This window comes from Panicum virgatum, chromosome 8K (genome assembly GCF_016808335.1).
Source record: "Panicum virgatum strain AP13 chromosome 8K, P.virgatum_v5, whole genome shotgun sequence".
In the NCBI taxonomy this organism is placed as follows: Eukaryota; Viridiplantae; Streptophyta; class Magnoliopsida; order Poales; family Poaceae; genus Panicum; species Panicum virgatum.
In genome coordinates, this window is record NC_053143.1 from 42236114 (window position 1) to 42520694 (window position 284581).

General features: G+C 46.2%; 14 protein-coding genes, 8 long non-coding RNA genes and 4 pseudogenes across 46 annotated transcripts; 13 read left to right on the plus strand and 13 right to left on the minus strand.

Moving 5' to 3' along the window:
- Positions 1–5458: 5458 nt before the first annotated feature.
- Positions 5459–11987, minus strand: LOC120644732 (disease resistance protein RGA2-like). The gene is made up of 2 exons (XM_039921425.1): positions 10907–11987; positions 5459–8774 (listed from the first exon to the last, which is right to left on the minus strand). The coding sequence occupies exons 1-2, from the start codon at positions 11369–11371 to the stop codon at positions 5781–5783; spliced, it is 3459 nt and encodes a 1152-aa protein (XP_039777359.1). The 5' UTR covers positions 11372–11987; the 3' UTR covers positions 5459–5780.
- Positions 11988–39275: 27288 nt separating this feature from the next.
- On the plus strand, positions 39276–40356 carry LOC120644734. Its single transcript, XR_005663931.1, has 2 exons — positions 39276–39687; positions 40198–40356. It is a non-coding gene; the product is annotated as an uncharacterized LOC120644734 (long non-coding RNA).
- A 9983-nt stretch (positions 40357–50339) lies between these two features.
- On the plus strand, positions 50340–51336 carry LOC120646322. The gene is made up of 2 exons (XR_005664381.1): positions 50340–50476; positions 51103–51336. It is a non-coding gene; the product is annotated as an uncharacterized LOC120646322 (long non-coding RNA).
- Positions 51337–56903: 5567 nt separating this feature from the next.
- Positions 56904–60178, plus strand: LOC120646323. Its single transcript, XR_005664382.1, has 2 exons — positions 56904–57238; positions 58808–60178. It is a non-coding gene; the product is annotated as an uncharacterized LOC120646323 (long non-coding RNA).
- A 2430-nt stretch (positions 60179–62608) lies between these two features.
- LOC120644736 lies at positions 62609–64728 on the plus strand. The gene is made up of 2 exons (XR_005663933.1): positions 62609–63325; positions 63836–64728. It is a non-coding gene; the product is annotated as an uncharacterized LOC120644736 (long non-coding RNA).
- Positions 64729–65851: 1123 nt separating this feature from the next.
- LOC120644735 (probable E3 ubiquitin-protein ligase RNF217) lies at positions 65852–68443 on the plus strand. 3 transcript variants are annotated; one of them, XR_005663932.1, is made up of 3 exons: positions 65852–67278; positions 67521–67796; positions 67895–68443. XR_005663932.1 is itself a non-coding variant. In XM_039921428.1 (3 exons), exons 1-3 carry the CDS (start codon positions 66234–66236, stop codon positions 67968–67970), a joined length of 1011 nt encoding a protein of 336 aa, XP_039777362.1. In that variant the 5' UTR covers positions 65860–66233; the 3' UTR covers positions 67971–68052. The 3 variants fall into 3 exon arrangements, 2 of the variants coding, with proteins under 2 accessions (XP_039777362.1, XP_039777361.1); XM_039921428.1 differs by lacking the exon at positions 67521–67796 and having other exon boundaries at positions 65860–66279; positions 66390–67278; positions 67895–68052; XM_039921427.1 differs by lacking the exon at positions 67521–67796 and having other exon boundaries at positions 65861–67278.
- A 7460-nt stretch (positions 68444–75903) lies between these two features.
- Positions 75904–77460, minus strand: LOC120644737. The gene is made up of 2 exons (XR_005663934.1): positions 76242–77460; positions 75904–76136 (listed from the first exon to the last, which is right to left on the minus strand). It is a non-coding gene; the product is annotated as an uncharacterized LOC120644737 (long non-coding RNA).
- Positions 77461–83439: 5979 nt separating this feature from the next.
- LOC120644738 (putative disease resistance protein RGA3) lies at positions 83440–87805 on the minus strand. The gene is made up of 2 exons (XM_039921430.1): positions 87082–87805; positions 83440–86300 (listed from the first exon to the last, which is right to left on the minus strand). The coding sequence occupies exons 1-2, from the start codon at positions 87415–87417 to the stop codon at positions 83955–83957; spliced, it is 2682 nt and encodes an 893-aa protein (XP_039777364.1). The 5' UTR covers positions 87418–87805; the 3' UTR covers positions 83440–83954.
- A 6346-nt stretch (positions 87806–94151) lies between these two features.
- LOC120644739 (formin-like protein 5) lies at positions 94152–99576 on the minus strand. The gene is made up of 3 exons (XM_039921431.1): positions 98545–99576; positions 95693–95988; positions 94152–94803 (listed from the first exon to the last, which is right to left on the minus strand). Exons 1-3 carry the CDS (start codon positions 99441–99443, stop codon positions 94457–94459), a joined length of 1542 nt encoding a protein of 513 aa, XP_039777365.1. The 5' UTR covers positions 99444–99576; the 3' UTR covers positions 94152–94456.
- A 3575-nt stretch (positions 99577–103151) lies between these two features.
- LOC120644740 (putative H/ACA ribonucleoprotein complex subunit 1-like protein 1) lies at positions 103152–104985 on the plus strand. Its single transcript, XM_039921432.1, has 4 exons — positions 103152–103310; positions 103409–103557; positions 103980–104095; positions 104655–104985. Exons 1-4 carry the CDS (start codon positions 103169–103171, stop codon positions 104815–104817), a joined length of 570 nt encoding a protein of 189 aa, XP_039777366.1. The 5' UTR covers positions 103152–103168; the 3' UTR covers positions 104818–104985.
- Positions 104986–105365: 380 nt separating this feature from the next.
- On the minus strand, positions 105366–109844 carry LOC120644741 (putative pumilio homolog 7, chloroplastic). Its single transcript, XM_039921433.1, has 6 exons — positions 109628–109844; positions 107233–108871; positions 106964–107150; positions 106292–106455; positions 105927–106185; positions 105366–105850 (listed from the first exon to the last, which is right to left on the minus strand). Exons 2-6 carry the CDS (start codon positions 108780–108782, stop codon positions 105719–105721), a joined length of 2292 nt encoding a protein of 763 aa, XP_039777367.1. The 5' UTR covers positions 108783–108871; positions 109628–109844; the 3' UTR covers positions 105366–105718.
- Positions 109845–113914: 4070 nt separating this feature from the next.
- LOC120646324 lies at positions 113915–114646 on the minus strand. Its single transcript, XR_005664383.1, has 2 exons — positions 114602–114646; positions 113915–114520 (listed from the first exon to the last, which is right to left on the minus strand). It is a non-coding gene; the product is annotated as an uncharacterized LOC120646324 (long non-coding RNA).
- Positions 114647–114728: 82 nt separating this feature from the next.
- Positions 114729–117231, minus strand: LOC120644742. The gene is made up of 4 exons (XM_039921434.1): positions 116983–117231; positions 116177–116497; positions 115788–116079; positions 114729–114948 (listed from the first exon to the last, which is right to left on the minus strand). Exons 2-4 carry the CDS (start codon positions 116495–116497, stop codon positions 114926–114928), a joined length of 636 nt encoding a protein of 211 aa, XP_039777368.1. The 5' UTR covers positions 116983–117231; the 3' UTR covers positions 114729–114925.
- A 6241-nt stretch (positions 117232–123472) lies between these two features.
- On the plus strand, positions 123473–126267 carry LOC120644743 (protein SINE1-like). The gene is made up of 3 exons (XM_039921435.1): positions 123473–123580; positions 124026–125459; positions 125571–126267. Exons 2-3 carry the CDS (start codon positions 124074–124076, stop codon positions 126081–126083), a joined length of 1899 nt encoding a protein of 632 aa, XP_039777369.1. The 5' UTR covers positions 123473–123580; positions 124026–124073; the 3' UTR covers positions 126084–126267.
- Positions 126268–130108: 3841 nt separating this feature from the next.
- Positions 130109–130783, minus strand: LOC120645769 (putative serpin-Z5). The gene has a single exon (XM_039922512.1). The coding sequence runs from the start codon at positions 130781–130783 to the stop codon at positions 130109–130111; it is 675 nt and encodes a 224-aa protein (XP_039778446.1).
- A 1562-nt stretch (positions 130784–132345) lies between these two features.
- On the plus strand, positions 132346–135382 carry LOC120645770 (putative serpin-Z5). Its single transcript, XM_039922513.1, has 3 exons — positions 132346–132513; positions 132604–132810; positions 134413–135382. Exons 1-3 carry the CDS (start codon positions 132346–132348, stop codon positions 135253–135255), a joined length of 1218 nt encoding a protein of 405 aa, XP_039778447.1. The 3' UTR covers positions 135256–135382.
- A 737-nt stretch (positions 135383–136119) lies between these two features.
- Positions 136120–138570, minus strand: LOC120645772 (annotated as a pseudogene).
- Positions 138571–172386: 33816 nt separating this feature from the next.
- LOC120644744 (F-box/LRR-repeat protein At4g14103-like) lies at positions 172387–176746 on the plus strand. Of its 2 annotated transcripts, none has more exons than XM_039921438.1 (6): positions 172387–172510; positions 172620–173492; positions 174895–174961; positions 175263–175418; positions 175501–175729; positions 176329–176746. In XM_039921438.1, exons 1-5 carry the CDS (start codon positions 172503–172505, stop codon positions 175696–175698), a joined length of 1302 nt encoding a protein of 433 aa, XP_039777372.1. In that variant the 5' UTR covers positions 172387–172502; the 3' UTR covers positions 175699–175729; positions 176329–176746. The 2 variants fall into 2 exon arrangements, with proteins under 2 accessions (XP_039777372.1, XP_039777371.1); XM_039921437.1 differs by having other exon boundaries at positions 172620–173486; positions 174889–174961.
- Positions 176747–195388: 18642 nt separating this feature from the next.
- LOC120645773 lies at positions 195389–201825 on the plus strand (annotated as a pseudogene).
- On the minus strand, positions 196627–200431 carry LOC120644745. 3 transcript variants are annotated; one of them, XM_039921439.1, is made up of 6 exons: positions 199910–200431; positions 199614–199704; positions 198602–198659; positions 197876–197952; positions 197684–197794; positions 196627–197116 (listed from the first exon to the last, which is right to left on the minus strand). In XM_039921439.1, the coding sequence occupies exons 1-6, from the start codon at positions 200096–200098 to the stop codon at positions 196977–196979; spliced, it is 666 nt and encodes a 221-aa protein (XP_039777373.1). In that variant the 5' UTR covers positions 200099–200431; the 3' UTR covers positions 196627–196976. The 3 variants fall into 3 exon arrangements, with proteins under 3 accessions (XP_039777373.1, XP_039777374.1, XP_039777375.1); XM_039921440.1 differs by having other exon boundaries at positions 196627–197167; positions 199910–200429; XM_039921441.1 differs by adding an exon at positions 198475–198497 and having other exon boundaries at positions 199614–200427.
- A 19658-nt stretch (positions 201826–221483) lies between the features above and the next one.
- Positions 221484–225533, plus strand: LOC120644746 (annotated as a pseudogene).
- Positions 225534–229721: 4188 nt separating this feature from the next.
- Positions 229722–239973, minus strand: LOC120644747 (putative serpin-Z5). The gene is made up of 3 exons (XM_039921442.1): positions 239827–239973; positions 239633–239738; positions 229722–230825 (listed from the first exon to the last, which is right to left on the minus strand). Exon 3 carries the CDS (start codon positions 230724–230726, stop codon positions 230037–230039), a length of 690 nt encoding a protein of 229 aa, XP_039777376.1. The 5' UTR covers positions 230727–230825; positions 239633–239738; positions 239827–239973; the 3' UTR covers positions 229722–230036.
- A 6995-nt stretch (positions 239974–246968) lies between these two features.
- LOC120644748 (3-oxoacyl-[acyl-carrier-protein] synthase, mitochondrial-like) lies at positions 246969–257859 on the minus strand. 16 transcript variants are annotated; one of them, XR_005663936.1, is made up of 12 exons: positions 255979–256179; positions 255706–255774; positions 255490–255575; positions 254749–254852; positions 254318–254371; positions 254138–254226; positions 253665–253718; positions 248285–248345; positions 248130–248202; positions 247795–247898; positions 247591–247721; positions 246969–247285 (listed from the first exon to the last, which is right to left on the minus strand). XR_005663936.1 is itself a non-coding variant. In XM_039921445.1 (8 exons), the coding sequence occupies exons 3-8, from the start codon at positions 249297–249299 to the stop codon at positions 247241–247243; spliced, it is 576 nt and encodes a 191-aa protein (XP_039777379.1). In that variant the 5' UTR covers positions 249300–249332; positions 249715–249790; positions 249858–249925; the 3' UTR covers positions 246969–247240. The 16 variants fall into 16 exon arrangements, 4 of the variants coding, with proteins under 4 accessions (XP_039777379.1, XP_039777381.1, XP_039777377.1 ...); XR_005663937.1 differs by lacking the exon at positions 254749–254852 and having other exon boundaries at positions 247795–247879; positions 255979–256245; XR_005663935.1 differs by lacking the exon at positions 254749–254852 and having other exon boundaries at positions 255979–256245.
- Positions 257860–266077: 8218 nt separating this feature from the next.
- Positions 266078–267613, plus strand: LOC120646325 (annotated as a pseudogene).
- A 6943-nt stretch (positions 267614–274556) lies between these two features.
- LOC120644749 lies at positions 274557–277696 on the plus strand. 4 transcript variants are annotated; one of them, XR_005663949.1, is made up of 5 exons: positions 274557–275191; positions 275348–275600; positions 276415–276573; positions 276800–276879; positions 277465–277696. It is a non-coding gene; the product is annotated as an uncharacterized LOC120644749 (long non-coding RNA). The 4 variants fall into 4 exon arrangements; XR_005663948.1 differs by having other exon boundaries at positions 276415–276879; XR_005663950.1 differs by lacking the exon at positions 276800–276879.
- Positions 275246–278709, minus strand: LOC120644750. Of its 2 annotated transcripts, XR_005663952.1 has the most exons (3): positions 278482–278709; positions 278288–278393; positions 275246–275770 (listed from the first exon to the last, which is right to left on the minus strand). It is a non-coding gene; the product is annotated as an uncharacterized LOC120644750 (long non-coding RNA). The 2 variants fall into 2 exon arrangements; XR_005663951.1 differs by having other exon boundaries at positions 275246–278393.
- Positions 278710–284581: the final 5872 nt, after the last annotated feature.

The window sequence follows — 284581 nt, forward strand, 5'->3', positions numbered from 1 at the left end:
CTTCATGACTTTTCGAAGTGGTTCATCACCTATATCATCACAAGAGAAAACTTCCCCTTGGGAGCCATTAGTCTCATCAAACTCCACATCACAAGTTTCTTCAATTTTGCTTGTAGCACTATTGAATACTCGATATGCTTTGGAGTTTGATGAATAACCAATAAGAAAGCCAACATCACATCTACTTTCAAACTTGCCTAGGTGCTTCCTTTTCTTGAAGATGTAGCACTTGCAACCAAACACCCGGAAGTAGGAGATGTTGGGCTTCCTCCCAATGAGAAGCTCATAGGGTGTCTTTCCCAAGAAGCGGTGAAGATAAACTCGGTTGGACGCATGGCATGCGGTGTTGATGGCTTCCGCCCAAAATCTTTGTGAGATGCCATAGTCATCCAACATTGCTCTTGCAAGAGTGATCAATGTCTTATTCTTCCTCTCCACCACTCCATTTTGTTGGGGTGTGTATGTTGATGAAAACTCATGTTTGATCCCCAAGTCGTTGCAAAGCTCTTCTACTTGAGTGTTTCTAAACTCCGTGCCATTGTCACTCCGGACCTTCACAACACTTGACTCAAATTCATTTTGAGCTTGCTTGACAAAAATCTTGAAGATCCCCATAGTCTTGCTTTTGTCCTCTAAAAAGAAAGTCCAAGTATATCTAGAATAATCATCAACAATTACAAGACAATAGAGATTACCGCCAAGACTTTTGTAGGTGGTTGGCCCAAAGAGATCCATGTGTAGTAGCTCCAAGCTTCTTGATGTTGACAAATAAGCTTTCATGGGATGTGATGATGCAAATTGCTTCCCGGCTTGACAAGCACTACACAATTTGTTTTTGTCAAATGTAACATCTTTAATACCAACCACCATGCCTCGTTTGAAGGCCTTCTTGAGTTGACTCATGCCAATATGAGCAATGCGGCGATGCCAAAGCCAACCCATGGAGTTTTTGGAGAAGAGACATGTTGCCAAGCTTGCATCATTAGATGAGAAGTCAACAAGGTAGATGTTACCATGTCGAAATCCTTTGAATATTAAGCTCTTGTCCTCCTTGCTTGTCACTACAACCTCACTATCACTTACCCAAACCTACCACTTTTCCTTTTGAGTTGTCACCAAAGGTGACATGTTCATAATCGCCCACATCTTCATCTAGTGAGGTGAACATCTTTACATAGCCGGTCATGTGTTGTGTACATCCGCTATCAAGCACCCAATGCTTGCCACCGGCTTTGTAGTTCACCTACACACAAGTGAATTACTTTTGAGGTTTGGGAACCCATGCAAGTTTGGGTCCTTTGACATGAGTTACTAAAGCTTTAGGAACCCATAGTTGGCGTGGTAGCTTTCCCTTAATTTGAGTGCCAATAAACTTTGCCTTAACCTTGCCACTTTTAAGTTTGCTTAACAAGAAATGATTTTCATTGAATTGAGACTTGTAATTAGGAGGCAAGGTAGGAGGTGGACGTGTAGGAATTGGACACTCCCTTGTGTGATGCCCGGTGACTTGACAATGTTGACAATAAGAGCCAACTTCCTTGTTGAAACATGCCATGAGCTCCGGCGACTTGGGACAATTTTCCGGAGGGTTGGGAAATGATCCAAGTCCATTTGTCCCATAGTGCCTTGCATTGTGGAAGAGAATTTCTTTATGCAAGTATTCTCCTCTTGTCACATTGAACATGCATTTGCTCATGCTTTCAAGTTCTTCCTCAAGTTGTTTCTCCCTATCATGGTTAGTCTTTGAACAAGAAGGAGAAGCATGATGACAAGTAGTGGGATGAGGCAACTTCACAAGATCATCACAAGAAGTAGCTATATTGACTTTGATGACTTTTGTTTGAGTTTCTTTTAGTTCTTCATCCAAAGCATCAAAGGCAAGGTCAAGTTCTTGATACTTCATATTTAAATTAGCATAACCAAGCTTAAGCTTTTTGTTGCATGAAGTAAGTGACTTGTTAAGCACAACTACTTCCTCATATTTAACATTTAATTCATCATGCTTAACAAGTAGCTTGTCATGCTCCTCTCTAAGTTGTTTGCTAGGAACAATGCTTGTATCATGAGTTTCTATTATCTCATTGTGCCTAACAATTAACTCATTATTTGAGGCCTTAAGCTTGGCATATTCATTTTCAAGAACTTTACATTTTGATTTGTACTTCTTGATCACTTGTTGGTACTCTTCTAGGATGTTTTGCACTTCAATAGGAGATAAGCAATGTTCACTTTCATCACTAGAGGAGTCATCATTATCACTTACCTTGGAGTTACCTCTTGCCATGAAACACATGGGTGGTGGAGGTAGAGGTGCCTCATCACCATCATCTTCATCATTATGCATGGCAATCCCCACAATCTTTTTATTTGATTCTTCATCACTTGAGTCATCATTTGAGGATTCACCATCCGTGATCCATTCTCCAAGGAAAGCCTTGACCTTTTCTTTTCTTGTGAAAGACCCTTTCTTCTTGTGGTCCTTCTTCTCATGATTTTTCTTTGAAGTCTTGTATTGATTGTCACCATCTTCTTGTTTCTTGTTGAGCTTTGAAGGCTCCGGACAATCATATGAGAGATGACCATATTTGCCACAATTGTAACAAACTTTCTTGACATTGTCTTTGCTCTTCCGGGTACGAAACTTGTTTTTCTTAGGGTCATAGTTGTACCCTTTCTTGTTCAACCTTGACATCATCTTGGAGGTCTTTCTCATGAGAAGTGCTAGCTCAACATCACCATCTTCATCACTTGAATCTTCATTAGCTTCATCTTCGCTTGAGCTTGGTGATGGAACTTTGCACTTGTTCTTTTTCTTGGACTTGTGATCACCCTTAGCTTTGAGTGCAAGATCTCTCTTGTCTTGCGGTGGATCAACTTCTCCCAAGAGGAACATCTCATGAGACCGAATCTTCCCAACAACATCACTCACTTCAAGCGTTTCAAGATCCTTCTCATAGAGCAATGAGGTGACGATGTTGTACTTGGGCTTGTGTAGACAATGTAGGATCTTCCGTATGATGTCACTGTTAGACAAAGGAGAAATTTCAAGAGCATTAATGTCTTCAATAAGCACATTTAACCGAGCAAACATTTGTTCAACCAACTCATTTGGAAGCATTTTGAATTCATTAAGTTTTTCCTTAAGCACTTGATATTTTTCTTCACGAAGCTTTTTAGAACCAACATAGATAGCTTCAAGTGCTTCCCAAATTTCATGAGAGGTCTTCTTGCTATGAACACGAGCAAAGATCTCCTCACTAAGAGCATCAAATAAAGCATTCTTCGCTCTAGCACCATATTTGACTTGATCCTCATTCCACGGACCAACAATAGGTTTTTCCGTGACCGCCCAAGCGATGGGATTTATAGCCTCAAGGTAACCCGCCATGCGAGCTTTCCAATAAGCATAGTTTCTCCCATCGAGCTTGGGTGGACCACCACTTCCCCCGGCCATTCTCTAGGATTTGAAGCCTACAAATAGAGCCCTCGCTCTGATACCAATTGAAAGGATCGTGGCCCAAGAAGGGGGGGTTGAATTGGGACTTTTTCGAATTTCTAATCAGTCCTTAACCTAAACTAGTATTGCCCAATCTATAAATTCGAAACCTAATTACTAGAGCACGCTAGCAAAGGGTCCTTAGGTAGGTAAACACACTAACATGATCATATTGCCTAGATGGATGCACACTAGCAAGATCAAATCCTAAGATAAAGCTCACTCTACCAAGCAAGTTGTCCTAGTCAAACTACAAGCAAGAAAAGTAACAAAAGGATTTAAATGCTTGAAGTAAAAGTAAAGGACACGAGACAACCGGATTTTTTCCCGTGGTATCGAGGAGTTGACGCTCCCCCCTAATCCACGTTGGAGCACCCACACAAGGGTGTAGCTCCCTTGCTCCACCAAGAAGCAAGTGATCACTAAGAATGCTCTTTCTCCATCTCCGGAACGGCGAGCTTCACACCGTATACAATCTTCTTGTCTTGGGGCTCCCACAAACACCAAGAGCTCACCAAGAACCTCCCGATCACCAAGACCGGCTAGGTGCCGTCAAACACCAAGAGTAACAAGCTCCTAAGCCTTCACTTGACCTACACTCAGTTGGCCCTAGCTCAAGCACACTTGCTACACTTGCAAAGGATGGATTCTTCAAGGTTGAAGCACAAACTAAATGCTAGATCTTCTCTTGTTTGCTCAAAGCACTTTCTTTTCTTCTCAAGGGTGGCCTCAAGTATTCAGGGTGTCAAAGGCGACTGAAATGAGCCATGGGGTGCCCTTTTATAGAGTGGAAGTGGTTACATAGCCGTTGGAAGTCCACTGCAGAAAAACCGTGAGCACCGGAAGAACCGATGGGTGTCAGTTTTGAGGCGTCGGTTCAACCGGTCTCTCTGTGTCCAAATTGTAACCGTTGGGGTTCTGACACAGTGTCCAGGCTTGCTTCAATGCACCGGTGCATGCTCCGTAGGGGCGTCGGTTCAACCGGTGCTGAAGAGTTTTACACATCAATCAAAACAAGCTCTCTGGAACATAGGACTTCTAATGCACCGGTGCTTTGATTTTTGAGCGTCGGTTCAACCGGTGCTGAAGAGAGGTTGCAGTTCACCAAAACATGCTCTCTGGAACAAAGGACTTTCATTGCACCGGTGCTTTGATTCTGAACCGTCGGTTCAACCGGTGCTGAAGAGAAGTTGAAGTCCACCAGAACATGCTCTCTGGAACATAGGACTTCTAATGCACCGGTGCTTTGATTTTTGACCATCGGTTCAACCGGTGCTAGACTTGATTTCTGCCTTCATCCAGAGTAGATAGACCGACAGGGCATCGGTCCTTCCGCCAAGCATCGGATGCTCCGACGCTAGGGCACCGGTTCAACCGGTGCTGCTGTTTTTCCTGTTTTTCAGCTGTATTGACTTGGATTTCAATGCAACTTTGATTGTTTCTTCTTCCAAGTGTTGTGTTAACTTCTATTGACTATCTTGAGCTGTTTTTAGAGCGAGTGTGCAAGATTTCTAAGGCCAACTCAAGTTTGATCAAGCTACTAACTCATGAACCCCTCTTAATAGTACGGTCAAGAACTAAAAACTATAAACCCTATCTAAATCAAGTGTCCTTCATCTCCTTGTGACACTTGAGACTAGAAAGGTCCTTAATCTTTGAAGTTGAGTCCTTGGCACGCATGATTGTTTCGAATTGAGGGGTCTCTTTTCACATTTCATATGGGACTAAATCAATCAATAATTTTTCCTTCAAAACATACGTTAGTCGCATACGGTTGTCATTAATCACCGAAACTTACCATTAACATCTATGGGCCTAGATGCACTTCAGTTTATTTAGACCAAAACCTACTAGATGGCTGATGAAACTCGACCCCAGGAAGAATGTCTACAGGTTTCAAATTAAAGTCAGGCGAACGGAAGGCTAAACACAACACGATCACAGCGAACACCAGAACATGGATTTTGGGGCAGCAAATGCTGCGTTTTCTGATTCTATTCTGAATAAATTAACAGTGCGTTACAGAATGTGGCCTCGAGAGGCCGGACACTGCGGCGCGCCGTGCACCTTGTGCCATCCCACAAGTCCGGATCACGCCGCGCAAGACAGACTCGCTCCCGCGCGAACAAAGTGCGCGTTGAGCAACAACAGCACGCAACCGATCGAGTGAAACAGACTCTGACCGGGTGCAGACTCAACTGAATGAGAAAAACAAGAAGCTAACAGACTCGACTAAGACCCAGTACGCCTGGACCTCGCCTGGAGCCAAGCCGAGAGAGCGGCCCTATATGCTGGCTGCTGGCCACGAGCAGTCATCCCGCATGAGATCTTCTCCGTTAAGTAAAAATTCCTTTAGGGACCTGGGCAAATTTGGTAGTGAGTGGATATTATTGCAGTTCGTCATAACCACTTTCTCAAGCGAAGTTAGATCCTCCATGTTCTCAGGCCAGCTTGGAATGGTACGCAGAGGTTCGCCAACCCCAGGGGTTTCATCCCAACCCTCAAGGTAAAGAACCTTGATGGACAGAGGTAATCTAGGTAGTGACAGAATATTTTTGCAGTTCGTGATACTCAATACCTTGAGCGATGTTAGCCGCTCCATGTTCTCAGGTAAAGAGGTCCAGCTGCAGTGACAAAGTCTAAGCTTGCACAAATTAACCAAGGATTCCCAACTCCCGGGGTTAACGTATGTTCCCTTCCAACGGTTAATTGTGAGTTCCTTCAGGGACATAGGTAACCTTGGTAGTAACAGCATGTTTTGACAACGGTTAATCTCCATTTCCTCTAGTGATGCTAGGCACTCCATGTTCTCAGGTAAAGAGGTCCAGCTAACGTAATAAAGTCTAAGCTTGCACAAATTAACCAAGGATTCCCAAATCCAGGGGCAAGGGTCTGTTCCCTTCCAATTGCAAATTTTGAGTACCTTCAGGGACATAGGTAACCTTGGTAGTGACAGCATGTTTTCACAATTGGATATGGACAATTCCTCTAGCGATGCTAGGCACTCCATGTTCTCTGGCAATGAGCTCCAACTGCAGTCCAGAATTGTAAGACTAGGAAGATTCAACGTACAAATCTTACTGGGAGGACCAGATGCACTGCATCTCGAGAACTGGAGATGTTGCAGGTTCTTTAATTTGCTCTGATCTTCCGACAACCAACTTGGATACGACGATCCACCGTATCCTTCGATTTTTAGCTCAGATGTTAGGGATGGTGGGCAGAGTTCCTCCAGGACTTCCTCCTGTGGATCTAGAATCTGGTTGGTGGATCTTGAGGGCCCATCTCCCAAACAGCTGATCGTACGGTGTTTCTTTGACTTTCGGACATCCTTGTTTTCCTCGGAGCTCTGGTTATCAGTTTGCCATTGCAGTTTCAGTTTTCTGAGATGTACCTTTTTACCTAGCTTGGCCTGTCGAGCTTCCTCCTTGCTTCTAACATTTTCAAGTCCCTTGATTTCCAGGGTGCCACGAAGGTTGTCCAGGTGCTCCAGCTGTTGTATCTCATAACCACTTGCTTTCCTAACTGTGAAGGCACCCAGAGTTCGGAGCAAAGTCAACCTCCCAATATTAGGTATCTCGAACTTATCGAGTTCAGACATGTACCGCAAATTGACAAGGCTGCACATTTCCTCATGGGAGGACGGATGAAGAACCCAAGGAGATGAGCAATAAAACTTCTGCAAATGGTAAAGCTTGGTAAATTCGTATGGCCGCAGAGTCCATTCATAAAAATCATCATCATCGGGCCAAAGACTAAGATAGCGCAGATGTTTCAGATCACCAATTTTTGGGACCTCTTTTCTGTCTTTATAATCTTTATAATACACATGAATCACCCGTAGCTTCCTTAAACTCTTGAACAGAAGTTTCAAATCTTTTTTAGTCATTGTCTCTGTGGTAGCAGACATAAATATAGTTCGCAAGTTCTTCAGCTTCAAAATCTTCTCTTGGAACACAATTTCATTGTAGGACTCAATAAAGAGATGTCGAACTTGATCGGGTTCAGGAATTTCACTCACAATTCCTTCCTCTATTCTATAATATTCACTTCCAACATGTCTACTCACATTAATATCTGGCCTCCAATCTTCCAACAAGTCATGGAACAGATCATGAATTGTGAAGTATCTCATGTCATTGCTGTGTTCTTTTGGTTGAATAAATGAGCGTGACAATAAATCATCAAAGCAGGCATGACCAATATTTTCCATATTTTTTGCTTCACTAGCGGCCTCCAAAAACCCTTCTGCCATCCACAGGTGAACAAGCTCTTCTCGCTCCAACTGATATCTTCTGGGAAACATTATACAATATCTGAAACATTGCCTGACATGCTCCTCAAGTTGTTGGTAGCTCCACCATATAGCTCCCATGGTATCTTTTAACAAGTCACTGTCCAGGGTCATTGTCCAATGATCAATATTGATATTTCCCCTCAGCTGTTCTGCAACCAGTCTTGCTGCCATAGGTGATCCTCTTAGCTTTTGAGCAATTTCTATCCCCACAATTTCGTGTTCTCTAAATTCTTGGCCACTATTTTTGGCACCATCAAGTGCATAATGCATGAACATTTTGATGAACTGATCCTCTTCAATTTCAGGAATTGGAAATAGGTTCTGGGCACCAAGCAGTGCTTTTGCTACATCTTCAAATCGAGTGGTCACCAGTATTTTACTTCCACTATCCCCAGCTGTCAAGGGAGCAAGTAGCGTATCTAGCATTGTGACATCCGTTTTCCAAAAGTCATCCAGTACCAACAAGAACTTTTTGCCCTTCAACTCTTTCATTAGTTCGGTTTGCAGAACGCCAAGATTCCGGACCTTATTACCCCCTTTACCCGATGCTGCCTCAAACATCTCAGAGGTAACAGCTTCCACAGTGAAATTCTGAGAAACATGAATCCACATGATGATGTTGAAATATCCAACATCCCTTTCCACCTTACAAACTGACTGTGCAAGGGTCGTCTTCCCTGATCCTGGAAGGCCATGGATAGCAACTACTGAATAACATTTAGTCGTACTTGGTCCTGGCTCACCAGCTGCAGGTGTATCACGAAGCATTCCTGTTATTGTTTTGACATCGTTATCTCGGCCAAACACAGCAGGTGGGGGTGTTGGAGCTGTCTTGTATGTAGTAGGTCTATTTGTCATTTTGTAACTGTTGGCTGGCAACTTCTCCCATGAAAGAAGTTCCTCTCCCTCAGTAATTAGGTCTTCTAACTTTTTTATTGCGCTGGACAACTCCTCTCTCGAGGAAGGTTCAACATTGAAAGCCTGCGAATGCAAGTAGAAATGAATTTAAGAAATTTACTCTCCATTTTCAGTGCAAAATGCAAACTGGTAACAACATTCAATCATGCATGCTACGGTTCACGACCATGAGAGTTATTCCGTCAAAGAAGAGGCCAATTTCCGCCAAGGATAATTAGCCGTGATAGAAAGTAACTGCCAGTGCTACAGTCTGACCAGTCGGAGGGAGCAACACCCCTCCGACGACCACCCCCTTCGGATGCAGATAATCCCTCCATTCGGCTTCTCTTCTATCGGCTTATTCTCTCTCACTATACATATGAGCCGGCGTCCCACCAGACTAGATTTATCAGTTCCCAATACACCTAAAACCTTGGGTCTAGCTCAATCTAAAAAACTAGTTTGATAGGAGATGGTTGTCCCACCTTATATATTATTATATTGTGCTCCCTAAGGGTATGTACAATAATTTAGATAGTTGCTGTCTATTTACCATACACAGACAGCTAAATAGACAGCTTTACAATAGTTTAGACAGCTGTTGTCTATTTAGCTATCTATGTGATATTTAATACTTACTCCAGTTGATGTTGTTTTTCATGGGAGCACGAGCCAGAGCAGTAGACGAGATAGTAGACAGCAACACATTCTTTCCTCATTTATGATGGCCACATCAGCTCATTTTGCTTACGTGGACTTATATAGATAGATGCTGTCTAACTGTTGTACATGCTCAAATCAAGGACGGAGGCACACATATTCTAATCTCCGGTGCGTCCCGCCTAGAAAAATGTCATAATCACTAGTCACTCATGTTTCCTTGACTATCACAAGTATGCTATTATGTGTGGCACCCCCCCTCCTCCTCTCCTCTAGATCCGCCTCTGTCCCTAACCATCAATTCTTTTGTTACCTAACACTTTCACTGCGTGCATTCACATTTAAACAGTAATTTTGTGTGCGCAACCAGTCCTTGATCGATCTTACAGCGATCAAGGTGCATAGGCGTACTGGCAGACAAAAAAAAAATGCACGCTCAGAAATAAGCAATTCCTCACAAGGTATAGTAGTACTCCCTCCGTTTTCGTTTCTTAGAGCAAGTATAAGGAAAAGCTGTAAGCTGGCTAAATATTGAGGTGGAGAAGAGAGAAGAGGAGAGAGAAGGGAAGCAGGCTGTAAGCTTACAGCCAGCTCAAGCACAGGAACCAAGAAATTTTGTGAGAGAGACAAGTGGGCTATATATTAATGGTGGAGAGCTAAACCACTATTCCCTCCATTCAGTTTTGATAGCTATATTTCAAAAACTCAAATGTTCAAAAAATGATAGCTATATTTGCTATTGGCATGGGCTGTGGCAATAAATAGCACTAGTAACGAGGAGTTCTCAGTTAAAATATTGGAGGACCAACAAAAAAGTCTATGTTCCATTCATTAGATTGATAAGCACACTTGGTGCCTTTGGTCGTTGTGCCATATGAAAATATATCAATCAAAACTAAATGGAGGGAGTATACAAGTAGGCTGAGAGATGAGCTGCAAAGATTCTTGCAGCCAGCAGCGGGCTAAATCATTAGCCTTGCTCTTAGGCCAGTCTCAATGGAGATTTCATGGAGAGTTTCATGATATTAAATATCATCAATTTTGCTGACATGACAAAGAGAGAGAAAGATAAAGTTTCATGAAATGAATTTTATCACCATGAAACTCATCTGGCACAGTTATCTAGTTCTCAGTCTAGGTAATTGTGCCTATAAAACTCCATATGAATGAACATCAACTTCCCAGGATCCATAATTGCGGGCAGCCACTTTTCTTCCTTTTTGCATGCAGCCATCCAGAGAAAAAAATAAAACGAGCTGAGTACAAGGCGTGGAGCATCGGAAGATTTATCTCCATGGCGTGACGATTTGGATTCCCATAAGGCCAATTAAATGTATCACGAATTAAGTATCGTGGAGTACCGAGGCCAACAGAGCTTTTCAAGGGGCGCGCCCTGTAATAATAAATCTAAAAAAAGCACGTGATACGCCTAAAAAACGAAAAAGGAGGGAGTACAACAAAAAGACTATATTCTCAAGTCTATCCACACAATCGCGCACGGGATATTCAGCTATATTTTTTTTTTCATAAATTAAAAGGTGAAGAGAGGAACAAACCTGCTTTGTTGGTTTGGCAGATCGATGAACAGCTCGAGTTTTGAGATGGTGATAATCAATGGCGTCAAGAATATCTTCGACATCATAAAAAGCAGACTTGAGCTTCTTGGTCCAATTATCTAGGTTTGCGTATTGAGGACTGCTACTACTACTTGCCTCAACTTTTTCAGCCATATGCTTCAACCGCAAAAGTTTGCTATCCAGTTTCTTGAGCCTATCTGACGAGCGAGAGCCGAGGTAGGACAAACTTTTGTTGAGGAGCTTGGAGATGATTGGAGAGACAAGCCAACCTGCAGTCGAGATGCCCCACCCTATCGCAGCAATACTCACCGGATCCATTGGAAGCCCTCGGAGGTGGTAGCTAGCAGACTTGAACAAGCTACAAGGATAGATAGCTTCAAGTCGGGCAGTTTTATGCAATAGCATGTGTGGTCGTGCGGATGGCAAGATAAGGTGTCGAGGCATTTCAAAGGAGGAAGCCTCCTTTCAATCGCAAATTGAAGTGACAAGTCAGCGGTCTTCATCCTAGTGGCACTACTACAGTCCACTGGATGTTTGGATCCATTCCGAGCTCTCTGATTGGTCATGGGAAACAGGAACATGTCATCACCATTATTAGGTGCCACGACACAAGAGGATGCTTCCTCGCTACTTGCAAAACGAATAATAGTCATCGGTCATTTTCCCAATAGCTCAAAATTGAGAGCAGTGTGCCAGATGGAGATGGAATCGTTGAAAGAAGAGGCAATTCCTTTGAAGCCATTATAAAAGTTCTCAATTCCCTACATACTACTAAAATAATTGTAGCTCCTACCAAACCATCAATCCAACTTTGTCTGGACTCTGGTGCCCCTACCGTCTATATTTGGCTTAACTGGAGTTAATGGCTAGAAGAAATGACTGTTTTGCCCATCAGTTCTCATGTACACCCCTCTCCCTCATGGCGGCCTTTTTCTCGGGAAATCTATTCATCGCATATGCGATTTCCCGGTGATCCATCGCAGAAGCTCGTGAAGGCACTGTTCATCATCGTCCACCTCGAGCCAGGGCGGCGGGCGAGGGGTTGCGAGCTGAGATAGCTAGGGGAGGGGAAGAGGGTGGGCGGCGAAGGGTGGTTGGTGGGGGGAGCGGCCGCCGGCGAGGTCGCCGGCGGCCGGAGTGGTGGAGGGCGACGGCGGCTTTAGGATCTGGGGTTGATGGGGGTGGGGCGGCTTCATGGCCACCGGACCTAGAAGAGAAGGTGGTGGTGGGGGGGGGGAGGAATCGACCGGCGGTGGGCGGTGGTGTGTGGGCGGGCGGCGAGGCGGAGCGCCGGCGGCCGGGGCAGGTCCCGGGCGGGGGTGTAGCGCCGGAGAGGTTAGGGGAGGGCAGGGATGCGCCGGCGGTGGTTGGTGGGCGGACGGCGCGGCGGCGAGAGCCGCCGGCCGGGGCGGAGGACGAAGGGGCGGGGGCGGAGGATGCGGGGCGGGGGTGAAGAAGCTGAACGGCGGTCTTCTGCGATAGGATTTGAGGAAATCGGTTAAAGCGATAAATAGACACCCCTTTTTCTTCCCCCATCGGACGGCCGGTTCAAGGCGCTGCGCTGGGCAGAGGTAGTCCCCTCCGACGACGAGGTCACGAGGACGACTCTTGCTCGAGATCTACTTGACCTCGGAGTCCTCCTCGGCTTGTCCTACCGCGACGGCCTCTCCCTTCCCGTCCCCGGCTAGCTTGGCGGCGACCTGTCAATCCACATCCCGGACCCCGGCCGGACCTACAGCGGCCGCCTCTATCTCCTATCGCAACATCGTCTGCCGGCTATGCCTTCCCCACCTCGCGTCGTCCTTGACCCAGTCGCCCAGCCTTCCCCTACCCCGGTGTGGAGCCGCGCCGCGCTGCTTCCGTGGTGGTGCGGGATGTGGTAGTACAACTCCGGCGTTGACGGCATGCTTCTTCTCATCTGGCTCATGGCCGTCAGTGTCGTGTTGCTCTGCTCGAGCAAGGGGAGCAGAGGGGAACAGGTGGTGCTCTCGTCGTTGGCTTGGAGTGGAAAAATGAGGGGAACAGGTGGCCCAGCTTCTTGCCTGAATAGCAGAAGGGAGCGGGTGCTTGTCTTGCTGGTGCGGCTGGATGATTTGAGAATGGAGGGGGATCCTGGTGCTTGTCTTGCTGTGGAAGAAGCAGGGAGAAGAGAGGAGCATGGAGCAGAGAGGATAGAGGGGGCGCGGCTTTGCTGTTGGAGAAGAAGAGGAGCACGGGGGGTGGCTGCTGGCGTGCGAGACAGGGGTAGAGGAGGACTGGAGGGGGTCTGGCCGGAGGAGAGAAGAAGAGGAAGAGTTGGGGAATGGAGTTGGGTTTGGTCGATGGCTCCACGAAACATAGAGGGGTAAAATGGGCACTTTCCCATCCTTTTAGTCTTTACATTCAGTCCAACAGAGAGTCAACATGACGGATTGGAACGGTAAGGGCACCGGAGTCCAGACAAAGTTGGGTTGATGGCTTGGTAGGAGCTACAATTATTTTAGTGGTGTGTAGGGAATTGAGAACTTTTATGATGGCTCCAAAGGTGCCAGATGCCTGAAAGCAATACGATCCAATGCCACTTGACAAGAAACTTTGTGCCTTTGCCATCCACTCCCTCTGTCACTAGTATAGAACCGCTCATTAGTTCCAGTTGGGAAACCCTCTTTAGTCCGGGTTTCCCAACCGGGACTACCGATCCGGGACTAAACGCCCCAGCTTTTAGTCCCGGGTCAGTCAACCGGGACTAAAGGGGGCTGCAAGTTTAACATTTCGGATTTTTTTTGGAATGCTAAAAAGTTCAAAAAAAAGTGAATTTCAAAAAAAAAATTTATGGTGGTGCGGTAATTTATGCACTCAAGTAAGAATTCTACATTTCTAAATTCCTAGTAAATAAAAATTTCGATTTAAATTAAGGAAAGTTACTTTGCTAGTGTGAAAATAGTTGGATTTTAATCTGCCCTGTTTATTTGAATTCGAGTTGGATTTAAATTTCTTGGTTGAAAATTGGTGTGGAAATTAAATTGAGGTGTGCCCCTCAATTTAATATCAAATGCTAACTCTTGAGTGGCATTTAATTTGAATTGAACCATTTAAATTAAATCCAAACCCAAACCCTAACAAAGCCCTGCCCTAACCCAGTCCAAACCAGACCCAGCTAAACCCAAAACCCAGGCTAACCCAGCTAGCTATCTTGGCCTGCAACCCCACAGCCTGACCCGCTGCCTGCGCACTCGGCCTGCTCACGCGTACCGGCCCAACCCCGCGCTCGCCGGCCCATTAGCGCATGCGGACGCCGCCAGCCCACACTGCCACTCCGCCTGTCTTCGTTTTCGTCGCTCGATGCCTAGTGGACCGCACCTCCCGCCTTGACCCGCTGCGCGCGCGCCGCACCCAAAACCCTAGCGCGCAGCCGCGGGATGGCCACCACGTGCACCCGCGCGCTCACCGAGCCGCCTCGGGCAATCCTCAGTGTTCGTGCTTTGGAGCCGCCCCACGCTGGACCCCAAAACCCTAGTGCCTCGCTATAAAACCCCCCTAGCCACTGCCTCCAAACCCTAGAGGGGTTTCCCCTGATCCGCCGCCACCAGCAAGGAAAGGAGGAGGAGGAGGAGCGGAGGAAGAAGAGAAGGAGGAGGAGGAGGAGGAGGAGGAGGAGGAGCCGGAACGTCACCGACAGAGGAGCACCGTCACCAAGCCTGTGCCTTGAACACCGATCACGACGTTGATGTTTGTCCTGCACCGCACCGCCTTGCCTCGGCCCCGCCTCGCCACGACGTTGATGTTCGTCCTCCCCAGGCTGCCAGGTAGGACCTCTCCGCCGCTCTCCCATCTCCTGTGCTGCCGGCGTGATGCCTAGCACCGTCGAAGACCCCCCGTAGCGAGCCCTAGGCCTTCCCTATCCCAGTTTTTGTGCAGGAGCCCAATGAGCTGCGATCCCGAACCCCGCAGCCTGCCGTCACTGTTCTATCAAACGCCGCCGGCCATGCCGGAGCCCTAGCTTCCTAGGTGCTCGCACGCACGCATTCGTGCCCACGTCGAGCCCAAAGGCCATGCCTTTTGGTTCGTCTGCCCGAACCCCACCTCACCTTGACTCGCCACGTGCGCTTGCCATGCTCCAGCGCACGACGTCGCGCGCATGTAAGCGTTGGACCTTGTTGTGGCCTATCCACGAATGCCCTGGGGGCACATCGCACCACACGCACAGCTCCGCCAAGCCGCAGTCCCATTCCGTCGCATCGCGCTTCGGCCATGCCGAGCATGCGCATGCACACGCAACCACGCCTTAGACCTCGCCGCGTCCATGCCATTTTGGCCTCGCCACCGCTGAACCTCTGCTCGTGCCCGTCGCCGCCGCAACCTCGCCATGGCCTTGCCATGCATGTGCCGGCGTGCGCCAACCCTGTGGAACGGGGCGGCGGAGAAGCGAGAGAGCAGGCACCCGGGGCCGGTGGCGAGGATGTAGGGGAACCTGTCGGGCCGCGCGGGGTCGGGGTGCACGCTCCGTGCCGTGGCGAGCACAGCGACCCCCGGCGGCAGCGTGACCGCAAGAGAGAAGCCGGCGGGGTCGGCTTCGGCGTCGTCCCCGGCTCCACGCGGTGGAGGCAGCGGCGATGCGGGGGACGCGGCCCAGGATCACCCACGGCACCGCCATAGGAGGGCGCACGCGAGGTGCTCGATGGTTTGGAACTGGAGGCAGTTGGAATTTGGGGGAGCCGACTCAGGGGCAAGATGGTAATTTAACCACGCGCAACGGCCGCCGCGGCTGTTTCACGCTTTCGCTGCGGGCCGGAGAAGGCATATGGGCTCAGCAGCCCACGTAGGCCCGCTTTGGTGGCTTCAGCTGTTCTTTCTTCATTTTTTTTACATCCACGCACGTAGTAGTGAACTTTCTGGATGAAAATATTGCAACTGAAGATAAGATATTTTTTTTAAAAAAGTTGGGGACAGGACCGATCCGCAGTTGGGGACTTCCAATTTTGGTGAAAACGATTTGTAAGCAGCGATTAGGAACCTTCATTTTATATGAAAAAGATAAAATGAGCTGATTCACACCAACTGGGACTGAAACTAAATCCTCGCACAAACAAGCCCTGTGCTTCCACGCAGTCAGTATGAATGGGCTACTATAAGGCACAAAGTTCTAGCTGCTGTAAAAAAAATTGTGTAGTCATACAATGCTACAGTGCTGGCTTGTAGCAATGTAATGGACTCTTTCACAACCCAAAAATCAAAATTTACATGGAAGAGAACCATTATTTCCTTCCATATCAATCGAAACTGATTACTCAACAATGAATTTCTCAAACCGAACCAGCCATCCTATGGATTCACAATTTATCTGTAACATACACGGCTCTAACAGGGTGATCAGGTTCTCCTAGTCTAAATCGAGCTCCTTTCTGCTCTTTACAGTCACACTCTGCTTTGACTCGGGATCAAGCATGTCCAGGTCCCATGCCGTGGCCAAGTAGCCATAGAGGACCCATGTCCGCTCGCCCTTGCCATCTACCTTCACCAGCATGGGGTTGTTGCCCCCGTCGGCGGTGGGGGCGATGCTACGGATGCAAGCCCAAGTTGCTCGCCCGTGGCCTTGCGCTCGAATAACTTAACAAGCTGCGATGCTTTGTTGAGACCGTCGAGGCTAGCTGGAAACTTCGCTTTCATGGACCTATGCCCATCCTTCCCAGGCAGTGTGTTGACACAGAATCGCACCAAACACATTTGAATGCGCTAGAACGCGCGACGATCGTCAAAACAATCAACACAGCGAAAACCCTAGGCGGACCGGTCTGACCGGTGCAGGCAAAGAGCTCGTAAAGACCTAGAACAGTGAGCTCGGGAGGGACCCCGTCGAAGTTCGTGAATGTAGGGTTGTTCTGAGGTCGGCAGGCCACTCAGAACATCTTCAAACGCCGTAGAGACGAAGGAAGAAAGTAATCTAGGGTTGGAAAAAGCTAGGGTTTGAAAGACAAAAAGTAATGCGATATTTTGATTGGTTCGATTGGGAATAATCTCAATCGGCCTTAGCCTTTATATTTATAGGCCGGGGAAGACGTACCCCTTCACGAGTAGGATTATATAAGGACTCTTTAAAAAACTCTAATTCTACTCGGACTGTACAGACCAGACCGGTCTGACTGGTCGGGCCGACCGGTCTGATCGGCCTCGGCAGGTGCCAATTTTGGCTGTCAACATATGCCCCTTGCTTTTTAGTGAGTTTACAAACTAAAAAGCAAAACCAGAAGTATTCTATGCAACACTAGGGCTTAAAAAACACTGCTGAGGATGATTTTCGTAAGTCGGCCATCTTTTCTTCACGCATCTTGCCATACGCTGGGGTAGAATTTCTTCAAGTATTTCCCATTGATAGCTCTAGTTAATCGATCTCCTTGTAGCGTCTCCATCATGTAAGAATTCCCGAAGATAACTTTAACAACTCTATATGGACCCTCACAGCTTGGCGACCATTTACACAACTCATTACTTTTCATCCCAAGAGGCAATATTGTATTCCAAACCAGATCTCCGACCTGAAAAGATTTATCTTTTACCTTCTTGTTGTAAGCTCTAGCAACCCGAAACTTGTCCCTCTCAATCTCCTTTAAAGCCTTTATACGCTTGTCGGTCACCTCATCAATATTATCCATCATTGAATTATAATAATCAATGGCGGAAAGATCATTTTGTTTAGCCAATCTATAAGCATCTAGATTTACCTCAATGGGTAAAACGGCCTCTTGACCATACACAAGTTCAAAAGGAGTAACCTTAGTAGCACCATGACGAGATATACGATGAGCCCACAATACTTCGGATAACACTTTATGCCACCTCTTATTATTCTCTTCTATTTTCTTCTTAACAAGCTTGATCAAAATCTTATTACTTGACTCGGCCTGCCCATTGGCCCGAGCATAATATGGAGATGAATTGAGCAACTTGATTTTGTAAGATTCGATAAATGCGCGTACCTCCTTTGATATGAATGAAGAACCTTGATCTGTAGTCAAAGTGTGAGGAATACCAAATCTATGAATAATATGCTCAGTTATAAACTCAATCACCTCTCTATGTGTCATATTCTTCAAAGGAACTGCTTCGGTCCACTTAGTGAAAAAATCCATAGCAACTAACATGAAGCGATGCCCCTTTGAAGATGGAGGATTAATTTGTCCAATAAAATCCAACCCCCAATCTCGCCATGGTTTAATGATAGAGTGCAATGATGCAGCGGGTACCAATTGTAAATCTCCAAATCGTTGACACTCTTCACACCCTTTATAATACTTAAAACAATCCGAAATCAAGAAATGCCAATAGAAACCGGATCTCCTAAGTAACCACTTCATTTTAGGAGCCGATTGATGAGTTCCACAAATGCCTTCATGAACTTCACCCATAGCAACTTTGGCCTGATCCGAATCCAAACACTTGAGAAGCAAATATTCGGCGGTTCGACGATAAAGGTCATCATCAATTAAAATATATTTGAACACTGCACGCTGAATATTTCTCTCTGCACCACGACCAGGATCATTAAGATAGGAGATTATATGAACTCTTCAATCCTGATCTACGGCCCTTTTCACGGCGGTCAGACCGGTCGCGTCAACCGGTCGGACCGGTCCATCTAGAACCTGTAGCTCGGCTTTGACCCGCATCGATTTCCTAATGTTGAATTTTCCTCTTCCAACACAATAATCAGATGCTTGTTGAGCCAGAGCGTTAGCCGGTCCATTTTCTTCTCTTGGCAAATGTCTTATAACAAACTCATCAAAAGAAGAAATAATGTCGAGGCACTTATCAAGATATGCGTTTAATGAACCATTATAACATTGTCATACCTTGGATACTTGCTGCACAACGAGAAGCGAATCACCAAAAACTTCAACATGCTTCACGCCCATGGATTGTAAAATCTCCAAGCCAAATAATAATGCTTCATACTCAACTTAGTTATTTGTGCAATACTCTTCTAATCAGTTTGAGAACTCAAAAACATCACCTCTTCGAGATATAAGGACAGCACCAATTCCTCTCCCATCATCACAACCCGATCCATCAAAATAAAGCTTTCGTGGTGTGTAAAAAATATGGCCGATTTCTAAACCATGCTCATCATTAATCTGATGCTCAACAATGAAATCCGCTACAATTTGGCCTTTCATAGATTTCAAAGGTTCACAAGCCAAATCATACTCTATCAAAGCATATGCCCACTTGCCGATTCTACCACTCAAAATCGGCTTTTGTAACATATGTTTTATCACATCGGTTTGACACACTACTATGCAAGTACTAGATAGTAGATAATGTCGCAATTTTGTATACGCATGATATAAAGACAAGCACAACTTCTCAATAAAAGTATACCTTGTTTCCACATCAATAAGTCGTCGGCCTATGTAGATAGCAACATACTCCTTGCCTTCGGTCTCCTGAGTCAAAACAGTTCCAATAACTTTATCTTCAGCCGCTATTTAAAGTTTAAAAGGAACACCTCTGTTAGGTGCTTTAAGAACCGGCGGCGAAGACAAGTAATATTTAATTTTCCCAAATGCCTCTTGTTGTTTTGTCCCCAAGTAAATTCGGCTTCATTCTTTAATCGAAGAATAGGAATAAAAGCATCAATCTTTCCGGACAAGTTAGAAATAAATCTTCTCAAGTAATTTACCTTGCCCAAAAACTTTTCCAAATCTTTTTTGCAAGTAGGAGCCTCAACTTTTCTCATAGCTTCAATTCTCTTAGGATCAATCTCTATGCCCTTCTCATGAATAATGAAACCAAGGAACTTTCCAGCCGATACTCCAAAAGCACATTTGAGTGGATTCATCTTTAAACCATACCGACGCATCCTTTCATGAGCAAGTCTTAAATCGGCTAAATGATGATCTAGACTGGCCGATTTAATAACAATATCATTAATGTACACTTCCAAGATGATACCAAGCAAATCATGGAAGATTAAATTCATAGCTCTTTGATAAGTTGCACCAGCATTCTTCAAACCAAAAGTCATAACCACCCACTCAAACAAACCAACAAATCCGGGACATACAAAGACCATTTTAGACGTATCTTCCTCGGCCATAAATATTTGATTGTAACCCGCGTTACCATCAAGAAAACTAATAACACGGTGTCCTAATGCTTCATTAATTAACATATCGGCTATAGGCATAGGATATTCATCTTTGGGAGTAGCTTTATTGAGATCTCTAAAATCAATGCAAACACGAATCTTGCCCGAATCTTTCTTTTCAACGGGCACAATATTAGAGATCCAATCCGCATAACAACAAGACCGAATAAAACTAGCATCTAACAATCGATTAATTTTTTCTTTAATTCGGTCATAAATACTAGGATTGAAACGTCTAGCCGGTTGCTTATAAGGCTTAAAATCGGCTTTTATTGGCAAACGATGCTCAACAAGATCACGACTCAATCCCGGCATTTCAAAATACTCGAAAGCAAAACAATCGATGTATTCTTTTAATAACTTTATTAAATCGGCTTTAAACTCAATCAATAAATTCTTGTTTACAAAAGTCGGCCTAAAAATAGTACCATCACCTAGATCTACCTTTTCTAAAGGATCAGTCGACGTAAAACCTTGGCCCAGCTTGTCCATGTCTTCTGACTCTTTAATAGTTTCAGACATATCGTTCGTACATGCCCGATAGTGCTCAATGCGCTGCTGGAGCCACTCTGCGTTAGACCGGTCTGACCAGTCATGGGACCCGGTCTGACCAGTTGCACCTGAGTCATCTGCTGGACTCATCTTTACAGCATTAAATGATTTAGCCAATTTTCCATCGGCTTTAGAGTAGCGCGAACGAAACCTTCCTTGGTGCAACTGATAAGCTCATAATCAGACAGATCCAAGCCCGATAAGCACTTGATGTTGTCATTGGCACCAACGGAGTTAGAATCGGCGATAGCAATGAAGAAAGTGGTATCACCAGGTACTATCTCAACTTCATCGCCCATCCACTGAATAAGAAATTGATGCAAGGTAGACGGAACGCATTGATTGGCATGAATCCAATCACGCCCAAGTATTAAACTGAAGTTACCTTGCACCTCTGAGACGAAGAAAGCTGTGGCGAGCGTCTTGCTTCCAACAGTCAACTCCATGGACGCAACCCCTTTGGTACCAATGGGATCACCTCCACCCACGCCGCTAACCATCATATAGGTCTTGATCAGCTCTTCGTCCTTTCCGCCAAGCTTCTTGTACAATGAGTAGGGCATAAGATTTACAATTACCCCACCATCCACTAACATGCGAGAAATCGGCTTTCCATTAACGTGTCCCCTCATGTATAGGGCCTTCAAGTGGTTATCCGATTCCTTGGGCTTCTGAAACACAGCATCATGAGGCCCAAACTGAAGATGAGCCACCTCCTCTTCGGGAATTATGAGGTAATCCGAAGACATATGCACAATATTGATCTCCAAATTGTTGCACTCCGGAGATGCCTCGTAATCCACCATCTCTTCATCTTCCTTTGCTGAAGGAGCTGGCTCCACCTCATCAACACGAGAAACCGAAGCAGGTACCACTGATTCGGCTGCGCTTTCTGCACTGGGCTCGACTGGTCTGACAGTAACTCAGGGCGGTCTGACTGGTCGGGTACACCGGTCTGACCGGTCACCGGGGTCGGTTTGACCGGTCCTTCTGCTGGCTGGTCAACTATTTTGACCTGCCACACTTTGCCTTGAGGGATCATGGGTCTATATTTGTTGAAGTATTCATCCCTCGCCTTCTCTGCCTCCTGCTCCCTCTTTTCCTTATTGCGCAGGCGTTGGAGCTTCCTCTTTTGAGTATGTGTCAACCCCTCGGGACACCAATGGGGTTGATGATACTTGTCTAGCACTTTGCTACCACTAGCCTCATGATTGTTAGCAATAAAGGGCTTCTGGACAGGAGGAGCAGAAGAAGTAGCCGATTTATCAATCACCATCGGCTCTTTACCCTTGTCTTGCACAACCACCTTAATCTCGCCGATCTGGACAACAGTATCGGCTTTGGCCTTCTCTGGCGTAACCCCTGATTGTACCTCTGATTTCTTCGCCTTCATGCGATATTCCATCCGTGGAGAAGCAAACTACGCCGGCCTCTGCTGAGACCGATCTGACCGGTCATAGACGACCGGTCTGACCGGTTGGGGCTATGGCACCAGACCAGATTGGTGTGGCCCCAATCGGTCGTGTATTGGCATCCTGGATCTTTCCTCCCTCTGATATGGTGGTGGATATGGCATTGGAAAGCACTAGAGCCAAATCCCTCATGTTCCCACACCGGATTAACCGCATTAGACGCCAGCGGAGACCAAGGCATAGTAGCATATACCTTTTGCGGAGGAAACTGTGGATGATCACCCCTACGCCTGACGAATTCCTTCCTTAGAGGCGAAGCATTGCCCCGACGCGGTGGTGAGCGATGTCTCTTTTTTAATGGCCGATCTTGTTGAACGGCCTTAGTATACTTATTCAGCAACTGTCCAAAGGTAGGTCCCTGATTTGCATGCCTTCCTTGTAGCTTTGGCACATTTGTCTTCCAAGTACCCTCTTTCGGACGCTTTGGCTTGAAGGTCCCGGGCTATTCCCTGGGCCGGTCTGACCGGTCGTTGGACCCGGTCTGACCGGTTGGACCGGTCTGACCTGTCGCGCCTGGATAGCAGGCTGACTTGATGAATTTGCTTGCCTCACGGGCTTAGGAGCATTCACAAAAATCCTCAAAGTCGGCTTCCTATCAGGAGTCTTCTCAGCAACGACTTCTCTGGCCAGAATCTTGTCATTTACATTCATCGGCCTCGGATCTCCAATCACAACATTCTTCCCTTAAGCCCCTTCGGCTTGCTCCAGCCGAAGGAGAACCTTTGGATTGTTCAGTTCCAAAGTATGGATAGGGAAGGGAGTTTTGTCCACTTGCATCTCTGAAAGTACCAATCGTCTTTCATCTACAGCCGATTGGATCTGTTGACGGAAAACATTACAATCATTAGTAGCATGCGAGAAAGAATTATGCCACTTACAATATGCATGCCTTTTTAGTTCTTCCGGCGGTGGTATTGCGTGAGATAAACGAATGTTTCCATGCTTAAGCAATTCGTTAAAAATTCTATCGCACTTGGAAACATCAAAAGTAAACTTCATCTCATTCTGTCGATTCTTTTGAATCGGCTTAAGTGAAGGACATGTAGAGGGTTTGTCCTTTGATGGCCAAACAAATTCAGCGGCATACACCCCCTTTTCCTCAGCGTCCGAACAGTCGGAATCATGCTCAACAACATGCGTGTTGGACCGATGAGGCTTAAAGGAATCTTTAGAATTTTTGTACTTAAATTCAACACCAATGGCTCGCATTTGCAAATGATTAACCGTAATGAAATCAAAGCCTTCATGTTTTTCTTTCAAGTAAGAACGCAAGCCATTAAATGTCAAATCCGCCAAATCTTTTTTCGAAAGAGATGAATTAAAACATCGTTTTTTCAAAGCTTTGAATCTTTGAAAGTAATCTAAAACCAATTCATCTCGGTTTTGCTTAACCGATGTCAAGTCTAGCAATCTAACTTCGGCTTCCCCACTAAAGAAGTGATCATGAAATTTGCGCTCTAATTGATTCCAATTCAAAATTGAACCCGGCGCAAGCGAGGAAAACCAAGAGAAAGCGGTTCCGGTCAAAGATAGAGAAAATAAACAAACCCGCAAAGCATCGTTAAGACCCGCTTCTCCCAATTGCAAGACGTATTGGCTAACATGCTCCCAAGTCATGCGAGAATCATCACCATTAAATTTAATGAATTCAGGAACACGCCAACCGGCAGGATATGAAACAAAATCAAACTCAGGAGGGTATGGCTTTTGATATAAACGTGAACCTCCCATATCAATTCCGAGTTTAGATTTAAGCACACCGGCCAAGTCCTCTTTAAACCTATTGAAATCGGCCTGATAAGTACCGCTGGCCGATGCATGCAAAGAAGATGAAACATGTTGTGTGCTAGGACCGGTGTAAGCCATGTTAGTATTAGGAATCGGTCCTCGGTGAGGTCCAGATCCCTGCTGTGATGTACCATGGGGCCCTGTATGTAACACCATCTCATTAGTTCGGCTAGGGGCGGCCGAACAAGGGATAGAGGTGCGCGGTGTAGGGGGCATTGAATACTGCCCTGTCAGACCGGTCTGACCACCTGCACCAGTCTGACCGGTCGATGAGACCGGTTGGACCGATGACGTGTAGACAGTGGATGATGGCGGCGTCTGCCCTGGGAACGAGTTCGGCGGCATCCCATAGAACTGATCTTGGGTAGCAGATGTGCCAGCCGAATTCGCTTCTGAGAATTGAGCGCCACCCTTGATAGTTTTACCCTTTTTAAGTGCCGCAATCTCATCGTTAAGCCCAGCAAAAGTCTCTCCCGCAGCTACTTGTGCAGCAGATATTTTCGAATCCACCATGAGAGAGAATTGCTTAACTAATTCAGAGGGGTCGTTAGGAAGTACCTCAACCTTGTCTTTGTTCAACTTGAAGGATGGCATCACAAACTCCCCAACCCGCTTGAATAGGCCTCCACGCTCCTTCTTGAATCCTTGAAGGAATTGCTCCTTCAAGTGCTCTTCAGCAATGAGGTAGGCCTGGCGCTCGTCCTCGGTGAGCTCCTCCATGGTCGCCTTGACGACGTTAGCTCCACTAATCTCAGAGGAACCCATCTTGATGGAGAAACTAGATTAGATCAGTTTTCAAAACCAGATTAATCTATTCCCTAGCGGAGTCGCCAAAAAGTATGTTGACACAGAATCGCGCTAAACATACCTGAATGTGCTAGAATGCGCGACGATCGTCAAAACGATCAACACAGCAAAAACCCTAGGCAGACCGGTCTGACCGGTTTCGCCGACCGGTCTGACTGGTGCAGGCAGGGAGCTCGCAAAGACCTAGAACAGCGAGCTCGGGAGGGACCCCGTCGGAGTTCGTGAATGTAGGGTTGTCCTGAGGTCGGCAGACCACTCAGAACGTCTTCAAACGCCGTAGAGACGAAGGAAGAAAGCAATTTAGAGTTGGAAAAAGCTAGGGTTTGAAAGACAAAAAGTAATGCGATATTTTGATTGATTTGATTGGGAATAATCTTAATCGGCCTTAGTCTTTATATTTATAGGCCGGGGAAGACGTACCCCTTCACGAGTAGGATTACATAAGGACTCTTTACAAAAACCCTAATTCTACTCGGACTGTACAGACCAGACCAGTCAGACCGGTCGGTCTCGGCACGTGCCAATTTTGGCTGTCAACATAGTGGTTGCACATCGATATCGGCAAAGCCCATTTCTGGAAAACATATAACAGTTGGTGAAGAACATGTCAGTTTTTGATCGAGAGAGCAAAATCATTGTAATATTCAAAGATGTTTGGTGTTGACATGAATTATCACCCACCCAAATGTAGCATTACATGGAATGTGGAGGCATCACTAATCAAAAGTGCAATCCAACTTTTCTATAATTGAACAGTTGAAACATTCTGAACCCTATCATGGAGATGAGAAAGATTTGCTAGCTTATCAAGGTCTATCCATTCTGCAACAGGCACAAAAACACAACAACAAAAAAGCCTTTGCTCCCAGAAAGTTGGGATAGGTAGGCTAGGGATGAAACCCAACAGGAGCCACACACCAAAAAAAACAGAAAGGAAAAAATATTATAGTATGAATAATAATAGTAAAAGGAGAACCATAGCCTCCAAATACAAAGAACATCTGTACATATACTTTCGCAGATCAAGGCTACAGCCAGATCATGCTCTGCTACGCAAAAAGAGGGAAGCCATGGGTTGCTGACTATATCTATACTAAACATAGAGGAAATTTGATGTAGCACATAGTTAGCAAACCTGCTCCTTTTGGAATATTCAGCAGGTGTAACAAACTATGTAAATACGAAAACTATGAAACAGAAACACTGGGGATCCAACTGTTAGCCAATACATTTTTCGACTTTATTCTTCATTTCTATTCTACAAAATGCTTGGGTAGACTGCCATATCTTTAAAGAAAGCAATTAACAGAGGTCTTTTTTTTAAAAAAAAAGCAATTAACAGAGTTTTGGTCAAAACGATTTGCAGTCGATTCATCCCTCCAAATGAATTAAGAGAAGGCAAAATATCTAAAGCTCTGATGATTAATATATTAATCAATCAGAGGTTCAGAACTACCAAGAACACAGTGACAGAGCAAGCATTGAAGGAATACCTCTCAGCTTGCTCTCCAGCTCTTTATTACTCATGACATACTTTTGCCCGTCATTCTTTGACTTGTATGTGTTTTCAATTATCACTGTTGGAGGCCATAAGATAAGATCTCCTTGATTGGCTTCAGCGTCGGCAGTAGATAATGCTTGGTAAGTGGTTTTGTGAACAGGGGCTACGGAGTAATTCCAACCCATAAGAACACATAAGGCTTTGTGAAACCCTAGGTGATCAGCACAATGCTCCGCATTCTTTGCATGGTATGCATGATTGAGGAGTGCATGCAAATCTACAGAATCCCTGTAATCAAATCATGCATACAACCAACTTCAATGGAAATTATGCACAAAAAATTGTCTTCAGAAAATTAATTCACAGAACCCTCTTTAAAAGATTATCAATTTATAGCTGTTTTTGTATGAACCAAACAGTGACAAAATCTTAGAAAAGTTAAATAAGATACACAATGTTTGTGGAACTAACAACAAAAAGAAGAATCCAAAAATGCCCATAATAGTTGTTGAAACAAAGAATGGGAGTAAACCCTAGTGGCAAAATAACTTCGCTTGGCAGCACTACCTCATAGTGTGCTTTACAGAATGAATCTTTGTCCGTACTAATTATTGCTTTCTTTTCTAGTGTGCCCTTTCCACTTAGTCTCCCCTCATGCCGTGATCGAGGAACACCAATTGGATTAAGGTCAAGCATAAAGTCAACACAAACTCAATGGCCTCCGTGGTTCCATAGCCCTTGGAGATGCTTCCTTTTGGCGAGCTTGGTTGTGAACATATTTCTTTAGAACTCCCATGAACCTCTCAAAGAGGAACATATTGTGTAGGAATACAGGACCGAGAATACTAATCTCTTTGACCAGGTGAACTAGAAGATGCATTATAATATTGAAGAAGGATGGTGGTAACACCAACTCAAAGCTGACAAGATATTGGACCACATCATTCTATAGCTTTACTAGATTCTCTGGATCGATTGCCTTCTGAGAAATTGCATTGAGGAATGCACATAGCTTCATGGTGGCTAACCGAACATTTTCTAGTAGAATCCCTCTCAATGCAAACCAGAAGCACTTGCATAATAAGCACGTGGTAGTCATGAGAATTTAGGATTAGGAATTTCTTCTCTACCATATTTATTATCCTCTTTCCATTTGAGGAGAAGCCAGAAGGGACCTTGATACTTCTTAGGCATTCAAACATACTTTCCTTCTCTTCTTTGCTAAGAGTGTAGCTGGCAGGACTTAAGTAATGGCATTCCTTATCTTTCTTATCTGGATGCAGACTGTCTCATTCTTTCATACACTGCAAGTCCTACCATGCTTCTAGTGTATCTTTTGCCTTCCCATACACACCCATGAAGCCTAGCAGGTTCACGCAAAGATTCTTCGTTAGGTGTATCACGTCGATTGCGTTGCGGACCTCAAGGACTTTCCAATAGGGTAGCTCCCAAAATATAGACTCATTCTTCCACATGGGTGCATGTCCATTAGCGTCATTCGGAACAGGTTGGCTGCCAGGTCCCTTTCCACGGACTACTTATAGATCCTTGACCATATCAAATACATCCTCACCACTACGGTGCCTAGGTCTTTAAAATGTCCGGTGACTTGCCGAGCCTTTAAAATGCTTGCCTCTCTTTCTTATGGGATGTCTGATAGGAAGAAATTGACGATGGCCAATGTACACAACCTTCCGACATTTATTCAAATATATACTTTCGGTATCATCTAAACAGTGTGTGCCAATCATTGATTGTTACAAACAGCAATGCTCGTAGGTCAAAGTCTTCCTGTTTGTGCTCATCCCACACACGTACACCTTTTTTGACAACAGTAAAATTTCTTCAACTAATGGCCTTAGGTACACATCAATGTTGTTGCCAGGTTGCTTCGGGCGTTGGATGAGCACAGGCATCATAATGAACTTCCGCTTCATGCATAGCAAAGGAGGAAGCTTGTAGATACATAGAGTTACAAGCCAAGTGCTATGACTGCTGTTCCGCTCCCTGAAAGGATTCATACCATCTGTACTTAAAACAAACCTCAAGTTCCTTGCATCCTCTGCAAACTCCGGGACTTCTCTATTGATTTTTATCCACTAGGACCCATCAGCGGGGTGTCTCAGCATATGTTGGTATTTTGTAGCATCACGAATAAATCCGCAAGTGCACGGATACCATTGTAGCTTTCACCTAGGAGTATTCCAGGGTATCATATCCACAGAGGAACATGAGTATATTATCTAAGGTTTTAATTCATCCAAGGACACCACACCACAGCAGAGGGAAGGGGTAGAGAGGATTTTCTAAGGCTCAGAATATAAGGTAAGATCAGTGTTACCCTAAACGCTAAACGGTAAACAGTCGGTCACCTGCCGTTTAGCCCATTATTCAGGCCAAACGGGTGTTTTAACGGGCAAAACGGCCGTTTAAACGGTTAAAACAACCGATTAAATGGAAACGGTGTACCAGTGTGTAGTGTTTAAACGGTGTGTAAACAGGCTAAACGACCATTTAGGCGAACAGTGGGTAAGATAGAACTAGATTAATTGTTTACTTCGGGCTACCAGCTTCTCCTGGATAAGACCAAGCAGCTCTTGTGATACGGCTTCTGCGATATACCCGGACGTGGAGGATTATAGTGAGTAGACAGGACTGTCACCACCTGCCACCTACCTCTTCAAACTGTGGGGTATACAACAATCAAGAGAAAAGTCTAGTCTAGACACCACGTCTACACCGTCTTTTACTAACTCTAGCCTTGGCCAAGAACATCCGTTTTTATCAGGAGTCATAGACTAGAGCATCCACTAAGCTAGTGAACAATGATCCCATAAATAACTAAGGACTAGCACTACACTTAACTTAATAAACTAAAGCACAAAGTAAATCATGAATACTTACTATGATTGATAAGCATCCATCGAGGTACAAGCTGGAGAAGAGTGCCAACAAACCCGGCACTTCCCCAACTTCCCCTCACTCTCTCCCTATTTTCTAAGAGTAAATTCCTTATATGGCCCTGTTAAAGTTGGCTCTTTCTTCCTTGGCCTCTTTTTTTCAAGTCTTCCCTATATGGCCACTTAACTTCAGATTCTTCCTTTTGTGGCCCTTCCGTTAGGTTGAGTGCTAATGGTGTTAGAGGAAGCATGAAAAAGACCATTTTACCCCTGATGACAAAATTTCCTATTTAGCCCATTTAAAATTTTTTGTTCCTTCCTTAGCCTTTTCTCTAAACTTTTTGAGAAAAATGAAGTACATGTGCATGTTGCTACATGTTGCAGTGGACCATTTCCGTATAATTTATAAAATATTGATAGTTTTAACAAATAAATAATTGTGCATAACAGAGTCATCGATGAGCAATTTTTTAAGACCAAAGGACAGCAGCACAGTAATATGACACATGCATACATTGAGAGATACATGATGACATATACATTATACCCAAATAGATAAGGTTCATATGCATCTGAGTTCACAGAAACATCCACATTAAGGTTGTTCACACATTGCAAGAGATAAGGCTCCACAACCATACATGCCGTTCACACATACATCACAGAAAGATAAAGATTAATCATAAACTAAGCCTTCTTTTGCTTCTTGTACTCATTGCAGGGCTTGCTGGATCTATCTTCTTGCTTCTAGTGCCCATTGCAGGACTATCAAGTGGCTGCATAGGAATAGTTGTTTTCTTTTTGGCATTTTGTTTTGCCTTTGCTTTGGCTTTTGGTTTGGCCTTTACTTTGATAGTTGATTGACCTTCAGCTCCAGGAAACTCAATTGAAAGAGGTTCAGGTTGATTTGAGCCATACTGTGACCTGTGAGGCAACAACAATTTTAGAGAAAAAATAGTTAATAGGCAGCAGCAATATGTTTAATGCAGCAGTGAATTTAGTTAAAAACCAGCATTTGTTACCTCTTTTTTGCTGTAGAACTAGAGTTATGCTTTCCCTTTTTCTTACTGGTAACATCCATGCTTTGGCTATGTTATAAAAGACAAAACTTAGTGGAAAAAATAAAAATATCATTGGTTGTAATCTTAAATTCAGAGGCTGCAGTATGAAATTGCTCACCTTGGTGGAAAAGACATAGAGGATGCAGGGGCTTCATCTTCCCAAGGCACAATTGATGATTGAGTTGTCTTTGTTTTCTTTGCCTTCTTTTTTGGTGGTCCTCTACATGAGCATGAACAATGATAGTAACATAAGAGAGTGTTTGTGACAAATATTACAAGTAGTAGTAATGAGTAAAAAAACAGCAACATTTTATTACCTCACTTCCATCATAGCAGCAATGTCCTCCGGGTTACCCCTCTTGCAGCTGGGCCAATGATGGCCAAAATCTTGACAAATTGGACACTTGTGGCTTCGACCTTTTCTTTTCTTCTCAGTGCAACCTTTGTGCCTCTCAGTTTTAGGCCTACTAGCTGTGGCTTTCAACTGTGGTGGATGCATGAAAAATCCATGGCTAGATGGAGGCCATTGCCTTTTGTCGTCCATAGCAGGGATTAGTTGGGCATAAGCAGATTTAATTTTTTCAATGGAGTAATAATGGTCGACATGATTCTCTAGAGGGGTATTGCTAAGTGAGGTGATAAATGCAAGTGCATGTTTGCAAGGAATCCCATAAACTTGCCATTTGTCTACAAGAACATGTCCTCTCTTTCAAATTGACAACAAACCTAAAGCCACTACCTCCCAAGGCAGTAACTTCTGCAACCTCCTCTGAGCATTCTACCACCTCTAAGTTTAATTCTCTGCTCTTTTCATTCATGTTCTTAATTATGTGGGGCAGAACTGATCCATCTAGCTTCTTGGATATTTTTCTCCTTTGGTTCCACTTGATCATAAGCATTTGCCTAATCTTATCCATTAGGTCATCCAAGTTCATGGACTTGTGGTGCTTAATCCAATTGTTGAAGCACTCTGCCAAGTTGTTGGTTACATAATCCACCTCGCAAATGGTGAAGAACTGACTCCTGGTCCACAACCTTGTGTGGCACTTTCTTAGATAATCTATTGCATCTGGGTTTGTTGACTCCATTTTAGTCCAATGTTTCCCAAACAAATAAGGATTCCATGAGTATGCTGCTGCCCAAAATTTTTCATCAAAGACCTCTCCACTATATCTTTTCTTGAAATTAGACACTAGGTGATACATGCATTCTCTATGTTCTGCCTCTGGGAACACTTCACCTACCCCTATCATCACTACCTGCCCACAATCAATGCATATAGCTAGACCCCTAGGTGATCCTATAGCATGTCTAAGCTGCTGCATGAACCAGATCCAATTCTCATTTGTCTCTAAATCGAAAACTCCTAAGCAAACAGGAAACAACCAATTATGACCATCTACAGCTGAAACACTAGCTAGCTGCCCCTTGAACTTGCCGGTCAGAAAAGTGCTGTCTATAGCTAAGTATGGCCTGCAACCACTAAGGAAACCCTCAATGCAAGGTTTGAAGGCAAGAAAGAACCTTCTAAATCTGATCTTTTCATTTATTGTATGATGGTCAATTACCACTATACTTCTAGGGCATGTGCTCTCAACTTTCTCCTTAAACCTATATAAATTGTCAAAGCTACTTTCCCAATCACCATAAAGTTGCTTTAATGCTAGCTCTTTGCCCATATACACCCTCTTGTAGTGGACGCTCACCTTTTGGTGCTCTTTTAGTTTCTTTTTCAATTCTGAAGCTCCAAGAGTTGCATCATCAATGAGCCAATCTTTGACCTTATCACATACCCAATGTTTGCTGGCATTCTTGACCTTCTTATTCCTTCTTGTACTAGAGCACTCATGGCCACTAGGGTTCTTTCTTACCATCACAGTGCCACTATCATCTACTTTTGAAGCATATATCTTCCATGGGCACTTATCTTCATCCCTCCTTGAACAATATGGCATGAATCTGTGTGGTGCACTCTTCGCCGTATTGTATTCAAATTCATGTTTTATAGCATGCTGAGAAAGTGCCAACTTGAACTCTTTCATGCTAGGATATGAGGTACCTACTGACATTGGTGGGTCTTCCTTGTTGTACTCTAATATAACCTCATCAGCCTCTACTTCAATTTCAGACTCCATGTCCATGTCCATCTCACTTTCATCCTCACTGTCATCATCAGAACAATACTTCTCATCTTTCTCTTCATTGCAGCAATCAACCACATGGACAGGTGCATTCTCTTGGTAGATGACCTCCTCATCAATACCAACATGCTCATTCTCTGCAAATGGGTTGAAAAAGTAGTTATCTTTATCTTATTCTGCGTTGCTGTTAGCTTGCCTTTGCATTTGACCAGGCCATTCACTTATTGGTTCAAAGGTTCGGAGGGATCACAATACACAACGAACATATGCACAACTTTGGACATAGAGTGTTTTGCAAACATATCCATCAATCCTTGGTTAGATTTCACCTTTGGATAGGTTTGTAGATCACTGTCATAGTATTGAACATGAACAACTTCTAAATAACCCGGCGGATACTTCTCAACAATTGATTGAACTAAATCCTTATAATTTGTGAAGTCTGAATCGATAATCTGCTCGAAACTGAAACATTGCACATCCTTTCTTGCCTTTTTCCGATTCCCATCCGGTTTTATTTCTAGAAAGTAACAAGAATTTGGATCCATTCTGAAAATAAAACTAACAGCGTAATGCATTACTAATATTATGAAATGTAGGGTTAAGCAATGCAAAAATGATAGTTTAAAGAAGCAAGATCATAATGCATTGAGTACTCTAATGCATTCCTAATTCAGTGTAACCAAAAGTATCGTGCTAAAGAACACAGAGAATGAGGCACTCCACAACTTACTATGCTGTAAGCCATTCAGGCTCTACAGCAAGGGAGGGAGCAGCGCCCCTGCCACGGCCGGGCACAGCAGTGCCCCTTGGCGCGCCCGCCACAGTGCCCCTGCGAAGGCCGTGAGCGGCGGCATCCCCGTCGACGGCGCCCTCCGCCGCGCTGTGTGGCCGTCCGGCACCACGCCCCCTGGCGCGTGCAGGCCCTCTGCCAAGGCCACCCGCTGGCCCTCTGCCAAGGCCGCCCATTACCGCGCCCCCTGGCGTGCGCGGGCTAGGCACGCCCGTGGGCGCCCCCCCCCCCCCCCCCCGCCCGGGATAGCCGACGCGCCCCCACCCAGGCTGGCCGCCGCCTCGCCCTCGCCCAGACCGTCCCCCGCCGCACCGCCGGCCGGAGCGTGGTCGGCCGTCGCCACACATTCTTCCATGGCGCCCGATCTAGGGTTTCAGGAGGAGGAGGCCACGGGATGGGCCGATTGGGGCAGTCTAGGGTGAGCCCGATCTAGAGCATGTGCTCTCATCTTTAGGCCAGGGGCAGTTTGGTCCATTCAACTCAAATATGATAGTGGGACCCACAATTTAGATGGGAAACACTAACAGAGCTGACGGAAGGGCCACGAATGGAAGAATTTGGAGTTAAGAGGCCATATAGGGAAGACTTTAAAAAAAGAGGCCAAGGAAGGAAGAGCCAACATTAAGAAGGCCATATAAGGAATTTACCCATTTCCTAACACCATCGAGGCAGCGTTACACCCCTGGGATGAGCCTAGAGCTCGAAATGAGAGAGGAAGAGAAAATGTTCAAGTGTGAGTTATATTCTAATTCTACCCCCCTCCCCTCCCCACTTTTTATATTTATAGGTTGGCACACAGAGTTTAGGAGCTGAATTGCCGGCCGAGGCTTGTGAAACAGGAATTGGGAACTAATGAAGAAGCTCCACGTGGAAGATGAAGGTCGGTGGGACCGACCATGGTTCGGCCGAACCAGGGGTTTGACCGACCTTGTCTGGTGGCCCATCGACTTAAGCTTCGGCTGGGGGGCTCACAAGTGGGTCCCACTTGCAGGTAGACATGCAAGCCATGTTTTCTCCTCGGGTATGGCTGCCAAGGGGGTCCTTCAATCCTTGTGCTCGCTCGTGATTGGCCAGGAGTTTGTACCTTGGATCATTCTTGATATTTTCTTGTATTTTTGGCTCAAATCCACCTGCACACATTTTTAGACCAGCATATGTGGAATTTGTCAATTAATTATCCTATACTAACATTAATCCCCTTTGATGCTTGAATTTTGTGCAAGAATTGATGGACAAAATGGGTCTGTAGCAACCGTCAACAGCATAGCGTCTACCTTATAGTCTTCTTTGTGTCATCGCATCAACTTGTTATGCTCTTTGTTTCTGAACAAACGTTTCAAGTGTGGTATTATAGGAGCATACCACATCACCTTGCTAGGAATTCTCTTCCTGAGGCTTCGCACTCAACATCACCAGGGTCATCTCGCCTGATCTTATATCACAATTCCCCGCTTACCGGGCATGCATCCAAATTCTCGTACTCCTCACCGCGATAGATGATACAATCATTAGGATATGCATGTATCTTTTGCACCTCTAATCCCAGAGGGCAGACAACCTATTTTGCTTCGTATGTAGTGGTGAGCAATTCGTCATCCTTCGAAAGCATCTTCTTTATGATTTTCAGTAACTCCCCAAATCCCTTGTTGGATACACTATTCTTTGCCTTCCATTGTAGCAATTCTAGTGTGACCCTCTTCGCAATTTGGGTACAACAATTTCTTGTGATCCTCTAGCATGCATGCGCTGGAACTTAATCCTCTCCCTTTCACTTTTGCAGTCTCTCTGTGCATCACGAATGGCCTTACCAAGATCATTAGTGGGCTCATCTTCTACCGCTACCTCTTTTTCAGCTCCCCCCATTGCAGTTTCATCAAAGGCACCATATTCAGCGAACCCAGGAATGTTATCATCATCCTCTTCTTCTTCATCGTCTTCCGTTAGAGCAACTCCAGTAGGGCTGCTAAATTTGGGTGAGTAAAATTTAGAAGTGGGCTTCCACTCCAGCTGGCTGAGTAAATTGGACTTCCATTTTTTCAACTGACAACTGGGCCCCACTTGTCATCCTCTCAGCACGCCACACACCTCTCCCACTTGTCTGTTCCCTACCCCGCGTCGCCGGCGCTCGCAACCCCCTCGCCGCCCTGCTCGTCGTCCGGGCGCCGTTGCCCTCTCGGCGTCTACCCGCCGCCTCCCCCGCCTCCCTTCGTCGCCCGGCCGACACCACCTCGCTCGCCTGGCACCACCTCATCGCCTTCACAGGTGCAGCTCTGTCTCCTCCTCCTCCTCCTCCTCCTCCTCCTCCCTTCGATCGGAGGAGCCCGGTTTGGCCGTCACCGAGCTCGATTACGCGCGGAGGAGCTCGATTTGGTGGTTGTCGAGCTCAACTCCGCACAGCAGAACTCGATTTGGTGGTCCTGGAGCTCCGTTGGTCAAATTGTGAGCTTGCTCCCGTGGGCGAGATTGCAAGCACGATATGTTCCGCTTCTGCCCAATCTCATGTAGATGCAGGCAAGGCCATTGGTACTGCCCATATATAGTACAAGAATTTCAGCTAGCACTCCAAAAGGTAGTTCGGTGGCCAAACTTCTTCTTGTTGTTGACCAGATAGTATGGTGTACAAACTGTTGTTGTTGTTGTTGACCATCAAAAATTGATCTTTTGATCTGTCCAATGCAATGCCTCCTGTATTATAGCATGCTTCACTACCTGAAATTCTTGTTAATATATGATATTTCTTTTGTCACCTATTTTATATTATGTCAGGTGTACAAGCATATCTTGCTGGTCTTACATTTGCATTAGCAGCATCACCTTGCAGCACACCTGTTCTTGCTACCCTTCTGGGATATGTTGCCACTTCAAGAGTATGTATTATTGGATACATAAGTTGTCTCAGTAGTCAAAAGTTTATTGCTGTTGCTTAAACGTCAACACAGGGGAAGACACTGTAAAAAATTAGTAAAATTAGTAAATCACATTCTGCCATGCAGTACTTTATTTTGTATTATATGCTTCCCCTAGCTTTTGTCTTTCAGAATGATGAGGATATCCTGTCACCACAACTTCAACCTTTTTCTGTCTGGACCCCATTATAGATTGGCTAAAGAAACAACACACATGAAATGGCATATGAACCCTTTTTTGTAAACTACTGACCTGAAATAACATTTGGCGCTAGCTTGACTTTCTTATTTTAATATATATATATATATATATATACTGGATTGTGCTTTGCAGTACTACTTGCCCAACATTGTGCTTTGCATCAAGGTGTTGGACCCTAAGGACTACGAGCATCGTGATCCGCAACTGTTGGAGGAGTTCCTCAAGATGCATCAAGAGATCGAGGATAAATCGACACATGAGCAGCTCCGAAACAATCTCGTCGAGCATTTATGGGCGATCCATAGTTCTAGGTAGCTAGACAGAAATCTGTGGATTAGCTTGTAATATTATTGATTTAACTTTGCACCATATGTATGAACCATTCTGTCAGTGAATTTTGAATTATGTTGTGCATATGCACAATGAACGATGCTCTGAATTACATACATATGTATGAACCATTCTGTCTGTGAATTTTGATTTAACTTTGCACCACATGTTTCTGATGTGGAGACTGACCTCCACAATTGCATACATATCAGTATCATTCACTTTCAAGTTGTCTGATGAACTGTGGTAAATGATTATTATCCTACATTCACTTCAGTGTCTGATGAAACAAGGATATAATGGCCAACTCTGAACCTGAAAGATGCAGCAGTTGCTGCCAGGCGCCCAGCTGATTCTGGTTTGTGTAAGGATATAATGGAAGTTGTACTCTATTGATTTGAAATCTTGTATACCATAGGCATTTTCAGCCTGCAATTTTTATGTTATCTACATTTCTGACACGAGATTCAGTTCTGTTTGCATTTTGGCAAATGTGTTCATTCAGTGCTTTGATGGTCTAAACTTTTAGCTACAGAACATGATCATGCTAGCTTGTGGCTAGTTTATATTCTGCTAGCTTGTGGCTAGTTCAGTTCAGCAGAAAACAATCAATCTAGCTAATTCAGTTCATGATGGTTAAAAATTTACTGACTGGTTTAAAAAATCACTTTCACTTTCAGGTGGTTAACCACTAGACATTTCTGTAATCAGCTTGCAGAATCAGCTTGCTGGCCTACAGCCCAATGGCAATGGGCATTTTGGCACAACAGTGCACTGCATATGACAGATATGTACATCAGACTTCAGGAGAAATAAGGTTCAGTTTGGACACGGGTGTATATTTGTTCTTCTTAACAAGAAAGCACAAATTAGCTTAATGCCCTTTATCTCGATAAATCAAATAACATCAACAAACGAGAACAGGTATATACACCAAGCAAAAAGAAATTCTGACGACAGGACTGACACCTCAATATTTGAGTTGATAATCTGAAGTATCATAATTACCAGAGTACAGGCAAATACATTCTGCTTGACCAATAATTATCAGCATGGTATTTCAGAAGGGATGTATTTCATTCAGACAACATGGTATTTGTGAAGATTGCATTAAAAAATTCACATTTGCTCAAATCACATGACACCAGCAAGAATACATAATAGTAGTAATTCACTGAAACTAGAGGACATACCTCTCTATCAGCCTTTCATGGTCCATAGTGGATCAAAGTTTGGCCTTTTCTTTTCTGAACAAAAAACCCCAGCCGCGGGACAGCCTGCTGGGGTTCCTGGTCTAGGGAAATTAAACTCAGCCGCCCAGATACCCTGGTCTACAACGCGGTGATCTCGCTGGCGGCGCTGGCGGGGCTGGTCCGGGCGGCGCTCGTGTTCCTCGACCTCGGGGACTGGGAGGCCGACGGCGCCGGCAGCGGGGACCGCCTCGTGTCCGCCGCGGGGCCGGGGCCGGTGGAGAGGATGCAGAGGGCGCTCCTCTGCCCGGCGCGGCTCGGCCTGATCCCTGGGGGCATGATGACATGCGGCGCGGCGGCGGCGGCGGCGGCTAGGGCGGCCGGCAATGTGGCATCGGCGGGGGCGGGGCGGGGGCGGCGGCCGCTGGTATCAGATCGGGAAAGAAGAGAGAGAGAAAAAAAAAGAGAGAAACCGGGCCCACAGTGGGCAGCTCAAATAGTGGGCCACCAAATTGGGGGTGGGTCGAGAAATTTAGAAGACCTACCAAAATAACAGCCCATTTGCTCCCCTGTTGGAGATTGATTTTTGATGTCCACCGACTAAATGTTTAAATGGCAGTCCATTTGCTCTTCCTACTAGAGTTGCTCTTATAACCCCGCTTTCTCTGTGCTTAGATCCAACAAATATAGTCGGGCTCAGATGCTTACCGAAGAAGGTAGCGTGGAAGGACAAACAAGCACACCCTTTAAATCATGGCCCGGTGACGGATAACAACATCAGCTTTCATACCATCGTCTTTTCTTACAACGGGTGACTGCGTAGGCTCTAATAAATAGTTGTAATGCACGAACGAATTTTAATTTGGAGAAGAAAAGATACAAGAAACACTAGCTAAGTACACACAAGTTCTATTGCATGTGTTAATTAATATGCTAAACACTCCATGTGAGAATCGAAATATTTATGTGTTAACATTCGTTTTAGAAGTCAGCTGATGATCATAGTAGCCCTGCAAATGAAAAATATCAATCACATGTACATGACCACATGGTTAGTCTTGCACGCTGCCATCACCCTACAAGCAAAGCAAAGCATCTGGCTGGCAGTTACACGTCGCAAGCGGCACTATCTCAGCCACTAATTTGGGCAGGTTCCCGCAATGTGAAGCGGTGGAAGCGCACTCTCTTTTACCTTCGTTTCGAAGAAAGCATCCAGGGAAAGACAAATTAAAGAGGACTTGTCTTCAGTTTCTTTTCAGAAAGATATATACACCGTCCTTCCAATATTCGTTGCTTGCCAGAGAAGAAATTAAATGCATTTGTAAGAAGCTAAGTAATCTGTAATTGTACATCTATCTGTATGACTATCCAACTGGGCACTATAGATGAGAATATTCTCCTGTGTTAAATGGAAAATCTACATCGCATTAGGCCCTTTGAGAAAATTCTTGTACAACTATATTAATCAAGAGAAATAAGAAAAATCTAATAAAGTGGACCGGGTTAGAATGTGGCTTGCATTGAAAGAGGAGTTTATATCTATTGACACCGTTTTTTGGCACGTATCAATCTGATGTGGTGAAGTGGGCAGCCGATGGAAGATTGGCCGATGCTGGGCAGAAGGAGGAAGGTAGAAGATGATTTGGTGACTTGGCATCGCAGCCAATAGAGCAGGATTTGCGCTGATTGATTATGTCAGCAAGTTATCTTGTCAAGTCCGAGTTTAGTTTGAGTCAATTATTTAGGAAAGTTTTCTTTTCTTTTTGATCAAGTTATGTAAGTCGTAATCGACAAGGAGTTCTAGGTTAGGCTATAAATAGCAGACCTGCGGGTTTTGTAAAACAACCAACGTTCAATCAAACAAACCTTTTACATCATTTGCATCTGCTTTTCTTTCTCGACGACTTTGTCAAACCCTAATTGCAGTAGCTTTTCTCTTTTATGAGTTCTTCTCTCTAGCAGGGCTGCATCGGCTTCGATCACCAGCTCGTCGGTAAGTTCCATGTCGAATAACATAGATATGCCCAAGGTTGATGGCGCATCGCTTCTTCCTCTATCCATTTTGTTCAAGTTATCGAATACATTAGATCTCAGGTTTATAGAGTCTTGCTTTTATCTAGATCTAGCTTATTCACCGGTTATCGATAATTGCTAGTCTTTGCAAGATCTAGTCTTGTTTAGTTTAGTTTTTATCACAGTTATGCAGCTTAGATTCGAGTTACCTATCGGTTTTTTCTGCAGTTTTACTGTTTCAATCTATTACATCAAGCATAGCCGATCGGATCTAATCTAAGTGTTGTTCAGTTTTATCAAGTCTGCGTTTTAGTAGCCTTGATATTACTTTCTCTATCGGCCGATCGCGTATCTGTTCATATCGGCTACGAATAGCCGATAGCCTATTTGACCAGTATCGGACTTCTAGCTGATACATCTGTTGGGACTATTCAGAACACCAGCCGATAAGTCCTAGAATTTAACTGTTTTAATCCCTTATTAATTGCAGGTCAAATTGACTAGCACGCCAAGCACCTTCACGCAGCTATTTGGAGCCTGTATGTCGGAGTAAAGCAGATCTCCCAGGTCCTCGTGTGGGGCCACATGGAAGTCCGATCATCAGATTTTTTGCGTCAACAATATCAAGAACAACAACAAAACTACAACTAAAAAAAATCAAAGAAATTTATCAATTGGATCCTATAGGACACGGATTATTCCGCATCACAAAATAGATATATATCTATATAGATTCCAAAGAGAAGTTATTTAAAGCTAGCAATTGGATTTGTATACAAACGACATAACCACTATCAAGTATAATAGGCAGTGTCCTGGCGTTGCGTTGAAACAATGCTGGCATGCACCACAAAGCAGTGGGCAGTGGAAGCGAGGGTGGGGGCCAGTGTCAGTGGTGAAGCCAGGTTAGAGCAAGTATAATAAGTCATACTCAGCAGGCTGTAAGAAATTCTATGTCAATCAAACAAGTATAATAAGCCGTGGCTGCAGCACACGCAACAAGAAAAAGATACCTCTCTCCCTCCCTCCCAATCCCGTGCGTCCTTTTGCTCCTGCTATTTATTCTTTGCAGCCAACCCATTAGCCTGCCAGGAGCCAGGTTCGCGCAATGTGGAGCACGCGAAGAAAGTCAAGCTTTTGCTTGGTCTCGAATATAGCATCAAAGGGAAAGACAAAAGGCATTATCTTCAGTTTCTTGTCAGAAATAATATTTGTCGGATATAATATTTGTTCATTGTCGGAGAAGAAACACATTTGTTACATCGAATACTTGTTGATTGTCGGAGAAGAAACGCGTTTGTAAAAAGTAATAAGATGTTTGTTTTGAGGAACCACCACATTCTGATGAGGTGGTGCATCATAAGTTTATCGCATTAAATTTGGTGAAATGACTCCATTCCTTATGTTTGTACTAATTTTTAGCTTACGAGGGAGTTGGTGATGGAGCAACTAATTCTATACCACAAACCAAACAAAAACGTAAGGAGTGAGAAGATGATAGAACTACCTCATTCCTTTTCAAATAACTGAGACCTAGCTAGTGCGATTAAATAAAATAAGCGTTCCTCGTTCCTTTCCAAATGTATGTGGACTGAGGAAGCCTCTACGTAAGAGGAATGTTAAGCATAAGTGAATTGTTCGTTTTTTACTATCAACTTAAACTTTTAAGTTGAACTGATCAATAGATGCAACTCAACAACTTCATCAATATTAAAATTTAAAATCTAAAGTGTGAGTGTGTATATGCATCTAGTGGTGGTGCGCTCGTGTGATTGTGTGTGTGGGTGGGTGGTGGGGCCGTGGCGCCGGGGGGGGGCGTAGTAAAAATATTAGGTTGTCATAAAGTAACGATACACTCTAAAGTTCTAACGGCCTGTTAGGAAAACCTAGCACTAACTAGTTGTTAATCCACTACTTGTTAGAACTAAATGTTAGATGACCAAAATTTAGTCCTATACTGTTTGGATACATGGACTTGTAGCTAGGAGAGAGAGAAAAGGGGGGAGATAGCGCAGGGGAAGGGCAGTGATGCCATTTCTCAATCCAGTGGGTCCTTCTAGTGTTAGAAAACTAGGCAATTTTCGGTATATTTTAATTCCAAATATTACTAGCAAATTCAAGGCATAAAAGAGTGATAATGTGTGAATAAAATATGTGCTTGTGTTCATGTTATTCTCACTAATAAGTATAAATAAAATATTAAATCAGAATAGGTTTAGAATGTACCCTAAGGCGGGACCAGTGCCGGAGGCACTGGTTGCGCCGTTACCAGCTGGAATAGACATTCTATTCGACTGGCCTTGCCTGATGTAGCCGATCGACGTCGATGCAGGAAGAGGTTCACAGTGCAGCCCCACGAACGGTCACCAGGAAGTAGACGAAGTAGTTGTTCACACCGGGATGTAGACGAAGTAGTCGTTCAGGGAGCGAGCAGTCGCGTCAAGACGCTCCCCAAAAACCTGATTGCCCGCGCCCCGCGCAGGACCTTTAGCGAGCAGAGGTTCCGGAGGCCTGCTCTCGCTAGAGCTGTGCGCGCAACGCTAGCGATGGGAATGGCAGAAAGCAGCAGAGGGAGAAGGGAGAGGTCTCCTAAGCAGGAGTACCTGAAGCAAGAGTGCTTGTGCTGTGAGGATGAGTGGAGGAGGGCCTGGTTTATATAGGCATGGAGGTGCCTCAGATTCAACGAACCCGGATGTCATAATAGGCTTTGATGAGCAGCAATTACTGGTGCAATTGAGTCACAAGAATCTCATTAACCTGTTAATGCTAATATTTTATTGTCTCTGTTTTAATGCTTTCAACAGCAAAATGTTCTCTCATCTCAGCACATCATGTCGCACCGCACCTGCACGTCACGTCACATCACGTCCGGCCGTGCACAGGCACACACACCGCCCGTCCGGCCGTGCCGCGCCGCGCCGCGCCGCGTCTCGCCACGCCACGCCACGCCCACGCCCTCGCCCTCGGCCCGGCTTGTCGAGGCGAGCGAGCGCGCGCGCCCGTGTGGTTCACCGACCTCGTCTTACCGGCTTCACAAGTGGTGTACACGAGGTCCACCCTTTAAGTCGGTTGAGATCCTCCTCAAATCCCGGTACGGAATTAAGCAATTGATTCCCTAGCATTTAATGGTGGGCTTTAAATTCTTTTATTGCATTGATTAGAATAAATGGGCCAAGCCCATAATTCCAACAATCCCCACCAAGAAATCCAAGCCACACTAGAAATGCTCTCATTTTCTCATTGATATACTAATATTTGACAGAGACTGTTAAGTTGAACTTCCATCTAGGCCAAAGGCTACACTTATTCACAACTGTACAATGGACTATGCCTGGAATTGCCAGTCTTGTGCAAACAAATTTGACCAGAGCCCTACACTGGTACTAGGCTGCATAAGCATCCCCGCGGTTTGGAGCATATAAGTCATACTCCATGCCCTTCATGAGTTTCTAGAGAATACCCAGTTCTCATAGACCATGACCAGTAGTCAGACTCATATAGGTGTGTTCCTTTTAGATGTTCTGTAGGACAACATCTTTGTTTCAAGAAAACAACTCATTTGTTTTAAAGAAACCACCTGCAACACATTAAGGTATAGACCAACCTACCATACAGATTAGAAGAGAAATGCACCTTATACATGGAATGAGCCTTTTTCACAAAGGTTCTCTTCTCTCAGTCAGACTTTAGTTTGTTTCACCATCCTACTTCACGGGATCCCCGATCACATAGGACATGTTTGCACTATAGAATGACTCACGTGGGTCTCAAGCCCAATTTCATAGATGCATTGTCTATCACATTCCGTGAAACACCCTTTGTAAACTGATCTGCCAGATTTTTAGCCGTCTGAACATAGTCCAAGGCTATAACTCCGGAGTTTCTCAATTTTCTGACAGATTTCAACCGCCTTTTCATATGTCTAGATGACTTCATGTTATCCTTTGACCTGTTCACCTTGACAATCATCGTTTAATTGTCACAGTTCATTAGAATTGCCGGTATCGGTTTTTCAACTATCGGCAAGTCCATAAGGAGCTCACAAAGCCACTCAGCCTCAACAGTGGCGGTATCTAATGCTGTGAGTTCTACTTCCATAGTTGACCTCGTTAAGATGGTCTGCTTGCAAGACTTCCAGGAAACAGCTCCACCACCATGTGTAAACACATATCCACTTGTGGCCTTTATCTCATCAGCATCAGAAATCCAGTTTGAATCACTATACCCTTCTAGTACCCTTGGGTACCCGGTGTAGTGAATTCCATAGTTCATTGTCCCCTTTAGATAGCGCATTACTCTTTCAAGAGCCTTCCAATGATCATCTCCCGGGTTTGAAACAAACCAGCTCAGTTTGCTTACAGCAAACGAGATGTCAGGTCTTGTAGCACTAGCTAAATACATCAATGAACCAATTATCTGAGAATATCTCAGCTGATCTCGCACTCTCCTTTTGTTCTTCCTAAGAATTAAACTGGCATCATATGGTGTTGAGACATGTTTATAGTCGCTATAACCAAAGCGACTTAACACCTTTTCCACATAGTGAGACTGTGTAAGAATCACCCCACCATTGCTCTCTTTTACCAGCTTTATATTAAGGATAACATCAGCTTCTCCTAGATCCTTCATCTTAAAACTTTGAGATAAAAACTCTTTGACTTCCTTAATCACATTAAGGCTAGTGCCAAAAATCAGTATGTCATCCACATACAAGCACAAAATCACTCCTTCAGCCCCACCATAGCGATAGTACACACATTTGTCAGCTTCGTTCACAACAAAGCCAGCAGACGTCAAAGTTTTGTCGAACTTTTCATGCCACTGCTTAGGCGCTTGCTTGAGACAATATAAAGATTTTGACAATTTACAAACTATTCCTTCTTGACCCTTTGATACAAACCCATCCGGCTGATCCATATAGATCTCCTCTTCTAACTCTCCATTGAGGAAAGCCGTCTTAACGTCCATCTGATGAACGAGAAGACCATAAGAGGCTGCCAGGGAAAGTAACACTCGAATTGTGGTCAATCGGGCAACTGGTGAATAAGTGTCAAAGAAATCTTCTCCTTCTTTTTGGGTATAACCCTTGGCCACAAGCCTGGCCTTGTACTTTTCAATAGTACCATCTGGCCTAAGTTTTTTCTTGAACACCCACTTGCATCCAACAGGTTTACATCCATAAGGACGTTCAACAACCTCCCAGGTTCTATTAGACATAATAGAATCCATCTCACTCCTCACTGCTTCCTTCCAATAGTCAGCATCAGGAGATGAATATGCCTCTTTAATGGTTCTGGGTATATCATCCATGAGGTATATAATGAAATAATCATCAAAAGACTTTACAGTCCTTTGTCTCTTGCTCTTTCTAGGAGCATCATTGTTATCCTCCTCAGGATTTTCCACAAGTGTAGGTTCATTGTGTTCTATCGGCTCAGCAGAGCTATCATCCTCGATGAACTCTTGCCTAGATGAACTTGTTCCATCTCTCATGGGAAAAATGTTTTCAAAAAATGTAGCATCTCTGGACTCCATTATAGTACCAACATGCATGTCAGGTACTCCATATTTCACTATTAAAAATTTATACCCAACACTGTGAATAGCATAACCTAGAAAGACACAATCCACAGTTTTAGGTCCAATCTTCCATTTCTTGGTTATTGGCACACTCATTTTTGCCAAACAACCCCATGTACGTAAGTATGAAAGTGTTGGCCTTTTCTTCTCCCATTCCTCGAATGGTGTTATCTCTTTATTCTTTGTAGGGACACGGTTTAGAACATGACATGCAGTCAATATAGCCTCACCCCCCCCCCCATTCCTTGGAAAGTCCCGCTGTATCTAACATGGCGTTAACAAAATTCGTTAGAGTGCGGTTCTTTCTTTCGGCAACCCCATTTGACTGAGGTGAATAGGGAGGCGTCCTCTCATGAATAATACTATGTTCCTTGCAGAATAAAGTGAATAAATTTGAGAAGTACCCGCCACCACGATCTGACCTAACTCTTTTGATCTTTTTCTCAAGTTGGTTTTCTATTTCAGCTTTATAGATTTTAAAGTAGTGTAAAGATTCATCTTTTGACTTCAACAAATAGATGTAACAAAATCTAGTGCAATCATCGATCAAAGTCATGAAATATATTTTACCACCTTTTGTCAACACTCCATTCATTTCGCACAAATCGGAATGAATTAATTCTAAGGGTGCCAAGCTCCTCGCCTCAGCGGCCTTATGAGGCTTGCGAGTTTGTTTTGATTCAACACATACATGGCACTTAGAATTTTTGACAAAAGTAAACTTTGGAATTAAACTCAAATTAGCTAAGGGCATCATACAACCAAAATTAACGTGATAAAGCCTCGAATGCCAAACATTTGTTTCATCAACGTTAATAATATTGTAAGCAACTTTATTACAAACAATTGTCAAAGAAAGACGGAACAAGCCTCCGCTTTCATAACCTTTTCCAACAAAAGTACCAAACTTAGATAAGATACATTTATTGGACTCAAAGACTAATTTAAAACCATCTCTACACAGTAGAGAGCCGCTGACTAGATTCTTCTTGATGGTGGGGACATGCTGCACGTTCTTCAGCTGCACGGTCTTTTCCGAAGTAAACTTCAGATTTACCGTACCAACACCAAGAACACGCGCATGCAATCCGTTCCCCATCAGCAAGGAGGAAGTCCCGCCATCCTGGTAAGAAGAAAACAAAGAAGCATCAGCACAAACATGAATATTAGCACCAGTGTCAACCCACCACTCGGGTGAACAAAAAACTGAAAGAACTGTAGCTAAAAAATTACCGTACCCCGATGTTCCTCCAGGCTCGCTAATGACCATGTTGGTGGAGTAATTGCCTTTGCGGTTTGGACACTTTGCAGCAAAGTGTTCCGTACTAGCGCACACATAGCAAGCTCCCTTCTTCTTCTTCATCTTGAAGGTGGTTGTCTGCTTATTCTTTGGTTGGCTCTGCGGTGGCTTTTTCTTGTTCTTGTGGGAGTTGTTCTTCTAAACAAGATTGGCTCTAGAAGCACCAACAACTCATTTCCCACGCATGTCCTTTGCTCTCGCCTTCTCCTCAACATCAAGAGTCCCAATGAGTCCATCTATGGTGAACTCCGATCTCTTGTGTTTTAGAGAAGTAGCAAAGTCCCTCCAAGAAGGTGGCAGCTTAGAGATAATACCTCCGGCCACAAACTTATCGGGTAACACACATGGGGACTCTTTGCAGCAATTTTTGAGATCTTTTGCCAGAGTATGTATTTCATAAGCCTGTTCCACAACAGAACGGTCTTCGACCATCCTATAGTCAAGGAACTGCTCCATCGCATACAACTCACTGCCGGCATCAGACACTCTATATTGAGCCTCAAGAGCATCCCACAATTCTTTGCCAGGTGGCAGTAGGACATAAGAATCCACTAGGTTTTCAGCGAGAACACTAATGACGCAGCCTCGAAAGAGGGTATCAGCCTCATTGAACGCACTCCCTTCCTCTGGAGTGAACTGTTCAGTCTTACCCTCTTTTACATGCATCACTCTCAGCACTGTCAACCATAGTATAAGCCACTCTTGCCAACTTTTGTAATTGGAACCATCAAAAGATGGTGATTTGGTTGTTGCAGCAAAGCTAGATACCGAAAGCCTATTAACAAGTTCATGTTTTTGGATTGTTAGAAAACTAGACAATTTTTGGTATATTTTAATTCCAAATATTACTAGCAATTTTATGGCATAAAAGAGTGATAATGTGTGAACAAAATATGTGCTTGTGTTCATGTTATTCTCACTAATAATCATGAACAAAATGTTAAACCAGAATGGGTTTAGAATGTACCCCAAGGCGGGACCAGTGCCGGAGGCACCGGTTGCGCCGTTACCAGCTGGAATAGACATTCTATTCGACTAGCCTTGCCAGATGTAGCTGAACGACGTCGATGCAGGAAGAGGTTCGCAGTGCAGTTCCACGAAAGGTCACTAGGAAGTAGACGAAGTAGTCGTTCATGCCGGGATGTAGACGAAGTAGTCGTTCAGGGAGCGAGCAGTCGCGTCAAGACGCTCCCCAAAAACCTGATTGCCCGCGCCCCGTGCAGGACCTTCAGGGAGCAGAGGTTCTGGAGGCCTGCTCTCGCTAGAGCTGTGCGCGCAACGCTAGCGATGGGAATGGCAGAAAGCAGCAGAGGGAGAAGGGAGAGGTCTCCTAAGCAGGAGTGCTTGTGGCGTGAGGATGAGTGGAGGAGGGCCTGGTTTATATAGGCATGGATGTGCCTCAGATTCAACGAACCTGGATGTCATAATAGGCTTTGATGAGCAGCAATTACTGGTGCAATTGGGTCACAGGAATCTCATTAACCGTAAAGGTTTTATTATGTGTCATCATTTACCTGTTAATGCCAACGTTTTATTGTCACTATTTTAATGCTTTCAAAAGCAAAACAACGTCATGTCCGGCCACGCCATGCACACGCACACGCACTGCCCGTCCTGCCACGCCTCGCCTCGCCTCGCCATGCCCTCGGCCCGGCTCGGCGAGGCGAGCGAGCGCGTGTGGTTCACCGACCTCCTCTTACCGGCTTCACAAGTGGTGTACACGAGGTCCACCCTTAAAGTCGGTTGAGATCCTCCTCAAATCCCGGTACGGAATTAAGCAATTGATTCCGTAGCATTTAATGGTGGTGTAACGACAATGGCACTATTTATGCCATTTCGAGTGATTTTGGTGATCGTATGACAACGCAATCAATGGGACTAATGGTTTTATTGAGTAAACATTTCTAGATCACAGGGATGAAGTAAAAAGGCCATATAAAGCAAAACACGAAGAAAGAATTCAAAGAAACACTGAATTGGACGAGTTCTGCAGAAACCAGTAGCACCGGAAGAACCGATGCCTAAGCATCGGTGCATCCGATGGTTGTCGGAAGATCTGACGCCCTCGCTTTGATACAAGTCTGAGCGCCAAATGGAGATCAAGGGAAGATCAAGTGAAGCACCGGTTGAACCGACGGCTTCAAGATAGGCATCGGTGCATTCAACGTTCTATGTTCCAGAGACGATGTCAAGTGCGCAGAAGCCAACACTTCAGCACCGGTTGAATCGGTGGTGCGTCGGAGCATCCCATCGGTGCAATGACATCAGCAGAAGAGAGAGGTCCAACGGCTAGTCCAGTCGCTGTGTGTGACCGGTTTAACCGATGCCCTAAGCATCGGTTTAACCGATGGTCCCTGGAGTCGTTGCAACTGTGTCAGAGAAGCCAACGGCTAATTCAGAGCGCAGAGTGACCGGAAGAACCGATGCCCTAGCACCGGAAGTTCCGATGCCTACGCAAAAAAGTGCCCAACGGCTCCTAATGGCTAGCTCAAGTGTGTGGCCTATATATATGAGTTCCCCCGGCCATTTGAAGATTGCTGGAGTTGCTGGAAGTCATACACACACCCAAGAACACCTCCAAGCCATCCAAGAGCATAAAGATCAAATCCTTAGTCCTTAGCACAAGCTTCGTGAGTGTTAGTGCTAGGTTAGCTCTTGAGTGAGTGATCAAGCAAGGTTTAAGTCCTTGTGCTGTGGTTCTAGAGTGAACCAATCTTGTATCTTGGTGCGCCGGCCATCCTTGGAGCTTTGGTAGATCGCCGGCAAGTCAACGACCCTCCGGCTTGGTGTGGAGCGGCGTCGACAACTTTGTGTGGGGGACGGAGACCCCTCCTTCATGGGCAATCTCCTTTAGTGAAGATCGGGATCAAGGTGACCGTGATTGTGTTCACGGAAGAGACTTGATTGCCGGGAAGCGATACTCTTCGTGAGTGCTTCAACAACGTGGATGTAGGGGCGCCTTTGTGGCAATCCGAACCACGGGATAAATCCTCGTGTCGAGAGTTCACTTCCTCTCATCCCTCCCTTTAAGCTTCCGCATTTAATATTGCAACTTGTGTACCTTTACTTTATAAGTGTAGTATCTTGCTAGGATTGGCTATAGGTTGCAAAACTTTTTTGGGATGAGGGTTTCACACTAAGGTGAACCGTAGTTGCACATCTAAATAGCTTATTTTAGTTTAAGTTTTGTGCAAACTAGTTGGAGCCATAGGATAAGGTTTTTAGAGTGCCTAATTCACTACCTCCCCCACTTAGACTAGAGCACCCGATCGCTTTCAGGTGGGCTTTAAATTCTTTTATTGCATTGATTAGAATAAATGGGCCAAGCCCATAATTCCAACATCTAAGTCCCATTAGCAAGATATGACCGACAATGACACAACAGCTGCTGAGACGCCCGCCGTGCTTGCCGTAGCTGTGTGCAGCTGCTGCTCCTCCTCCTCGCCTCCGCCATCTCTTGCAGTTGCAGCCCCTGCCACCGGGGAAGACGACGCAATTGCGGTGGCAACTTGCAAGATCTGACTGGACTACGTGCCACCGTCGCACGTGCACCACGCAAGTCGCCGCTGCGCGCATGCCTTCTGTGCAGCCTGCCTCTCCGGCTACATCAGCGCAAAGACCCAAGGCGTACCGGAGTCTTGGTAGACGATTGCGGCGGCGATGTGCCGGAGTCGGAGTGCCCAGCGTGCAGGAAGCTGTTCTGTGCACGGTGCCGCGTGCCATGGCACGCTGGCATTACCTGTGCCAAGTATGGCCAATTAGCACCCGGGGACAAGGGGAAGGAGGACTTAGTGGTGCTGGAGATAGCCAAGGGGGAGAAGTGGAAGAGGTGCCCCCAGTGCAAGTACTTGGTCGAAAAACACAACGGCTGTGTGCACATAACTTGCAGGTGAAACCAAATCTACACTCTTTGTCGCGAATTTAAGACCTAAGATGTTTTAGTTTTTAGTTCTGTTGGTCTAAATCAAACTTTTAGATTTATAGAAAAATATAGTAATATATCTACAATAATACCAAAGAAATATGCAATTAGGATATATTCCCTGGTAGATTTACCGAACCTAATTTGATATCGAAGATGATGATACATTTAATTTTTCGATAAACTTGATCAAAGTTAAAAATGTTTGATTTAGGTACTTTAGATTGGATGGTACGGTGTAACTTCGAGCAGCTAATTTACTTTCTTGTACATACAAGAAAGTATGTACAACCTACTAGCTGAGTTGGCTAGCTGGGTTCAGTAGCACTCCATAGGTCTGGGGTTTGAACCCCGGTTGGGGCGAATTTCCGGCTGTGGGCTAAAAACTCCCCTCGCTGTGCTTGCCGCGAGGCTTGGCCCTCTCGGGCATGGCCTAGGGTTCGGGGGGTTTCTCGGCCGGTTGCTTCCTCTTAATGAAAAACGGTGGGGTCCGTTCACCCCCGGTTGAGTTTAATTTACTTTCTTGTACATACATCAAATTGATAGAAAATTGTTTTCAAGGCAACATAACTTCTTGTATTCATTATATGTAGGTGTGGCTTCCAGTTCTGCTATGCATGTGGCGATCCGTGGGGACAGCCTGATCATTCCTCTTGCAACACAGCGTGAAAGCTGATTTTGCTCATAATCCGGCAGTGGAAAGCGAATGAAGTTCCGCGATCCATGCAGTCAAACTATTTTTAGTTATATACGGCACATGCAGCCCAACTATTTCTAGTCATATATGACACTACCGCAGAAGTAAAAACTAATAAGTGTAGTTCAATTTCTAGTGATATATGACACTACCGCAGAAGTAAAAACTAATAAGTCTAGTCAAACTATTTTTGATTTTATGAGCTATATATGTATGTCATTGTGGCAGTACTACATAAATTTCTATCATAATTTTTTAACTAAATTATGATAGAGATTTTTATAGTAGTTCTATAAAGACATACATAGGTGATAAAAGCAAAAATAGTTTGACTGCATGTATCATAGGCCTGCACATAAAAGCAATTTTTTGCTTCTATGTGTAGACCTATGATACATGCATTAAGTACATATACTAAAGGGGCAAGATTTGGGGCCTCCTCATGAGTCGCGGCCCATGGGGGGCCGTGCACTGTTCATGCGGGTCCCACATACTATTCACGTGGGACCCACGTGGGGCCCACGTACTATTTAGGCGGGACCCACGTGGGACCCACGTATTATTCAGGCGGGGCCCACGTGGGACCCATGGGTCCCCTTGTACTTTTCAGGTGGGACCCACGTGGGGCCCACGATTCTATTAAGTTAGTCTCTTTATTTTAGAAAAAAATATTTTTCTTTTATTATTTGACAATATAAAATATATTTAACTACTTCCTACATACAAAAATAATAACTAAACTTTGTATACTACATCTACATGGGGTAGTTGTACTACTTCTTGGGTTTTGATTTCCCTCCGTAAACCCACAAAATATAATTAAACTGTTCATTTATTTCTAATCTTACTTTTTTTTTCCTACTAAAGTAATTAAACTATACCTACTGACACAAAAAAAACTTAAGGAAAAATTTCTTGTACCTCTATACTACAATGCTTGAGATTGGCGCGCTCTCAGACACAAAACTACTATGCCGCTTTACTGTAATTTTTAGATCTAACTCAATACATCGATACGATGTTGCTTTAAACATAGCAACGGATAATATCTTTCTATTAATATTTTAGGTCCACATTTTTTGTACAGGTGCGCGTAGCGCGCCAACCTGACTAGTTTAAACTATTTTTGCATTTATGAACTTTGTATAGTTTAAACTATTTTTGCATTTATGAACTTTGTATGTCTTTATGGCGCACTACTATAGAAATAAAATAAATTGTCTTCATTGCAGTATTACAAAAATCCCTATCGGATACAATCAAAGGCTGTTAAAATGGTTCTTGAATCTTAATATCACAAGCGGCTCAAAAACTGCTCCTCATAGTATAAATAAATAAAATGCAATTCCAACCTCAAACCACATTACTACAGGTTTTTGAATCTTAGTATCACAAGCGGCTCAAAAACCTCTTCTCATAGTAGTACGATGAAAAGCAATTCCAACCTAGAACCACCATTGCTACTACAGGTTTTTAAATCTTACTGTCACAAGTGGCTCAAAAACCTCTTCTCATAGTAGTACAATGAAAAGAAATTCCAACCTAGAATCACCATTGCTATTTTCAGCTGTCTCTACAAATGCTTCTATCTTTAGCCCTGTTTGGTGGCTTCAATCAGGACTAAACGATGACCTCTACGCCCTAGCCATTGAACCTGGGACTAATGCTAGCATTAGTATCCCGGACCCCAAGACAACCGCCCTAGCCATTGAACCTGGGACTAATGCTAGCATTAGTATCCCGGACCCCAAGACAACCGGGCCGGACTAAAGCCAAAATCTGAAGGCCAGTTCTCTGCTAGCGAAAAGTCACGTATAGCACTTATTTGATGCGCGATGCAATAAGCTACGGGCGGGCCTAAGTCAATCGACCGAGTCAAGCTCAGATGCTTACTGAAGAAGGTAGCGTGGAAGGAGAAACGAGCACACCCTTTAAATCATGGCCCGGTGACGGATAACAACATCAGCTTTCATACCATCGTCTTTTCTTACAACGGGCGACTGCGTAGGCTCTAATAAATAGTTGAGTAAAATGGTTTCTTGGCCCTAAAAAAAGTTGGCCTTAGTTCCTTGGCCCTCTTTCGTTTGAACTTTGGTATATAACCTCAAATTGAAACTTGTTTTGGTATATGGCCCTTCCATTATATTGTAAGATAACAGTGTTAACCAGCAACGTGAAATGACTCTTTTACCCCTATGGCTAAATGGAGCACCGCAGCAGCTTACAGTACTATCAAACAAGCATTATAGCCCCGCGCCCCCTAGATCCGGCACCTCCATGGCCGGGAAGAAGAGCATCCGCCTCCACGAGTGCACGAGAAGGTGCCCAGCACTACTAGAAAACAGGCCAAATATCCAGTCCAAAGGTACCAGCTGCTGTTACAACCGGTACTGATATGAGGCATCTGTACCGGCCGCAACAGCAGCAGCCGGTACTCTTGATCTGTGCCCAGCCCAGCTTGCGGCATTCGGTACCAGGTCATGGTACGAACCGGTGCCAATGCTTCAATGTAGGCACCGGGTTGAGCCATAAACCGGTACCGAATTCACTCGGTGGCATAGGCACCGGGTCGCGGCACGAGCTGGTACATCGAGTCTTGCCGCGACCCGGTGCCAGCAGGTGCCCGTGCCAAAGGCACCGGTTGGTGCAATGACCCGGTGCTAATGGACAAGATTTAGCACCGGGTCAAACGCGCTAACCGATGCCTTTGGCCTGCCCCTATAAATATTAATTATTAATTACTCACTCTCTCTGTCTCTCTAGTTTATAGTTGTTATATTAATTATTAGGTATATGATAATTTTTTTATGTAGATGTAGTTAGCAATTTGATTAGTTTGCTATTGTTTTATACATGTTTTATTTTCTTAGATGTAGTTAGCAAGAGATTTAATTTATTATTATTACTATAACTGTTATACATGTTATATTATTTTTAGATTTAGATAGCAAGTGAGTTAGTGATTTATTAAATTTGAAAATATGATGTGTCCTCGATTTGATTATAAGAAGTAATCCGCGATGTCTCCATTCTTTCTATCTCTCATTCGTGAGAGACAAATACATAGACACATACATAGAGAGACACATAGAGAGAGTGATAATGTGGACATCGCGGATTCCTTTTTATAACAAAGTTTAAGGATACGGGAGTAATTGTGAATATCTAAACAATTTGAAGAGAGTGACAAAAATAATTGTGAGATAGCGTATTCAATTTTTATTAAGATTTTGTAATATGAATGAATTATTTTTACTCTAATGATGTATATAAATAAATTGTGAATTCAGATGAGTCGGCAATAGATGTACAATGCCCACTGGCGTTCAATGGAGTTCATTGATGACGTGCATGAATTCATAGAAGCGGCCAAGAAACATAAGTACGACGGTTTCGTTCGTTGTCCATGCAAATACTGTAAGAATGAGAAGGATTACTCATCATCAAGAACCATCCACAGTCACTTGTTCAATATTATTTTGTTTGACCCAATCTCTTGCAATATTATTTGGGCCATATTTCATAAACAATTAAACACAAGATGCAAACTGGTTATTATGACATTAACAGGGCATTAATTAGCGCCTAATCAGTGCACAACACTTCAAATGTGAGACACAAGTGGCAAAATATGTGCTGAATTGCAGCCACATGATCGCACGTCGCAAGTTATAAGTCACGCGAATATACATGCGAAAAGACGCAGACATGCGTTCGGACATCCGATCGTCGACCTGGATACTCTAGGTATATGTCCGGATACTCCGGACATTTGTTCGGACATCCGATCGACATCCCGAATACTCCGGGTATATGTCCGGATACTCCGGACGTGTGTTCGGACATCCGAACGACAACCCGTATCCTCTGAGTATATGTCCGGATACTCCAGGTGTAAAATTTTTTTACCAAATTTTTGGTGAATTTTTTCAAGTCATATTTGATTTTTTATGTAATTAAGCAAACTCTGCAAACAAAAAAAATAAAATACCAATTAAATTGAACAACTCTATTTTCCCTACTTACGTATAAACAATACAGAATGTATTATTTTTTTTGTGAATTTTCTGAAACCATATTTAATTTTTTTCCAAATATTTGTTTCTATGCAATTATACATTTTCTAGAAAGGTAAACAAAAAATAATATATTTAGATAAATATATTTCCGCTAGAAAACACACAAACACACACTCACAAATAGACACACACACACACACAAAACACACACACACACACACACACCCCAATTAAAGAAATATTGATTCATTGGGCACAAGAATTTTTCCAAATATTTTGAAGCAATATATAAAATTTCTCTAATTAGGTGATTTTTGATAAATTTTTTTGAAGCCATAGTTTGATTTATTTACGCAATTAAACAATCTCTGGAAAGAAAAACAATATAATTTAATAATAAAATTAGACAACTATATTTCCCCTACTTAGATATAAGCAATACAAAATTTATCAAATTTTTGGTAAATTTTAAGAAGCCATATTTGATTTTTCACACAATTATATACTTTCTGGAAAGAAAATAAAATAAAACAAAAAATAAAACTAAAGGTGCAAAAACGACACGAAATGAAATATTTCCCCGCCTCCTTTGGATTTCGTCTCCCGCCAGTTGGGAGGCCTTAGGTACCGGGTGAAAAAGTCACCGGGTACCAAAAGTCCTACTTAGGTACCGGGTGATCTTTTCACCCGGTACCTAAGGTCTCTATAGGTACTCGTTTATTTTATCAACCGGTTCCTATGGTCGGGGTATAAATATCCCCAGCCCCTCCTTCTCTTCTCCTTCCTCTGCTTTTCTCGATCGCCACCGCTCCGTTGCCCCTGCTCGGGCTGCGCCCCGCCGAGGTGCTGTTACATCCCGTAATTTTTACGGAATATTATATAATCCAAAAATATGGATTTTTTTAAAAAAATTTGTGTGGAAGTGTTGTTAGCTAGAATAATTTAAGAATATCTTCCATCTCCCTCAAATTCCTAGAAAATAAAAGCTATTTAAATATAAGGACCCTAATGATAGTGTGAGTTATTTGGATTTATTGGACCCTCCTTGTTTCAATTTTGTTGTTGGATTTTATCCGAAATATTTTTAAGTTTGATTGAATCAATTGTGCGGAGTTTAAATTTGAATAGGCCATTCAAATCTAGACTCAAATGCTAACCCCTAACTTACCTTGGGCTCCAACCCACTAACTCACCCAGCCCACAACCTCTAACCCCTTCCATCCCAAACAAACCTGGACCCTTAACCCAGCCCGCTAACCTAACATAGCCTCTGACCCACACCGCTGCACCGCCCCGCCCCACCTAGCCCACGATGCAAAGCCAGCCCAGCAGCCGCCCCACTCCCTACACCGTCGTTCGCTGACCGCCTAGCCCCACCTGCCAGCGCGCACCCCCTGTTTCTCTTCTCCTTCAAGCCTCTCGCCAACGCCGCCCGCTGCCTGCCCTGCTTTTTCTCCCGTGCACCCATCCCGCGCGCACCGCCCCACATCACTACAAGACGCCGAACGGCCTCGCTGCGAATCCCGCCTCTGCCAGCGCTGCCTTGCTGACCACACGCGCGCACCAAAACCCTAGCCCGAGCCATCTGATGCGCGCCACGTAGCCCTCGCGCGTGTTCCAAGCCCCAATGTCAATCCTCGATGTCCGTGCTGCCATGGAGCGCAAGCTGCAGCCCTAGCGTCCCTACAAAGCCCCAATCGATGCCGCCCCAAATCCAAGGCCCCCAGGCGCCGTTCCGCCGCCACCACCAACAAATAGAGGAGGAGAGGGAGCCGAGAAGGGAGGAGAAGAGAAGAGGAGGGAGGAGCGCCGCAGCAGCCCATCTAGCGCCAGGCCAGGGAGAGGAGGACTCACCGCTGGGAGGAGCACCAAGGAAAAGGTCCAGCCGCCGCCGAGAACGCCATCGCCGGACTTCATCACGCCGGCGCCCATACGACTCCGTCAATGAAGCCGCGCGCCACGGCACAGCCTCGACTCGCCACTGCTCCATGCCCTTCTCCCTCGAGCACACCGGTACGCCTAGACACTACCGCGCCCCTGTGTTCCCCTTGCTATCCGACCGCTGTGTTTACTAGCCCTCCGTAGACGAGCCCTAGGTCACCGTCCCATGTTTTTTTGCAGGAGCCCGTCACACTGCCACGACCAAAGCCCGCAGCCCGCTGTCGCCATTCGTCCTCCCTGCCATGCCGCTGCCTTGGGCATGCCAAGCGCTCGCACGCACGAGCACACCCAAACCGTCCTGGCCTCGCCATGGTCATGCCTGGCGAGCCCACTCGCATGCACTGGCCAACGGCCATGCCTTTGGCTCAGTTGCCCGCGCACCTCACCGTCGAGGGCCTTGCCCTGGCCACCTCACGGCCATGGCCATCGTTCACGCATGATCCCAGCTTGGCCCTCGCAAACCTGCACAGCAACGGTCCGACCGCGCTGGAGCGCCCCGCGAACGCAGCGGCCGCACCGCATCTCGGCTTCCCGAGGGCCCGCGTGCGCTCATGCCGCCGCGGCCTGGGAGACCAGAATCCCGCGCGCGAACCTGATGTGCCCCCGTGCCTCTGTTCTGCCTTGAACCGCCGCCGTCATTGGACCTCACCGCTGCCTCACCCTCGTCGTTCTGACCGCAAGGCCTATCGGCCTCACCTGCTCCGCCGTAGCCTCGCTGTCTGCCGTGCCCTCTGCCGTTGCCCTAACCAGGACCCGCGCCCGAGCCGCCGCTGCCTTTGAATGTCGCCGCCGCCACGCCGTCGCCGCAAGTGGCACGCCCATGGCGCGATGTCGCGATCGTAGTGTGGCGAGCCCGTTGGGGCATTCAGTCGAATGCCTCACGGGCGACCACACACACACCCCCGTCCAAGCCACACACACGCACACACGCGCCCACGTCACACCGGATCAGGGCAGAGCCGCAGCAGAGCTAGTGGAGACTGACATGTGGGACCGCCTTGTCGGCAAAAAGAAGAGACTGACGCGCGGGCCAAAGTTGTCAGTGGGAGAAGAAGAAAAAAAAGAAAAGAAGGGAAGAGAAGATGGGCCGGATTAGGAGCCGACCGCACTGAGTTGGGCCAAGAATGAAGACGCCGCTACACTTTCAGCCCACGTCCCCTTTTTTCTTTTTTCTTTTTTCTTTTTGGTTAACCGGCGCTGACAGGTGGGTCCCACCTATCGGTGAGACCCAGTCGCTGACACGTAGGCCCAGTTGACCCGTCTGACCCGCTGACCGTTGACTTGGTCAATGTTGAGTCAACGTAGATGTCATCAAAAACCATGATGACGTCAACAACTGCTGACCCATTGCTGACATCATGCTGATGTCAGGATGACACATGGCGCGCCCAAAGGCTGCCATGTGGCTGACTGTGTGATTTTCTTTTTTTGAAAATCATTTATTAATTTCAAAAAATGATTTAACCTTAGAAAATTCATAATAAATTAACCAGAGCTCCAAAAATTATGAAACTAGTTTTATAATTCTTTTAAAATCATGCTCTACATGTTAGAGTAGGTTTTGTTGTGAGTTGATCTTATTTGAGCAGGTTTGTGCATTTTTCCACTTTGGCTCCTGTATTTATATGTAATTACGAATAGGACCTGCTGCCGAGGAGACGATCGACGACCAGGACTACTAGGAGCCCTAGGAGTTCTAGAGGAGCCACCAGGTTCATGCCCATCTTTGTTTAAATACCTATTAGGCATTTCTTCCTAGATATGATGAGATTAACATGCATAGCCTATTTATTTATTGTATTCCTCGTACTCCTATGTTTACCTTGATTGAATCTATGAGATGCCTTGGCTACCATGTGTATGTGTAGGATATCGTAATTGATAGTCTTGGCGTGAGTGGAGATTCCACCATATGAGGAGTTGGTGATTAGGGTTTTTACTTTAGCGGGGGTGAGCTTTTTGGCTTAGGGTGTGTGTTGGGCACTCCCTACGGAGCACCTGTGGCGGGTGCATTTGAGTCGGAGGACACGGGTGGATACTTGCAGAGTGTGGAGAGGTGATACCTGTAATTGGTGCCTATAGTGGACCGTTGCGGCGGATTCGCACGCGGAGATGCTCGCCTCGGCAACATAAGGCCTAGTTAGTGGACCTGGTGACAGAACTATGTCAAATGTGCACACCACTTATCCATTATGAGGATGGACCCAGTTTGAGCTAGCACAACCCCGGGGCGACCTCTTGCGGGAGGATGTACCCCAAACCCGGGGAAACAGGATGGTGTCATAGCTGTTAGTTTCGTGACAGTAGACTGGTGCCTCGGGGTCAGTCGGATCATTCCCAGCTGGCGTCGGGACAAGTGGGTACAGGTGCGCAACCCCTACAGGGTGAAAACTATACGTATAGCAGCGTACTTAGTCATGACTCTTGATCTGGCTTCACTTTCCTAGTGTAGTGTTACCTGATTTCTACCTCCCTCTAGTCTACTTTCCTGCATGGATTGCAGCTGAGGTGTTGAGAAAGGAGTTCTCACACCGACTTGGTGGGTACTTTTTGTTCTTGGGAGGTGTGTGTGACCGGGAGTCCGGAAAGCCGGAATGGCTCGTGTCGAGATGATTGGATGAAGTATATATATATATTTATATACTTGCTTGCTGCTTGCATAGGAAACTCAGCCTTATCCTTTGGCTATTATTTCTACCTTATTGCATCCACTTAAAGATTGCATACGGATGATGACGTGAACCTATCCCATCGTTGGGGATAGTTTGGCAAGATGAAGGATCCAACCCAGAGTTCGACGCCAACGACGACGGATGGTACAATTGAAGCCCGTGCTACGCTCAAGGCTGCCTGTGGAGATGAAGTTCAAGCTGAAGGATGACCTGAGAACTAGCTACCGCCTCTGAGTTTTGTTTGTTCCGATTTAGCCCAATGTACTTGTAATGGGAAATTCGTACTACAGATCCATTGGATATTGCAATAATTAGACCCATGTTTGAATCTTTTAAGTAAGTATAACCTAGTTTACTGCCTGAAATGAGTTCTGTATGTGATAGTTACTGATCCAGGGACTATACGACAATACAGGGATTCGGGTTCTCCTTTCGAAAACCCGGGTCATTTCACGTGCCGTCTTCGAGGAGCCTCCTTTGTGCCCGCGCCGCCCTCCTGGTCGTTGCGCCACCACCACCTCACCTTTACCACACCCGCGTCGGTCAACTCCACTGCGCACGCCCGCGCCGGCCTCCTCCATCCACCACGGGCCCGCACGCCCATGCCGGCCTCCACCCCGCTGCGCACGCCCGTGGCTTCTCCATGTGGGAGTGCACCCCGCTTCTCACCGCCATTGACTCCGGTCTCCGTGCCACGACCTCCCCGACCATGCGCCGCGTGCGTCGACGTCCCGCGCGCGCCTCGCCAACGGCGCTCCTCGACCTCACTACCGCGTCGCCGTCCTGGTACCGCACGCCGTGCGCCGTCGCCCTCCCGGACTACCCTGAAACCGCGCCCTCCTGGCACAGCGCCACTACCGCCACCCGACCCCGCGCTCCGGCCGGCGCTCGAGCCACCAGCCGGCCGTCCCCAAGACCCTAGCGTAATGGCCCTTATTTTATTTAGTTTTTTACAATTGCATTACTATTGTATATATATATAGAATTAGTTTATTTAAATTTTATTTACAAATTGATAATTTAGTTTATTTAGATTTAGGTTTTAGTTCCCTTTAATTCATGTTTTAGTTAGATATTAACTAGAATTTAATTTAGATGTTTCAAAGATGTTTACCTATAATTTACATTTTGGATAACTTTATATTTCAATTTTTTATTTCTTTAGTATACTATTTATTTCTTTAGTATACTATTTACACACTCGCTCACTATCTCACACACACTCTCGCTCTCTCCCTCACTCACACACTCTCTTAGGGTTTCAATTAAGGATGGACCCCTATGACGAGGATGCCGCCGCAAGATACACTACGGAGGATCGAAGAGTTTTCCTAATTATACTAACGGGATGAATTAGTATATGGATCTTTTTTCCCCAAAATGATAGATGAGTCAAATCTTGGACGAAGTTTATGATGTCGATCAGATTACGCCGTGTGCGAGCAGCTCGCAAAATTCATCATGAGGGAGATCCTGGATCCTAGAGGCGAGTTCTACCACGACGGTCACATCAATAGACTGCCCGCATCGACGTTGTGGGCCTAGTATTTGCACTATAAACATGACTTGTATATTTGTAAATATTTGTTAACATGATGTCGTGTTGTTTGTATATTTGTAAATATATTATTATAGCTAAATAACTCAATTATATATTTGCCTTTGACTTTTAGTTATTTTCGAATATTCTTTGAACTCCAACATGACCAATGGACGTATAGTACTGTAGAACTCGGGTACGCGTAGCAATTCTGAAAGAATAAATAGTAATAAACAAATTAAGTAAAATGGAATTTGGAAAAAAATGAGGAAAAGCTTTTGGTATCGGTTGGAAAGAACAACCGCTACCAAAAGGGCCGCCTGCTTGCGTCAGTGTGGCAGCACATTTGTCTACCAAAAGGGCCGCCTGCTTGCGTCAGCGTGGCAGCACATTTGGCACCGGTTGGACTTTCCAACCGGTACCAAAGGATGCCTTAAGTATCGGGTAAAATGCCCGGTGTCCTAGACCGACGCTAATGGTCTCGGTTTGCTTGTACCGGTTGCAAATCCGGTACCTATGGGTCTTCTCAACCGGCGCTGAAGGCCCGTTTTCTAGTAGTACAGGGTCTGCTCGAGTCTAGGGATAAGGTGGGGGCATTTTAGTCTTTTTGCATCCGCTGCAGGTGCTGGGCTAACTGTTGGAGTGGACGGAAGGGAAAAAATCTGACGGAAGGGCCATATACCAAAACAAGTTTCGATTTGAGGTTATATACCAAAGTTCAAACGAAAGAGGGCCACGAAACTAAGGCCAACTTTTTTTTAGGGCAAGAAACCAATTTACTCTAAATAGTTGTAATGCATGAACGAATTTTAATTTGGAGAAGAAAAGATACAAGAAACACTAAGTACGCACAAGTTCTATTGCATGTGTTAATTAATATGCTAAACACTCCATGTGAGAATCGAAATATTTATGTGTTAACGTTCGTTTTAGAAGTCAGCTGATGATCATAGTAGCCCTGCAAATGAAAAATATCAATCACATGTACATGACCACCTGGTTAGTCTTGCACGCTGCCATCAACATACATGCAAAGCAAAGCTTCCAGCCAGCTTCTGGCTGGCAGTTACACGTCGCAAGCGCACTATCTCAGCCACTAAATTGGCCAGGTTCCCGCAATGTGAAGCAGTGGAAGCGCACTCTCTTTTACCTTTGTTTCGAAGAAAGCATCCAGGGAAAGACAAAAGAGGACTTAACTTCAGTTTCTTTTCAGAAAGATATATACATCGTCCTTCCAATATTCGTTGCTTGCCAGAGAAGAAATTAAATGCATTTGTAAGAAGCTAAGTAATCTGTAATTGTACATCTATCTGTATGACTATCCAACTGGGCACTATATATGAGAATATTCTCCTGTGTTAAATGGAAAATCTACATCTCATTAGGCCCTTTGAGAAAATTCTTGTACAACTATATTAATCAAGAGAAATAAGAAAAATCTAATTAAGTGGACCGGGTTAGAATGTGGCTTGCATTGAAAGAGGAGTTTATATCTATTGACACCGTTCTTTGGCACATGTCAATCTGATGTGGTGAAGTGGGCAGCCGATGGAAGATTGGCCGATGCTGGGCAGAAGGAGGAAGGTAGAAGATGATTTGGTGACTTGGCATCGTAGCCAATAGAGCAGGATTTGCGCTGATTGATTACGTCAGCAAGTTATCGTGTCAAGTCTGAGTTTAGTTTGAGTCAATTATTTAGGAAAGTTTTCTTTTCTTTTTGATCAAGTTATGTAAGTCGTAATCGACAAGGAGTTCTAGCTTAGGCTATAAATAGCAGACCTACGGGTTTTGTAAAACAACCAACGTTCAATCAAACAAACCTTTTACATCATTTGCATCTGCTTTTCTTTGTCGACGACTTCGTCAAACCCTAATTGCAGTAGCTTTTCTCTTTTATTAGTTCTTCTGTCTAGCAGGGCTGCATCGGCTTCGATCTCCAGCTCGTCGGTAAGTTCCATGTCGAATAACGTAGATATGCCCAAGGTTGACGGCGCATCGCTTCTTCCTCTATCCATTTTGTTCAAGTTATCGAATACATTAGATCTCAGGTTTATAGCGTCTTGCTTTTATCTAGATCTAGCTTATTCACCGGTTATCGATAATTGCTAGTCTTTGCAAGATCTAGTCTTGTTTAGTTTAGTTTTTATCACAGTTATGCAGCTTAGATTCGAGTTACCTATCGGTTTTTTCTGCAGTTTTACTGTTTCAATCTATTACATCAAGCATAGCAGATCGGATCTAATCTAAGTGTTGTTCAGTTTTATCAAGTCTGCGTTTTAGTAGCCTTGATATTACTTTCTCTATCAGCCGATCACGTATCTGTTCATATCGGCTACGAATAGCCGATAGCCTATTTGACCAGTATCGGACTTCTAGCTGATACATCTATTGGGACTATTCAGAACACCAGCCGATAAGTCCTAGAATTTAACTGTTTTAACCCCTTATCAATTGCAGGTCAAATTGACTAGCACGCTAAGTACCTTCACGCAGCTATTTGGAGCCTATATGTCGGAGTAAAGCAGATCTCCCAGGTCCTCGTGTGGGGCCACATGGAAGTCCGATCATCGGATTTTTTTGCGTCAACAATATCAAGAACAACAACAAAACTACAACTCAAAAAAAATCAAAGAAATTTATCAATTGGATCCTATAGGACACGGATTATTCCGCATCACAAAATAGATATATATCTATATAGATTCCAAAGAGAAGTTATTTAAAGCTAGCAATTGGATTTGTATACAAACGACATAACCACTATCAAGTATAATAGGCAGTGTCCTGGCGTTGCGTTGAAACAATGCTGGCATGCACCACAAAGCCGTGGGCAGTGGAAGCGAGGGTGGTGGCCAGTGTCAGTGGTGAAGCCAGGTTAGAGCAAGTATAATAAGTCATACTCAGCAGGCTGTAAGATCATCTATGTCATCAAAATTCTATGTTGAGGTGAAAGACTTAACAGCCTGGCTGCAGCACACGCTACCAGAAAAAGATACCTCTCTCTCCCTCCCTCCCTCCCAATCACGTTCGTCCTTTTGCTCCTGCTATTTATTCTTTGCAGCCAACCCATTAGCCTGCCAGGAGCCAGGTTCGCGCAATGTGGAGCAGGCCAAGAAAGTCAAGCTTTTGCTTGGTCTCGAATATAGCATCAAAGGGAAAGACAAAAGGCATTATCTTCAGTTTCTTCTCAGAAAGATGCACCGTCCTTCAAATATTTGTTCATTGTCAGAGAAGAAACACATTTGTTACAAAGATATATATATGGTCCTTCGAATACTTGTTGATTGCCGGAGAAGAAACGCGTATGTAAAAAGTAATAAGATGTTTGTTTTGAGGAACCACGTTCTGATGAGGCGGTGCATCATAAGTTTATCGCATTAAATTTGGTGAAATGACTCCATTCCTTATGTTTGTACTAATTTTTAGCTTACGAGGGAGTTGGTGATGGACCAACTAATTCTACACCAGAAACCAAACAAAAACGCAACGAGTGAGAAGATGATAGAACTACCTCATTCCTTTTCAAATAACTGAGACCTAGCCAGTGCGATTCAATAAAATAAGCGTTCCTCGTTCCTTTCCAAATGTATGTGGACTGAGGAAGCCTCTACGTAAGAGGAATGTTGAAGCATAAGTGAATTGTTCGTTTTTCACTATCAACTTAAACTTTTAAGTTGAACTGATCAATAGATGCAACTCAATAACTTCATCAATATTAAAATCCACTAGCTTCGTCTACTAAAAATACTCTTAAGTGTGAGTGTGTATATGCATCTACTGGTGGTGCGCTCGTGTGATTGTGTGTGCGTGGGGGGGGGGGGGTACAAAAAATATAAGGTTGTCGTAAAGTAACGATACACTCTAAAGTTCTAACGGCCTGTTTGGATAACCTAGCACTCACTAGTTATTAATCCACTACTTGTTAGAACTAATTGTTAGATGACCAAAATTTAGTCCTATACTGTTTGGATAAATGGACTTGTAGCTAGTAGTATTCCTAGACAAAGACTCTTATGCCCCTTGTTGGGGACACCACCTTCGGTCTAGTCGCCGAAGGAGCGCGAGGACAAGACTGCACGTGTACTGGAGCCAAGGCCAGGGACGAGCGGAGAGGACGCCGATCTTCGGCACAGAAGCCGAGGACATGCGAAGACGGGACAGTGCAAGCATCGAAGCGGAGAGCGAGCGAAGAACGCCGGGGCCTTCGTCTAGCCAGCCGAGGATAGCGTGAAGCCCCGTCGGCGGAGGAAGAAATGTCCATGAAGAGCACGACGAGGAGGATCGACGCGAAGAGGGCTGCCTGAAGCAGCGGGGCCCATCTAAGCTGTAGCGCACTAACGATGTTTTAGGGAAATTACGTGTACGTCCAGAAATATTCTGGGAATATAACCGTTGTAAGAGTGCAGAGGTGTAATTGTACTCGGAAGGCGAAACGCCATATATAAATACCCCTGTATTGTTCATTGATGGGACACATTGAATAGAGAGAGAACATTCCCTACTTGGTTTTGCGTGCTTTTCCATTATTGTTGTGGTGTTTGCCTATTTCGGAGACACTCTCCACCAACACCCCTGGGAGAGGAGAGAGAAAAGGGGGGACATAGCGCAGGGGAAGGGCAGTGATGCAATTTCTCAATCCAGTGGCTCCTTTTAGTCCCATTAGCTAGGTATGACCAACTAATGATGAACTAGTTGTTAGTTGGGGTGTGTGGACTAAAAAATAGTTCACTCGTTAGTCCCTCTATTTGTATGGCCTAATACTAATTTTTAGGTGACTAACAATTAGTCCTGGCATGAAAGAGGCTCTTAAGTCCAGCAGCTACGTTACCGTACGTTTTTGTTGCTCTACATATAGATGGGTCGACCCATTCTGGAGGCCAGAAAGCAGCTTCGTTCCAGAGGTAGCCGTTCTCTTCTCCCACAAAGCTGACAAGCTGATCGATGGCTGCCGCTTCTTCCTTTGGCGACGACTCTGACCTCATGGTTGCCGACGACATGTACTTGATAGCAGTTTGCCAAGGAAGAAACCAAGCAGACGCCACCGGGCTCATGGCGATTTCCGACGAGGAGTACGCCGCGGAACTCCAGCTTCAAGAGGTGATCTTTGTTTCCTCCGCCATGGCGATGATTGTTAATTCCACCATGGCAGCGACTGCGGCACAATCGTCGCTCATGCCGCAGCTTGATAGCGCCATCGTCGTCGTCGACACCGCCAACAATGACACAACAGCTGCTGAGACGCCCGCCGTAGCTGAGTGCAGCTCCTCCTCCTCCTCGCCTCCGCCATCTCTTGCAGTTGCAGCCCCTGCCACCGGGGAACAAGACGACGCAACTGCGGTGGCAACTTGCAAGATCTGCCTGGACTACGTGCCACCGTCGCACGTGCACCACGCAAGTCGCGGCTGCGCGCACGCCTTCTGCGCAGCCTGCCTCTCCGGCTACATCAGCGCAAAGACCCAAGGCGGCCGCATCTCCGACGTCAAGTGTCCCGGGGACGGGGAGGACTGCTGCAACGTCCTTGACCCCGAACTCTGCCAAGGCATCATATCCGGCGAGGCTTTCGAGGCCTGGTGCGCCGCACTATGCATGTCCATGGTGGAGGGAGGCAGCAACTTTTGCTATTGCCCCTTCGACGACTGCTCGGAGATCTTGGTGGACGATCGTGGCGGCGACGTGCCGGAGTCGGAGTGCCCGGCGTGCAGGAGGCTGTTCTGTGCACGGTGCCGCGTGCCATGGCACGCTGGCATTACCTGTGCCGAGTATGGCCAATTAGCACCTGGGGACAAGGGGAAGGAGGACTTAGTGGTGCTGGAGATGGCCAAGGGGAAGAAGTGGAAGAGGTGCCCCCAGTGCAAGTACTTGGTCGAAAAACACGACGGCTGTGTGCACATAACTTGCAGGTGAAACTAAATCTACACTCTTTGTCGCGAATTTATGACCTAAGATGTTTTAGTTTTTAGTTCTGTCGTTCTAAATCAAACTTTTAGATTTATAGAAAAATATAGTAATATATCTACAATAATACCAAAGAAATATGCAATTAGGATATATTCCATGGTAGATTTACTGGACCTAATTTGATATCGTAGATGTTGATACATTTAATTTTTCGATTGATCAATGTTAAAAATGTTTGATTTAGGTACTTTAGATTGGATGGTGTAACTTCGAGCAGTTAATTTACATTCTTGTACATACAAGAAAGTATGTACAACCCACTAGCTTAGTTGGCTAGCTGGGTTCAGTAGCACCCCACAGGTCTGGGTTCGAACCCTGGTTGGGGCGAATTTCTGCCTGTGGGTTAAAAAACCCCCCCTTGCTGTGGTCGCCGCGAGGCTTGGCCCTCTCGGGCATGGGTCAGGGTTCGAGTGGTTTCTCGGCCGGGAGAAGCCGGGTTGCTTCCTCTTAATGAAAAACGGTGGGGTCCGTTCACCTCCCGGCCGATTTTAATTTACTTTCTTGTACATACATCAAATTGTTTTCAAGGCAACATAATTTCTTGTATTCATTATGTAGGTGTGGCTTCCAGTTCTGCTATGCATGTGGCAATCCGTGGGGACAGCTTGATCATTCCTCTTGCAACACAGCGTGAAAGCTGATTTTGCTCATAATCCGGCGGTGGAAAGCGAATGAAGTTCCACGATCCATGCAGTCAAACTATTTTTAGTTATATATGGCACATGCAGCCCAACTATTTCTCGTCATATATGACACTACCGCAGAAGTAAAAACTAATAAGTGTAGTTCAATAACACATGTAGTCAAACTATTTTTGATTTTATGAGCTATGTATGTCATTGTGGTAGTACTACATAAATTTCTATCATAATTTTTTAAATAAATTATGATAGAGATTTTTATAGTAGTGCTATAAAGACATACATAGCTGATAAAAAGCAAAAATAGTTTGACTGCATGTATTATAGGCCTACACATAAAAGCAATTTTTTGCTCTTATGTGTAGACCTATCGTACATGCATTTAAACTATTTTTGCATTTATGAACTTTGTATATCTTTATGGCGCACTACTATAGAAATGAAATAAATTATCTTCATTGCAGTATTACAAAAATCCCTATCGGATACAATCAAAGGCTGTTAAAACGGTTCTTGGATCTTAATATCACAAGCGGCTCAAAAACTGCTCCTCATAGTATAAAAAAATAAAATGCAATTCCAACCTCGAACCACATTACTACAGGTTTTTGAATCTTAGTATCACAAGCAGCTCAAAAACCTCTTCTCATAGTAGTACGATGAAAAGCAATTCCAACCTAGAACCACCATTGCTACTACAGGTTTTTAAATCTTAGTGTCACAAGTGGCTCAAAAACCTCTTCTCATAGTAGTACAATGAAAAGAAATTCCAACACCATTGCTATTTTCAGCCGTCTCTACAAATGCTTTTATCTTTAGTTTCATTTGGTGGCTCCAACCAGGACTAAACGGTGACCTCTGCGCCTTAGCCATTGGATCCGGGACTAATGCTAACATCAGTCCCCGGCCCCAAGACAACCAGGCCAGACTAAAGCCAAAATCTGAAGGTCCGTTCTTTGCTAGCGAAAAGTTAAGTATAGCACTTATTTGATGTGCCATACAATAAGCTACGGGCGGGCCTAAGTCAATCGACTAAGTCAAGCTCAGATGCTTACCGAAGAAGGTAGCGTGGAAGGACAAAAGAGCACACCCTTTAAATCATGGCCCGGTGACGGATAACAACATCAGCTTTCGTACCATCATCTTTTCTTACAACGGGTGACTGCGTACTAGGCTCTAATAAATAGTTGTAATGCACGAATGAAATTTAATTTGGAGAAGAAAAGACACAAGAAACACTAGCTAAGTACACACAAGTTCTATTGCATGTGTTAATTAATATGCTAAACACTCCATGTGAGAATCGAAATATTTATGTGTTAACGTTTGTTTTAATTTAGAAGTCAGCTGATGATCATGGCAGCCCTGCAAATGAAAAATATCAATTACATATACATGACCCCCTGGTTAGTCTTGCACGCTGCCGTCAACCTACAAGCAAAGCAACTGGCTGGCCGTTACAAGTCGCAAGCGCAACTATCTCAGCCACTAATTTGGCCAGGTTCCCGCAATGTGAAGCGGTGGAAGCGCACTCTCTTTTACCTTTGTTTCGAAGAAAGCATCCAGGGAAAGACAAAAGAGGCATTATCTTCAGTTTCTTTTCAGAAAGATATATACATCGTCATTCGTTCCTTGCCAGAGAAGAAATTAAATGCATTTGTAAGAAGCTAAGTAATCTGTAATTGTACGTCTATCTATATATATGATTATCCAACTGGGCACTATATATGAGAAGATTCTCCTGTGTTAAACGAAAAATCTACATCTCATTAGCCCCTTTGATAAAATTCTTGTACATACAAGAGACTAGCAATAAGCCTAGCTAAATTTAAAGATTAAGGCCCTGTTTAGTTCTCAAAAAAATTTCTACGATACCCATCACATCGAATCTTCGGACACATGCATAGAGCATTAAATGCAGTTGAAAAAAATAACTAATTACACAGTCTAATTAATTCATACAACATGAATCTAATGATGCTAATTAATCCATAATTGGACATTAATTGTGCTACAGTACCAAAACACAAACTTTTCGCGAACTAAACACAGCCTAAGAGGCTAGCTAAAAAATAAAAAGTTTTCTAACTGAGGGGTAAATCAACAGACTCTCTATATGTTACAGTGCTAGTGGCCCCACGTGTCATACTCATTTCTTATCTTCTTCCTTCCCCACCTCCTCTCCTCTCGCTCACGATGGGCAAGCCGCCGCGCTGTCACCTCCTACTACCCGTCACTATCCTCCTCGCCCGTGCCGCGGCCGCCACAGAGAGGGCGCCCAGGCTATGCGCACGCTCCGCCGCCTCCTACTACCCCTCGCCTTCTCTCGTTCCTACCCAGCATGGCATCCCGACGCCGGCCAATCCCTCCGCCGGCGGCCCTCCTCCCTCTCGTGTTCCTTCTCGGCCAGCTTGGCCTCTAGCTCCTCGCATCGCTCCCCAGCGGCGGCGGCCTCCTCACCCCTGGCTGCGGCCTCCGCCCGGGCCTCTCGCAGCCGCCACTACTACAGAACAGGATTTCAGTAACATCAACTTGTGTTACTATAGCTACATATATGTGTTACTAGGAGATCTAGTAACACATATTGTTAGTGTTTCTATATGCGATGTTACTATAGTCTTTTCTATTGGAACAAAAGTGATACTACATTGTAACACAATTAGTGATCTAGTGGAACATTTATCAAGTGTTACAACAGTATCTTTTGTAACTTATTGTTTAGCTCTAGTAACACTTCCCCTGTGTTAATTATAGAGAACATCGTTTGGAAAAATGGAACATTTGGTTCGTAACACATATTTTACTTATTGTAACATATTTAATTTTTGAAAAAAAAATTGTTACGCATTGCATAAGCCAAATAATGGTGCATTACATTTTTTTCGAGTGAACATGACACATCGCTCAATCACACAAATCACAATTTTCAGTAATCACTAGAATGTAGAAGGGGAACAAATTTACAAGTATACATCATGTGATAGTGTACATATATAAGAATAATTGTAGAGGGCAAATATACATTATAGCAAAGAGTACACGATCTGTACTATTGGAAAGGAAAATTCAATTATATAAGTATTGAGAAATCTTGAAATTCATTGTTTCTTGATCCATTCTCGAATGCATCCAAACAAGAATTCGGCCATTGATCATATCAACCTGCTTAGAGAAATTATGCTTGTTGTAATATTATATATTTAAAAATCAACTATAGCATACACAATTGGAAGGCCAGGCAACCAGTACTCCTTTGGCATGAATAAGATTAACCAGAGTTAGCACAAATTTGAGGTGAACATTGCTGGACCCTGGGAATTGCTACCAGATTTTAGGCACTGCAGATGAATTGTACTCATGTATTTATGTAAAGCTATATACTTGTAAAGAAACAGAATTTCAGAGTAACAAAAAGTACCAAATGCACAACATCTAGTCACTGTAGCACTCTTAGTAGCAGGCGAAGCACCTCCGGAACTTTAAGAGCTAACTTTATTTAAGCTATAACTGACCTGGTATGAATGACAGGGGAAGCAGCTCCGGAACTTGACGAGCAGGAGCATAGAAGAGGCATTGCGCTTACACGGCAACGAGGGTTCGGCGAAGGGCGGGGCGGAGCGAGAGGTAGGGCGGCGAGGCGGCTGGCGGCAGGCCGTCGCTGGGAACTGTCGACGGAGCGAGAGGTAGGGCGGCGAGGCGGCCGGCGGCGGGCCGTCGCTGGGAACCGTCGAGACTCGAGAGTAGTGGGGTGTGCGCGGCGAACCAGGTCCGACGGAGGGGCGGAGCATCCAGATCGTACAGGGAGAAGATCCGACGGTTGACATAGAGAACCACACGCACCAGGTAAAAGGTCGCCCCAAAATTTTATTCCCGTTCCAAATTATAGTTGGTTTAACTTTTTTACTCCAAATTTAACCACTCATCTTATTTAAAAATTTGTGTAAAATATCACTTTTTTTGTTGTGGTTTGCTTTTATCAATACAAGGTCTTTAAAAATGACTTAAATTTGATAATCTTTGCACAAATTTTTGAAATAAGATGAATAGTCAAACTTGAGGTAAAAAAAATCAAACGAACTATAATTTGAAATGGAGGTAGTATCTAATATCGTTCTTGTTAGTCTATAATTTGGAACGGAGGTAGTATCTAATATTGTTATTGTTCGTTGTATATACTACCTCCGTTCTAAAATAAATACAACTTTAAGATTGGACACGCGAACTAATATGTGGTGTGAAATTATAAAAATACCCCTTATCTTTGTCGAGAAGGATCCGGACACTATCTTATTTTTTTATGAGAAAATTCCGGATACTCTTGTCTTTTATGATAGTTTGGTCAAAGTAGCAATTTATTGGAAAAATTTTAAACTCTAGATGTGTAATTATTTTGGGACGAATGACGTATAAGATAAAATAATTTTGAAGATAAAAAGAGATATATGATTAATTAGTTTATTTCTTAATAAAATTTCAAAAAAAATTCTCCTGAAAATTTAAAAGATATGGCGGCGAACCAGCATTAATATGATCTTTGTCACATACTTGATACTTTAGTTAATCTAAACATTGCACACCACACTTCCATCCCTAAGTTGTACCAAATGCTACAAAACAACATGCACAGTATCATTCAATGAGGAATAGTTCTATTTCCATGAGGTATTCGTCATATAAGGTTATTGTCATATGTGATGTAGTGGGCACAGATCTTTATATCACTTTAGTTGTAACATTATTTCTATGCGTTACAAAAATACTTCCATATCCGTAACAGTTTAGGTGTAACATTATTTTTATGTTACTACAATTGTTATTTGTAACACAATTTTACACAATAAGCAGTAAGTGTTACAACCTTCATCTATAGCATATAGTAACACATTGCTTTGTGTTCTTATGCAGCTTGTCTGTAACATATTGGTGAATGTGTTACTAGAATGTGTTACAAGATCTATGTTTTGTAGTAGTGCGCCGGGCCTGGTCGGCGCCCGCGCGCTTGAGGCCGTCGGCGAGGTCGGAATTGGCGCGGGATGGTGGGCGGCAACGGCGCTCGACGGCCGGGGCGGCCCGGGACAGCGGGGGCAGGGGCGGCGCTCGACTGCGGGACGGTGGGGGCGGCGACGGCGCTAGACGGCAGGGGCAGCCTGGGACGGCGGGGGTGGCGACGGTGCTAGACGGCGGGGGCGGCCCGGGACGGCGAGGGCAGGGACGGCGCTCGACGGCGGGACGATGGGGGCAGGGGCGGCGCTCGACGGCGGTACGGGGGAGCGAGCCGTGGGACCTGCGCGGGCGGAGGGAAGAGGGAGATGGCAAGCGGGACAAGCTCGGTTTTTTTGGCCTAGCGAGGGGGAGGAAATACAGAGCAGGATAGCTAGGCGAGCAAAATACAGAGTCTGTTGGATCCGATTTTTGGTGAGGTTTCTCTTTTTTTAGCCAACTCATCAGAGATACAGAGTCTCTTGGAGATGCTCTTAATCAAGAGAAATAAGAAAAGGTAATGACTTAAATATGGCCGGCTGTACTTTTTATTATTGTACGGCAGGCTAACACTACAATCCACCCCCACGCGCCGTAGCACATGTAACCAATTTCAAAATTTAAAAAAGTTATAATTCTTAAACCATCAATCAGATTCAAATTTCGATTGCGCAGTTATATCTCTTTCGAAGAGACCTTCAAAGCAAGACCCCACTTGTATATGTTTTGATAATATTTTTCGAAGACACCTAAATTGCTTTATATATAATGGAAAAGTACCAAAATAAATTAATTAAAATGCTCAATTAATCTACTAAAGTTGCGTATTATTAATCATGTTATATACCTTCACCTACTACCCAACAAAGTTGTTTACCCACGTATACTAATAACACCAAACAATCTATCTTCATGATATGAACATCAATATCAACTTAATTGAAATAAGATGAGTGAAGCAATTTTTTAAAACATCATGAGCAACTGTTTTAAAAGTCATGAGCAAATTAGAATATAATAAAAAGCATTTTCTTAGCAAGAAAAAATATCACTAAAACATATTGATGTGGGTCTAATTTTGAAGCTCTTATTGACACGAACCTATGGTTCAATCAGATTTTGATTTGGACGCTCGATTGTGAGGCTATGGCTTTTTAAATTTTAAAATCGCTTACTTGCGCTGATGTCATCCAAAATTCGTTTCTCCTCTCACATGCATGCTTTGTTTATTTCTATCCGGTTTCACATGCATGCAAGTGCATCGAAATCCGAGCAAAAACCAATTTCTTTGCTAGCAAAGGAAAAATAGCCCCATAAAACTGGTTCTCTTTCTATAAAAAGGTAGGCCGTATAGGTGGACTAAATTACGGCCTGCCGTAAGTTAGCTATGTCCATAAGAAAAATCTAATGCTCCGCCAAACAGACCAAAAGGGCAGGCAGCTGATGCATGGCTCGTCTCGTGCCTTGCGAGAGCGAGGGCGACCCCAACGGCGACTCCGGACCGCCCGCCACAAATTCCACAAAACCAAGCCATCAAAGCCCTGAACCCCGGTGATCCATGCCACCGGCGCTGCCTCCTCGGCGTCACCCTGGTGCCCGCGCCAACGATGTCCGCCCGCGTCGAGAAGCTGTCCGCTGCCGCCGGGTGATGCTTTCCTGGAACAAGTGCTGGCTGATCTTTTTCACCACCATTGCTCTGCACCTGATCTCACCATCCTCTGCCCCTGCACCAGTTTGGGTAACACCTCAATCCCGCAACCCTCGTTTTAATCTATTCTTCATGTGTAACGCGCTTCAACGATGCTTGTCACACATCCGGGTTGCCTTAGGATTTCTAGAGTAAGACTCGTACCCGTGCGTTGCTACGGAAAGTAAAATATTAAAATAATAAGAGCATAATTATGTATTCTATATCATCTTAGCAACAGACTATTTGAGTAACGTTGAGATACACAAACTGGCACATGACAGTGTAAAAAAAAGAATGAGTAATATCGCAAAAATCCTGGCCTTCACAACATCACGTGAGGTGGGGGGGGGGATATCCATACAAAGGAAAGAAAAAAGTTGGCCATACAAAGATAGCTTATACTTAAATTCATCGTGGTAATGTATACAGAAAAGGAACATGTGTAGATCAAAACAATATCAGCAAATTGGGTCAACCCATCACCTCTGGTTAGTTGCACGGATCAGGTGGTGCAATCTGGATCAACCCATTGGAGCTCCACGCCTATCCTTATATCATGTTGAATAAATATTGCACGGAAGAATCTCAAGTACGCAAGCCAGTGATCTTCAGCAGCTATGCCTATGGTCTGTGACCTCTGCACTGCAAGTAAGATATTTATAAAACCTAGAGATGCATGTACCATTCTAATCATTGAACTACTAAAAACAACTTTGTATCTCTGGAATGAGAGAAAAACATAAAACATTAACTTTAGCCAAAAAAAGACAAGTGGAAAGAACATGAATTGGATCAAGGTCAGAAACACTTGTTTTTTTAGGAAAACATAGCTGGCGTTTTATATTCCATATTGAACATATATGCAAGCAAATTTCTTCTACCTGATTTCATATTCCCAGATCAATCCTCCAGGAATCTGAACATTACTTAGTAAGAATGATGTCTGTTTCATAAACCATAGGATCTAGAGTTGTTATTTCAGAAGCTAGAAATATCAGGAAAATCAGAGAACATAGCAGGATTGAGTAGGTGAAACCATGACAGAAGCATGAAGCAGGAACAACAATACCAAACAAAAATAGTAAGCATCCAATACACTCTATCTTACACTACACTACTACATATTACAGGTCGTAAGGATGAAAGGTTGTGCCTAGAATAGACATGCACAGATGAATAATCCATCAAAAGTTCAAAAGGTTATAGTGCCAAAAAAAATCGAAGTGGCTGCACTTAGAAAATCAAACTCTCGGAACTACGTCCCAAAAAGAAGAAATTAATAAGTGTAGATAGTGATGGAAGCTTGTTAAAAAAATATACAGGAAACCTAAAAAGTCGAATTCCTACATAGCTTTGATAGTTGTGCGCAATGTCATATGAGATTCTCTTCAGAAGAACAACAAACGATCCCCTTTTCTGCGCTTTTATAGAGGGATTCAATTGCAATATAGTTGCACACTTGCACCAGGTCCTAGTTTGGCATTTATTCCTGTTGCACAATAAAGCACAAGCACTGAATATAACTGAAACAATGACAAATCAAAATTGACAAGTTAAGAAAGGATAGAGATTTAGCATCCAACCAAAAAATTACCTCCCAAGTCCCCACTTCTAGATACTTCTAACTGAGGATATTCAGTGAGTGAGTGGCTGAGAACTTTCAATCTTCCTCGTGTACACTTTCTGAATTTTCCTAATGGAAGTCTTGTTGTACACCAAATAATTAAATGCTATATGGCTCATGACAAAAAGAAACCTAACCAGTTTTGAAGATGGTAGTGATGGCAGTAAGGTATCATTCTGAGTTCCTTCTCCATTTGACACGTCCTCAGTTTCTAAAACACACTGAATACAGAACCGAGGGACTTATTTGCAATCTCAGTAGCAAAGATTTCAGGTGCAGGGTGTAAGGCGTAGATGGTGCTTGTAGCTTTATCTACAGCTCCATACTATATTTTCTCAAGAAGTAGGAAGCCTATTATTAAATCTTGCAATGCAGCAAATACTCTGCCAGTAGTATTTATCAGTTTGCTTTTATCTTCTTTAGACAATCTCTGGCTGGAGAGCAAGACATGCAGTTATATAGCAAGCACAGGCTCCTCGTTAACCCAGCATCCAAAGCCAGTGTCAATAATATACTGCAAGCGGGTACCCAAAATGCCGGGAGACGACTTTGCTTCCATACAAAGGATGTGATGAAGCTCCATGGTTTTGCACAGGTGACACTATTGATGTTAAAGCAAAATAGTCTCACAGTGATGAAACCTCTAAGAGACGATAACTCTTAGAAAGTATCCTCCTCATAAGAAACTTAAGATACCATTGAAATGAAGTAATAAAATTCAACAAAATTACTATATTTTGAAAGCTAAGGTTTAGATTCAGATGAGTATAGTGACTGATGGAAGAAAGACATTGATCTGTAGATATGAAAATTTTCAATTCCTTCTGCGAGTGGGATCTTGAATATAAAAAAAATCATGCATCAAATTTATCAGCAAACATCTGAATTGCTTGTGCTCCATGTTCAAAAACATGGTTTCACAAAGTATTTGTTTTCTATATTTGCATAGCCTGCGCACTATAGATGATGCATGGTTGCATCATATTTTCATTCTAAACATGTCCTAACAGATAGTTTAGTCCTTGCCACATCGAGAGAAAATATTAACATCGTACAGGCTTACATGTACTAATCTAGCCATTTTAATTTATATTTCATCATCTTGACTGAAGAAAGGTAGCAGTGATCAGTAACACCGGTTCCAAGAATCACTAAGCAGCGCTTGCATTGCCATAACTCACTACTGCAGGGTATATATAGCACGGGTAGGGCTTACTGAAATCTAATGAAATTGGAGGCAAAGGTGTAAATCAACTGACCTGAAAAATCAATCGAAGGAATAGACATGGTGCAGCACTGCAGCCTCTGGCTTATCGTCATAGGCGAGATCTTACCCAGCGACTGCCTACCGGATATCGTCTTCCTGCAAGAACGTGGTGTCTGGACTGGCTCAAGAAACCAACCAAGAAAAATAGAGCAGGATTACGTGCTCGCCGTCGAACGGATGAGTACCTGGTGCAGGGCCGCCGACAAGGAAAAGGTGGAGGGAGGCCCCCGCCTCTAGCGGCAGAGCCGGCTCCCATCGATGCCGTCGTCCACCACCTGAGCTCCTCTTTCAGCACAGATAGTGGCTGGAAAAGTAGTACATGGGTACATGTGAATCTCCTCGCACGGGCAGATCTGGGATCCCCTCGTGGCGGCGGAGGGCAGCGGCGGACGGGAGTAGCACTCAGGCGGGCGGACGGCCAACCGTCGTGTTCTCGCCGGCGACTGCAACTTCTTGCTGTGGATGCAGCGAGCCCAGGAGGGCGGATGTTGACTTCCGCGCAGATTGTAAGTTTGTAACCGGACTTACAACAGCATTGCCTCCTACTCCTCCATGTCCCATATGTACACCACGTCTTGCTCATCTGTATAGAGAGACATGCTAGAGAATTTATCTCTGAAAACAAATAGGAGTGCAGACAGCTAAAGAAATTCAGATCATTTACCCAGCTTGCTGGCAGTAATTAGCCGAGCATCTCCAAGAGTGTCCAAAACTTCCTCCCAATAATCTGATTTTGGACGTGATCAACAAAATCAGACTCCAACAAGTCCCAAAACCAGCTGCCAATATTTCCGCAAGGCTTGTCAGGGGTCGCCAAAGTGAGCCTCGAGCTTCGAGGAACCACGGCGTCGTCGAGGAGCTGCGCAAATGGCTGCTCGCCGTGGACTACATGGAGCTCATCGGGGAGGCTGGGAAGTTGTTCTCGCCGATGCCGCTTGACCCGAGGTGCCTCATCGTGGGTGAGAACCCGAGCGGTGGCCGGGCTGGACCAGGCGTTCAGCATCGTTCGCACCGAGCCCACGCAGCAGCAGCTGCACTCTGGCGAGGAACGAAGAGTGGAGAAACCTGAGCACCCTCTCCAGCGACAGCCACGGGCAACGATGGCCTCGTAGCCTTGTCCGCCGGCGCCGGCGCGTCCACGGCGACCTTGCCCATTGCCAAGCTCGCGAGCCGATTGTTTCATCTTGTTAGATTTTTTTTAATTCTTTTGTTAGCCAGGTTCAGTAGGTGAGATACAGCGAGCGAGCATGTTCGTCTTGGCCAGTAGTTGTAGCTACCAGGGTTTTTAATTCCGGTAGGGGAAAAAAATCGGAACCCACCGATAAAACCGATATATCGGGAATATCGGGATTTTTCATTTTTATTTTTTATTTTTTTATTTTTTTATTTATTTTTTAATTTACTTTTTAGTATAAAAAATATTCATTAAATCAATTTCGGCCGATAAAAAAAATATCGGACCCCACCGATAAACCCGATATATCGGGCATATCGCGAAATTGCGGCCGATATTTCTAACCCTGGTAGCTACAGATTCAACAACTAATTGATTGGAGTAGGAATTTTTCTTCTCAAGTTTACTCCATTTCAATTGATTTTTTTTTTTGCAGAAAGGTTTCCCCGCTTTATTCCAATGGAACAAAGCATACAAGATTCAGAGGTTCAAAGTATTACAGTTCAAAGAAACATATTCGAAGCGCGTCCGCTGAATGAACAGAGATCAATTAAGCTAAATGCCATAGCAGAAACAGGCAGCAACTCAACAGCCTCAGAAGTGCCTCTGGAGACCTCCCGTGATGTGACCAATTCTGACGACATTGGAGCCAATGCTGATTGTGTATGAGTTCTCGGTGTCTCCCAGCTTTCTCCCATCAGACGTAGCGGTTGGAGACTTTTCGCCAGCATCCCGCCGATCACCCCCTTGAGTCTCTCTTCCCCTCCCGCCTGACACAGCGGCAGCCAATTCTTCAGTGTATGCACCAATTTGCTCAGCACCATCCTCTCGTCCCTCCATTTCCTTTCCTGAAAACAAAGATCGTTTCTCAGTTTCCATAAGCTCCAAAGAAGAGCAGCACTACAAGTGTTTAAAACACTATTTTTCTTCTCGCTCACCCACCACCTAGCAACAGATTCAAAATCTGTCCCAATCTGAGTACCAAGTACCTCAGATAGGTGGTCCCAGCTTACTCTAGCCACACAGCAATCAAAGAATAAATGTTGCACAGTCTCAGGTTCAGAACAGAACAAGCAAGAAAGGTCTTCAACCTTTTGCCTTTTGGCTAGATTATTTCTAGTTAGAGTTTTATTGTTGGTCAGAAGCCAAAGAAAAATATGTATCCTTGGTGGCACATGCAAATTCCAGACCACAGGTGTGTAGATAGATAGAATACCCCTAAAACTCACTATGTTGTACATAGATTGCACAGAAAACTTGCCACTGGAGCTAAAGGTCCAGACAATGGAATCACAATCATTTGTGTAAGTGATAGATTCTGCAATGGCAACCAAGCTCATCCATTCTTGCATCACAGTATTGTTAACCCCTCTTCTAAAGGAGATTTTCAAATCTGACCCATCCCAGACATCCCCTATGCTCACATTCTTTTGATCAGCAATGATATATAAATTCCAAAACTGGGTAGCTACGCCACACGGGGCTTGTGACGGCGGCTGCTGTAGCGGAAGCAGATGGCCAAGGTTCCTGCAGCAGTGGTGGCTAAGTTCCGTGCGTGCTGCGTGTGGGCGTGGTGGTCTGCGTCGCAGCGATAGTGTCTGCCTGGAATGCGAGCGGGCAAGGTGGCGAGGTGGTCTGTGGCGATGACGGCGGAGCGGCTCCTAGTCGGGTGGCCTCGTCCTCACCCTGTCTCCCTGTCCAGTGGTGGTCGCGGCGCGTCCATTTGACTGGGAGGCGGCCAGATCTCGACTTCGATCTAGTTTTCTGCCGGATTAGGGGACCGGGCTCCATGGCTGCGTGCTGCGGTGGCAATATCGCCGGGCTTCATGGCACGGGCCGTCGGTCTCCCGTCGATGTTGCGGCTGCGACATGGTGGCTCCCTCCACTCCACCATTGGCACCGGCGCTTGGCGATGCACGGTGCTATGGCAGAGTCTGGTGGTTGTCTGGTTGCATGAGTTCTCAGGCGAAAGCCATAATCAGTTTCGACTGGTACCGGCGACGACGGTGCAATGTTGCATCGTGCTCCTTGTTGAAGGCGTTGCAGTGAGGATTGCGACCTCTAGGAATTCTCCAGGTGAAAACCAAAGAACCGATTTGCAGGTTCAAGCGGCGGCGGCATCTTTGCGTCGCTTTCCTCTTGAGGTGCCATTTTGGAGTTCTTGGAATGATGTTATCAGATCTGTTTGGAGGGTTCGAGGTGCGAGGGAGCACAAAAAGCAGCTGGTAGAATAGTCCTGGCCTCTAAAGTTGCAGCACAAGAAGGTTGAAGTTAGAGTGTAGAAGAAGTTTGAGCTTTCTTTTTTAGCCTCTTTCTTTCTTGTTTCTTAGAGGTGTGGAGTCTAAGTGCTCATGTATCTTTTGGCTACGTGGTCGGATTTGTTTTGCTGTGGTCGTAGACATTCACTTGTAAATGTTCAAGACCGGATAATTTCCTTAATTAAAAAAAATGTGCGGGTACGCACGTACATGTTATATCTGAGTGTTGCAAAACAGTACTGATCGCCAGAAAATGGAGTCTAAGTCAAGGAGTACTACCGTAGTAGAGACGGTCAACGCGAAAACTGGTCCACGGTGCGCCTCCCACGTGATGCACTCCCCCACGTCCGGCCTAGGGTCCGCGGTCCACCCCATGATCTGCCCATCCTCGTGGCCGCTCCACACCACGCTGCGGCCGGGATCCGCCTCGAGGCAGAGCGCCAGAGGCGTCCTGCGCAACTCTCGGAAGGGCGCGGCCGCCTCATCACCCCAGCGCTGCCGGGCCGGCGGCGCGCAGAAGGCGTCCGCGAGGTGCCACGCCCTGACCCCGGCCTCGCCCGCGGCCTACAGGCAGGGGCCGCCGCCGCAGGGCGCGTGGTCGCGGCAGCAGGCGTGCGCGCGGAGCACCACGCGGGCCAGCGACTCCCGGGGCGGGTGCGGGCGCAGCTCGAGCTGGGGCAGGCGGTCGGCGCGCATCGCGGCGCGCGCGGGCGGGCGGTGCGCACGGGAGGCCGGGGCGGCGGCGAACTCCGGGAGGGAGCCCGTGTGGTGCGGCCCCGAGGGTGGGGGCGGCAAGACGGCGGCGGCGGAGTGGGAGGGCGCGGCGGGGTAGGCGGAGGGAGTAGCTGGGGTGGAGGAGACGCGGCGGCTGCGGCTGCGGCTATGGGTGGTGCGACGGTGGCGGCACGCGGCGGCGCGGGGAATCGGAGAAGAAAAGGTGGGCGGGGGTGGCGGGTACGTGAGGCCGGGTGACAAAAAAAACCGGGATCGTCGGGTGGGTGGGGCCAGCGGGTATGCGAGACCGGGTGACAAAAAGATTTGCTTTTTGGCAGAAATATTCTCTAACTCACAATTTTTATGGGTCTCCACCCCCTTCGACCCTGACAGGTGAGTCCGACGTGAGGGGTAAGATGGACTCGATTTAGATGAGAAAAATTTTCAATTATTTTCGATTTTTATAATATATATATATATAGATGTGCTTCGCTGGCCTCAATAGGTCACCATGGTTGCCAAAGAAACCGTCTCTTGAAAAAACTATAGTCTCCTCTTCAAGTCCGCAAGTGGCGAGGATACGTTCCACTGTGCGAGGATACAAGGCAACCTAAGTTTGGATTCATAGATATTAACGTATACTCCTTGATTACAAATTATAGTTCGTTGATTTTTTACCCAAAATTTGACCATTCGTATTATTTAAAAATTTATAGAAAATATAACTTCGTTTGTTGTGGTTTGTTTCATCAACACAAGTTCTTCAAAAATAACTTGAATTTAGTTATGTTTGCATAATTATTTAAATAAGATGAGTGTTCAAATTTAGAGTAAAAAGAAAAATCAAACGAACTATAATTTGAAATAGAGTGAGTACCAAATTAAATGAGTATGCACGGATGCATCTCATACCGGGGAAATCTATTTGTCGCGCGCGCTGCTGGCGCGCGACCTGTCGCAGAAGGGGGCGGCGCGCCCGCCGGGCACTGTACGTCTTCTTCCTCACTATCACGTGAGCGTGATGGCCGCGGGTTGGGGGAGGGGGGTGGCCGCGGTACGGGGGTAGTATGTGGGGGGGAGCGGCCGCCGGCGAGGTCGCCGGCGGCCGGGGTTGTGGCGGGTGGCGGCGGCCTTTAGGTTCCGGATTGCCGGGGCTCCAATGGCCACCGGACCTAGAGGAGGGGTTCGGGGGTGGCGGCGGTCCGGCGGTGGTGGCGGGTTGGCCGGCGGAGGGCGAGGCGGCGCGGCAGCGCCGCCGGGCGGGCGGGGCCGGACCCCCGGTGGGTGGTGCCGGCGGCGGGGGCGAGAAGAAGGCGGCGCGGCGGCGATCGGACGGCGCGACGGCGAGCTCAGTTGGTGTTGGCGGCGGTGGAGGGCGGCGGCGGCGAAGCCGGCGGGGGCGCCGCCGGAGCCTGGGAGGTGGGGGACGGCGGGGGAGCGCGGCGCAGGGCGAACGGCGGTGACTGCGATTGAATCGAGCGATGAATAGACGCCCCGTCTCATACCTGACCGCGCATATCTCTCGTTGCCGCTGCTCAAGGTCCGGGCATCCGGCAAGGGCTCGCTTCGGCCTTCGGCTACGCCACCCGCGGCCTCAAGATGCAGCCCCGCTCTCCCTCCCCGTGGTCCAATTCATGACGGAATATCTACAGATTCCAAATTAAAGTAGATCGATCGATGCCGGAAGCAGTCAGGCGAACGGAAGGCGCTAAACACAACGCGATCTATCACAGCCAACACGGATTTTGGTGCAGCAAGCGCTGCGTTTTCTGACTCTGTATTCTGAATATAATAACAGTGCGTTACAGAACGTGGCCTCGAGGCCACTGCACCTTGTGCCATCCCACAAGTCCGGATCACGCCGCGCAAGACGAACTCGCTCCCGCGCCAACAGAGCGCGCGTCGAGCAACAACAACAGCACAGGAACGAGTAAAACAGACTCTCTGTCCATGTGCAGACTCGACAGGATGAGAAAAACAAGAAGCTAACAGACTCGACTATGACCAGGACGCCTAGTCTTATCAAACAGTGGAGCGAGGGTGTCGGTGGCGCAGTCGAAGCCATATCCCGAGGCCGACACCGGCCGCGGCAGAAGGAGGGCAGATCGGAGGCCGCGGCGCCGCGGCGGTGATATGAGCCTCGGGCGTCCGCCTTGCTTGTCCCGCCGATGCCTGGAGCCAAGCCGAGCGAGCGGCCCCATCTGCTGACTGCTGGCCACGAGCGCAGTCATGTGCTGTTTTTTAGATTAAAGCCATGTGCTGTTGGATCCTCATGAGCTTGTACGCGCGTCGGCCATCTGGAGTAGGGCTGCATTATCCCGCATAAGATTTTTTCCGTCAAGGTCAAATCTCTTGAGAGATCTGGGCAAATTTGGTAGTGGGTGGATATTTTTGCAGTTCCCAATAACCAAACTCTCAAGCGAAGCTAGATGCTCCATGTTCTCAGGCCAGATTGGAATGTTACGCAGAGTTTCGCCAACCAAAGGGGTTTCACCACAACCTTCAAGATTAACTTTCTTGATGGACAGAGATAATCTTGGTAGTGACAGAATATTTAGGCAGTTGCTGATACTCAATTCCTTCAGGGATGTTAGCAGCTCCATGTTCTCAGGTAAAGAGGTCCAGCTAACGTAATCAAGTCTAAGCTTGCACAAATTAACCAAGGATTCCCAAATCTCGGGGCAAGGGTCTGTTCCCTTCCACTGACAAATTTCGAGTTCCTTCAGGGACATAGGTAATCTTGGTAGTAACAGCATATCTTCACAAAAGCGTATCTCCAATGTCTCTAGCGATGCTAGGCACTCCATGTTCTCTGGCAACGAGCTCCAACTGCAGGTCGTAATTATAAGCAATTTAAGATTATTCAATGTACAAATCTTACTGGGAGGACCAGATGCACTGCATCTAAAGAACTCGAGAATTTGCAGGTTCTGTAATTTGCCCCCCGATAACCAACTTGGATACGACGATCCATCGTATTTATTGATTGTCAACTGAGATATTTGGGATGGTGGGCAGAGTTCCTCTAGGACTTCCTTCTGTGAATCTGGACTCTGGTTGATGGATCTTGACGGCCCATCTCCCAAACAGCTGATCGTACGGCGTTTCTTTGACTTTCGGACATCCTTGTTTTCCTCTGGTGGGCTATCATTATCACTTTCCCATTGCAGTATCAGTCCATCGAGATGTACCTTTTTAGCTAGTTTTGCCTGTCGAGCTTCGTCCTTGCTTCTAACATTTTGGAGTCCCTCGATTTTCAGGGTGTCACGAAGGCTGTCCAGGTGCTCCAGCTGTTGTATTTCATAACCACTTGCTTTCCAAACTGAGAAAGTATCCAGAGTTCGGAGCAAAGTCAACCTCCCAATGTTAGGTATGTCGAAAAGGTTGCCCATTTCCTCATCAGGGAAGGACATGTAACGCAAATTGACAAGGTTGCACATTTCCTCACGGGAGGACGGATGAAGAACCCAAGAAGATGTGCAATAAAATATCTGCAAATGGTAAAGCTTGGTAAATTCGTATGGCAGAGTCAGAGTCACATCACCATCATCATCATCATCATAGGGACCAAGACTAAGATAGCGCAGATGTTTCAGATCACCAAATTTTGGGATCTTTTTGCTGCCTTTATGTTTTTTATAATACACATGAACCACCCGCAGCTTCCTTAAAGTCTTGAACACAAGTTCCAAATCTTTTTCAGTCATAGCAGACATAAATATAGTTCGCAAGTTCTCCAGCTTCAAAATCTGCTCTTTCAACACAGTTTCATTGTAGGACTCAATAAAGAGATGTCGAACTTGATTGTGTTCAGGAATTTCACTCACAATTCCCTCCTCTATTCTATAATAGTCACTTCCAGCATGTCTACTCACATTAATATCTGGCCTCCAATCTTCCAACAAGTCATGGAACAGATCATGAATTGTGAAGTATCTCATGTAACTACTGTGTTCTTTTGGTTGAATAAATGAGCATGACAATAAAACATCAAAGCAGTCATGACCAATAATTTCCATATCATTATCTGCTCCACTGGCGGTCTCCAAAAACCCTTCTGCCATCCACAGGCGAACAAGCTCTTCTCGCTTCAACTGATATCTTCTGGGAAACATTATACAATATCTGAAACATTGTCTGACATGCTCCTCAAGTTGTTGGTAGCTCCACCATATAGCTCCCATAGTACCGTTTAACAAGTCACGGTTCAGGGTCCTTCTCCAATGATCAATATCTAGATTTCCCCTTAGCTGTATTGCAACCAGTCTTGCTGCCATAGGTGATCCTCTTAGCTTTTGAGCAATTGCTTTCCCCACAATTTTGTGTTCTTTCAATTCTTTCCCCACATGGATAGCAACTACTGTTGGCCCTGGTTCACCAGCGGCAGGTGTATCATGAAGCATTCCTCTTATTTTTTGGACATCGTTATCTCGGCCAAACACAGCAGGTGGGGGTGTTGGAGCTGTCTTGTATATAGTAGGTCTATTTGTCATTTCGAAACTGTTGGCTGGCGACTTCTCCCATGAAAGAAGTTCCAATCCCTCAGTAATTAGGTCGTCTAACTTTTTTATTGCGCTGGACAACTCCTGTCTGGAGGAAGGTTCAACATTGAAAGCCTGCGAATGCAAGTAGAAATGAATTTAAGAAATTTACTCTCCATTTTCAGTGCCAAATGCAAACTGGTAACAACATTCAATCATGCATGCTACGGTTCACGACCATGAGAGTTATTCCGTCAAAGAATAGGCCTAGGATAATTAGCCGTGATAGAAAGTAACTGTCAGTTCTACAGTCTGACCAGTCGGAGGGAACAACACCCCTCCGACCACCCCTTTCGGATGCAGATAATCCCTCCATTCGGCTTCTCTTCTTTCGGCTTATTATCTCTCGCTATACTTATGAGCCGGCGTCCCACCAGACTAGATTTATCAGTTCCCAATACAACTAAAACCTTAGGCCTAGCTCAATCTAAAAAACTAGTTTGATAGGAGAGGGTTGTCCCACCTTATATTGACCAAGGGCGGAGCCACACACATTCTAATCTCCGGGTGCAGCCCCACCTAGAAAAATGTCATAATCACTAGTCACTCCTAATTTTTCACCATGTTTCCTTGACTATCACAAGTATGTTATTATGTGTCGCAAATTCCCCTCTAGATCCGCCTCTGTCCCTAACCATCAATTTTTTTTGTTCGACTAAACCAGTAATTTTGTGTGTGCAACCAGTCCTGCGCAGGCGTACTGTTGGACAAAAAAAAATGAACTCTCAGAAATAAGCAATTCCTCACAAGGTATAGTAGTACAACAAAAGGACTATATTCTCAAGTCTATCCACACAATCGCGCACGGGATATTCAGCTATATTTTTTTTCATAAAAGGTGAAGAGAGGAACAAACCTGCTTTGTTGGTTTGGCAGATCGATGAACAGCTCGAGTTTTGAGATGGTGATAATCAATGGCGTCAAGAATATCTTCGACATCATAAAAAGCAGACTTGAGCTTCTTGGTCCAATTATCTAGTTTTGCGAATTGAGGACTACTACTACTTGCCTCAACTTTTTCAGCCATATGCTTCAACCGCAAAAGTTTGCTGTCCAGTTTCTTGAGCCTATCTGATGAGCGAGAGCCGAGGCAGGACAAACTTTTGTTGAGGAGCTTGGAGATGATTGGAGAGACAAGCCAACCTGCAGTCAAGATGCCCCACCCTATCGCAGCAATACTCACCGGATCCATTGGAAGCCCTCGGAGGTGGTAGCTAGCAGACTTGAACAAGCTATAAGGATAGATAGCTTCAAGTCGTTGTGGGCTGTTTTATGCAATAGCAGGTGCGGATGGCAAGATAACTAGATAAGGTGTCGAGGCACATTCAAAAGAGGAGGCTTCCTTTCAATCGCAAATTGAAGTGACAAGTCAGCGGTCTTCATCCCAGGGGCACTACTACCGTCCACGGGATGTTTGGATCCATTCCGAACTCTCTGATTGGTCATGGGAAACAGGCACAGGTCATCACATTTAGGTGCCACGACACAAGAGGAAGCTTCCTCGCTACTTGCAAAATGAATAATAGTCATCGGTCATTTTTCCCAATAGCTCAAATTGAGAGCAGTACACATGTTTAGTTCTCAAAGTACCTATCATGCAGTGGAGATTTTCATTGGGCGGGGGGGGGGGGGGGGCCATGGCCCCCTTAGCCCCAATGAAGCTCCGCCATTGCTCGGAGGTGGTAGCTAGCGGACTTGAACAAGCTATAAGGATAGATAGCTTCAAGTCGTTGTGGGCTGTTTTATGCAATAGCAGGTGCGGATGGGAAGATAACTAGATAAGGTGTCGAGGCACATTCAAAAGAGGAGACTTCCTTTCTATCGCAAATTGAAGTGACAAGTCAGCGGTCTTCATCCCAGTGGCACTACTACCGTCCACTGGATGTTTGGATCCATTCCGAACTCTATTGGTCATGGGAAATAGGTACAGGGTCATCACCATTATTAGGTGCCACGACACAAGAGGAAGCTTCCTCGCTACTTGCAAAAGGAATAATAGTCATCGGTCATTTTTTCCAATAGCTCAAACTGAGAGCAGTACACATGTTTAGTTCTAAAAAAAATTCTACAGTACTCATCACATCGAATCTTCAGACATATGCATGGAGTATTAAATGCAGTTGAAAAAAATAATTCATTACACAGTTTAAAAGTAAATGAAGAGACGAATGTTTAAGCCTAATTAGTCTATAATTGAACATTAATTGCCAAATAACAACGAAAATGCTACAGTACCAAGACCCAAAAATTAGATCGGGATGGAATCGTTGAAAGAAAGCAAAGAGACCCTACGTAGAAATACTACAGTGTGCCAGCTGCCCGAAAGCAACACATCCAATGCCACTTGACGAGAAACTTTGTGCCTTTGCCATCCACTCCCTCTGTCACTGGTACAGAAACGCTCATTAGTCCCGGTTGGAAAACCCCCTTTAGTAGCATTTAGTCCCGGATCAACCAACCGGGACTAAAAAGGCTGCCAGTGTTACATATCGAATTTTTTCGGATCGGAATGTTAAAAAGTCCAAAAAATATGATTTTTTAAAAAAAATTTGTGATAGTGCTGTAATTTATGCACTTAAGTAAGAATTCTACATTCTAAATTCCTTGTAAATAAAAATTTTGACTTAAATTAAGGAATGTTACTTTGCTAGTGTGAAAATAATTGGATTTTATTTGAATTTAATATGCCTTGTTTATTTGAATTCGAGTTGGATTTAAATTTCTTGGTTAAAAATTTGTGTGAAAATTAAATTGAGGTGTGCCCCTCAACTCAATTTCAAATGCTAACTCTTGAGCGGGATTTAATTTGAATTGAACCATTCAAATTAAATCCAAACCCAAACAATGCCCTAACCCAGTCCCAGCTAAACCCAAAACCCAGGCTAACCCAGCTAGCTATCTCGGCCTACAACCCTACAGCCTGACCTGCGCACTCGGCCTGCTCACGCGTGCCGGCCCAACCCCGCGCTCGCCAGCCCGTTAGCGCGTGCGGGCGCCACCAGCCCACACCACCGCTTCTTGCCCCTCTTCGTTTCCGTCCGCTGCCAAGTGGACCCCACCTGCAGCTTTCCCCTTCCTCTTCTCCCTCGCGAACGCCGCTCTCCTCCTCCGCTCCGCGCCAAAACTATGAAACGACTGAGCATGAGCCCTATTGACATCACCTCGCACTCCCAAGCCTCACGTCGTGCGCGCCGTTCCCAGAACCCTAGAGCGTAGCCGTGGGATAGCCGCCATGTGTACCCGCGCGCCCACCGAGCTGCCTCGGGCAATCCTCGGTGTTCGTGCTTTGGAGATGCCCCACGCTAGACCCAAACCCTAGTGCCTTGCTATAAAACCCCCCTATCCGCCACCTCCAAACCCTAGAGGGTTTCCCCTGATCCGTCGCCACCAGCAAGGAAAGGAGGAGGAGGAGGGGAGGAAGAGGAGGAGGAGGAGGAGCTGGAACGCCACCATCGGAGGAGCACTGTCGCCAAGCCTGCGCCCTGAACGCCGACCACGACATTGCTATTCATCCTTCACCGCACCGCCTCACCACCACGACCAGCTCGTCCTCCCCAGGTTGCTAGGTAAGACCTCTGATGGGACCTCGGATGTCGCCTAGAGGTAGGTGAATAGACGAATCAATAAATTCTGCAATTTTCATCACTTAAATAGAATGTCAGCACACTAACCGATCAGACCGGTCAGGCAGATCGGTTAGACCGGTCTAACACTTAGACGCTGAGCAATCTGGGCAACCGGTCAGACCGGTTGGAGTGACCGGTCATACCAGTCAGTTGCAGAACCTGCACAAATATCAGAGTAATCCCCTCCTCGAGCTCTAGCACAAGTAAAACTTGGAATAAAACTTCTGCAGGTGATATCAAGCATATTTCAAGTCCCTGCACACATAAAGAAACAACACACCAAAGTAGATCGATGCGGTATTACAAATAAAATGCTAGAACACAAGTTGTGAGGCAAACCACAAAGGAGACACGAGGATTTGTTTCCTGAAGTTTAGATTCACCAAAGTGAATCCTACATCTCCGTTGAGGAACTCGTTGGGCATGAGTCTCTTTCAAATCAATCCCGTGACTTGGGTCTCTTTTAACCACTCCTCGTTTCCACTATCTTGATCCTTTCCACCAAGGAGGCAAGATCATGCCCGCGAGACTTGCTGCTGCTCACCACACCGTCGGGAGCTAGCCGGCGACGCCTAGCCGTCTAGAAGGCTCACATTCAAGAGTAACAAATGCAAATTAAAACTTTGACAAAACAAGAGTGCTCAAACTATGGTTGCTCACTACAACTCGAAATGGAGCTCTTACAATGATCAACAATATCATACACACTCCTCTCTCAAGCCAACCAAAGAATAGACAATCTAGTTAGTACAACTCACAAAGAGTGTCGTGTCGGGGAGAGCTTGCTGGTCAAGAAAAAGCTTTAGAAAGCACAAGAGAAGCCAAGAAACCAGCAGCCCACACAAGAGGGGGCTAAGGGGTATAAATACCCCGCATTCAAAAACTAGTTGTTGCTCCTGTCAATACACACCGGTCGGACTAGTCCCCCAGACCGGTCAGACCGATCTTTTCAAGAACTAGCTGTTACACCCTGGACCGGTCAGACTAGTCCCTAGACCGGTCCTCCTCTGAAAACTAGCCGTTGGGGAGGACACTTGGATACTCCGGGTGCCGGTTCGGGTACTACGAACAAAAGTTCGGACACCCGATCCCCCAGCCTGGATACTCCGAGATTAGGTCCGGATACTCCGGACTTCAGTTCGGCCACCCAATCCCCTGAACCGTTCAGACCGGTCTGCATGGGACTGTTAAATAATTAATTCATAACATGAAAATTCTTTTGAATTTTAATTGCACAGGTAAAACTGAAAATGCAACGATAGAGATAGATCGTGCCGAATACATTCAGACATACAACACCTCCAGACACATGGAAAGATATATATTTTACATTAAAATTCAGTTAGTATGGAAAATGGTGACGGCGGGCTGCGGTTTACGGCGGCTAGGCACGTCGGGCTCCTGCAGGCGCAACCAAGGGGAAAGGATGGTCCTAGGGCTCACTATGGAGGGTTCATCGGCAGCCAGAAGCAACACGGCAGCAGGGAGAGGTGAAAAGGGCGGACGGTGGCGCTCAACGTGCGGGCTCGTGGACGGAGTGCTCGACGCGATTGCGAGGCGTTGCAGGAAAACGTCAAGGTCGTGTCGTGCTGTGCTGCTTCATCGATGTTGGTGTATGGGCACCGGCTTGGTGGAGTTCCGGCGGCGGCGGCTCCTCCTTCTCCAGTCCTTCTTCCCTCTGCTTCTCCTCCTCTTGGCGGCGGCGGCAGAAAGGGGAAATTCCCCTGGGGCTCTAGGGTTTTGGGGCAGTGGCCGTGGGGATTATACATGCGACGTGCTAGGGTTCGGCGGGCCCGGACATCGAGGAGCGGCGGTGATGGGATGAGCGCATCGCGGGGGTACGTGGCGCGCATCCGGGGCTCCACAGCTAGGGTTTGCGGGCGCAGATCGGGGCACGGGCAATCATGGCCGACAGTAGAGGCAGGTGGTGGCGTCAGCTAGGCAGGGGAGGGCCGTCGAAGAACGCGGGCAACACGGGTCATCGCGAGCCGGTGAGAGGGTGAGGGGAGTGGTTGAGAGGTACGAGATAAAGCTGACAAGTGGTCCCCACCTGTTAGTGGCTTGTGTGCGTGAAGGCTTAGGGGAGCGGGTGGTGCTTAGTGCTGGTTCGTGCGGGTGAAGTGGTGAACGGGCTAGCGCATAGCGGGCCGGTGTGGGCCGCACGGCGCGTGCGCGGGTTGGGCCGCTGAAAGGGGGTTTTGGGCCGGTCGGGTTAGTGGGTTTGAGCCCAGACCGAGTTAGGGTTTAGGTTAGCTTTTTTGTGTTTAATTTGAATGGCCTTTTTCAAATTAAACACCACTCAAATTCAAACAAAAGTCACTCAAAGAAGTTTAAACATGGTAAGAGCAATAAAATTCAAATAAATTCCAAATATTTCACATTAGCAATAGGTCCTTATGTTTATTTTGATTTTATTTCCCTAAGAATTTGGGAGAGATAGCATTAACACTTAAATTATTCTATCCAATTTCACTCTCAGTCAAAAAGTTTTTAAAAATCCACATTTTTAACAATATAACATTTCTTAAAAATACAGCTTGTTACATTTATCATCGCCGCAGTGGCGTCTCTCCTCGCCGCCCCCCGTCTACACCGTCGCCGCCTCCATCCCTGTCTCACTCCACGCCGCCGGCCAACATCACCTCCGTCCCGGGCTCCCTGCGCGGCCTCGGCTTGCTGCTGCTCCGTCCTCGACTGGCAAGCCGGCAAGGATTTCCTTGCCAATGTAGGAGAGCCAAATCGAGCCTACACTGCAGCGAAATCGGTTGGCATCCACCTCAAGTTCGCGTGCGACGAATGGCTTGCTTGTCCTGTAGGAGAGTTGTTCAGTTTGCATCTAATGCCTTGTCTTGGAAATTTGTGTTAGTTACTTGTGCTAATTGGCAAATGGAAGATGAGGTTGATTGTTACGGTTGCAATTTAGCGGGGAGGGAGGTAGAGCATATATATCCTTATCTAAAGGGATGTTCAGGACTTCAGGGTGAGCTCGGGCATGGATTTTATCAAGAGCATGAATACAAGATGAACGGAGAAGGAGCTGCAGTAGAAGAGAGGATAGAATCGTCTCTTCAGATGGGAAAAAGATAAAGAAAAGAAAGGAAAAGAGAGAAACACCTGAAATGAAAGAATTCGCATATCCAATGTGAAATACTGAAAGGCTAACCAATTGAGTATCAAATATCGAAAGGTCGGCGAATTGAGACCCTTATTCTGAAATTTCTTGTCTGAACCAAACCTTTCTCCCATTATCGTGGCGTGCATGAAGTTAACTATGATTGAAAGCCCGAGTTCCATGCACATAGGCACCGCGGTCAACATGCCGCAAGGCTCGCAAGGAAGTTGCAGCGCATGCGGGTTCGCCGCATCACTCCACAAGGATGCTTGCAGCTCATGCGGACAAGGGGCGCCATGCCGCAACCCGCCCCGCTTGCGAGCGCTAGCTGCCGCTGTCGATCTGGAGCTCCGCGATCACGTAGCCCTCGCCCCCGTCGACACCGATGAGGCCGACGCCCTCGATGTTCCGGATGGCGGGCATGGAGCCGGGGCGGTCGGGGACGGCGCACGGCGGAGGCCGTGGGTCCCGCTCCCGCCCGCGTCCGTGCCGAAGCGGCGCACCAGGACGAGGTGGGTCTCGGGCGGGTCCGGGCCGAAGCGCGCGCCGTGGAACGGGGCGGCGGAGAAGCGGGAGAGCAGGCACCCGGGGCCGGCGGCGAGGATGTAGCCATGTAGGGGTACCTGTCGGGCCGCGCGGGGTCCGGGTGCGCGCTCCGGGCCGCGGCGAGCACGGCGACCCGCGGCGGCAGCGCGACCGCGACGGAGAAGTCGGCGGGGTCGGCTTCGGCGTCGTCCCCCGGCTCCGCGCCGGTGGAGGCGGTGGCGATGCGGGGCACGCGGCCCAGGATCACCCCCGGCGCCGCCATGGGAGGGCTTTGGTAGGGCGTTGCTTCGCTTCGGGCGGGTAGGGCGCACGCGAGGTGCTCGATGGTCTGCAGGCCGAAGAAGGCATATGCGCTCAGCAGCCCATGTAGATGTAGGCCCGCTTTGGTGGCTTCTGCTGTTCTTTCTTCACTTTTTTTTTTCTACATCCACGCACGTAGTAGTGAAATTTCTGGATGAAAACATTGCAACTGAAGATAAAATATTTTTTTAAAAAAAGTTGGGGATAGGACCGACCCGCAGTTGGGGACTTCCAATTTTGGTGAAAACGATTTGTAAGCAGCGATTAGGAACCTTCATTTCATATGAAAAAAAAAGATAAAATGAGCTGATTCACACCACCTGGGACGGAAACTAATCCTCATGTACAAACAAGCCCTGTGCTTCCACTGTCAGTAAGAATGGGTACTAAAGGCACAGAGTTCTAGCTGCTGAAAAAAAAATTTCGTAGTCATACGATGCTACAATTGCAGGCTTGCAGCAATGTAATGGACTCTTTCACAACCCAAAATATCAAAATTTACATGGAAGAGAACCGTTATTTGCCTTCCATATCAATTGAAACTGATTACTCAACAAAGAATTTCTCAAACCGAACCAGACAACCAGTCATCCTATGGATTCACCATTTATATGTAACATACACGGTTCTATCAGGGTCAGGTTCTCCTAGTCTAAATCGAGCTCCTTTCTGCTGTTTACAGTCACACTCTGCTTTGACTCGGGGTCAAGCATGTCCAGGTCCCATGCCGTGGCCAAGTAGCCATAGAGGACCCAGGTCCGCTCCCCCTTCCCGTCTACTTTCACCAGCATTGGGTTGTTGCCCTCATCAGCGGTGGGGGCGATGCTACGGATGCGAGCCCAAGTTGCCCGCCCGTGGCCTTGGCGCTCGAATAACTCAACAAGCTGTGATGCTTTGTTGAGACCGTCGAGGCTAGCTGGAAACTTCGCTTGCATGGACCTGTGCCCATCCTTCCCAGGCAGTGGTTGCACATCGACATCGGCAAAGCCCATTTCTGGAAAACATATAACAGTTGGTGAAGAACATGTCAGTTTTTGATCGAGAGAGCAAAATCATTGGAATATTCAAAGATGTTTGGTGTTGACATGAATTATCACCCACCCAAATGTAGCATTACATGGAATGTGGAGGCATCACTAATCAAAAGTGCAATCCGACTTTTCTATAATTGAACAGTTGAAACATTCTGAACCCTATCATGGAGATGAGAAAGATTTGCTAGCTTATCAAGGTCTATCCATTCTGCAACAGGCACAAAAACACAACAACAAAAAAGCCTTTACTCCCAGAAAGTTGGGATAGGTAGGCTAGGGATGAAACCCAACAGGAGCCACACACCAAAAAAAAACAGAAAGGAAAAAATATTATAGTATGAATAATAATAATAAAAGGAGAACCATAGCCTCCAAATACAAAGAACATCTGTACATATACTTTCGCAGATCAAGGCTACAGCCAGATCATGCTCTGCTACGCAAAAAGAGGGAAGCTATGGGTTGCTGACTGTATCTATACTAAGCTTAGAGGAAATTTGGTGTAGCACCATAGTTAGCAAACCTGCTCCTTTTGGAATTTTCAGCAGGTGCAACAAACTATGTAAATACAAAAACTATCAAACAGAAATTCTGGGGATCCAACTGTTACCCAATACATTTTTTTGACTTTATTCTTCATTTCTACCTCTACAAAATGCTTGGGTAGACTGCCATATCTTTAAAGAAAGCAATTAACAAAGTTTTGGTCAAAACGATTTGCAGACAATTTATCCCTCCAAATGAATTAAGAGAAGGCAAAATATCTAAAGCTCTGAAGATAATATATTAATCAATCAGAGGTTCAGAACTACCAAGAACACAGTGACAGAGCAAGCATTGAAGGAATACCTCTCAGCTTGCTCTCCAGCTCTTTATTACTCATGACATCCTTTTGCCCGTCGTTCTTTGACTTGTATGTGTTTTCAATTATCACTGTTGGAGGCCATAAGATAAGATCTCCTTGATTGGCTTCAGCGGCGGCAGTAGATAATGCTTGGTAAGCGGTTTTGAAAACAGGGGCTACGGAGTAATTCCAACCCATAAGAACACATAAGGCTTTGTGAAACCCTAGGTGATCAGCACGATGCTCCGCATTATTTGCATGGTATGCATGATTGAGGAGCGCATGCAAATCTACAGAATCCCTGTAATCAAATCATGCATACAACCAACTTCAATGGAAATTATGCACAAAAAATTGTCTTCAGAAAATTAATTCACAGAACCCTCTTTAAAAGATTATCAATTTATAGCTGATTTTGTATGAACCAAACAGTGAAAAAATCTCAGAAAAGTGAAATAAGATACAAAATGTTTGTGGAACTAAGAACAAAAAAAAGAATCCAAAAATGCCCATAATAGTTGTTGAAACAAATAATGGGAGTAAACCCTAGTGGCATTCGCTTGGCAATCTCATAGTTCCAGGTAATAATGACAAGGGGAGAAAACAAAAGGCAAGCATTCACAAAAAGAACAAAAAATGTGCAACATGTAACTGTGCATCTTTAGGTCCTTAAAGGCCGTGGCTCATATTAAGCCGTGTCCTGTGGTTATATCTTCAGAATGTAGTAATTTTGTATAAAGTAGTTTGAAACCAGCATGGTTTTCATGGCGTCACCTAGGCGACAAGGCGCTCCCCTTGTTTTGGGCTAAGGCGCCACCTTAGCCCGCCTAGGCGGCTGGGCCGGTGGTGACTCGCCACACCTCGCCTTACCGCCATAAGAACCATGGAAACCAGTGAAACTCTTGTGAAATCCTCCAATGTATGTATCACATCAAAGTACACATACATGTCTCTTTTTCCAAATAGCAGTCCAAATAAAACTTAATGCACGAAATGCAGGATTAGCCATTTTTAGGCATTATGCCGCACAAATGGTTAGGCAAATAGCAACAGGCAGAACTGAGCCTGGTAAGCGCTTTCTGTGCTAAGTGAGCTTACCAAGTTAACCAGCCAGAAGAGGAACCTAATCATCGATAATGTAACCAAGAGGGATGAAGCTCAAATGCTAATGAATTGTTCAATGGCTATCATCTCAACATCCTTATATTGGCTCTGAGACCAATGAGGTGTGTGCTTTGCGGAAGCAACTCATCATGGGAAAGCCCTTCATGGAATCAACCCATGATTTTGATAGGGGTGACATCATTTTTATACTTCCACTAGCATGTGGTATGAGGAACAAAATAGAAATGGACCTATCCATGTCATTCCTCAAACCAAACAAGTGTGCTCAGAGTTTGCATCAATGGATCGTCACTATCCCATTCCTCAAACCAACACTTACAAAAAAATAATTATCTTCACTCTTCAGACGTCAGCGCTAATAGAAATATTTCCAACAATCATTGAATGAGCAAGGAAATGTTGAAACAACCAAAGGAAAATCCAGAACTTAGGGATTTCTCAATTTGAGATGTCTAGTATGCTATATGCTACAATGCTGGTATATCAAGTTTGTTTAGAAGGCCAATATGACATTGCATGTTCATTATAAGATAGCAGAGTTGAACTAAGAAAAAAAGTGATTGACAAAAAGTTTTTAAATGTGTTTCAGACAGAGATCAAATTGAAACCCAAGGATCCCAAGAAAAGTTGCCAAACTTCACATTTCTAATGTACAATCATTGTGTAGCCCTCAAACCAATAACAAAGCCTTTGTCCCAAGGAAGGTGGGGCAGACAAGAGCCAACCAAACTAGAGCCAAATAGAAGACAGGTGAAGGAGAAGGGCATGGTTTTTAAGATACTACAGTGAGGTGTGGCAAACCACCCCCTTCCAAACACCTATTTGGCCAGCCAAGGCAACACCTTACCAGCCTGATAAAGAGGCAAAATGCAGCAAGGAGGAGAAGGGACAAAGAGTAAAAAAGATAAAAGAAAAAACAGGCAGAGGAAGGCAAATAAACATAATCAATCATGCAAGAAGGCAGAGGCAAACAAATGATGCAACCACAATACTGAAGAAGCCAAAAAATTCTGGCAAGAGCTTGAAGTATGTGAAGAAACATGTACTGCACAAACTATTTGGTGAAAGTTTCACCAAGTAGTAGTTCTATGACATCAAACATGGCAATGTAACTATTAGGAACTGCAAACAAAGGCCAACCAAGGATTCCTTGTTTCAATTCATATTTAATTGACTCTCTACCTAGATATCTTCCACTTATAGATTCCTTGTTTAAATTCACTTTTAGTTGACTCTCAACCTTGGTATCTTCCATTTATTCTACTAACAGTACACGAGAAACGCCAAACGGTATAACTTCATTGATTAGCAAACTGGTACATGTATACAAAAAATAGACAAATAGAGAAGCTAACCAAGGAGAAAGATGAATGTGGAAAAAATACCAAACATCGCAGAAATACATAAACAATCTGTGGAAGTGCCATTCCATGGTAAATCCAAAAGGTCGAACATGACAACAGTCTTTTTTTTCAACTGTTAAGATTATCTAACACTAATCCAAAATCATTTGTTATATTTTGCCCCCTTCTTTTTAGGGGAAGAAAAGGTGCTACATGGAATCCAGTGTCCTAGTATAATGAAATACTACCAACAACATTATGTTCACGAATCATTTATCATGTATCACTTCCAAAGTTGCTTGGTATCTAAATCGAGTTTGAACTTTTTGCACTCAGCTAACCAAATGATTAAACCAACAAAGCAAAATCATTCAGATTTTTCAGCATACCTTTGACAGACAGGGCACTTCAGCTGGGAAAGCTTCCCATTGGCCCGGTAATTCTTCTTATCTGCTTCGTTCTCATTCATCAGCTTCACCATCTTAAGAAAGGAGCTCTTCAGCGCCTTGGGGTCCACCCCCATCTCTTCCACCTTCACCTCCTTCACCTGCTTCACGGCACGCCCCTCAGCCTTCTGCTGCTGCTGGCGTCCGGAGGATTGCCCAGGCGCGCCACCATTGGCCTGATCCTCCCACTTCCGCTTCGGGGCCGGCATGGGAAGCAACCCAGCAGTGGGCAGGATCGCGGGCATGGGCGGCGGAGGCGGAGCCCACCGCTCGAAGAGCGGGCGCGGCTGGAATAGCGGCGGCGGCGGTGGGGCCAAGAGGTGCGCCGGTATTGGCAGCGGTGGCTGGCGCAGCTGCGGCGGCGGCTCGTGCGGGAGCGCGAAGTAGGTGCGCACGGTGCCGTCGGAGAGCGTGACGGTGCGGCGGTCGAGGTCCTCCAGCCCGTACGGCGGCGGCGGCGGGATGGCCTCCATCACGGCCTCCACCGCGGCCACGGTGAGCAGTGGCCGCGACGGGGGCAGGGGCACGGGCGGCGGCGGCGGCGGCGGTGGCAGCAGCGGCGATGCGCCCAGGGGTCGGTGCGGCGCGGGGAGCAGAGGGGACCGGCGGGCCTCCCCGTTGAGGTTCGGGGCAGGGTCCGGGGGCGCGGGCGCCGCACCACTGGTGGCGGTGGCGGCGGCGTCGCCGGGGTGGGAGCGCTTGTTGTTGGGGTCGGCAGCAGACGAGGAGGAGGAGGACGCCCTGGAGGGGGCGGCCTGCGGGTTGTGCGCCGCCGCCGCCGCCGCTGGCGCCGCGGGTGGAGGCATTGGCTTGTGCTTCGGGTTCGGGTTGGCGGCCTTCATGGCGGGAGGATTTCTAGGGTTTCGCCGGGATTGACTCCGATTTGGGGACGGCGGAGGGTGGACGCACGCGAGAAAGAAGGGCGAGTCCGTGAGGGAGGTGGAGATTTGACTTTAGCCGAGTGGGGAAAGTGTTGTGGGGATAATTCGAGTTGAGCAAGGGTGTGATATGGAAGAATTTTAAAAAAAAATGATATGGAAGAGTACTATTCCTCTCCAAATTTTCTAAATTTGCCATTATTTCACTGAACTTTAAGGATTGGTTTGGTTTTAAATGCAGTGTGGTTATTGTGCTTGCAATTTGCTTCATTGCATAACATCATGTTTAAGTAGAAGACAGTGTGTTTAAGGCAACGTTTATACGACAAGACACTAGTTGGCAAGGTATCGTGGCGACACTTAACCAAAAGGTTTGAGGGAATGAAAGGAACTGCACGAAGGATAACGTTAGATCTGCCTCTTAGCATGACGATGGCAATGGTAGGGTTAAATTTGAAGTGGAAAAAGTAGTTTATGGCCGGTGGGTAATATCAACAAGTTCATCACTTCGCTTGGTAGTGTAAAAAGGGAGGAGATTTATTACGTCATCGGAAAGGAGTGGTCTTTTTATGTTTCGTTTAGATTAGTCTTTAATTAGACTCATCTATTGTTGTGGTTATAGTCCTTGGACTTGCCCATGTCGTACCGACTTTGGTCTTATAAGAGGTTGGTGTCCGCCACACCTCACATTAGAGGTTTATAAAGAATATTTAAAGTAGTAGATTAGAGTTGTTCTTTGTTTCACTCTGTCAAAAGAGAATATCAATATTTAGTGAATCAATGGCATCTTTTTCATCATATTTCTTACTCCTTTTTTCAAGTTGAGCTTATTCAGAATTCAGCAATGTTCAAAAAAGCGCTAGGCGGTATCTAGGAGGTGACCCACCGCCTAGGGATTATGCGGGATTAAGTGGGGATTAGGCGTTTCAAGGCGTTTTTCTAGGCGGTACAATATAATACGTATACTTCACCATATACTCTAAAAAGAAAAGAAAAAATAAGGAATTAGTGGGCTTTGAATGGAAAAGAAAGATCCAAAACAGCCCAAATAGCCCACCAGCCCACCTCCCCCACCTTATCTTCCACTCGTGACCCGTCGTCTCCCCGTCACCTGGTTCGACGCGACGACACCTCCCCGTCGTCCTCGACGCTCTCCCTTGCCTCCTCTGCCCCGCCGCCCCTGCCTCCGCCGCCACCGAGGTTCGTCCCTCCTCCTCCTCCTCCTCCTCCTCCTCCTCCGTGCACCTGCCTCAACCTCCTCCGCCGCCGCCGCGCCCATCCCCCGCCTCCTCCGCCGCCGCTGCGCGACATCCTTGCCTCCTCCGCCGCCGTAGGCCTCCTCCTCAGCGCACCTGCCCCCAACCTCCTCCTCCGCCGCCGCCCATCCTGACCTCCGCCGCCACCATGGGGCGTCTAGGGGACCGCCTACCCCCTAGGCCAGGCGGGACCCCTCCGCCCAGCGCGTAAGCGCGCTTAGGCGGCCGCGGAATTCCGCCTTTTTGAACATTGGAATTCAGAAAATAAAGACCGTGTATATATAGCATGACATTTGAAAGGCACGGAGTAGAGAATATACATATAGAAATAGGGAAAACAGTAATGTAGATTACAACTGTTGTCACCATCAAGAGGGGGGTAGGACATCGAAGAGGATTTAAGAGAGGTAGGCAAGGGGTATGAGATAAAGTGGCCAATTTAAAGTTCTCAGTATATATGGATGAAAAAAGCGAAACTAAAGTTGTCTCATTTTTCCCTGTGGTGGCAACTGGCAACAACACAACATAACGTTAAATACCAAATGAAGAATTGTATTTAAAGAGTATATGATATTCACATTTCAAGGTATTAGGTACCTCTTCCCTTAGGATATGAAGGTTTAGCATATATCTCAATAAGGATCCAAGTCTTTACCTTTGGCACATCAACAAACATATCATATATATATATATATATATATATATATATATATATATATATATATATATATATATATATTATGTCTGTGTGTCTAAAAGACTGTCAAGAAAGGCCACATGATGCTATAGACAAATAAAGGGGCAATTCAGGGGTGGAAGTTAATTTTTGTGAGTTGCTTAGTAAAATATTCTCATTGTAATAAGGTAGGCACTATGTAAATCTAGAAAAGTCTTAATTTGTATAACCAATATTTGCTGAACGTATACTTTAGGTAATCCTATTGTCTATATCGGTTTTCTGATGATTGAGGAACACTTGTCAAATTAGGTTACCAATCTTGAACAATATGCATTCAAAATAGTTTGGTTATCTTAACTAGAGTTTAATGCGTTACTATCTATGATTTATGGTTTCAGGCATGTTCTATGATGAAGACACATATACCACTTAGGTTGATCTTTAGAAGCGAGCTAGGTGCATCCTCGATTCATGCATGTACATTGATATTAAGTTTGACCAACCATAAGAAAATATTTTTTCCTATCACATGATCACAATTAATGCACTATGAAATATTTTCATCATTTGCTTATTTGAAGTGTTCGGATGCTAATATTATTGTCCAAAAATTTGACCAAACTTAGGACTATTCAACTTATGAAAAACTTTAAAAAAGTCTTTATATTTAGGTAAGGAGGGAGCAGCAAAGTCCTTACATTTAAATAAGAATTACTTTTAAAAGTCATTTAGGACGCAGAGAGTATCGAAAGAACATCATGTAAAGTATGCACTAAATTATCACTGAACTTAATCCATGTCAAGAAACATAGTATGATTCCGAATTACCGTGGCAGCTTTAAAAGTTCAAATCAATACTCCTATTAGACAAATACTCCTCCATCCCAAATCATTAGTCATTTTGAAATTTATAGATATATAAATTTTGCTATGCACCTAGACATAATATATATCTAGATGCATATAAAAAATTATGCATCTAGAAAAGTCAAAACATTTAATAATTTGGGAGGAGGTAGAAGGTAGGACCTGACCAAAACACCCTAATGGTGTCTTCACTCTACCTGTCATACACACAGGGCCCTCAGCCCCTTAGCTCATGCAGTTGTCCAAAGCTGCAGTTCGTCCTTATAAGCTCGCAAAGCAACTTGGAGTCTTCTATGAGTTCTATTCGACCTTCACCCATTCTGGCCCAAGGTGGGTGATCGGTGATGTAAATTGGCCAATCTCTTCTTCTTAATGCAAAGATATGCAGCTCTCCTGCGTGTTCAAGAAAAAAATAATTTGAGAGGAGGGAGTAGATATCACATATATGAGTTTGCAGGTTTCAGGAAAAGTAACATTTCATATGCTGTGAATATATAGTCAAGCTTCGAATTTACTTGCCAGATTTCATCTTCGAAATTCGAAATCTATGTCTCCTGGCTTTGCATTTCACTGCTAAACTAAACTCTTTGAGCTGCTGCAAAACGGGCAAGAGAAACTCCTGCCCGCCGCATCGCCGTCCACTCGTCCCCTCCCCACCCGAGCCATCGATCCAACGGCGGTCCCTTCCTCCCCATCCCCGAGCCCACCTGCCAGCCTCCAACCCTACCCACAAAACCACCCCCGCACCCTCCCCTCCTAAAACCCTAATAAACCCTCGCCGCCTCCCCCTTCCCGCGCCGCCAAATTCCTCCCACCTCCTCCCTCTCCCACCCACCCACCCACCCACCCACCTCTCCCCGGGCGAGCCCGCGGGCACCACACGCGTCATGCGGCCACCGAGAGGGCGCGGCGGAGGCGGCCGCTTCGGCGGGGGCGGCGGCCGGTTCGGCGGCGGCGGCGGCCGCTTCGGCGGGGGGCGTGGCGGCGGCGGCGGGTTCCGCGACGAGGGCCCGCCCGCCGAGGTCGTCGGTGCGTGCCGTCTCCGCGCTCTCCGGGGAAAGTTTACGGTTTTGTTTCGTATCGTGGTGGGGAGGATTCGCTGACTCTGTTTGTGCTTGTGCGCGCAGAGGTGTCGACGTTCCTCCACGCGTGCGAGGGGGACGCGGTGACGAAGCTCACGAACGAGAAGGTTCCCTACTTCAACGCGCCCATCTACCTCCAGAACAAGACGCAGATCGGCAAGGTCGACGAGATCTTCGGCCCCATCAACGAATCAGTGAGCGCCCCCCCTCGTCCCGCCGCTTACTACTAATCCTGTCGTGCATTTGAGAAATCTGAGCCTTTTGTTCTTGCTCACAGCGAGTTGTGAAGTTGCCCCTTATTCCTTGCGTAGGTAGGACTGCGGAGTAGCTTTATTTATTGACTTGGCTGTCGTAGAGAGAACGAGCGCAGTTATTTGTTCAGTGAGGATTTAGTATATGGTTTGAAGGTTTTACTCTGGTACGTCTGTTTAGTTGCGTCGATTTTGTGTTTGGATAGATTGGCACATTTAACGGATTTCGATGCTTAGTTTCAGGGCTATAAGCTAACGTATTTTATCTGAAGTGTTCTGGTTAGCCAAGGTTGACAGTCCTTTGAAAGTATTGTTGTAGTTATGCTTCTACTGTTGTGCTGAATCTGTTTCTGTTGCGTGTGTAGTATTTCTCTGTAAAGATGATGGAAGGGATAATTGCAACGTCCTACAAGGAAGGCGACAAGTTCTACATCGACCCCATGAAATTGTTGCCCCTCTCGCGCTTCCTGCCACAGCCAAAGTACGAGTTGATCTAATTGTTGCCATTTCTCATGCAAATGCTTGCCTGTTTCTGAATAAGCAAACTGAAATATTCCATTCATTTGTGCAATTTGTTATTTTACTTGATAGTAAATTGGTAGGTTTGCAACTTGCGGCTTTCTTCGAACAATTTGTGTTGGAACTCATTTGGCTTGCGTTAAATCTTAAAAAAGAAACTGTCTATTATCTATGTTCGATTCTCACCTAGCTGTTAAGAAATAATTGAAACTATGATATCACCATTAAGTTATGAAAGTGACTATTTTTGTATGCAAATCTAGCTTGCATTGTAGAATGTAATGCTGGTTCCAAGCTACCAACTGATGCAGAGAGTCCCAGCTTATTTGAATCTTCTTTATTATGAATTATAATTTTAAGGAAAGTTCTTTCTGATAAAATAGGTAGTGAATATATCCAACAAGGAAGATAAACAATAGGTTTAGTTCTATCTAGACATCTAGTTTTCTGTCATCTCAGGTATTATATCCAACATCATGAGGAGTTATTTGATCCTATTCTTTTTACCTTATTTTAAACAGGGGCCAATCTCAAGGAGCACCTAGAGGTGGTGGCCGTGGTGGAAGAGGTGGTGGCCGAGGCCGTGGTGGTTCATTCCGTGGTGGAAGAGGACCACCGAGGGGCCGTGGCGGACCTCCAAGGGGTGGAGGGCGTGGCGGCTTTAGAGGCCGAGGCAGATTCTAGGTGTAATTCGAGTCTGATGTTCTACAAACATCATATTCTACTCTACCAAATTGGAAGCTTTCATGTTCTTGTAACCCAATGTTAAGTTAGCAGAGCACTTGCAGCTTTTTATGTGTGGAACTCGGATTCTCTATTGAAAAAAAATTACCAGTTGGCCTTGTTTATGCTGATCGTGGGCGTGCAGTTAAAATCCATGTTCAAAAGTTGAGTCAACTCTGCAGGTTCTTGAAGCCACCATGGACCAGATTTTTCGTGGTTTCTGGCTTTTGGTTGAGCTAGAAATGGTCAAACCATAGATTACTGAAATGAAGTCACAGTCTTGGTACACCTGTCCGATGTATGCTGTGGTTTAACCATTGATTACTGAGGTGCAGAACACATTCAAATCCTGCTACAAAACTGATTCTTCCAGTGTTTCTTTCGACAGAGGTAAGTTTCGACAACATTTTCTCTATATGAATGTGTAAACTACTTGAGAAAAAAAATGAAGTGCGTGCAAATAACATGCTAAGAAATCACACGATTGTTCATCTTTTGTTGATGGCCCCAACAACATGCAAAAGATTGTATCAGTTGAACTAGAAAACCCAAGACCAAACTATATGGTACCACTTTAGCTTTTACCAGATAATACAACTAACACATTACACGATATAACTAACACATTACACGATATTATTACAGTTTGACAGGTACAATAAACTACATACTGAAAAGGATCCTGGCAAATACAACAGCCAGATGAAACTCTACTTGTTCTACATATGAGAACACACCGAAAGGGTGATGCTTCCCCTAAGCAAAATTTCCCTGGAAACAAAAGATCTTCCATTCTGCGAAGATACATTCTATCTATAGGATTCTGGCTGTCCCTGAGGATACATTCAGCAAAAATGGCAGGTTAACATAAGCCAAAGCGGTAGTGCTTTTTCTTCAAGTATGTCCTTGAGAGAACCCTCTTCCCATACATGTTGCTTTGCAGTGTAGCAATGTGCGGTCTGATAGCTTCGACAAAGGCAACATATTGTTCACCCTGCAACATTAAACAACCGTTTGGGTAAGGATTGCACATGGAATTCTTTTGGCTGAGGGTGGAGTTCAATCTTTACCTGGCACTGTTTGAGTGCTGTTTGAATCACAAAGTTCCCATACTGATCAATTATGATCTGAGGCAATTTAGGGTCATTCATGAGTTCGTTGATGATCCTATCACACATCAGCTGTGGTGCCTGGTGAAGGCAATGCTCCACAACGTGGCTACCACATTTTTGCATGGACAAATTTCCAACATGACCCGCCAGCTCATCCACTACTCTGGCTGTTGCCCAATGAATTTTGAGACCAAGAATAAACTGAATAACATAGTTCCTGCCAGAACCGAAATTATATCTTGTATTATGCAAAAGGCATAGTAATAGCAGTATCATACAGATTAGATAAAAATAGAATTAAGATGGAAAAAGATCGAGCATACCCATACTGATCTTCTGAAAGCCTAAGGGCACTGGATGTAATCTTGCTCAACAAATCATTCCTCTGTTCATCATTTGAATGCTCAATGCATTTCTGAAGGACACAACAGCCATGACGATCCCTTGCTAGTTGAAGATAGCGTGATGCAGCAGCCTCAATAATGAACTGCAACGGTTATACAGACATCTAAACTGTGTTAAAATGCAGGCTTGTTTGCTAATGAATTGATGCACTGCTTGGAGAGTCATATTTGCTAGTGTTTAGCTACACATTCTCTACTGGAAAAATTCAGTCTGCAGGGTACACATTCTCTAATGTTGGATACTTTGCTGTATCCAGCAGTGTCACAAACATTGCAGAGACAGATATCATGTATAGAGAACAAATTATCCGGTACAATATCGAATTGATGCACTGCTTGGAGACGGAGTCATATAGGCCTAATATTCTGTACTGAAAAATTTTAGGCTGCAGGGTACACATTCTCTAATGTTGGATACGTTTTGCTGTATCCAGCAGAGTCACAGCATAACAGAGACAGACATTGCTTACAAAGAACAAAGTATACCTAAACACACATCACAATTTACTACAATTGACATGAATCAATATAAATAGTGCCTAAGGTACACAAGAATAATAGTTAAAACATATGATGTAGCGGATGGCTTACCGCCTTGTGTTCAGGTAATAATGTATCCAAGCAGAGGTTCATAACATGGTATCCATTAGGATCTGTCATCAAACGAATTGTTCCGTGGCTCAACGCAGTCACAACCATCGAAGCCACCTCTGTCACAACCATCGAAGCCGCCTTTGTGGTAGCTATAGTCTCGATGACCTTTTGCATTACACGAGTCCTGAAATTTTATCTCTAAAAGATAAGAGATGAAAGCAGTAAATATTAGTGATGAAATAGCAAAGATCAGATTATGTTCATACCCATGCACATTGCAACAAATTTTAATAAGCTCTGCAGGTGCTTTGGTGATTTCATAAATTATGTGCATCCTTCGATGATTGCTTCCAAGAATATTCTGCACCAAATAGTTGGCAACTGGATCCACCATAAGTTCACCAATATGATCAAGTATTCCATAAAAGACTTTATCAGCATCCTCTTGAGCGCCTTCTGTTAATATTTTCATCAGAAAGTGGAAGTTTTTCTGCTCCTTAGCTAGGATACATATTCTTCCAACAACTTCATCAATTGTCGGCTCAGTTTTTGATGAAAATAACTGGAGCATGGAATTATTACTCTGAATGCCAAGGTGGTCATGACCATAACCATTAATCCTGTGGTCCGTATCAACATAGTCGTTAGCTGAGGGAGCAAACTTGATAGCTCTATTTGGATTTCCAACATCATTACTCCTCAGGAAGCTTTCTGGATAACTGCCTGTGTTGATTCTACCAGATGTCTGATGATGCGAGGAACCTAGTCTATATGGATGAGCAAGGTTATCTGTTTGCTGATGATGCGAAAAACCTTGTCCAGATGGATGCAAATACTTTTCAGCTTGCTGACAACAGCGAAAATCACCGCTGCCACATGAACTGTAAGATGTAGTGGGTAAGCTGTCTGTGAATGTATTATTCAGCCAGTTATTTCTGTTCTGATGAAAAGCAGCAACATTGAAGTAAGGATACCCATTTTCCAGCCCATGAGAATTTGGTGTTCCAATATGCGAGGATGGGACATTTGCAGGATTGCAAACTGCAGCATGCTCATTGCTTCTATGTTGATAAACATCAAGACCAGAAACTTGTTGCATTTGTGGACAGAGATATTGTGGTTGCACAACAGAGTATGGTTGTACGCCATGTGGCCATACGAAGTTTGAGCTAACGTTCTGATCATGGGGCCTGTAAATCTGAGATTGCTCATCAACGTAACATTGTTGCTGGAAGGGTGAAGCAGATGCAGTTGATGGGTGGCAAGGAACACCAAAATTGCTATTCAAGCTTTGCAGCTCAGAGGTTCTTGAAAATTTCCCCAAGTTTGCTGGAAACCCATAACCTTGTTCTTGGTGTTCAACATCAGACTTTTGCTTGGCATGTGCTACACTAAACTGTAGAGGCAGGGAATCATCTTGGCGTGTTGCTGGCACATGTTGCTGGTTTAGGGTAACATCCACATGTCCAGATGGATGGTGTCCGTTTGTCAGCGCCACATTGTGATGGCTGGTAGGCGGATCATCTGAACGGGTCCTGAAACCGAGCGTCATGTCCTCAAAAGCAGATGTGAGGGACTGCTCATCATACAGACTACCACTGCGAGAGAGCCCCTGAAAATGCTGATTGCTTCCAGCCTCGGAGGAGCCATACATGGCAAACTCAGATGGGAAAAACCTTCTACCATTCAGATAGGCCCCTGCATCCTGAGAAGCAATCCCCACATTGTTGTGAAGCTCCCTGTCGCCAGCACTCTCCTGAGCAGCACCAGAGACCCCGTTGCCGAAAGCTTCCTGACTACCATGTGATTCCTCCATGTCAGAAACAGGATGATCAGCTTAATACACAGGCAGCAGCTGATGGGCGGTGCTGAATCAATCGCACAATGCAGGTTCCTTCACTGGCCCTACAACACAACCAAGCAATGTTGCAATCAGTGATCACGAAATTCCCATGAAACAGACATATATAAAGTCAGATCTTTTTCAGATACTTGGAACAGCAATGCACCCACAGAAAAGCAGACGAGGCCAAACCCCACATGTAAACAGAACAAATAGCTTTACGCAAGACAGCCAGCCCTCAACAAACCAAAGAGATGAATCATTGTGACCGATGCACCAAATTCTGTGCATGTAAATCAAATTCCGGCGATAAAACAGTTCCCAGATCGTAGTATCCCAGTGCTAAGGCTGAAATTTGGCAATCGAACAAAGTAAAAGCAAGGGAATAATTTTATCCCCATCACTCCCACAAATGTATTCCAAGCAATCGATACGGATACCGAAATCATAACACGAGCAGGGTAAAAAAACAAAATAATCCGCAATTCTACTACCGAGAGCTCATCAAAATCTCGCCTAGTGCAGGGGAATTGAAGTCTACCTATGCATCCGCCGGGGCATCATCTCGCAACCCAAAGCGCGCTAAGATCGCAGAACGCCAAAACCCCAAGTAAACCCCCCGATCACCCGGCCAAGAAGGCCAACCGACGGAACCCCACCTGTAAAAAGACACAACCTTTCGACGAACCGGCCGACGAACCCGATCGGGACGACGAACTAGCCGATCTAACCCGATCGCGCATCCAGCAGTAAAGCCGGACGGAATTGCCAGCGGAAAGGGAAAAAAAAAGGCACTGAGCGTCAGGGGAGTCTGGTACCTTAATGCGAGATCGCGACGGGTGATTCTTGAGGTCAGGGCCAAGGAACTCGACGCGGAGAATCGGGTGGGGGGAAGGCGGAGGTTGGAGAAACCCGGAGGCGATTGAGATTTTAGGAGGCGGAGCCTTGGAGGGGAAGAAGATGGAAAGAGGGGGGGCGTTTCCGCAGGTCGTGCCGGTGCTTACCACCCTTGGACTCTTTGGTCTTTGCTGTGGCCTCTCTCTCTCTCTTCCCCTCTCTCTCTCTCCTCTTCTTTCTTAACACAAAGGACACTTCTATCCCTGCCTTCTTAGTATATATACTACATATCTGCAATTGAATTGTCAAATTAGGGATAGAATACTTTCGCATAGGGAAATATATATTTTTTTTGACGGTGGGAAAGAAGGTGTATGTTGTAAACAAAAAAAAAATCTTTGGATTCCAAGAGCTTAAAATAAATTCTGTCACATCGAATGTTTGGATGCTAATTAAAAAACTTAATTATAAATTAATTATAAAACTAATTGCATAAGCCTAGGGCTTATTCCACAAGGCGAATCTATTAGGCCTAATTAATTTATAATTAGCACATATTTACTGTAGCAGCTAATAGATTCATCTCGCGAATTAGCCTAGAAGTTATGAAATTTGTTTTATCATTAGTCTATATTTAGTACTTGTAATTAGCATCAAACATCCGATGTGACGGGCCTAAAATAGGCCCGAAGGGAAACTTTTACTTTTTTCTCAGCTTTCACCTTAAATAGGAGGAAAATATGTTTCCTGCATATGTAATCAGAGTTCTGGGCTATAGCATGGGAAATTGATTGGCTAATTTCTCATGCTTATTCCAAGATATAATATTTTCATAGACTGATGATACCATTGAAGATGCACGAACGTTACATACATCTATTCTTGCACAAAATTTGATGAACATTCTTCCTCTTAGACCAATCTCAATGCATAGTTTTATGACACAGATACTAAGACTGAGAACTAGATAAATGCGCTATTGAGTTTCATAGGGATAAGCTCTCTCCTTCTCTCATCTGCCATGTTAACAGAATTAATGACGTGGGATAGAATTTAATCTATGAAACTCTCTGAAATCCCATTGAGATTGGCTTTGTACTTTTATTGATGACGACTCACCTGCCTAGGACAAACTTTGTGAAGAAAAATAGCATGAACTCTTCATTCTTTCTACTAGCAACCTCTGTAGTCTGTACTTTCAAAGTTGCTCCGCGTGTGGTGTGGTACCTCTTGCGAGCAATTTCAAAGTATTCTCCACCCTCGACTTTTTCACGCGTGTTCAAGCCAAATTCATGTGCTTTGCTCGTTTTCATTTTTTTTCTTCTAATCTGTTCCTCTCCCCTGAATCTACTGCATCATATTGTTAGGAACAAAATATTTACGCTGGATTATTGATAAGTGATAACTGTAACAAGCCTTGCCATTTAGTCAAGTGAGTATAAATTGCCACTGTCAATCAAGTAGGAATGGGAGGAGAAAGAACACTACACGTTGGGAAGTAGAGAGGCCAAGAGATGCATTGCGTGGAGACAAGTTGCATTGCGTGGCTTGCATCGATGACTCAATCCGACCAGCTGAGTTAAATTGTGTTTGGCGCGTGTTGATGCCTTAATCCAACCCGCTGGTGTTTATTCCCGTGTCTTTTTTTCTTCTTTTTTCTAGTTATGACCTCCAAAAACATAATTTTATATTTTTTTTCTGCTATATCAATGAAATGCATTGGTCGTTGAGTGTTGTTTGTTAAAAAAAATTAATATGGTTGGATGTGGATCCATGCTAAGTCAAAGATTCTCGATCAAACTTTGTGATCGGGGCACGGAAAGTGACCAATGCATGCAAGGAAGTGACTAGGACTATGGAAGCATCGGTCTTGTTTGGTTTGTTTTTTTGTTAGAAATAGTAATATTTTGACAGCTAATTATGGTGCCAAATAAAGTTAGTTTATAAAACCAACTTCAGAACCTCTGTGCTAGGAACTCTGAAAAATCTAATGAGGTCTTTAACCACGTGATTAGATGATGGTACTGTAGCAAATTATTGATTAATTACCGTCATTATATTCGTCGTGAAAAATTATACTCATCACTAAAGAGGTTTCGCAAATAGATTTATTTAGTACTCTATGTATGTGAGATTCTTCTCTCAGAAAATGTGGACGCTAAGTTCTTAGTACTAACCAAACACGGCCATCATCCATGAAGCTCCTGATTTCCCTAAAAGCGGGAGCAACTTGCAGTGGAGGACAGAAGTGAGAAGTTTGTGATGTTGCAATGTTGCCTTTGCTGGAAGTTCAACGCTGCAAAAGTCAGAATGGTCAACAGTCAAACAAAAAGAGACAGGCCGTGCCATCACAGCCAACGGCCGTGCCTCCTCGCCTTCTCCACTCGGCTGCTGATGGGCCATGTTTTGGTTACACCTGTAATGTTTTTTACAAAAAGACAAATATATGTATGGAGTACTAAATGAAGTTTATTTACGAAATCTTTTTACAGCTAGGTGCAGCTTTGCGAGCTGAATCTAATGAGCCTAATTAATCCATGATTTGCAACAGTAATGCTACAGTAACCTTCCTCTAATCATCCTCTAATCGTACGGTCAAATACTTCATTAGCTACACTACCATAGTTGTGGAGGTGCTTTTGTAATTAGACTTTATTTAATACATCTAGTTAGTGATAAAAAAATGAAAACACCCCCTAACCAAACACGCCCCTGGCTGGCCCGTCGCATGGCTGGCAGCCCAGCAACCAACATGCCCGTGCCAGCAAGAGGGCCACAGAAATCACCTGCCGTGATCAGTTGGCTTGACGACCGTCTGATGAGCACATTACTTGGTTCAGCTAGTTGTGACTGGTGGCTGATCCTTATTTTTTATGAGAGAAAATCATTGCTGCCTGGTTGATTGACAAGCACTGCAGCCATTTTTCAGCATCTATTCATAACGGATAACAAACTTTTTGTGTATTTCATGTGAACTAAATATTTCGCGTCTGCGTTTACAGAAAACATGTCTTTCCAGAGATTTAGGATATGTTTGGAGGAGCTAAAACTAAATGCATATAAACTTTCACACATATTAGCACTTACATATATGTTAAATTTTTTTGAATCTTGTTTAAAGTTTAGCCCACCTCATTAGCACTTTCGTTTGGATGGACTAGTGCTAATAAAAATTAGTACTTTCATCTATTAGCACTTGGATCCAAACAAACCCTTATATCCTAAGAGCTAAGATGCGCAGCCCACATGAGACTAACAATCAGAAGTTTCTATAGATCCAGCTCCGAACGTACCCACGCGCTACGCTCCGCGCGGGTCCGGAATTTTTCATGCCCTTCAAGCATTGAAGGTCCAACTTTTCTTCTTACCGCGGAACACTGCTCACTTTAATTTACAAGGACTTTACGACTGCTGCTGCTTCTTTTTCAGGTTACCACAATTGACCGTGACAGCTTCGCTGCACCGCATGGTCAGTCGTTGGCTACTCCGGGCATAGACGGCCTGCACACGCTACGCTGTACTGTTGTGCTAGCTGGTGCTGGAGGCTGGTGCTGGAATATTATAAGAGAAAATTATTGCTGGTTAGCTGGTGCTGGAGACTGATGCTGGAATGTTGTGAGACGAAATTACTGTTAACTGGTGCTGGAGCAGAATAGAAGAGAGCTCCACGAAATTGTCACGTCGGGTTGAAGGTGAAGTAGACTCCACGGATGGATGGGCACTCGGACAGGGTGATTTCTCTGCAGGGAGCTCGCAGGAAACTGCTAGTACATTACTTTTCAAAAAAAAAAAGATAACCCCCACACGACACGAACCGTGTGGTTGATCTGAAAACTCCCATGTTCCAAACACGTAACCACTGTACCTCCTTTTTTTTTGATGAAATACTGTACCTCCTCCTTATTGGCAAGAGACGTTTGCATCGTAGACTGATGACCAACGACCGCAGCCACTCGTTTTCTGGTTGCCGCAACATCTTCTGAACTCCTGCTGCAGTACTGTTTGGTCTGATCCAGTCGTTGGCTAGTGCGGTCACACACACGGATTGCTTACGGTTTGCCATCGATTCGGTGACTGAACATAGGCCATGTTTGTTTCCGTTTTTCTGGACTTCGCTTTTCTGAAAATCAAGATTCTGAGATAAGCCAGCTGTCTGGAGAATCGGCTGTCTGAATAAGCTGGGTGTTTGGCAATCCTAATTATTTTGAGCCGTTCTCTGAGCTGAGTGGTATAAAGTCTGAAATACCATTGAGGCTGATGATATCTCATTTGTTTGCTAAATACGAGCAGAATTCAATAATTCTTATAATTTTTTACAATCTTGACTACATAATTATATTACTATTAGGTCAAATAGATTAATATCACAATTAGCCCAAGAGATGTACCAGCACTAATTTCTAAACATTGAGTACATAAATGATGGATACAACTAATTTATAAACTAAATCACGAAACCATAGTGGTAGCGATCGCATCACGAAATGCATTCATATCGACATCATCTCCAGTACCACCATCGTCATCATAAGTGGGATGAGGACTATCATCTTCAACGTCTTCTTCGAAATGTGGATCTTCTAAGTCACATTCCCTAATGAAATTGTGAAGGGCCATACAAGCAACTATAATCTTGGACTGCTTGTTAACTGGATAACTGGGCAAGTTCTTGAGAATGCGCCACTTCATCTTTAGAACTCCAAATGACCGCTCAATCACATTTCTAAGGGATGAATGTGCATGATTAAACACCTCTTTCAATCCCACTGGTTGGTGACCATGACGCCATTCGGAAACATGATACCTTTGTCCCTTGTAGGGTGCAAGAAATCCTTTTCTATTAGGGTATCCAGAGTCAACAAGATAATACTTTCCTGCATATCAAATTTATGTCATGTTATGTAGCAATGAGGAATTATTGATCGAAAAATAAATTGCCCGCAACTTGTTCTTACCATGAGGAGGATGCGGAAACTGGTCCTTGTATGTGACTAGCGTATTCAATAGTACACGAGTGTCATGAACAGAACCAGGCCAACCGGTGACAACAAATATGAACCGCATATCAAAGTCATATACCGCCATCACATTTTGTGAGGCATACTTATGGCGACCAATGTATTTGGGTTGCTCACTTAATGACACAGTTACCGGTATATGAGTACCATCTATTGCACCTATGCAATCTTCAAAATGCGGCCAGAACCTTGCTTCTTGCAGTCTAGGATGGATTGTACCAAAATGTGGATCTTTTGGCCTCACAATATCAAAAGCTAATCTCATAATGGAATCAAGAACTGCTGCAAATTTTCTACTAATAGTTTCTAATGATCGACGAAACTTGTTCCTGCATTGCCTAAAAGATTGAGGTGCACCACAAGCCCATAAAAACATTCCTAAGGCTTCCTTGCTACAATATACTCTGCTTGATTTCAATCCATAATTCTGTACCAAGGTGTCATGAAGCCGTAAGAAAACTGACCTTCGCATTCTGAACATGTCATAGCAATCAACTGGATTTTGTAGTGTTAACTCAACCCACTGTATACCGGTCATGACAGGTAATGAAGAATTATGTATTGTCTTCTTGTGCAGATTGCCTGATGCCATCCATTCCAAAGCAACCATTGCTACCATAAAATCATCGTCGTCATCATCAGATTCATCCACAACCATGGCATTCTGAGACTCAGAAGTGTCTCCAGATTCACTAGAACAGCTAGAAGAACTCATAGATAATGAAAGCCTGTAAAAAGTAACAATTAGCAAGCCAAATTTTTATTGGTACAACATACTCCAGTATCACACACATCAAACTTAAGGATGCAAGGAAAATGTCTCACACAACCAACTTAAGGACAATAAAAAAAACACACTAATGCTTCTTCCTGTTCTCCCATGCCCTCCTTAGCCAACTCAGCCTTCCATTTGGTGTCTTCAGTGTAATGAAGACATCACGGTTCTCCTTCTTGGTAAGAAGTTGTGTAGCATAGAAGTGTTCATCACTCCCTTCCTCAGCCCCATCATTAATGACTTTCTCCAACATACTTCCAATCTCATCTCTAACAAGATCAACAACTTGTGAAGTAGCAGACTGTTTACTACTCTGAGCTTTAATCTCATATGCTTCAACCAAATGCTTCATGCATTGGTCTCTGAAAGTCTTCTTCTTCTTTCCCTTAGGTGAGTGATGTGCAGCCATTTTTCCTGCTCTCCTCTCTGTACTAGTTCCAATCCCACCTATCTCTCCATCATCATTACCAGCAACATCATTTCCGGCAACATCACCCTCCCCAATTTCATCATCATTGCCATGCCCAGTTGGAACATAAGAGGTCTCATTTGTAACTATAACAGCTTCAAACATTATTCTCATTTGGTCCTCATGCTCAAATGGTAAAAATCTAAAATTAGAAGTACATCCTGGCATGGCCTACAAAATATATTAATGCATTCATTAGACAATTTGTTGAAGAATAGAAACTTTGCCGACAAAATATATTAATGCATTCATTAGACAATTTGCTCACATTTTCTTGTTCCTTCCACCAATCATCATCAGCAACAATACAACCAGTATTGGGATCCCTTCCCAATCCAGTGGCTCTCAAGTTTAAGGTCTTCCATTGTGTATACTTTTTTTCCAGTACATTCCATCGGTTCTTCATTTGCCCTTCAGTGTATGGCCTTTTGGTTCGTTCATAAAATTTCCGAACCAGATTTGCATATCCCACATTGTTCAAACATTGTTGAGGGCGATTGTGGGCAAGAACTTCTTCGCAGCAGATATCATTGAAAACTTTGGCAGCAAAGGAATCCCATTTTGCTACAACCTTTCCTGATTTTTCCATCTAAACATACAAGGTTTATTATTCCAAAAAAATTGTACAACCAACTACTGTCCAATCCACATGCTGGTTAGAAAGTAAACTAAGGCCTTGTTTAGTTTCCAAAAAATATTGCTAAATAACTGCATGGCTGCCTAATCAAAATTCCAAGTAACAATTCATGTTCCTGAAGATCTACCCATATTGCAGAAAATAACTGGAATCCCATACAAATCTTTGCATCTCATGCTACTCCAGAGGTCATAATGCCAGCATAAATAGCTCAAAAATAAACTATGCCCATTTTGAGTAGATTTTTGAAGAAAAATGGGCCATGTAGCAAGTGTACTGCCTACTAATTCCCTATGCACATACCAACTATTGTGCATCAATCGATCCATGTAGCAAGCACACTTTCATTGGAGCATTCCATCCATCCATGTATCAACTACTAGTCAGGGCTGGTTGTTCTCCTCCAATCGGAGGGAAAAAAATGGGCAGTGGCTCACCTTGGCTTAGGGGCGCCGCACAGGGGGTTCACGGAGGCCGTGCGGAGCTGCTCCAGGTAGGGGACGGCAAGGGCGCCACTAGCGGCCGGCGGTGCTGCAGATCTGCTCGAAGTCATTGGAGGGAAGGGGCAGAAGAAGTCAGGGGCCGGCGGCACTGCACGAAACGGAGAAAAAAAAGGGCGGCGGCGCACCTTAGTCACAGCGGCGGCGGCGCGATTCCAGGAGAGGGCGGCGGTGCAGCAGAAGGCCGCCGGCACAGGAGAGGGGCGGGGGGCGGGCCGACGTGCAACAGGGCGAGCACGGCACGCGGGATCTCGCGGCGCTCCGAGCTCGCTCGGCTCCACGCGTGGGAGGGGCCGCGTCTCCCCGAGCGCTGCAGAGGGTTGCCGGTGCAGGGTAGGGGCGGCGGCGCAGGGGATGAGGGGACGGGAGGATAGGGGTAACGGGAGGGGAGGGGTATCGGGAGGAAAGAAGGCTCGCTTCTCCCGTGCGCGAGGTTGGGGACGCGTTGGCCAGAATCGTGATTTGTATTGTATCGGCGATTTCCTGGGAAGCGGCGTCTGCGATAAGCGAAAAAAAATCGATGCGTTTGGGTGGGATTTTAGCTTATTTCTATCTAGAATCCGATTATAATCGGAAACAAACAGGGCCATAATAAAGCTCTAAAGCTCGGTTACATTGCATTGTCACATTACCTTCGACGTGAAATGAACTAGATGGATGTTAGTTGGACAGATGGATATATAGGTGGTTACATTGCATTATATATTATTACCAGTTGCTACCATTTGTTAATTATGGATTAATTATGCTCATTAGATTAACCTCGCGATTTATAACTCATCTGTGAAAAAAAATTTATAAATAGATTTTATTTAATACTCTGAAATAGCAAAATTCTCTTACAAAAAATTTAAGCCAACGGAACTGAACAACATATTTGCAAAGATACCTAGAAAGAGTCCTGTTTGGCGATTACAGCATTTGTGCATTCTGCTGTTGGCCAACTGGCCAAGCAAGCCGCCACGGTGCTGTCACCTTGTGCATACTTGTATTTTAATACTTGGAAAATATGTAAACACCACTCTAGATCCCTAACAAATCGTTTTGTTGCAAATGGGCACAACTACTTATTAACTCTGTTGCAATAAACCCATCCTAGCTACTATATAATAGTTCCATATATAATTATAGGCCGTCAAGAAATGACTTTTATGAGTTCCGACACACATAATGTGACAAATGTTTTGGAAAAGAAAGTTGTTTCAGACATCGATACGGTCTCCAAAAATAACTTTGATCACATCTTTATGCTATAATTTTTTTCTAAAATATAGTCAATATATACTTTTATGAAACTACATTTAAAGATAAATCTACTTACATCGTTTTTATATTTTTCAAACTCAAGACAAAAAAATTTATTTATAGTTAAAGTTTAAAATATTTGACTTAAGATAAACTTATTTTTACATAGGGAGGGAGTACACTCATATACAAAGAGCAAACTTTCGATTCCCCACTTCATTTGTGAGCCAGCTTTTTCCATTGCCACGTACGCCTACGACATCAGGGTCCACTAACAAAACCTAGCTACAAAAACTTGGAGTAACCTCCTGCAACGGAGGATTTGCAATTTCCTTCACTGCAGAACGTGGGTCAACGCACAACGGAAAAGGACAGAGCAGACCACACATCGCCAACCCCCGGGCCCACGCCGACGGAGCCTGCCTGACACGGCCAAGAAATTAAAAGAGGGCCACAGAAATCACCTGATGGCAGCGACTGAAGCATCAATTAATTAAGGACTGATGCTTTCTTTCTGTGACACATGGATCTGATATCATTGTTTAAGCATATTCCTACCAAAGTTTTTGAAAGAAAATCTTTTCATATTCGAAGTATTAAATATAGACTAATTACAAAACTAATTATAGAACTCGTCTGTAAATTACGAGACGAATCTAATGAGCCTAATTAATCCATCATTAGCATATATTTACTATAGCTTTACTACAACAATTTAGTGTCTAATCACGGTCTAATTAGGTTCATTAGATTTGTCTCGCAATTTATAAGAAAAATGTGCAATTAGTTTTTTTTATTTTGTTTAGATTTAATTCTTCATGCAAGTGCCACAACATTCTTTTGAAATTTTGAATTTTGGAACTAAACAAACCCTAAGGAAAAAAATGCATTTTAAGTTCACATTTTTCTAGGATCCATAAACCGGACTGTTTCTCCAACTTTATTCGGCGAATGTTTACCGATGCTTGTTTTCAGAGAAAAAAATTTCACAATTACCAGCACAACTTTAGTTGACTAAATATTATGAAACCTGTCTATATCTATTTGAATTCATGAACTAAACTTTAGATAGGACACATATAAAAATAGAGAAATATCTTTTTTTTACCTCTACATTGTACTATTGTTGTGTGTACATGCGCATAGTGAGGGGCAGTCTGGTCTTTTCACAGTTCCCAGAATGATTTAATTCAAATTATGTGGATTTTTAGGACTAATGGACTAAACTTTAGTTGGGGCGAAACTTAAATTTAGTGTATACACTTTAATCCACCTGCTTCGATCACCTAAGGCCAGTCTTAGTGGGAGTGTCATCGACATAGTTATCTAGACTGGAATCTTAAGAACTGTGCCAGTGGAGGGTCATGGTGATAACACTCCTCTCACATTTCATGACACTCCTCTCTTCTCTCTTGTCATACTATTGGTACATATTATTAAATTTAATGCCCATGACCCTCTTATGACCCTCCCACTGAGACTAACCTAATGGACTACGAAATCAACTTTAGATGTAAAGTTCAGTCTATAAATCGAAACGGAGCTGTAAAGTAGGTCTAGAAATCAACTTAGGAGGCACGAATTATCTTCTACGAAACTCCTAAGAGCATCTCCAAGAGTTCTTAATATTTTATCCCCAAAAGTTGTTGTTTGCCAACTTTTCAAATAGGTATGAGAAGGCAAAAAAGAGTTCATCTCTAATAGTTCCCTATTTTTCTCTCAAAAATAAAAAGTTGTGGCCCCACAAAAATAATTGCACGTGAAACTTCCATGGCTGACGGACATGGCTGGCAAACAGAAACTTCTTGCAAATCAGATTGCCGGTGATTCAGGGCACGAGATGGCTTGAAATTTGGGGGAAAAAGAAAGAGAATGATGAGAGAGTTCCGTTTTACTTTTTACTTGTGCTGGTGACGCACCGTGGCGGCTGGAATCGGTGCGGGAAGAATCGGCGTCGGCCGCAATCCCTGGCGGATAGGCCAACAGTGGCTTGTTCCTGCACCATGCACCATGCCTCCCGGACGTGTGCCGCTCCTCGGTGAGCGAGTTGCCGATGGCCCAGCGTAGCAGTAGATGCCGCTGACCAGAGCTCATGTACGCCCGTCCCGTCGCATTCACCGCCTCGGGGAGTCTCTTGTTGAGCTCGTTAGGCTCCGCGTCGTCACGGTGGTCATGGCCGCACGAGGAGGGGCGACGCGAGAAAGAAGACAGCTGACGGCGCGACATTTTTCGGAGGGGCGATCGGGAGCGACGGGGTGTGCGTATTTTTACACACAAAGAAAGCCAATTTGCTAATTATTAGAAGATAGAGAATTAAGATGAGAAATTATTGGAGAGTATTTTTTTGTCTTTTCTTCCAAAAAAATAAGGATAGAGAAGAGTAATAGAGTACTCTTGGAGATGCTCAAGTTCCGAACGGCGAACGGACTCAACTTGAAGTGCCACCACACGGCACGCTCCGCGTGGATCTTAGAAAATTATCTTCCGCTTCACTCTGCGACTCGTTTTGGATTGGTGACCAGTGACCGCTACCACTCGTTTTCCCGTTGCCACAACTGACCACAACACTGTCCGAACGCACTGTGCACTGTTGGTCCGGTCCGGTCCGGTCGTCGCCAAGCTTGCTAGTGATGTGGTCGCACACACGCCTTGCTGACATTTTCGCCGATTTTGTGTACTGCACGTGAAGGAGCAGGAGCTCGCTTGCACAATTTTGCATTGCCTATGCCTTGTCACGTCACGCTGAAAAGTGAAGCAAACTCAGGTCTTGATTTGCTTGTGATAGAAAGTATCGCAAACTTTGATCCATAATCAGGAGTACTAAATAAAATTAATTTATAAAACTAACTTCACGATACTGCAGTGCTTCACGAGATGAATCTAACGAGGTCATTGACTGCACGATTAGAGATTAGTTACTTTAGCATTACTATAGCCAATTATCGATTAATTACCGTCATTAGATTCGTCGCGAACAGATACTCTCATCCGTAAAAAATTTTTGCAAATAAACTTTATTTAGTAAATCATGCATGGAAGATTCTTTTTTGTGATAGGTGTGATAGGAGTGATCCAAACAGGGCCTCAGTGAATAGATGAATGGGCAGGGTGATGTTTGCTCTGTTCTGCTGGCAAATATCAAAGATATTTTTCTCTCACACCAAACTAGTATTAGCCACCAGCTAGTCAGCAGTATTTTTTTTTCTTACAGTGAATCAGCATCGGGCAGCAGAACAGAGTTATCTGCATCGCGCATGAGCTCACACATGAAACGACAGCAACTTGCTGGGTGTTACTAGTCCTGGGCAAGAAAAACCGAGAACCGAGGACTGACCCGAAAAAACCGAGAACCGAAGCCGAACCGAACCGAAACTGAGAATTTCGATTCCATTTCGGTTCCTGATTCTCAAGAACCGAAGTTCTCGGTTCGGTTCCCAAGCCGGTTAACCGAAAAAAGAACCAAACTAATACATTGCAGCTCATTAAGTGTATGACCAATAGAAGACCGACCCATGTAAGCCAACCCTAGCAGTCACCCCGTCACCCACGCACCTTCCTCCCCCTCCCAGAGTCCAAGCGCCCCGACGCCCCCTCCCCATTCCCCCATCGCGCCGCCTGCGCCCTGCCCCTATCCACCCCGCTGCCCCTGGCCCCCTGCCCCCTCCGCCCCTCGGGCTCTCGGCAGCTCGCCAGCTCTCACCGCCGGCCAGCGCACGACTGCTCGCCGCTGTCCAGCTCCCGGCGCGCGCGAGGCCGCAGAGGCACTAGCAAGGCGGCGGCGGCAGAGCATGGCTGCGGAGGCAGCATGATGGCGGCGACGCGCGGCCCCAGTCCTAGCTCCCATCTCTCCCCGGCGGCACAGCGCTCCCTCCTCCCCGGCGCTCGAGATCCAGACATGGCGAGGGGCAGCGGTGGCAGCGTGTGCGCGGCGGCGGCCCCCCGCCGGCGGCCGCCCCGGCAAGGGCGCGGATCCGCGCGTGCGTGGCTGCGGCGGCCACCCCAGGCCCCAGCAGGCGCCGTGGCTTGCCGGCGCCACGAGCCCGCGGCGGCCGGCAGCTCCCTCCGCCCATTTTTTTTTATTCTGTGAGCATTCGGTTCTTTCGGTTAGAACCGGAACCGAACCGAAACAATCGAAACCGAAATTTGTCGGTTCCTATATCTAAAAAGAACCGATCGGTTCCTATTTTGTTGGAACCGAATTTTCCAAAAAACCGAGGAACCGAACCGATCGGTTCGGTTAGAACCGAACGCCCAGCCCGAGGTGTTACTCGGATCACGCGTGTGAGACCTCCGAGTAGACTTGTCACAGCAGCCCATTCTTTTCACGATTCCATGTTTTGGGTCTTAAATCGCCCAACAAACACACCCACTCGTATTTTGTTGCCGGAACACATTTTTCTTTGCTAAAACAATTATTTTTTTTGTGGCGCAGCTATTTTTCAATTGTTCCAGTAAAAAAAAAAGTTATACATGTAATTTCTAACATTTTGCCTGCTCGCTCGCCTAGATGAATAATGTCTTGCACTATATTGCTCCTTAACAGGCGTTTATCCTCTATTCACCAAATCCTTGATCATAATGCAATCGACGTGTGTAAGTGCGTTTCGTGTTTTGGAAAAAAAGGGGAAAAAATCCGATTCTCTTATTGAAGAAACTCGCCTCCTGCTTGCCGTTGTTTTTTATTTAAAAAAAAACACTTCATTCTGTGCAGAGCCTGGGCCGAAGTCGGAAAGCCCATCAGGCCCAAGCGACGGGCCCAGCCCGATCCACCGCACCGTCAGTTCCAAGCCCGGCCCGGCCCGGGCAGTGAAGCGCAGTGGGCCCCAACGCACCTCGCCGAGCCCAGAATTCGAACGGTCAGAGCGCCGGAGGGGCAGGGCGGTCATTTCCGCGCTCCAAATTTCAAACCCCGCGGCCGCTCTGCCCCGCTCCCCCCGCTCCCCGGCCCTCGCGCACCCGCACCCCGACCCGCTCCTCTCGCTGCAACAGGGCCCCACATGGACCCGCACCGCGCCTCCGTCTCTGTGGCTGGCTGGGACGCCCGTGAGAAAGGCCCGAGAGGGCGGTTTGCCCGTTTCGAAACCCCACCCCCGAGACGAGGACGCGAAAACCCTTGCCCGTTTTACCCCTGCGGATCTGAGCTGCTGCTCCTGATTGATTCGCTGCCTTGCATTCTCCTCCTGGCTCCTGCCAATCTTGCAATTTGAATTGGAGAAGTTGAGAGAGAGAGGGAGAGAGGGAGAGAGAGAGAGAGAGAGGGCAGAGTTCGCGGCCCAGTTCTTGAATCCAGGTGAGTTGAATGCGAGCAGCCACACTCTCTGATAGTCTGATTGCCTCTTTGTTCAAGTCTTCGCAGTTCTTGAGAGAAGCTCTTGTTTTTTTCTCTCTCTCTCTCCTTTCTTCTCGCTCGATTGACGGCGGTAGAATTCCTCCGCTCTGGATTAGTTTGGTTAGTTCATTCCGTTCGTTTCCTCTCCCTCTCCCACGCCGTAGCTCTGCCGCGGCGCGAGCGTGCCGATTGGCGGCGTTCCGGCTGCATACACGCCGCTCGATTCTGACGCCGGTATGGATTCTAGGGCCGCGGCCACCGATTCTCCGGCGCCGCTTTCTAGTCCTGCAGTAGTGTAGTTCCTGCGATTAATTTTTGCTCCGAGGCGCGTTAGGGAGAATAAAAATGGAGTTTTTTTTTTCTTTTGGGTCTGATGAATTGGTTCGTCGTTGGTTTTGTTTTGCAGGGAGAGGATTGGAGGGAGGAGCTGCCGCTGGTGCCCCGCCGGCCGCCGATGGGCCGGAGACTGAGCCCGCTGCTCCGGCAGGAGCTGGACAACCTCGACAAGGACGCCGACAGCCGCCGCGCCGCCATGAAGGCGCTCAAGTCTTACGCCAGGCACCTCGACTCCAAGTCCATCCCGCACTTCCTCGCCGAGGTCTCCGACACGGCGGCCGCCGGCGGAGGCGCCGCCGCCGCCGCGGGCCTCCCCGCCGGCGAGTTCACCATCTCGCTCTACGAGGTGCTGGCCCGGGTGCACGGCCGCAACATCGTGCCGCAGATCGGCAACATCATGGCCACCATCATGGGCACGCTCTCCTCCAGCGGGGGCTCCTTCCCGCTCCACCAGGCGTGCTCCAAGGTGGTGCCCGCCATCGCGCGGCACGGCATCGACCCGGCCGCGCCCGACGCCGAGAAGGCCGGCATCATCGCCTCCCTCTGCAAGCCGCTCTGCGGCGCGCTGATGGGGAGCCAGGACGGCGCGGCGTCGGGGGCGGCGCTCTGCCTCAAGGCGCTCGTGGAGTCCAGCAACTGGAGGTATGCGTCCGGCGAGATGGTGAACGAGGTCTGCTTGAAGGTGGCCGGGGCGATGCACGACAAGGCGACGCGGTCCAATGCGCACATGGGCCTGGCGATGGCGCTGGTGAAGCACAATGGCCTGATTGCAGAGGCGTACGCGAGGTCCATTGTGCGGTCCGGGCTGCAGATTCTTGATGGGGACACAGCGGAGAGCAGCTCCCAGAAGCGCCTCTCGGCGATCCAGATGATCAATTTCTTCATGAAGTTTGTTGATCCTAGGTGCTTGTCTTCAGAGCTTGGCAAGGTGATTGATGTCATGGAGCAATGCCAGAATGACCACATGCCATTTGTCCGTGGTGCTGCGTTTGAGGCATCTCAGAGTGCCAAGAGCATCGCTGCACAGAAGGGGTCAAGGCATGAGGTTGGCACAAGCCCAATGATTGGCTCCAACTTTCATAAGAGAAGAGCGAAGAGCCCTTGCAGGAGCCTCTGGAGTGCCAAGGGCAGCCCTGCAAGCTCCACAGTGGCTGCTTCACCAGTTCAGTTCCGATCCCCTGAATCACATGTTGTGGATTCATCCCTCATGAATGGCAGTACGATCACTGAATCTCCGGTCTCAGTGGGGCAGTCCTCTTGCAACTTTGATCAGAGTCGGCGCACGAACAGGAGGTTGTGGAACAATGATGGTGTGGATGTTTCACTGAAGGATTGCTTATTCATTCAACTCTGCTCAAATAGCAAGGATTATGAAGATGACTTGGGCGAGGTCTGTGACAGTGAGGTGACTGATGCTAACTTTGAGTGCACTGACACATTTGCAGGATTTGTGTCACCAAGCCACAATGGCACCATATCAAGAGACAGGACTCCCAGTCCCAAGGTACACATTTATGTTTCTGTGCTGTTTTATTATTTCTCAAAGATTGCTTCATGTACTGTACCAGTGTACCTCAGCTGAGCTAGTAATTATGCCATTTCATTTCTGCCTTAGGCTTATGATAAACCGATCAGTATTGATGATGTGAAGTTATACTCAACGCCAAGGAAGCTTCTTCGATCACTTCAGAGGTCATATGATTCTGACTCTGCTAGGCATGATGGACATTCCACTGCAAAACACAACAGCTCGTCATCATCAGATGAGGAACTAGCAGAAACATCTGAAGAGGTGCCATCTCTGCATTTGGACAACAAGGCTGTAGAGATGAAGGATGAAAATGAAACCATTGATATGCAGAACAGCAATGGTAGGATTGAGACTCTGTCCAGCAAAGAAGAATCAGGACTGTCTGCTATTGAGGCTGAGAACACATCCGGCAAGGCATCCCCTGAAATTGAACGCAAAGAGAATGATGTCTGCGTTACAAGCAGCAGAGGGAAGACCAGGACATATAGGACGAAATTCACTTTTCTTCTGAGCATGATTGTCATAGTTTTAGCAGTGTTTGCTGTTTTAATTAGGATAGATAACTATGATGATTCAGTGGGCCTTGTCCCCACCTGATGTCCAAAGGCATTAGGCCCATTTTTTCCTTTTCCTAGGACTTTATGCCCAGTTTGTTCAGGGTTGTTGTAGTTATTCTACCACAATAGCGTGGTTACTGTTCTGAACTGCATTGCGGTCATTGATCCATGTATGACTGCAAATAATTTAACTATGCTTGTCGTTTTGATATTCACAATGTGCTCATACAGTGTTCTGTGTTCTACTGATGTGAAGTATGCCCTGTCACTGACAGTGGTTTAGGCATTTAGCCCTGGTCCTGTTTGCTATCTTTGTGTTCTGTGAAGTATACTAGCAGAGTGGCCACTCGCAATGAAAATAATCTACTGCGCCGGATATATTTTTGCAGGAGCTGTGTTCATCTAATTTTGTGTGTATTCAGCATATGCTGTCATATGGCATTATTCATCTTGACTTGGAGAACAGTAAATGACAATGCAAATAACGGCATTGGTTGGTTGGCACAAATACATGAAAAGTAAGAGATTTCTTGCATAAGTATTTTCAGATCAGCCGTGGTGTAACACCCTAATTTAAATTTCAGCATTTATTAATAAATTTAATTGGTTTTATTTAATTTTCTAAGATTTATTGTGTTAGACTTGCATTTAATCTCAAATTTTGATCTATAAGTAATTAAAAAAATTATCATAGGTTTAATTTTTTGTGTTGCATTCATGCTAGTGCATAGTTTTAATTATTTGAGTGTGGTTTGAATTCAAATTTATATTTGAATTCAAACTTTGTTTGAATTAGAAATAAAAAAAAGAGAACCAAAACTCAAACCCAAACCCCACACTAACCCGGCCCAAGAACCCAGCGCGGGCCCAGTCCTTCCCTCTCCTTCCCTCCTGGCCCAGTTCCTTTCCCCCCGTGCAGGCCCGCTTCGCCCTCTCCTCCGCACGGCCTGTTCCCGCCGAGGCCCAGCCTCCCTCACCTGCTTCACGCCCGCAGTCCGCGTCGCCCTCTCTCGGCCGCGCCCCTGGACCCACCTGCTAGCCGCACGCGCGCGTCTCGGCCTAGCGAACACAGCAGCGCCCCGCTGACAGCCCGGGCCCGCTGTCAGCCCCGTCTTCCCCGCCGAACCGCTCCTCTGTTCCGCTCCGCAATCTCCGGTTTCCACTACCCGTGGCCCTGCTCCACCGCGCGCGCGCACGGACCCGCTCTATCCCGCGCTCGCGCACGGACCCACACGCCAGCCTCGCCCGCGCCCTTCCCTTCTAGAAACCAGCCCGGGATCGGATGAGGATTCGATCCCGAATCACAGCCGCGTTTCTCGCCGGACTTTCCCTGGGCGCGCCTCCCCGAGATCTCCGGACGCCCCCTTTAAACCCAACCGAGACCCTCTGCCCCCTTTCCACCTCACGCGCTGCCCCAATCCCTAGCCGCCACGCCGCGCAGCTCCGCCGAGCAGAGCAGAGCGCTGCGCCGCCGCGGCCACGCCCCTCCGCTGCACCGGAGCCCCGTCCACGCAGCGCTTCGACTCCGCCGTGACCGCCAGGAGCTTCCCCGAGCCGCTGCCCTCGGCTACGACCTCTGCAACACCCCCGCATCGACCCGTCACCGAACGCCGCCGCGACTCGCCGCCGGTCTTCGCCGCCGGACCCCCTGCACGACCCCCACGCTCGATTCGAGCCTCGGTGAGGACCTCCTCCGCCCGCTATCCCTTCTCGACCTGCTAGTGTAGCCTGTAGCGCACCCCAGCAACCCCTGCGCGAGCGCCGGCGATGCGCCGCCGCGCAGTCCGCCCCTCGCCGTGGTGAGCCCCGCCCAAGCCCGGCCGAGCCCCGCTTTTGCATCCAGTGGCTTGCGCATGCCGCGTAGATGCCAACCGACCCAAGCCCGGGTCGGATTGACCCCCGGAGCGCCGGATTGGGCGTCTCCGGTGAGCTCGCCGCCGCGGGAACGCGTCGCCGGCAAGTTCCGCCGCCGCCGTCGCCCCAACACACCTGCGCCGTCCGATTCGAGTTCTGCGCTCAAGATTAGAACGCCCTAACGGTTGGATCCAGACCGCCAGATCGCGATCCAACGGACCTGATTCAAAGATACCGGTTCGGCCTTGGATTTTTGCTAAAGAGCCCTCGGCCTTTTACTGATTCAACCCGCACTCCTTTGTAGTTCAAAAATAATTGCAGTTAAACCCAAAACTTTGCACAGACTCCCCTGATCTTTCCAGAAATCAAACCCGCCGTCCAGGGCCGTTGGTTTTGCACGTTAGCCCTTAGATTTAACGGATAATTATGTTTTGGCCCTCGATTTTTGCAGAAAACCCCCTGGAACTTAGTTTTTATCGCAGATAAGCCCCTAGAACTTGTTTTTGGCCTAGATTATGCGTTTTAGCTCCGTTTTAAGCGTTCTTTATATCCACGCGATCGTTGTAACGCGTAGAATAGTTTTAGACTAGTTTAGTGTGCTGTTTTCATGTATTGATGTACTGTTTCTTAGCTTTTGTTAGTGTTTGCTTGTATGCTTATTGTTGTGCCTTGTTTTGGCCATGTGTTCGTGAGTAGACGCTGATCCATCTGAGGAGCCCCAGTACCAATACCCGGAGCAGCCGTCTTCTGAGCACTTTGAGCAGCAGCAGGAGCAGTACGAGGAAGGCAAGTATAACATGAACAACACCTAGCACCTTTAATTACAATTTCATACTGCATTTTAATACTGTATGCCTGTAAGTATTTCCTAGCCACATTTATCCTTTATATATATCCTTGGGTTTGCATTTTGGTTAGTTGTGCTAGGTGCCGCGCTATAACACATGATGGTCCTTTTTAATTAATTTGATTAATGGTATATGCAACTTAATTCTGAGAGTGGCCCTCTGTGTGGCTTGAGTGGCTCACGTCTCGTTAAAATTGGTTTTTGTTAGAAACATGGTTTAGGGGGCCAGCACGGTGCTTACTGCCTGGTTGGCCACTCTCCATAAGGACCGGTTCATAGAGCGACAACCTGGGACAACAGTGCTACCACAAGACTGGAATGAGACGGTCTTGGCTTACTAATTAGGTCATTTTGGTTCGGGAGTAATTTACCGAAGGGGCAAGAGGGGAGTCGAGCTTCAATGGTGGTCAGGCTACGAGGCTGGTCTGTGTTGTCTTGTACCCCCTCGAGGTGGGCACCATCGTTGCATTGACTGAATCCTTAGTGGTTACACCTTACCAACGTGTCCTTTGTAACGGCCTCGTAGTGAGTTTGCTAGTCATCTCACCTAAGGAAGTGTGATGAACAACTAGTGTAGCTCACGACCTGTGGGTAAAGATGTGCAACCTCTGCAGAGTGTAAAACTGGTATACTAGCCGTGCTCACGGTCATGAGCGGCCCAGATCCTCCTTTTGATTAGTGGGGTTATCTTCCTTTGACGAGGCAGGTTTCCCCGGGTGGCTTGGTTTGGTTTGGTATGGTTCTCAGTAGTATCATGATTAAATTTGACTAATTACTATGTAACTGGGTTAATGGTAATTCATCAACTTGTAGAATAGTTTTAATAAAATTTTGCCAAGACTTAAAAGCTAATGCAGTTGAGTCAGCCAACCTTAGAGCCTCATAGTTTGTGTTATACTTGTTGAGTATAAGTTGTGTACTCACTCTTGCCTTTTCTCTACTTTTTCCTCTTGGATACGCTACTGCTGCTCAGTTCCTGCCGACGCGAGGGAGTTCGCTCAGTGCTTCCAGGACTACGAGGACTTCTAGTCGTTCGTCTCCCAATCGACGTCCCTGTGGTGCCCTGCCCAGCTTCGGAGAGCTTTTATCGTATTTGTACTTCGCTTCCGCTGTATCAGACATTTTGTCATTAATGTAATAAATAACATTCGTATTCGTTTTATTATGTCTTATTTGTGATATGTGCTGTGATATACTGTTCATTCTGTTGTATATACGTGTGACTTGATCCTGCCACGTATATGATTACTCGGTTTATATCCTTTTATAAACCGGGTGTTACACGTGGCTACTGGCCACCAAGATCAGGCACGGGAGATGCAATCACTAGGCACCAGCAGATCGAATCCAGCGCAACACCAAAGTTACAGCAGTGAACAGTCTGAAATTATTACTACCAAAGAAGCAACAGTTAGTGATTTTGTTGATCCTCGGATGCTGATCACTTGGTTGGATCGAGGACGTGCCCTGCGAACACGATCACCCCGGACAGCTCCTTCATCAATGATGAAGAAGGTGAAGGGATGGTCGGCGGTGAACTTGACGAGGTCCGGCGGCGGCCCGCCCCCACCACGCAAACCCACTGTGACTGCAGTTGCCTCCGTCCCCGCCTCGTTCACCTTGACCACCGCCTTGTGCGCGACCTTGGACAGGAACGTCGGCCGCCGTTCACCGCCGGCGACGTCGTCGTCCCCCTTGCACATGCCGCGCAGGTCGGCGGCCTCCAGCAAGAACGGCAGCGAGAGGCCCAGCCGGCAGAGATCGCGCTTGAGGTCACTCCAGCTGAAGGAGATCTCGAACTTGGGCAGCTGCATGATGACAGGCTTCTCCTTCATCTCCGCCAAGATGCCGTACAGATACGCCGGCGACGCGGTGACCACGTCCACCATGGTCGAGAGGCCGTCGCGCGCGTCCGGGAGGAAGACGAGCATGGAGTACCGCGTTGTCCGTGGAGCGGCGCCGGGCTCGTAGGGGAGCTTGAGGACCTTGAACCCGTCCAAGCACGCCACGTCCATAAAGTCGATGTTGCCCGTCGTCATGAACTCCGTCTCGGCGCCGCCACCGTCGAGCCGGTGGAACGAGCTGCGCTGTGTGTAGTAGGGGTGGAACGGGCGTCGCGGCGGGCGGCGGGCGTCACGGCGAGCGGCGCGGCCACGCGGTGCGCGTGGGCTGGGGCGCGCGCGTGGGCAGGGAAGGGGGTACGGCGTGTGGGGCAGGCGAGCAGGGCGCCGGGGGAGGGGGGAGGCCGGGAGCAGATGCGCGCGCGTGCGTGGACGGCTCCGAGCTGGGTAAGCGCACGCGTGCGCGTGGCCGGGGAGCAGAGAAGGAAGGAGAAGGGAGAAGGGGGGAGAAAAGGAAAGGAAAAAGGAAAAAGAAAAGGGGAAAAAGAAAAAAAAGAGAGAAAGAGAGAGGGAGGGAGATTGCGGCGGCGCCGATCGCGGCGACGACCGCGACTGGTCGGGCACGCGTGCCGGTCGGGTGTGATGTGCGGAACGAGGAAGAACAGAGAGACGGAACGGCGATTGAAATCGAGTATCGGGATGGCGAAAATTTCTAGGAAAAAATTAGGGGTTTAGGAATGATCGAGCTCAGATTTCTCAGAATGTCACAATTCCTGCCCGCATCGCCGGATCCCGTGGCCGCGGGGGGCGCCTCCCTGCCCGCCCCGCTGGATCCGGTGGCCGCGCGGGGTGCCTCTCCATGGGTGCGCCGCCGTCTAGATTGGCTTTGCGGCCCTCCTCTATCCCCGCAGAGGGCGCCTCCATGGCCGCCCCGGTGGTCGTGCAGCCCGCCTTTATGGGTGCGTCCGTGGCCGTGCTGATGCCTATGCCGCCCGCCTCCGTGGGTGCGCCGGTGGCCGCGCCTCCCCTTCTTTTGGACTCAGAAGGCATTTTGGTTTTTTTCAGTAGCCTAGCCCACACATTTAATGGCACAAGCTAACAGAAATCACGACAGTGTCAAATAAGCAATACAATTTTAACTTAAAAATATATAAATAACATCGGCGTCAAATGAGCAAACCTCATTATTTTTAGTGTCATATAGGCAATCTTTTATCACTGAAAGCGCGTCGCGCTCGTGGCCAGGGAGGCCATCCACGTCAGCTCCGAAAATATTGGCCGTCGGATCGCGATCCGACGGTCAGAAATAGATAGGGACGTAAATTTTGCAAAAAAACCCCGAACTTTGTTAAAATGAATACGGAGTCCATCAATTTAACAGAAAACTCCTCGGACTTTGTGGAACCTTACTTAAAAAAAAACCTGAACTTTAGTAATCGTGCCGTACTCCGTGAATTTTGTAAAAAAAACCCTGGACTTTGTTAAAATAATTATGAAGTCCATCAATTTTATGAAAAACCCCTTAACTTTTCAGTAATCGACCGGTAGTCCGTCAACGCCAAATTTACCAAATAACCCCCGCAGTCTACCAATTTTACAAAACCCCCCGAACTTTTTGCAGTTCAATTTCTTAAAATAAACCTGAACTGGAGGACATATTTTTGCGCGGCGTTGTTCTAGTTTTCTCCTGAACCTTAGAGTGTACTCCTCCCGAGCGCGGGTCCCACATCCCCGACTCTCCGGTCTCCACTCCAGGTGTCATGGCCGCCGCCGCCGCCGCCGCCACCGCCCGCGACGGGCAGACGGCACTCGCGCTCCGCCTTGCCAAGCACCTCGCGCCGCAGCCGGCGGCGGACGACGACTCCGCGGCCCCCGGTGCGGCCGCCACGCGCGGCCGCGGCGGTAACGCCGTGTTCTCGCCGGCGGCCGTGCACGCGGCGCTGGCGCTGGTGGCCGCGGGCGCCGCGCGCGGCGCCACGCGGGACCAGCTGCTCGCCTTCCTTGGCGCGCCCTCGGAGGCCTCCCTCGCCGCCCTCGCTCTCCGCGTCTCGCGGTGCGTCCTCGGCGACGGCCGCGGGTACCACACCCTCGTCGGGCCGCACCTGCTGTTCGGGGGCGGCGTCTGGGTGGACGGCTCCCGCGGCGGGCTCACCGACGCGTTCCGCGGCGTCGCCTCGGAGTCCTACAACTCCCAGCGGGTGCAGACCGTGAGCTTCACCGACGAGGTTAGTACAGTAGTTTCCCCGGCTGATTCAATCGGAAGATTCCGTCTTTTTCCTTAATCCCGTTTGCAAAAGGAATCTCTTTTCTGCAAGTCTAATCCCGGAATTTTCAATTCCATATAATGATGTAGAAAACATTCAGTAGAAAATGCTGAGTTTTGGTCTCTGAATTCTACATTTCAGAGTACATCGTAAATCCTATGCTTCAGTTTAAATTTTGTATGTCAGATCAGATAATGGAAAACGGTAAAGAGAACACAGGTGTACAGTCGTGCAGATACCGGTCAATTTCTCTTAATCCCGTCCTGTGTACCGCAATATTTACGAAATCTTGCTAGGGGCTTTATAATGTTTGTGAAGATAGTCCTATTGAATGTAAACACTTGGACCCTCCAGTTATATATCAAATTAAGTAGCATTGAGATGAGTTTCGTTGATTTCTTCGCCTTTTCCAATTTCATCTGTAAAACAGTTGTTTTCTCACTCCTCCATTTTGCTAAAAGATACTTCTCATATGATTCATTTGTCAAACCCCCCGTTGGTACCAGGTGTTTTGAGCCCTTTGTTTTATAGATAAACAACAGCAAAAATCCTTTAAAAGCCTTTGATGTCCCGGTTGTAAAGGAGTTTACAAATGAGTTGCATTTATAACAATGGTCTTCTTCATGTCTAAACTCGCAACTTGCCCCTCAATTGTGCTGTAGAAAACGTTGAATTACTATGTTATGTTGATTTCTTTTTTCTGAGTCAAATGATATGATGATACATTTTTCCCAGAGCCAAATGTTATGTTAATCCATAAACCATACAAGATCTGATATTTTAATTTTGATGTCAGCCGATCAAAATCTATACAAGAACATTAGATGTACATAGATATTTAACTCAATTTATCCTGGGCTACAAGATACATGTGTGTTTATTATTAGGTTGATCTCATCTAATGTTTTAGACCTTGCAATGGCGCCTGTCTAGCGGCTCCTTCTCCAATTATAGGAAGCTTCTTGAAAAAGGTTAGGGTTAAGGTTTGGTATTGGAGTTCACCAGAGGTTGATAGCTTTTGAGCGGTGATCGGGGAGACATGTTGGCCATGTTGGGTGGTGCGGTGGTGCGGTGGTTGTGTTAGAATGATTTAGCTATGAGCAAGGGGAGACTGTCTGACGATGGCTTAGCAAGGCAGAGGCTTGGAACTACTATATCAAGATTATCTTTCAGAAAAACTTTCAATCTCCTTCTAAGTATACATTTAATTTCTTTGATCTTGAAGGATTATATCTCGATAGACTAGTATATCAAGATTTGGTAGAAAAGCTTTATCAATTTTGCCTAACTCGAATTCATTCTGTTTCCAGTCCTAAGACGCTGGAGGGTTACAGTTAAGCACATGCCATTTTTAAAAAAGATTTTCGTTCTTATTAATCACTATCTTTTATATTCCATCCATTTTACTATAAACATCAGCATGATAATCCTGTGTTTGTTCTCTACCTATAATTTTGGAGTTTACCATAAACAATGGTGTCTTATAGTTTTTGCAGAAGTTATGTTCCGATGTGGGTACTATATGATTTACCATTCTTTTTTATATATTGGTGAGGTGTGAAGCCAAAGGCAGCTGTCAAGATGATCAAAGAGTCGGTAAAGAAGGGAACGAACAGCCTCATCGACGACATCATCTGCGAAAGTGATGTTGTCGGTGTTGCGACGGACATTGTTCTCGCCAATGCAGTCTACTTCAAGGGTGTGTGGCGGCACTCATTCCATCCCCACGGCACGTGGCCAGGCGCGTTCTTCCGCCTTGATGGCAGCCATGCTGAGGTGAGCTTCATGACTGCATTCGAGACGATGCGCATCGCGTGCTTCGACGGGTTCAAGGTCCTCAAGCTCCCCTACATGCCGTGGACGCTGGTGACGTGCGAAGATGAAAAGGTTCGAACCTACGAGACGCGCTACTCCATGTTTGTCTTCCTCCCGGACACGCGTGACGGCATCACAGCCATGGTGGATGTGGTCACCGCAGCACCGGCGTCTCTGCGGGGCATCTTGGACCAGATGACAGAGAGGACTGTCCGCGTCAAGCTGCCCAAGTTCGAGATCTCCTTCAATTGGGATGACCTCGAGGTTGACCTCTGTCGGCTGGGGCTCTCGGTGCCTTTCTCGCCGGAGGAGGCCGACTTGCGGGGCATGTGCGTGGCGGACAACATCACCGCTGAGGGGGACAAGCAGCAGCGCCGCCCTATGTCCCTGAGCAAGGTTGCACACATGGCGGTCGTTAAGGTGAGCGAGGCCGGCAGTGAGGGGGGCGAGCTCGACAGTTACCTGCGCAGCAGGCCTGAGCTCACCCCAGACTTTGTCGAGTTCATCGCCGACCATCCCTTCACCTTCCTCATCCAGGACTGGTCCGGGGTGATCGTGTTCGTGGGGCACGTCCTGGATCCCACCAAGTGATCGGCGTCAGGATTCAACAAAGCTGCATCCATGTATATATTGTCTAGTACTTTGCAAAGTGCTGAGTGAGGAGGTGCTGCTTGTTGCTCTTGACCTACCAGTTAGTAGCTGTCTTGTAACATGGTGTTTTTTAACACACGACCTCACTGGGATAGTTTGGTGTAAACTTGATTGCCTTGCACAATCTTCATCGTTTCGTCAGTGATCAGAACAAGTTGTGATGACTGCCTCTCTTCCGAATATGTGTTCTAAACATGGCTTTCTTGTTATTTTTCAGAATAATCTGGGTTAAACACTAAACTGAATCTTCTAAAGCTTACAAAAGTTTGCCGAAAAGTTTGTTTTTATTGAGAAAGCTTTGCCGAAAAGGTTAATGGGTAATACTCACATAAACAAAAGCGGACCACCATAACTGTCATAGTCTTCTACTGATGTGAAGTATGCACTGTTTGCTATCTTTGTGTTCTGTGAAGCATACTAGCAGAGTGGTCACCTGCAATGAAATAATCTACTGCGCCTGATATATTTTTGCAGGAGCTGTGTTCATCTAATTTTGTGTGTATCAGCGTATATTCTGGTTATCATGGCATTATTATTCATCTTGGACTTGGAGAAAAGTAAATGGCAATGCAAAGAACGGCATTGGTTGGTTGGCACAAAGACATGAAAAGTGAGCGCTTTCTTGCAGACGTATTTTCAGATCTGCCGTGGCTACTGGCCACCCAGAACCAGCAGATCGAATCCAGCGCAACGCCAAAGTTACACCAGTGAAACAGTACTCAGCAAGCAGTACGTCTGAAATTATTACCAAAGTAGCAACGGTTCTTGCATTGCGGATTTTATTTGTTGATCCTCGGATGCTGATCACTTGGTTGGATCGAGGACATGCCCCGCGAACACGATCACCCCGGACTACTCCTCCATGATGAAGAAGGTGAAGGGATGGTCGGCGGTGAACTCGACGAGGTCCGGCGGTGGACCGCCCCCGCCAACCGAATGCACGATGACGGCGGCCGCCTCAGTTCCTGCCTCGTTCACCTTGACCACCGCCTTGTGCGCGACCTTGGACATGAACGTCGGCCGCCGTGCACCCCCGGCGACGTCGTCCTCCTTGCACATGCCACGCTGGTCGACAGCCTCCGGCGAGAACGGCAGCGAGAGACCCAGCCGGCCGAGGTCGCGCTTGAGGTCACTCCAGCTGAAGGAGATCTCGAACTTGGGCAGCTGGATGCTGACGGGCTTCCGCTTCATCTCCGCCAAGATGCCGTACAGATACGCCGGCGACGCGGTGACCACGTCCACCACGGTCGAGAGGCCGTCGCGCGCGTCCGGGAGGAAGACGAACATGGAGTACCGCGTCCATGGATCGGCTCCGGGCTTGTAGGGGAGCTTCAGGACCTTGAACCCGTCCAAGCACGCCACGTCCATAAAGTCGATGTTGCCCGTCGTCATGAACTCCGTCTCGGCGCCACCACCATCGAGCCGGTGGAACGAGCTGCGCTGTGTGCGGTAGGAGTCGAACGGCACCAGCCATGCGCCCTTGAAGTAGACCGCGTTGGCGAGCACGAGGTCGGTCGTGGCATCGATGTCGCTGGCGGAGGTGACGGTGTCAATGAGGTTTTTGGTGGCCTTCTTCACCCACTCGTTGATCATCTTCACAGCTGCCTCGGGCTTCACGTGTCAAAAAAATTTTAACATGCAAAATTTGGTGAATTTCGATGAATCACAGCATGAGCAAAAAAGAAACAAGGACTTTGTTTCCGTTGCTGTAACAAAGAGAGCGCAAACACAAAGATACAATGTTGTCTTATATGGTTCGGAACTTCGGATACAAAAAACGACGGGTCGAGTTTTTCGCTGCCATATCCATCATGATTTTGTATGGGGAAAATTTGATGTAAATTGATTTGAAAGAAATCAGAACATGTTTTTAAAAGATTTGGGTTGAGCAAATTCGCTTAACATCTTGAGACTTGATCTTGTTTATTTACACTTTGCTCAAAAGAATTTAAGTATCGAACTAATTAATCTTCTACCAAATAATTTACAGTTTAGCTAGTTTGCTAAAAAAAAAGGTAGAAACAACTTGCAAAAAAAAAAAACTACAGCGCCCAGAGATTCTAATGCCACTAATAAAATACTTTCTTTATCGCGGAATTGAGCAGCAATGCAAGTTCCAACTGTAGAAAACAATGTGTGTAGAAGTTGGAGCAAACAAAAACCCGGTGAAATGAACAAAGAAAGCTGCTAATTAATCTACGCAGTTACCTCCTTGCCATCCGACTCGTAGGACTCGGCGGCGACATCGCGGAACGCGTCGGTGAGCCCGCCGCGGGAGGCGTCCACCCAGACAGTGGCGGAGCGTGAGATAATATTAAGGGAGGGACAATTTGTGAAGCCTTAAGTTGGAGGAGTCGAAATGCCGCACCGCAGGCAAGTTTTAAGTGCCACATGTCATGGCGCCCTAGAGCGCAATGGAGAGAAAGTTTGGCGATGGTATTAGATAAGTATGCGTGAGGCATCAAATAATATAAACCTAACTACCTAAGTTATCAGCAACAAACTATAAATCTATGAACTTGCAAGATTAAGTTTTAGAAAAGAATCGACAAAGGGACTAGCTGCAGCCTCTTAGGAGCCCTGTGCTCTTCTTCCTATGTCCAGGCGACAGTGCCCAGCGAGCTCCACAGCCGGTGAGGTAGCAACAGCTAGCGAATACAATGAAAAAAGAGCATCGCGACACATTATTCAGCAATCATAGTCGAACGATGCAAAATGCAAGAAAAACAATAGACATGATTGCACGTGGTCCTCGCTGGATAGTTCTGCAAGATCCATTGATGAACTTTAATACGCGAGTTGCTTGTAATAAGCGGACTAGCAAAATAAACCAAAGCCTCATAAATTTTTTGGGAGGAAGAGGGGGCCGGGGTCCAGATTGGCCTCCAAGAGGCTCCGCCAGTGCACTCAGACGCCGCCGCCGTAGAGCACCCGCGGGCCGCCGCGGCCGGACATGTCGGCGAGGACGCTGCCCGCTATCACGCGGCGGCCGAATCCTGCGAGCGCCTCGGCCGACGGCGCGCCGAGGAAGGCGAGCAGCTGCGCCCGCGTGGCGCCGCGCGCGCCGGCGGCCGCCAGCGCCAGCGCCGCATGCACGGACACCGGCGAGAACGCGACGTTGGCGGCGGCGGTGGCGGCGGAGCCGTCGTCCTCCCCCGCACTGGGCGGAGGAGGCGCGAGGTGCTTGGTGAGGCGGAGCGCGAGGGCCGTCTGACCGTCCCGGGCTGCTGCATCGACGGCGGCGGCGGCATCCATGGCGGCTGTCGAAGTGGGATGCGAGGAGCCCGGTCGGTTGTGCGACGCGCGGTAGTGTGATATACTGGGCTACTGGCAGATCTCGACGAACTAGCTAGCACCCGATGGTCCACTGGTGCAGTTGCTAGAATACGGAGCGTTTCAAATATCCGATGTGTGTGTTACGAAGAAATTAGAATCAGTGATTAATGTTTCTAATATTTAATTAGATTAGTCATTAGATGGTTATCTTTCACGAAAGGCCCAATTCACGAAGGGGCCATACCGAAAGGGCATATCCCTTCGGCCTCCTTTAGTCTTGTATATAAATGGTGATCTCTATCAATCAAAAATTCAATCGTTCCATTCACTTTACTCTTAACACGTTATCATGCACTTCACTCTCTACTGAGCATCAAAGACAGAACTAGCCAAGAGGAACTCACAGATTTTTGTTCTACTACTGAGCGCAAGAACAAGCGAGTCGGCCTCACACCCTTGGAGAACTCGACGAGAAACAAGGCCATGAGGCCTAACTTCGACAAAATCCTCGCCGCCAACGAGGAACACAGGCACCCGGCGTGGCACCCGCCCCCGCAGGACACGACCACTACTGGGCCTGCGAGTCCCTCAAGACTCCACGGCCGCTCTCGGCGGCACCGAGCACCCCCTCAACCGGCGGCCGACGACCAACAGCCAGCAAAGCACGGGGGCACGGCGCACACGCGCAGAGGCAAGGCAGCGGCACACCCGCCGCAAGGGGCAAACGGCGGGGCGCGCGCACACCTACGGCGCATAGGAGAGGCGGCGCTGCAGCGCCGGCCATGGCGCACGGTGCGCGGCGGACGGAGCAAGCCGCCGTCGGCGGCAGTGGTGCGCCCGTGCAGGGACAGGCGGCGGCGGCGTGCCCAATGGGGCAGGAGGCGGTGGCTCTTCGCGGTGGCGCACTGAACCGGCGGCGGCGCTGTGCAGAAGAGCCGGCGGCAGCGGCACCAAGGGGCGGCGGCGGCAAGTCCAAAAGGGCAGGAAGCGGCGGCAATCCCTGGGGTGGGGGTTCGCACCCCTAACCGCCTCCTCCCTCGGGTCCGATTAGTTGTCGCATCAGGCGACATTTGCCGGACCCATCGCCTGAAGAAGGCCCACGCGGCCCACCAACGCCCTCCCCCGCCGCCCGGCTCCGGCGCCGCCCCCGGCGCCGCCCCCGGCGCCTCTGCCGCCACCCTTCACCGTCGCCGCCCCTAACCTTTCTCACCGCCGCGCTGCCCAGCCACCGCCGCGCCGCTTCTCTTCACCCTCGCCGCCCATCGGAGCATGAGGAAGAAGAAGGGCAGCCTTCAAGCGATGGCTTCGAGCTTTGTCGCGCGGGCGATATATAGCCCTGGCGTCCTCCCTCCCGTTAAATGGGCTATGGCAGAAGTCGGCTGCCTAAAGGCCGCAACAGTAGGCCAGGCCGAGCGCCAACGGGCCGACTCAGGCCCACCCGAGCGGATCTGGGCTGCCGGCGAAGCCGCCACAGTACCAGGCCGACCCAGCCACCTCCCATCCTCTACAAAATTGCAATAAGGCCTCCGAAACTTTATCTATTTACATTTTAGCTTATTCAGTTCTACATATTTATAATTGAGGCCCCAGATCACTACGTTTTAGCCTCTAGACTAGACACAATACTGTAATATTTTGCATTTATAATTGAAAATATAAATGCTTCTTTTATAACTTGTGTTGAAACGACTTATGATGCAAATTATTTGCCTAGAGTAAATTGATAGTTTTGAGACCTATGAGTCTTTAGAAATTGCATCATAATACATTATATTGCGGAGATTTTATTGTTTAATATTTACACATATTTTTCTGTGTCTATGTTTTTCTGTTTTAGTCATGGACTCTGACAGAATTTGTATGGTAGAATCTTTACTCCTATACATTGTTTGCTTTTGAGACTAGAAAATTGTATATGTAAACATAAATAGTTTATCATTTTTGTTGGTTGGCAATTATTTTAATTGAAATAAAATCGGATCCTCTTAATTAAGTGATGCTTAATTAATGACGGTTGTATTTAGCCACATATTGACCTAGTCTAGAAAGGCAAAATGGCAACCAAACCATTTTTGCTAGTAAGGCTAACATAAAAAGTGGATTTTCGCTTTGATCCCTATAGGATTTGCGCAAATTATGCCACTATCCAACTATAGTAGTTGTTCCTCTTAATTAAGAATTTCTTAATTATTGAGGGGTTATGCAAAATTGTTATATCTATATCTTGGATACATTTGGGATTCTAACACAACAAGTAATGGAGTCCTAGGCATTGGCTGCATTTAATTCATATTGAATTATTCAGCCCAGAGACCGTGCCTATGGCAGCGATTATTCGCCCATTGCTGAGAGGTCTACATCACGTTTATTTTAACTTGATGATTACCTACGTTGTGTTCTCCCAAATAAGTGTTTTGGAAATATACGAATGGTACACTTTTATGGCGACTACCATCATTGATTATTAAAAGTTACACACAGATAGTAGAATCTTAAGCATTGGCTGTGGTATATTTATGTGAATATATCAACCCAGAGACCGTGCCTATAGCAGCAATTTATTTGCCTACTACTGAGAGATCTACTCTATGTTTCGGACATAAAGATTATCTGCTATGTGTGTGCCATATTAATAATGATTGTCTGTGAGGTCTACACACCTTGTGACTACCTCTAATTGTTGCGAGGTTTAAAATTTTGTTGACTACCTCCAACTATCCAAAACAAAGTTAAGATATGGATCCCCTAAATTTTGCATTGGAGATTACAACATCACCACATGATTTTTTAATTTACCTTAGGTGTAAATTAATTAAATCAATGGGCTGTCACATGTGTGGATATTGACTTCAGAGGAGTTTGATGAACTCGCTCTAGATGGTATCATTATCCCCCATGGACAGTGGAAAATAGCATTGGTTTTATCCCATTGACTAAGGAAAAAATTTCATGAACCTCAATTAGGGGTTGTTCGTTATACATCAAAGATGTAGTAATACTCATTGTCAACGCATAAATATTGTAGGTATCATATTATGAATTTGATACTTGATAATATTTATGGATTTCTATATATTAGACGAGAATTTCATTGAATTCTTGTCATATATAAATATAGATAGTCCGGGAATCATAATTGGGGAAGCAAAATGTTCCTAGTTCTTATGACAAGAAGAGGGAATATTTTTGGCCATCGTTGATGCGATGCAATGATAGTTTGGTTTATTCTACCACTATCATTCTTCCTATAGATATGAGTTAACAACTGCGGATATTTAATTATGTCCTAATTCGACTCATATCTTATTATAGAGATATCCCAATGTGTTTTCGTTTGGAAACACAAAAAGATAATATTAGATATGACATATAAGTAATGAGATAAGTCTCATTTTGATTGTATTATGCATACAGTCATTCCCGTACAAAATGTTGCGTATAAGATAATTTTTCACACTGTTGATGCATTTCAAATTTGGAATGATCAACTTGCCTATTCTATGGGATTAGTTGAAAAATTATTAGCAATTCTATTGGTCCTATTTTTCCAAAAGTGTGGTTACGACAAGTGCCACAGATAGATTTTAAGACCCTCTTATCTTAAAATAATATTTAAATGTCTTAGATTCACGAGAATATTTTTGGGTCCGATACAAATATTGTATGGACAGTTCAGACATTTTATGGTTGTAAAGATACATCTATAAGACGATCTAGAGTATGTGACGTATCCACACTCAGCCATGCATTTGGTAAATAATGGCTCAATTTGTGACCTCATTATCCTGAACACTACTGGATTTATATGCCTCGAAATAATTGTTTCGGCATTAGAATTCAGTTATATATCGAAAAGGATAAATGTAATCTATGAGAAAGACATCAAAGTAATAAAGGACCAGTGTTAGAGAATTGGTATTTGCCAACTTAGTGTTGGGGTCAGGTAGATTTACACACTCCTGACTTATGATTAACTGCATATCCCCTATATGCATTTAGTACGTGGGAATTCTTGAAGATTTCCTATTTGCGTAAGATTGGGTTACGTTGTTGTAATATCCCGGATTTTTCCGGAATGTTAATAAGTCGAAAAATGTGAATTTCAAAAATTTTTGTGGCAGTGCCGTAATAATTTCATATAAGTAAGAATTCTTTCTCTCTAAAATTCCTAGTAATTAAAAACCTTGTTTGAATTAAGGAAAATATTTTGCTAGTGTGAGAAATATTTGGATTTACCCGGATTTATTGCATATACCTTGTTTAATTCGTTTCAGATTTATTTCATTGATTGAACTTGTGTGGAATTTAAATTGAAGTGAGCCCTTCAATTTAAATTCAAATACTAATACCTAACTCATTGGCCCGACCAAAACCTGCCTAGGGAAACTAGCCCAACCGGCCCAGCACAGCGACAAGCCCATCTCGGCCCGATCCGGCCCAATCGGCCTAATCTGTTCCCTATAAAGCTAAGCCTAAGCCTAAGCCTAACCCTAACCAAATCCCTCTCTCACCCCACAGCCGCCGCCACCTCTCTCCCTCACCTCGCTGTGCACGCCGTCGCCCTCCCGCTCGCACGCGCGAGCACGCGTGCGGGCCCGCGACTGATGGCTGCCGCACCAGCACCGCCAGGACCCGCCACCGAGCCCTGCTCCAAGCCGCAGCATCGCCTCCCTTCCTCCCTGTCCAGCCGCAGCCGCTACCTGCCTCCCCTGCGTGGCCACCGCCGCTCAGCGCCGGCATGTGTGCGCCCCTGTGCGCGGTCGCGCCCAGGGCCGTTAGCACCTCGCGCGCGCCGAAGACCGCCCCCGCTAGACCTCGTCATCATCGCCCTTCATCCCTGCACTGGCCGCCGTCATCCCTGCGTCGCCCGGCCAGACCACCGAGCCTCCTCGCCACCACCCTTCGCCCCTGTACCGGTGGTCCTCGCCGCCGCCCCGCGTGGCCGCTCCCCGTGGCCGCCGGTCGGCCTGGCCGCGCAGTCCGCCGTGGACGCCGCCCCTGCACGCCGTGGTCGTCGTCGCCCTGCGCCAAGAACAGAGGAGCAGAAGAAGAAGGAAGGAAGGGAGGAAAGAAGAGAAGAGGAGAAGCAAGCCGCGCCCCCACGCGACCCCGCGCGTCCCTGAGCGCCAACGACCGCCCACGACCCCTGCGCTGTGCCCAGGAAGGAGGAAGGAGCCTAGGGAAGAAGAAGAAGAGAGGGAGAAGAAGAGGACCGAGCGCCTGCAACCTGTTCGAGGGAATGTCTGAGCCAAGCCGCTGCCGTACCTCGACGTTGACGCCTCAACGCGGCACGGCACGGCATCTCATCTCCGCTGCGTCGCCTCGCCGCTGCGTCGCCTTGCCGCTGCCGTAGCCGTTAGTTTCGTTGATTGGTGCCTCGGAGAAAGTCGGCTTATCCCCGGCTGGATTCGGTGCGAGTGGGTACAGTTGTACAACCCCTGCAGGGTGAAAACTATATGTATAGCCGCGTACTCGGTCATGTACAACTCTGAATCTGGCCCCACAAATGTAGTTAGATCCACATATACTTTTCTACCTCCCTCTAGTCTACTTTTCCTACTTGGATAGCAGTTGAGGTGTGGGGAGAGGGAGTTCCCGCACCAAAACAGGGTTGAGACAGTTGTACTGAAAGATAGGAGACCGGGAGTCCGGGTTGCCGGAGCTGCCCGTGTTGAAAGGTGTTTTGGATGACTTATACATATAATGCTTGCATAGGAAGACATAGCCTATCCTTGGCATTACTTTTATACCGTCTGCATCCATATAAAGCTTGCATACGGATGGTGGCGTGAACTTATCCCGTCCTTGGGGATAGCCTGATAGATGCAGGATCCGAGAGAAGGAGTCGACAGGATGACAAACGTGGAAGGAGTTAAGGATGGCTCGAGCTACACTCCGAGCTACCTGTGGAGAAGGATCGAGAGAATTCATGAAGATGAAGTTGCCCAGAAGACTAGATACTGTTTCCGCTTTCTGTTTGTTTTCTTTTAGCCCAAGGGGCTTGTACTCTGAGATTCGCAGTACAATCCTTTGGATTATGTAATAATTAAATCCATGTGATGTTGTAAACGTGAGTTATGTCTGTGATATTCGATTGAAATGAGTTCTGTATATGATAGCTACTGATCCAAGGACTATCACGACGATACAGAGAGTCAGATTCTCCTCTCGGGAACTCGGTTTGTTTCAATTGTATACGTACCAATCTTAGCACCACAACATATATTGATGGTACACACAGAAAATTTGGGATCAACATAAGATTTTCAATCTCCGTCAATCATTAAGTATCTAGAACCTCTCAAGGAGGACCTATTTACGGCCCTTACGCTGGGCTTATTTTAATAACGAGCATTTCCAGGCATTAGGGGGAGATTTGAAGTACCATATATAATGACAAGAAAATATTTAGAATGTTTAAGGCATTTCAAGCTCAGGATCACGTACTAACTGAATTGAATTTTGAGTTCAAGGAATTGATTTGCAAAATATTGCAAATAAACTGCCACATGCATTTACTAATTACTAAGGTATCTTTTAAATTTGTTAATCCTTTGCAAGTATGAGCCAGAAAGAGTGGAGGTACCAAATAAATCCACTCAACTCCTAATTGTAAATAAGAGGGGGAGAAGTATGGCCAAAAAGCAGTATTATTCATTGCTAGCAATAGAAGGCTTTCCTTCTAAGATAGTAAATGCAGGTCAACCTATGGTTGGCAACATATTGTGGGTAAATATTGGTTATTACACGGTGGATGAATGTCATCCACAAACCTAGCTCAGAGGTGCACCTAAATACTGATGCTAGGATATCGGAAAGCTATGACTCTCGTTTGAGGAAGTCACGATGGGTCATTAATGGTACTTTTGGTTCTTGATAGACCGGAGAATTATATGATAGAAAGGCTACACGTGTCGACACATATCTCTCTGAATAAATTGTATACAATATTCCAAGTCATCCAATTAATAAGACCATGGCAGAGTGTTATTGAGCACTCTTATTGAAACTTGTTGAATAAAGTAATACATACAGAGATAGTCTTGCTCACCAAGAAAGAGATGGTTTAGCCTATGGAGCTAACATCTCAAGGTATCTTTACTGTTGGATACATAAGTGTTTTCATCCTAGAATGGATTGAGAACAATATGGTGGTGAGATACAAAGCAAGACTATTAGCATAAGAGGTTTACGCAAAGTCCAGGCATTGATTTTCAATGCAAATTATTCTCCAAAATAATTGTTAAAAATTTCCGATACTATCTTTTGATAGGCAGTACAAAAGCATCTATCTTTGCAGTTGATAGTTGATAGATGTAGTGATTGCATATATTTATATGATCACTTGGTTTGGTGTATTTGTGAACCTTCCAGGAAGGAGTTCACATACCCAACCCTCATACATAAAATCGCAACATATATTGTGTATTGCTTAAGTCAATATATGGCTTAGAGCAGTTAAGTCGAATTTGGTACAATCGACTTTGTGTGTATTCCTTAAACTTAAGGATACAAGGCTGATTACACGTGTGTGTTCATTTTTGATGTCCTTGATTGGACTTCATAGTCTTATATGGTGATCAGTAATCTTGACACCATTAATAATGAACACACATTGATTGCGCGTGATAATCGAAAGACAGAATTTAGGATGGAAGATACAGACTAAACTAATATTTATTTTGTGTTTATGATCTAAGCATCTTCTCTCAAGATTTTGTACAAAGCTTCTATATCCAGATCATATTGAGCGATTCAATATGAAGGTATCCTATGGTTGTTCTATCTCTAGAAAAGAAAAAGATTATTGTATGACATAGTGATTGAGATGAGATAATAGGACATATGGTTCATTATCTCCGTGCTATTGATGTGCTAATATATCTTGCAAAAGGTCCCGGCCGGATATTATTTTTGCAAAGATTTGCTATCTAGTAGCAACGCTAATCTAACCAAATATTGGTAGATTGGAACTAAGAGTATCTTTTGATATATCAAATAGCACATGTGATCTTGGTATAATCCATGATCCAATTATGTGGATATAATGATTCTGGTTATCTCTAAGATCCCAAAATCCAGATCATTGGAAGGCTTAATGTACATATGGAAAGACCATTTTGTGATAGTCTATAACTAGACATTTAATTGTCAATTCTGATAATCATTCTGATATTGTATTGCACAAGACTTTATATGAATGTGTATAGATTGACAGAATGATATATTACATATTGAAGTTATGTGGTGTTGATTCTATTGAATCAATAGTCATTACCTATAAAAGGTAATGCAACTTGTGTTGTGTAGATGAAGACAAGTTACACTTAGTGTAATATTTTTGCAAGAAGATGGTTCTGCTCCATAAGTAATATGGACATACGAACACTTGCAAACTAAGTAATGTGATAATCTCTCGGAGATATTCACAGAATCTATCATACTCCACATTTCTTATGTGTTGAGTGCATTGGTATGAAATTATTTTGAGATTTGCAAATATCAGGGGGAGAGTCTCTCTGAATAGTAACTTGTTGCAAACATTATATTGCACTCTTTTCTTTCTATGAGTTTTTTCCTTGGGGTTTCTCGTATAAAGTTTTTAATGATGCAATATCAACACATGGTCATGTCATATCATCCATTTTTCCCATGGGGTTTTTGGTGGATGATACTCGGACATAATATGCATTGCACTCTTTTCTTTACGTGAGTTTTCCGTTTGAGGTTTCTCATATAAAGTTTTTAATGGGGCAATGTGTAACACCCCTATGTTAATCGCGATGCTAATCATATGCTTAACCCGCTAATTATGGACTTAAGCTCATCGTTAGTGTTAATCGAGTTCGCGCGTAAACATCGTTTAGCTGTGTTCGACCGCTTTTTTCTCCTTGATTCGAGTCTCGAATCAACTTTTGCCCAAAAGAAAAGTTGTAGAGCATCTCTTCCTCTACGACTTCTATTTTGGCCAAAATTCGAGTGCCAATATGAAATTTCAAGTTTTGGACAGTCAAAAGCAGCTCAAATTCATTGAAACGGTCACTGTGCCTCTCCTGCTTTGCCAGTACCCCGCCGGCCTCGACGTCAGAGTCGCCACGCGTCGCGCCGGCGAGCCCATCGCCGCTTAAGCGCCCCCGCTGCCGAGTCGGACGCCAAGTCCAGTTTTGCCACTCATTCCCCTTCCTCGCGCCGCACGGAGTACGCAGCGGAGTCGAGCAACCCTAGCCCCGTCGCTCACTGCGCCAGCCGATTCCGGCCACCCCTCGCCGCCGTGCCTTGCTTCCCCCGCGCCCCAAGCCGCCCCACCTCACCCCGCGTCTCCTCCGCCCCTTTCCCGAGCTCGATCGACCCTCTTCCGGGCTAAATCGGCCCCTGCGCCACCGGCCGCCATTGCCGCTCCGCGCCGGAGCTCCGCCCCTCCGTCGAACTCCCCTCTCCGGCCTCCTTCCGCCCAAATAGATCTTCGATCGGGTTATCATCAAATTAAAATCCGGCCATCAGATATACCAAAAACAGCATTCTCCACTCGTTATGGTCTTTATGAGTATTTGGTCATGTCCTTTGGATTAACCAATGCTCCAGCCTACTTCATGTATCTCATGAATTCGGTATTCATGCCAGAGCTGGATAAATTTGTCGTGGTGTCCTAATCTATTCCAAGACGGAGGAAGAACATGCTCAGCATCTTCGTATAGTACTCCAGCGTCTCAGGGAACATCAGCTATATGCTAAACTCAGCAAGTGCGAATTTTGGCTAAAGGAAGTTCCATTTCTAGGTCATGTTATCACGACTGAGGGTATCTCTGTTGATCCCAGTAAAGTACATGATGTACTGAACTGGAAGGCTCCAACCTCAATGGCTGAAATCCGAAGTTTCTTAGGTTTAGCGGGTTATTATCGTCGGTTCATACCGGAATTTTCTAGAATTGCTAAACCTATGACTGAACTTCTCAAGAAAGGTACCAAATTCTATTGGAGTGACCAATGTGAGGCAGCTTTCCGGAAGTTAAGATCTCTACTTACTTCAGCACCAATCTTAGCTCAACTAGATACTACAAAGCCATTCGATGTCTATTGTGATGCTTTGGGCACCAGAATTGGCTGTGTTCTGATGCAAGAGAATTGGGTGATTGCTTATGCTTCTAGATCACTCAAGCGTCACGAAGAGAACTATCCCACACATGACCTGGAATTGGCAGCTGTAGTCCATGCTTTGAAGATCTGGCGACATTATCTTCTGGGCACGAAGTGTAACATTTATACGGATCACAAGAGCCTCAAATATCTTTTCACCCAAGCTGATCTGAACATGCGTCAAAGACGATGGCTTGAGTTGATTAAGGATTATGAGCTCGAAGTACACTACCATCCAGGAAAAGCAAATGTGGTTGCTGACGCGTTAAGTCGCAAGGCTCACTGTTATTGCCTCTCTGCTATACCCCTAAGTGAGTCTCTCTGTTTTGAGATGGAAAAGCTGAACTTGAGCATCGTACCCCATAGCACATTAGCTCATCTAGAACTTACTCCTACTCTTCGTGATCTGATCATCGAGGCACGAAAGAAAGATAAAGGAGTAAAGGAAATTCAGAGAAGATTATCAAAAGGAGATCCGAAAGTAAACTATTTCCACCAAGATAGTGAGAATGTGTTATGGTTTAAGAACCGAATAGTGGTACCTAAAGATTTTGAACTCCGAAAGCAAATTCTTGATGAAGCTCATACTTCCCGACTATCTATTCATCCTGGTAGCAACAAGATGTATCAAGACCTGAAACAACGATTTTGGTGGACTCGGATGAAAAGAGAGGTCGCTAAATATGTGTCCGAATGTGACATCTGTTGCAGAGTTAAAGCTAGTCATCTCATGCCAGCAGGAACTCTGCAGCCTTTGAGTATTCCTGAATGGAAATGGGAAGATATTAGTATGGATTTTATAGTTGGGTTACCTCAGACCCAAAAGGGTTACGACTCGATTTGGGTTGTGGTTGATAGACTAACCAAGTCAGCACATTTTATTCCAGTCAGTACTCGTTATTCCACAAAAAGATATGCTGAGTTATACGTTGAGCGTATCTTATGCCTGCATGGTATACCCAAGACTATCATCTCTGATCGCGGAAGCCAATTCACTGCTCACTTTTGGGAACAATTGCATACTTGCTTAGGAACTCGTGTGATTCGCAGCTCTGCTTACCACCCTCAAACAGATGGCCAAACAGAGAGAATCAATCAGATTTTAGAAGATATGCTCCGTGCTTGTGTTTTAGCATATCCACATAAATGGGATCAGTGTCTGCCATTAGCGGAATTCTCTTATAACAATAGTTATCAAGAAAGCATCAAAATGGCACCATTTGAAGCATTATACGGTTGTCGATGTCGAACACCTCTGAATTGGTCAGAGGCGGGGGAAAGAACTATCTTTGGACCCGATATGGTTCAAGAAGCTGAAGAACAAGTTCGCCTTATTCAAGAAAATTTGAAAATTGCGCGGTCTCGGCAGAAGAGCTACGCTGACAAAAGGACTAATCCACTCGTCTTTAAAGTTGGTGACCATGTATACATAAAAGTATTACCTTGGAAAGGCGTGAAAAGATTTGGAGTAAAAGGAAAACTAGCTCCCCGCTATATTGGTCCATACCCAATTGTAGAAAGATGTGGCCCAGTAACTTATCGGCTAGATCTTCCTGCAAATCTCTCAGCAATTCATAACATTTTCCATGTGTCACAACTGAAGAAGTGTTTGAGAATTCCAACTGAAGCTATTGATAGTGACTCAATTCAATTAGAGTCTGATCTCACTTATCCTGAGCATCCTATCAAGATTATTGATCGCAAGGATCGAGTTACTCGTCGCACAAATAATCGATTCTACAAAGTTCAATGGAGTAATCACTCCGAAGATGAAGCTACTTGGAAGAAGGAGGAATTTCTGAGATCCAAGTATCCGGACTTTTTAAACGCTTATCCAGGTACTTCACCTTTGAACCTTCTCGCTTTATACGTTCTCTCGTGACTGAATCTCGGGACGAGATTCCTTTAAGGGGGGATGGCTGTAACACCCCTGTGCCAATATGAAATTTCAAGTTTTGGACAGTCAAAAGTAGCTCAAATTCATTGAAATGGTCACTGTGCCTCCCCTGCTTTGCCAGTACCCCGCCGGCCTCGACGTCGGAGTCGCCACGCGTCGCGCCGGCAAGCCCATCGCCGCTTAAGCGCCCCCGCTGCCGAGTCGGACGCCAAGTCCAGTTTCGCCACTCGTTCCCCTTCCTCGCGCCACACGGAGTACGCAGCGGAGTCGAGCAACCCTAGCCCCATCGCTCGCTGCGCCGGCCGATTTCGGCCACCCCTCGCTGCCGTGCCTTGCTTCCCCCGCGCTCCAAGCCGCCCCACCTCACCCCGCGTCTCCTCCGCCCCTTTCCCGAGCTCGATCGACCCTCTTCCGTGCCGAATCGGCCCCTGCGCCACCGGCCGCCATTGTCGCTCCGTGCCAGAGCTCCGCCCCTCCATCGAACTCCCCTCTCCGGCCTCCTTCCGCCCAAATCAAGCCCACGGTGAGCTTCCTCGCGCTCTACTCTACCTCCCCGACCCCGTCCCCTTCCGATTTCGGCGCCACCGATGCCGTAGCGCCGCCGTCCCGCCATGTGCGCCCTGCTCGCCGCCGGCGCATGCCGCGGGGCCCCCCTGCGCGAGCTCCCGCAGCGCCGCCGTGCGCCCCGGGGCTGCTTGGCCTCCCTGAACCTCGCACCGCCGCCTTGCTCCGCCGTGGCCGGAACGGCCCGACCACCGCCGCCGCCGCAAGCCGTCGCCGCCACTAGGCTTGCGCACCGCCGCCGCCAGGCTCCGCCTCGCGCTGCCGCTGTGCGGGCCGCGAGCGCGCGGGCCTCCCTGTGCACGGGCCGCCGCTGCCCACCGCGCTGCCCTGCTGGCCGGCCCCCACGGCCACCGCGCTCGCGCCTGGCGCGCCGGCGCCGTGCGTGGCCGGGGCAGAGCAGGGGAGCCCCCGCTCTCTCTCTCTCTTTGTTCCATTGCCAAGTGGGGCCCGCGGGTCAGGTGGATTTGTTCTTTTTGGTTTATTTCGGCTGTTATTTCATAAATGCAGAATAAATCACAGGAAAATCCTAAAAATACAAACTAAATTTTGTTAGGTTTCTAAAATCGAGATCTTTAGAAGAAAAATACTTGTGCATGTGAATTGTCACTTTTGCCCCTGCTAAAAATTTGGTTTGTGTTTAAGTTAGTTTATTTAATGCTAGTTGTTCTGTTGCTCTAGGGTTGTGTTTAATCCTCCGAAGCAAGCTTAGTAGCTGAGGTTTTGAAGGAAACACTTCAGGCTAAAAGGCATTAGAACCAAAAGCTTCACATCCGTTCTAAACCATTTCTGTCGTAACCCTAGTTGAGAGGTTGCTCCATAGGCACTTTTGGAGTTTGGTCCATGCCTTTCTTTGTGTGTAGAGCATTGCATCATTTCATGAGTCTCATGCATGGCATATTTTATTCGTGTAGATGCTGAAACCGAAGTCGCCTACGAGCTGATTACCGAGCCGGTCCAGAAGCCTTCCGCAGGAGAACCGCAACCCGGAGAAGTCGTTGATCAAGCTCCCGAAGAAGCCACTAACCATGCTGACCTGCAAGGCAAGCCCCGGAGCATAACCCTACTTTAAAGCTTATGGAATGTTTTATTTAAGTATTTGTGCATTAAGTTCTAGGAGTTACTTGGAACCTTAAATGCATTATCTTTAGGATACCCCAGTCTTTTACTAGCATGATAGGTCGATAGTACTGCCATGTTGAAGTAGGATACGGTAGAAGACGGGTGATTTCCTGTCACCCGCGAGATATAGGTTTGGTACTTCAGTAAGAAAGTAAGAAATAATACTATGAGAATGGAAATGGAGACCGGGCGGAGGGAAAGTTGGACATGACTATGGAATAAAGGAAAGTTGAATCTCCACCTGTGTCAATTGAGGACCGTTCCGTTGTTGGCCCTTTGACTGAGGATTGAACAGTACTAACCACATGCCGGAAGTAGGAGGTAGTCGAAACCGGTAAGCTCATTACCTAAATTGCGTCGGAATCTGAGTCTCGACCTGCAGTGCTGGGTAGGGATTACGGATGGTGAAGTCGTCCACGGGTTCACCAGGTGTTCGCACGTGCGGGGCTCATCATCCGGGTGTTTGCGGGCTTGATTCAGACTTCGGGGTAATCATGGGAACAGTTGCGTGGTGTGACTCGACGGGGTTGCACTGGGCGTGTGAGTTAGGTCCACCTTGCAAGGTTAAATCGGATCGATTCGCCGTGACTCGCGGATATGAGAGCCTTGGTCAATGCGTCGCATCGTAGTAAGGATTGAAAGGATAGAAAGAGAAAAGATGGTTTTATGTTGATGATCTTGAAAAGATAATATGATCAACCATGTATGCACTAGAGAACTAGGCAAACCTAGTTTCTAGCTATCAACACAATTGAAGCTAAAATATTGAAAGTAAGGATCCAGTATTAGTAGCTTTTCAGCAAAAGAACTCCAGAGCCAAAAAGCCTTACATATATAGGAGTCGGCTAAGTTTATACCAATAGTCGGGTAAGCCTTGCTGAGTATTAGAGTACTCAGGGTTTGGTTGTAACCCTTCTGAGCAGGCTGTGTTCCGGAAGACTTAGAGGAGATCTGTGCGTCCAGGATTGGTCAGCCTCTTCCTCCATGTTGGGCGGTCGAGTGGGTCCCGTCTTCTCCGTGAAGTGCAGGCAGGTGAACCTCACATCAGTGGGCAAGATGTGAAGTTCTTCTTTTGTCATCGACGTTATCTACCGTACTGTATTTTGAAGCTTGTTTCAAACTGGTTGTATTTTCCGCTGCGTTTGAACCCTGTATTCGAAAGGTAACCCTGGCTTGTAAAACTTTATTGTAAATTAGTTTGGATGCTTTTGTTTAACTCTGGTTGTAAGTGGAGTTTGAAAACTTTTGTTGCTTGTAATCACCTGTGCTCGTCTTTTGGCGAGAGTTCCCGTATAATCGATCTTGGTTATAGCAGGCAGTCTGGATGTACTGGTGGAGTGCAGTAGCGGAGTATTAAGTTTAAATAGTCGATTAGTGCACTTGATCGGTATTTTTTGGACTGTTCTGTGACACAATGTCAGCGCAAAGGTATATGCTATATCATCTATTTTCCCCGCAGGGGTTTTTGGAAGATGATATGTGAAGCATATTGATCATATGATCAAGGTGTTATTAGACTAAGACTTGAATTTATCTTAAGGGTCTACTAACATTGGTAGTTGTATATTACGGTGTTTCTTCTTATTTTCCACTAGGTTTGAAGGAGTTTTGCCTAGTATATCAGAATTACTTTAGTTTTTTCCACAGGGTTTTCCAAAGATTCTTCTCACATTTTTTCTAAAAGGTTTTTGGAGGAGTTATATATATCGCATCTCCTGATTTTTCCCTTACGGTTTTCAAGGAGTTATTCGATTGATTACAAGACCACAAGAAGATCAAATTGATTACAAGACCACAAGAAGAAGAAAATTGATCAAGGGGGAGTGTTATGAAGAAATTAGAATTAGTGATCAATTTATGTAATATTTAATTAGATTAGTCGTTAGACGGTTACCTTTCACGAAAGGGCCAATTCACGAAGGGGCCATACCGAAAGATTATGTCCCTTCGGCTTCCCTTGGTCCTGTATATAAACGATGATCTCTATCAATCAACAATTCAAGCGTTCCATTCACTTTACTCTTAACAGTGTGCATGAGCCACTTCCAAGACTTTAACTACACACTGGCTGTCTCCTCGGCTTCTATATAATAATGTGGTTACATACAGGCACTTAAATCCAAAATACTGCATTAAAGTGGTTAGCGCTCCAAATGCTACAAAATCGGCCTGGCAACAATTATTGTCAACAATATTTCCACTTGACCTAAAATGTTACTAAATTTCTCACATTTACCATTATAAAAATGAAGATTTTTATACATGAGGGATGAACCGGCCTCTATATCCAAAAGCTGGATATATAAAGCCAAAAATTACAAGAGTTCTTAGATTCTAATCCTCAAATAAGGTTTTCAAAAGTACAAGAAAAAATATTGTGTTGACGCTCACTAACGATCATTTTCAGAAGTCAACTCGATCAGAAAATCATGAGAGTTTGCATTTCTTACACGCATCCTTATCCAATAATGTCCCTAAACCACACTTTACCTTTTTAGAATATGCATGTTGTGTTTTTAAGCTAATATGCAGGTTACAAGCACACTTTGACCCGACATAAAATCACAGAAATTATCAGAGCACCGATTCAGGCACAGATGGACCAAAAGTGATGCAAGAACCCAATTCAAACAAGTCAAGACAGGACAACCCCAACATGGATCAGACAAGGAGGCCCAAGACAGCCTGCTAGAAGAAATTGGGGGCGATTGGTGGCCCGGGCAGACCGACCGACCTACCTGGTCGGCCGACCTGGCCCGTGAGCCCCACCGCCTCAACCAAGGCACGTGGCGTCTCCCCATTGGTCCTCTACGTAGGTTGTGATGGCTTCATCCCGTGGCTCCCTACTATAAATATAAGGGGGGGTAGAGATTAGGACACACACACACACCACACACCTCACATATCTCCTCTCTTGCATTCCTTACATAGTCTTTAGGCTTAGTGGAGTTTAGAAGAAGTCTAGGAGTCATCGAGTCGCCAGAGTTGCTCGAGAGTTCTGGTATAGGTTCATCTCTAGCTCTCTCTTGTAATATTCAGTTGTTTGTAATAGAATTAGACTATGGTTATCGATATCTGCTTAAAGTATGTTCTGAGTTATCGGATATATGCTTCTTGATATGGTTGCGTTATCATTCCATGCTTGTATTGTATGATCGCCATGTGCTGGAGATGGTTAGTCTTTTGTTCTTAGAACTCTATCAACTGCTACAGTATTCGTATGATTGCTCTAGTGTGATGTCTGTCCATCCGGAGGGTGGGGGCTCCGCGCGGGATACTAGAGTATCCCTAACTAGTGTAGACATGGTGTCTAGATTAGTTAAGTGTTGCTGGATGTCAACTATACCCATGGTTTGTAGAGGTAGCCGGCAGGTGGTGACAGCCCTGTCCGAGCCCGAGTAATCCTCTACATTCGGTATGGGGGGGTAGGCGGTACATAAAGTCGCCGGGGTATACGGGCTCCTCCCGTTGCTTCGATAGCGATATCCCTGTTGTGTAGTTTAATCACTGACGAGCTAACCAATGAGAAAATATAGATATAGCTAGCCTAGCACAGCTGACTCGAGCTCTGACTTCTACCTTGCTCCCGGCCTAAAGCATCTTTTATCTTTTATTTATCCAAGAGGGTAGTTTGTGTGTGTGTGTGTCACACTACCTCCTACCATGTTATTATCTTACCCCTGTTTATGCATGAGAATATCCAATATAGATAGAGTTCACCAACTAATCTATATATCTTCTCACTCACCGCCTTCTCTGTGGAAATATAAATGACACCCCGGTATATCCTGGGTAAAATGCTACAGCGGTATTCCGTGCGCTTGCGGATTTATTCGTGGTTCATGAAATACTGCCACCCCAAATTAGCGTCTGCGGGCGTCATCGCTGGTGACGTTGGTAGGCACCAACAAGCATTTTTGGCGGAAGGCACAGAGTGAAATATATAGACAAAGTTGTGAGCAAAATCGAAATTGGTATTCACTTGCTAAACAAGCTAACTTGGCATTGTTTACTTGTCTTTGTTGATATGAAAATAGGGTAGTGTATGACCGGTTTCGACTTGCCGCAAAACTTTCATTCCACTCCAGAGTCACCTTTGAGAAGGACGTGAGCTCGTCTCGTACCTCCTTAGATCTCACTCTCGGCAGCTGAACCTGTCATCGCATCGTCGTCAGCTCCTAGAGCTATGGCCCAGAAGACACTCCGTGATTACTCTGCTCCGTCTGCTAACCAGGTCCCCACCGGGCCCAAGGTTAACATGGCACCAAGACGGGTCTAGGAGTCATCGAGTCGCCAGAGTTGCTCGAGATCAAGACGGGTCTTGTTACGATGGTGTAAGGAACATGGCACCATTTATGCCATTTCAAGTGATTTTGGTGATCGAATGACAACACAACACTTGGATTAATATGATTGTTAAGATGACCATTCTCAGGCTTTTATGTTCAAGTGATGACAAAGAGAAAGAGAAGATAGGCATAGCAACACTTTTCAGATCAGGAGCACCGGAAGAACCGATGCCTAAGCATCGGTGCATCCGACGCTTGTCGGAAGAACCGACGCTATGAAGTTTGGTGCAGAATGGAATCGAAGCCAAGTCAGCCTATAGGCACCGGTTGAACCGACGGGTCAAAAAGGGGGCATCGGTGAATTGGGCGTCCTATGTTCCAGAGACGATGTCATGACCCCAGGAGAAGATTCTTCAGCACCGGTTGAACCGGTGAAGCATCGGTGCATACCATTGGTGTAATGACGTCAGCTGTCAGGAGAAGATTCTTAAGCACCGGATGAACCGGTGATGCATCGGAATAAAGCATCGGTTCAACCGGTGGTCACTGCATCAGTTGTCAGGACTTCAAAGGCTACTTCGGTTTATGAGTGACCGGAAGAACCAACGCTACCCCTGCCAGAGGCATCGGTTCTTCCGGTGATACGCAGATTTTCAGTTAACCATTGGAGCAACGGCTACAAGACTTGGTGGCCTATATATACGCCTCACCCCGGCCATTTGAAGTTTGCTGGAGTTGCTGGACATCCCACACACACCCAAGAACATCTCCAACCACCATAGAGCTTCATTGTACATCATATAGGCTTAAGCACACTTGTGAGAGCGCTTAGTGCTTGTAATAGGGATTAGTTCTTCTGAGAGCTCCCTTGAGAGAAGTCTTGCTGCGGCAAGCAACTTGTGATCCGTCGTGTGACCCTCCGTCTTGGTGTGGAGTGGCAACGACACTTTGTGCTGGGGAAGAGGAGGCCCCCTCCTTGGTGGAGAAGCTCCGTAGTGGATTACGGCCGGGTGACCGAGAGAGACGGTGGCGGTGCACGAGACTCGGTGTCTTAGGGGCACTTGCCTTTGCTTGCCGGCATCGCCTTGGTGGCGTAGTGCAAGACGGTGATCGGAAGAGCCTTGGTGTCCCGTGGACGTAGGCGTTTGTGCCGAACTACGTTACATGACCGTGTCTACTAGGGAGTTTGCATCCCTCTTGCACTTACCTCTTTACTTACCGCATTACGTTTCCGCATTTACTCTATCTTGCATACCTTTACTTTCCTAGTTAGTTTGATTAGGATTGGCTAGGTTGCAAGTCTTTTAGGGGTAAGTAGAGAGTAGCATAGATAAACCTTAGTCATAACTAGCATGTATAGGACGTGTTAGGTTTATCTTATGCAAGTAGTTTGAGCCCTAGGTTAAAAAGCGATTAGCGACCCTATTCACCCCCTCCCTCTCTAGGGTCGGACACCCCGGTGATCCTTACAGATGGTGCAGGCCAGCCCTTTCTGTGGCAAGGCCAATGAGGATGCCAGCGCTCATCTCCAGCAGTTCCTGGAGCTCTGCAGTACTTTTGTTATCAAGGGTGTATCGCAAGATGCCATTCGGCTCTGTCTGCTTCCGTTCTCTCTCTTGGGGAGAGCGAAGCAATGGTTTTATGCTAACGAGGCTGATGTGGATACTTGGGACAAATGTGACAAGGTGTTCCTCTCGAAGTTCTTCCCGACGGGCAAAACAAATGCTCTTCGTGGTCGGATTTCGAACTTCCAGCAGGCATCAAATGAGTCAATTCCGGAAGCTTGGGAGAGGCTTCAGGAGTACATTCTGGCGTGTCCGCACCATGGAATGGATAATTGGCTCGTTTTACAGAACTTCTACAACAGGTTGACACAGTCAGCCTGTGATCATGTGGATGCCGCTGCGGATGGAGCTTTCTTCTCGCTAATCATTGAAAAAGCTACATCATTGATCGAGAAGATGGTTTCCAACTAAGGTTGGAGCAATGTTCGCCTCCAACCGCGCCAGCGAGGTATGCACTCCGTCAAGAAGGCCGACATGCTCGCTATGAAGATTTATCTCCTCCTCAAGAAATTTGAGGATATTTCCCAAGATAAGGCTCAACTGCAAACACTTCAAGCCTTGAAAACTCGCATGACGTGCGAGGTCTGCGGGAATGTTGGACATTCGGGCGACAATTGCCCAGAAACCCAAGAAGAAGCTCTATTCCTCAATGGCAGCAATGGGTTTCGTCCACAAGTACATTAGGGGTGGAATCAACAATGCCCATACTACCAAGGAGGTAATGGGAATTCAAATTCTTTCGGTCCTAACCAGCCTACCTTGAGAGATCTTGTCTACGGCCAAGCGAAGATCAATGAGTCCCTTCAAAAGAAGTTGGCCACTATAGACAAATCTATAGAGACTATCCATGCCAAGATGGACGGATTCTCCACCGCTATGAAGAACCAGTTGAGTTTCAATAAGGCGCTAGAAACTCAATTGGCTCAATTAGCTGCTGCTACACCTGCTGCTGAAATAGGGAAGATTCCAGGACAACCCGAATCAAATCTAGAGAGCGTAAATGTCATCAATGCTATGTGGAAGGAGCCATTTAGCAGGATACCCCTCAGCTATGCAGAGAAGCTCACACGCCCAAGAAGAGGTACGTGGGGCGAGTTAACAGCCACAATAAGAGAAGATCCCGGAACCCCAGTGATCAGTTGCTTAATCTTTGGTTATGAATTTTATCACACCCTTTGTGACCTTGGAGCCAGCGTCAATATTATGCCCAAGGTAATTTTTGAGAAGTTAGGCTATCCATAAATTTCTCCTACCACTATGTGTGTTCAGCTGGCGGATTCCACGATAAGATATTCAGAAGGAGTTGTGGAAAGGTTAATGGTAAAGGTCAAGAATACCTACATATTAGTGGACTTTGTAGTCCTTGATATGGAAGGAGATCTTGGAATTCCGCTTATACTTGGGCGACCATTCCTCAAGAATACAAATGCCAGAATTGATGTGGGGACAGGAAGAATCAGCCTCCGTATCATGGGAAAGACCATGAAATTCAAGTTCCAAAACAAGAGAGAGGTATTCTTGATTCATGAGGATAGTGAGAAACAAGGGCTATGGGCAGAGCCCGGTTGGGATGATCAAGACTATCACTCCCCTTCCAGGCCAACTTGGGAGGATTGGGAGATTCATACTCCACCAACCGATCCAGTGGAAGACAACCAGAAGATCCCTGATTTCATCACCAATACAGTATGGAAAGATCTGGAAATCGTTTATCCTACATCCGAGGATGCTATTCCTGTGCCGTCTACGCCGTCAAAGAAGACTAAGAAGAAATGGTGCAAAAAGAACAAGACGTCATCGACCGTTACTACTTCTCCAGGTACGGACCAAACTACCTCAACCTGATCAGGTATGGAGAAAGGTCCTGCTTTTGGACCCTAAACCAAGAGCTAGCTTGGGGGAGGTTCCCTCCCCTAAGTCAACTATATCCCTTTATTTGCTTTCAATAAAATTTGATAAAAACTTTCAAAAACAAAAGAAAAATTTACTGCTTTATTTTTCTTTTTCATGATGCGCAGTAAGAATGTTTTAACTCCATATGATAAGTTTAAAGGATGAGTTTTGCTTTGCTCTATCATGTCTGTTGTGCCTAGTTTGAAAATAAGAGTTCTTTTGAGTTTAAATCCGTTGGTTATGCAAATATCTTGCCAATGAACCTGAAAGTTCCGTGGGTTGCATATGCTTGATCCGAGTCTAAGTTGTTGTGAGTTCAGATATGGTAAATAAGGTTTTGCAAGTTTGTTCTAGTGATACTTGAAGTCTGGAGTTGTTTAAAAAAAATAAAATAAAAGGGCAAGTTCCCCAGTGATATGCAATGTCCTACCTCCATGAAAAAACCTTTACACATATGCTGCTTGATGTTCTGTTGAGTTTTGTCAAATTGAGTGACCCTAGTGAGATGCTTTTCATGCTTTCTCGATCATAAGCACATACACGTCCCATCCATTTGCTATATTCCTACACTGGGAATTGGCACCACCATCCATCCATTCCACATCAATAAATGCTCCATGTATTGGTGACCTCTCTCGTAGAACATCCCTGAAATAGAATCAAATTATGGTTGCCCCCAAAAGAGAAAAGATGGCATGCCAAAGAAGCATGACCCAAAAAAAAGGGGTAACCATGTCTAAAAAAATAGAAGAAAAAGATAGGGATGATTCGAGAGAGAAAAGCCATGACCTTAAGGAGTAAGTCATATCCATCTATCCATCCATCCACTCATACACTTGCACCTTTGATCGAGATTGCATGACTTCTTTCTCCATGGATCCTCTCTTTGACTTTACAATATATAGAATACAAGTGTGCCCTGTCTTATCCTATCTTGAGCTCCACAAAGACTTGTAGTAGTAGGAAGGATTGAAGGCAGATACTGCCCTTGTAAGGAAATACAAGGTGAGTGTCTCGAGAGAGTTATCCTGAGAGCTTTGCCATGTTTTCAAAAATCTTTCAAAAAAGTGTCTCCAGATGGATTGTGGATCTATGAACAAGTAAGTACTACTCTATGCACCGTTCTAACTCTCAACAGTCCAAGACAAGAAGATAGCTAAAAAGCCCCATGAAGGAATAAGGTAATTGAGCAAAGATATGCTAACTGACTTATTTAGACTTATAGATGAATCTCTTTGCTTCAGACTATGACATGACAGGTAAGGTACGAGTCAAAGTGATTTTCTGATCAACAACCTGATTTGTCCTGCTTTGCTCGGGACAAGCAAAGAATAGCTTGGGGGATCTTGTTGACGCTCACTAACGATCATTTTCAGGTGTCAACTCGATCAGAAAATCATGAGAGTTTGCATTTCTTATACGCATCCTTTTCCAATAAAGTCCCTAAACCACACTTTACATTTTAGAATATGCAAGTTGTGTTTTCAAGCTAATATGCAGGTTACAAGCACACTTTGACCCGATATAAAATCACAGAAATTATCAGAGTACCGATTCAGGCTCAGATGGACCAAAAGTGATGCAAGAACCCAATTCAAACAAGTCAAGACAGGCCAACCCCAACATGAATCAGATAAGGAGGCCCAAGACAACCTGCCAGAAGAAGTTGGGGGTGGTTGGTGGCCCGGGCAGGCCGACCGACCTACCTGGTCGGCCGACCTGGCCCGTGGGCCCCACCGCCTCAACCAGGGCACGTGGTGTCTCCCTATTGGTCCCCTACGTCGGTTGTGATGCCTTCACCCCGTGGCTTCCTACTATAAATACAAGGGGGGTAGAGATTAGGACACACACCACACACCTCATATCTCTCCTCTCTTGCATTCCTTGCATAGTCTTTAGGCTTAGTGGAGTTTAGAAGAAGTCTAGGAATCATCGAGTCGCCGGAGTTGCTCGAGAGTTCTGGTATGGGTTCATCTCTAGTTCTCTCTTGTAATATTCGGTTGTTTGTAATAGAATTAGACTATGGTTACCGATATCTGCTTGAAGTATGTTCTGAGTTATCGGATATATGCATCTTGATATGGTTGCATTATCATTCCATGCTTGCATTGTATGATCGCCCTGTGCTGGAGATGGTTAGTCTTTTGTTCTTAGAACTCTATTAACTGCTCCAGTATTCGTATGATTGCTCTAGTGTGATGTCTGTCCATCTGGAGGGTGGGGGCTCAGCGCGGGACACTAGAGTATCCCTTACTAGTGTAGACATAGTGTCTAGATTAGTTAAGTGTTGCTGGATGTCAACTATACCCGTGGTTTGTAGAGGTAGCCGGCAGGTGGTGACAGCCCTGTCCGAGCCCGAGTAATCCTCCACATTCGGTATGGGGGTAGGAGGTACATAAAATCGCCGGGGTATACGGGCTCCTCCCGTTGCTTCGATAGCGATCTCCCTGTTGTGTAGTTTAATCGCTGACGAGCTAACCAATGAGAAAGTATAGATATAGCTAGCCTAGCACAGCTGACTCGAGCTCTGACTTCTACCTTGCTCCCGGCCTAAAGCATCTTTTATCTTTCTTTTATCTTTTATTTATCCAAGAGGGTAGTTTGTGTGTGTGTCACACTACCTCCTACCATGTTATTATCTTACCCCTATTTATGCATGAGAATATCCAATCTAGATAGAGTTCACCAACTAATCTATATATATTCTCACTCACCGCCTTCCCTGCAGAAATATAAATGACACCCCGTTATACTCCCGGGTAAAATGCTACAGCGGTATTCAATGCGCTTGCGGATTTAATCGTGGTTTATGAAATACTGCCACCCCAAATTGGCGTCTGCGGGCGTCATCGCTGGTGACGTTGGTAGGCGCCAACACATTGAAACAATGGAAGAACACTAAAGGCTAAGCTTCAATTTTTTTCTTCACGTTTCATCTTTGCAAAACTCTCATCGCATCATCAAACCATCACATCAATCGTCTGATTCCACTGAGGTGACAAAACTAGGCCCAAGGATCTCCAAGACGATGCTCAAGAAGAAAACATCATCAAAGATAGATGCCATCGCCGTCTCATCCGGTAAGCCTAGATTTTCACCCGGAGATCCACCGACAACTGTAGGAGACATGTTCACAGGTAGCTGGTGCTCGGACTGACATGTGGCGTCCAAGTACTGCGGGCGTGACACACACGAGGCGACTAACTGGCCGCCGGACCGCCCACTGGAAATTTCCGATCGGTGCTTTTACAGTCCGGGCCGTCACCGCGGAAGCCGCGATGAGCTCTGCCACTCGCCTCTCAGCGCCGTCGCCGTCTGATTCCGCAACAGAGGTTGCACGTTCCCTGCCCGGCCCGGAGAGGGAGGTGGCCGCCGCCGCGCCATGGCCTCTACTGCTGCCGCGCCATCCTCCACCGCCTCAAGGCCTGCCGCCGGGGGCGGGGCCCTGGCTTTGCCGCACAGCTGGGAGGCCCACTGCTGGGGGATGGGCCCCAGCTCCGCTGCGAGGGCTTCCACCGGCTCGAGACCCCCGCAACGCGAGGGAGGCGAGCGGGAGCGCCTACAGCAGGACGGCGTAGTAGAAGCGGAAGGCGCGGAGGTGGCGCACGATATCTTAGCGCATAGTTTTATCGTACTCCTACAAAAACTGTGAACTTGGTACCTAAACCGGATGATGAGTATCATAGGAATGAAACTCCTCTTACAGCCTATGAAGCTCCCCTCCTGCGTCCTTATAATAACATTACCATGTCAGCAATTTTGCTGATGTGGCATAATATTTAATACTCACGGAACGTTTCTTAAATCCTATGAAAATCCCCCTCTTTCCTTATAGTAATTTTGTCATGTTAGCAAATTTGACGATATGGCATAACATTTAATATCCACGAAATTCCTCATGAAACTCTACCGAGACTGGTCTAATATGTTGCAAATTGGCTATCATAACTGCCAAATTAAAGACTACATCACCGTCAGCTGAACTAAAAAGCATACATCACCGTCAGCTGAACTAAAAGGTTACGTTCCAGACAGTCACGCCAATCTAAGGTAAACCAAATAGTTTCAGCAAGCTAGTCATCATCATCCTAGCCTAGTTGGCTGTGGGCATTGTGCAGATCATCAATGACACCCCAAGTATTCCAATTCGATCGATCTACATTTGGAAGGACACGATGATCCTCCGCCGCAAGCGAGGTCGAATCCGACTCGAGTTCGCAGCGTCGGCGTCCGCGACCGAGTCGGCTTCCGGTGCACGCGCGCGAACATATAAAAGGGACACCGATCGACCCGTACGGTGGTAACCCGCACGAGCGCATCGATCGGCTTCGTTCGAGACCCCACGCACGTAGAGATGTCCGGCGTCGCCGCCGACTTGCGCCGCGCGGCGCTCGTCGACCGTTTCCTCCGCCCCAGGCTCGCCGCCGGCGGCCACCAGCACCAGGGGCCCTTCCTCCCGCCCGGCGCCGCCTACTTCTCCGCCCAGCAGCTCGCCGACCTCGCCCGCGACGCCGGCGCGTACGCGGACGGCCTCGCGGGCTTCGTGCACGACGCCGACGCGTACGCGGCCGCCCCCGCCGATCTGGCGGCGGCGCACGCGCGGGCGCCCGGGGCGAGGCCCGCCTGGTACTTCCTCAGCACCCCCGGGTTCTGGCGCGGCAACATCCCCGGCGGCGGGGAGTGGGTGCCGCAGCGCCAACACAGACACGTGGAGGCGGGCGGCGCCGCCGTCCGGTACGCGCGGCACTTCTTCCACGTCAACGCCGAGAAGCCGCTGTATCCGGACGGGTGGGTGATGGTGGAGAACGGCATCATCTGGGGAGGCGGCCGCCACGGCCGCCAAGAAGAGCTGGTCCTCTGCGAGCTGTACAGAGCACGTGGGCACTACTAATAATCCTGTAATAATTTAACAAAATAGAACAAGTTGCTCTTGCCAAAAATAAATATTTGATACTATTGCGTGTGTTCTATAAATATAACACATGTGATCAGTAGTTTTTTTTCCTTATACGTGCATGCCGAACGTGCGTCTGCGCTAGTATTTGTAAATGGAGAGAGACTATTAGAAGTCTGAAACTAAATGAACTTTCAGTAGGATGACAATCTCTACCACCGTATACATTTCTAATTCTTCTGTGCAAAATCTTTCTTCTTTCACCGTCATACTTCTCCATCTTTGCCATTCAAACAAAACTAGCCGTGTGCTTGCTCGAAACTAGAACATGAACATACATGAATAAACATCAAAGCCCCTAAAAACTGAAGGTAAAGAAAAGGATTTAATTTTGCAAAACAACAACTATTTTTGTGGCATTGTAACAAGAAGTTATAACTTCCACTTACCATTTCTCAAGATTACAACTTCTTCTCCTGGTAACAAGGTGTCAAGGAACTCAACTCTCGTTTAACTGTTTGTGGGACCAAATTGTCGTCCTTGTCAAGGAATTCAGCTTTCATTAAACTGTTTATGGGACCGAAGTGTCATCCAAATATGCGTGGGCAGGTGGGCCCCTTAACCAGTTCCATTGAATTTCTATATATGAAAGCTCTCATCCAACTCATCCTCTTGGCCTATCCACGTCGTCCCATATTCCTGGCCGTTGGATCGGTAGGCCAAACGGCCCAGGTCGTGAGAGTCCCGGTTATTTTGTAAAAAAAAATCTTAACCTATGGCGAAATCAACCCACAGTCCGATCTCCTCTCTCAGGTAATTTTTTCAAAAAAGTCCACAAATTTTCTCGAAATCAATCCGCAGTCAACCTTTCTAATTTAGATATACTAGCGCGCATGCCCATGCGTTGCTACGAAAAAATATAAAAACACAAAACACAGTGGATACTTAAGATCTACAAATCGATCTATCAATCATCTTAAAGTACAAGAATGATAAATATAAGAGAATAATTTGTGCCAATTTCGTGCCCCCATTCGAGACATGATTAAGTAAATGACGCAATATCAAACGCAATGCTAAAGTGATTCATGCATTTGAGTTTGCTGTGGCTTGAAGCATGTGATTATTAGTTTCAAATGCACATCGATTAGACCGAATTGCACTCATGTAGCCCCCATGTGAGAACAATGGTTAAGCATACATAAGTGGTATGTGTGATTTTTCATAGAGAAGGCTAGATTAACAACTCACGGAGCTGTATATGCATAGGAGAGACAAAAAAAAGCAAGATTGATTACTATGTAACCTCCTACCAAAACTGCAATAAAAACTTTTGATTTGGTTACTATTGGCTGAGCTACGCTGGAAAAGGCACATGTAGAAGGCTGCGCGCAAGGACTAAAATATAATTTGTATTTTATTTATCGTCCTTCTTGTACCTACATACAGAATCTTTCTTTATCTTTTATATCTCTATTAAGGGGTATATTGTAAAATATTAAAGATATTTTATACTCCACCCCGTTGACTGTCCTCTCTCACGGGTGTTCTGTCTCAATAAGGCACCATTGGCCAGCAGCTACCTACTCGTCTCTAGCTCGCAGGCCAGAGCATGACGGGGGCCTCTCCAGCCGGTGCGGGCAGGGTCTTTTGGCCTTGGTCGCTCGGCTCGGGCGAGTTGCTCGGTGCTAGCGTGCAGCCGTCCAGCATGTGGCGCTCGGCGCAGGCAAGGGGCTTGCCGGCAATCTCCCGGCAGCTAGGCCTGTGGCGCTCAACGCAGGCAAGTGCATGGCTCGGCTGCCAGCGCCCGACCGCCCAGACTGCAGGACTCGGCGTCGGCGAGCGGTGCTTAGTGTTTGCCAGATTGTAACACCCTGGTGTTAATCTTGATGCTAATCACGTGCTTAGATGCTAACCATGGCTAAGCAATGTCATTAGCGCTAATCAAGTTTTCATAGTAAACATCAACATAGCTGAGTTTGATCCAGTTTTTCTCCCTGATCCCAGCCTGAAATCAAGTTTTGCTCAATATCAAAGTTGTAGATCTTGCCTGCCTCTACAACATTTGTTTTGGCCAAAATGCGGGTTGCAATGTGAAATCTTGAGTTTTGGGCAGTCAAAAGGTCAAATTCAAGTAAAGCTAGTTCAAACAAGTCCTCTGTTTCACCTACTACCTGTGCTCGCTGTACCCGCCGCCCATGCCGACGACCACGAACAGCGCCGGCGACCGCCACGCGTCGGCCGTCGCGGCGAACCTCGCCCTCCGCGCTGTGCCGTCCTTATCCACTCGCGGGGCCTCATCCGTTTTCCCCCTCCCCTCTTTCTTCCTCGAGCTCGGGCGGAGCCGAACACGAGCAGAGCTGCTACCGGCGCCGCGCCGGCCACCCCTCGCCGCCCCGCTTCAATCCCTCGCGCCCAGAGCCGCCAAACCTTTCCCTCCACCTCCTCCACCCCTTCCCAAGCCCGTTCGAGCCTTTCCCCGGCCGAATCGGCTCTCCAATCACCGGCCTCCATTGCAGCTCCACCGGAGCTCCGTCCCCGCCCGTCGAGCTCCTACCTCCGGCCGCCCTCTGCCCAAATCGAGCCTGCGGTTAGCTTCGACGCGACCCCCTCATCCTCTCCGACCCCTTTCCCGCTCGAATCCGGCGCCGCCTCCGCCGGAGCACCGCCGCGCCGCCGTGGCCACGCTGCCTCCGCCGCTTGCCCGCTGCGGAGCGCCCCTGCGCGGGCCCGCGTGCCGCCGCCACTCGCCCCGGGGCCACCCGGCCTCCCTAGCCGCGGGGCTGCCCCGCTGCACCGCCGGCCGGCCCCTGCCGGTGGGAAACGCAGCCGCCACCATGCCTCCGTGGCCATGGCGCTGGCAAGCAGGGGGCTGGGCTGGGCCTCCCACTGACGTATGGGGCCCAGCTGTCAGGCCCTGTTTAGGGTTTAGGGTTTTCCAAAAATACTTATTTTGGCTGAGATTTTGCAAAATTTATAACAAATCATAGAAAAATACTAAAAATGCAAAATCAATTTTGTTAGCTTAGTTAGATCCAGGGCTTCAGAGGAAAATTATCCATGCTTGTGTTATATCAGTGTTGCATTTGTTATATTTTATTTTGTGATCAAGCTTATTTAATTTGTTCCTGCAGTTATAGTTGCCCAAAAATTATGAAATTTTTATAGTAGCCTACTCTTTGCATGTATATTTCACTGTAAAAGTTTCATGTCCAGAGTCTACGTGCATTTGTATAGATTTTGTTGTGTTCAGTTTGTCTTGTCGGGGCTAAAAGAAATACTTTTCTATATCAATAAATGTTAGTAAATTGTTTTTGCACTCCTTGTCAGTAACTAATCATGCTAGATAATTTGTGCTATCAGATCCTTCCTGCAAGTTAAGTTTTTGCTTTTGTTTAGTTCCTAGCTAGCTATAGTTTTCCTTTTTATGTTGTTGCTAGTAAATTCTTTTCTGCATGTGTACATTCCAGTAAATTGTTGTTCAGTTGTAAATCATGTTAGTTGTGTCCTGATCAGATTGTGGGTTAATTTTATTTTTTCTTGGTTCTAATTGCTTGCTAGCTAATTAGAATCTCTAGTTAGTTTGCTTGCATTGCATCATAAGCATTTGTATCATTTCATTGCACCGTTGTAACTCTTGCATGGAATTTTTTCATATGTGTAGACGCCGTGAACGAAGTAGTCTACGAGCTGGTTGCTGAGCCGGTCCAAGAGCCACAAGTAGGAGAGCAGCAGGAGGAAACAGTTGAGCAAGCTCCAGCAGAAGTCGCTAACCCCGCTGATCTGTAAGGCAAGCCCCGGAGCATAACCCTTACTTTTAGTATTCAATGTTTATCTAAGTATTTGTGCATTTACGTTTATAGGAGTTGTATGAAATCCTAGTATGCATGTTTTCCATAGGTACCTATGAGTTTCTACTAGTGTGCAGGTCGTTAGTACTGAAATGCTCAACTAGGATTCGGTAGAAGTCGAGTGATTCCTGTCACTCGCGAGTTATAAGTTCTTGTTATTTATGGCAACGTGGTTTGAGAATGAAGCAATGAGAAAAGAGAAATGGAGACCGGGCGGGAATAAGTTGGATTATGGATATGGAATGGATGAAAAGAAATTTCCGCCTATGTCGATTGAGGACCGTACCGTTGTTGGCACATTGATTGAGGCTTGAACAATACTAACCACATGACGGGAGTAGGAGGTAGTCGAAACCGGTAAGCTAATTACCTGAATTGCAACGATATTTTGAATCGCGACCTGCTACTCTGGGAGTGGGATGATGGCGGGTGTTGGAGTGTATGTCGCATCCGGGTTCTCCGGGAGTTCGCCGTGAGGGGCCCTTCACCCGGGTTTTGGCAGGCATGGTTCAGACGTCAGGGCGAGGATGGGAACAGTTGACGTGTGTGGCCCGACGGAGTTTTCATGTGTCGTGTGAGTTAGGTCCACTTTGCAAGGTTAAATTGGATCGATTCGCCGTCTCTCTCGGTTAATAGAACCTTGGTCTCTCTGTTACATCGTAGTAAAGGATGGAAATGAGAATGGAAGTAAGATGTTCGATTGTGTTTTACCAGAGGATTAATTTGATCTACCATGTGTGCTCTATATGTTTCAGAAAACCTAGTTGGTACTCGAATACTAAACTTGAGCTAAAATATGGAAAGTAAGAATTCACTGCTAGTAGCTTTTCAACAAAACAAACACCAGAGCCAAAAGTCTGCATATCTAGGAGTCGGCTAAGTATATACCATAGTTGGTTAAGTCTTGCTGAGTATTAGTATACTCAAAGTTGTTGTTGTAACCCATCTGAGCAGGTTGTGTCCCCGCTGACTTCGAGGAGGCCTGTGCGTCCTGGATTGGACAACTGCTTCCTCCTGGGTGGACCGTCGAGTGGGTCCCGTCTTCCCTGTGAAGCTCGGGCAGGTTGTCATCACATCGGTGGGCAGGATGTGGAGCTCACCTTGTATCATCGTTCGTAGTTACTGTATTGTATTTCGAACTCGGCTTTAATTTCCGTTGCGTTTGAACTTTGTAGTTTATATTCAAACCTTTATGTAAAACCAGTGTTGTAAATTAATTTGAGAACCTCCGTATGCTTGTATCACCTGTGCTCGTCTTCGTGCGAGACTACTAGTGCAAATTGTGATCCTGGAGTACAGTAGTTTAATCAGAAATTACCCGACGGACTATCAGATTACACCGTTTTAAGTACGTGGTAAATTGATTATTTATTAAGATGATAGTTAACGCACTTAAGCCGGTTTAATTTGGACGGATTTGCTACACAGATCCTTTCTCCGTCTTATTCAGTTGCGATTTCTTGTGCGAAATATCTTTGATAAGCATGGCTTTGATTGGATTTGACTCTAATTGCTCGATTCAAATCTCTATATTCTATTTGATTCAATTCGATTAGATGGAATATTCGATCCATACATCCTCGATCCAACGCTGTCGAGCAGTCCGATAAGGACTCGGGGGCGATCGGCGGAGTCCGATACAATGGAGGATGGTGGCCCGATGCGGACTCGACGTAGAAAAAACGTTTGACTGTTTATCTGATAAGTGGGACCTACTTGTTAGAACGGACGAAAAGTGTACCGCAAAAACGGTCCGCTCTTTAAAAATAAATAAAAAATTATAAAGAAAAACTTAATTTTTTATAAAATCAACCTATCGTCATGCTCCTCGCGAAGGAATTTTTAAGGAAAACCCTTAGATTTTTACCTAAATCAAACACAACATGTTCTATTCGTTACCTCTACCCGAGCAACGTTATACATATAATTTGAACACCAAACTGCATTGAAATGAAAAAAAATTTCAACATAAAAAATTAAAAAACTACACCTTTGCTATAGAGCAAATTTTAAAATTCAAAGCGCTTTCACAATTCGTTTGCACAAATGCTCTCTTCTATTTACTGAAAAATCAACCCACATTTCAGAGAATTATGCTTGAAAAAAGAACCTTATCTTACACAACTAACCATCACAATCTGAGATCTTATTCTTGTAACAAAAAAAATGTACGAAACCACACGAATACGTTATTTCTAATACTGATACTACTTTCATAAATAAAATATTACAGCAACATATCTGTACTCTCCTCGCGGCCCACCGGCACCACGACCTAGCATGAAACATGATTCACACATTTCAGTTTAGTTGGCAAGCTGCTACACTCATCTATGGCCCAAACCGTTGAATGGGTTTTCCACAAAATTGTTGGCTTTCCTCAAAATTTATGCTCGAACGTTACAAAGGAAAATTATCTTCTAACCCACTAAAGTTATTACTTACACTGCATTAACAAAAAACTCATAGAGTCACAGTTTAGTTTTTTTTTTGAGATTAGCGCGCCATGCACTAGTCTTGTAGTTCATTGTTACATAGGGTCAATGCTGTCGTAATTATAGTTGTTCAGAAAGCACAAAGCCCGATGGCCTGCCCAAAAGCCCATATTTTTGGCCCAGCCCGGCCCGATCTGATTTGTGCCCGGGCTAGCCCGGCTCGCTAGATAGTGTCGGGCTTGGGCCGCCACCCCAGCATGCCGGACGGCCCGGCACGGCATGGTAATTAGGAGCCAGCCCGGTAGTGGCCCGGTGGCATGAGTCCAACCCACACAAGGAGCCCACCTTCTTAGCCCACACAGACATCCCATCTCTCTCCCTAGCCCCACACAGATAGATAGGCTCCCTCATCTCTCACCACGCCTTACCGGCGCCTCCTTGCTCCCTCTCTCGCCCTCGCATCGGCGCTGCCGCGGGGAGAGCCGGAGGCCGGAGCGGCGGGTCGGTCGTGGGGGCGAAGCGACGGCGCAGGAGTCGGCGCGGCGGGCTGCAGGGAGGAGCGGCCGCGCGGCCGGCTGCTGCAGCCTGCAGGGAGCAGGGGCGGCAGCACGACAGGCTGTTGCGGGGAGGAGCGGTGGTCCCAATCGCAGGGAGCAAGAGTGGCGCCACGGCGGCACCCAGGGAGCAAGAGCGGCGGCAACGTCCGACGGGCGATGCGGGAGCCCGAGCCCGACATGCTGACCATGCCAACTGGGCCGGCCCGGCACGAAACAAGCTCGTGGGCCTATGCCTGTGCCGTCGGGGGAGCCCGTGTGCTGGCACGGCACGACCCGCTGGGACATAGGGCTGGGCTAGGCCCGGCCCAATGAAGACCGGGCCAGGACAGGCCCGGCCCGAATGAACATCTATAGTCTAGTTTTGTGAAGTGGTGTCCTGTAAATGTAGTTCCTTCTCCTCGCAGAAAAAAAGGTTATAGTTTTGGCCCAATGTGGTTGTGGTCCAGTTCGTTTTGGGAAAACCAGCCAGCCCACTACTTGTCAGGCCTTGAAGTCAAGCCCAGATGGCTCATATCCAATTCTTAAAAAAAAAAAAGATGGCACATATACTCCTCTCCCTCTCCTTAAAAAAAAAAGGCCCACGTCCGTGCCCCAACCATCTTCTCGGTGTTCAATTCTCTCTTCCCCTCTTTGCCCGTGGACGCGGGGAGCGACCTCTCCCCCTCGTCCTTGCCAGCCCCGGCGAGGCGAGCTGCAGGCACACCGGCGAGGCGATGGAGCAGTGAGTACCAACTCTCTTCGCCCCCCACCCCCCTTTCTCCCACTCGCACTCCCTTCTCTGGCTCGACGGGACGCCTCAGATGCGGCGCGTGTTTTATTTGCTATCCCAAGCCGAACGCCCGCCACGTGCTCGACGGAATGTCTGAGGGGAGCGAGGCCGCGAGGAACAAGAGGCAGGCTGCGGCCGGCAGTGCCGACCACCTCAGCGCGCTCCCGGACCCGCTCCTGCAGGACATCCTGTCCTTCCTGCCATCGCCGGACGCCGTCCGAACGTGCGTGCTCGCTCACCGCTGGCGCGACCTGTGGAAGGGTGTTCCTGCGCTCCGCATCACCCGCAACGTCGCCGACAAGTACTGGGGCCCGACCGCGCTGAATGGGTTCGTCAACCACTTGCTGTTCCTCCGCGATCGGTCGCCTCTTCGAGTGGCCGAGTTCTACTCCAAAGATTGGGGTGATTTTGAAGAGACTGTGAGGTACCTGGCGCTTTGGGTGCGGTACAGCCTGTCGTGCCAGGTCGCCGAACTCTGTGTTGCCTGCGAGGACGACCTGGATCGATGGCTGCTTCCCAAGGGGCTTATAACCTCTGAGCACTTGACAAAGCTTGAGCTTGTCCTGGTCATGTCGGAGCACGATCTGGATTTCTCGAGCTGTGTGTCTCTGCAGGATCTTAAGATGGAAAATTCTAGCATTTACTGCAACAGGATCACATCCCCATCCCTAAAGCGCCTCAGAATCTCAGGATGCCGCTTCCTTGGGGATGTCCGTACCCAAATATCTGCCCCAAATCTCATTTCCCTTCTGCTAGATGACTGTAAGCAAAGGACTCCATTGCTTGAGAGCATGCCATTGCTAGTGGAGGCATCTGTCGGTCTTCATAATTGCTGTGATGTTTGTCGAAATGGTTATGAGGTTGGTGATTGTGGTGATGAGTCATGTTGGGGATGCCAACATAGCAACTATGGAAAGAATAGCTGCGTGCTTCTGAAAGTGATCGGGTGCTCTAGCCTAAGAGGGGGAGGGGGTGAATTAGGCACTAATAAAAACTTAGACATATGGCTCCAACTAGTTTGCACAAAACTTAAACTAAAACATGCTATCTAGATTTGCAACTAGGTTGTTCTAGTATGAAACCCCTATCCCAAAAGAGTTTAACAACCTATAGCCTTTCCTATCAAGAAACTATTCTATGAAAGTAAAGACACACAAATTGCTAGAATGTAATGCGGAAGCTTAAAGAGCGGGATAGCAGATAGCAAACTCTTGACGCGTGTGTTTATCCCGTGGTTCGGTTAGCCACAAAGGCACACCTACATCCACGTTGTTGTAGCACTCACTAAGAGTATTGCTACTGGGTCACCAAGTCTCTTCCGTGAACACAATCACGGTCACCTTGGCCCCGGGTTCCACTAAGAAGCTTCTCCACAAAAGATGGGGATCTCCACGTCCCCCGCACAAAGATGTCGTCGTCGCTCCACACCAAGTCGGAGGGTCGATGACGTTGCCGGCGAGCTTCACGCTACAAGGTGCCGGCGCACCAAGCTCTTGTTTTGGCTCGCTAATGAACCACAGCACAAAGGATTGAAGCCTTGCAATCTCACTCACTAAGAGCTAATCCTTTACACAACACTCTCAAAGTGTGCTAAGGGCTAAGGATATGATCTTGATGCTTTTGTATGGCTTGGAGATGTTCTTGGGTGTGTGTGGGATGTCCAACAACTCCAGCAATCTTCAAATGGCCGGGGTGAGGCGTATATATAGGCCACCAAGTCTTGTAGCCGTTGCTCCAACGGTCAGCAGAAAATCTGCGTATCATCGGAAGAACCGATGCCTCTGGCGGGGTAGCGTCGGTTCATCCGGTCACTCATAACCCGAAGTAGCCGTTGAACTCCTGATAGCTGACACAGTGACCACCGGTTGAACCGATGCTTAGCCGTCGGTTAAACCGGTCACTCACAGCACTCAACTCTTCTGCTGACGTCATTACACCGATGGTATGCACCGATGCTTCACCGGTTCAACCGGTGCTGAAGACTTGGCTCTTGCTCGACTTGCATCGTCTCTGGAACACAGTACGCCCAATGCACCGATGCCCCTTTTTGACCCATCGGTTCAACCGGTGCCTATAAGCTGACTTGGCTTCGATTCCCTTCTGCATCAAAATACCATGTCGTCGGTTCTTCCGACAACCATCGGATGCACCGATGCTCATGCGTCGGTTCTTCGGGCCTAGCTACGCCTATCTTCTCTTTCTCTTTGTCATCACTTGAACCTAAAAGCCTGAGAATGGTCATCTTAACAATCATATTAGTCCAAGTGTTGTGTTGTCATTCGATCACCAAAATCACTCGAAATGGCATAAATGGTGCCATGTTCGTTTCAGCTTCTTCAAGGTTTGTCAAGCTGCACGAATCTGGAGTTAATAGCTACAACATCACCTCCATTACCAACATCGGTATGATTTTCGTTACCATTTAGTTGTTTCATTTTCTCCTTCCATTCTGTCCTTACATTTGTATCTTTGGATTTATATCTGTAGTTGGAATAGGCATTGGGCAATATGTTCTGTGTGGATAAGAGTGGAAAAAACATTTCATGAGTACACATCTTTTCTCTGCTTTCACTAGTCAGTTTTGAATGTTAAATACATACTGAATATCTGAATGCTCATATTCACTTCAGAAGCATCCTCCTCATCCTGTTTGTTGTCCCGCACTAGATTTTGAATTATTCTCACCCCCTTTTCCCTTCTGCAGTTTATTTTCAGGAAGGATTTGACACGATGCCCTGTATTTAGCAAGTTAAAAACTTTGTTACTCGATGACTGGTGCATTACTACCAACCTTGGCGCGTTAATCTGCTTTCTCCAGCACTCACCAGTTCTAGAGAAGCTGATTCTTCATTTTTCTAAGGTGCATGAGTTCTCTGTGTGATAAAAGTTTATCTGAAGTTAGCATGTATTATGGATTTAACTTGGCATACATGTTCTTACAGACACATGAGAATTTAGTGGAAATGGGAGCAAGTTATGATATGAGGAAGCAGCCCCTTGCATTGAAGGACCTTAGTGTTGAAGTTCAATTTTATGAAGGTGATCAGCAGGTTCTCAAAGTCTTAGATGTCTTGTGTTCCTATGGTTTACCTCCTGAGAAAATCAAGATCCAATATCCTCTAAAGCAGATTCAGATCTGATTCATCATTCATGACACTTGGACTTCTGGAAGTAAGTTTTCTGTTACCAGTAGTCATACTTACTCTGAAGCCTTGTTTGTATATGTATTAAAAGTCAGCAATGAAAATGCCTGTCCATGCTAAAAGTTATCAAAATTATGAGTATGACATGTGGGGTGGCATGCCATCTATTTGAGTAGGATCCAAATCGAGAGAAAACTAAATAACAGAAATTAGACTCGATCAAAATTGCATAGTCCAAAGTACCAAAAGTAGCAAGGGCCTGAACATGGCAACTCAAAGCACATCGGATATCAGGTGACTGCAACACATCCATGGCCTCAAGTTACAGTGCCTTCAACCATTAGGAAAGAAAGCCATATTAAACGTACATTTTATTTTCTCTAAGCAGAATGGTGCACCTATGAAACTCTCCGGCTACTTGAAATATAATTTGACTCGATACGCTCTTCAGGGATGGGATGGTCTACAAGTACTCTCAGAAAACTAGTACTGTGAAATTATATGTGAAAACTTTAGAATTTTTCATATAGCTTGCAGTGATTGGATCAGGTTTAAGAAGTTTGCTGAGCAATTGAACCTTCCTAACCTAGCTCTCACTTCTTAATGTGCCTATTCATGTTGGTGCAGGTTTGCATTGAGTCCTGAGCAGAAGATTTAGTTACGCTGTGGATGGAGCTGTGGTCTCTTGACAATTGTGGATGCATATTGATTGAGAAATGTCAGCCATGAGGATAACTGATGTAATGTGTATACTGGGAATTTCCGATATTGTGTCATCAACACAGTTATCACGCCTGCTTTAGCAGCACGCTGCAGCTCTCTCACACATTGTCTTCATGTGCTTATTCACAGGATGACTCGATGAATCCATTTTGTTTCCCCTTAGTATTGTAGCCTGTCTCGCATGTTTTCATCATGAGCAGATCTGCAGAATGACTAGCTTTCTGAAACCATTTGGCTTCACTTGCATTGGTGTTTCTGGAACGTAGCCTAGATCGATCTGTTCCTGTATGCTATGCTTTTTAGTACAAGTGACGTTGATGTAGTCTTTGGCAGTTATGGTGGTCTGCTTTTGTTTCTGTGAGACTTGCTGCTATAGTACCCATTAACCTTTTCGGCAAGCTTTCTCATTAAAAACAAACTTTTCGGCAAACTTTTCTCCGCTCTTGGATAATCGTCAATTTCCATACTATTATTTGTGTCCTGACTCCTGATTGTCATTAGCGATCCCGTAGTTGCATACTTGCATATGCATTTTACATTGTTTCTCTCCCATTAATTGTAAATGCAATTTTTCAATTTTCCTCGCCTATTTGCTACAGATTATATTGTCCCTCTCCATTCTCAGTAGTATTTTTCAAATGACGTGATCTTTAGTGCTAAAGAATGAATTTCCCTGTTCAGTAACAAATAATGTGTGCACTTTCTCAAAAATTGGTTAGAAGCTAGCATTACTGGAAATTCAACTAAATTTTTTGTAGCGGTGAATGTGGGCAATTTAGAAACATTTTAGACCAAGTGGCAGTATTGTTGACAATAATTGTTACAATAGGCACACCGATTTTGTATTTGAGTGGAGCCCACAAACCATTTGTTGGGGACACCACCTTCGGTTTGGTCGCCACCAAACCGAAGGTATACGAAGACACGTGTGATTCGAAGCCAAGGATATGATGGTCTTCGTCTGACCCTCGGTCTGGAAGCCGAAGACACGGGAAGACAAGGCGGCACGTGCGTTGAAGCGAACGATGAGCGAAGGATATGGTGGCCTTTCGGTCGTTTGACCGAAGGCGCCGCGAGGCCGCACCGGCGAGGCGTTTGTGCTGTCCAGCGAAGGAAGGAATGTCTTCGGAGACCGCGGCGAGGGTGATTGTCACGAAGAAGGCTGCCTGAAGCAGCGGGGCCCGTCTGAGCTGTAATCCACTCACGACTGTAATAGGAAAATTACGTGTACGTCCAGAAATATTCTAGGAATATGACAGTAGTAAAGACGTAGAATAGTAATTGCACTTGGAAGGCGAAACGCCGCCTATAAATACCCCTGTAATGTTCATTGATGGGACACATGGAATAGAGAGAGAAAACTTCCCACTTGGTTTTGCGTGCATTTCTATTACCGTTGTAGTGTTCGCCCATCCCGGAAACACTCTCCACCAACAATTTGGCACCCACCCGTCGGTTCGATACACCACGTGGCGGCGACGAAGAAGAAGGGAACCACCGGTGCCGCCTCGGAGGACACGACGACGACGATGACGACGACGACACCCTCGCAGGACGAAGCGGCAGCGACGTAGGCCAACGGAACCAACAGCGATGACATCTCCGTCGACACCATCGCAGACAGCCAGCACGAAGTCAACCTGCTGGACCTCGGCATCTCTGCCGAAGACATCGCGGCGATGCGCCGCATCGACGCGCGCCTCGAAGAAGCACGAAGGGCTCAACAGCAGGCCCTGGAAGTAGGGCCTTCGGAGCGACAGATGATAACAAGAGCGAAGGGGAAGGAAACCATGCTAACCAAAGCAGAACGACAAGAGCAATACAACAAGCTGAAAGAGTAAGAGCTTCGCTGCAAGGCGCTGCAAAAGAAGCTACAAGCGCAACAAATGCTGCTTGAGAAGATGCAAGCACCACCACTACCACCGAAGGAGATGGCCGCAACCAACCCGCGGCAACACGACCCATCAAGGGCCCGCCTAAGGATCATTCCGATCGAAGAGATCTATGACCGTTCCGAATCGGACGGCGAAGAGCACTACCGAAGAGGCTATCAGCGAAGAACACCATTATCCGAAGAACTGGAGGAAATACAGTGGCCTCATCACCTCAACCCAGCAGTGTTGCCTCAGTTCGACGGGGAGTCGGATCTTGAAGAGTTCCTCCTCAAGTACGAAGCCACCATAGAAGCATCAGGAGAAGGCACCGCGTGCAAGGCGAAGGCACTCGTCCTCGCGCTGCAAGGCCTGGCCCAGCGATGGTATGCAAATATCCCCCAGGAAGCATATTGTCATGGAACCAGCTCCGCTCCGAGTTGCGCGCGAGTTTCCGAGCCGTAAGGCCCGCATGAAGCTTCGTGCAAGAGGGCCAAATGTTGCTGACCAGAGCATCATCGATTCAGTAGTAAAGGGGATCGATCTGGGCTGATGCAGAGAATACATATCCCGGCACAAGCCGAAGACAGTCACTAAGCTATTTGAGATAATGCAAGAATACTACATATCTGACCGTGCGAAGAGGAGAAGGCTTAAGGAGATGAATGAGCAGAAGAAGCCACGAAACAGTGAGAGGTCCCATTCAAAACCATGGCATGCTGATGAAGCGAAGCACAAAAGAATAGTGAACAACGTTTCTGAAGAAGAACCTCGAGACTCCAGACACCGTCACCGGGGAAAAGGCGAGAGGGACCACCACGAGGAAAGATCCAATCGCGATGATCATCACCATCGCGAAGAACGACACCACAAAGGCCGAAGGGATAACGGCGGGCGAAGAGAGAAAATTCCATTCTGTTTTTTCCATAGTAAGGATAAAGGCCACTGGACAAACGAGTGCCCCTTTGCTATCGAGAGGAAAGAAGAGTTCGATCGGCAGAATTCCCAGCCAGCGAAGCTAGTCAATCATACCTTGCAGATGCCGCAGCAGTCTTCGACGACGGCTACCACTTGGACTCCGACGCCAAATTGGCCGGTGTCATATCCGATTTACAACTACAACCCGCTGTCGTACGCGCACCAGATGCCACCTCCACAACAACCAGTGCCAATGCTACCCCGTCCGCAGTATAGTCAAACATGATGGTCGAGGGGCTCCACACCACAGTCTTATGACCCAACAAATTTAGCCCCGCCTCCAAAGCTCGAGCTGGGGCAGATACCAGAAAGAGCAAGCGATGCACCCTCCGGCAGTATGGTTAACTTCATCAATGCCATCTCCGGAGGATCCAACGAACCAGTGCATGAGACGAAGAGACAACGCAAAGAATACTTCAGAACTGTCTCTCATGTGAGCGAAGGCAAGTGCTTCTGAACACCTTGGTCGCATGTTCCGATATCCTTCACACAGGCAGATCTTCGGCTGCAACATTACCCCCATAATGACCCCTCGTCTTCAGGGCTAACATCGGCAAGAATTCAGTACACTTTGCAGGGAATGATGTAGGGCAAATCTTGGTGGACAATGGGAGCTCCGCAGACATCCTGGTATGGCAGTGCTTCGTCAAGATCGGTTTCACTGAAAAGCTTTGCAGAAGTCGCACTACCCGCTCATCGGCTTCGGAGGAAAAAGGATCGAAGCTCTCGGCAAGATAGAGCTCAATGTCACGTTCGGCGAAGGGGCAACGCAGAGAACCGAAGCAATAACCTTCGATGTGGTGGACATCAACTACCCCTACAATGCTATCTTCGGCTGTAACACTCTGGTCAAATTCGCAGCAGTGATTCATCAATGCATGAAGCTGCCTTCGGCCGGAGGAGTTATTACAGTCTTCGGCAACCAGGAAGAAGCAAGAAGATGCGTAGACAATGCATCTACCGCTAACAAGAATGTCCATGTTATTGAAACACTAGAAGAGGACACCGAGGCTGCAATCAGCGAAGACCCAGAAGAGTCAGGAGGAGTATCTCCAGCAGACCACACGAAGAAAGTACCTCTGTGCGAAGATGTGCCCGACAGAATGGTAGTCATAGGAAAAGGGCTCGAAGAGGCCGAAGAGGCCAGACTCATACAGTTCCTCCGTAACAATCAAGATGCGTTCGTTTGGTCCTCGTCAGATCTGCGGGGAGTCAGTCGAGCGGTCATTGAACACACGCTCAAAGTAAACCCGAAGGTGAAGCCGGTAAAGCAGGGTCAGAGAACACTGTCCGAAGAAAGGCAGAAAGCAGCACAGGCCGAAATGCAAAAATTACTGGACGCGGGCGTCATCCGCGAAGTTCAGTATCCAGAGTGGCTGGCAAACGTTGTCATGGTGCCGAATAAGAACGGAAAGTGGCGAATGTGCATAGATTTCACAATCCTCAACAAGGCATGTCCAAAGGACGAATACCGACTGGCACGCATTGACACATTGGTTGATGCGGTGGCTTGTTCGGAGATGTTGAGCATGCTAGATTGTTTCTCTGGCTATCACCAAATCTTTATGAACAAGGCAGACGAAGAGAAAACCAGCTTCACCACTCCCTTCGGGACTTATTGCTACGTGAGAATGCCAGAGGGCCTTCGAAATGCAAGATGCACTTTCGACAGAATGATTAAGAAAGTACTGGGGGATCAACTGGGAAGAAACATCTCCGCATATGTCGACGACGTGGTTGTTCGGAGAAAGAAGGTGGAGGATCACATTCAAGATCTCTGTGAAACATTCGCGAACCTTCGCCGTCATGGCCTGAAATTGAACCCAGAGAAATGCGGCTTCGGCGTCCGAAGAGGCAAATTGCTAGGATGCATGATAATGAAAGGGGAATCGAGGCAAATCCAGAGAAGATCAAAGCCATCAGGCGGATGAAACCGCCAACTACAAAGAAGGGGTGCAAAAGTTAACAGGAAGGTTGGCTTCGCTAAACCAATTCATCTCCAAGTCAGCAGAGAAGTGTCTTCCATTCTTTAAAGCATTGAAAGGCTCCGACAACATGGAGTGGGGCGAAGAGCAGGCGAAGGCCTTTGAAACCCTCAAGAAATACATTGAAAATTTGGCAGTTATGTCCAGCCCTTCGGAGAAGGCGGAGTTGCTATTATACATCTCTACATCAGGCGCAGCTGTCAGCGCTGCTCTCGTCGAAGAGCGCACAGTTGAAGGGGCACTGACGCAGGTGCCTATATATTGTCTCCGAAGCCCTCAATGGCTCAAAACTATTGTACTCAGAAATGGAGAAGATGGCATATGTTGTGGTCATGGCAGCATAAAAGCTTCACTACTACTTCCAGAGCCACAAGATCAAGATCCCAACCTCTTTCCCTCTTCGGGACATGTTTGAGAACAGAGAAGCCTCCGGCAGAATTGGCAAATGGGCTACACAGTTGGCCGAACACACTATTGACTTCGTCTCCAGGTCAGCAATCAAGTCGCAGGTCTTGGCAGATTTCATCGCAGACTGGACTCCATCTACACCTTCGCATGAACAGTCGAAGATTGAATCAATATGGCAACTCGAGTGTGATGGGGCTTACCAGAGAGATGGAGTCGGGGCTTCGGCAATCTTGACAGCACCTTCGGGGACACAGCTGAAGTATGCAGTCAGACTCGACTTCAAGGGGTGCACCAATAACGTTGTAGAATACGAAGGCTTACTCTTAGGCTTTCGCAAAGCAAGAGCGTTGGGTGCGCGAAGATTATCGATCAGGTCTGATTCAGAGTTGATCACAGGCCACATCAACAAGTCCAACAGAGCTCTGAAGCCAGAGTTGGCGAAGTACTTGGCAGCAGTGCGAAGTGTGGAGAAGTATTTCCTTTGGTTCAGTATACGTAGTTTCTCCAGAACGAAGAACAAGCAATCCAATCAGCTAGCGAAGGCAGCAGCACAATTTGATCCCTTACCACTAGATGTGTTTTTTGAAACATTAAAGCAGGCCTCCGTCAATTGTGCCGAAGAGCCTGCAAAATTCATCAATGCCATAACCAGCGAAGACTGGAGGGCCACTATCATGGCCTACCTTCGCGGACACTTCGTCCCGGAGGATGAGAAGGAAGAAAAGAGAATGGCGCTTCGCGCCCGAAATTACAGAATTATTAGCAAAGAGCTATACCGAGGGGGGGGGGGTCTGCGCGCCACTCCTAAAGTGCATTTTGCGAGAAGAAGGCAAACAGTTACTCGAAGAGATACATGCAGGGATGTGCTCCTCGCACATCGCGACAAGGGCCCTAGTAGGCAAAGCTTTCCGCGAAGGTTTCTATTGGCCTTCGGCTGTGGCAGACGCACACGAAGTGGTTCGCACATGCCCAAACTGCCAGAGGCATGCCCCGTACAGCAAATTTCCACCCGACGAAGTGCAGTTGTTGCCTCCGTTATGGCCCCTTGCACGGTGGGGCATCGACATTGTGGGGCCACTACCCACAGCTCTGGGAAACTACAAGTACGTTATAGAGGCAGTTGAATACTTCTCCAAATGGGTCGAAGCCAAGGCGCTCAAGGACATCACGGCCGGAGCCCTACAGAAATTCTTTTGGTAGAATATTGTATGTCATTTTGGCGTACCGAGGGAGGTCACAATGGATAATGGCAAGCAGTTCGACTACGCAACTTTTAGAGAATTCAGTACTCAATTGGGCATGAACCTATGTTTCGCTTCGATCTACCACCCGCAGTCAAATGGCGCGGTGGAAAGGGCCAACATCATTATTTTCGAGGCATTAAGAAAATAATCACTGAGCTGCCGAAGGGAAAGTGGGCGGATGAGCTGCCCAGGGTCATATGGTCACATAATACAACAGAATCCAGGGCCACAAAATTCACCCCATTCAAGCTTCTGTACGGCGAAGAGGCCGTAACAACAGAGGAGATCAAACTCAAATCTTGACGAACAACCGAAGGAACAGACACGATCGAAGAGGATATGAAGCCTTTGATCGACACGATCGAAGCAGGCAAGGTGCAGGCAGCAATCAACCTGGACAAGTTTCAAGAAGAGACACGAAGGTGGAAGAACAAGAAAGTGAAGCCCAGAGACATCGAAGAGGGAGATCTGGTGCTTCGAAGAATACCGAAGGCCAAGCAAAAAGTCAAGATGCACAGCAAGTGGGAAGGACCATTTATCATCGCGTCCATGACAAGACCGGAGGCCTGCAGACTTCGCACGCTCGAAGGCACCGAAGACCCATATTCTTAGAACAAGGACATGCAGAAGAAGTACTATGTGTAGGAACCATGTAAGAGCCGCCAGAGGAAAATAACCGAAGGGGCCCGTAGAATAGTTTTTTCCTTTTATGCAATTTCCTTTTTCGTTTGCGAAGATTCGCACAGTGTATCAAAGGGCCCGTACTCTTTTCCTCACGGGGGAAGCCTTCGCGTGCTCAAATTGGGCGTCGAAGGTGTGAGATTTTTAACAAGGCGGAACCCTATGTAACCCCTTGTGAAATATAAACAAGGCCCCCGCAAAAAGAATGTCGATGGCATAGGTATACTGAGGAGGCGCCGAAGCATCTATCCCCCTTCGTCGAAGCAAAGAGGGGAGTCATTGGCGCAAATTGCAAGCCCTGATGCTTGGAAGAAGTAAGCACGGGGCGCAATCCCGAATAGGGGCCTCGCTTCCCTTAACTTCACTTCCAAAGAAATATAGAAAAATCCCTCCGCATGAAACACGAAGGGTGAAAAGTCCTGTCGCGTGAAAGCCGAAGGCTAGATGCGACCTTCTCCGGCTGAAGAGCCGAAGGTCCCCCTAACAAAGTCCTTACGTGCGAAAGCCTAAGGCGGAAAGTCATGTCATGCGAAAGCCGAAGGCTAGGTGCGACCTTCTCCGGCTGAAGAGCTGAAGGCCCCCCTAACAAAAGTCCTTACGTGCGAAAGCCTAAGGCAGAAAGTCATGTCATGCGAAAGCCGAAGGCCAGGTGCACCCTGTTCAAGGCGAAGGGCCCAAGGGGCTAACAGCCACCACATACAGGTTCATCATCCCCGCCAGTCGAGCGAAGGGGGGTGGCACTTCGCAAAACAAATTCGCGAGCGACATTGGCGCCGACGAACAAAGTAAAACACGTTCACCCTCTCGTCCGCAACGCAGATGAAATAGATTCAGGAAAGCTTGGTACTAGATTTAAAGATTCTTATGTACCGAAACGCAGATGAAATAAGGGAGCTCAAGAAGATCAAGGAGGACTCTGATCGTGAGACAGCATCGATGCTGCAACAACTCAAGACTTTGTCAGAGTCTCGAGACTCGATGCAGCGCGAGCTTGTGGAGCTGAAAGAAGTCAGAGATGCCGCCCTGGAAGCAGCCGAGGCTATGGATATCCCAGTTAGAGATGGAGATGAACCACTCACACTGGTCGGGAGGCTTCGCAGGGTGCCTGGAGCCTTCGAGAGGTTTGTTTCCCACATTACCCGCCAGTACGTAGGTCACGTACTTGGGCTGGTGAAATCTTATTGGCCAACTACTCGTCTGAATGCTCTTGGTCGAGGAGCCAAGGCTGATTGTACTGATGACCAGTTTCGTTAGTACTTGGCGGAAACTTCTGGGGTGGCTGATCAGATTGTAGAAGCCTTGAGCAGAGCAGAGTCTCCTTAAGCTTTTCTTGTATTTGAGTTGGCGTGTGAGCCAGAAGTACTTTGAACAAATGCTGGATGTTTGTGTAAAGTCAAGTACTTGTTAGGATTGTGAAATCCCTTAATGTGTCGAGTAGTTGTACTCGTGGGTTCTGAGTGTAGGCAGCATCGGGCCTACTCAGTCATAATAGTAGATATGATGAATTGTATCCGTGGGTGCCTTAGGAGGCAACATATTCTCGAATCAAATCCAGTTTGTATGTTTTTGAATCGTAACCATAGTGCTGACCGGTTAGGATTGAATCCCACGGGATTAACCAAGTGGGAATAGAACTTAGAGGTGTGAGAAGCCGTAGCTTAGTATCAATTTCCTTTTTGGAAGAAATATTTTCAATTAGCACGCGGCTAATATGAACTTTGTTGTTCAAATGGGGGAAGAACTCTTATTTAGTATTTAGGAGTTTTAAGAAGTTTCTCGATAGATAAGAAGACAGGAAGCTCTCGACAAATACTTAGATTATTAAGAGAAAACATGAGTTCTTTTTGTATCTCAAGCAAGCGAGTAGTACCCGTCAAGTACTCGAGGCAAAAAGATTCTGTAACGGAGATTCCCATAGTAAACTAAGCAAGCGGGAAACTTGTGTCAACTTATTTTAGAGTATCAAGAATTTATCTATACTCCTTGAGGGGTTTTCGCAGTTAACCATTTAGGATAGACCTTGTCTGGTTACCCAGATAGTATGCAACTGTTTGCGAGAATATCCCAAACTACACGATCGTATCGAGTAGTATGTCCTATTAATGGACTGGATTGATCTCTAGAATTGGACTGTTAGGATTGAACTCCGTCGAGTTAACCAAGACGTGAATATTCTAGAAACATCCCAAACTTACTCAAGCAAGGCAAGTAAGGTGTCCTACTTGAGGACTGGAGTAACTCTAAGGCAAGTTTGTTAGGTACTAACCCCATCGAGTTGTCCAAGACGAAGGTGCCGAAAGATTATCCAAGACCTACTCGAGCCAGCGAGTAGGGTGTCCTTTTAACCAAGGACTCGAGTAATCCGTAAGACAAAACTGTTAGGTACGAACCCCGTCGGGTTGCCCAAGACGTAAATGTCAAAGGGATATCCAAAACTTACTCGAGCGAGGCGAGTAAGGTGTCCTTTTAACCAAGGACTGGAGTAATCCTTAAGACAGAACTGTTAGGTACGAACCCCGTCGGGTTGCCCAAGATGTAAATGTCAAAAAGATATCCAAAACTTACTCGAGCGAGGCGAGTAAGGTGTCCTTTTAACCAAGGACTAGAGTAATCCTTAAGACAGAACTGTTAGGTAAGAACCCCGTCGGGTTGCTCAAGACGTAAATGTCAAAAAGATATCCAAAACTTACTCGAGCGAGGCGAGTAAGGTGTCCTTTTAACCAAGGACTGGAGTAATCCTTAAGACAGAACTGTTAGGTACGAACCCCGTCGGGTTACCCAAGACGTAAATGTCAAAAAGATATCCAAAACTTACTCGATCGAGGCGAGTAAGGTGTCCTTTTAACCAAGGACTGGAGTAACTCTTAGGGCAAGTCTGTTAGGTACTAACCCCGTCGGGTTGCCCAAGATGAAGGTGCCGAAAGAGTATCCAAGATCTACTCGAGCGGGGCGAGTAGGGTGTCCTACCGGAGGACAAGAGTGTCTTTTAGGACAGAACTGTTAGGTACGAACCCCGTCAGGTTGTCCAAGACGTAAATATCAAAAAAGCACTCGAGTGAGAACCATAAAAACTACTCGATAGTTGCTCTAATGCTGAGCAAGACTTTCGAGGTGGGGTATTGGTCGTGTGAGCGAGAGCCAAGTAGTCGATATAGGGGAAATCAACTTTATTTGGATTTGTCGAAATTACAATAAGTGTAAAGTGACAGACTCTAACTCTTAAGATCTACCCCTTGCTCGTTGGATGTGAGCAATTGTTTACATGACTGAATAAGGCTTAGTCGATATGATGGTCGACTAGTACCACTAGTCGACACAGAGGTCGACTAGATTTATTGGTGGTGTCTCCTTTAGGAGAGGTGCCCCCAAGGGCCTTGCGGAGTGAGTTACACTGGAAGATCGTGTGAGAGCTCTTTGGGTGGATAAATCACTTGCGTAGCAGTACTTTGTTGATCTTGTTTCCGCTCTGAGATGTTTCAGCTTGATGCTGGGTGCGTGGTTTACCCTGAGGACGGGTACTGGTGGTTGTCGGCTTGTACTTCTTGAAATATGCGGAAGCCTTTAGCGGGATACGGTAGTTGGAAGAAGGGTTGTATGCCTCGACTTCCTCCCGTTCCTTTCTTCTTGAGATGATGACGTTGCGCGCATCGCGCCCAACGTTGATCACACTGCGGAGATCGCAGTTGGAGTAGTCATAGTTGTCGCCTTGCTGTTCCTGAAGGCTGTTAGAAAGGCGCTAACGCCTGAACGCCCTCTTCTGGTTGAGCTGGCGACGACATTCATAGAAATCTTCTGCTGAATGTTGCTCGTCTAGTTGGACGGTGACGGTCACCGCTGGAGGACGAGGAGGAGCAGGTAGATTATCCTTGGTAGCGACTTGGGCTTCTGTGATTGTAGGAGTAGTAGTTTACATGTTGTCAGAAAGATACTTGTTGAAATCATCAGAATTGTAGTCGTCGAGGTTGAGACGCTCCGTGTGATCGTCCTCAGGTTCTTCGGCAATACGAACCATGAGGATTTCACGGCAGAGGTCTTGAATCTCTAGGTCTTGTTTGCTTGAGGACGGGTCTAAAGGAGTGCTCTGTTGGTAGGGCAGATCCGCTAGCTGTGAGGCAAAAGCGTTGGGATCTTGTGGCTTCCTGAGGTGCACTGTCCGTCCTTGTGGCATTGAATATATAATTAGGTTAGGGAGGGAGTCCTGATCGGACTTGAGGTTCTTAGCCGAGTTGGACTCGACTTGTTTATTGTACTGGATTAGGTCGTCCAGTTGTTCCTCCGGGTCGGAGGAGTACTTGGATTTGGAGTCTATTAGCCCACCAATTTTTGAGTATGTATGCTTTGGGTGAGCGAGAAGCGGTATGCCCATCTCTACACGGAGGGCGTTCTCGTTCATCCAGTGTAGCCATGATTGAGTAGGAGTTAGCCCCTCAGGCTCCTTAATCCAGGGTTTGTCATAGATTGAGTCACTGGATTGTTTTGGGGCCTTGGCTTTTCCTTTTTAAAGCTTGGCCAGTTCCCAAAGAACGTCGGCATGCTCAGTTGGTTTGGCCATGGCGTTCATGAACAGCTCGACATTATCTGACCATTCTTCGAGATCGTCAAATGGTTCAAAGTTCTCGAGACCGTTCATGAAGCGATCAAAGTCCTGATCGAACTTGGACTCGACTGGGTTCGGGGTTCGAGTGTGAGCAGGTTTTGGTGAAGGGCTCTGAGGTATCCTAGAGATGGATGGTCCCATCCGAACAAGCCGGGGGTTTGTCTCACCAGCTCCCCCGCAGATTCCTCCTCCCGATTTCTGCTCTTTGTTTTGCAGAGTGCTTTCAGCCACCTTAATGCGGTTAGCAAGCTTTGAATTTACCCGATCGACCCCTGAGAGCGTATCGCCCGACCTCTTCTGCGGTGGGTTTAGTGCTTTAGGGTTCTGCTGAGGCATAGATGAACTGAGAGCGATTTCTACAAGTTTGATGCAGCCCTCAATTGATCGTGAAACTTGATCTAGTCCGGCGATTAGTTCTGAGTTTTTGATCTTAGGGTGTTTAATTGTCTTCAGATGAGCCATGTATTTTCCAAGAGTTTTGGAATAGTGAGGCTTTTCGGAATCAAAATTTGTGTCGAACTTGACCAAACCAAGAGTTCGGTTTTGAGTTGTCACGCTTCCTGGGTTGTCCGAGTCGAGTTCGGGTGGAACTCTTTTCTCGTCGAGATCCGCGGGCTCGCGGATGTCGGCGGGTTGGGAGCAGGTTTTCGATTTAGGTGAGTTAGGCGTGACAAGGTGGCTGTAAAAGCCTCCCGTTCCATCAGCCGTGCAAGCCCAGGAACCAAAAACGAAAGTCGTGCCTTCTGGCACGCTGTTGGCGTTGCTTGATCCGGCCATCGAGTTCGTTGGTGAACTCGCCGAATCCCCTACCTGGCGCGCCAGCTGTCGGTGTTTACCGCCAAGCCTGCTCAGGGATACCCTTAGCAGTAGGGTTTGTAGGTAGGGATCGACTGCTCTAGAACTCGATGGTACAAAGAACACAAAGATTTAGACAGGTTCGGGTCGCGAGTTTGTGTAATACCCTACGTCCTGTGTGGTTTGTATTACCTTAGGTGTTGATGATTGTTTGGAAGGGGTCCCTGCCCGCCCTTATATATCCGGGGGGACAGGGTTACATGGAAAGTCCTAACCGAGTACAGTTGGAGTCCTACTACATCACAATCGAGTAGTTTTCTTTGTACTACAGCTAATTCTATGCCTATTCGGGTAGTTACAAGAGAGGTAAGGTACATCCATGAGCTATCCCTTACTCTAGAACATTCTATGTCTATAAGCAGTCCCGCTGTCCCGGGTCTGACAGGGGGGTGGCGCTTCGCAACACATATGTTTGCACAGTCAAAGGGTAAATGGGGAAGAAAAACACATTCATTACAGTTACAAAGTACAATTTTATTACAACAAACACACTCTTCGCATAAAGGCGAGACGACATAACAAATTACACAGTTACATCCGAGGACTCCTCAAAGACAAAGCGGTCCACCTCAGATATGACTTCGCGGACCGCGCAATCTAAAATTTCTTCGGCTGACTAGCGGAGAAATACTTCGAAGCCGTCCCCTGCAAGCGAAGGCAATGCAACATTAACCAGAGCCTTCGTCGAAGACGCCTTTGCGGCAATACATGAACTCATGGGCAGACAACGGCTCTTCGTCCAAGGGCTCCGGTTTTGGTTCAAGAAGACCGGTGGGAGCGCTATGCGGCCTATCCGTGTCGAGGATTCATTTTATTTCACGGCGAAGCGTGCGATCAGCGAGAATTTTCGCATGTTTCGTCGGATCGCTCTGAAACTCAGCAGAAAAACGCTTCGTATCGGCATTCCGGCGCTCGTAAACTCGCTTCCTATCGGACCAAAAATCTTCAAATGAAACCCAGGGTTGACGAGCATGAAACTTTGCCCAAGACACACCAGCAACATAGAAGTCCCCTCGTTTAAGAACCCGATGAAGGATACCTTCGGTCACCTGTGCAGGGGCCAACGCAGGGTCCTGCGCAGATACCGAAGGTGTTAGTTTTCAAAAATATTATTTACAACCAAGAAAGCTGTCCACACAATTAGAAGTCTCGACCCTCACACCTCGCCAGCCGCAGGGTGAGAAGAGGCCGCGATTGTTTGGTCTTCGAGCATCGGGGCTTCTTCGGCGGCCCTCCGACCGTCTTCGCCAGAAGGCGGCACGACGGCCCCACCAGGTCCCCATTGACGATCCTCGCCTCCAGGTCCCTCTTCGGCAGCCGCATGCACCACAGCTTCGGCGAGGATGGACTCTGCGACGGCATCATCTTTGAGTTGGAGCTGAAAAACAACATTTCCGAAGATGATCAGTTGCATTTGAAGCGAAGAAAATTGTGCAAACAAAAGTTAACAAGAAATCACCTGGGTCTTCAACCGCTCAACTTCACGTCGCACGAGCGCACAGCCTTCGCCCTTAAAGAAATGATCCATGAAGTTCTTCGCGATGTTTTTTTGCCAATGCCGGCAACACTTCCAGACGAACAACGTCCTCCTCGGGCCAGAAAAAACCCTCGTCGTGGAGAGAACAGAGCTGCGCCTTTGTCACGCTGCCCGCGTTGCCAGCGTCGGCAGGAAATAAGCCATACACCGCCATGCTCAGAGTACACACGGCGACGACAGCACTTATATCCTCGTGGAAGTGAGCCCCAGCATCAAGCATCGTGACACACGCACGAAGCCATTTAAAGAATGTTTCCACCTCGACGGCATCTTCCGAAGACACTTCGGGGGCCGCAAGCCCATATTTCTCAAGGAGGTCAGGAAGCACTTCCTGCAACTTTGCCACTCTGGCTCTCACGGACTCCTTGAAAGTATGGAAATGATTCCGTAATGAGGCCTGGCGGGTCTCCGCTTCTTCGGCGAGCCCTTTAGCTGCCTTCGCCGCGTCTTCTGCCTTGACCGCCCGCTCGGCCGCAGCCAAAAGCTCCGTGGTGAGAGTTGATTTCTCCTCTTAGGACTTAGCGAGGTGGTGTTGCAGGGCAGCCTTATCTTGTTCAAGAGCGGCTATTTTTGCCTCCAGGTCTGCAATAGCAGTCTTCGAGCTTTCACCGTTTCACCGGTCGCCAGCTGTCGGGCGGCACACCGTGCAGCCACAAAGGCCATGAGCGACAAATCTTGTGCGCTCTCCAGCATGTTGTCCAGCCCAGAGTCCATCAGCTCTTTCTTCATCAGCGGAAAGCAGAAGGAGCCCCCAGCCCCCGCCAAGAGTGTGTGTTCACGATCTCGACTCTCAAAGCGGAGAGACTTGACAATGTTGCCACCGAGACGAACGACCGTGGGCTTTGCACCCAGCTCGGTGGCGACGGCCTCCGGATCAGCATTGCGGACAAAGTAGCTGTTGCTGTCTGATGAACTGCTCGAGTCTTCGCCATCGCTCCCCTTCGTCCCGGAGCCGGACGCGGCCTTGTCGTGCACAGGCGGCATCCCCGCGTCCTTGTCGGGAGCAGGGGCTTCGCGAGCCACAGGCGAGCGAGGGGGGGAGTCAATTTCGATCTGCACCTCCTCGTCTCCCTCTTCACCGCTTTCCACGGCGATACTGAACTCAAGATCAAGGCAAGCCGGAGCCGCTTTCAGCGGCATCACCTTTTTCAGAGCAGCGGGTGTCGCTTCGCCCGACGGACAATTGTTGACCTCGCTTGCGGCGTCCTCGGAATCCCCTTTGCTCTACAGGGGCGACACATTCAAGAGGGCTTCAAGAACTCGGCCTCGCTTCTTCAGCGCCGCCGAGGAGGACGCACGTTTCCTCTTCGCCTTTTCCAAGGCGCCAGTAGGGGTGGCACCCTAGCCCTCGGCGAGTTTCACCTCGGCCAACCGGCGAGGCGCGGAGAGACCCAGGACGTGGAACACCCGGTTCTGTCGAACTCCGCCAAGGTGCCCCTCCAAGGCCTTGTGCTCATTCGTGGAGACCGGTCCGACTATTTTGTCGGCCTGGCTCTCAATGACGACTGGGTCGACACCTGCATCGCCGAAGAGGCGCAAGGGGTAAGTGACAAAGCGGGGCAGTTGCATTTCTCAAGAGTGAAGGTCCGAGGGATAAAAACTTACGTTCGGCCCGAAGGTTGAAGACAGTCGCGAAATCAGGTATCGGGATACCTTCGATCCAACAATCCTCAGCCAACCAACTGGAGATGATCCAGCCGGCCCTGACGGGGAAGCAGTCGCATGCAACAAACTCTTCGATGATGCCGCGCGTGCCAAAGGTCTTCGACAGCTTCCGAAGCAGCGTAAGCAGAGCCTCGTCCTTGGCTCGGAAGTGGGAGGCGACCTTCGGCACATCACCAAGAGCAGGGATGTGGTCGATGACAAGGGGATGGGTCTTCGTTGTTGGATCCAGTGTAACCTTGTGGTAGAACCAGTGGGATGACCAATCATTGGTCCACTTGTTCTTGCTCGCAGCCACCGGGCAGGGCAGGTTCTTGTGGAAGGCAAAGGTATAGCACCCGTACTGAGGGATGGCTGATATCTCCGCACCTCCCGAGGACTGCACAGAAATCTTCTTTGGTTGATAATGAACCCTGAAAGCATGAGCAAAGCCTTCGGCGCTTGCAACTATTTTGCAGGTCTTTGCCAGCCACATGTACAGGCTCAACTGAAGAATCGATGTCAATGTCATCTGGTGCAGGTACACCTTAAATAGACGAAAGATGTCCACCACCACGTGGGTCCAAGGGCATCCGAAGGCCGGCGGTGAACAGCTCACGAAAGACGACCACTTCGTCGGGGCGAGGATGGGCGATCGTCTCACCCTTCGGCGGTGTGCGGATGTCGTCTGTAGAAACAACACCTCGGCAAACTAGGTCGTTGAGGAGGGATGGCGTCATCTTCGACAGGCCAAGTACAGTGGTGGTTGGCCCCTTGGAAGGATCTTTCTTCAGCGCCATTTCCGAAGAAGTTGGATCTCCTAATGCCGCCACTTTCTGAATCGCTGTGATCGAAGAGAGTCGAAGAAGAGTGAGCACCGAACAAACCTTCGCGAGAGAAGATGCTGAGAGGCTAGGAGACAAATGCAATGAGCAGGAGCGCCCACCGTTCGCGGCGCTGGTATTTAAGGGGGGGGGGCGGGCGCGACGGACCAAAACTGCCAACACCGCGAAGTGAAAAGATGGCCGCACACCCGCGCTACGCGTCTGAGGCAAACAAACTGAGGGGCAAGATTATCTTTTCAGCATTAAAAGAACGAACTCCGAAACTTTCTCCCACCAAAATTTTCCCCGCCAAATTTGGGACGCAGGCTAACAGTCTAACTCCGAAAATTTTGTTTCTTCGGCGAAAATGTGAAGCATCTTTTGAAGAACGGCACAGACTGCGCTTCGCCAATCACCGCTGCGACGCCCAGCCCGAAGATTCAGACCGAGGCTCCGAGGGGCCACTGTTGGGGACACCACCTTCGGTCTGGTTTCTGAAGGTACACGAAGACACGTGCGATTCAAAGCCAAGAATGAGCGAAGGATATGATGGTCTTCGTCTGACCCTCGGCCGGGAAGCCGAAGACATGCGAAGACAAGGCGGCACGTGCGTTGAAGCGAAGGATATGGTGGCCTTCGGTTGTTTGGCCGAAGGCGCCGTGAGGCCGCACCGGCGAGGCATTTGTGCTGTCCAGCGAAGGAAGGAATGTCTTCGGAGACCGCGGCGAGAGTGATTGTCGCGAAGAAGGCTGTCTGAAGCAGCGGGGCCCATCTGAGCTGTAATCCACTCACGACTGTAATAGAGAAATTACGTGTATGTCCAGGAATATTCTGGGAATATGACCGTTGTAAAGACGTAGAATAGTAATTGCATTTGGAAGGCGAAACGACGCCTATAAATACCCCTGTAATATTCATTGATGGGACACATGGAATAGAGAGAGAAAACTTCCCACTTGGTTTTGCGTGCATTTCCATTACTGTTGTAGTGTTCGCATAGTGTTCGCCCATCCCGGAGACACTCTCCACCAACACCACTTTAATGGAGTAATTCATTTAAGAGCCTATATGAAATTAGTTTGGCATTTTGTAGTTGGAACTTGCATTGCTGCTCAGTTTTGGGATAAGAAAACATTTAATTTGTGTGACATTTGAATCTCTGGGCTGCAGATTTTTTCAGCACGGGTTTTGAAATTCTTTTTGAGCAAGCAAGCTAAACTGTGGATTATTTGGAAGAAGATTAGTTCGATACTTAAATTGTGTTGAGCAAAGTGTAACAAGAACGTGTGTAAAGATGTTAAGCAATTTCGCCCAACCCATTTGTCAACATAAACTTTTAAAAACATGTTCTGATTTCTTTCAAAACAATTTGGATCAAATTTTCCTCGTACAAGATCCTGATTGGATATGACAGTGAAAAACCCACACCCTTCCCTTGGCATGATTCTACCACGTTGATCTTCTACCTCGGAACATGAGCGGCAACCAATGCAACGTGCACCTCTTATAAGCAGAAAATACTCCTTCCAAAACGACTCACAAGAACATCGTCTGGATACTGCAAACTACGCTTGTTTGGATGGTTGCATCTATAGTTTAGCCTAGCTTAGATTATGCAAAAGTAGCAATCAACTTGGCTCGCCAGGTACAGGATCCATCCGCGTTTCTGCATAGCATCTCCGGCCCATCCGGGCCACGATGATGCGAGCTAGGATGCCCCGTTATGAAAAGGTAAAATAGACATTTTGGTCCTCAATTTTAACCTGAAGATCGAGTTCATCCCTCAACTTTTAGATAGTTCAATATTGCCCCTCAACTTTTGTTTTTTGGTCAAATTCATCCTTATGCTATATTATACTCCATCATAACAATGCATTTAGGAGCTGAACATCACAAATATTAAATTTAGAATAACGAATTTTATTTATCCATGCATCACAATGTATAGCGGGTACATGAAGAGTGAAAATTAAGGCCAATCTCAGTGGAAGTGTTATTGGAGTGTTATGCATATTAGTTTTGCTGAAATGATAAAAAGAGAGGTGGGGGAGTATTATGGAATCTGATAGGAGTATCATCGCCATGACATTTCTCCGACTCGATTATATAGTTTACTCTTTTGGTAACTGTGCCGATGATACTCCCATCTAAGAGAGGGAGAAGAAGGGTAAAATGGAAATTCTTGCGCTGTGACAGCTCGACGAGCGCGAGAATCACGGAGCAATACTCTACGGTGGGTGATAAGATGAGGGCGGGGCATCCGGAAGGTGTGTGTGTGTGTATACACACGAGCGCACGTCGCACAGCAGGCCGGGCTCCCCGCATCCCACTTCGACCGCCGCCATGGACGCCGCCGCCGCCGCCGGGGATGCAGCAGCCCGGGACGGGCAGACGGCCCTTGCGCTCCGCCTCGCCAAGCACGTCGTGCCTCCTCCGCCCGGGGCGGTGCGGGTGGCGCCGCCCGGGGCGGGGGCGGACGACGGCTCCGCCGCCGCCGCCAACGTCGCGTTCTCGCCGGTGTCCGTGCACGCGGCGCTGGCGCTGGCGCTGGCGGGCGCGCGCGGCGCCACGCTGGCGCAGCTGCTCGCCTTCCTCGGCGCGCCGTCGGCCGAGGCGCTCGCCGGCTTCGGCCGCCGCGTGATCGCCGACATGTCCGGCCGCGGCGGCCCGCGCGTGCTCTACGGCGGCGGCGCCTGGGTGGACGCCTCCCGCGGCGGGCTCACCGACGCGTTCCGCGACGTCGCCGCCGAGTCCTACAAGTCGGAGGCGCGAACCGTCAGCTTTAGCAAGGCGGTAACTGCGTAGATTAATTAGTAGCTTTCTTTGTTCATATTCACCGGGTTTTTGTTTGCTTCAACTTCTACACACATTGTTTTCTACAGTTGGAACTTGCATTGCTGCTCAATTCTGCGATAAAGAAAATATTTTATTAGTGGCATTAGAATCTCTGGGCGCTGTAGGTTTTTTTTTGCAAGTTGTTTCTACCTTTTTTTAGCAAACTAGCTAAACTGTAAATTATTTGGTAGAAGATTAGTTCGATACTTAAATTCTTTTGAGCAAAGTGTAAATAAACAAGATCAAGTCTCAAGATGTTAAGCGATCTTGCTCAACCCAAATCTTTTAAAAACATGTTCTGATTTCTTTCAAATCAATTTACATCAAATTTTCCCCATACAAAATCATGATGGATATGGCAGCGAAAAACCCGAACAGCAACGGAAACAAAGTCCTTGTTTCTTTTTGCTCATGCTGTGAATCTGTGATTCATCGAAGTTCACCAAGTTTTGCATGTTAAAATTTTTTTGACACGTGAAGCCCGAGGCCGCTGTGAAGATGATTACGAGTGGGTGAAGAAGGCCACCAAAAACCTCATCGACACCGTCATCTCCACCAGCGACATCGATGCCACGATCGACCTCGTGCTCGCCAATGCGGTCTACTTCAAGGGTGCACTAGAACATTCGGCGCACGATGCGCGCCCTACCATTTAAAGTATCAAATGTAAGTAAGCATAAGGTAATAAAAAATAACAATTAAATCATACGCATGGTATAAGATGGATTCAATATTAAATCAACACATTTGGTAGCAAACCGATGATTAACTTGATAACATAGGTGTCTATCCGGCATTTGATCATAAATATTACAGCACATCTAAGCACCAAGCTACCCTAGCCGTCAGGTGTCTGTCCATCATCTGAATAATAAATATTACAACATATCCGAGCACCGAGCTATCCTATCCATCAGGTGTCTGTCCGGCAATTCAATCATCAACATCAAAGTACATCCGATCATCATGGTTACATCTGAGCATCACTCTATCCTAACATCAGGTGTTTGTCTGGCATTTGGAGCATCAATATTACAGTACATCCGAGCACCATAAATCTACATGTAACAGCAAGTATGTATAGCTACCAAACAACCTAGCTGGTAGCTTTGAATACTACCTGAAACCAAAAGCTAGTCACCATGCTACACAGTTTGCAGATTGAGGTCAATGCAGGCTCCAGGTCCCATGCACTGGACTCTTCTTGCCAGAGACGAAGGGCACACAAAGCTGCAACTGTTAGAGACAAAAGCAACATGAGCTTCATTGCTCATGCATCCGCTTGGACTGCAAAAGGATAATAATTTAAAGTTTAGCATGTATCATGTACATGTAACGACTGCGAAATGATTTGCTACTTGTATGGTTTCTGAAAACAGGATGGCAGGTTGGTAATTAAAAAAGATCAACAAAATAGTAACAGTAGTGTTTCTCTATCTTCTGTGCGTTAATAAATTTTGTTAAGTTATCTTGACTGGCCACTTTGATTAGCCAAGATTATGTGGTAACATGCCTAGCTTGTCGATTTCATTTTCCTTATCATAAAAAAATCACGTTATGATCAGTTAACTAAACTATTAGATTATGTTATGAGGTAATCATATAGCTTGAATGATTTTACCCTTAAAATCCCTTCCATGTTCACATATCAGATGAGGTACTAAATACTCATAAGGTAGGCTGCATCACTTTCCACTGGTATAAACTGAACCTAGTTGAAAGTATGAATGCCACAAACATCTCAGTTGTTCTATACTACTCTGGTCTGGTACATACAAGAGGTTGATGAAAATAGATAGGTACCTGTTCTAATCAGAGGTGGCTGCACCACCATCACTGCCACCACTGCTATCTGCAGTTTCTTCACCAGTAAATATCTTCTTAGCAACTTTCTTGTTAGGGGATGGACAGGACCTAGAAGTACAAATATGGGTTTTATGTTCAATAAGCAACTGATAGAAGTAAAAAAAAATAGGGGTCGCTGACAGGGATAACCTTTTCTTTGTAGTGCTTTTCCATGTCTTTGTAGAGGAGCTACCAGGTGCATCTGCAGCAGCAACCAAAGCCTTGTCCTGCGTCAAGATACACCAAAATTAGAAAGCAAGGCCACTGAAGGGAACATCATTCACTTGCTACATTTCAGTCTACATAAGTGGGTGTATGTAGTTTAAGTTTTTTTTAAGGATTACTGGGTGTATGAATATATTTTCGGTAGGACATCTAAAGTAGAATTATTAGTCTATTAGCACTCTGAGAAATACAATCCAATATTTTTTATTTATTTGGCTCTGCATGAGCACAGGTACCTAATTCAAGGAATATATGTTTGGCAGGACATCTAAAGTAGCAGCATCAATAATATTGGACAGCATAAGCAGAATTCAGATTGTACTCTTAGGAAGCATGCGATTCATTCCCTATTCTAATATATATATTCTGGCATATTTGAACTACTATTGTCAGCTTCAATGCAGGGCTCTGATCCAGCATTATAGAATCTCATATTTGGCTACCCAAACAAGCTAATTTAGTGGGATTTGACATTTTCATAACCCTGATATTTTTAAGAAATGTATAATTAGCAACTTGCTTACCTAATGAGACTATCAATCTCAGGATGGTTTATCCATAATATCATCATGGACGTTGCTAATCAGCAGCAGAAATTTCACATCCAAATCTTTTATAAACTGGAAAGGAATAGAGGCTGGACAAACGCACCATGAGTCGTTGCTGCTCGAACCCAAGAATATTGCTTGCCAAACACAGGAAGAGATTGCTGCAAGCAGAAGAAAAGCACAAGATATTAGGCACACTTAATAGCCAATTGTTTCAGATCCAATACACACAGAGGTGAGAGATCAGCCAGCTGTATAGGTAAATGCCAGTCCAGTGTGTATGGAAATAGTTTTTTTTTAAAAATTCAGAATAGGTTAAACACAGAAATGGGTAACCAATAAACACAACCCTTCGCTGAGATCAATGTTTAGTTCACTACCACGTTAAGGAATCCTAATTGGTTTGACAACTAAGAACTATAAAAGCAAGAGGTTCAACAATGTGCTCACAGTTTTTGGTTTGTTTCATGCAAGATCAGCCTACGCACTGTCCAAGCAAAGTACTTTCCACAAGCAAGCATGCTGGTACAAGGCATGGCTGTCAACCTATGCTTGGAAGGCCCAGGACTCTGAATAGGTGGTTAGTTTAACTACTGCTTTAGCTAAGAGAGCTGTGTGCAGTGTATTCATGAGCTAGATGAGAATACCGGTCTTACTCCTAGCAACATTTTCTTGTTCCTTCTGCAAGTAAATATAAAAGTGACAGCAGATCCCTAAAAAACAGTGAGAGGAGAAGTTCTTCTTTCCAACAAAAGTTTTACAAAGAAATTGTAATTACTATTGAAGATGAAACCTGAGATCGAACTTATACTTATGGTATTCATATAAAAGACATTAGCCAATAGTAGGAGATCTCAGCTCGCAATGATCTCAAATCAAGCTATCTGCACTCCCAAAAAGTTTCTAGAATGCAAGAAAAAAATCCTCACCACCCGGGATGACCCAAGACTACGCAACACAACTTTTCTGGGAATAGACAACACTTATAACTGACAATGAAACATAGGCAAACGAAAGGCTTTTCAATGACATGAGGAAAGAAACAGATATCAAAGACCATATTAGATGATTAATCTAGGGCAACTGCAAAGGAACAGAGGAGGGACAAACTGAACTTGAGATCGTGCTGCTCAAACCCAAGAAAACAGCTGCAAAGGGCGTTCCTCGGCCTAGGTCACCGAATCCATGGCCGCATCTGCACCTGCACTGGAAGAGCAAGAACTGGCGGATCAGGTGAAGGCGCAGCTGGTCCAAAGCAGCAGAAAGAGAAGCGCGCGAAGGGCTGGAGCTCACAGATCTACAACAGATGTTAGCGAGAGGGAAACAGGAGGAGGAAGGGAGGTGGGGAGCGAGAAGGCAACATCCGTGACCAGGGCGAGAGGAAGAAGAGAGATGGGAAGGAGTAACTTATCTCGGCTTCAAATCCACAGGGGCACGCGCCGATGGGACTGGACGTCCTGGCCAACTGCTCCAATGGGAGGGGCAGCGCACGCTTGTGTACGAACGCCGCTCGCCGCCACCTGGGGACTGCTCCGACGGGGGGCCTGGACGAAAGCCTGGTGCGGCTCGGCCCCTCTCCAATCCAGCTCCTGCAGAACATCAGGATGAGCACAGATATGAGGCTAGGATCTATCAACGCGCAAGCAAGGGAAAGACCGGCGGCGACAAGAGGCGCATGGGCTCATAGATCCTCAGATTGCAGAGCAGATGGGAAAAGCGGCCGGCGGAGAGGAAGAACACGAGGAGGAGAGCAGGAGGGAGAAGAAACGGGGGAAGAAGAGGGAGAGGAGGGGGAAGGGGCGCAGCTCTTATCTCGGCGGGAAACGGGCCGGGCATCGAGCTCCGGGAGCACGCCGACGCGACGGGGCGGTCTCGGGGGCACGGCTCCGACGGGACGTCGGGAGAGTAGCGGAGGACAGGGCGGACAGGCGCCGTCTGCGCAATGTTCCGGCGGGGGGGGCACTGTTTCGGCGTGGTGAGGCGAGCGAATCCAAGGCGGATCCAGCCGCGCCCAGCTGGAAAGGCGCCGCGTCCGCCGCAGCCGCGCACCCGGGCGCCGCTCCCTTCTCCCGCCACAGGCAGCCGGGCTCCACAGCGAGGCGCCCCCACCGATCAGACGGCGGATGAGGGCCGTCCGGCCGCGCGCCGCTCGCTCCCGACGCGTCGCCACCCGCGCTGCGGTCCACCCCGGCCCTATCCACCAAAGCGGTGGACGCCCGCTCCACCCTAGCCGCAGCGAGCTGCGGTCGCCGCCATCCGGGCTCCACCGGACGGCGGGCCGACCGGGCAGCGAGTGCGGGAGCCCAGGAGGCCGCAGGCACCGCGCGGAGCGCGCGCTCCCTCCCGCCGCGCGGCAAGGCGCTGCCGCCGCCAAGCGGGCTCCACCCGACGGCTAGCCCACCGGTCAGCGAGCCCGGGCGCTTACGCGGCCTCTGGCACCGCGCAGAGCGCGCCCTCGCTCCCGCGCCGCGGCAGGTGGGACGCGCGGCGTGGCGACATGCGTCCCTGCCGTACCCGCAGAGCACGGTGGTGCGAGCACCAGGCAGCAGCTATTAACAATTTTGATGGCTGGTGCCGTTCGACTCCTACCGCACACAACGCAGCTCGTTCCACCGGCTCGATGGTGGTGGCGCCGAGACGGAGTTCATGACGACGTGCAACATCGACTTTATGGACGTGGCGTGCTTGGACGGGTTCAAGGTCCTGAAGCTCCCCTACAAGCCCGGCGCCGATCCATGGACGCGGTACTCCATGTTCGTCTTCCTCCCGGACGCGCGCGACGGCCTCTCGACCATCGTGGACGTGGTCACCGCGTCGCCGGTGTATCTGTACGGCATCTTGGCGGAGATGAAGGAGAAGCCCGTCATCATCCAGCTGCCCAAGTTCGAGATCTCCTTCAGCTGGAGTGACCTCAAGCGCGACCTCTGCCGGCTGGGTCTCTCGCTGCCGTTCTCGCGGGAGGCCGCCGACCTGGGCGGCATGTGCAAGGGGGACGACGACGTCGCCGGCGGTGAACGGCGGCCGACGTTCCTGTCCAAGGTCGCGCACAGGGCGGTGGTCAAGGTGAACGAGGCGGGAACAGAAGCGGCTGCGACCATGGGCGCACTGCGTGGTGGGGGCGGGCCGCCGCCGGAGATCGTCGAGTTCACCGCCGACCATCCCTTCACCTTCTTCATCATGGAGCAGCTGTCCGGGGTGATCATGTTCGCGGGGCACGTCCTCGATCCAACTAAGTGATCAGCATCCGAGGATCAACAAATAAAATCTGCAATGCAAGAACCGTTGCTACTTTGGTAATAATTTCAGACGTACTGTTTGCTGAGTACTGTTTCACTGGTGTAACTTTGGCGTTGCGCTGGATTCGATCTGCTGGTTCTGGGCGTGGGCAGTAGCCACGGCAGATCACCAATGCCGTTCTTTGCATTGCCATTTACTGTTCTCCAAGTCCAAGATATATGTTATGTCTAGGTGCACAATAAAATAATCATTACTACTCAAATGGATATGGAGACTATATAATAGGGGGGGGGGGGCATCAATGTTGCCAACTGAGGAACAAATATCTAGTCTTGTCTAAGAAAGGGGTAGGATCCCAGTTCTGGCGTGGTTTACCACAGATGAGAAAAATTTAAATGGGGGGCAACATTCACTCTTGGTGATGGGAGGGACATTCTCTTCTGGGAGGATGTGTGGGTTGGAGATATCCCACTCAAGCTAGAGTTCCTAATGCTTTATAAAAACTCGATCGGGGGGTTGAAACGGTCCCCACCCGTGTTTCATTAAGAGGAAGCGACTGCCTCGGCTCTTAACCCGACCGAGAAACCCCCCGAACCCTGGCCCACCAGCGAGGGGGATTTTTTACCCCGCGGCATCGGAAATTCGCGTCCCCCAGGACTCGAACCCGCGCCGCGGGGGTGCCGCCAGCCCCAGCCGGCCAACTGGTCGTAGGGGCCTAATGCTTTATGAATATTGCTATCACAAGAACTGCCTGGTCAGTGATTGTTGGGTAGAGGGGGAGTGGAAAATTAACTTCCGAAGGTCCTTTGGACAGACTGAGCTGTTACAATGGGAACAACTCCTGCACACTATCAGCCAAAAAACAATATCGGAAGCAAATGATCAAGTGAATTGGGTGCAAGAGAAAAAGGGGAACTACACTACGCGCTCAATGTATAGAGCCCTATCGAATAGTGGGGGGGGGGTACTTAACCAAAGAATGAAAGCTCTATGGGGGAGCAAATTACCAATGAAGATAAAAGTTTTCATGTGGCTCACCTTCCAGGATAGGCTTCCAACAGGAACAGTGCTCAAGAAACGGCAATGGAAGGGGGATGGGCGTTGTGTGGTATGCAAAGTGCCTGAGTCAAGAGATCACATCTTCTTTCGCTGTCCGCTAGCTAAATTTGTCTGGGCCTGTGCAAAAGAAGCCCTCCGGTGGGACGAGGCTCCTATTTCTTTACAGGATCTCCTGGAGGGGTGGTTGCCGGTGGGCTGTAAACACTATAATCCGAAAATGATAACTCTTGCAGGGCTGCTTTGGACGCTCTGGAATGTCTGTAATAAAATGACTATATATAGGGTGTTTTCATTAAGTCCCCATTGGACGTAATCTTCAAATTTGATTTCCTTCTACAGAGATGGCGAGGACTGTTTTGGGCTTCTGACTGAGAAAAGATAGATGAACTTTCTGTAGAGTTTCTGGAGAAAGTCCGCGACCGGCCTCCGGCACAAGACTTTCTGTAGAGCCGTAACTCCGTAGCTGGCTTTTGCCTTTTGTTTAGTTCGTGTGGACTCATTTCATTTTGAACTTGCTGTAAAGGCGGTATCCCCGTCCTTGCCAGATTGGTGTCTGTTTCTATTTGCTTTCTATAAAAGCCGTGTGAATCCTTTTTCGAAAAAAGGTGCACAATAAAATATATGTATGTAGAAAAGCCAAAATGACTAATAATTTAGAATAGATGGAGTAGTTGCCTAGCTAGAGTGTATGACTTACTCAATTTTCTGAATTTCACACCATGTTTTGCCTTTTATTCTGCATTTCAACATCAGTTGCAGTAACTAGCTGAGATGACCAGCAAAAATTGTGCAGAGTTGACTAGCAGCACATGCTTGTGTTTAGTAAATCATCCCCTAGGATGGGGTTATTAGTGCCATATCATCTTGTATGTGTAGGGGATGATTTATATAGTAATGAACACTACTGCAGAAATGATTTGTAGAAGCGTCTCATTTTCAAAATCCCCCCACTCCTGAAAAAACCACATGATATTGTAGCTTCTGTTCTGCAAGTGGAAATGTATTTCTAGGGACGGAACATGGTGAATCATCCCTGAAAATAGCTTGGGGCAGATGATGACATCATCTGACCCTAAAAATAAGCATTACCAAGGGCAAACCATCTGGTGAACTGCCCTTGTAAATGAGGACAATTTTTAGAAGTGTGTGATGGCATTACCCGCTCCTGAAAATTATTTTTAGGGGCGGGTGATGATGTGGTCCGCTCCTACAAATAGTACCAAGTAAGTAAATTTTCATAATTTTTTCATATACTCTCGGACGAAGACAAACTTTATACAAAAACATAGGGCTTGATGAGACATAAATTATGTTCTTGGCAACTTTTTTTTAATTTGAGACTGTTTAATGTTCAAAAAATCATTATAAGTGAATGTATATGTGTTGGACTCTATAGTACGAATGTATGGGTATATGGGAATGTGAATGCAATATGTATTGAGGTTGCGAAGTATTGATCATTTGAAAAAAAGACTTGAGAAGTGTGAAATATATTTCATGTGAGTGTATATGTATATGTCTATAGTTTGAAAGAAAAAATGAAAATAAAAATGGAGCAATAATTCTAGGTGATGGTGTTACCCGCTTCTAGAAATGATTTCTAGAGGCAGATGATGGCATCACTTTCCCTTTGAAATCTTTTCTGGTATTAATACAAAAGAATGGCATACCTCAAAACTATTCAGGTTATTGAGACGTCTAATACACAAGGATAGCACTATAGGGGGCTATTGAGACTGTTTTGTACAGTTTAGAGGGTGGTACGTTGGTTTCGGAAGGGGTCAAGTAGACAAACCTCAGGCCCTCAACAGATCAGGGAGTGCAAAGTATACTTATTCCTTGTTAATATGTTTTTCGGCAATTCCTAGTTAATATGTTCGTATTCTCACGAATCACAATCAGCCGCTGAGCCACTGATTTCCTCGCTGATCGTTGTACGTAGTATATTGCATAAAAGAGATGGATAAGAAATTTTATACAGTAGAAGAATCAAAACTCCACCATTCACACATTAAAGTTTAGCAAAATTTCTGAAATTTGCTGAGGTTTAGTATCTACTTTATGCAAATTAGTGGGACTAATGTAACTTACGGGCCTCATATCAAAAGTCATACACTGGAATTAAAATCTAGTGGGACTAATGTTGGAGATGACTCCCTGAACAGTAGTAGCACGTTACCCGGCCCCATGCAAATTAGTGATGCCAGATTAAATTGTGTGCCCCATATAACCATGACGTCTCTAGAATTAAAATCTCACATTCACACATTAAAGTTCTAGCAAAATAGATTGAAATTTGTTAGAGATTGTTAGTTGGACAATAATCTGCCTCAAGAAATTACTCTGGTTGGATCAATATATGGACTCCATGTGAAAAGTTGGACGCTAGAATTAAAATATCGTGTCCACACCTTTTTTTAAGAAATTGACAAGATTGTTGGAAATGACTCCAATTGACAATAAGATATTTCATACAAATTAGTGACCTAATCAACATATGGGCTCACATAAAAAACTGGAACATGGATTGAACCCGCCGGACAACCTATATGAATCCACACAACAAAACCCATTTCAACCGCACCCAACCCGAATTTGAGCTCGTTTGATAGGGCTGTGGCTCCTCACAGGTGAAGCAGCACTTCCTTGGGGCTGAAGCAGTTTTGAAAAATATTTGGCAAAACGGCTTCAGTCGACTAGGACCACGGTAGATGAGGGTGAAGCCGCGGAAAGCCATAATTTTTTTTTGCTTCAATTGACCAGGCAAAGTTGTTTCGCCGCTTCTTTATGGCTTCGATGGTGAAGCTATTTTCAAAATGGCACTTTGGTAGGGCTTCACCAGAAGCCGTTGGTGAAGCCCGTGGAGAAGCCATGCCAAACGCACTCTTTATAGTAAACCCTACCCAACCGGAACTCATTAGCCATCCAAAAGATACGTATTTAAGAACACGACCCACTAAACCTGTTTAAACCCAAACTATTCTATTAGCAGGCCTAGCGCAACTAGTCTTCATTAGTGAGTGTGTAATAAAAAAACACTAAAATAGCAGTGAGCAACAAAAAAGATCTTTTACAATATTTGAAAATACTTTCTAATGTTTTCCAATGTCTCTTAATACCTACTCATAATATTGTTTTTAATTAATTTTAATTATTGAAGGGTAGAACAATAATTGGATACCCCAAATCCCCTCACCGCCTCCTCCCGACGCGCACTCGGGCTCGTCCGCCTTAGCCGTGGTGATATGCCCACGTCGCCCTTGCTCTCTCTCCCCGACGCCGCTGTTGGTGATATGCCCAAGAGCCCATCATCACAATACGGTTTAAAGGTCCAAGAGGATATTGATCCAAGAGAGATTAGGGATACTAATGGGCCTATGAGATAGAAGCCCATTAGTACGCCCTATATATATGGGGAGGGGCTAGGGGGGCGAGACCCCTGAGAGCCGCGCCACCTTCTAGCCGCCGCCCCTCCCTCTCTCTCGGCCGCCGCCCATGCCGTGCGTGCGGTGCTAGCACACCGACGCCCGGCGTTTCATCCCCGTACGTGTGGACTCCGTGGAGGCGCTGCTGCGACTGCTGCGCTGATCGGCTGCTGGGATCAAGTACGAGGAGCTCGGTTCGTGGGACGTGATCGACTACTTCCTCTACATCGACGTGCGACTTCTTCCGTTGCGCTGCGCGTCTAGTGGTAACGATCTATGATCTTCTACTCGCAAGCATCTTAGGTATATGCGGTAGTGATGCTAGCGTAGCCTACCCGTTTACCAACAGCCGCTTCCGCCGCGCCGCACGTCGCTGCCTCCCGCCGCCGCATCCACCCTCGCCGCAACAGCTGCACCGTCTCCCCGGTCTGGAACGTGCCGAGGCACACGGAACACGTCGCCACCTCCTCGCCGCTGCCCGTCACGTTGTGCATCAGTACATCACCGACCGGTCGTACGTGAACGACGGGAGGCCCGCCGTCGTGCTGACACGCCGCGAGCGCTGCTCGTCGCCGTCGTCCCACGGCTCCGCTGGCACTGTTGGTCTGTAGCTGCCCGCAAACACGCTGCGGCAAGGTCTGCTGCCGTCTCGGCGGCATCGGCCTCGGCGCCGGCGTGATCTTGCTGGGACAGCCTGCACGCGCAGATTAGCACGAACGTAAAGATCCCGAAGGCGATGCTGAGGCTGGCGATCGTAGAATATGATCATCTTTTTTAAAAAAAAAACAAATATTCATCTCACTATACTGGCTACTTAAATCATACACCCTAATTATACTTCAAAACATTATTTCTATAATTGTGAATTTACTATGATACCCTTGATCGAAAAAAAATAACTACAGAAAAAGAATTGCCATGAATTTTTAATCCACTAAACTTTAGAGACATTGGGAGGCGTTACAATATATATGGGCCCACCGACTATAGACACATCTAACGACTCCTGATGCCTCCTCATTAATGTCTTCCAACGTCTTCCCTCATAGTCACTGTTGGAGAAAGGCACATTAGTGCCGGTCACAGGACGGCTTAGTGCCGGTCCCTGTGGCCGGCACTAAATGGCCGGCACTAACGTGACAGACGTTAGTGCCGGCTACTCTGACCGGCACTAACGTGCAGTATGTTAGTGCCGGTCCGTAATACCAGCCGGCACTAACGTGCCCGCCCCCGCCCGAGTTCTGACAGCAAGGTTAGTGCCGGCTGATATAACTAGCCGGCACTAAATGTTTTTTCTTCTTTATGTTTCTTTTCTTTTCGTTTTTATACGTATGGCTATGCGTATTTCTAGCGTATGTGACTACATAGTCGTACTCTTTGCATTGCACAGTATTATTAGAACAGCATATTACACTTAAATTATATATTTATATATATATATATATTATATGTCATGTATGGAACACTTAGGAGTTCAAAAGTACATGAGATATTACATCAACTATAATAACGTATCAGCTTCCTCGTCGTCGGATCTTCTTGGGCGACGCTTAGACGGAGATCGCCATGAAATTCGCCCTTAGGATTTATGACTTCATCGAGTAGAAATCCACATATAGCTTCTTGAATTGCCCTGATCCGAGCGATTTCAATGAGTTCTTCTTTCATCCGCCAACGCTGTCACATTTTTCGATAAAAACATGAGAATAAAAAATAATGAATTAAAATAATGAGCAGATGTGATTGTGCTCACGTACATTGAATGCCTCCACTGTCATTTGCCCTTTTTCACTTGCAAAAGAGTTGATCCACTCGCATACGTAGTATCCACATAAGTTGTTTCCTTGGCCCTGTCTCCAACACTATGGATGACAAATGTGGGTTACGATATAGAATTTTTTTGATGTTTTATTGCGAATGACATTAGTAGCGAGAGTATATTCATACCGGAAAATCAGTCACCCAATGAAGAGGCTCGATTTCACCTATGGGCAAGCCTATGTGTTTGTGGAGGTAGCGACTCCATGCAGTATTTACCACCTCGATGATATCTTGGTACTTTGATTTATCTTGCCTTAACGAGTCGTACACCAAGACCTTGTGCTCCTCAATCCGAATACAAAGCAATATCCAATGAAAGCTGTGCATATACATACGCATAACCAATTAATGTTGATTATAATAGTTATTAAATGGTATTATTAATACGAAGGGATTGAAAAAAAAGTCTAACAAAGAACGACTCACTGATGGTTGTATGGCAAGAGAATGAAGGGACACATGCTATTTTTACGCAACCCCCTGTATATAACATTGACTATGTCTCCAGAATTTAGCGCTAGCGATTTCTCGTGTATAATATCGGGGTCGAAGAACCCGACGTTATGAAAGTTCTTCTTTCGGCAAATTTGAATTTTTGACCTACGGGACATAAGAAAAACGGGGATCAATCAACACTCAAGGCTAAAATAATGAAATGAGAGACAATACTTACATGCACCATACACTGACGAGGGACTTGTGAAGGGCATCTTGATGGTATAAATCGTAGAGTGATGCAAACTCGATATATACATCATCTGCCCCCCGCCAGAAATGCTCATCTTTAATCCGAGCTGGGAACATCTCTAATTTACTAGCTTTAGATTGCACGGCATACCATTTGTGTAACTCGGCCATTCTCGTTGGTAGGAATGGTAGCAACTCTGGCCTATATCAAAGGTTCACCAAGTACAAACTTTTTCCTGCCGATGGGCATTCTGTAGGGCCTCCCCAAGCAATGGAGCCCTTGTTAGATCAGTTTGCAATATCATCCCAGCCATGGTCAACGGATCTCTTGATTCATCGGGACGGTCTTCATGCGGCACTATCAACGGAGGGATCGATTGTTTGGACTGCTCTCCGAGCTGGGGAACGGTCTTTGCATTAATCAGGCGATTCTTGGGGTTGCTGTAGCACTTTCTGATCTGCCGATCATAATCCGACTCTCTTTCTTTCTCCTTGGTGGGATCTTTAATGAAGTGTTTCACAAAGTGTGCCTTTGCAACCGGATCTATTTCTGGCTTCTTGTTCGCAGCCTCCCTCAGTAGCTTGCGCTTCAGTAAGAAGGTTTGAAACGATTCTTCTGCCTCTTCCTCTTCTGGCGCCTTCTTTTTCTTCTTTCTTTGCTGCTTATGAGATGGCTGGACCGAAGGTACCGTGTATGACTTCTGTCGCTGACTCTGATTCTGTTGTGCGGCTGGTGATGATGCAGAATTGGCTCGCTTGTGGCTGGTGATGGCGGATCCATGCTGGGGTCCCGTGCAGGCGGTGGAGAAGGTGGGCCAACACTAGGATTCCTATCAGCTGGCGTTGGTGATCTTTGCCTTGAGCACCGAGCGGAATCTGTGTCTGCTTGCACCAATCTTATGTCGCGCTTTGGCCACGCGATCCATGTGTGTACGGCATGTTGTAGTTCTGTTTCTTCAGGACTTATAGGGATCGGGAGGTCCATGTCTTCCCAGCGTTCTTCAGTAATTCGGTCAACAAAGACTCTGGCGAATCCTTCAGGAATCGGCTGGCAATGTATTGTCCCGCCCTGTTCTTGGACTTCCGCATAACCCTCAGCACAAACTTTAAACTTTTTCCCATAAAGAACCAGAAGCTCACATTGGGTCCTAACGGTGATGTCGTCAATGGGGTCCCTCGGCCTGTCGGCACCCAAATTAGGGTGCTCCGTGGAAGCAACACTGCTACGACGCTGAGAAGAGGGGCTGATCTCCACATTGGCAGCTGGTTGGTCCGAGCGTTGCCCAACTGCTGCCTCAAGTGACATTATCCGGTTTTCTAGGCTATGAATCTTCTCAGCCACTACTGCCTTGCTTCTGCATCGGCTTCGGTAGGTTTCGAGATCTCCGGAAAAGCCATATTTCCATGGAACTACGCCCACACCTCGGGTCTGTCCAGTGTGTTCCGCATTCCCAAGAGCGTAAGTCAGCTCGTCATTCTCTCTGTTGGGCTGGAAGGTTCCTTCTTCGGTACGCCTCATTGCGTCCTCGAGTCTTTGGGCAGCCTCTCTTAGTACGTCGCTAGTCACAAATATTCCAGTGTCGGGGTCTAGTGTGCCTCCATGAGCATAGAAGTAATACCTTGCTCGTTTAGGCCAACTCAAGGTTTGCGGTACGATTTCTTTTACAATTAAATTATTTTCCATCTTTTCCCATTTCGGAATGGCAACCTTATAACCTCCGGGCCCAAGTCTATGGAGTTTTTTCTTTTTGCTAGCATTCATTTTGCCTTGAATCGAGGCTGCCATGCTGTCAGCACTGTGCTTGTAATTCACGAATTCATTCCACCACTCTCGTTGTTTGTTCCAGACTTTATCAAAATCTGGTGTGAGGCCCTTGTTGACAAAGTTTGCCACCAATTTGTTCTTGAATGAGGCGAACTGAATTGCCATCTTCTTAAATGCCCATCCCTTTATTTTGTCAGCTTTGCCTGGGGGAAAGTTGAAGTGCAACGACACCTCTTTCCATAACAAATCTTTCTCTGAATCTGGCACGATATCTTCAGGTCGATCAGAGACTTTATTTCTCTTCCAAAGCTTATACTTTATGGGGACGGATTCCCTAGCAAGATATCCCAATTGATTTACAAATGTTGTCTTAATTTGACCAGGAGCTAGTGGCTCGCCGGTTGCTTCGTTGATCTCCGTGATGGTCGTACATCCTACCATCTTCCTCTTGGAGCCACGTTTCCGTTTAGGCTTCGTCGATCCTTATGCCTGAAAGAATCGCAAATTTATCAAGTGGGTTGCTAGCAACTAGTGGACGTCGCGGCAGGTATGCGTAACCTTCATAACCCGCAAGCAAGGGTTCCAGATCGAAAATTATCATGATATTAGGTAACTTATTGACTGAAACATTCATAAGAATTTTTAGCTGGAGCACGACTCCTTACACAAGGACTGAAATCATCAACAAAGCTAGCAACATAACACAAATAGTTCGCAGCTGGGTCGCATGTGTCACAAACAATATCTTGCTCCTAACATATATATTGACAAAACGTTTATCCTGATGCCTGAAAGAATCACTAAACTTTTATACCTCGGCTTCCTCGACATTTCCTTCTTCCTCCCCACTAATATCTTGCTCCTCGTCGCCATGATAATGCAAGTTTAAAAATTGGCTGCCATCGTTCTCGTCCTCATCAAACTCTAGAGCTATGTGCCCAGTACTACCACGAATGAGCTCGTGCATTAACTCGTCTTGGTTGTCCGTAGGATCCAGTTCCACTACCTGAAACAATAAAAAAACAGCAAGCCACATACTATATGAGGTTACAAAGCATCTATTAAATCAAAGGTTATCTTGTTTGTTCCTTATGATTCCTATATCATGTTATGATATCATACTATATCATACTGGAGCCACATACTATATGCGGTTACAAAGCATCTATTAAAGCCACATACTATATCATACTGCCTAGACTGAACAATCTACAGAATATGATACCTTACAGATTTGAGGAGTTTCTTGAGGATCTAGTGTTCTTGGTGGAGACAGGGGAGGTACCTATGTCTCGGATTGATGATGCGGTCGAGCGGATTCTGGTAAAAGACTTCAAAATGCCTTATGCCTAGTTATGAAATTATGGGTAATAAAAATCATGTATGTGAAGTCTCGAGTACTGCAAATACTCAGTAACATGTACTCTAAGAATGCATATCTTGTCTGATCAATACAGAGATTACTTGGATTATGAAATTACTTGGATTAAGAAACGTAAAAAACTAACCTTATGCCTAGTTTAGATCTCAACCAAATACGAGAATTTTCAGTACCTGTTGAGAAACAAAATAATAAAAAGAGAGAGCATAAGTGTACATGCAGAGAATGGAAGGGAAAAGGGAAAAGAGAATGTAAGGTGTAATACATGTGTAAGGTGTAAGCGTATACTAAACTTATAATTACAGGTACTACACTGGATATCCCAAGGACCTAGGGCCATCAAGAATTATACCATTTACATCTGAGCGTCAGTTTGTGCAGCTATTGCATGAAGGAAGGCCTGTAGTTGTTGCCTTTACTATTAAGTATACAAACTCTGCTGTAATGTCGTTCTGAAACACTAAGTAGAATAGTAAATCCTCGCATAGGACAGTATTCACTCACTTCAATCCTAAAAATTACCTTTTTAGGTGCACTTATACACAGCATCTTGATAAAGTACTGGAAGAGGCTGCTGCCAAATTTTATCCACATATCAAGTTTGTCAGAGTAAGCTACTATTGATTTATGTTTACACGAAAATTTCCATTTTGCATTCTTGGCAGATCACTTCTAGTTGCTGAACTATCTGAAAAAGGCTGTAAACTTGTGATGCTTCAATAACTACGTAATGCCTGTATTAACACTGTATTTTTTTTAGCTTATTATGCCTAACCTGCAATATTTTTATTGGTGAATTAAAACCATGATTTATCTGATAATAAACTCTCAGATTTTTTCCTGATTGTCTTCCATACTGTGTAACTGATTCGATGCCTCTATCATTTATTAATGATTGCACTTGTTCTTTTCAGCTTCATTTGTGGAAATTCATCATTGTCTATGTTTGCAAATTTCTCTTCATATGTTCTTCTCTGCTTTACTTAGACAAGCAGCTTGATGGAAAGCTTGGGCATGCAGATAGCATAGTTCATTTTGGTACTTCTGTATTAGGATTGACAAAAACATGCTCGATTAAGGTAGAAATGAGTGATTACTTATATTTTCATAAGGCTGCATTTCTTATCAAACCAGTCTATCAACTTTTTGTTTCCTCCAAATATATGTTGGATCTTGTGGTCACAATACAAATTATGCTTGCTTCCAAAATAGGCAGTGAACATTCTTCTTCTCTGCTGTCAGGTCGAGTGCCCAAAGTATCCAGGGTTTTGCCTCACAAGGCAAAGGAATGAATATCCATTTGTTGAAGTATTTTACAATCCAGAACAGGTTATACTTGTTGATCGTTGAAAACAAAACGAGTATTCTGAGGCAAATTTTGGTGTATTGGCTGTATGTATGCGGATCCTAAAACTTTTACAGAAATGTCTGGCCATAGCATCAAAGTAGATTTTGGCATAAGAAGTGAACAAGGAAATAACATTAAGGTAAAAAACTGTAAGAGGTACCGGGGCGGCGTGGAAGCAGGGGCGGCGTGATCGGGGCCGGGGCGGCGTGGGGGCAGCCGGGTGGCCGCGATGGCGCTGATGACTCGACGGGCGGCTCCACGGACCGGGCGAGGACGCCGAGGTGCGCGGCGGCGCGGGCCGGGCGAGGACGCCGAGGTAGGCGGCGGCGCGGGCCGGGCCGGCGAGGACGACAACGAGGCGTGGGGGCGGCCGGCCTAGGGACGGCGGGCTGGGGAGGACCTCGAGGGCGGCCACGGTCGAGCGCCGGCCGGGGACCCACTCACGGCCGGGGAAGAACGCGGCGGCGCACGCGGGTGAGAGAGCCAGGGGCGGCAAGAAGAAGTCGGGGCGGCGGGCAACGTCGATCTGAATTGGGCGGCGAAGGGAGTAATTTGTTGGGGGTGGCTCGGTTAGTGCCGGCTGGTATTACCAGCCGGCACTAACGTGGCTCTGTTAGTGCCGGCTGGTATTACCAGCCGGCACTAACGTGCCCCCGTGACGTCAGATGGGACACATTAGTGCCGGCTGGTAGTTCTAGCCGGCACTAACGTTCTCACATTAGTGCCGGCTAGAACTACCAGCCGGCACTAACGTGTCCCATCTGGCGGGAATTGTAAATTCGCCACGCCAGTTACCATTTACAATAAATTTTTAATATTCATAAATTTATTCATAATAGGCTTAATAATTAAAATAATAAAACAAAAATTTATATCTTAAGTTTTTTTAGCTACACAATAATTATAGTAATTATATCTACACAATAACAATAGCAATTGAAGTAAATTAACAAATATGCTACTATTATCAATTATGTGTAGCTTATAGGGTTTATATGTTAGTATACTTCTATTATTTGTAATAAATCGAAAAAATTTCAGATTGATCCATGCAAAAATATTCAAAAGTCTTTTCAGTAATAGCCAATACAATGATGTAATCAATTCGCAAATTACTTGATTATTTGTTTGTAATTTAATGTTTCAACACTCCTAGTAATGCAAAATTAGTGAAAGTAAATAATAGTTATACCATGCAAAAATATAATATTATTTGAAGATGATATTGTGTCCTAATTGGATGAATAGTATCGAGAATTGAGACAAATACGACGCGGTGCGTTACATTACATCACTTAATGAGAAAATATAATATATAATTTATATAAAAGTACTACTCATCATCATTATCTACTGGAACATTGATAATCTTCCTTTTGATGAAAGTGCCTTGGACGTGATCACGGCGTAAGTAAGGCGTGTCCTCTTTGGATAAGAGGATGCTGGGGTCAACGTCAACTGAGAATGGAGGAAGGTCATCAATCTGGTCATAATCTTCCGAATTGTCCGAAATATTCTCGACTCCAACAACTTTTCTTTTACCTGGAAGAACTATGTGCCGTTTCGGCTCATTTCCAGCCTTGTCTGCTTGAGACGTCTTATCCGACTTTTTCTTCGGTTTGCTCGACATGTCCTTCACATAGAACACTTGTGTCACATCCTTGGCTAGAACGAATGGCTCATCTTTATATCCAATCTTTTTAAAATCGACTATGGTCATCCCATACCGGTCCTTCGTTACGCCTCCTCCAGCCACCCATTCGCAACGAAACAGAGGGACAACTATGGGTCCATATTCAAGTTCCCATATCTCCTCTATGACACCATAGTAGTTGTTTTTTTCTCCATTACTGTTTACTATACACATACGGACACCACTGTTTTGGTTGGTGCTTTTTTTGAGCTCTCGTGTAAAATGTATACCCATTGATTTCGTACCCTTGGTATTGCTAGACGGTTATTGATGGTCCCCTGGCCAGCAATTGAAGTTCTTGATCAACTGTGTTGTTGCCCAATAATTTTCGTCTGAACCAGCCGTCAAAAGTTTTTATATGTTGCCGTGTAATCCAAGCAAAATTCTTCTGTGGATTTTCGGACCGTATAATATTCATGTGCTCATCAATATAGGGAGCCACTTTGGATGAATTCTGAAGAACCGTGAAGTTTGCTTGGCTGAATTCACTACAAGAGATGTTCATATTACATTTCTTTCCTAGTGTGCCTTTTCCCTTTAGTCGCCCCTCATGGTGTGACACGGGGAGCCCAATCGGATTGAGATCAGGAAGATAGTCAACGCAAAACTCAATGACCTCCTCTGTTCCATAGCCCTTAGCAATGCATCCTTCTGGGCGAGAACGTTTGCGCACGTACTTCTTCAATACGGCCATGAACCTCTCGAAAGGGAACATATTGTGTAGAAAAACAGGACCCAGGATAGTTATTTCTGTCACAATATGAACTAGAAGGTGTGTCATAATATTGAAGAAGGAAGGTGGGAAGACCATCTCGAAGCTGACAAGACATTCGACAATGTCTTTCTGCAGCTTTATTAGATTATTTGGATTAATTGCTTTTTGCGAAATTTCATTCATGAACGCACAAAGCTTTACAACTGCCAATCTCACATTTTCCGGTAGAACACCCCTCAGTATAACCGGAAGTAGTTGTGTCATCAGGACGTGGCAGTCATGTGACTTCAAGTTTTGGATTTTCTTCTCTTTCACATTTATTATGCCCTGTATATTTGAGAAGTACCCAGACGGGACCTTGATACTGTTCAAGCAATCGAACATACTTTCCTTCTCCTCTTTGCTCAGATTATAGCTGGCAGGTTTTAAATAGTGGCATCCTTTGTCTCTCTTTTCGGGTTGCAAGCCTTTTCGTCCAGCTAGCTGTTGCATGTCGCGCCTTGCTTCTAATGTGTCTTTTGACTTACCATACACTCCCAGGAATCCTAGTAGGTTTACGCAAAGATTCTTCGATAGATGCATCACATCAATTGCGTTGCGAACCTGTAAGACTTGCCAATAAGGTAGGTTCCACAATATAGACTTCTTCTTCCACATTGGAACATGTCCCTGGTCATCCTTGGGAACAGGTTGCCTACCGGGACCCTTTCCAAATACTACCTTCACATCCTTGATCATCGAGAACACACGCTTTCCATTACGAAATAGAGGCTTAGGACGAGTTTCGGGCTCTCCTTTGAAATGCTTCCCTTCGGTTCTTAGGGGGTGATCGGTTGGAAGAAATCGACGATGGCCCATGTATACGCACTTCTTACAGTGTTTCAAATAAATGCTATCGGTCTCATCATAACAGTGGGTGCAGGCCATGTATCCCATGTTCGACTGTCCCGAAAGTTTTGCAAGTGCAGGCCAATCATTGATGCATACAAAAAGCAAAGCTCGGAGGTTGAAGGACTCCTGTTTATACTCATCCCACACACGTACACCTTCTTCTTTCCAGAGTAGTAATAGATCATCCATCAAGGGTTGCAGGAACACATCAATGTCGTTGCCAGGTTCTTTTGGCCCTTTTATAAGCACCAGCATCATGATGAACTTACGCTTCAGGCACAACCAAGGAGGAAGGTTGAACATACATAGGGTCACAGGCCATGTACTATGAGCGCTGCCAAACTCACCGTACGGATTCATTCCATCAGTACTTAGAGCAAATCTTATATTTCTTGGGTCGTTGTCAAATTGAGGATACTCTCGGTTAAGATTTCTCCACTGGGACCCATCTGCTGGGTGTCTGATCATGTGATCCTCCTTACGGTCTTCTTTGTGCCACCGCATCAACTTAGCGTTATCCTTGTTTTTGAAAAAGCGCTTCAGACGTGGTATTATAGGGAAGTACCACACCAACTTTGCGGGAACTCTCTTCTTTACCGGCTGCCCATCAACATCACCTGGATCATCTCGCCTAATCTTATACCGCAATGCGCTGCAAACAGGACAAGCTTCCAAGTTCTCGTATTCACCGCGATACAGGATGCAGTCGTTAGGACATGCGTGAATCTTCTGCACGTCCAATCCAAGAGGGCAAACCATCTTTTTAGCTTCGTATGTTGTTGACGGCAGTTCATTACCCTCAGGAAGTATGTTCTTTACAATCTTTAATAGCTCACCAAATCCCTTATCGGTTACACCATTAGTTGCCTTCCATTTCAGCATCTCCAGCGTGGTACCCAACTTCTTTTGCTCCGGTTTGCAATTAGGGAACAACGGCCTTTTGTGATCCTCCAACATCTTCTCGAACTTTAATGCCTCCTTCACAGTCTCACTGTCTTTCTGTGCATCAAGTAACGCCTGACCTAGCTCGTCAGGTGGCTCCTCTTGTGCAACATTTGCTTCACCCTCGTCCATTGGTTCATCTTGAAAGCCACCTGCTTCATGAACCCATGCCTAATCTGGAAGATTGTTATCACCATCGTCATCTTCTTCATTATCTTCCATCATAACTCCAACTTCGCCGTGCTTAGTCCAAAGACTATAGTTACTCATGAAACCATTCAAGGCCAGGTGATTCCATAGAGTATCTCTTTTTCGGAATTCCTTTTTATTTTCGCAAACACTGCATGGACAACACATTAAACCCTTTGGCGACCTATTTGCCATTGCCGCTTTGAGAAAAGAATCTAAACCCTGAATCCACGCCGAGGTGCTCCGGCTTCCGTGCATCCATTGCCGGTCCATCTGTACAAATTAAAAAAAAATCATGCTCATTATCCCTAAAAACATGTTACTATGAAGTAATTCAAAAAAATGTAAATGTGTCATAGACCACCTATCTAGTAAATTTAAACTAAATAGCAAAATAAATTGGCACAATAACATATAGACATGTCACCATGAAATAATTCAAAAAAACTCATTCTAAATGTGTGATAGTCAAACTATATAGTAATCATTCTCTAAAAAGCAACAAATCAATTCTACCTTGCTCAAATTAATGAACAAATTAATAAATCATGCTCATTTTTTCTCATCCTTAAAATCCTTAAAATTTTGCATAATAACATATACACATGTCCCCGTGAAATAATTCAAAAAAATTACTCTAAATGTGTCATAGTTAAACTATCTAGAAAACCTTCTCTAAAAAGTAACAAATCGATTTTATTTTACTCAAATTAATGAATAAATTGGAAAATTATGCTCATTTTTCCTCAACCTTAATATCACTATTTTCTTTATCTAGAAAGCATGAAACAAAGAATAAACACCGTGAAAGAAGAGTGGAAGAAGCTACTAACCTTTGGTGCACTTGGATGGGTGAAATCCTCACAAATTTGGGGGAAAATGGGCAACACCTCCCCTCTAACACGCCATGAGAGAGAGGAGGAGCTCGGCCAAATGAAATGGTCGGGCTGGGGAAGAAGGAGTGCCTGGCTTATACGGGGCAAGTTAGTGCCGGCTAGTGGATTTAGCCGGCACTAAGTGTGGACATTTAGTGCCGGCTAGATTTACTAGCCGGCACTAACATGCAATTGACCAAGTTAGTGCCGGCTAGAATCACTAGCCGGCACTAACGTGTCTTTTGACCGTTGTGGCAGACGGGCTGACCGTTGGGGGATGGCACGTTAGTGCCGGCTGGAGTTTCTAGCCGGCACTAACGTACCCGCTTTGTACGGTTCATGCACGTTAGTGCCGGCTCCTATTTGACCGGCACTAACGTGCTGGTACCAATGTGTGTTTCTCCAACAGTGAGTGGGCCCTCAAATCATAACACATGAATTGCTTCCAAACATCTCCCCAAGTATTGTAAAATTTCTCCCAAAAAAAACTGATGATGCCATGCATTAACCGTCAAAAACAATACATTTGGCAGTGATCAGATCGAAATGATGAATGATTCTCTGTACTATACCTTTCTTTTTTACTAAAAACTAGGACAAGTCATGAGGTGGAATCTATACATTCATGTGATGGAATTTATATATGTTGCCCTGAAAAGAGGCAATTTTCCTTTATTTTAAACCGTTTCTGCAGTCCTAGAGAAACTAAAAGAAGTGTTTCACATTGGTTTGAACCTAGCATGCCCACCAACTTGGGATAAAAAGTATGGAGGAATGGACAAAAGTGGAAGCAAACCACGTGCACCAGCAGCTTCAAAATTTAATTGAGCTCACAAAAGAAATACAAGTAGGGCCAGATAAAACTACAATAAGACTCCAAGAGAGCTGCTCTCTTTGATTACAGCTTACAGGTACTGCTAAGTACATTAGGACTTCTGCACATCAATGAAGAAAGATGACATTAAACTAGTACAATGGTAATGCTGCCCATCATTGTTATCGTGTGAGGCGTCGAAGTAAGGAAGATAAAATGTGTCACATTTGGACATGCTTTAGGGTCTAACCTTTTGAATCTTTGACTACTATATAGCAAAAAATTGAGTCGATTTTCTTTATGCAACCTATATACTTTCCAGTACCACAACCTTTTTATTTTATAAATAATGGGCAAAGCTACACTTTGAAGATCACTTTTAAAATGTCAGTTGTTTGTGAGCAGAGTAGCACAAGCATGTGGGTCCTCTGTGCTATCCTCTAAATCGGCCATGATATTTTATACTAACCAGCAAAATAGGTAAGCAAATATCCAAACTGTGCCTAGCGACTCATATGGAGGTGCGTGGGGGCACCTCATCTGGTATCGAAATTGCAGTACCCTTCTCTATTGGTTCCATCATATAATTGATTAAAGATCTGTTTGGATCAACGTGCTAATAGGCGTGAAAGTGCTAAACTTTAGCACTGCTCATCCAAACATGAATGCTAATGGGGTGGGCTAAACTTTAGCCAAAGACTTCTAAAATATTAGCATATGTGTAAGTGCTAATATGTGCTAATATTTAGCACGCACTCAACTTTAGCTACTCCAACCGGCCCTAATACCGCAAGGTCTGTTTGATGGATCAGCTCCTTGTCTGCAAGTTGCCCTACAAGCTTATAGCTAGGGATGAACTTCATCTATGGCAAGCTGCAGGTGCTAAGGGGCTTAGAGCCCTCTGCGTAGGCCGGGTGGATTAGCTGTATCATTAGGGTGTTGTGGTCAGGTCCTACCTTCTTCCTTTTTTCCGTATTAGTTTCCTTTTTGTGTTTTATTCTACCGTCACCCATTCTGGCCCAAGGTGGTTATTGCAATTGGCCAATTTTCTCTTCTTAATACAAAGATACGCAGCTCTCCTGCGTGTTCGAGAAAAAAATATACACAATTTCGAAAGCTTTCATAATCCAATATAATTGTGAAAGCTTAATGCATGCAAAAGCTCCTCTGATATGAATGCTAAGGAAACTACACACCCTCATCAGTATCTGATTTTGGAGATGGTAAGGATTGTAGGCTACGCCTGCTGCTCTGCTGTGTGAGGCTTCTTCATGTAAAGAGATTCTAGACCTCAGTAGCACATGAATTAGTCAGCACACTCGTCAAGTTAACTCGTTAGTAGTGTGGTTAGCGGGTGTTCCTAAATACTAGCAGTTCTCAGAGTTTGTAACCCTCCCATTATTAATATAATTTTGATTCAGATTTGGGGTTTATTTTAACTTTTTATTATGTTATCATTGGATAATATATATGAAAACTTAAGGGGTTATTTGATATTTTATAACGGCATAAGTGTTAATTTACATGAAGATTAGGGGGTTACTTTAGATTATTTTTTAGAATGGCAGAGGTGGATAATTTAGATGCATGTTTAGAGGGTTACTTTAATCTATTTTTATAATAGCAAAAGTGGGTAATTTATTAGAAAAAAAACAAATTCAATGGCTATTATTTATTAGAGTTGCCAAATTGATGGCCGGATGTTTCTGATTTTTGTGAGAATCTGTAGAATTTCTCTATTTTTTTAGACTGACTACTTAGGATCCTACGTGGCTTCACCTGGAGGCTTCAAAAGGAGTCTTCAATTAGTTATAGTAAGATAGATGCTCCTTTTACTCGCAAATTAAAGAAACAGAATATAGGTAAAATACTTGCAAATTTAGGGTCCTTAATAACAACTATATTAGTGGATGCATAAGAGTTAACACGTACCACGTGACGAAATGATGATCTGACAGTGTCGATGGTAAAATACTATCGACAGTTCTTATCAACATGAACATTTGATCCATGATTCACGGGCCGGGACAAAAGTTTCCCATGTGAACCGTACCTTGCAAGAAGCAAAGAGTACTTAAAGTTACTTTTGAACCGCTCCTGCAGTAGTCCTAGCTAGAGAAATTAAAAGAAATGTTCTTGCGCTTTGCTCAGGGCTAACTTCTATAAGAGGCCAGGGCACCAGATCGCGAACCACACACTACTCATGACTCATCCGAATCCAAGGATGGATCTGAGACCAGCTTGTTGTTCGTCCACACTGCTACTGGTTCTCGCTCTGCTGCTGCCCTTTTGCGCCAATGCGGCCAGCAACGTGAGACACTCTTCCTAGCTTTCTTCCTAGTTCCTCTATCAGGGAACTCTCCACCATTTCTATAGTTCCGTTTTGGAAACTCACACTGATGATACGATGATGTCTCGCTCTCTTTAAAATTTCAGGTCTACATCGTGTACATGGGGGAGAAGAAACACGATGATCCAGCCATGGTCACCGCTTCGCACCATGGCACGCTCGCCTCCATTCTTGGGAGGTATTACTCTTGCGGAAGAAACTCTATTCTGTTCTTAGTTGATTGATGAAGAGCTAATTAAGTAATAATTAAGGATGTTTTGTTGCTATTGCTCAAATAATTAATAAACCGACAGCAAGGATGAAGCCCTCAAGTCCATAGTCTACAGCTACAAGCACGGGTTCTCCGGTTTCGCGGCGAAGCTCACCGACTCCCAAGTCGAAGAACTTAAGAGTAATCACCAAACTAATTAAACCTGCAGTCCCATGATGAAATATGAATAAGCTCGCGTTATCCGAACCAACTGCACTAACGAGCTCCGGATATGGATACAGAACACCCCGGAGTTATCAGTGTGAAGCCCAACACCTTCCACGCAGTTCACACCACCCGGAGCTGGGATTTTCTTGGGCTCGGCTACGATCAACCATCAGGGCTTCTTAAGAAGGCCAACTACGGCGAAGACGTCATCGTCGGCATCGTTGACTCAGGTTTGATTGCAGTGTTATTACAATGTTCTACCTAGCTGACATCGCCTGCGGCATCGTTGACTCCGGTTTGAGTTTGACAATGTTCTAGCTGACATCGTGCTTGGAGCTCGATCTGCCTTAATTCGATCGGTGTTGCAGGCATATGGCCGGAATCGCGAAGCTTTGACGACCATGGGTACGGCCCCGTGCCCAGGCGGTGGAAAGGCGTGTGCCAGGCCGGCGCCGCGTTCAACGCCACGAGCTGCAACCGGAAGATCATCGGCGCGCGGTGGTACGCCAAGGACGTCGGCCTCGCGAACCTGTCGAGCGGCGAGCACATGTCGGCGAGGGACGCCCACGGCCACGGCACGCACGCCGCCTCGACGGCCGCCGGCGCGCCGGTGCGGAACGCGGCGAGCCGCGGCGGCCTGGGCGCCGGCGTGGCGCGCGCGGGTGGCGGTCTACAAGGCGTGCTGGTACCACGCGCACGGCCGGGTGACGTGCTCCGACGCCGGGGTCCTCGCGGCCATGGACGACGCCGCGGGCGACGGCGTGGACGTCCTGTCGCTGTCGCTGGGGGGCATGCTCGAGAGCCCCGGGTCGCTGCACCTCGCGGCGAGGGGGGTCACCGTGGTGTTTGCCGCCGGGAACTCGGGCCCCGTGCCCGGGTCGGTGCAGAACGCTTCTCCCTGGGTCATATCGGTGGCCGCCAGCACGGTGGACCGGTCCTTCCCGACCGTGATTTCGCTCGGCAATGGAGAAAAGCTGGTGGTATGCACGTGATGACTTTTTTTTTATTTCAAAGTAGCCAGAAGCACTGGCCAGTCATGTAAGGGATTAGACGTCTACGCTGACCGAACTCAATGCAGATGAGGTTGGCCGAGTAATCTCAGAATGCGCCATGCTGTGCTAGCCATCCAACGGCTCGGTTCTCACATGATGACATTGAGCACCAACTTCGTGCCAATTTCTTTTTTTTTTTACAGACACTAGCTAGGTCCAAGAGAGTTTATTCATCATACCAATTTTTATTGCAGGGGCAATCTCTTTACCACGGCGAAGTGCCAGCAGTGAGCAGCAACGACTTCCATTCGCTTGTTTATGCAGCTAGGTAAGTAATGGCACGAAAGTGGATGCATGGCCACTTGTTTCTGCAGCAGCTGTTTACGACTACATCTCTGATTCAGTGACTCTAATGAGTGAGGCCGAACCTGTCACGCGCAGCTGCGATGAGAAGGCGCTAGCGGCGATCAACGTGACCGGCAAGATCGCCCTGTGCTTTTCGCCGCAGGAGGCAGCGGGCTCGCCGCCGGGCGCGGCGGTGAGCGATGCCCTTGTCGCGCTCTTCACGGCGAAGGCGAAGGGCATGATCTTCGCGCAGTACAGCAACAATCGACTGGACACCGTGCAAAGTATGTGCGAACAAGCCGACCTGGTCTGCGTGTTGGTGGACTACCAGCTCGCTTACAGAATCTTGGTCGGCTACGTTGCCGACGATGCCAGGTGAGAGGTTAATTCATCGTCTACTGCTCTACTTTCAGTTCAGTACCATCTGATCAGATTGCTTGGTAACCCTGAAAATGATTGTTCCGGGTGCTTTTCGTTTTCGCTGACTGACAGCTCGCCGGTGGTGAAGATATCTCCGGCGAAGAGTGTGGTCGGAGATTGGGTGCTTTCACCAAGGGTCGCCGACTTTTCGGGAAGGGGCCCCAGCGTGGCGTTTCCTGCCATACTGAAGGTCACGTTTTGATCTTGAGATTCTGAAACTGATAAATAATAAATTTTGTAAAAAGTTTGTAAAAAGTTTAAAAAATGATAAATAATAAATTTTGGAGAAAACATTGCCAAAAATATTCGGCCATAAAGTTTTGATACAAAACTTTGTAGAAAATTTTGAAAATATAAGAGTTGACCTAACAAATTCAAATATAAAAGTTGGTTCACATGCTGTAAGCTTCACATTAGCAAAAATACTTGCACTCTATAATTTGAAAATGGTGATTTAGACTTCACATGATACAATTACTTAGTTTAAGGATCTGAATGTGCAGTTTGGAAGTTTAGGGATCTAGACCGGAGGACTAGCAGTACATGAGATTTGCCATCTCAAGAAAATAGAAATTCTCTAAGGTGTGGACAATTGCCGGTGATTAGGCAACGAGAACTATCGTATCAGCAGCTACCTTTTTTTTTTGAAGTCAGAAATGCTGCCCTTCCGAATGCATCAAAACCCTTATTCTGTTTGAACAGCCTGACATAGCTGCTCCCGGAGTCGGCATCCTGGCGGCCAAGGGCCATTCGTATCAGTTCATGTCCGGGACATCCATGGCGTGCCCTTACGTCTCTGGGGTCGCTGCGCTGATCAAATCGGTTCACCCAGGCTGGTCGCCTGCCATGATCAAGTCTGCCATTGTAACCACTGGTACGCCCTCACGTCTCTGGGGTCGCATGTCACGTATCATTTAGAGCTGCTTCCAAAATTACCACAGCAATACGCTCCAAAGGCAGCTTAGTTGAATTCAGCTGTGTATTCTTGATGGTTGCAGCATCGGTGACCGATCGCTTCGGCATGCCAATCCAAGCTGAAGGAATGCCAAGGAAAGTAGCCGATCCGTTCGACTTTGGCGGCGGACACATAAACCCAGAAAGGGCCGTCGATCCGGGCCTGGTCTATGACATCAACCCAAAGGAGTACACCAAGTTCTTCAACTGCACTCTTAGCCCTGACGAATATTGTATGCAGGACATCGAGAAGCTCTACCTTCTCAACCTCCCATCCATTGCAGTGCCAGATCTCAAGGACTCTGTCACGGTCCGGCGTACGGTGACCAATGTCGGCCCAGTGAAGGTGACTTACAAGGCCAAGATTGAGGCTCCAACCGGTGTGACAATGTCTGTGGATCCTTCAGTGATCACCTTCAAGAAAGGTGGTCGTCAGACTAAGACGTTCAAGATAACGTTCAAAGCGATGCAGAGGGTACAGGGAGGCTACACCTTCGGAAGTTTGACATGGCTAGATGGCTGTACACACTCGGTTAGGATCCCGATCGCCGTTCGCACCATAATCCAGGAATTCTTCGCTGATACATCCTGAATCTGCTGTTGGTGAATTCCAATAATAATCCTGTCCCCATGTTGTTGGTTCATTCATGTTCTTGTAATATAAGACATTGGGGAATGAACCGAAACTCCAATAAAGGTTCGATTTTTGAAGCATTTCTTGACAACATCTCGCAGGAGCTCTTATAAGTTATAATACTATAAGTTTTGATTGTTACATTATTCCTCTTATTTACTGTTCTACAAGAGGTGTCTTTGTAGTTTATATATTGTACAAGTACATAAAGCTCAAGTCTCTCATATAAGTATACAAATACACATCAAACCACTGCCGAGGAAGAACATGAGTTTATTTCAAGTGCTAGAACCCTAATGAGCTAGAAAAATGCTTCCTGTATTAAGACAATTATTCTTAAAATCTAGTAGATTCGGCATTTTCGTACCCAGGTGCTCGGTTTCTCTTTTCTATTACTTATCTAGCTATGTTAAGGACACCTTTCTGTTGCTCTATCTAATAGTGATGCACAACTCTCCGAGATAATAAAACATGGAACATTCGGTGTTTATTGGAGGGAAAAGTCCGGTTTATACCCTCCAACTATCACAAAAGTCTAACTTTCAACCTTCAACTACGAAACCGGACAACATAGGCCATCCAACTGTCAAAACCTGACAAATTAGGCCCCTGGGTTGGTTTTGAAGGTGGTTTTTTATTTTGTGAGAATTAAAAATATTCAAATTTACACAAAAAAATTATAAATAATTCATTTTAAGACAAAAAAATTATGAAATGAGTATCATAAGTTTTCTAAAAATGTAACCTATCTATTGTCACATGACTTGTGAGTTATTCAGATCTAATTTTTTTTATGTTCATAATATTTAGTTGCTTGCAGTTATCCCTATTATTTTTAATAACTAAGATTCAAATGGAGCAATAATAGATAGGTTACATTTTTAGAAAAAGTTTGGTACTAGTTTCATATTTTTCTGATTTAAAGTGGATTAGTTTTGATTTTTTGGATCTAATTAGATTTATTTAATTCTTTTAGAAAATGCAAAACCACCTTCAATACCACCCCAAGGGCCAAATTTACCCGGTTTTGACAGTTGGATGGCCTATGTTGTCCGGTTTCGTAGTTGAAGGTTGAAAATCAGACTTTTGCGATAGTTCGATAGTTTCGTAGTTGAAAGTTGAAAATCAGACTTTTGCGATAGTGCGATAGTTTCGTAGTTATTGGAGCAATATCCAAAAACTGAAACTTGTGCAAATTCCATGGACAACTTTTTTTGTGAGGGTACAGCTTACCTGAGTATTAAAAATTTTTGAAACCTTGGTCCCCCAAAATGGTGGACTTTTAGTCAGACTATACCGCACAAACAGAGTATACTGACAGTTTTCAAACATAGGGCAGTGGTAGTCCTAGTTTCCGTACTGATTGTTCAAAAAACTAGCACGGGGATGCTAACTTATACAAAAAGAACGCACAGAGAGTTCTTTTTGTATAAGCTAGCGTTTGGAACAATCACTGTTGGTGATAAATTAGTTTTCATACGGATATGATAATGAGAACATTGTTTTGTTAACTTATATAATAAAAACTTAGATATAGATGATCATAGTTAGCAACATTTGAGCTAATAAGACGAACGTATTGTAATAAAAGAAAGCATCAATTCTTAATGAAACGGACGTGGCTCTGGTAATAAAAAAAACCTGCACCCAAGTTTTTGTTTAAGAACAAACTCAGAACATGAGGACTTGAGGAGGGATAAACTAATGCATTATGCATAGATCAAAATCCTTGTTATCTACCCACTTTTGCAGTTGATGGGATGCAAATCTCGAGACCAACACAAGAAGAGAGAAGGGCATCTCACTCACAAGCAGACCCACATGTCAGTGCAGGTCCACATCAGAACGAGAGAGGCAGAGGAGACAAGAGTGAATGAATAAGGTGAGAGGCCCGGCTGTTCTTTTTGTTTCTAAAAAAGGAAAGAGTCTAAATTACTCCCTGAACTATAGCCAAAGTCTAGATAATTTCATAAACTACAATTTGGTTCAATTTACCTCCAAAAATATGCAATTTATTCCATTTTACCCCATAATACAATTTGTATTTTTCTGTTTCTCCATACAAAAGTTGAATTTTAATTTCAAATTTTGCAAAGTAGTAGTGGACATCACAATGCATATTAAAAAGATATAATTTTTTCATCATTATTTTTCAAATAATTTTGAACTCCAATAATTAATTTATTATTAAATATCCTAACCTATCGAAATAATAATAATAAATTATGATGTATTTTTCTAAGATGTGTTATGATGTGCATCTTGTAAAATTTTAGCTTAAGACTCCACTTATGTATGGAGAAACGAAAAAGAAAATTGTATTAGGGGGTAATTTGAATCAAAGTGCATAGTTTTGGGAGTAAAATGAACTTAACAATAGTTTAGGGGGTTATCCGAGCTTTGACTATAGTTCAAAGAAGTAATTTAGACTTTTTCTAAAAAAATATAAATCTCGTGGGCCACACTTAACCCAAACCCAAACCCAAGCTGTCGAGTGTAAGCAGCTGTATTTTCTGGCAGAACTGAAAAAAGTGTGTAAGCTTTAGAAGATTCAGTTTAGTGCATTGTTTTTTAGGCGTCGCCTAGGAGAAAGGCGTGGTCGAGGGCCTGGCCGTCGGGGTCGCCACGACCTCAGCATGTATGGCGTCCGCCTAACCGAATTAGGCATCATGTAGGCGTAGATAGGCGTTGGGCGGACGCCTACAGCTGCGCCGCAGACGCCGAGTGAATCGCAGGGCAAGGGCGCCAAAAGGACTGCTGCCTCACGCGAAATCGAACGCACGCCTGCGCGAAAAGCAATAGGCGCGGGAAATCGACCGCGCGTCTGCCCAAATACGCTCCTCACACAGGAAATCGACCACGCGAGGCATTTACCGTGAGTGCGGGCGAGGGGAGAGGAAGATAGCAGGCGGCGGGCGAACCTCGAGCTCTGTTTGCGGCTTGGCTGCTCCTCTGCTCGAGTCCACCAGCCGGCCACCCATGCCGCGGAGCGGGCCCTGCAGCACCTGCTCTGTCTCGAGTCTGCGCCCGCGCCTCCATCGGCAGCTGCGCCCGCGCCTCCGTCAGGTACTTCCCTTTCCGCCTGGTGTGCCTCCCGCCTCCTCTGCTTTCCCAAATCTTTGAGGCGTGTACTCTGCTGTCTACTTTCCCTTCCGCCTCCTCTGCAGCCCTGCTTCCCTGCTCTTCCTCTGCTTCCCTTCTCTTCCTCTGTTTCTTTCCCTCTTCCCTCCCTCATTAAGTTATATTATGTTATTAGGGACTAATTGTTGCTATTGAGTGATGAGAGATTTCAGATTTGCTATTTTGCTACTTTATGTTGTGCACTAGCACTCTGGTGGCATTATTTATTATGGTATTACATGCTAAGACTTGGCAATATTAAGGTGTGATATGCTTCTGAATTTTAGTGGCAATATTAAGATGATCATATGGCGCCTAGAATGTGTGTATGGCGTTGCCTAGGCATCCGCCATAAACGCCTAGGCGTTGTGAAGGGGGTCGGGCGCTTGAACACTTCGTCGGGAGCTTGAACACTTCGTCGCTGTACAAGGCGCTCATGGCTGCCCACACTCCATCCTGTGAGTTCGCTAGCTTCGTTTGGAAGAACCGGGCACCGCCCAGAGTCCGGTTCTTCGTGTGGCTACTCATGCAACGACGCATCCAAAGCCGGAGCAACCTCCTCAAGAAGTCTATCATCACGGATGACACTTGCGAGCTGTGCAAAGATCACCCTGAGACAGTGGACCACATCGTCTTCCACTGCCCAGTGGCGGCGGCCTTCTGGCGACAAGTTGGTTTCGAGCTAAATGCACATGCAACCGTCGAAGCACTCCAATCTCTCGCAGCATCAAGCCCCGCCCTGAATCCCCACGGGTCGGTTTTCCTCTTCCTATGCTGCTGGAACATCTGGAAGCACCGCAACCGGGTTGTGTTCGACGGCGCCGAGCCTTGCCTACAACGACTCTTGCGCAACTGCAACGAAGATGCGCGCCTCTGGGCATGGCGCCTGCCTAGGGCGGACGCTGGAGTAATCGAGTCCTGGTGTAATAACAGATTTCACCCCCCCCCCCCCAATACCCCATTTCTGCTGTACAATCTGACTCATGAGTCAGATGAATGAAATATGAAAATCAGGTGGGGAAACCCCCCCCCCCCCCCCGTTTGGCTGTCAAAAAAAAGGGGGTCGGGCGCCGCGCATCGCCGCAACGCCTCAAAAACATTGGTTTAGTATTTAACCCAGATTATTCTGAAAAACAACAAGAAAGCGATGTGTAGAACACATTCCGCAAGAGAGGCAGTCATCAGTCATCACAACTTGTTCTGATCACTGACGAAACGGTGAAGGTTGTGCGAGGCAATCAAGTTACACCAAATTATCCCAGTGAGGCCGTGTGTTACAAAACACCATGTTACACGACAGCTACTAACTGATAGGTCAAAAGCAACAAGCAACACCTCCTCACAAAGGCACTTTGCAGAGTATTAGCCAATATATACATGGATGCGGCTTTGTTGAATCCTGACGCCGATCACTTGGTGGGATCCAGGACGTGCCCCGCGAACACGATCACCCCAGACCAGTCCTAGATGAGGAAGGTGAAGGGATGGTCGGCGATGAACTCGACAAAGTCTGGGGTGAGATCAGGCCTGCCACGCAGGTAACTGTCGAGTTCGACCCCCTCACTGCCTGCCTCGCTCACCTTAACGACCGCCATGTGTGCAACCTTGCTCAGGGACATAGGGCGGCGCTGCTGCTCGTCCCCCTCAGCGGCGATGTCGTCCGCCACGCACATGCCCTGCAGGTCGGCCTCCTCCGGCGAGAATGGCAGAGAGAGCCCCAGCCGACAGAGGTCAGCCTCGAGGTCATCCCACTTGAAGGAGATCTCGAACTTGGGCAGCTTGACACGGACAGTCCTCTCTGTCATCTGGTCCAAGATGCCCTGCAGAGACGCCGGTGCTGCGGTGACCACGTCCACCATGGCTGTGATGCCGTCACGCGCGTCCGGGAGGAAGACAAACATGGAGTAGCACGCCTCGTAGCAGTGAAGCTCTTCCTCTTCGAACATCACCACCCTCCACGGCACGTAGGGGAGCTTGAGGACCTTGAACGCGTCGAAGCACGCGATGCACATAGTGCCGAACGCAGTCATGAAGCTTGCCTCAGCATGGCTGCAATCAAGGCAGAAGAACGTGCCTGGCCATGTGCCGTGGGGATGGAACGAGTGCCGCCACACACCCTTGAAGTAGACTGCATTGGCGAGCACAATGTCCATCGCAACGCCAACAACATCACTTTCGCAGATGATGTCCTTGATGAGGCCGTTCGTTGCCTTCTTCACCGACTCGTTGATCGTCTTGACAGCTGCCTTGGGCTTCACACCTCACCAATATATCATAAAGAATGGTAAATCATACTGTACTCATATCGGAACATAACTTTTGCAAAAACTATAAGACATCATTGTTTATGGCAAACTCTAATATTATAGGTAGAGAACAAACACAAGATTATCATGCTTGAAAGCGATCGGGTGCTCTAGCCTAAGAGAGGGATGGGGTGAATTAGGCACTATTAAAACCTTAACCTATGGCTCCAACTAGTTTGCACAAAACATAAACTAAAACAAGCTATTTAGATGTGCAACTACGGTTCTCCTTAGTGTGAAACCCTCATCCCAAAAAAGTTTTGCAACTTATAGCCAATCCTAGTAAGATACTATACTAAAAAAGTAAAGGCAGACATGTTGCAATATGAAATGCGGAAGCTAAAGGAGAGGGATGAGAGAAAGCGAACTCTCGACACGAGGATGTATCCCGTGGTTCAGTTTGCCACAAAGACGTCCCTACGTCCACGTTGTTGAAGCACTCACGAAGAGTATCGCTTCCCGGCAATCAAATCTCTTCTGTGAACACGATCACGGTCACCTTGATTCCGATCTTCACTAAGGGAGATTGCCCACGAAGGAGGGGTTTCCGTCCCCCGCACAAAGTCGTCGACGCCGCTCCACACCAAGCCGGAGGGTCGTTGACTTGCCGGCGAGCCACCAAGGCTCCAAGAATGGCCGGCGCACCAAGATACAAGGTTGGTTCACTCTAGAACCACAGCACAAGGATCTCAACCTTACTTGATCACTCTCTCAAGAGCTAACCTAACACTAACACTCACAAAGCTTGTGCTAAGGACTAAGGATTTGATCTTTATGCTCTTGTATGGCTTGGAGGTGTTCTTGGATGTGTGTGTGATGTCTTGGGACTCCAGCCCACTTCAAATGGCCGGGGTGAGGCGTATATATAGACCACCAAGTCTTGTAGCCGTTGCTCCAACGGTCAGCAGAAATCTGCATACCACCGGTTGAACCGATGCCTCTGCATTGGTTAGCGTCGGTTCAACCGGTCACCCTCAGATCTGAAATAGCCGTTGAGCTTCTGACACACAGTCTGCTGCTGACACAGTACCCATCGGATAAACCGGTGACAAGGCATCGGTTAAACTGGTCACGCTGGACCGTTACATAGCCGTTGCACTTGCTGACGTCATTGCTCCGATGCGTTGCTTCGGTGGGTACCGGTTCATCCAGTGCTGAAGACTTGGCTCCTGGGCATTTGACATCGTCTCTGGAACACAGTACGTTGAATGCACCGATGCCTCTTTTTACATCGTCGGTTCATCCGGTGCCTAAGGGCTGACTTGGCTTGATTCCATTCGACGCTCAGACTTGTACTGTTGCCAGGGCGTCGGAACTTTCGACAACCATCGGATGCACCGAAGCTATAGGCATCGGTTCTTCCGGTGCTACTGGTTTCTGCAGAACTCGTTCGATTCAGCGTTTCTTTTGAGTTCTTTCATCGTGTTTTGCTTTATATGGCCTTTTTACTTCATCTCTAGGACCTAAAAATGTTCACTCAACAAAACCATTAGTCTCATTGATTACGTTGTCATACGATCACCAAAATCACTCGAAATGACATAAATGGTGCCATGTTCGTTACAATGCTGCTGTTTATAGTAAAATGGATGGAATATAAAAGATAGTGATTAATAAGAATGAAAATCTTTTTAAAAATGGCATGTGCTTAACTGTAACCCTCCAGCGTCTTAGGACCGGAAACAGAATGAATTTGAGGGAGTTAGGCAAAATTGATAAAGCTACTCCACCCTGGGCCGGCTCTGCGTGGTGGACCTAGCATTTTTGCTAGGGTTTTGTGATGCTTTATTAGTCTGCAAACTTGAAAAATGCGTAGAAAATTCTACAGACCTCGGAAAAATACGAAACTTGTTTTGTTGGGTTCGTATCGCTGAGATCTACTTAGGAAAAATGTTGTTTTGTATGTTTCCATGCTGTTTGTTAAGGTTTTAGTGTGTTTTTGTATGCTCTATCCCAAAATGGTTTAATATAGAACTTTTCGCTGGAAAGTGGTAAAATGGTGAAACTAGTTTTGTTAGCTTTGTTTTCATGCCTAGTATCTATGATAATTTTCATGGATTTGTTTAGTTAAGTTTGCATGCTTTTTCTGTTTTATCTTGTTTTGAATAGCTAAAACTTAATATATTTATGATTAATTATAGGAAAATGCCTTTGCTGCAAAACCAATTTTCATGAGTTCCTTGTAATGTCCTTTATCTGCTTAATTTAGTTTATGATTTATGCTTGTGGTGTAAGTTCATTTCTTAATTCTCGCTTTAGTTCGGTGCTCGCATGTTCTTTGGTGATCGTTTGTCGTCGCGCGTGTTTGCGTTGTGTATCATCGCATTTTGTGCCATTCTTTCTTCATGCCATATTCTCTTGCATAATCCATGGCATCCATTTAATGCATGCATCGCATTCATGCATTATAGTGACTGAATCGTCGGAGATCGAACCCGTAGAGCCCACCGAGTCCGCTGAGCCTGAACCCGGAGTCCAGTTCGTGGTCGAGCCCGAAGTTAACCAAGGCAAGCAGCTAAGCATGATTCCTTGCTCCTATTTAATCTGAGTTAGTTAGTTATATCACCGGGTAATGTTGGGTTATATAGTATGTATGTATTGCATTCTTGTACCTAATTTCTTGCATTGTCCTTCCTTGATTTGTTACTCATATCCTTGTCACTTGTTAGTCAGTTAATTACTTAACCTGACTAGATGCTTAGCTCTGCTTAGAGTACCCCTTTTGCTCGCTAGAAAGGTTAGTTTGGCACATCACATCTGCTGGTTATCCTTGATCGCGCTTGAGTCGTTGGAGTCCTGTCGGGTAGCAATACCGAGATTCGAGCGGAATGATAGGGCCTAGAGAATGTTGTCACATGGGCATAGTCCGCTTGGATCATTTAAGGACCGTCCGTGGATGCCATCGGCTTTGAGCAACTATTCGTGCTACCACATATCCAATATAATGGTACGGATGAGCCAATTACCTTCTTTGACTTGATCATTGATGTGCAGTCCTAGATACGTGGTCAAGGGCTATGCAGGGAGGCTTAGGGGTGTCCCCGGTGGACCTATGTGCAGGAAAGTTTAGAGGTGTCCCCGGTGGACCTAAGTTACTCCACGCGTAAGCTAGGTGTGAAGTTCAATTATCGAGCCTTGTTGGGAACGGTTGACGTGAGTACTCCCTTGCCCGGCGTGATCGGTTGGGTAAATCGCATGGTCCTCGCGTCGTGTGGGTAAAGTAGTACACCCTTGCAAGGTTTTAATCAATTCGAATTGCCGCGCTCTCGGTTATGAGCAAGCTCTTGGTTCGTCGAATTCCTCGTAGAGAGTTTCGATTTTGTTGGCTTTGGTTCTTGTTCCAGCTATGATCATTCATGTATTATGCTCTTAATCAACTAAAATTTTTGGGGTTTGGGCAAGAATAATTAATCTTGCTAGGTGATAGTTTAGAGAGCTCTTGCTATGCAATAATTACTTAGCCCTAAAGCTTTCATTTGAGCTTCTACATATTCCTTGCCTAATTATTCGCGTAAGACTTGCGAGTACCTTTGTACTCAGGTTACTTTCTAAACCTAGTTGCAGGTGAGCCGGAAGTGGTGTTCGGCCACTTCTACCCCGTTGATCCAAGTGCGGGGGAGGAGTAGGTCGTTGTGGCTGTAATGATGTTCTTGAGCAAGGCATCATTATCTTAGTATGTCTTTATCATAATCGAGCTCCGTGAGAGCATGTAAATACAATAAACTTTAAGTTTCTGTTTAATATGGCTTTTGTGAGCCCAAGACTTGTAATGGAAGTTAGTCGGAACCCTCCTATATTGAACCTGTGTTGAATTTTAGTAATGTAAAACTGCTCTTTGTGGTTCTGTGACAATGTATCTGATTGTAAATGGTATATGCATATGCTAGATCCTGGGCGTATGTTGGAGCACATACCGGGACTACCGGATTTGATGTTATTTTGGGCGAATGACGTGTTGGTTATTCGTGTCTCTAGATGTGGGTTAACATGTGGCACGCTCTCTAGCATGCACGTGTTAGCTCTCATCTGAATGATAATGACCGGCGGTTTGCCTAAAATGGTGTCAAATTGGGCGGTTCTCACACCCGGTTTGTTGATTTGTACTTGAGAAATAGTGATCTTGAAAATAGTTCGTTTTGTAGTCAATGCTTCCTATTGTTGTGTATTTACTACATCAGTGATTTAACTCTCATCAGCCACTAACTCCATGTATGACGCCAACAAACATTTTAATTTTTATTTTTTTGCAAAAAAGATTGGCTCACATCGATGAGGATCAATCAGGCTAAACGCCTGGATATTTATTCAGAAGAGGTAATATATATCCAGGCCACTCGAGGTCCACATCGATCATGCTCAATCAGGCTAAACACCTAAATGCATTATGTTTTCTATAGTTCTAATTAAGATGCATTTTCTAACTGTGGTTTTGTTTGATCCAAATGTGTTGTGTGCCCCCCACCTGCACCTTTGGTCCATGAAAATAGTGAGACATTTACCAAGGCCTGGTGGACAGCATGCGGAACAATCAGGATACTTTGAGATCTAACCTTTACCAAGGCCTGGTGGACATCAGGCATTCGGGTGAAAGATGCTGAGAATGTCGGAAGGTGTACCGTGCTGTCTTCGTCATTTATTAGAGGATACCATGATATGAGGCACCGGTACATGGATGCTATGGCTCTGGTGCGAAAATATGGTAAACTAGATATCAAAAGTGGGTGCGAAAATAAGCCAGGTGGGGCAACATGCTGGGAAGTGCGTATTCATTTCTCGAGTACCGCTCTGTCCATCTGATGACGAGATGTTCCCGTTCCAGTTTAAGAGCAAGCAGTTTCCTATCAGGCTGAGCTTTGCCATGACGGTCAACAAGTCACAGGACCAAACTATATCCTGAATGTGGGTGTGTATCTGCCCGCACCGATGTTCTCTCACGGTCTATTGTACGTTGCGATGTCTAGAGTCACGTCAAGAGCAATATCACGATCCTTGCCCTCCCACCTGATGTGGACGCATAGGAGGAGGCCAAAAAGATGGAGAATAAAAATGCTAAAAAGAATGTCGTGGGAAAAAAATAAAAAGAATGCATCAAGTAAAAAAGGTAAGAATAATAAGACCCTAGCAATGGATGGACCTTTTACTAAGAATATTGTATTTAAGGAGGTTCTAACGCTATAGGCGAGGTATCAGAAGATTACTAGCACATACAATGCGTTTTTAATTCAATTTAAAAACACATTGTATGTGCTACATGAGGAGCGAAAAAACATTACTAAGCTAATAAAAAATTATACCTGATGCTCATTAAGGATTATATATACTTGTTTGTGCAAAGTAATACCAGGACATTAAAGTTAATAAATGAAAATCATACCTAGTGGTCAATGAGTACCATACCATGTACGTCACAGAAGACTAATTAAATACAATTATGGGATTTAGCAAGATAGCAGTACCATTAGTCAAAAGTTGCTCCTATCATGTTCCTTATTATAGTATACCACGGGTCGGGTCCCAACATAGGGTTAATAGTCAAAAATGCATACGGCGCAGCCTAGGGACGAGCGTCGAGCGGCGTGGAGATGGGCGCACGGCAGCGTAGGATCCCGTCATGGTCACCGATACCAAATGTTATGGCCGTCGTTGGGGTTGATCGGGGAGAGTTGAGGGAGCAGCGGCGACGGGCGTGCTACGGTACCCACGGAGCTACAGTACCGCGGGTACTGTTCACAGCGTGGTGTCGGCTAGGGTTTTGGGGGTTGTAGGGGCGCTAGAAACGCCGGTTGCGGGGCTTTGCCCATGACCGGCAAGAGGGAAGGGATTTTCTTCTAATCTCTTTCTTGATTCTCGATTGATACATCTCCTCTCATTATATAGAGAGGTTTGACTTGGCCCCTAAGCAAGCGACTAATTAACCCTAATGGGCTAAGGCCCAATTGGCCCTTGACTTCTCTGACACTACACGCCACCTGGACATGCAGCTCGTCCTCGAGCTGCAACCAAAGATTACGCAAACAATGACTCCACTAGACACAACCCTAACACCTAAGAACAAGCCTTTTACATCTTGGCTTATGTTATTGACCTGAAATAGACTAAGGCTCTTTATTTTGAACTCCTGAAGATATGGCGGACACCCTCCATGTGTTGCACCTGCACATGTGAAGCCACCGGGATCCCATGGACGCCATCTGGACGAAAGGGGAGCACATGGATGGCCACCGGAAATTGGTCGCAACAACGACCTATGGAGGCGCCCTCGTGGCGGCCGATGACGAAAAACGGCGGCGCTAGGCAAAGCGCTCTCTTCGATGACGAGATAGACGAGGAGGGGAGCGCCTTCCATACCGCCACCGACACAGTGGTGGAGTTCGCCGCCCGCGGAAAGAGCAGCATGCCCGCTGCCCATGGGGGAAACAACATGCCGAAGATCCTCGATGCAACGGACGAAATCATGCAGTCGCCTCACCCGCCGGTGCGCAAAGAGGCCACGAGCCGCCGCCTACAGCCGCACTGCTGCTAACGCCTAGCGCGCAAGCATCTTCAGTTGCCTCACCTGCTGGCACACCAGAAGGCCGCGCGCCGCCGCCTGCAGCCACACTGCCGCCACCGCCACCGCCGCCACATGGTGCACAAACGCCGTCACTGCGGCCATTGGTGGCGCTGCTGGCGACGTTGTTGAGGATGGTGCAGCAACCACAGCGAAATTGACCGCCACGCCGCCCTGCTGCAGCACAGGGTCCGCCCTGAAGCTGTCGAGTAGCGCAAGGCAGCGGTCGATCTTGGCGATGATCGCTGCCACCGCCACAGGATCGAAGTTAGGGCCGCCCGTGGAAGGTGCAGGCTGTTGCGCGGGCAAGGGCGCCACAGTGGCCGTGGAAGTGGTGAACACTGGCAAAGCTGCAGAGAACAGGGCCGACGGTGCTGCGGAGAACAGCGCTGGCGCAGCCCAAGGATGTGCACCGAGCGCCGGCGACACAACGGAGAACAGGGCTGGCGTAGCCCAGGGATGGGCGCCGAGCGCGGCGGCATAGCGGAGAACTGGGACGGCGCAGCCCAGGGACGAGCGTCGAGCGGCGTGGAGATGGGCACGATAGCGTAGGATCCCGCCATGGTCTTCAATACCAGATGTTATGGACGTCGTTGGGGTTGATCGGGGAGAGTTGAGGGAGCAGTGTCGACGGGCGTGCTACAGTACCCGTGGGCTACAGTTCCCACGGGTACTGTTCACATCGTGGCGGCGGCTGGGGTTTTGGGGCTGTAGGGGCGCTAGTAACGCCGGCCACGGGGCTTTGCCCATAGCCGGCAAGAGGGAAGGGATTTCCTTCTAATCTTTTACTTGATTCTCAATTGATACATCTCCTCTCATTATATAGAGAGGTTTGACTTGGCCCTTAAGCAAGCAATTAATTAACCCTAATGGACTAATGCCCAATAGGCCCTTGACTCCTCTAACAGCCCGTCTCCCAAAAGCAATTTACATATGGGTTCATAAGAGGGCCTTCAAAATTAGGACCTTCATTCCCAACTCTCCCTCCCTCTTGGCCCCTCTCTGAACACTCTTTTTGGCCCCTCTCCAAACATTCTCATACCTCCAACTGAAGTTCTGTTCGACCCCAGCGAGCCAGATCTGTGTTCCTTCAGGTATCACCAACCTGGCAGGCTTATAGAGGTTGCTATGTGCTACAACACCCAATACATCAACAGCCCCAACATGAAGATGACAGTGAAGGCAGTGACCAAACAAGTTGCTGAGCATCGCAACTTGATCGAAACTTTTCATCAGTGGCATTGAACAGGATGATGTTCAAGAAGATGACGATGAAGTGACAGAAATTACAATTGAGACTTCGAGCAGAACCAATGCTGGAGCTGAAGATGATGCTGAAGCAGTTGGGGAGGAGGCTACAGCAGAGATTCAATGTGAGATTACTGAAGCTGAAAGTTGATCCAATTAGGCCAGGCTTAGCTCTACAAGACATGGTAATCACTAATACTATGTTGCTTTAAGTTCTGCTTATGGTCGACACCACTTTCTTGACACTACTGTATACATTCTGACAGTTTCCATATGCACTCATTGCACCAAGAATGATCAGTCTTGTCTCTGGAGACAAGTTGATCAATTGCCGAAGGGAAATGAGAGAATAAGAGTTACAGCTTGCCAAAGCTAAGCCATACCACAGGATGGTACAGATCGAACTCCTCACATCCCGATTACGGCTTGGTAATCCATACCACAGCATGTATATGTGTATCCCAGGAGTCAGGGCAGAATGTAGTGTGTTGGTTCCTCCGTGTACTCGGGCATTCGCACTGTTGTTTGCAAGTTCAGCAATTTACATGGGTGAGGCCTGTGTGGAAATCAGGAGCTCTATCCTGTTCCTACGGAAGTTGGGCTATTCCACACAGGACTGACCCATCTGGAGTGTGGTTTATGTGCGTTCTTGATTCACTGTCTGAAATGGATTTGCATGTAAGACTGACATTATGTAATAATAATGCAAACTTGGTGTTATTTTGTCAGTTTCTTAATCTACCACAGTATGCAGTTTCTGTTTGAGCAGAGCCTCACCGAAGGATGTGTTAACCTCTTCTGCTCTGCCAGTACTATAGAATAGATTACTAGTTGATGTTGTCTAGCTGCATTGAAGCATTATAAGCTGCTAGCAAAGAGAGGCCAAATATGGCATTCATTCTAAGTATCTACAACAGGTACGATCAGATTGAGGCCTCAGCGACAGGATGCTGACCTCTGAGTTCCAGCCAACTGTGGCGTCGTTGTAGAGGCGAGGACGATGGTCCGTCCTGGTGTGTTTCCATTGATGCCCATTGTCACAAGCGCCGACTCCTCCGTCTCTACACTCACCAACGAAGTCTCCAGGGAAGACCCTCCCAAACATCCAACCGAAATCGAGGGCAATCGTGAGGGGAACAGGCAATTCACGGTCATCGGGTCCGTGGGCGATGTGCCTGACCTGGACGGCGGGCGCGTGTGCCATGGAGTTGTCCGAGGACTGAAGCGACCGCGGCGAGGTCATCTTCGACGGCGAATTCGATGGGCTTCATGGCGGCGGCGGGCGTGGGGCTGGGGATCTGCAAGCGTGGGCCAACAGAAACGAGTGTTGGAAAGCAGATCCTTGGGCCTGGGCGGTTTTTTCTTTTTTATATTTTTAAAAAATAAAAATTTCAAAAATATATATCCGTTTTGAAATATTTCAAAAATATCCCCCGGTCGCCCTCCCATAAGGCGACATGCCCTAAGTGTAATTTTTTTTCTTCATATTCGCAACGAGGTCCCTGGCAAAAAAAAAAGGGTCTGTCGCCCACCCAACGGGCGACAGGGGCCTGTCGCCCGGGGGGGGGGGCGACAGGGTCCCCTCCCCCTATATAAACCCTGGCCGCCATATGACGCTATCTCCTTTGTCATTTGAGTCTAAAAATTCAGAAAAAAAGAGAGGGGTGAGGAGAAAAAAAGCGGCGAAGCTCTGTCGAATTGCGTACTTGTGATCTACCGGTAACTTCCGTATGAATCCATTGATATTGCATAAAAATTTAATTTAATTAGCGGATTAGCTGAATTAGATTTGGTGCTTTAGAACACTCGTTTAGTATTACAATTTCAGTACTATTACAGACTTGTTTTTAAATTAATTATGAATTAGAATAGAATTATTAAAGTACCTTATTGATATTGCAGCATAAGGCAATGGCTGCCTCCAATTGTGGAGGATTTTCATGGACCGAAGAAAAATCTAGTATAATACTTGATATCATGACCCATCTTATTATCAGTAAGAAGTTGGATCCGTTAGCGGATGGTACGATAGAGATGGTGTTGTCCAAAGTAGTAGAGTTTAAAGATTTCACATTATTTCGAGGTATTACGACGCACGATGTAAAGGGACACCTGCTAAAACGTCGGAAGATATACATGAGAGTATGTTAACTAGCGAATCATTCTAATATTATTGGATTCTTACAAAGTTCTTGTAAGATATGGATGCGGCCAGAGGTATATGAGATGCACATTAAGGTAACTCTCATTATGTTGTAATCCCGTCCGTCATTTCGAATCCATATTTATGAAACAGTAACATTGTTTTTTAATTATATGCTAGGATTACCCCGAGGACACGGAGTTGATTAACAAAACGATACCAAATTTTCGTAAATTGGTATGTATCTTCGGTGGTGGACTTATGCCGCAAACTAGACGAAGGAGGCGATAAGATCTTCGGATGATAGTACTTGGCCTGCGCAAGAACAGATGCCCGAAGGTTCGTCAAGTCATGTTGCACCACCTGCAGTACAAACTTGTGTTAACTGGGATGACGACATGGATGACTTCATGCCCCCCAAACCATGGCCTCCAACACATGATGTTCCTCCCCCTGTACATGAACCTAGAATCAGAAAGGAGACAAAGGGAAAGGCAAGAGGTTCGTAAAGTCATGTTGCACCACCTGCAGCACAAACTTGTGTTAACTGGGATGACGACATGGATGACTTCATGCCCCCCAAACCATGGCCTCCAACACATGATGTTCCTCCCCCTGTACATGAACATAGATCCAGAAAAGAGAGAAAGGGAAAGCCAAGAGGTTCGTCGAGCCATACTACACCACCTGCAGCACCACCATCTGTCAACTGGGATGACGACCTAGATGATTTCATGCCATGATCTATAACATATGATGTTCATCGGTTTAAGATGTATTCACATTTAGTATTGTTAATGTTGTATTATGCTTGTATGTATGTATGTCTCGTACCTAACTTGCATTCACTGGACATGTACATAATGTCGAGTTTGAATCGTACTTAGTCATAATGGAGCATCGAAGTATAAACATGTCACTAGAATACTAAAAACCACACATTTAATTAATATAACGATAAGAAATAAGAACTAAGAAATGCATTACATAATGTGAACCATCAAATTTTACATCATAATACAACGATAATGAAACACATATCACACATGCAGTGGCATGGAAGAACCCGTTGCAAACTACGGTAAACAGATTCCGGACTAACCTAACATGCCTTAGGTAAATTTAAAAAAAAACAGAACAAACACAACAATGCAGCATGTCACTACCACTAGGGTAGTCCTAGTAGCCGTACCCCCACGTAGCAAACTGCGTTGAGTCTTCTCCGCAGTATCCACCCATTGCAGGTGGTGTAGGCGGTGGTGCCGGAGGCGCAGAGCCCTTCTTCTTGTGACAAGGGCAGTTGCAGTAAGGAACAGTGCATGGTTCATCCTGTGAACAGGCAGCATTGCTGGTATCATCAACTTCGTCGTCTTTGTTACCCTCGTTCACTTCCTCATAATGGTTCACCTTGCATTCCAGATCAAATATCTTTATCTGGAGGTACTCGATGAACTCCTAAACAGAATCAATTGGTGCAGGATCGACCCACCTAGTAAAACCACAGTTTTCTGGAGCATCGGAAGACTGCAAAATAAATTTCATGTAAGGTGTCTCATTGAAGATAAAGAAATGAAAGAACCGAGTGTTACCCGTGCGTGTGGACATTTAAAGAAACGCCGACCGCCATCCATCCCGTCGGTGCACATCTGCACTAAGCAGTCCTCACCATGTCTGTATTTTGGCCATGGTTCTCTACGATTGTCGTATTGTCGAAGAGGAGTTTCATTGGTAAATTCACTATTGTGCTGTGGTGGAAACTCAAACACTGGTTCCGGAAAGGAATCAGGTCCAAGAGGCCCCTCCCATATTATGGGGTCTCCCTTTCTTCTCCCTTTTCTTTTCCCAAAACCGTAGTAATTCTTCCCGCTGGATCCACCTCCAGACATTGGGTATACAATGAGCTTTTGTGTTTGAGTGCTGCTGGGAGTTCACAAACTTCGGAGTATTTATAGGCGCACAAAGGTCTGATACCCGGAGTGTGGAGTGTAAATGCACCTAAAAAGCCTACATGACAACACAGTGAAGAGGCTAGCTGACCTAACACTGAAAAGGCTAGATTCGATTCTCGAAATGACTACTCGATGCATCTCTGTGCATGCAGACTCACAGCGCTGCATTGATGCCGCTCGGTCGATCGCGCCTAGATGTCGCCTTCCCCACTACACGCCACAGACCTGCGCTGTAGAATGACAGGTTCGTCGTCCTCGCCAGAGAGACTGCTTTGAAGGTGAGCTGGAGTGGTTGCCGTGTTGTCACATCTTTTTGAAATGGTGAAAGGGCACTGCTAAACATGTCACGTATGTCTGGGCAAAGAATGCGACATTTGGGAAACCCGTGATCGCCGTGCTGAGCAGTGGCAACCTGTGATCTCGTACTCGCAGCTAGATACACTATGGTTCCTATTTTGAGCTATTCGAGCGTGTAGTCGTCATCATCATCGGCAGGATCTCGGCCGCTAACTCCTACCGCACCTAACTTGTCCTTCATTAAATCACGGAAAAAATTCGCAAGAACTTCCCTTATTTCACGAGCATTATGGAACCCACAAACATAACAAGTTCACATCAATAGTATGTATAGAAACAAATGACAAGTAAACTAGCACAATCATAAACATCGGACACAAATAAGCAGTCCATAGCTATCTCATTACAAATAAACATCAGATATATCTGACCACCCCTAGGGCGTCGGACCCTCTTAGCCCTCTGTTGGGCACGGACATGGCCCTCGGAGTACGTGAGAACATCCGGAGACCTCACCTGTCGCTCAGGACGCGCAAGGGGCTGCGGTGTCTGCTGCTGAGAGATCCCAAGTGGTGCTCCTCCTAGCTGTGAATACCCCAAGACATCGGGGTCACCTTGCGCGGCAGGCTTTTCTGGAGTCAAGCTGTCGAGGTCGTCTAAGGTGAAGGCATCATTATCTGGTCGAAAGGAGGAAGAAGAAGGTCCGGCGCCCGCATCCGGGTAGAATCCTACGCATAAAATGTGGATGTTAGCGTACGCCTGTGTATTTCGTCATGACATGTAGAAACCGAAATACGAAACATAAACTAACCTGTGTAGACCGGTATCTGTGGCCCCGGTGTCATCCCTGGATACGGTCCGCCAACTGGTGCTGTCCCTCTAAACATTCCAGTATGGCCGAACGCAGTAGCTGGATCGTATCATGTATGTGATATTAGTCAATATGTAGGAACACTTGATCTAATTTTAAAGAGATATGTATGTTACCTGCACTTGGGAAGAACTGCGACGTCGGCCCGTGCACGGTCGACGGACAAGGGAACGACGAAGAGGCCTGGGACGACCCGTGGCTGTCTTTGTACTGCACACGGCTTCCCAAGTTGTGCACTACCTGACGCAACTGATCACGCTGCCTCGACCATGCCTCTGTCTATTCAAACTGAGTCATTGGGGATCCGGCACATACCCTCGTCAGGTAAGTCGAGCATTCCGTCTCCATCATGTTGCAAAGGCGAAACTGCATTCATTCAGTAAAGGTACAGTTAGAAACACATGAATTATCTTACGAATATGAATATATATATATATATATATATATATATATATATATATATATATATATATATATATATATATATATATATATATATATATATATATATATATATATATATATGCAAATATGATCAAGAGACTCACCGCGCCAGCTAGTGCCTCCACGTGGTGCCGGGCATAGCACCAATTAAATTACTCACCCATACTTAAATTACTCCTACTTAAATGCGTAGTACTTAAATAGAAAAATATATAAACTAAATGTACTAACCTACAGATCACAAGTGCTGAATTCGGCAGGGCTTCGCCGCTTCCCTTCTCCTCACCCCTCTCTTTTTTCTGGATTTTTGGTGGAATTTTCGGGCTCAAATGAGGAGGGAAGGCGGGGTTGGACCTTATATAGGGGAGGTCACCCCGGTCGCCGGGGGGGGGGGGGGGGGGGCGACAGGCCCCCCTGTCGCCCGTTGGGGGGGCGACCGGCCCCCTTTTTTTTCAGAGACCTCGTTGCAAATTTGAAGAAAAAAAATTACACTTAAAGCCTGTCGCCCTATGGGGGCGACCGGGGGATATTTTTGAAATATTTCAAAACGGACATATATTTTTGAAATTTTTATTTTTAAAAAATATAAAAAAGAAAAAACCGCTGGGCCTGGTGGAGTGGTTGGGCTTTGCTTTTGCGTTGAGGACTTTCTCCAGGAGTCGAGGGGCCCCCAATGCTAATTTTCTAGTTTCGTTAATCCACTCTGTACACAACTTGTGCTGAAAAAAAAACTCTGGTACAACTTATAAATAAAAGCTTCCCGTTGCTAAAAAAAAGTATACAAGCTTCTCCTCATGAGAAAAAACACACACACAACTTGATGTTATTTGAATAGGTGCAGATCAACCTGACAACGGTTTGGGCCACAACCGGTTTTTTTGCTTTTTCTGTTGGACCAATTTAGTTTGGGGGCACATGGGTTGAGCAGACTTATGGATTGGTTGAGCCTGGGTTAGGAGTCACCGTGGATTGGTTTGGATCAGTTTCGGTTTAAGCACGAGGCGCGTGCGGGTGCGGTGGATAAAACGACGGTCGGTGGCGGCACGAGCAGGGTGCACATGCCTCACGGAGGTGGTGGCGTGAGCCTCGCCGAGCAGGACGCACGGGACTCACGGCTAGCCCCGTCGCACGACGGCGTGTGGGTCTTTGCGGTGGCGGGCGCATGGAGCTCCAGCGTCTCACTGCGCGGTGCCAGCGCGAGTAAGAGAAGAGCAGGGAGCGGCAAGTCAACGAATCGGTGGATATATTGGGGTGGGTTACTCAAACAACTTGGTGCGTTCTGGATTGGTCTGGATTTGGTCCGGATGCTAGCCCATTGTCAGGTTTAGGTGCAGACTGCAGTCTTCCTGTGTTTTTAAGGCATGAATGATGAATCCGAATCTCTCAGGTCAGACAATGACACCATGTGCGCTCTGGTGCTGCAGTATTAGCTTCGTTTATGTTTCAAAAATGTTGTAAGGCCTGTGCCGCTGTGCAAAACAGGATTTTCTTCCAACTCCTACGGAATTTCAACTGTTGCACACAGCACCGAATCAAATGGAGTATTCTGTTTAAGTCTGTTCTTTAAGTTGTCTTGTATCATTGGCCGTGTAGTGTTGCATGCAGCCGTACGTATAATTTTGTTTATGTATGTATGTTCTTTTGGTCTTATTATTACTATGGACTAGCAAATATACCCGTGCGTTGCAACGGGAGAAAAAAAACTACTAAATATTTATGAAAAAGGATATGATGAATATGACATCCATAATAAAAAAATAATATTAGTAATAACATAACAATGGGCAAATAAGTCTATATTAGATATAATATACTATCTTGTTATTTTTTTTCTCATGTCGCAAACCACATAGAAATATCCAATCAAAAACATAGGTATAGATATATGTTAATACGGTTAAATTTCAAGATAAAGACTTTCTTTGTGGACCTATAAACATATAAGTCTAATATATGAATAAAGTTGACAAGATGTTATTTACATGTTCAGGACTTGATAATCTTGATAATTACTAAGGAGTATGATGGAAGTATGTCTCTGTGATTGTATTTAATTAGATAGATATTTATTAGAATTCAGCTCACGTTTTAATTACTTGAACTATAAGTTTTGTTTCTAATTAAAACTATGTTGACACAATTGAAATCGTTGTTTACTTAGGTTTAGAGAAAGGCAATTGTTCACATGCGTATAATATAGAATATTTTTATTTGCTTTTAATTTTGTCGATAAGCAAAACTCACATTAGTAGATGAACGGACATACCAGCCAGAAACAAAAAAAAAATCCAGAGCTAAAAAGGACACAAATAGAATTTCCAAATACATGCACACACAGGCGCTTCGAGCCTTCATTGCTCTCGCGAAGAGCCGCAGAGGCATATGAGCCCACCTCAGTGGCCCATTATCCCCCACTAGTAAGTTGGTCTGTGCTAACGCTACAGGTAAAAAAAAACAAACTTATTTAAGTGCAGTATCACATAATTCTACTCAGAAAGAATGCATACAGGGTTGTAATAAGATGAGGAGCCCGAGCAAATAGATGTAATTGGGATATGTTGATAAATAAACTGGAACTAACATCACATGAATGGAAGAAATATGCAGAAACAAAAAAAAAATAACAATGTAATGGTCACATGTACAGATTAGGAAAATTTCATAGGCATGGACAGCTGAAAAAAACATCACTGCCATGTATACATGAACAGATTATAGGCATGGACATATACTCAGATTAGCACAAGACATCATAGGAGGGGGTGGGGGGAGGTTTGCATAAGAACAAGCAGCAGGGGAATCCGAACCAGCAGCACGCTAAGAACCCAGGAACCGATGGATCTGCAACCTTGCACAAAATCAAGATGGGATTTTGGATCTGTATGTTAGACAAATGGCCTTAACCTGCAAATCAAATAAAACATAACCGATAAGTTAATGTTGGGTATACTAATAAGAAAAGGAGCTACATATCAATCACAAAAACAGTGGGCAAAAAGCAAATATGTAGGTGACCAAGTCTGCATAGGCTATTTATGAGACATGTTTATTTCTGAACATAAAAGTGGATTCTCTATGGCTTCCTACAATCCTCACACTTAACAGTTGCTCCTGATTACGTTACTAAAGCATTCAAGCCATTTTCCAGTCACCAAAGTATACAAACTACTATTTTCAAAGACAAATAAAACAAAGCACCAAGAACATACTTGCCTAGAAAATCCACCTATAGACAAAGCATCGATAGTGGACTCTGTTCCACCAGCCACCATCACATCGGCATCTCCAAATAGAATCATCCGTGTAGCATCACAAATAGCTTGAGCAGCGGTCGCACAAGCTGTCACAGCAGCATGGTTTAGACACTAAGTTAGAAGCATAACTATTCCTATTAACATTCATTTGATAATAACCATAGCTATGCCTAATGGTAACAAGGAAGTTTATCTGGAAACCATATCTCATGCTGACGTGGCCTGATGCCATGTTGATCAAAATCTGTGGTATGAAGTATGGGCTGAGGCGACCCAAACGCTTTAATGAAAAGAAAACACAAATTTCACATTTTATATTGCAAAGGAATGTGTGTCATTGCAAGTCAAACAAAGCATGGCAACAAGATAAAATGTATATGTATGGGATTGCATCTGTCTCATTATATGAAATCAAATTACCATAGTCACTACAATGAATAGCTACTTAAAATAAAATTTGCAACCAGAAAAGATAAATGCAGGAGTAAGGATACAGATATTTTCAATGTCATTTGTGATGCATCTAAAATGTTTGAGATGCTTCCAATCCCTCCACCAATAGACTCCCTGATACAGCTCCAATCAGATCCCAGCATCTCATAAATACATATATAAAAGAAAAATGTGTTTCCACAAAAGAAAAGGATACCGTTTTTTCTTTCTTCTCATCTTCTGAAGGCAACCAATTTGCATCTTCAAAGCCTCATCAGCTGCACAGAGAGCATAGGATATAAATCCTGATATAGATTTATCCTGGCAACAAGAACGTTCAATCAATGATTCAGAACACGAAAATGAAAGTTTGACCAGACAAGCATTTAGTATGAGTATTACATACTTATTGTCAAAAATAATGTAGATCTGATTGGATTAGAGAGAAACCACAACATAACACAGGAAACATACACATCTTTCTTACTTATACCTACTTCTCAAAGCTTGCGCATATCTAACTGAAGGGAGGTGCAACACACGCTAATTTTGTAAGAACTGCATACTTGACGAAGGTAACAAGTCCATAGGAAGACTATTATAGTACGACATGATGTAACTGTCACATTTCTCTTATAAAAACTAGTAAAGTGCCCGTGCTAACGCCGCGGAAAAATTTCAGACATACACTAAACAATACATGATTCATAATTCAAATTGAAAAATATTTAATTCACACAAAAGATAAAGTTATTTTGTTGATCACACAACCACATATATAGAGTAAAATCACAACTTTATGGGATCATACATTGAATTTTGATGGATCATCTTAAGAAATGCTAGACAAAGACCATAAACCATCTAAGAACGACAGGCTCAAGGCTGTCGTTTCCCCTAATTTTTGCAAACTAATCGGAGCTTGAAATTGGCATTAGGAGTTCAGGACAGGATAGGCTAATATGCAATCCCATATCTTGTTCTCTCTCCCCACTCTCTCTCTCTGCCACCTAATCAAAAATCTTATGTGGACTTGCAGAGTTTTCTTGATGCTTTTAGAAACTAATGAATGAAACCCAATGAAAGCAACCTACAAAATTTACTCCCATTTTCAGCTTCTGCCTTTCTCCCTCCACTTCGGCAAACTGCATGCTGAGTTCTAAGTACCTCCTACCCTGCATTTCCTTTAGCTCACTTTCTACTGCTACCTGCTTTCTTTTCAACTTAATCATGCCACTTCATCATTGTGCTGCTTTAAGAATGACCTAAGAAGAAAAATGAAGAAATTTAATTGACTTGATTTACTAAAACCTACATTTATTGTATTTGCTGAAAACTGCAGTCTGAATCTGCTGGATGTGGTTGTTTCACTGTTTTAACAGGTGAAATTGGTAGCTGCTTGCCGTCCCAGCTTCTATTCTGTTAATTTGGTGGGACTAACTTATTTTACACTTCCCATAAGAGCACAGCTGAAACCTATACTCTAAAAATGCTAAAAGCTGTGGACCATAATTCATCAGTTAATTGATACAGATGTCTAAAATTATTTCGTGTTCGTGTATAGAGATGCATCATATCAATAAAAGCCACATAATGCTAAGAACTATGTGTAAATGAAGGAACTCAGAATGGCGAGAAGCATGTTACCAACGGGTCAAATCAGCTTGTTTCCAGTGATCCAATAACAACATGACTTCATTCTTTGCCTCCAAAATTTTACACACTATTGATAGGAGTTAGTTTGATGTCAATCCTCGGAAATAAATGAATCTGATTTGTCTGATTCGCACCTGTAGCTCTCCCTGAGAATGCGAACACAACAATTGCAGCAGCTTTTACTTTAATAGCAGAAACAACCTAAGAAAAGTAAACAATGGTTGATCAGTAATATTCTGGATTAGAAAACCTCTATTGTACCCAATGATAGTATTTACCGCTGCTTGTCACACCCGATTTTAAGGACAAAACCGAATGCATAACTATATGTATGACAGGATCAAGTTTCATACATATAGAGACATCATAAGTGTATAATTAGTAACAGTATCACGTAAAAGAGAATTACAACAAATAAAAGACTATCAGAGTTATACAGCTTATCCTGGAAACAAAGACTCCAAACTTCACATGCAATCAACTGGGGGTTGCGTACGCCTAGAACTCATCAACATCTTCAAAAGACTTCACAGCAACTTTTTCTTCTGAGCAGCAGTAAGCAAGGGTGAGTACACTTATGGTTGGTACTCAGCAAGGTCACAAGAAATAACCAGAATGTGATTTATATCCATCTTTAAGTTTATTAATCATGTGAGGGTCCAAGCCGCTCTTGACCGTGAGCACGGCTAACCGGTTAGTTTTAACTCTGCAGAGGTTGTACACTTTTACCACAATTCGCGTAAAAGTTCCGAAGAACTTTGAACCCAACCACGCATATGTGTTGATCAGGCACAATACCACACTTCCGAGGTGTGATTGCATAGGGACGCTACGAGACCTTTACAAAGATTCCCTAACCCGTGACAATCCGCTAAGGTTTCAAGCCAAAGCGATCATAACACTGTCCTAATGAGGCGGTACCTTGCCAAAGGACCATTAAACAATACCAATTGTCCCAAGAGGACCGAGCTATATCCCGTCGATGCATCCCCTCTTGCCCTTTCGGTAAGACTGTCACAAGCTAGAGTCTCTAATTAATCAGCCAAGACCAGAGCCATATAGTATTGCGGTTGTACTGTTTTCTTGGGTGGTTCTCCATGTTCCAATTAAATCATCATACTCTTGTAAATAAGCATAGATAGAAAGATGGTTAGGGTCACTTGCCTTTCTCCAACGAAAAGCTACTCTTACTGCTCTTCAGCTTTTGCTCACTTGGAATTCTTAATCTTCAATCTTCAAACAGCGATCCTTCTACTCGGAGCAATCAACGAGCAACCATACAAAGCAAACAAGAAGATACATCTTAAGAACAATACACCAAAACAAAAGAAAGACTTTAAAAGAGCGTACTAAAGGATAGGGCTCGCTTCTACGGTTATGACAGCGTAAGAAACATGGAAAACGAAACTAAAACGATGATTCTATGGGATAAACGGTGCTTTAGGGATCTAGTCGCGATTAACTAAAAGGTTAAGGACTAACGGAAAAGATTTGTAAGACACAGCAAAGTGTGCTCACAGAGGATAAAAAGGTTATAAAGCTATCGCACACGTTGCAAGGATCCCGTGAGCGCGAGAATCGATGAAAACGGAGTTAAAACGAAGAAGTTATGGCTAAACACAGGGTTCTAGGGGCTTATTTGCGAAGAAATAGAGCTTCCAGGGGCCAGATTTGAAGAAACCAGGGATCTAAACATAATTATACCTAATCTTCAGGGGTCAGAATGCAAAACTAGGGGTCTCGGACTGCGGGTTCAATTTGAGGAAAAGGCAGGGGCTAAATTAGGAAATAAAGGGCTACCTTGTAAATACTTTTGAATATGTGTGGATCGCGGGTTGATTTTAGCAAAACAGAAGGGCTCTTTTGCAAAATGGATAAGGGTTGATTGGTATGGGTCTGGTTTGACCTGGGCTTGGTTCGGATCTGGATCGTCGGATTCGGATCCGACGGCTCTGAGCGGATCGGGCGGTGCGGCGGCGGCGCACGGCGGTGAGCGGCGGCGGGGTCGCCGGCGTCAGCCGAAAACGGCCTCCAGGGCACGGATTCGAGCGCGGGTTGGCCTGGGAGCACGCGGCGGTGACGGCGAACGCGGTGGCGAGCTCTGGACGACGACTCGGAGACCGCAACAGGGCCTGCGACAGTGCATGGCGGAGCAAGAGCTCCGGCGAGTGATTCTGCGAGAAGGAGAGCGAGGGGGAAAGGGGAAAAGGGGTTGCGGCGATCCTTACTTCTGCGCGAAACTGCGGCGGTGGTCAAGCTCGTCAGGAAAGCGGCAAACGGCGGCGCGATGCGAAGCTCCAGAGCTCGGCAATGGCGACTCTCGAGCTAGGGTTTGGGTATCACGGCACGCCGGCTGCTGCGGATGAGGCGGGTCAAGGGCGTAGGGGTGGAACTTATATAGGGGGTCTGGGATCCTTGGCTTGCGAGCCAAGGCGGCGGGGCGACGCGCGTATGCCGGCCGGACTCAACGGAGTCCCGCTCGGCCACGGGAGGAGGACGACCCCGACAGGCGGGGCCCGCCTGTCGATGGCTGCGGGAGGAGAAGGCCGGGACGGGCTGGGCCGGAGGAAAAGAAAAGGTAACGGGCGGGCGATGGGATTTTGGGCCGCGGGAAGGAAAAAGGAAAAGGAGGGAGAGGGAGATGGGTTGGGCCAACTGGGCTGAAAAGGTGAAGAGGGTAAAGGAAAGGCATTTCCATTTTTGAAAGGATTCAAACACATTCAATTCAAATTCGAATTCAAGAATTCAAATTCAAATTGAACAACAAACAATAAAACTATGCAAGGACAGCATGAATGCATAACCAACAAACAACCTCATTTAATTTAAAAGGCAAATGATTATTTTCTTTATACTAAATTCCCTATAACGAAAATAAATGTTGACAAAATTTTTAAAATTATGAGAAAATTGTTGTTTTATTTTTAATTTTAATCACATCCTGAAATTTAAAAATTTCAGGGTGTGACACTGCTGAAGACACAGATTCCTCATGGGGCATCATCGGGTGACCAACGCGCCACATTACTTTCTTGAATTTAAGTGGCTGGTTATACAGTCTAGCCTAGAAGATTTAGAACTGATTAGTCAAATAATTTGGATGGTTTACGCAGGGGTGCTTGCGTTCATCGATAGACTTTCCTACGAGACTAAAGTTTATTCTTATAAATAGGTAGAGACATACTTCTGCACATATTCTGCCCACAGTACTCACTGCATCAACAGGATAGAGCCCTCGACGGGTTTCATGCAGCCATCACAATGGAAAAGGTCAAGCAGAACATTAGGAAACTGTGCAGTAAGAAACAGTACTTCACTGCAGGCTGTAGGAAATTAAGCCAACGTGAAAGCATGTAGAGCTATATCATAACATGTTCATTGATTGCAGAAAGAACAAGATATAGATATTCATCGTTTGTCATAACATGTAAATTAAGCCAACCCTAGATAAAGTTTGTCATCATGGATGAATATCAAAAGACACAATATCAGTACATCGCTTCATTTTTTTTCCTGGTCTACTCTTTTGACTAACAGTGCAGTTCCTACATTTTGCAAATATTATTTTATTTCTGTTATGTGACAACTACTGGAATCCAAGGGTTCTATTCATCGCAGAAAAGAAAAATGATGGATCCTTGCATTGAAGTTAATATAAGGTAACCGATGGACGTTCATGGATGGAGATGGCCATCCCTGCTTCTGTAGTCTTGAGTTGGGTGACGGTGGATGGGGTGACCGATGGAATGTACCCTCTAGGTGCTGGATCGAATGAATCAGGTTTCCATAGATACCATTGTGTGAATTTCGAAAATGATTGCGCACACTCGATTTTCCTAGAACTGGGAAAATACTCACTACCCAACTTTTGAAGGCTGTAACAGACAAAAGAAGAGTGCTTGTTGCTACTTTGTTCTAGTCATCCATGTAAAAGCAATTACTTTGCCATCCTCAGTGCCTCTGCTTTCCTCATGATTTTCAGAAGCATCATTCAACTGGAAAGGAAGGTAAAATGGGTTAAAGAATCACTTATTAGTAACAAAAGTCCCCTATCATATGTGAGCAAATTCCTACACAGCAAAGCTATCCATTCTTCAAGTAAAACTATGGAGACCTCTACTTGACCTGCGGGGGGTAAGACCGCCCACACGGCATTGTTTGAGAGGTAGAATGACCTTCTCACAGCAGGCCAAGAAAACCCCCGAACTCCTGCCCCACCCGTACACGGAGACCCGTCGCCTTGTGAGTTAGGCCGGGCTCCACAGTGCTTTGGACATGAGGCAGGCGAGGGGGGTTTTTTAACCGGAGGCGGAAATTCGCCCCTTCCGGGGATCGAACCCACGACCTCCGGAGTGCCGCCGGACTGCCGGAACCAATTGGCCCGGCATCCTTTGGCATGGAGACCTCTACTTACTTTCAAGCTCCCTAAGTTAGCTGACAAATCTACATTTTTATTCTCTTATCCACTTCCTTCTTAAAGGTTGTCCTCAGCTCTTGGAAATCCTGGAAAAGAACATGAGAGGATATATTTTCAAAAAGAACTAAATCCAGAGATGAAAAGCAGAAAATCTTGGAATGCAAGCGAGATCCTTACTGAATGAAGCTGTTCTATTTCATTATTGAGTGAACTTTTGATATCACAGAGTTCCTACAAGACAGATAAAATGATAAATGATGTGCTAATATATAAACCAGCAGGTCAAGGAACAAATTTAGTTGCAGGCCAATACATTTACATCTACTATATAGTTTGTGACTTTAATCCTTGAAAATTGATAGTTCACATGTTCTAATTTACCATTGGGATCTCCAATAGCAATATTGACAAGTACAACAAGTTGCTGGTAAACATAGATGTTTTTTTAGAATTCCAGGGATTAATCCTGTATCCGAATGCATTCACAAGTACAACAAGTTAGCCTTAAAAAAAACAAGTACAACAAGTTCAATGCTGTTTTACAGAAAACCAGACCAAACAGCAACCCAACTCCTTATTTAGCTAAAGTTATTGCAACTGACTCATACCATAGTAATCTAATTTGAAATTGGCATATGCCATCTCAAGTTCTTGAAATAACGTCGAGGACGGAGAGGAGCCTGGGATAGGATGCGTTGTATATATTGGCTTGCTGAAATAAAAGGTGCCATCAGACTATCAGACTCCCATAAGAGAATGCACCTGCCCTACCTTGCCAAACATTATTGTGATATTTTTCGAGAGAGAAAATATTTTCACTAATATATTATCCAAAGCCTTCCAATTTGTCCATTCAGTCCAGCTGATTCAAGAACAAGAACATAGAAGGAAAAATCTCTATAGTGATACTAACAAGTTTTGCAAGCAAACTCTTTTATTCAATGCCCAAGTTCTTTGTATTGTAGTTATTGCCAGCCTTGACAACGAATGAAAAATTGCCATATGAGATTTCAAGTGCATATCAGTAAAAATGTAAATTCAAACTGTGGTTAGAAAAAGAAAACTAAATTAGCCCGCGCTAACGCTACGGTGAAATCTTAGACGTGCAAAAGAAGAATTTACACATAGAAGAGCTAAATCCCAATTTCAGCAATCACTTAAAGACATCCATTCCAAAATTGGAACACAAGCTACCACAGAAGCTTGACTGTTGCAACACATTTTTTTCCCAAAATTGGAACACAAGCTACCATTGAAGCTTGACTGTTGCAAACACAAGAGAATATCATATGCAAATTACACAGATCGAAAAGCATCAAGCACGCAATCAAAAGGCTGGGAGCCAGTACCATTATTATGCACAGCTTGTTGAACACATCATGAAGAATCTTGTAGTTCTGGATCATGTCATATTCGGTCTTTGCATCAAAGTTAGCTGCAAACATGCACAAAATATAGTGGTTACAATCAACTGAACAACCAAACACCACGAGTGCGGACCCAAATACAGATCAATCAAGTCAGAAGCTGGTACGAAAAGGAAGGAAGCAGCATCGGTATCAAACCTTATGCATCCGCACCACTCCGGGATGAACCATATCCATCAGCTGGCACTGCACCGCCCCCGACGCAGCCTGCGGCAAAGGGATAACAAACAACCAATCGGCACAAAATTCTGCACCGCACCACACATCAAACAATTCCCAGACCACACAATCCTCTTGCGCGTGAACAAGAGATCGCGATACTCTCGGACAGATCAAACCCTAATCCTTAACCTGGCAAATCGAACCAAGCAAGCGTGGCCCAATAAATTGGGGATGAGAAAGGGGCCTGACCTCCTCGACCTTGGCGAGGGAGAGCTGGAGGGTGGCATTGATCCAGTGCAGGATCTCGCCCCTCCCCATGAAGTAGGCGCCGTCCATGACCCCGATGCTCGAGTGCTCGACAACACCGCCATCGCCTCCTTCCCCCTTAGTCGTGAGCTTCAAAACAAACTTTTCGTTGAAATCGAACAACTCCACGAAGTCGTACGGGACGCCGTCGGCGGGTAGTGATCGAAGTCGGGGGCGGACTATAGTGGCCGCGCACGCCGGCCACGGAACCCCTTACCTGAACCCTAACGGCGGGGAGGCCGCGGGTCAGCACGCAAAGGGCGCGACGCACGGTGGACGCCAGTCCCGGACTCCCGCTCCGCAGTGCGCCTGCCCGTGGAGGCCCTGGAGCAGCCCCAGGCGGCGGCGGAGGCCCCTTATCTCGCCCATGCCGGCGGCGAGACCGGCCGGCGGATCCGCACCTGCCGGAGGCCGCAGCCCGACGCGTGTCCCGGCGGCAGCGCCCGAGCCCTACGTCGGCGCGCGCGATGGCGGCGGCGGCCGAGCCCGCAACCCCCTGGCGCGCGTGATGGCGGCGGAGGCTGAGCCCACAGCCCCCTATGCGCGTCCCGACGGCTGCGGCCGGAGCCCGCAGCCCCCTGCGCGAGCGTCCCGGCGGCGGCCGGAGCCCGCAGGAGACCGCTGGGAGATTTGGAAGCGGGGTGGGATTCGATCCCTGGCCGTGGGGGGCGCTATGCGGGGCGCTGAGGGAGCGGAGGCTGCAAACGCCTACAGAGGCTTCAACGCGTTGAAGCCTGGACATTCTAGCAGTTGGATTGAGTTGAGGACTGATGAGAGCCGTTGATTTTGATGAAGTAGCATTTCTGGGTACAATTTTTAGTGGGTACAATTTTTAGTGTGCACTATGGTCTGGCTTCTGGGGGGGCGTTTTGCTAGGTGGCCCTAGCATAATTTAATTTCCTTTGTAGGATGGATATACCAGGCATACAATTCATCAACGCCTACATGTCCTTACCTTGTAAATGGCTGTAAAATGGTGTTAAGTTGTATGTGATTTAGAATTGGAGCCAAAATCTGCACTCTTAAATCCTAAATTCCTAATCTTTCAATACTGAACCCTGGTCGCGCTCGCGGTCAGGGAGATGGGCCACGTCAGCTCCGAAAATATCGGCCGTCGGATCGCAGGAATGGATAGGGAAGTAAATTTTGCAAAAAAAAACCCCGAGCTTTGTTAAAATGAACACGGAGTCCATCAATTTAATAGAAAACCTCTCGGACTTTGTGGAGCCTTACTTTAAAAAAAAACTCTGAACTTTTAGTAATCGTGCCGTACTCCGTGAATTTTGTAAAAAAAACCCTGGACTTTGTTAAAATGATTTTGAAGTCCATCAATTTTATGAAAAACCCCTTGAACTTTTCAGTAATCGACCGATACTCCGTCGACGCCAAATTTACCAAATAACCCCCGCAGTCTACCAATTTTACGAAAATCCCCCCGGACATTTTGCAGTCCAATTTTTTAAAATAAACCTAAACTGGAGGACATATTTCTGCGCGGCAATGCCGCGCAATGTTCTAGTGCCAAAAACTGGAGGCACAATCTGCAATCTTAAATCCTAATGCCAAAACAAAGTATATTGCCTAAGCATGCCCCGCACAGGGACCAATTCAGCTTTCATTGGCCCACACGCAATGCTCCACTGCTCGAGAAGCTCGCACATGGTCACAACTCACAACGAGAAACGATATGAGTAAGCATCAGACCTTGGTCCACGCCTCCTCGCCGAACTCGTCCTCGCCCTTCCCGCGCGGCACGGCGGCGACGACCCTGGACGGGAGCTGCTCGAGCGTCCCCCCTGCCGTCTCCATCGGGAGGTGGAGGCCCTCCGCGGCGAGCGCGCGCACCGCCCCGAGACGAGGCCCTCCGAGCACGCTGGACGCCCAGGCCGCAAGCCGCACGGCGCCCGCCCAGGCCGGCCGCGGAGGGCGCACACCTGAGGCCGCGCGGCACGCCCGCCCACGCCTACCGCGGAGGGTGCGCGGCACGCCGCGGAGAGCGCCCGGCACACGGCGCACGTCGGAGGGCAAGCGGCACGCCGGCCGCCAACGCCTGCCGCGGAGGTCGCACGGCGCACGGGGCACGCCGGAGGGCAAGCGCAAGGCGGCCGTCCACGGATGCCGGGGAGGGCGCGCGGCGGGGCGGCCGCCCACGCCTGCCGCGGAGGGCGATTGTACGCCGGCTCACCGCACGGCCACACCTCAAGCCGTACCCCCTAATCCACGGTGTCCGCGGAGCGCGCGCCGCACGGCGAACGCCGGAGGCGCCTTACGGCGGGAGGTCAGGCCGGCCGCGCAGGGCGAGCCGCACGGCTCCCGCCCAGGCCGGAGGGCCACGGCGGCGGCGCAGGGCACCGCACGCGCGGCTCGGTGCACGGCTCCCGTCCAGGCCGTGCGCCCACGGCGGCGGAGCCGGGCACCGCACGCAGGGCGAGGCGCACGGCTCCCGCCCACGGCGGAGGCTCACGGCGGCCCTGGACGCGGGCCCGCTTGGCCCACCCCAGACCGCCTAGGCCGGCCGCGGCGCGCGGCAGGCCGGGCGCCCTGGACGCCGGCCGTGTATGGCGCGCGGCACGCCGGCCCGCCCTGGACGCCGGCCGCGGAGGAGCTGAGGCGCGGCGGGGGCGTGGCCGGGGCGCGGCGGACGGCGCCGTTGCCAGGGCGTGGCCGGACGCGGAGGACGGCGGCATGGTCGGGGCGAGGCGGAGCTGACTGCAGCGGGCGGCGCTCCGAAATTTTGGAGACGAAGGGCGCCAATCCAACCTGGGCGGGTGGGGGCTTGGGGGCTGGGGGCAGCGCGCGTGCGTTGAACCCTGGGTTGGATCTGGATCGTTTGATTTGTCAGCATGTAATCTGAGCCGTTGTTTTCGGGGAGGAGGGATTTCACTGGGTACAAAGTGTTGGTGTACTTTGCTTTCGCATCTCAGTGGGGGCATTAAGCGGTGTAGACGAAGCATAATTCGCACTCATCCCTTAGAGCAACTCCAACAGATTGATCTTCCCCTTTCTCCTTTCCACTTTTTCTCAATATAGGGGATTGATGTTGAAAAAATCTACTCCAGCAAATTGATTTTCCATCTCCCTTTCCCCTTTATTTTTTCTCAATCCCAATAATTTTTCTCCAATCCCCAATAGAAAGGGGAGACATCACATCTCTCTTTCCATATAGAAAGGGGAAAAATCAATCTGCTAAAGCACTTCTTCCATATATATTGAAATTGAGAAAGGAGATTTCCCTATATAGTAAGAAAAAGAAAAGAGAAAGATTAATCTGTTGGAGTTGCTCTTAGTGGATGGATACTTCCCAGTATCCCCCATCCACCTCCACGATTCCCAGAGCTACGCCCGACGGCAGCGGCGGCGGCGGCGGTGCGGCGCGAGTGTAGAGCAGGCCCCGGCGGCGGCAGCGGCGGCGGCGGCGGCGGCGGCGGCTCGGAGTATGGAGAAGGCTGCGGCGGCGGGGGTACACTCGAATGCGAGCAGGTCACGGCAGCGGCGGCGCGGCCCCGAGAGCGAGCAAGGCGCGGGCGAGCGATGGGCAGTGGGGGCATGACTGCCCGCGCGAGCACGGAGCTAGGGTGGTTTCCATCGTGTAGCTGCTCCTCTTTAGAGATGTGTCTCATCTCTCCTATTTTTTCCTGATTTTCTTCACACGTGGGCTTGCTATGCGGTGCTTCGTGCCTCCATTGACATGTTAAGCTGCTATGATTTATAAGGATGGTGATTGTTAGGCTGTGTTTGGTTCGTGAAGGCTTCTCAGAAGCTCTTCTCCATAAGTCCCTTCATAAGCCTCTCTTGTGAGAAGATTATAAAGGTGTTTGGTTCAAAGGCTTATAAGTAATTAATACTCCCTCCTTCCCCGTTTATAAGGCATGGTGGAACATGACACGGTCTTCTAAACAACACTTTGACCATTTATTTATCATATATTATATCACTTTTGATTATAAACTTATAATCATTGTAAAATATATTTGATTATGAATCCAATCATATGAAATTTGCATTATAAAAATAAAAATTTAATAGTCAAATTATTGGTCAAAGATGACAAGGTTTGAATCTTGATATACGTGTATGCCTTATAAACAGGGAAGGAGGGAGTAGTACTTGTCCCCTACTTCCTTCCCCTCCTCCTCACTCATGCATGTCACATTGAATGACGCGCTAGTAGGCTTTTTTGTGGGGCCTACGCCAATAAACCCCAAGAAGCACCCTTGCCAGAGACTTATGGGCTTCTAGAGAACTTTTAAGAAGCTTTAAAGAAGTCTTGGGATGTTTGGTTACCTAAGGACTTATTGAGGTGGAACTTCTAAGACTTATGAGAAGACGTAAGGAACCAAATTCCCCCTTAGTTCTCGATTTCTATTTGTACTATTTCTATTTGGATTCGATTCGATTCGAAGTCTTGAATTACTGATTTGGAGCCATGTGGATTTCTAATTTCCTTCCCAAGATTTTTGTTCCGGTGAACGTGGGACTTCTAGAGCCAGTGCCCGAGACGGATTCCGTGATTAGGGGGGCGGACAGAAAAAGAGGGGCGGACAGAAATCAGTTGGACAGGCAGAAATTTTGACGCTGATTTGGAGCCGTGTGGATTTCTAATTTCCTTCCCAAGATTTTTGTTCCGGTGAACGTGGGACTTCTAGAGTCAGTGCCCGAGACGGATTCCGTGATTAGGGGGGCGGACAGAAATCAGGTGGATAGGTAGAAATTTTGACGTTTTATTTTTAGGTATAGATATGGATATAGATATATAGGTCTAGATTTGCACGTATAACACACCATATGTATGGTTTTTCTTCCAACCACGTTCGTATGGGCTGCTTTTGGACCGTTACGATCATGGGCCGAGGAGGCCCCCAACCGGGCCTTCGTTCGACGGTCGACACACCATCGTGGCTAAATTAGAGTCCGGTGAATGATCCCGAAAGTTACAGATGCTGGCAAACCATGCTTTGGACATTTTTGATTGGGAATCTTTTCTTTTCTTTTCTTGTTCACACCGCTGCTTGCACTCATCTACAGGGCTAGCGTGCGGTATATCTGGTCGTGGTCTACTGGTTGAGGTACTACCTGGCCTTCCTCATACCCTGATCCATAACCTTTCAAAACATATTTTTTATATTAATTTATTTGTGAAAATTTAACGTGGCATCGTCTAACATGCAAATGTCCTGATTCCACGCAGGGGTGGGTGGAGATTCCACCAAGGTGGAACCCAAGGACGCCCGCCCAACTAACCTGTTGACTGAATCTTAGCATAATCCATGCGAAGTCATTGTTATGCACACTATTCTTCTTTTGATATAATATTTTTAAGACCCTAGCGTGGTACTTCAAAGCAGGCCTAGTAATTTATATATATAGATCTACTACTTTTGTCACGGATGAGGACGACATGACACGAACCATATATAGTTCTTGGTCGCGACTGGTTGGCTTCGATTCACAGTCAAGCAACCTTACACCGCCGCCTAATTATTCTTAATTAACAGCATATAATAATAATAAACATTGACTGATGCACTATAGTAGGCACAGACTTGGATAGACGAGTGCCAACTATATAAGGATCATTTTTTTACCTTTTCCCTTCCAGTCTCCGTAAAAATTAAAAGTAATGACTTGTCTCTCATCGAAGTCATGATGGCCTATAACATATGCAAAGACCGAGTCTAATCAGGCAATCTCACATGCAAGATTCTAAACTATTAAATGATTTCTCTTATTTCATTAGAGCTCGCATAATTATGTAACCATTTCTTTTGTATTACTCCTTACATCTCCGATGATAAGTCCATCTACATTTGTTTAAGTTACTAGTTTAACTTTGTCCATCAATAACTTAAATATTATATGGATTATTTAGTAAGAACTCAATATTATGAAAATATTTCCCATGTATTTAAAAATATATGGATGATTGAACTTGAAGAAAACTCACACTAATGCTGAATAAAAATATAGATATCGTGTTTTCATTAGTAAAGTTTACAAAAAAATGCAATTATATATCCACGAGTTCTTGGAATTGTTCTTTTTATATTTGTTTTCATTTTAGTAGAGCTGAATCAGTTTTTTTCCCATGACTTCTAAATATCATATCCTAGTTTCTGTCTACGATTTTCCCCGGAATTTTTAGAAGCTTGAATATTTTTTATGGTCTACAAACTGTATTGGTGCTAACTCAATTTGTTTTGAGCTAAAAAAATGAAAAAAAAAACCCTTAAAAATCAGTTTAAACTAGGGCAAAGAGGTAACCCAAGTGGTATATGTATGGGAGTCGAGGTAGGCAGGATGTTTGTTTTAAACATGGAGGTGGAGATGGCTGCTCGCCACCGTCTCTTTTCGCCTATGTTTTAGGTCTATTAACCACTCCTCTTAATGAAAAACAGGCATATAAGCTTGATGACGAAAAAAAATAATGAATGAAATACTTATTAAGATGAACCTAAGTTGTAGACCAGGAGCCTAGAACTACATCCAAAATTAAGTAAAGGGGTAAATATGAACTTCGTCTGTAGTATTCAACTTCTTCTGAGGGAGCGATTAGCACATCGCTCTAACTCTTCCATCCCAACTGCCGTCATGCACCACGGGAAATCACTAGTTTGCCGTGTGTTTAGATCTTTGCCGTGTGCTTTTTGTCGGGCACACGGCAAAAAGATACTTTGCCGTGTGCCACAACAAAAACGCACGGCAAAAAAAAGCACACGGCAAAATTCATGCTTTGCCGTGTGTTGGCACACGGCAAAGATTTTGCCATGTGTATTTTTTTTTTGCACACGGCAAACTCGTGTGTTATTTTTGGCACACGGCAAAATCATAATTTTTTTTCACTTCTCACCTCGAAACTTTTTCTACCCTCTACATACAACATTTAGTACTCCATGTTAAAATTTGGCATATTTTTAAATTATTTACTATATTTAACTAATTAATTGTATTTCAAGCAATTTTTTTAATCAAGTCAAATTTGAACCGCAAGTGACTCAAATAATAGAATAAAATTAGCGAAAAAATTATATTTATGTTATTTAGTCCAGTTTGAGGCCTTACACGTGAAATGAAAAGAAATTTTCAACATCTTGTCCAGAAAACACGCCCACGAATGTGTGTCCAAATGATTTTAAAATTCTAAAAATAGCAAATGAAGTCTGAAAATCATGAGATTTGTCAATACCTTGTTATATCATATGTGGAGGTAGTGGTAAAAAATTGAGTAGGTTTCTTAATTTTTTCACGTACGATGCTTACAAACAGAAACATCTCACAAGAAGTATAAGTGATTGTATGTTAGAGAGTTAGTGGATGTATTTTTTAAATACAAACTTGTTTATATGATCTCATATAAAAAGAAACTTTATACCAAAGTTATACAACTCGACGAAATATAAAACTTTGTAGTTTTCAACTTTTATATTTGAGATTGTTTAATACTTCAAAATGTCATTATAAGTTATTTAATTTGAAATTATAAATTTTAAAACTTCCAAATGACTTTGGATGTAAATAAGTTCTATACCAAAGTTGTAGAGCTCGACGAGATCTACAACTTTGTAGTTTACAACTTTTTCATCTGAACTCATTTTCCTGTATTAAAATGCATCGAAAGACAGTTAAAGAAACACAACTGCCACGTCATCAATCCAAAATTTTAAAACGGAGCTCTCCCATTGGTCCAAAGATAAAGAGCCGGATCCATCTCCCAAGTCAAAGCCTCTGGCTCCTCCTTTTCTCTCCGTCATCTCTCTCTCTCTCTCTCTCTCTCTCTCGGCCTCCTCCTCGAGACCTCAACGACGGCGATGCGGCCGGCGGCGCTGGGCCCAAGCCGGCCAGAGCTCCTCCCGACCCTCTCCCTCCACCTCCTTCTCGCGGCTCCTCTCCTCCCCCTCCGCTCATCCCTCACCGGAGTAGATCGACCGGTGAGGAGGGGCGGCGGGGCGAGGAGCGCAGCCGCGGCTAGCAGCGCCGCCACTCTGGCCCCGGCATCGAGCTTTTCCGCGCGCTAAAGACACGGCGGCATGCATGCCGCGCCGCTCCGCCATCGAGCTCAGGGACGAATCCAGGAATGAGGAACAGGGGGGCCGGTGACCTTCTTCTACCTTGAGCTCCTCCCTTCCTTCATCAATGGTGCTAAAATTTTTAGGGGGGGGCTGTGGGGGGATCCACGGTTTGCAAGGCAGTAGGGGGGCACCAGCACCCCTAGCCCCCCATGTAAATCCGCCACTGATCGAGCTCCTCCACATCATCCGTGCGTGCAAGGTGCGCGTTCGCCAGGCCATGAGGTCGAGGCGCACGGTCTCGCCACCGCACCCAGTTCCATCGTCTCCGCCGCCGGAGACACGGCGGCGATGGCTCTAGCCAGGACGGGCCGCCTCCACGGCAAGCCGGGGAGCTGGAGGGCGTCTATACGGGGTCATGCGGCGGCGGGCTGGTGGCGGCACCGGCGGCAGGCCGGTGGGGGCACCGGCGGCCGATTGGTGGGGCTGCCGGATTTCTTTTATTTTTATGTTTTTCAAAAATGTTCGCCGAGTGTCGCTTTCACCCACGGCAAACTCTTTGTCGAGTGCCCGTGAACTGGCTCACGGCAAAGAAGCTCTTTGCCGGCCGTTGGTTGCCGTGAGTGCTTTGCCGTGTGTTACACACGGCAAAGTATTTGCTGTGAGTGAACCGGCTTTTGCCGTGTGCTTTTGGCACACGGCAAATGAGCAGTCTCCCGTAGTGATGTCGCATGGCCGCCACCAGATGCTAGCTTTTGAGCAGAGACGTGTAAACTTTCATCACATACTGGTGGCTCGTTGAATTTGTCGCCCGGGTAAATGCTGATTTAAGTACTTCACTAGCTTGCTCAACTTGCTGCTGAGCACGCAATTTTGTATTTAAGGGGAAACTCGCAGCTACAGACGGGTTTCGCCCCTGATGTTGATTTAAGTACTTCGCTAGCTTGCTCAACTTGCTTCTGAGCACGCAATTTTGTATTTGTGGGGAAACTTGCAGCTATGGACGGGGATTCCCCCGATGTCGATTTAAGTAGTACTTCACCAGGCAAACTTGCAGCTACGGACGGGTTTCCCCCCCTAATGTTGATTTAAGTACTTTGCTAGCTTGCTCAACTTGCTGTTGTGCACATAGTTTTGTATTTGCGTGGGAACTCGTAGCTACGACGGACAGGGTTTCTCCCCTGATGTTGATTTAATTACATCGCTAGCTGAGCACGCAATTTTGTGTTTGTGGGGAAACTTGCTGCTACGGACGCTTTTTCCCCCGATGTTGATTTAAGCAGTACTTCGCCGGGGAAACTTGCAGCTACGGACGGGGTTCCCCTTGATGTTGATTTAAGTACTTTGCTAGCTTGCTCAATTTGTTGCTGAGCACATCTTATTTGCGAGGAAACTTGTAGCTACGGAAGGGGTTTCCCCCTGATGTTGATTTAATTAAGTACTTCGCTAGCTTGCTCAACTCGCTGCTCAGCAGCTCGGGTAAATGTTAATTTACATGGTTGGCGATCCTGAGACACCCAGCTGGTTAAAACTGTTTACCCAAAGCGGCTTTAAGCTCCCCATCCCTAAAAAAGTAAACACGGACGGTGCAATCTTTCACCGGCCTAAAAAAAGTTTTGCCTTTCGCCTGTACAAATCTTCTTTGACTAGTGTTAACACGAACTTACCTTTGTTTTTTCGCCTGCATAAATGTTGGCCTCCAGCCTTTAGGTGACATGTCATTTTTTTTATAAATAGCAGTTAACCATCCGGCCTATTGAGGTTGGCTCTCAACTCTGGTCCACCCCCGCGTCCAAAGATTCCAAACATAATCCTAGACAATTATTTTCTGCACCCTAATTGATAGCTAAACCCAACATGGTGGTGATAGCCCCAACCACCCCCCCCCCCCCCCCCCCCCACCAATCCACACCCACACCCACCTGCTTCAACGAAATTTCGACGATGCCGTGCGCGCCAAATCACTGGTTATATAAGCTGAGGGCAGAGAAGCATCAGTAAACGTACACAGCCACAGTGGCAACCGATCGAGGTAGCTAGCTTGATTAGGTGAGTAGGGGCTGCAGTGCGCATTCATGGCGTTATCTGTGGAGAAGTGGGTAGGGTTCGGGTCGGCCATGGCTGGCTTCGGCTTGCTTTGGTCGAGGATGCCGGAGCACGTCCATGACGAGGCTAGGCACATCATCAGTAGCTTGGTTCCCATGGCGATGTCCTACTTCAACCCCTATGAGCAGATCACCATCTCTGAGTACGGTGAAGAGCGGTTCCGTGGAAACAAAATGTTCGACGCCGTCTCCACCTACCTGAGAAGGGCGTGCTTGGATTATGCAAGCAAGCTCAAGGCCGAGCTTGGCAAAAACAACAAGGACGCCCCTCTTATCAGTCTGGACGAGAACCAGGAGGTTGTCGACAACTTTGACGGAGCCCGCATGTGGTGGAAGCTGTGCCCCAAATCCGCCAAGAACAGGGCGCCCATGGTCATCAGCATCTTGCCTGGGGGCTCCGACGAGCCTCGGTGCTACAGGCTGGTGTTTCACAAGCGCCACCGCAAACTTGTGCTTGACTCCTACCTGCCCAGCGTCGTCCGGCAGTGGCGCGAGGTAATCGCCGCGAACCGGCAGAGGCTACTGTTAACCAACCACTCCCAAGAAGGGAAGAGCATGTGGACCAATGTCCCATACAATCCCCCGGCGACGTTTGACATGCTGGCCATGGAACACAGCAGAAGGTCGAGATCATGAAGGATCTCACGGCATTCCGAAAGGCGAAGGAGTACCACTCCAAGGTCGGCAAGGCGTGGAAGCGGGGATACCTCCTGCATGGGCCGCCGGGCACAGGCAAGTCCACAATGATCGGGGGCTATGGCCAATTTCCTCGAGTAATGTCTACGACCTCGACCTAACATCCATCAAGGACAACGCCGAGCTGCGGAAGCTCTTCCTTGATACGACGGACAAATCCATCATTGTTATCGAGGACATCGATGCAATTGAGGTCGAACTCACCACCAAGCGCAAGGCAGCGGAAGAGAATGACAACAAGCATAACCTGCTGATAGAGGTGTCCGACAAGAATAAAGACAAAGGCAAAGTGACGCTGTCGGGGCTGCTTAGCTTCGTCGATGGGCTGTGGTCGGCCTGTGGCAGCGAGCGGATCTTCGTGTTCACTACGAACCACGTTGACCGGCTTGACCCGGCGCTGATCCGGCGGGGTAGGATGGACAGGCACATCGAGATGTCCTACTGCCGGTTCGAGGCCTTCAAGATGCTCGCTAAGAGCTATCTAGACATCACTGAGCATTCACTATTCGAAGAAATCGGGCAACTGCTCGATGAGATCGACACAACTCCGGCAGACGTGGCTGATCACCTCATGCCGCGGGGCAAGAGGAACGGTGAAATCGATCGGTTGCTCGAGGAGATGAACGTGGCCGGTAACCACATGCTGCGGGTCAAGAGGAAGAGAGAAGCAGATGACTGCATGGCCTGTTTAGTGGAAACACTGAAGAAAGCCAAGATGGAATCTGCAACACCTCACCTCCTATGGATTCAATGGAAGAGGCGAAAGAGGAATAACCTAAACGCACAAGAAACTTAGACAGGGGGGACAGATATATAATAAGAGTTGCTAGATCTTTGTCTTGTGCTATTTTGCATAATTTTCGTGTTCGTTAGTCACTTAAGCTTGGATACGTCATAACCTCAACTGCTACTTATGTTCTGTAGAATTTGTCTTGTCAACCTTTATTTCAAACTTTGATAAATAATATGTTTGCCATTTATATATATACTAGTATAATGCCTGTGCTAACACCAAGGTTTCATTTCATGGATGCACATTAAAAATAACCAAACGAAGATATTTCTCCGTAGTTCAACTTTCACACAACTGTATATAACCATGTATATAATCCAGAAAACACATGCATAACATAGTCAATTCTATCAAATTTGAACTATTTAGCTAATTGTGCTTTTGTAGAGCTGTTTCGAGAGTACTAACCAGAGCACTCAAAGTTCCATGTTTTCCTAATATGCCAAGGCATTGCATAAACATTCCTAAAGAATGTTACGAAAAAATATAAAATATACTTCACATCACTAGCGCCCATAGACAAGGCATTGCCAAGACATACTGGACCTATCATTCATACGGTTTGATCATGTAACAGACTGGAACCAATTCCTGATTATTCCTAGTTTCCATTAAGTGAACCAATTCTGATCATATTGTGATCTCGTGCTCCATCCTTAGTTAATTTGAGATCCTTGACATGAGCGATTCTAATGATTCTCCTACACATCAAAGATCAAGTATAGGAACTAATATTCAAATGGAAATCATGCATAATGTGTCAAAAAGTAGACATATTGCTTGACACTTGAAACCAATGTTAAAAATGGCTTCCTTTGAATTGGCATTTTCTATATGAAAAGGAATAAACAAACATTTTGCAAGACATATATTTCTTCAGTGCACAACATTCCTCAACCCTAAATCTAACAACTTCAAGGTTTTCATCACTCCCAGAAACTTTCTATCTTATGACCAAAGTCACAAGAAGTTTACACTACGTACATTAAAAGTTAAAATGAAGTCAGCATCCTTATTGGCCTGTCTGAATACAGTTTCAAGTTATTTCAGTCAAAACCACCTGCGTCGCCTGTTGGAGTCAGTCTAATAGCAAGCAATCTAGCAAGAGAAAGATCAAAAATCAAAATGGGTTGCATACCAGAGGAACAATATGGTGTTGCGGTAACTGGAGTGATGAGCATGAAAAAAGAGCAGGCTCAGCCTCAGGCACGGGTGCTGCAGCAGGTTTCGTTGCAACAGCAGATGCAGGCGCAAGGGAACCAGTCTTCTGTTCACCACGGTTGTTGAGCTGTTCTCTGGATTTGACAAAACAAACAATGATAAATCTCCTAGGCAGCAAAGATGCAATGAAAAAAGTCCACCTTGCATGCAATGAAGTTATTGATGACAATCAACAAAAAATAGTGGTGACAACTGATAATCATAGAAAATTAGCGATAACCTTTTAAGCTAGTAAAACTCCAATAGCAGTTTTTAACAGTATGCACTCATGTCAGATCCTCAGCTCCATCCACAGTTAACTTCCAATTGGAACACCTCACTAACTCAAACTTATCAAGCATAAAACCCAGATAAAAAAGCCATTGGAATGCAATGAATGAAAGAAGAATCCATCCCAACCAACGTGCCTCACAACAAAATAGGATTAAAAAACTATTAGGAAAGACAACAATGATAAATATTTTATTTTGAATCATCATGCATAATGAGTTAGCACTTCGTAGCTAGGAGACTGGACAGACATTTCAACAAACACCCACTACTAGAAAAAGATCTCTTAGCACCGGTTGTAAACAAGCTTAGGTACCGGTTTTTCAACCGGTACCCCCAAAGTGAGACCAATAAAGTCAGGCTTTGACACCGGGTAAATCACCCGGTACCTAAAGCCACCTTTGGTATCGGTTGGAATTCCAACCGGTACCAAAGGCAGCTACGCCCGTAAGGCAGCTACGCCCATTCCCAGCTCTCATCATCTCCCGTTCTGTTGCTTGCACTCTCTCCCATTCCCCTCCCATAACGATCTGTTGCTTGCAGTAGAGATTCATTCAAAAGAATCAACAACAAAATATTGAATTGATCCAAAATAAACACTCATAGATCCAACAAATCATTCAAAAAATCATTCACAATCTATAATCCCACATACATCTCTATTTAAAAAATAAGAAAAAAAAGAAAAAAAAACAACGGCCGGGGCAGACCCATGCAGCGGCGGCGGCGGCCGACTCCCGCAGCCATGGCAGCCCGCGCTCCCACGGCTTCGACGGCGGTCGGCTCCCGCGGCGGTGGCGGCCCGTGCGCCCAGCTGCGGCGGCGGCGGCGCCCCGCTCGGCCCTCTCCGTGGCAGCGGCGGCCGGCTTCCGCGGTGGCGGCGCCCCGCGCGCCCCTCTCCGCGACTCCCGCGGCGGCGGCGCCCCACTCGGACCTCTCCGTCGGCGTTGAAGATGCCGTCGCCGAGCAGCTCCGCGAAGCGCTCCCGGTAGTAGGGCCGCTTGGGGTAGTTGGCGAAGTTGGTCTTGAGGACGTGTTCGACGTTGGCGGGGACGGAGGTGATGACGCCCTTGGAGCCGCCGCCCCACATCCTACGGTACGGGAACGTGCCGCCGGCCCGGGCCAGCGTCGCCGATCCCCAGTCGTACAGGTCGTCGAAGTGCGCGAAGAGCACGGGGAGGATGCCGAACACCGGCCACAGCATCGGCGCGCCGGGCTTGGTGGCCAGGCGGCTCCGGGCCGCGCTGCAGGCGAACAGCACCGCCGCCGCCACGGCCTGGTCCGACGCCCGCACGTACTCCCGCAGGAAGCGCACCGCCATGGCCACGAGCCCGCGCGCCCTCCAGCGGCGGCGGCCGCCTCCCGCGGTGGCGGCGCCCCGCGCGCCCCTCTCCGCGGCGGCGGCGCTCGTGCGCCCCTCCGCTCAGTCTCCCAGAGATAAGGCCATGTGAGAGATGAGAGGTCGAGAATGAGAGATGAGAGAGACGAGAGGAGAGATGTGAGAGATGAATGGCCTGCAAGGACTTAAAATATCGTGGAGGCAAAGTGGGCAGCCATGTTTTGGTGCCGGGCGAATTTTTCAACCAGTGCCAATGTATGCACCAATAGCACCGGGTCGTGCCTCCACCCGGTGCCATTGACGCATCGACCATTTGGTACCGGCTCATGGCATTACCCGGTGCCTTTGTCAGTGCATTGACACCGGTTTGTGCCGTGGCGTGTCTTGCCAGCGCTCGGCGCAGGCCAATAGTACCGGCTAGTGTTGCAGCCGGTGCTGATGCTTTACATTAATACCGGTTCAAACAATAAGTGGTACTTTTGGCTTGGATCTTTGGCTTGTTTTCTAGTAGTGACCTTGGGTTCAATCCTGGATAGATCCATTAATCTAAGATAATGGCAGCATGTCAATCCACCAAACTCTAGCAGCGCATGTCATCGAGCACGCCGCTGCACATAAAAGAAGAAAGATAATTATAATGCCCGTGCAAAGTCATCCGAACCAATCCTGAAATGAACCAGCGCATGTCATCTGAACCAATCCCAAAGAAGAAAAAACAAACCAGTTGCAAAGTCAGACCCGGCGTTTTGCAAAGTCGTTCAGGTCTTGATCGAGGAAGGCAACAAGAAGCTGAAGAGGAGCAGCACTGCCAGGAAGGTGCTTGCTCAAGTGGGACTAGCGACCTAGACATCCCATTCACCGAAGAGATTGCATCAGTTATAAAAGTGATGCCAACGGAGAAGGCGCCGGCCAGATGGGTTCTTTGGTCTCTTTTACAAGAAATGTCAGATATTTAAAAAAAGATGACCCCAGGCGTTTTGGAGCTTCTTCTCGCACCGAACGGCAAGTGGTGGTGCTTGGTGCGCCAAGCTTTCTAGAGTCTAGTTGATTTGCCTTAGTTGGTAGCTGGTGGTAAGTCGATGTTAGCGGGGTCGTTTTGACCAAGTTGCAGGTAGTAACGCTGTCCAGCTGAGTTGTCTTAGTTAGCATTTGGTTAGTCGATATTAGGGGGTTGTTTCGACCAAGTTGCAACAAGTAGTAGCGTGAGTTGCGACAATTGTGCTAAAGTGGTCCAGGATGAGTGGTTACTCTCCTCAGTTGTATGGTTTTTCTAGCCTGGTTTCCATTAAAATCTGGGCTCGCACTTGCCTTTTTTTTCTTTCTTCGTCTAATACAAATCGCGGCAAAGCTTTTGCCATCCTTTATAAAAAAAGTCAGACCCGGCCGTGCTCACGTGTTGGTGGTGAAGCACGTTGCTGCACTGCAGAGGCGCTGCCACTCTGCTCCTCTGCGTGGTCCGCGCCCACCTCGCTAGCTCCACGTCAGCCGCCGTTGCCGCTGCCTATGAGCGCTTGGGGCCTAGGATTGGCAGCTGCCGGATGGGGATGGCCGGAGGGATGGGGGTCACGCATGCCTCGCTGGCTCCACGGTAGCCGCCAATGGGGGTGAGATCCGCGGGGAAGGCGATGGCAGTGGGAGGATTGGGTCACGACCGGTTCGTCTGAGTGCGGCGGTAGTGAAACCCTAGCCGTAGTGATCCCCTTATGTGGCCGGCCGGCTCGGGCTGGCGGGCTTCGTGGGCTTCGTGCTCACGGGCCGGCCCACATGTCGAGTCGGGCCGGCCTCTAACCGTGCCGGGCCGGGCCGGCCCACGTGCCTGCGGCGCGGCCCAGGCACGGCACGATGCCCGTGCCGGGCCGGCCCGGGCCCGTTTACCTTTGTGCCGGGCCGGGCCGTGTACCGGGCCCAATTCTCGTGCTTCGGGCCGGCCCACGGCCCACGGGCCTGATGGAAAACTATAGCCGCAGGGCGTGAAAGAGTTGGGATCGGAGTCACCGTATGGGCAGAGGAGAGGAGAGAATGATGTTTTGTTTAAATTGTTTTAAAAGAGACAACCCAGGGATCGATCCCTGGCTGCTTAGGGCAGGCGTAGGGAGCTTGGGGGCGAAGGGAGGCCTGGTCAAGGCTGTGCCGCGCGTTGAAGCCTGGGCGCAGCTAATGAGGTCGACACAATCAATCCTGACCATTGAATCATGAGTGAGTAAGGAGAGAGAAAGCCGAGATTAATCTGAGTGTCTACTTTGAAAAATGTTATTTTTTTGGGTACATTTGTTTGCTGGATGGAGGGACTCCTTGGCGAGGGACGTTTTGTGGTGTAGATCTAGAAAAGAAAAGGTCGGTGCATTAGTAGGGTAGAAAATTGTCATTGGATTTATCATGAATTCTTTTATAGTACTATAGTTTCATCATTATACATAATCCAAATTGTAAAAAAAAAACTAGTTGAAGTCATATCTTTAAGACATGGAAAAACTAAAATAAATCAAACAAGAAGGAGGTGTCAGAGCTACGTAGCAATCCTCCGTCAACAAATAGGAACTTTGCTTGCCAGAGATTAAGCTTAAGAAAAAAAAATGTACATGGTGCCCTACTTTAAATGAGATTAAGGTAAGAAGAAAAGAATGTGATGAGCTTGGCTAAATGAGAGATGATTGAAGTTGAAAGGGCGATTGGGGTAAATTGACACTTTATTAATTTGTAATATGATCTACCCCATCATATAAACCCTTGTGTTCACGCGTCGGTACTATTCACTATTCATCATTTCTCCAAGTGGCCACGTCAACCCGAAACCAGGGTTGTTCGATCCACATATGGTCACTCATCCACCACCCATGCTAAAAAGCCGGCTCATTCTGATCTTTCACAGAAAAAACTGTTGAATCAGCTACAAATATGGAGGTGGAGAGAATATTGAGCCCACGATGACCCATTGAGGGGGATGCATTGCTATTTGGCACCTTGCATGCCCTTTATTTTCTCTCTAATTGCAGAACCCGCGCTCCCGCGTCCACAGACGGTGGCGCAATCTTCCAGGGAGCAGTGAATCGGGGGATCGCGGTTCTTGCCCTGTTCATCGGTTTGCCAAACCCGGGAACCAACCCGTACTCACTTTTGAAACAGGGGCTATGCCCAAGCTCACATACCTTCAGTTGAAGTTCTGTTCCACCCCAGCAAGCCAGATCTGCATTCCTCCAGGTATCAGCAACCTCCACAGGCTTACAGAGGTTGCGCGTTGCTACAACGTACATTACATCAACAGCCCCAGCATCAAGATGACAGTGGAGGCAGTGAGCAAACAAGTTGCCGAGCATACTAACCCAATCAACCTCTTCATCAATGCCATTGAACAAGATGATGATGTCCAAGAAGCTGATGAGGTGACAGAAAATGCAATCGAGACTTGGAGCAGAACTAATGCCGGAGCTGAAGATGACGCTCCAGCAGTTGGTGAGAAGGCTACAGCAGCGGTTCAATGTGAGATAACTGAAGCTAAAAGTTGATCCAATTAGGCCAGGCATAGCTCTACAAGACAAGGTAATCACTACTCCTATGTTGCTTGAAATTCTGCTTGTGGTCAACACCATTTTCTTGACAGTTTCCATATACACTCTGACAGTTTTCGTATACGCTTGTTGCACCAGGAATGTTCAGTCGCGTCTCTGGACGCATCTCAATTGCTGAAGGGAAATGAGAGAACAAGAGTTACAGCTTGGCAAAGCTAAGCAATACCACAGGATGGTACAGCACTCATCACATCCCGATTATGGCTAGGTAATCCATACCACAGCATGTATATGTGTATCCCAGGAGTCAGGGCAGAATGTAGTGTGTTGGTTCTTCCGTGTGCTCTGGCATTCGCACAGTTGTTTGCAAGTTCAGTAATTTACATGGGTGAGGCCTGTGTGGAAATCAGAAGCTCTTTCCGGTTCCTACAACTATTCCACACAGGACTGGTCCATCTGGAGTGTGGTTTATGTGTGTTGTTGATTCACTGTCTGAAATGGATTTGCATGTAAGACTCTGCCATCCTACTACTAAAAAGACCGAAACGAAATCGTCCACCCCGGCTTTAACCTCACCTCTCCGTGAAACACCGCCCGCCCGGCTTCACCTCGCCCCTGCGGTGAAAGTCCGCCCGGCGCTCCCCCACACCCTCACATGATCCAAAAGAAAACTGCCCGACTGATCGCCCGCCGGCACTCCCTTGCTCTCCCGCATGACCCGATCGCCCCCGCTCCCCTCAGTCGCCGTAGCTGGGCGCGCCCACGCCGCCGCTCGTCCACGACGCCCAGCACATCCACCGCTTCGTCTCCCCATGACGACAGCTGCCCCCACCACTTCACCTCTCTGTGCTGGATACATCGACGTCGGCGCCCCGATCTGGCATGGAGGCGCTCCAATCCGGCTGGAATAGGGCGGATTCGATGGGTACAGCTCCCTTCGATTCACCCGGGACAGAGACAGGGCCCAGACATGGTGCGGCACCGGCGGCGGGATCTGGCGAAGCCTTTGTGTGCCCGGTGCATGCAGATTGCAGCCAAGAAGATCTACTGAGGCACCCGTCAGACCCGGGGATGGACATGCCGGCGACCGCGAGCATGAAGATCGTCGATGGTCTAGAAAAGGCATAAAAGCTCAATGATATTGTTCCTAGCTGTTTAGCAGGTCTGAACACTCGTTGCCTACTAAGAGCGTTGGTTGGCTTCATCACCCACCCTATGATCATGTACGTCTACGTCTGACTCTAAGTGAAAGCAACTTTGCCTGATTTATGTAGTACTTAGCAGTAACTGTTTGATTGTGTATGTCTTGAGTACAATGTCTGAAACAACATCAATGTTTTCATGGGTACCCTGACATGCCTATGTCCACCATTTTGCAGGCTAAGTGTTGAGGCTCATGAATATTGCCCGATTGCAAGGCCGAAATGGAAATTATGTGCCTTGAGAAACATCGGGCAAGAAACTGCCTTACATGATGCAGACTTAAATTCCTACCACCATATTAAGAGGAAAAGTAGAAGAACAGAGAGGTACATGGACAAAGATGCTTGTTTATGCAGCAATGTCGACTAATTTAGGAAGCAATTTGCTCGTCTTGAAGAAAATGGTGCAAAAGACCCTGGGATTGCTGTGGTAAAAATGCTTTCACTTCCTTGATAATTGTCGAAATGTATACCCTGTACTCTTCATCATATTTATCTTTTTTGTATTACTTGTGTGCTTGCATGGCCATAGTAGATAAACAATGAAGTATGCAAAGAAAGGCCACACACTGAGAAGCATACATCTCCCGCACCTGTCACCTAAGCACAAGGCTGTTTCAGTATAGTGCTATAGCCCTTGGCAGCAAAGATGAACCGGCTAGAAATGGGAATTCATTTAAGCTCAGTTTTACTGAAATTAGGATGACAAAATGGGAATCCATTTAACAACAATAATTATAAGCAGCCTAGATTAAATTGGCATATCAGGAAGCAAAATAAATAGTAAACAGTTAATGTTTTAACTTGAACTTAACACTATCAGAAGAATGGTAAGTAAACTGAAACAGTTAATATTTTCCCTTGAACTTAACGCTATTAGAAGAATGGTAAGTAAACTGAAACAGTTAATATTTTCCCTTGAACTTAACACTATCAGAAGAATGGTAAGTAAACTGAAACAGTCAACATTTTCCCTTGAACTCAGTGCTATCAGAAGAATGATGTAAAGTGCTGTGATCTGATGCATATCATTTATTCTGTATAATTCCTACAACACCTTGTGATTACACCTTTTTTTATATTGAATACAGAACTATTTTCTTCGGTGTATCATTGCTTCTTCAGATTAATCCACGTTTTGTGCAAAAGTTGTTATTTCTGTCCTTCCATTCAAACATCAATATACCTTTTTGTACAGTGATTTCCACAAGTTTTTGAGAGTCTGCTGGTCTTCAATTCCGCAGGAGCATGCAGAGTTTCTTCAGCATTGAAATCGTTCGGTACCTGTAACCCAGCGCCAGCGCCAGGAGCGAGGATGCAATGTGCTCTGACATTTCTTCTAGGGTCTTATTTGATCTAGCTGTTTCTTTCATTGGAACAACTACCGTGTGGGAATTCTAAAGGTAACCTACTGAACTAAGCCAAGGCAGTAGATCACTGAACCGCTGTTTTCAATACAGTTAAGCCAATTATTAGTTTGTCTATCATTTCATATTTGACAAGGACAGGACCTGGTAATCCCCATCCTCTCTTGATCCTTTTTGTGACCAAGGGTCGAATTATTTGGGTACGAATACATCTGTCTCGTGGAAGGTTAGAATGACAGCATGCTTTACTAATTTCTCACAGGGTTGCTCCACAACAGAACTGCTAACGGTTGTATGTACTGATTGGGTAGTTGAAGACCAGGGCTTGTGCTTTCCTTCACAGTGAGTGTTTGTGTTTGTTAAGATCTTCTCGAATCTGAATTCATTGCTTTGCAAACCTACCTGTTGTCAGTCTTGCAGCAGCTCTGAACCTGCATGCTACCACTACTGGTTTTCACCAAATAAATGAAAATGTGCACCTCAGAAATAGAAACATCAAACTAGAATTACCGTACTATTTTTCCCTGTACAAATCAAGAGATCCAGCTCAGGAGGAAATGTACAGGCACGATCCTAGAGGAACACACTGACATACTTGATAAGCAACTTTGTACTGATTGCCATAGGAAAAGACTTTCTCTTACCATATGTTCAGACGACCTACCTGCTTTTTTGTACTGATTTTTTTTAAAAGAATTGATTTATTGCACGCACGGGCAGTTAAGGCGTTACATGATTAGTAGATGATATTAGGACCTAAAACATTTGAGATGTAAGCTAGACTTCGTTCAGTTCATCTTGCCTGCTGCTAATTTCAGCAATGAATGCGGTCAGATACTGTGCTTGTTTCAGACCTGTGCATAAGAAGACTTGTGATGACCATACGGTGAGACAATGAGATTGATCCATGGTATGTTTATTCTGCAGGTGTTCACATGCCTGATCCTGGCAGCATGTGCGGCGGCAATAGATTTGCTGTATTGCTTACAATTGTGATAAGGTTATATGAAGTGAGGCGTGTGGTGTTTTGGGGAGCTTCTGCCTTCAGGCATGCACCCGTGTATAGTGTTTATTTGGTTTGCCATTTAACCTTGTGCAAATTTACATGAGAATATATATATGCAAAATGGCGTTTCTCCAAACTTCAAAAATTTTAAAATTGCAATGTTATAAATCCAAATAACCCTATGTGCAAGTCTTTGTTGGGTTGTGTTTATTTCATTTTCTGAACTTTCGTTGATCTTCCCATGATTTCTTGCGATTTTTTGCGCCCCCCTGTGTTCTTTGGAGATCTTGGCCTCTGAAAATTTTCCTTGGTAGAGGATTTATTATCCATGTTCCACGGCCCGTAATGCTTGGTTGTTGAAAAAATAATTGATTGTTGAGAAAATAAATTGAGTCTCATACAACTATATATCATATATCATTAGATTAGATCTATGTATACCCGTAGCAACGCACGGGCATTTAACTAGTTATGTTTAATAATGCAAACTTGGTGTTATTTTGTCAGTTTCTTGAACTACCACACTATGCAGTTTCTGTTTGAGCTGAGCCTCCGAAGGATGTGTTAACCTCTGCTGCTCTGCCGCCAGTATTATTACTGGACTATACTATACTAGATTACTAGTTGATGTTGTCTTGCTGGATTAGAGCATTATAAACTGCTAGCAACGAGAGGGCAAATCTGCCATTCTAAGTAGCTATAACAGGTACAGTCAAGTTGAGGCCTCAGTGACTAGATGCTGACCTCCGGGTCGCAGCCAACCGTGGCGTCGTTGCAGAGGCGGGAACGATGTTCCGTCCTGGTGTGTTTCCATTGATGCCCATTGTCACAAGCGCCGACTCCTCCGTCTCTACACTCACCAACGAAGTCTCCAGTGAAGACCCTCCCAAACATCCAACCGAAATCGAGGGCAATCGTGAGGGGAACAGGCAACTCACGGTCATCGGGTCCGTGGGCGATGTGCCTGACCTGGACGGCGGGCGCGTGAGCTATGGAGTTGTCCGAGGACTGAAGCGACCGCGGCGAGGTCATCTTCGACGGCGAATTCGATGGGCTTCATGGCGGCGGAGGGCGTGGGGCGGCTGGAACGGTAATGGCGATGGTCGGCGGCGCCGGAGGTAGAGAAGGTGGGGATCCGGAAGCGTGGGCCAAAGAGTGTTGGAAAGCAGATCGTTAGCTTTGGGCCTGGTGGTGTTGTTGGGCTTTGCTTTTTAGTTGAGAACTTTCCCGGTGAGTCGGCTAATTTTCAAGTTTCGTTAATCTACTTTTTTTTTTCTTTTCCGAATCGTTTCGTTAATCTAGCTCTAGCGCGCGTATACTAGTGCCTATAAGAGGCAATCTATAATGATATAAAAATAAATATATAAGACTAACTTCAACGCTTCAAATTCTGCCAGCAGTCACCACCATGTACTTGACATTTTCATGCTACTATATTCTACTCCATATTTCCATGGTACCAGGATTTCCCCGGGAAATGACGACAACATGAACTCCATTGGCAGAGTCTTCCTTTTTTTTTGCTGCATGTATCTGAATCTCACAGGTCAGATGATGTGCCCTGTGGTCCTGCATTTGCACCGTATTCTTCCGACACTGTTACCTCGTGTGTTTGTTCCTCGGTGAGCTCTGTATCATTTTGCAATTGTTTTGTTTGCACCTTCATCTACAATTGTTTATGCTAAAATAGTTGTAAGGCCTTTGCCGAAATCAGGATTTTCTCCCAACTACTACGGAATTCGTACTGTTCCACACAGCATCGAGTCAAATGGAGTATTTTTGTGAGAACCGTCCAATTTGATACTATTTTAAACGAACCGCCGGTCATTATCATCCAGATGAGAGTTAACACGTGCTGGCCGGAGAGCGTGCCACGTGTTATCCCACATCTAGAGACACGAATAACCGACACGTCATTCATCCAAAATAATATCAAATCCGGTAGTCCCGGTATGCGCTCCAACATACACCCAGAATCAGCATATGCACATACCGTTTACAATCGAATACATCGCCAAAAATCCACAAAGAGCAGTTTTATACTATCAGAGTTCACAGCGTAACATTACAAGTTCAATATAGGTGGGTTTCCAGCTTCACTTTACAAGCCTTGGGCTCACGCGAGTCATATTAAACAGAGACTTAGAGCTTATTGAAAATACATGCTCTCACGAAGCTCGATTCGATAAGCACTTACTAAAGTAATGATGCCTTGCTCAAGGACATCACTACAGCCACCACGATCTACTCTTCCCTCGCGTTCGGGTCAGCGGGGTAGAAGTGGCCGAACACCACTTCCGGCTCACCTGCAACTAGGTTTAGGAAGCACCCTGAGTACAAAAGGTACTCCGCAAGACTTACGCGATTAAATAAACAAGGATCATGTATTGGCTCAATTAAAAGCTTTAAGGTTAAGTAATTATTGCATAAGCATTAGCTCTTTACACTATCACCTAGCAGAATTAATTAATCTTGCCCAACCCCAAATAATTTTAGTTGATTAAGAGAGTAATACAAACTATAACTGTTCATAGTTGTAACAAGAACCATTCTCATCATAAACGATAATCTATGAGGAGTTCATGGGTTAAAGAGCTTGCTCATAACCGAGAGCGCGGCAATTCGAATTGGTTATAACCTTGCAAGGGTGTACTACTTTACCCACATGGCGCGAGGACCATGCGACTCACCCAACCGGCCAGAGTTGGATAAGGGGATACTCGCGTCAACCGTTCCCAACAAGGCTCAACCGTTGAGGGTACGCCCAGCTTGCGCGTGGAGACTTAGTTCCACCGAGGACATCTCTAAATTTTCCTACACATAGCTCCACTCGGGGACCTGCTAAGCCTCCCTACATAGCCCGTTGGCCACGCATCTGGGACCGGGCCCCAATGATCAAGTCAAAGAAGGTATTTGGCTTATCCGTTCCATTATATTGGATATGTGGTAGCACGGAAAAGTGCTCAAAACCGACGTCGTCCACTCGGTCCTTAATCGATCCAAGCGGACTATGCCCATGTGACTTCATTCTCTAGGCCCTAACATTCCGCTCGAATCTCGATACTACCAACTTATACTTGCCCCGGCTCAAGTGCGATCAAGGATAAACAGGTAAGTGTGATACTCCAATCCATTCCTTTCTAGCAAGCAAGATAAGTATTCTAAGCAGGGCTAAGCATCTAGTCAAATTAAGTAGTTCATTGACTAACAAGTGACAACGGTATGGATAACAATTCAAGGAATGGTAATGCAGGAAATCAGGTGCAAGAATGCAATACTAATATAACATATCACCCAACATTACCCGGTGAGATAGCTAAACTAAATCAGATTAAATAGGTGCAAGGAATATGCTTAGCTGCTTGCCTGGGTTAACTTCCTGACTCGACCACGAACGGGACTCCGGGATTCGGGCTCCACGGACTCGGCGGGTTCCACGGGTTCGTTCTCCGACTGTCCGGTCACTAAAATGCATGAATGCGATGCAATGAGTTAAAAAAATGAACCAACCAACAAGAATAAATCATGAAACAATTTGAGCATGCAGAGGACAATGTAAAGAACTCATGAAAATTGGTTGTGCAGCAAAAGCATTTTCCTACAAATAACCATAAATATTTTAGTTTTCAGCCACTCTAAACAAAGTAAATCATAAAAGGCATGCAACCTAAACTAAACAAATCCAAGAAAATTATCTTTGAAACTAGGCATCAACACAAGGCTAACAAAACTGGTTTTGCCATTTTATCACTTTCCAGCAAGAAGTTCTAGAATAAACCATTTTCAGCCACAGCATAAGGAAACAAACTAAATCTTTGATAAACAGCAAGGAACCAAGTGAACAAACTGCACCACTGAAAACTACACCTCACAAGGAGTCTAACAAAGTTTGGTTTGGAATTTTTAGAGCAACACACAAATAAATAAGCATTAAACTCACTTTTGCAAGATAAAACTATAAATAAATCTACAACAAAATAACATGCAAAACAATATTTTTTCCTAAGTATATCTCAGCTAGAGGAATCTAACAAAACAAGTTTCACAATTTTTGGAGCTACACATGATTTTCTATGGATTTTGCAAGTTTGTAGAAAAACTAAACCTAATAAAACCCTAGCTAAATCGCTAGGTGCACCCCCAGCCGGCCAGCCCAGGCGCCGACAGGCGGGGCCCACGGGCCAGCGGGCCACCCAGCCGGGTCAAGGCGAGGCCGGCCTTGACCGCGGCATGGGCGTGGCCACGGCGTCGCGCGCGTCGCGCGGCGCGCGCGCACGCGCGTGCGCGGCGACGGCGAATGGCGGCGGCGCGAAGCGGCGCAATGGGGCGGGGCCAGAGCTGGAAAGGATGGGTGCGCACGGCGATGCGGAGGTGGTGGCGAGGCTCACCAGCGGCGGTGCGGGCGAGGAGCGGCGGCCGAGGAGCGGCACGACGAGCAGGGGCGGCGGAGGGCGGAGGCGGTCGCCGACGGCTCTGCAGGGGAGGGGAAAGGGCCGGATTAGGGGTGGGACGGGTCGAGGGAAACGAGGAGGCGCTCCCCACATGAGGGATTGAGCCGCGGCTCACCATGGGCGGCGAATCATGGCGGCGGCGAAGCTCGGGGCGGCGGCCATGGGGGGGGGCGGGGGCTAGGGTTTGCGGCGGGGAACGAGGCCGGCTTCGACGCGGATAAGGAGAGGGCGAGTGAAGGAGTGAAGGGCGGCACGGCACGCGACGATGAACGGCACGTGGCGCGGAAGCCGAGGATGGACGCCGGCGGACGACGCGTGCCGCGGCGCGCGGAGGAAAACAGAGGAGGAGGAGAGTGAGGGGCTGACAGGTGGGCCCGGCGGGGAATTTTCATTTTCTTTTCCTTTTTTTTAGGGCTGTGACAACTCTCCCCCCTTAAGAAAATCTCGTCCCGAGATTTAGGTAGACAAGAGGGGAAGGATAAAACTCGGACTAGGTTGAGGCCATATTCACCTAGACAAGATAAACATCTAAGAGATGATGCACAAAGGACAGGGATGATGTGATGTGAGACATTCCTAGGGTTTTCTTGATGGTGACTGTGTACACATATAACAGCATCTAGGAAACTGAACTTCATCAAGAAAGTCGGGGTGATTAAGAGAAAACTTACTCATCGGAAAAGAATTCCGGATATTCTTGACGTAACCGATCCTCACGCTCCCACGTGGCTTCATCTTCGGAATGATTGCTCCATTGGATCTTTATAAACTTCACCATGTTACGCTTCACCTTTCTTTCATCTCGGTCAAGAATGGCAATTGGGTGTTCCTCATAGGTAAGGCCTGGTTGAAGATCAAGTGACTCAAGGTCGACGGCGTCAGCTGGAACGCGATGGCATTTCTTCAACTGAGAGACGTGAAAAACATTATGCACGGCGGAGAGTGATTGAGGAAGTTCCAATTGATAGGCCACTGCTCCAACTTTCTTGGTGATTCGAAAAGGTCCGACATAGCATGGCGCTAATTTTCCTCTGACTTGAAAATGGCGAGTGCCCTTAAATGGAGAAACCTTGAGATAGACATAATCACCAATTTTGAGATGGAGTTCTCGGCGACGACGATCAGCATAAGTCTTTTGACGAGATTGAGCAATGCGAAGATTCTCACGAATAATCCTGACTTGATCCTCGGCATCTTTCACCAAATCGGGACCATAGAAAGGCCTTTCTCCAGTCTCGGACCAATTGATCGGAGTTCTGCACCGTCTTCCATAGAGAGCTTCAAAAGGTGACATTTTGATACTTGCTTGATAACTATTGTTATAAGAAAACTCTGCAAATGGTAAGCAAGTAACCCATTTCTTTTCATATATGAGAGCACAGGCTCGTAGCATGTCTTCTAAGATTTGATTGACTCTCTTGGCTTGACCGTCGGTTTGAGGATGATAAGCAGTACTGTAGGTGAGATCAGTTCCCATAGCTTCATGAAGACTTCTCCAAAAGTGAGCAACAAACTGAGGACCGCGGTCAGAGACAATTTTCTTGGGAACACAATGAAGACAAACGATGCGGGTAAGGTACAACTCCGCATATTGCTTGATGAGATAAGTAGTCTTTACTGGAAGAAAGTGAGCCGACTTCGTCAATCGATCCACGATTACCCATATAGAATCATACCCTTGAGAAGACCTGGGTAACCCGGTGATAAAATCCATTCCAATTTCTTCCCACTTCCATGATGGGATAGGCAAGGGCTGAAGAGTACCAGCTGGTTTAAGATGCTCGGCTTTAACCCTTTGGCAAACATCGCACTCAGAGACGTACCGAGCAATTTCTCGCTTCATGCGAGTCCACCAAAATCTTTGCTTGAGATCTTGATACATTTTTGTACTACCTGGGTGAATGGAAAATTGAGAACTATGGGCTTCATCAAGGATAATTCGCCTGAGGTTATGATCCTTAGGCACCACAATACGCTTCCCAAAGAATAGAACCCCTTGATCATCCGTAGAGAAACACCGAGCTTTGCCCTCATTCATTAACTCCCGAATTCGAGCCATACCCTTATTCTTCTTTTGGACTTCCCTAATTTGATCATAAAGATCAGATCTGACTGTAAGAGTAGCAAGATAACCTTCTTTGACCATAGAAATTCCGAGCTTCCGAAGATCATCACAGAGAGTATGCACAGGAGAAACTATGGTCAAGCAGTTGCATTGAACCTTTCGACTTAGTGCATCAGCGACGACATTCGCCTTACCGGGATGATAGTGCACCTCAATGTCATAATCCTTGATCAGTTCAAGCCATCGACGTTGCCTCATATTGAGATCAGATTGAGTGAAAATGTACTTGAGGCTCTTGTGATCAGTATAGATGTTGCAATGATTACCAAGCAGATAATGACGCCATATCTTTAGAGCATGGACAACAGCCGCAAGCTCTAAATCATGGGTAGGATAATTTTCTTCATGTCGCTTAAGTTGACGAGAAGCATAGGCCACCACTCGGCCTTCTTGCATAAGAACACAGCCCAGACCGATGCGAGAAGCATCGCAATAAACATCGAAACTCTTGGAAATATCTGG

Excerpts from the sequence above, each read along its gene's own strand:
- LOC120644738 (XM_039921430.1), bottom strand. The coding sequence starts at position 87,417 with ATGGATCCGGTGAGTATTGCTGCGATAGGGTGGGGCATCTTGACTGCA. Across the intron at positions 86,301-87,081 it reads CTGCCAAACCAACAAAGCAG|GCTTTCAATGTTGAACCTTC; the intron begins GTTTGTTCCTCT and ends TTGCATTCGCAG.
- LOC120644742 (XM_039921434.1), bottom strand. The coding sequence starts at position 116,497 with ATGGAAAAATCAGGAAAGGTTGTAGCAAAATGGGATTCCTTTGCTGCC. Across the intron at positions 116,080-116,176 it reads GGTGGAAGGAACAAGAAAAT|GCCATGCCAGGATGTACTTC; the intron begins GTGAGCAAATTG and ends TATATTTTGTAG. Across the intron at positions 114,949-115,787 it reads TTTCAGAGACCAATGCATGA|AGCAGTTCTTGATTCCATTA; the intron begins AGCATTTGGTTG and ends TAGAAAATTTGC.
- LOC120644741 (XM_039921433.1), bottom strand. The coding sequence starts at position 108,782 with ATGGAGGAATCACATGGTAGTCAGGAAGCTTTCGGCAACGGGGTCTCT. Across the intron at positions 107,151-107,232 it reads ATTTGTTGCAATGTGCATGG|GACTCGTGTAATGCAAAAGG; the intron begins GTATGAACATAA and ends ATAAAATTTCAG. Across the intron at positions 106,456-106,963 it reads TATTACCTGAACACAAGGCG|TTCATTATTGAGGCTGCTGC; the intron begins GTAAGCCATCCG and ends TAACCGTTGCAG.
- LOC120645770 (XM_039922513.1), top strand. The coding sequence starts at position 132,346 with ATGGCCGCCGCCGCCGCCGCCGCCACCGCCCGCGACGGGCAGACGGCA. Across the intron at positions 132,514-132,603 it reads CCGTGTTCTCGCCGGCGGCC|GCCTCCCTCGCCGCCCTCGC; the intron begins GTGCACGCGGCG and ends GCGCCCTCGGAG. Across the intron at positions 132,811-134,412 it reads CCGTGAGCTTCACCGACGAG|CCAAAGGCAGCTGTCAAGAT; the intron begins GTTAGTACAGTA and ends TGAGGTGTGAAG.
- LOC120644739 (XM_039921431.1), bottom strand. The coding sequence starts at position 99,443 with ATGAAGGCCGCCAACCCGAACCCGAAGCACAAGCCAATGCCTCCACCC. Across the intron at positions 95,989-98,544 it reads AAGTGCCCTGTCTGTCAAAG|GGATTCTGTAGATTTGCATG; the intron begins GTATGCTGAAAA and ends ATTTGATTACAG. Across the intron at positions 94,804-95,692 it reads GCTGGAGAGCAAGCTGAGAG|AAATGGGCTTTGCCGATGTC; the intron begins GTATTCCTTCAA and ends TATGTTTTCCAG.
- LOC120644743 (XM_039921435.1), top strand. The coding sequence starts at position 124,074 with ATGGGCCGGAGACTGAGCCCGCTGCTCCGGCAGGAGCTGGACAACCTC. Across the intron at positions 125,460-125,570 it reads ACAGGACTCCCAGTCCCAAG|GCTTATGATAAACCGATCAG; the intron begins GTACACATTTAT and ends TTTCTGCCTTAG.
- LOC120644744 (XM_039921438.1), top strand. Across the intron at positions 173,493-174,894 it reads AAGAATAGCTGCGTGCTTCT|TCAAGGTTTGTCAAGCTGCA; the intron begins GAAAGTGATCGG and ends GTTTCAGCTTCT. Across the intron at positions 174,962-175,262 it reads CACCTCCATTACCAACATCG|TTTATTTTCAGGAAGGATTT; the intron begins GTATGATTTTCG and ends TCCCTTCTGCAG.
- LOC120644745 (XM_039921439.1), bottom strand. The coding sequence starts at position 200,098 with ATGTTCTGCAGGAGCTGGATTGGAGAGGGGCCGAGCCGCACCAGGCTT. Across the intron at positions 199,705-199,909 it reads CCTGTGGATTTGAAGCCGAG|TGCAGGTGCAGATGCGGCCA; the intron begins ATAAGTTACTCC and ends TTGCTCTTCCAG. Across the intron at positions 198,660-199,613 it reads TTTGAGCAGCACGATCTCAA|CAATCTCTTCCTGTGTTTGG; the intron begins GTTCAGTTTGTC and ends TTCTGCTTGCAG.
- LOC120644732 (XM_039921425.1), bottom strand. The coding sequence starts at position 11,371 with ATGCCTCGACACCTTATCTTGCCATCCGCACGACCACACATGCTATTG. Across the intron at positions 8,775-10,906 it reads CTGCCAAACCAACAAAGCAG|GCTTTCAATGTTGAACCTTC; the intron begins GTTTGTTCCTCT and ends TTGCATTCGCAG.
- LOC120644735 (XM_039921427.1), top strand. The coding sequence starts at position 66,320 with ATGGCTGCCGCTTCTTCCTTTGGCGACGACTCTGACCTCATGGTTGCC. Across the intron at positions 67,279-67,894 it reads TGTGTGCACATAACTTGCAG|GTGTGGCTTCCAGTTCTGCT; the intron begins GTGAAACTAAAT and ends TTCATTATGTAG.
- LOC120645769 (XM_039922512.1), bottom strand. The coding sequence starts at position 130,783 with ATGACGACGGGCAACATCGACTTTATGGACGTGGCGTGCTTGGACGGG.
- LOC120644740 (XM_039921432.1), top strand. The coding sequence starts at position 103,169 with ATGCGGCCACCGAGAGGGCGCGGCGGAGGCGGCCGCTTCGGCGGGGGC. Across the intron at positions 103,311-103,408 it reads CCCGCCCGCCGAGGTCGTCG|AGGTGTCGACGTTCCTCCAC; the intron begins GTGCGTGCCGTC and ends TTGTGCGCGCAG. Across the intron at positions 104,096-104,654 it reads CGCTTCCTGCCACAGCCAAA|GGGCCAATCTCAAGGAGCAC; the intron begins GTACGAGTTGAT and ends TATTTTAAACAG.
- LOC120644747 (XM_039921442.1), bottom strand. The coding sequence starts at position 230,726 with ATGGACATTGTGCTCGCCAATGCAGTCTACTTCAAGGGTGTGTGGCGG.
- LOC120644748 (XM_039921445.1), bottom strand. The coding sequence starts at position 249,299 with ATGATTAAGTTGAAAAGAAAGCAGGTAGCAGTAGAAAGTGAGCTAAAG. Across the intron at positions 248,389-249,161 it reads TGAAAATGGGAGTAAATTTT|GATAAATCTATATCAGGATT; the intron begins GTAGGTTGCTTT and ends TCTTGTTGCCAG. Across the intron at positions 247,880-248,129 it reads AAATGACATTGAAAATATCT|ATTTTGATCAACATGGCATC; the intron begins GTATCCTTACTC and ends TTCATACCACAG.